The sequence below is a fragment of the Dasypus novemcinctus genome, chromosome 15 (assembly GCF_030445035.2).
Source record: "Dasypus novemcinctus isolate mDasNov1 chromosome 15, mDasNov1.1.hap2, whole genome shotgun sequence".
NCBI classification, from domain to species: domain Eukaryota; kingdom Metazoa; phylum Chordata; class Mammalia; order Cingulata; family Dasypodidae; genus Dasypus; species Dasypus novemcinctus.
In genome coordinates this window covers 108126739-108415096 of record NC_080687.1, presented here as the reverse complement: position 1 = coordinate 108415096, position 288358 = coordinate 108126739, and the positions used below count along the sequence as shown (strand labels likewise).

At 41.2% G+C, this 288358-nt stretch overlaps 2 long non-coding RNA genes and 2 pseudogenes across 2 annotated transcripts; 2 read left to right on the top strand and 2 right to left on the bottom strand.

Moving 5' to 3' along the window:
- Positions 1–61113: 61113 nt before the first annotated feature.
- On the bottom strand, positions 61114–69543 carry LOC131273495 (uncharacterized). The gene is made up of 3 exons (XR_009180779.2): positions 68518–69543; positions 68378–68414; positions 61114–61972 (listed from the first exon to the last, which is right to left on the bottom strand). It is a non-coding gene; the product is annotated as an uncharacterized lncRNA (long non-coding RNA).
- Positions 69544–74710: 5167 nt separating this feature from the next.
- Positions 74711–152242, bottom strand: LOC139436561 (uncharacterized). The gene is made up of 5 exons (XR_011645897.1): positions 151988–152242; positions 107022–107098; positions 79148–79226; positions 76762–76829; positions 74711–74808 (listed from the first exon to the last, which is right to left on the bottom strand). It is a non-coding gene; the product is annotated as an uncharacterized lncRNA (long non-coding RNA).
- Positions 152243–152684: 442 nt separating this feature from the next.
- LOC131273521 (thrombospondin type-1 domain-containing protein 1-like) lies at positions 152685–239616 on the top strand (annotated as a pseudogene).
- A 32845-nt stretch (positions 239617–272461) lies between these two features.
- Positions 272462–272595, top strand: LOC111760560 (small nucleolar RNA SNORA31; annotated as a pseudogene).
- Positions 272596–288358: the final 15763 nt, after the last annotated feature.

Here is a 288358-nt window from a genome sequence, read left to right as displayed (position 1 = left end):
ACCTTCTTCACCTCCAGGTTAGCTGATTGGGGTATGTCCAATAAACCAGAGTGTAGGAGTTGCAAGTCTGTTGAGGCTCAGGGCTTGGCTATCACATGGTCAGTCCAGAGATTCAGGTCCCCTGAGTATACATTAAACCCGAGCACCAACTACGGTTCCATCTGAGTCCAGCTCCCTCACACAGAAACACGAACTCAAAAGTGGGGCCAAATGACATGGCAGTCCCCTCAAGATTTTGTTATACTTGTTTCAAATGACATCTTTATATATCATATGCCTAAAACCATAGATTTATCAAAACATTTTTGCATGTGAGTTTTATTACCTATATTTAAAAAGTGGAGTAACACCTGTAAAAATACCATACTGCAGTTTAAAATTACTCATATGATTTCCTTTGTGTCTCTTAAATAAACTTATTGTGTACTTTTCTTTTGGTCTGAAGAATTCCAGTTAGCATTTCTTGCAGAGGATGTCTAATGATATGAACTCCTTCAGATTATTTTTAATCTAGAATTTCTTAAACATTCCCCCATTTTCATAAGACTGTATCACCAGATATTATATTCTCATTTGGCAATTGACACTTCTTCTGGTACTTTAAGTGTGTCATCCCACTGCTTTCTTGCCTCCATAGTTTTTTTTTTTTAAAGATTTATTTATTTCTCTCCCCTTCCACCCCCCCACCCTGGTTGTCTATTCTCTGTGTCTATTTGCTGTGTCTTCTTTGTCTGCTTCCGTTGTTGTCAGTGGCACGGGAATCTGTGTTTCTTTTTGTTGCATCATCTTGTTGTGTCAGCTATCCGTGTGTGCGGAACCATTCCTGGGCAGCCTGCACTTTCTTTCGTGCTGGGCGGCTCTCCTTATGGGGCACACTCCTTGTGCATGGGGCTCCCCTACACAGGGGACACCCCTATGTAGCATGGCATTCCTTGTGTGCATCAGCACTGCACATGGGCCAGCTCCACACAGGTCAAGAAGGCCCGGGGTTTGAACTGCAGACCTCCCATGTGATAGACAGATGCCCTAACCACTGGCTAAGTCTGCCACCCCTCCTTTGTTTCTGAAGAGAAAAAAAGCACTTGATCATATTAAGACTCACTTGTACATGACTTACTGCTTTTCTCTTCCAGCTTTCAGAAATCTCTCTTTGTCCTTCACATTAAATTGTTTGACTGTAGTGTGTCTTTGCATGTTTTCTTCAAGTTTATCCTATTTGGAGCATGTCTTTCTTTAAATTGGGAAAGTTTTGGTCATTATTTCTGTGAATATTTACTTGGTTCCTTTCATTATGTCTTCTACTTCTGGGAATCTCATAATGTGCATCCTGGAACACTTGAAGTTGTTCCACAGGTCTCTAAGACTCTGTTCACCTTTTTCATTCTTTTTATTTCAGCTCCTCACACTGGAATATTTCAATTATCAATATCAAGTGCCCTGATGCTTCTGCCAGCTCTAATCTGCTATGAAATTATCTAAGGATCTTATTTCAGTTATGGTGGACTTAAACTTCAGCATTTCTCTGTAATTCCTTTAAATCATTTATTTCTTTGTTAATATTCTCATAGGGCTCTTTCATAATTTTCCCAAAATTCTTTAGCAGTTTCTTCCTGTTTCCTTTAATCTCTTTGAGTATATTTAAGATCATTTGTTTCCAAAGCTTTTGGTTGGTATGTGCAAAATCTTTTTTTTTTTCTTTGTTGATGACTTCTGAAGTATAATCTTGTTCCTTTTGGATGAGTCATCATTTCCTGCTCACTGTTTGGCTTGTAATCTTGTATTACATACTGTATATCTTCATGTTAATGTGTTAACTATGGTTGTACAATCTCTGATATTTCTATACAAAATTCCAGCTAGTGATATGACAAAAATTTCCTCAAGTGCCAGGAATTAAGAAAAACAAATAAACAAGCAAATGTAAATATTATCCTTTACAGTCTTTGAAAATTTGCTCTGTGCTGGCTGGTGCTCTACTTCATTGTTTATTCTTCCAAGCAGATCAACCTTAGGTAAAATTACAGGGCCCTCTGCTTGTTTGCTAAACCTAAATCTTGTCTTTTGACCTTGCACTCTTGGTTTTAGGATTCTGTTCCTAGCCTTAGGTTATTTTAGGAATAAGTTCCTGGCCTTAGAATATCCTTATTTATGTAATCTGAATGTCACCTCTGCTCCCTATAAATTAGATTCCACCCTCCCAACCAGTTCTCAGTTGTACATCTTTAAATCCATAATCCCTTGCCTTAGGCCACTATGATTTGATTACATATTTCTTACAGGACATTAACTGTGCCAAGTTGCATTTGCCTAAAGAGCAATTCTGAGAGGTTGCACCAGAGACAAATGATAAGGTCCAATCCTTCAGATGGCCACTGGATAGATTGGCAATGACCTGTACATATCTCTGTATGTGTGTAGGGTTTACCCAGCTCCCTATGGAACTGGGCCATAGATTTGCAAGAGGACAACATGCCAGGTGGGGATCAGGGGAGGGGTCTGTAAGAGTTCCATGAGTTTCTCTTACTAGTTTTAAGTACCATTTTCTTGATTTTGTACTTTCCCATTAATGCAACACTTTAGCTTTTTTCCAGAGTTTTCATGAAAAAAGGATCTTCTAGTTTTGGCTAGTTATTAAAACATCCCATGGGGGAATGGAAACTGGAATCTCAGGAAATATTCTTTTATTTTCTTTTTTTTTCACGATTTTCTTTTGAATGCTATCTTTATATGACACTAAAGTAATATGACTTTATTAGTTGGCTTGTTATCATTTTTCCTCTCACTCATCTCAATAGGGCAAATCTGCCCAGTTCATCTATGTATTTTGATACATTCTGAATTATAATTCCCACTATTTGCAACTTTTTAGCATCCATTATGCTAATCTATGCTTCAGAGATTTCCCTTCTTCCCAAGTACCCAATAATAGAGAAAATGGAGCTATAATGAAGGGTAAGTAATGATCTTCTTAATGATCTTATTTTTTAAAAATGGCATCTGAAGATTTGTGTTATGTTTTGGAGTGAAAGGACTGAAAAAACAAATTATAAAAATTGTGCAAATTTTGTACTAATGTTAGTGCCATGAATGAAATAATTCTTAATCTAGATCCTAAAGGATAGATAAAAATATGTAAAGACAAAAAGAGCCTTATGATGACATTTCATGGAAATCTGTAGATTTAAGCAAATTTAGCCCTTAAAATATTTTTTTAATTGATTTTTAAAATTTGTTTCTCTCCCCTTCCCCCCCACCCCAGTTGTCTGTTCTCTGTGTCTATTTTGCTGTGTGTTCTTCTTTGTCCACTTCTGTTTTTGTCAGTGGCATGGGAATCTGTGTTTCATTTTTGTTGCATCATCTTGTGTCAGCTCTCCATGTGTGCGGCACCATTCCTGGGCAGGCTGAACTTTCTTTTGCACTGGGTGGCTCTCCTTCCGGGGTGTACTCCTTGCACGTGGGGTTCCCCTATGTGGGGACACCCCTGCGTGGCAGGGCACTCCTTGCGCACATCAGGATTGCACATGGGCCAGCTCCACACAGGTCAAGGAGGCCCAGGGCTTGAACCATGGACCTCCCTTAAAATGATTTTTAAATATCAAATTATCCAGAGAAATTTTTTACTATGACAATTTCTCATATTTATTTGCTGGATATCAAGGAATCCCTGTGCTCTATGCACATCTGTGCTATAACTATATAACCAAGAAAACATGTTCTTAAACTTCATCCATTCCTGTGTATATGGACACATTGTAAATAAGATTTCTTCAAGATGTTACTTCCATTAAACTGAGGTCCAACTCAATCTCGATGGATTTTAATCCTGGTCCTGGAGTCCTTTCTTAGCAGAATGAAATTCAGATAGAGAGAATTTCAAAAGCAGCCAGAAGCTGAACATCAATGAAATACAGAAGGACATGGGGAAGACAGCAGAGACCACTATGTGCACTGCCATAAGACAGAGAGACCAAGGATCAAGGAATGCCAGCAGCCAGCCAGCCCCAGAAACCTATAGTCTTCTGGGAAATTGACTTGATGATGCCTAGATTTTTGTTCTCCACTGGCCTCAAAACCATGAGCCAATATGTCTCTATTTTTTAAGCAAACCTACTACTGATATTTGCTTGAGCTAGCTGCCAAGGAAACTTAAACAACATTCTTTTTTCTTTTTAAAGATTATTTATTTATTTATTTATTTCCCCCCTTTCCCTCCTCCAAACCTGCTGTATTTGCTGTCTGCATTGTCTTCTTTTCTCATTTTCTCTCCTCTAGAATTCACCATGATTCAATCCTGGAGACCTCTGATGGGGAGAGAGAGATTCCTTGTCAATTGTGCCACCTCAATTCCTGGTTTCTGCTGTGCTTCACTTTGACTCTCCCCTTTTCTCTCTTTTGATGTGTCATCATTTTGCCTCATGACGCACTTGAGCAGGGCACTGACTCACCACATGGGCACTCATTTGGGCACTAGCTAACCATGTGGGCACTGACTTGACATGTGGGCATGCTTTCTCTTCTTCTTTTTCACCAGGAGGCCCCAGGGATCAAACCCAGGTCCTCCCATATTGTAGGTGGAAGCTCTATCACTTGAGCCACATCCACTGCTCAGCAACATTCTTTTAATAAATTATTGTTTCTTCTCTTTGACAATTGATGAAGAATAGGTTCACAATCATGTTTGTTGTCCACATTTTAAAATAGTAAAGGAAATAAATTCTAAATATTACTGAAGTGAATGAGTAGGAAAAAATTTTTTTAAATTTCTTATATCCAATACCAATCATTTAAACATCATGATACATTCTGAAGGAGAAGAAAAGTGGTAACTTCAGCAAAGGGAAACTTGAGAATTTGTACAGACTAAGAAAAGAGATGCAATATGAAAGGGTAGAAGATAGAAACAGCTAAAGATCAAAATCTAATAAATGTTTTTGATAAAACAAATGAAAGAAAAACTGGAGGTCTCCTTTGGTCTAATAACCTACGCCTTAGATCAATAGTATCAACTATGTTATTGAGTAGCATGAGTATTGCATTTCAAAAGTAATAAATGAATTAAAAATGTATTAATATAAATAGTATAAATATGATCCAGTAGCTGAAAAGGTCTTGATTATTTGAATTTATTTTAAACTCTTATACATTAGATTCTCTTATACAATGAATGTTGAAATTAATATATACTAACAAGGTTAGGAAAAAAATGAAAAGAGAAGTAAGAGCATTGCTTGATTTCAATACACTTTCCTTTGTTCATTTCCTGTATATTAAATTCCTGGTTAAGACATATATTGAAACAAAAACTTGTATTTCATTTGTGGGTAATGTATATTTTCTCCTTTTTTTAAAATATAAAAGCATATATAAAATTACATTTAAGGACATTGAAAATACAAAGTAAATATGCAAATTGGTATAGGAGTAATGCAGATAAGCTGGCACTGCCTGGGAAGATGATTCCTGGGCCCATTGACAAGTCCTTCTCAAAATTGCATCTGAATGCAACACAATGCAGAGTGGTGGCAATCCCAAGTAAATGGTGCCTTCAGCTCCTCAGTTTGTTGATGAAATCTAATGTGCTTCAATGTCAGTTATCTCTGCACACTTGTGGGGAGGCATTGCTGAGTGGTTCCTGAGGGCTAAATTCATCTCCAACATGTCATGATTCTAGCAGTTTCTCCATTTGTAGAAGAGGTACTTTTAGTAGAATACTCTGGGTTCTGGGCTTCTAGATTCTTACCTATGTTGCATAAAGGAATTTAGGGACACAACATAAGGTGGGCAAGTCAGTAAAGATTTATTAAGAAATGAGAAGAATGAAAAGTACACAAATGAGATACGGGTGCAGGCCATGCTACAAGGTAAGATGCCTCCATTTGGGTTGTAGGATGATTTTAATTTATTCTTGAATTACTGGGAGACTGGCCCATATTAAAACACATAAACAATTCCATCACTGTCATGCTCAGGGATGTCTCAAGTTCCCAGGACATCCAAATATTGCTGTGTTTGCTGTGCTTAGAAATTTATCCAGAAGTCATGATTGGGAAGCTACCACATGCTTCTGTCATTGAGACAGACCCACATCTTCCCTCACCAATATATTTCTTTATAGGCAATATATCCATTATAGATTTTGTGGATTTCAGTTACTATTCCCAAGTAGATTGTGAATTTTCTGAATGGGACTAAATTGGTCTTTCTCCCTTCAAGTGCTGCTCAGATTTTTATGTTTATCTTCTTATATCCACAGAATTTGCTTTCCTTGTGGTGATTTCCTATGATCACCATGTTGCCATTGGCCATCTTCTGCCTATGGACTCAGAATCACCCCATATATGTGTACACAGGCAGCTGGTGGTTCTATCTCAACAAGTGGTTTGGTCTTGTTTATATCTACAGAGTCGACCTTCCTAGTGGTGATGTGTTATGGTCACTATGCTGCTATTTGCTACCCACTGTACTATGGGCTGATCATCCTGCATATGGCACCAGTCAGCTGGCTGTTCACAGGCAAGTGGGGTGGCAGGTTCTGCCACCTACAAGGTGCCATGTCTGGCATCCCTTTGCAAACCTAATTTATTATCTATCAATATTTCTGTGTTGTGCCTCAAATTTTGAGGATCTTTTCAGATATTTGGATTGCTGAGTCTGTGGTCATAGGTATTAGTGGTTGTATTCCCTTAGTATGTTCTGTTTTCTTGATTATAGCATATGTTAATGTATTTTCAGTGGTGCTTAGCATGCATTTTGTGGAAGGCTACATCTAAGACTTATCAACATGTAACCCGCAGTTAGGAATTCCAAATTTCTTTGCACTTTCTGGGTTGATTTCTTTCTTAGGTAAATTTAAAAATCTCTTAAGAATTTTCTCACAGCCATGTTCTACTTTATAGTGCACACATTCATAAATCCCCTCATCTATAACCTATGGCACAGGCCTGAGGCAGAATGTTTAACAGATATTTTGAGTTTCTGAGCATAAATTTTCTTGATTAAAAAGGTCTTGAGGTCTTCTGAGAAAATGGCATCAGAATACTTTGGCAGGGCTCAACTCTCACAAAAAAAAGGAGGAAGAGCAAAAAGCTGTCCATGGTACCTGCTTTGGGGCTCTGAAGACCAGGAGAGTGCTACACATCCCCAGGAGGGTGGGGACAGACAAAGAAGCCAAAATGAAAACTGAGTTACTAATCCCTGCAACTGGGGATGGCACACATCCCCCACCCTCGAGGTGAACCCATGCCTCATTGAAGTCAACTAAAAGGGAACAGAGGTTTCCTCCCAGGAAGGAGGGCATGGGGAAGAAAGGAGAGAGGTCTCTTTTCAGTGAATTTGACAAGCAGGCCTGGCCTAGAATCTCAGCCCTGATTAGACCAGAATCACAGGAAAGTGGAGGTTGAAAGAGTCACCTCTGTAAAAAGATTTGCCAATAAGTACCATCTGCTGACTGGCCAGGAAACTGGAAGATGACCTCCTTTAAGTGTCTCTTGTCTCACACCCTTGGGAATGGCTCTGTATCCCCATATATGGCCCTATATTATAACTTAATCTGGGCAATTTTAAAGACTTAGAATAAGTTGAACAAAAAATCAAAGAATAGCTATGAAACAAAACACTAGGCAAGAGAGAGGAATTGACTATCAGATTAAATTCACTAACATATTCCAATGCCTAGACAGCTGTGAAAAACTTACAAACCATGCGAAGAAGTCAAACTGACAAGCAGGAAGATTTGGACAGCAAAAAGAACAAACAACAAAATGTGACAAGACACATGTTTTGAGAGATCTAATCAATGTAGGGTTCCCCGAAGTAATGTGTGGTGATCAAGCCACATTGCTAGGGAGGGTCAATGTGTGCAGAGAAGTGAGGGTGTGGTCAGCTGTGTCTGTGCCTGCAAGTTAGCAGAAAGGAGCTGACGTCCTGATAAAAAGGAACTCAAAGAAAACTCTCCTCAAAGAACTTCATGTCTGAGAGCCCTTGCTCTGAGAACAATGACCTAGTCAACTGCTTTAAATAAAGCTTGTGGGGCCAGATCAGGGCCTTGGCTTTGCTGTCAGGTAGCCCTGGCCCACCTGGCCCCCTCTAATCTTGTCTTTGTCTCTATGTGTCTTTCCTCAGGTCCTATTGCCTCCCCTCAGGCTCTCAGTTCACCCACACAGTTCATGGCAAATCAATGCTAATCAAACAAATTTCCTAGGTTAATTCAAGGAGTTTGAAGAAAACATGATATGAGATTAAAAATTTGTTAAAGGCATACAACAGAGGATTTGAATTATTGGAGGATAGTATTAATGAATTTGAGGACAGAACATCTGAACATGAAAAGACAAGAGAACAGGAAGAAGAAAGAATGTACAAAAATGGAAAAAGGTCTCAAGAATTTGATTGACAATGTAAATCATGAAAAAACACACATTTGTGTCCCAGAAGGGGAAGAGAATGGAAGAGGGGCAGAAAGAATATTTGAGGAAATAATGACTGAAAACATCCCAACCCTATGAAAGACATAAATACAAATATTCAAAAAGGACGACAAACCCCAGACAGAAAAATCTGAATAGACCTACTCCAAAACACCTACTATTCAGAATGACAAATACCAAAGATAAAGAGCGGATTCTGAAAGAAGCAAGAGAAAAGCAATGCATGACATACAAGGGAATCTGAAAAAGATTTAAGTGCAGATCTCTTATTAGATACCAGAGAGGTGAGTAGAAAGTGATATGATGTGTTTAAGGTACTGAAAGAGAAAATGTGCCAGCTAAGAATCCTTTATCTGGTAAAACTGACCTTCGAAAATGAGCTTGAGTTTAAAGTCTTCACAGACAAGAAAAAGTTGTGATAGTATTTTACCAAAAGACCAGTTTTACAAGAAATAATAAAGGAAGTTTAAAACATGAAAGGAAATATTAAGGGCAAAAGACTTGGATAGGAGTGTAGAAATGAAGATTAGTAAGTGTCATTTAAAGGGTGAAAAAGACAATAGTAAGAAATGATAACAAAAATGAAAGGATAAAATGGATGAAGTATGTAATAGCTTTACATTAATAACATGGAATGTAAATGAACTGTATTTTCCAATCAAAAGACAGAGACTGAACCAGCAAGATGGCAGCAGAGTAAGGAGCTCCTAGAGTCAGCTCCTGCTACAGGTAGGTAGTAAACATACAGAGCTGTCTGGAGCAACCTGAAGCACCTGTTTGGGGGCTCCAGGAGACCAGAAGAACATCCTGCAACATCCTTAAATGAGTGGAAGGAGGAGAATGCCCATCTGCAGAGAAAACTTGTAAGTAGAGCACTCCATGCCATGGAGGCCAGTGCCCATCCTCCATTGGAGGAACAAGCCACCTCAGGAGCTGTTCTGTGGCTGTAATTGAAAGCTCTATTTACTAAAAATGGGGGAGGAAGAGACAGTTGGGCACCAACTTCAGCTACTGAGGGTTAAATTTAGTGGGCTAAAATATAATCCTGAGAACAGCTAAACTTTGAGCCTATCCAAGCCAGAAAGAGGCCAATAACTGCCATCTTAACTCCACGCCTGGCATGAGGGTAAGTGGGGTAGACTGAAAATCACAATCCTGGTGGGGACTGGCTTCTTTCCATCCAGATCAGATTGCGGCTTTAGCCTAGGCCCCAGTGCCACCTCCAGCAGGGAGGAAGATGTGGGGACCTGTGCCAGCCTCTCCAAGAAATTACTGGCCAAGCTGCAGAAGCAGGTGATTGTCCTACTCTGGCAGCATGAGCCACCCCAGAACCTATTCTATGGCTGGAATTGGAAGCTCCATTTCCCAAAAACAGGGGAGGAGGACACAGTTGGCTGCCAATATCAGTTACTGATTAGTAGTCTCAGTTAGCTAAGATATAATGCTGGGAACAGATGGGGTATGAATCTGCTCAAGTCAGAAAGAAGCTGGTGGCCACCATTTTGACTCCATTCACAGCCTGATAGGAAGCCTGGCTGATCTAAAAACAGAGTGACAGTAGGAACCAGTTCCTTTCACCCAGATCAGCCTGCAGCCTTAGACTAGGCTTCAGCCCTGCCTCTTGCACAGAGGAGGCTGTCAGGTCCTGCACCAGCCTATCCAGGTAAATGAAGGTATCTTTGCCTGGCACAGACTGAAAATTGAGTCTACCAGGGCAACTGCTGCCATCTTAGACCTGCACTGCATAGATTGCTGTCCACACCTGCAGCTAAATCCCCACTCCAGGCAGAGGATAAAGATCCATGTAGCTTCATCACTCTCTGGGCAACTACAGTCTAGATCTGCACAACTTGGATTATTCCACACAGCTGTGACTCTGACCCTATCCCTGGCAAAGGAGAAAGTTGGGAGAAGCTTCATTGGTCCCTGGCTCAATGAGGGCAGCTTAAGCTTCCACATCTTATAGCACCAATTACAACCTTGGCTCCTACTGCACAACCAGCAAGGGAGAAAGAGCAGGAAGCACTAAACTAAGAGAAAAACTGCACCCAGAATCAATACTCTAGTAAGCCAGATGTTAAGACACCAACAAAAAGTTACAACCAACACCAAGAAATGGGAACCTATGGTCCAGTAAAAGGAACAAGATAAGCCTCCAGATGACATAGGAGTTGAGACAACTAATCATAGATATTCAAACAAATCTCTTTAGTGAATTCAATGATATGACTAATGAGAATAGGGATATTCAGAAGATGCTGGATGAGCACAAAGACATATTTGAAAGCATACAAAGAAAAATAACAGATCTTATGGGAATGAAAGGTCAATAAATGAAATTTTAAAACTTTGGGGACAACCTGCAAGATGGTGGCAGAGTAACAAGATCCTAGAGCCAGCTCCTGATACAGGGCAGTTAGTAAACACCCAGAGCTATCTGAGCTAGCTGAAGTACCTGTTTGGGGGCTTCAGGAGGCCAAAAGGGCATCCTGTAATATCTTTGAAGGAATGGAAGGTGGAGACTGCCTATTTGCAAAGGAGATTCATAAGTAGAGTGCTTCATGCCACGGAGGCTGGTGCCAATCCTCCACTGGAGGCACGAGCTGCCTCAGGATCTATCCCATGGCTGGAATTGAAAGCTCCACTTCCCATAATGGAGGAGGAAGAGACAGTTGGGCATCAACTTCTCCTAAGGAGTAAATTCAGTGGGCTAATGTATAATCCTGAGAACAGCTAAAGTTTGAGGCTGTCCAAGTAGAAAGCTGGGAGCTGCCATCTTAACTCTGTGCCTGGCATGAGGGGTAGCAGAGTGGACTGAGAATCACTGTGATGGGTGGGGACTGGCTTCTTTCCATCCAGGTCAGATTGGAGGTCTAGCCTAGGCCCCAGTGCCACCTCTGACAAGGAGAAAGCTAGGGGACCTGTGCCAGTCTCTCTGGGAAGTTGCCATCTAAGCTGCATAGGCCAGTGATTGTCCTGCTCTGGTGGCACAAGCTGTCCCAGGAGCTGTTCTGTGATTGGAATTGAAAGCTCCATTTCCTCAAAACAGGGGAGGAGAAGATGGTTGGCTGGTGATTTCAGCTACTGATTGGTGGACTCAGATGGCTAAGGAATAACCCAAAGAACAGCTTGGTTGTGAATCTGTCCAAGTTGGAAAGGAAAGAAGCCAGTGGCCGCAATTTTGACTCTGCCCCCAGCCTGAGAAGAAACCAGGCTGATCAGATATCACAATGATGGTAGGAACCGGTTTCTTTCCCCCAGATCAGGCTGCAGCCCTAGCCTAGGCTTCAGCCCCACCTCAGGCAGGGAGGAGGCTGGCTAGCTCTACACCAGCCTATGCAGGTAATGTTGGGTACCTTTGGTTGTACCAAACTGGATAATCTGAAGTCTACAAGGGCAACTGTGATTATGTTGGACCTGTACTGCCCAGACTGCTGTCCACACCTGGAGCTCCATCCCCACCCCAGGCAGGTAAGAAAGGGGTGTGAGTTTCATCAATCATTCTGGGCAATTACAGTCTAGGCCTACAAGACATGGATTATTCCATACAACTGTGACTCTATCCCTACCTCTGGGAAAGGAGAAAGTTGGGACAAACTTCATTGGTCACTGGGGTAAAGAGGGTAGCTTCAGCCTCCACAATTTATAGCACCAATTACATGCTTGGATCCTACTGCACAACCAGCAAGGGAAAAAGGACAGAAAGCCCTAAACTAAAGAGAAAAACCGCACCCAGAATCAATACTCTAGTAAGCCAGATGCCAAGACACCAACAAAAAGTTACAATCCACACCAAGAAACAGGAACCTATGGCTCAGTTAAAGGAACAAGATAAGCCTCCAGATGACATAAAGGAGTTGAGACAACTAATCATAAATGTTCAAACAAATCTTCTTAATAAATACGATAAGATGTTTAAAGAGATTAGGATATTAAGAAGATACTGGATGAGCACAAAGAAGAATTTGAAAACATGCATAGAAAAATAGCAGTTCTCATAGGAATGAAAGGCTCAATAAACGAAATTTCAAAAAAAGCATTAGAATCATATAAAAGCAGATTTGAGGTGGCAGAGGAAAGGATTGTTGAGCTTGAAGAAATGGTCTCTGAAAGTGAACATACAAAAGAACAGATGAAGAAAAGAATGGAAAAAATTAAACAAGGTCTCAGGGAACTAAACAACAGCAAGAGATGTGCAAACATATGTGTCATGGGTGTCCCAGAAGGAGAAGAGAAAAAAAAAAAAAGGGACAGAATGAATATTTAAAGAAATAATCTTAGAAAATTCCCCATCCCTATTGAAGGACATAGATATCCATGTCCAAGAAGCACAACATAATCCCATCTAAAAAAATCTGAACGGACCAACTCTGAGACACATACTAATTAGAACATCAAATGCAAAAGACAAAGAGAATTCTGAGAGCATCAAGAGAAAAGCCATGCATAATATACAAAGGATACCCAAAAAGATTAAGTGCTGATTTCACACCAGAAATCATGGAGGCAAGAAGACAGTGGTCTGATATATTTAAGATACTACAAGAGAAAAACTTCCAGCCAAGATTTTATATCCAGCAGATTGTCTTTCAAAAATTGAGGGCAAGATTAGAATATTTACAGATAAACAGAAGCTGAAAGAATTTCTAAGCAAGAGACCAGATTTTCAAGAAACACTAAAGGGTGTGCTATAGCCTGAAAAGAAAAGACAGGAGAGAGAGGCCTGGAGGAGAGTGTGAAAATGAAGATGATATCAATAAAAGTAACTAAAAGTGTCAAAGAGTGGTGAAAGTAAAATATGACAGTTAAAGCTCAAATAGACAGGCATAAACTTAAACAATGATGTAAAGCATTTGTATTCAGAAACTGCAACTCAATGTTAAAAGGAATTTAAAAAAGACCTAAATAACTGAAAGAACATTCCATGCTTATGGATTGGAAGACCAAATATCATTAAAACGTCAATTCTTTTCACATTGATATACAGATTCAATGCAGTCCCTACAAAAATTCCACCAGCATTCAAAAAAATTGAAAATATCATCACCAAATTTATTTAGAAGGGTAAAGGGTCCTGAATAGCCAGAAACATCATAAAAAATAAAAGTGAACCCTTATCTCCAGACTTAGTTTGTATTACCTAGCTAGAGTGGTAAACACAGCACGGTACTGGCATAAAAACAGACACATAGACCAATGGAACCAAACTGATGGTTCAAAACAGACCCTCACAGGTATGGTCAAGTGATTTTTGACTAGCCTGTCAAATCCACACAGTTTGGGCAGTACCATCCATTCAACAAATGGTGCTGAAAAAATTGTATATCCATAGTCAGGAGAAGGAAAGAGGACCCCTATCTCACACTTTATCCAAAAATTAACTCTTAATGGATCAAAACCCTAAAAATAAAAGCAAGAACTATAAAACTTCTAGAAGAAATTGTAAGAAAATATCTTCAAGACCTGGTGGTTAGTGGTGAATTCTCAAAGGAGCTAAGAGGAGCACTAAGATGTACTAATGATGTTTAATGTATGTAGAAGTATTAATTAGCTTTATCCTAAAGTGTGAAAATGTACAGTGGATGGTAACAAAAAGTGAGTAATAGTTAGCTTATAAATGGAGATATGGCTGAAAATGGTAGTCCAGGGATGTAAATGCCAATTGACAGAATGCTAGAGAATAATATAGGAACTGAATAACATTGTAAATCAAGAGGTGGATGAGAATTGTGCTTGATTGGTACAGATGCAAAAGTATCCTTTGTGAGCTAGAGCAAATGTACATCACTACTGCAGGGTGCTGGGAATGTCGAGAAGCATGGGAAAAATACAGCTGGAGTTACCTATGGACTGTGGTTAACAGTAATAATATAATATTCTTGCATTTATGTGAAAGATGTTCTGTGTTGATAATGAGGCAGTATGGAAAATGTGAGCCAAGTGTACACTATGGACATGGTAACAATCAGATGATATTATCTCATCTGTAGCAAATGTTCCACCACAGTGGTGTGTTGATAGAGGGGTATTGTTTGGGAATTCTGTTCATTTGCATGATTTTTTATAATTTTACAACATCTGTCTTAAAAATATATTTAAAAATAATGATAGTGTGGGTTGGGGGAAGAACACACCAAATGTAACATAAGGACTATGATTCGTAGTATATTTTGACAATATTCTTTCATAATTTTAACAAATGTCTCATGACAATGCAAGGCATTTGTGGATGGTTGATGTATGGGACCCCTCTATGATGTTATGCATATTTGCTTTGTAAGTTCAGAACTTTAACAATCCACCTAATTGTTGATTGATGTTCATATATAAATGGTATAAAGATAATAATAATAATAGGATTGTTTGGGGAAAATTAGTAGTAACATTTTGACAATACTCTTTAATCATTAGTTTAAAAAGTTTAACAACAATGCAAGTTATTGGTGGTAGGGTGAGTTATGAGAGTCCTGTATGATGTTATATGTGTTTGTTTTGTAAGCTCACAAATATTATTATACATTTATTGTTTATGTATGTTTATATATTAGTGATATACTTCAATAAATTAATTTTTAAAAATCACATAAAACACATAGACTGACATAATGGATAAAAAATATGAGCCATCTATAAGTTGTCTGCAAGAGGCTCACCTCAGATGTAAGGACTTAACCTGTCTTAAGTGAAAGGCTGGAAAAATGTATTCCACATAAATAGAAAGCAAAAGAAACCTAGAGTAGCAAAAACAATATGAGACAAAATATATTTTTAAATGCAAAACTGTTATAATGGGAAAAGTTCATTGTATATATTAACAAAAGGAAAATTAACCAAGGAAAAATAACTATAGTGAATATGACGTACCTAATCAAGATACATGGGTCCCACACTGGCAAAACTGAAGGGAGAAACAGACTGCTGTGCAGTCATTTTTGGAGACTTCAATACACCACTCTCAGCATTGGATAGGACATCTAGACAGAGGATAAGTAAGAAACAGAGAGTTTGAATAATATGATAAATGAACAAGACCCAACAGACAATGTACTCCCAAATCAGGCTATACATTCTATGGAAATACAAATGGATCCTTCTCCAGAATAGATCCTGTGTTGGGTCACAATACAGGTTTCAATAAATTTTAAAAGACTGAAATTATACAAAACACTTTCTCTGATCATAATAGAATGAAGCTGTAATTCAATAATGAATGGCAAAAGGGAAATTTCACAAATACAGAGAAATTAAACAACACATTCTTAAATAATCAGTGGGTCAAAAAAGAAAATGCAAGAGAAATCAGTATGTATCTTGAGACAAATTTAAACAAAGCAATGTATCAAAACCTATGGAATACAACAATGGCAGGACTGAGAGGGAAATTTATAGTCCTCATTGCTTACATTAAAAAAGAAGAAAGAGGTAAAATCAAAGATTTAGCTGCACAGCTGGTGGAATAGAAAAAGAGAAGCAAACTAATAATAAATGAAGCAAAATGAAAGAAATAATAAGATAAGAACAGAAATAAATGAAAATTAGACCAAAAAAATCAATAGAAAAGATAAATCAAAAGTTTGCTTTTCAAGAAGAGCAATAAAATTGACAAATATTTAGCTAGGCTGGCAAGAAAAAAGAGAGAGGATACAAATAAATAATACCAGAAATGAGAGGGGGCTCATTGCCACTTGTCGTGTAGATAGAAGAGTGATCATAAGAGAATACTAAGCACACCAACAAACTATAAAATATAAACAAAATGGATAAATTCCTAGAAATACAAGAAAAACCTACAATGGCCCTAGCAGAAAAAGACCTCAACAAAGCAATCACAAGTAAAGAGATTGAAACAGTCATAAACACCTTTCCTAAAGTAAAAGTCCAGAAGCAGACAGCTTCACAGGTAAAATTTGTGAATTATTCAAAAATGATCTAATGCCAGTCTTAAGTTCTTTCAAAAATTGAATAGGAAGGAATGCAACCAAACTCATTCTATGCCATTATATTAATGGTTCAGAACATTCTGTCATGTGTTAAGATATTATGCTTCCTTTTCTTTGAAATACCTCCTGGGTCTTATACATAACATTTAGTTTTAAGTGGTTTATGATGAGGATTTCTGTGGCATTGTGTTAGCGCTAGAGAAAAAAATTCTCCATTTTAATGCAAACAAATTCACAAATTCATTTTCATTGTGTTTATTTTTCCATCATTTCGCCACCTCCATCTTTTCCTTTTCCTCTTCCTCCTCTTCTCATCTTCTCTTCCTTCTCTCCTCCTTCTCAACCTCCTTCTCAACCTCCTTCTCTCCTCTTTCTCAACCTCTCCTCTAAGAAAGTTTTCCCCATTTTAAAATTCCAAAGACACTTTCAAATTTATTACATTATTGTTTTTAACTTTTTATTATTTAATCTACTAAGTGTTGATTTTACCTTGATTGATATATAAGAATGCTGTTTCCCATGTAGTACAGTGCTATATCTGTTATTTGCTGCATATTCCTATAATATGGATCCTTTATTCTCTTGCATTGATATCATGTCTAATTACTTTCTTTTGCAAGTTTGATATCTATTATGTAAATCCTATTGACTTGTCTTCCTTTGTAGTGTTTTCAGTATTTGCATTTCATATAATTTTTGGAGCATCTTGTCAGTTTTTACACAAGGAAATCTGGTATTTTTAATTAAATGTCATTTATTAAATAAACATAATTACATCTTCATAATACTGAGTCCTCCATTAATTTGGTTATTTAATAACTCAATATAATATTTAATTTTCTCCATGAAGTCTGACATATCTCTGTTACATATATATTTCATTCTATTATTAATTGATTTTTGTATTTTGTATTTTTGTTATAATTTTATAGATATGTGATATTTGTGGATTTTTTTGCATTCATGGCCTTCTCAAAGCTAGTTCAAGTAAGATTTTCATAATTTTTTGTGTATTCCCTTCTACCTTCTTAATTATATGTGCTCCCAATGTCAATGTTGTTCATTTTATTTCAACTTTTTTTTTCATTTCCAATTTCATTTTCCTTATCTTGCCTCATTGTGCTACTTAATAAGGGAGTGAGGATTGTCTTAATTTTCTGTCTCCTTATAAGAAGACTGCTTCCATATTTTTCTTAAGGTAAACATTTTGCCTTATAATTATTTTCTATTCATTTTCATCATCAGTGGGTATTTTATTGTAACAGAAGTATTTTCTGCATCCATAATAATGATTCCATATTTCTCCTGTAGGATCTGTTACTGGCATTAATTAGAATATTTAATTTTCTAATTTTAAAACTTTTGTATCCCTAAGATAAACACATCTTAATGAAAATATATTGAATCCTTTACATTTGTGTCTTGAATTAGATAATTAGTTAAACATAATCACATTTATTCTGTTTTATTTTATCAACAATCTTCCACAAAAAATTTATTCTCTTTTACTAACTTGTAATGTCATATTATATGCTTCATACACAGATTTTATCAATGTTATTTAAATTGTAAAAAAGAAATTTTTGTATTATAGAAAATAACCTTGTTACCTCATTTATCAGGCTTATTTGTATATTTTTATGTATTTCCTTAAAGCAATAAAGAATAAATCACTGAAATAACTGTGTAATGTCATAAAGTAATTAGCATATTAATTATATCAGTTTAATTATAAATCTGTGCTTATAGACTCTATGTTTCTATCTACAGGACTTTGTAATAGGAAATGGCTTCATGAACTTCACACCCAAAGCACAAGCAGCAAAACAACAAATAGGTAAAATGAACCTCTTTAAATTTAAAGACTTTTGCACCTCAAAGGAGTTTGTTGAGAAAATAAAAAGACAGCCCATTCAATGGGAGAAAATATTTGGTAACTATATATCTGATAGAAGACTAGTATCCTGCATATATAAAGAAATCCTATATCTCAAAAATAAAAATGAAGCAACCTATTTTAAAAATGGGCAAGAGATTTGAACAGACACTTCTCCAAAGAAGAAATACAAATCCCTAAAAAGTACATGAAAAAATGCTCAAAATCACTAGCTATTAGGGAAATGCAAATCAAAACTACAGTGAGATACCATCTTACTCCCTTAAGACTGGCAGCTATCAAAAAAAAACAAAAGACTACAAGTGTTGGAGAGAATGTGGAGGAATGGGAACACACATCCACTTCTGATGGGAATGAAGAAAGACCCGGCCATTCTGGAGGACAGTTTATTGGTTTCTCAAAAAACAAACTATAAATTTGACAATGACCCAGCAATTCCACTGCTGGGTATACAGAAGAACTGAAAACAAGGACACAAACATATATGCACACCAATGTTCATAGTGGCATTATTCACTATTGCCAAATGTTGGAATCAACCCAAATGCCCATCAACAGATGAATGGATAAACAAAATGTGGTATATACATAAAATAGAACACCATTCATCTATAAGAAGGAATACAGTACAACCGCATGGGATAACCTGGATGAATCTTGAGGACCTTATGTTGAGTGAAATGATATGAAATAAGCAAATCAAGCTGTCTCAGAGAGCTAGAGACTGGATGATAGGCTTACAGGAAATTGGGAGGAGGGGAGAGGAAGTCTGTGAGCTGATGCCTACATGGGTGAAATCTATGGTAAAGTGGAGATAAGTTGTTGTACAGGGAAGGGATAAGACAGGGACATAGGAATACTATTGGGTGGGGCTTTGCAGGCTTGAGGGGTCCTAGAGTTGGGGGGATGGGTCAGGTGGCCCAAGAAATTGGGGGGAGGGTTGGGGGAATAGCTGAACATGGGAGATTGTTGGGTATGTGGTTGAAACTATAATGTTGAGAAAACTCTTTAGAAAATAATATAAGGAAAGGTTCCCTGTTTAAGATGCTTAATGGGGAGCATCTGGCACAGGGGCAGGCTTCTAGGGAGTGTGTGAGTGCTCATCCTATTATAGTGTGTTATATCATTGAGTGGAGACCCATACAATGTGTGGATAGGTGTAGTCCCATCCTGGGAGGCCTGATGTTTTCAAACATAGGAAGGGTGTCTTGAGAGAAATTTGTGGCTCCCAAAGGGGGAGGACAGTCTAGTGTGGCAAGCCCTCAGCATTGTTGCAAGTATCTGAATCTGGTCCTTCAAGCAGTGAAGCTTGGTTGTCACTGTGGGCCCTGAGGAGAGGGAGAGAGAGGAATAGAATAGATGGAAATAGGGTAATAGGGGGCAATGGAAGTGCTCCACAATACTGAGCAATGATGGATATAGGATATGTTAATTTTCACCAAAAATTTATAAAATACATAGGCTAAAATGTAACCATAATGTAAACCATAATGTAACTAGAAATTTACAAAAGTGTAGAGTCCAAATATAAACCATAATGTAAAACCAAAATGGAACCATGTTTGGTAGCTATGTTTCAATATCTGTATATCAGCTGCAATAAATAACATGAACATGTAAGAAGATCATTCCTGGGGAAGAGGGAAAAGGGTTTGATGTTGGATATATGGGAGTCCCCTATATTGTATATGTGACTTTACAGTGATCTAAAACTTTTTTGAAGACAAAATTAAAAATTAAAAAAAAGGATGTAGACACTGAGGAAGGAATGAAAGCAATTGCCTTGCACTGTACATGCAGGTCAACATCTATTACAGTGATGAAAGGCAAAACATCAAAAACAAAGTTAAAGAATATTCTCACTTTTTAATGTCCCAATTTATTTTCAAGCAATTAATTTTTAACAATTGTATATGCAGATATGTGTGTTATGAATAGCCTGAACTCAAAATATTGAAAATATATTGATACAAAAATTACTAAGAAATTGAGCTAGTTCAGACAACATGACTGAAATTCTTCTTGAGCTATATTCTAAAGGATAGGTAAGAAATTTATAAGCAAAAGAGAGTTACCATGCAATATTATGGAAATTGTTCCATGTTAGCAAAAATAGTACTTAAAGGATTAAAATAAATATTGAGACATCTAGTGTAGTTTTTATGGTAAAAAATATCTCAACCAATTTCCAGGATATTATAAACCAGCTGTACTCTATGTTGATCATTACAATATATTACTGTATCTCATCTCTTTAAAACTGATGAGGATTTAGCAATACCACTCATTATTTTACTGTACAAACAAAAATTGTGATGTAAATCATTTCAAAATATCACTGAGGTAATGAACATGGGAAAAAATCTTGCTTTCTCTTATGTGCAAGTCTATTTATTTAACAATCATGATACACTTTGTAGGAGAAGATATAAGGTAATTTTAGCCAGAAAATTTGAGAATTTGTACAGACCAAGGAGAAAAATTCTATCTGAAAAGATAGAGGATGATAATGGACCTCTAATGAGTAATAGCTAATTATAGACTGATTTATATAAAGCAGATTTTTTTAAAAAAGGTATAAGTATGCTTTGTGCCTGTAACCTGTCTCTTAGGTCAATATATCAATTTAACCACCAAGTATTATATTTGCTATTGAATGAAATTCTTATTAAATAATTTTCTCTTCTTTTAAATTAGTCCTCACATAACAGAATAAACTGCACATAATTTAAAGAATTATTGTACAAAAAACAATAGTGTAAAATATTTTGTGAAAACACTAGAAATTCATATGAATATCACTAAATTATCACCATCATTATTTATGTGTATAATAGCAAAAATTGTAAAACATTTTAATTATAGATTATATATATAATATTAATAAAATAGAATCTTCATAATTATATACCCTCAATTCATTTTTCCACATATAAAAATTAAATATTATAGGAATTAGATCTCAAGAAGAGAATTAATTAGTATTGAAAAATATTTCTTCACGACTTAAAATATCTCAAGAAAATCCCATGTAAATAGTTGAACTTACAACAGTTCTTTTTGAAAAGAAGATTCCAGAAAAATCTAGAAAAGTACATAGGAGAGAGTTCTGGACAGAATCTTAAGGCTACATTAATATTAAATTCATACCTGAAGGAGGAAGGATACTTTGTGGAGGAGTAATTTCAGATGGCATGCTTTCTGCAAATACTCTGTGAAGGTGAGAAGATGAAGAAGAGTGAGGTGAAAGCAAAGGAACTCTGGCTACACACTTCCAACAGGAAATGAATCTAATTAAATTCAATTAGATTCTGAATCTAAGAATATCTTTATGGATGCTGCTACAAAGTTTGAAAAAATGGCTCACATTCAAGTCTTAGAGATAAACTGATGTGAAAGAGTGATGAGAATGATTTATCTGGCATCATGTGGATTAACAACATTCTCAAAAGTACCTCAAACCCATTCATTAATTTTGTTCCAAAACACTGTCTAGTTAACCTCGCAGTAGAAGGGAGACAACAGAAGTCAGCCTGGTCCACTGCTCCATGAAAAGATTATGTTGAAAACTATGGCTGGTTCAAACAATTGAGCTTTCTTACAAACATGTCAGGATTGACTATTCAGCTATGTAGAAAATAGAAGATAAAGACTCGATGTTCTCAGAGCTTGAAAATATATTTACAGAAATAGTGTAAATATCACCATATCTGAACTGTTATAGGACCTTGATCTCCTATTAAATGTTCTTAGGTGTGTAGGTTATTGGATTCTGTGTCTGTTGAAATTAATATATCTCAGCAGAGTTGAGAAAGAAAATCTAAAGAGATATTTGTAAACTCACTGATTTTGAAAGTCCACATGTTCAGTTCCTCTATTCTGACTTCCTGGTAGAAGCTATATATTGATGCCTATAGATGCATTGTCGATTGGGTATTGTTGATTGTTACCATTTTGCGTTTTAGCAGCATCTTATCACTCACATATCCTTTGACTTCAGGGAGTCTGCACCATATTAGCAGACATGGCCAACCTCACAATCTCACAGAATTCATTCTCATGGATATCTCAAGCTCCTGGGAGCTACAGATCTTGCAAGGTCTGCTATTCTTATAGATTTATCTGGGATCCTTGGCTGTGAATCTTCTGTTACTGTCATTGTGACAAACCCACATCTGTGCTCTTCAATGTACTTCTTTATAGGCAATTTATCCTTCACAGATCTTTGCTGCATATCAGTTAATGTTTCTAAATCAAATGTGAATTCTGACAGGAAATAAATTAATCTCACTCAAACAATGTGCTGCTTAAGTTTTCTTCTATATGTATTTTTTACATCAACAGAGTTTCTTTTCTTGTGGTGATGTCCTATGACCACTATGTAGCCATTTGCCACCCTTTGAGTTATGGGCTCATCATCATCCAAGTCCACACACACAAGCAGAAGATGGTTCATGGGCAAGTGGGCTGGTCTATTCTACTATCCATAAAGTGACCTTGTTCAGGTTTCCCTTTACAAAATGCAATGTGATCCATCAATATTTCTGTGAAGTAATATTTTGAGGATCTCCTCTTCAGATGTACAGTTTTCTAAGTCTGTGGTCCTAGGTACAAATACTTACATTGCTTTAGTTTATTTTGTCATTACATTTATGCCATATATTACTATATTTTCAATGGTGCTTAGGATGTGTTCTGTGGAAGCCTGTAACAAAGCCTTATCCACCTGCACCCCACAATTGGGGATTCTCCTTTTGTTTGCAATTTCTGGGTTGATTGCTGTTTTAAGACCCATTGCAAATGAGGCATCTCTTAAGAATCTTCTGATAGCCATGTTCTACACCCTGGTGCCCCACTTTTTTTTTTTTTTAATAAAACTCTACTGACCTTTATTTTTTAAAATATATTTTATTTTTAAAAGAGACATAGATCACACAAAATGCTACATTAAAAAAATAGATTCCCATATGCTCCACTCCCCACACACCCCACTTTTCCCACATCAACAACTTCTTTCATTAAATTCCATCATCTATAGCTGAAGGAAATAGAGATTAACAGGCTCTAGGCAGAATGTTCAACAGATATTGTGACTTTCCACTGAGGGATGTTTGAATTAAAAAGAAAAAGGTTAAAAGTAATAGAATTAGAAAGTTTATTTTCTATTTGATATTATTGAATTTGAATTACTTTCTATTTTATTTTTTACATATGTAATAGTGAGCTGTAAACCTCTATCTTGATTTATTATCTAATGCTATATTTATATGATTCATGTATATTTACTGAAAAGATTAGAATCTATTATAACATTGTCAAGATGTTTTGTTTGGGATGCTCTGAACAAAACAAAAACAAAAGAATGTCATCATTTGGAGAAAACCATGTCTTATGTGTCAAGTACTTCAACACATCCTATGCACTAGAGAAAACTTCCTGGTACTATTTACAGCTAAGAGTACATTGAGTCATTTGGTTAGAGAACCCTGCAGTTTAAATGTTCTCCTTGTATTCACAGTTTTAGAAATGTCTGAGCTAAGTAATAAAGTGAAACTGAGAACAAACTGAGGAATTAACACATGATAAGTAATAGCACAGAGACCCCTGCTAAAGTAGAAAATCTTGAAGATTTGTTTCCCTCACTGAAAAACTATTAGAAAAACCTTGTCCTTCCACACAGATGATGTGAATTTTTGGTCTCTCCATGAGCTCTGAAAGAACAGGTGTGTGACATGTTGGATTCATGCAATCTTTCTGCATGATAAAGAATAAAGAATCACTAGTTAGAGTAAGTAAGCTGCAACAATGAATGTTATCAAAATTTACCACAGAACACACATTGTTGCTAATACTATATTATAACTATTGTTTTCAGATCTCAAAGACTGAGCCAGCATTCTGGTGACTAAAGAATATATTAACCTTCTTATATTTCAGACTCAAAACACATATAGACTGTCTTTCTAGCTTAGATTATTATCTAGAAAAGGCTCAAGATGTAAGAAATTATGCTCATTTATATTAGCCTGCTACTGTACAATGATGCAAAGACTTATTATGAATCTGAATGTATTATTCAATATAAAAGGACGTAGTACATGAATACCATGAAACTCATGTCATCCAAACTGAATGATCCTAGTACAAGTCTGATATTTGTTCATCGTGGCAGTTTGGGGTTATTTTATGAATTCTAAAAAGAGTAAGATTATGTTTATAAACTAATGTACTCCTCTGGTGTGATACCCTTTGATTGTATTAAATTCAGCTGAGGTGTCTTTGATTAGAATACCTGTTAAGATTAGGGTTTTTGATTTGACGACATCAGTGGGTGTGACTCAGGCTGAGTCCCCCACCTCAGTCTTCTGAGGATATTGGGTCTGTATACCAGTGATTAGGGAGAACGTTTTCACCACCTGACTGTAGTAAGTTGTTGAAATTGTACCCAAGAGATTTGGAAATGTGGCCACCACCCCAGTGTTATTGGAGGGTGATGTCTGGAGCTTAGTTGCCACCCAGATGCTTGATGAGGGTGGAACCAAGAAAATGGCCTTTGGGTAGGCCTGTGGAAAGATTGGGCATCCATAAGGCCCAGGAAGAACAAACCATCATTTTAAGCATGACTCTCAGATTTTAAAATCTAATGACGTATGCACAGGTTTTCAGAACTGTTGGGGACCCATGATGCAAGTTTCCCTTACATATTTTCCTTATGGAAATGCAAATGGTTATCCTACATCTGTGCCTTGTTTGTACCTTGGAAGCAGATAACTTGTTTTGTAATTTCACAGGTCAAAACCAGAGGGAAGGTTGTCCCAGAATAAACTGTGTTCCTCTAACTGATTTTGATATGATTTTGTACTTAGCATAAGTATTGAAATGATTTAAGGATTTTTTGAATACTCTAATATATGCTTGGGATTCAGAGGGTGGAGTGTGGCAGTTTGAGATTATTTCATGAATTCCAAAGAGAAAGATTATGTTTGTAAACTAATCTATTCCTCTCGGTATAATAACCTTTAATTGAATTAAACTCAGCTGAGGTATCTTTAATTAGATTACCTTTTGATTTGACCATGTCAGTGAGCAGGACTCGGGTGAGTTCCTGACCCCTTTCTGGGTCTGACAAAAACTGACACTCAGATACAGGAAGAGAGAGCTTTGTTTCTTTTTCTTTTTCTTTTTTGTTTTGTTTTGTTTGTTTTTTATCCCCCTATGTGACAGAACGGTGATGGCTGAAGCAGGTGAGGCCATGCGGAGAGATGAACCATTTGCCTGATAGCTTGCAGCTGACCTTGGGAAGAATGGCAGAGAACCAAAACTGATCTAGGAAGCCCTAAGGGACAAGGCCTATAGCAGCCTACAGCTTAAATCAGAAAGAATTGGGGTAGTTGAGTCTTGAGAGAGGAAACCCAGAGGGGAATGCTGAAACCTCAGAGATTGCCCACCATCTTGCTTCAACACCTGGCAGCTGGCTTTTGAGAAGACCTGTTTTATGGTGCCTTGAGTCAGACTTATTAAGGCCTTGGTAAGCTTTTACCACAAATAAATACCATTTATAAAAGTCAAAGTATTTCTGGAATCTTGCAATGGCTTCCCTTTGGATGAATAATATTCCTCCAGTACTTGAAATATATCCTCATATTTTAAATATTTCAATGATTTATAATTCCATCATATTTCTTTTTAAAATTTATTTGATCCTATCTGGGTCATCTGCATAGCTGCTTCCTGGGAATAAAAAATATCATTGTGGAAGTTTATATCCAAGTAATACTCTTACAAATGTTGGAAGTTAAATTTTTAATATTTGCATGTGGGAATATACCTTTGCTTTACACCAAACTAGGTAATTGAAAATTCCAATTGACTTAAACTTTTTTCTTTATTTTTAAAGAAGTGTTAGATTACATAAATATTACATTGAAAATGTAAGTAATTCGCATATAATCCAACCCCTCACCCTCCACAATTTCCTCAAATAACATTTTTCCCTAGTGTGGTACATTTGTTATGATTGATGAATATATGTTGAAGTATTGATACCAGGCATAACTAGAGTTTACATTGTTTTACACTTTCCACTGCACAATTTCATAGATTTTCACAAGATGTATAATGGCACATATTGTCATAGCAATATCATACAGAGCAATTACAATATCTCAAAAATGCCTCATGTTACAACTCTTCATCCTTCTCCATCTCTTCAGAACCACTGGTGATCACTGTCTTTACATTAATGTTACAGGTTCTTCCATTACTAGAATAATAATAATTCTACTTTGGTCTATAATTGCATTCCATCCTTAGGTTTATTCATTCCTCTGTCTTGAGGATTTGGGGATGGCGATGCCCACTCTGCCTTCAACTGAGAGGAGGCTTAGATCCTATGGCATAGATGGATGTAACTGTCTTGCTTGCAGTTGCAGATACTCTGCTCCTTGGGGTGGGCATTGTTCATCACCATCCTGTTGTTAGTTGTCCTTGGTAAGTCTGACAAACTAGAGAGTAGGTGCCAGCTGCAACTCTGTTGAGATTCAGGGCTCGCCCAGCAGAAGAACAGCGGGAAGATTTAATATGTGGAACATGTATGTAATGGGTATAGGGCTAATTATAGGTTGAAATAAAAGCAGCAGAAGAACCATGTATAGGAAAATTATAAATGACTAACTCTGATACACTGGGGAAGAGTAACAAATCCATTAACAAAATAAACATTAATAAATTGAAGGAAAAAATAACACATGATCTTCTGATTGATGTAGAAAAGCTTTTTGAATAAATCTAGCATCTTTTCTTATATTACATAAATGCTACATAAAAATATAGGGGATTCCCATATACCCTATCCCCTCCCCCTCCCACACTTTCCCAGATTAAAAACATATTTCATTAGTGTGGCACATTTGTTACAATTGATGAACACATGTTAAATCATTGTTACCAACCATGCACTATACTTTACATTATATTTTACATTCCAACCTGCACAATTTTATAGATAATGGCGAAGTGTTTAATGGCCTGTTTCATCATTTCAGTGTCATGCAGAACTGCGGTCACCCCTCGGGCTGAAGTGTGGTTTGCTGGCCTGGCGGGGGAGCAGCCGCGGTAGGCCTAATTCCGATGCCCCCATAATAGGGTGGCTGGTTGGACTCACCGCCACCCCTGAAGGGAGCTCGGCATGGGCGCAGAGTGCCCTCGGGTCTCCCCTTCTCAGCAGCCATGCTTCCGCGGCCGCCCCTCCTCCCGGATAGCGCCACATGATGCCTTTGAGGCAACACCCTTCTTCTTCTTTCTCCCTGCGCAGGCGCAGGGTGGAAAATTCCAGTCTGCCCTTTTCCCTCCCCCCGACAGCAGCAACAGCCAGGCATGGGCGGGAAACTCCAGTCTGCCCTCTACCCCAGCAACAGCAGCCACCAATCCCTAAACCCTGCCCCTTCCCCCAGCAACAGCGACAGCCAATCCCTAACCACCACCCCTCCCCCATCCAGTACCGCCCACTGACTTTTCCCCGGCAACCAATCAGAACAGGGCGTGGCTTCGACCAATCAGCCTTCCCCAGCCCCTATAAAACTGTTGCCTCTCCCTCAATAAAGTGGACTTGCGTGTTTACCTTGTCTCCGCGGTAGTTCTTCTGCCGTGTGCCCTCCAGTCCTGAGAGCCCCCGACAAGGGCCTGGCCTCCCTTGTCCCCAGTTCGTCGCCTGCTTCTCCGGGCGACCCCGTCAGCCGAACCATGCAACCCCTGTGAGACCGACCCCTCGTCTGCTGCCGGACCGACCGCTCGTCCCAAGTGGGACCGACCCCTCGTCCTAAGCTGGACCGACCCCTCGTCCGCAGCCAGACCCCACCTCTACCGACCGAGCAAGCCGCTGCACAGAACCATTCCAAAGTCTTGAAAATGCCCCTATATTACCCCATTCTTTTCCGTTCTTCTCCTCAGAATCTCTGGTGGCCACTGCCTTTATATCAATGATAAACATTTTTCCATTGTTAGAATAATAATGTCTATAATAGAATAAGTCTACTTTAGTCCATTTTTCATTCCACAATCTTGAGGATTTTGCAAAGGTGATGCATGCTCTGTTTCTCTGAGAGAGAGCTTAGATCCAGTGGGGCAGATGGATGGATTTATCTTGCTTGCAGTAGCAAACATTTTCTCTTTCTTGGGATGATCATTGTCCATCATCATCTCCTTGTTAGTTGTCCTGGGTGAGTCCAATGAACTGAAGAGTAGGTGTTGCAATTCTGCTACAAATTAGGGCTCTATCAGTTCATGAAAAGACCAGAGATTTAAATCTCTGGGACATGTATTTAACAAGTAGTGCTATTATAGTTTCAAATGAAAGTCCCAGAAGAGGCATGTGTAGGGAAACTATAAATGATTTCAACTCAGTTGCACACAGAAGCAAAAATTCCAAAGTAAGGTACACTGTTAGGGTGCCAAATTCCTAAGATTGTCTGCCCTGTTAAAAGTGTCTAGATGTCTCTTGAACCCTCAGAAGCCCTGCTTTTTTCAGGCAATGTTAATTGTTGCAATCCTGGAGTGTGCATAAGTGTTACCTCTGGAATGAACTTCTGACTCACTTTGCAATCTCTTAGACATAAAAATTCATTTGTACTTAGTACATTCACCTTTTAATCAAGGTCTTTCTCCATATGCATTGATAGTTGGTGATTGGTCCCTAAATGTCAGAAAGGCTCAGCCCTGGAAGTCATGACCCATACTGGGGGAAGATAGTGCATTTATATGCTGAGTTTGGCTTAGAGAGAGGGCACATTTGAGCAACAAGGAGGCTTTCAGGAGGTTTTAGGCAATATATAATATTAGACTAGTTTCATTTTCACAAGAAAAGGTTCATAAGTACAATCATCAATATCAAAGGCCTGGCATTTTTGCAGCAAACCCAGGAGTTCTGATCCACAGAAAAACCCAAAACCAGCTCTCAGGAGAAGTGGAGGAAGAGACACATTGTGTGCCAGGTCAGAAGAGAGTCAGTCTCCAAATTCTGAGCTGTGTTTTTCAGTTTTCATAGGTTTATATAGGATTTTATGTGGGATCAGCATGACTTTTGCTCATTGGCTAATGCATTACTAGGCAAAATCTTGCAAGTGGGGTTACAGAAGCAGAATGCAGGTGCAAGGTTGCAGGCTGGTTTACAGAAGTCGGGAGGGAGTCACTCATTTGGTATCTTCCTGCTAGGCCATGTTTTCACAGGCTGATTTACAGGAACAGGGGGCAGAAGTTATTCATTTGATATTCTCCTGTAAGGCCATGCCCTCACAGGCCAATCCACAGAAGTGGGGGCAGGAGTGACTTGTTAGATATGTTTACAAGGTTATACTTTTTTTAAAAAAAAAGATTTATTTCTCTCCCCTTCCCCCCTCCCACCCCAGTTGTCTGTTCTTTCTGTCTATTTGCTGCATGTTCTGTGTCTATTCGCTGTTCTCTGGGTCATTGTTGCTGCTTATGGATAAAGGTATCCTGTCGCATGGAACTATTTCTTGGAGCAAAGCTTTAGTTAATTTTCTTGTTTTCAGTGTGGGTGGGAAAGGCCTTGACCCAACCTGAGGAGGTGCACATTATTACTAATAAGTGCCTATACCTTTGACTCAGTTTTATTTCTGTAAAGTCCATTGTTAAGATTTTAAAAGTTCCTGTGTGTTGGATGCCAGCCGGGGTCTGGGGATGTCGACAGGGATTGATTTTAGTGCAGGTTTGGCATTGGCTGCTAACAGTGGTGCAGAGCAAGGTCATCAGGGCAATGTAGTAGTATTTTTTGAGTAGGGCTTTTAAAGCAGTTTTTTTTCAAGTGGGTGACCTGATGGTATTGTTGAATCAGGGTGTAGGTGGTCCCCTCTGGGATGAAGACTTGGCTATCTGGGAGTAGCCAGTTTTCCTCTGGGGTCTGGGGTCTTTCTTGTTTTTTGGCCCACTCCTGTTTCTCCTGTTTAGTTTTTTAAGGTGTTGTGTGTGTTTTTTTTTAAGATTATTAATTTATTTCTCTCCCCTTCCCTCCCCCACCCCAGTTGTCTGTTCTCTGTGTCTATTTGCTGTGTCTTCTTTGTCTGCTTCTGTTGTCAGCAGCATGGGAATCTGTGTTTATTTTTGTTGCATCATCTTGTTGTGCCAGTTCTCCATGTGTGCGGCACCATCCCTGGGCAGGCTGCACTTTCTTTTGTGCTGAGGGGCTCTCCTTACAGGGCGCACTCCTTGCACATGGGGCTCCCCTATGCAGGAAACACCCCTGCATGGCATGGCACTCCTTGCATGCATCAGCACTGCTCATGGGCCAGCTCCACACAGGTCAAGGAGGCCCGGGGTTTGAACAGCAGACCTCCCATGTGGAAGACAGATGCCCTAACTGCTGGGCCAAGTCCGCTGCCCTAATGTGTTGTTTTAAAAGGGACAGGTGAGGTACCAGTGTTGGGGTTGCAGTTTGAGGGTATTTTTTTTATTGTTATAATATTTTTGTTTCTCTTTTTTTCCTTCTTTATTTTCTTTTAAATGTTACATTAAAAAAATAAGAGGTTCCCATATACCACCCACCCCCCTCACCCCACTCCTCCCATATTGACAACCTCTTCCATCATTGTGACACTTTCACTGGACCTGGTGAATACATTTTGGAGCACTGCTGCATCACATGGACAGTGGCCTACATTGTAGTCTAACTCTCCCACAGTCCACCCCGTGGGCCATGGCAGGACATACAATGTCCAGTATCTGTCCCTGCAGCACCACACAGGACAACACCAAATCCTGAAAATGCCCCTACATCATAACTCTTCTTCCCTCTCCCTACCATCAGCAGTTACCGTAGCTACTTTCTCCACATCAATACTACAATTTCTTTCATTACTAATCACAATAGCTCCACAGCAGAACACCAGTAAGTCCACTCTAATCTATACTCTATTCCTACATCTTGTGGACCCTGGGATGGTTATGTCTTGTCCCCCTCTACATCAAGAGGGGGCTTAGATTCCACATGGATAATGGATGCAATTCTCCTGCTTGCAGTTGTAGACACTCTTGGCTCCCTGGTGTGGTGGTTGACCTTCTTCACTTCCCTGTTAGCTGGTCAGGGTAAGTCCAATAAACCAGAGGGTAGGAATTGCAAGTCTGCTAAGGCTCAGGGCCTGTCCAGAGATTCAGGTCTTCTGAAAACCAACCACAGGTCTGGTAAAAGTAACAGAAGAGGCATGTGTAGAAAGGTCACATCTGAGTCCAACTCCCTCACACTCAGGAACACAAACTCCAAAGTAGGGCCAACTGACATGGCACTGAACTCCAGAGTCATCTGCCATGACCATAGAACCTGCAGGTCTCTGTAGCCCTTAGAAGAACCAGTACCTGGGTTTTATTTACTTTGGCTGTCTCTGGGACCCTGCTGAGGCTTACATAAGTGTGACCCCTCTGATGACCTTCTGACTCTTTTTTGGAGACTCATAGCCATATAAACTCATTTGTGCTTTCCATTTCCTCCTTTTATCCAAAGTCAAAAAGCAGTTTTTAACACCTGATATTACATGTAGGCTGAGATATTCTGCTGGTCTGAGTTGACCCTTTTATTCAAGGTCTTTTTCCATTTACATCATCAGCTGGTGCTTGATAGTAACCCCTCAACATCAGGGAGGCTCATCCCCAGGAGTCATGTCCCATGCTGGGGGGAAGGTTACATGTTACATGCTGAGTTTGACTTAGAGAGTGTTGAGGACCTTTTTGGTTGCCCATCGAGCTGCTTCATCAACTAGTATATTTCCTTTAGTAATTGCATCCATTTTCTTCTGCTGTTCCTGAAGTATATAATGGTGACCCTGCTTGGCTTCAAGACTGCCTTCATCCTCAGGAAACGGAGGTTGGCTATCACTGAGGGCACCAAGGTGGAAGGGAAAATGGACGTTAAATGTGTGGAACCAAAGTAAATGGGGGGTAAGAGAGGAGTTTCTTGAGAGTACACAAGGATGGATATAAAACATGTAATATTACACCATAACATATAGGAGATGACAGACTGATAATGTAAACCATAATGTAAAACATAGGATAACTAAAAATGTAAAGAACTGTGTATCCTAAAGTATGCACCATAATGTAAACACAGATGTCACCTTGTTAGAAAGCTAATGTCTCAGACTCTGTACATCACTTTAAGTAAATATGATATGAATAGGGCGTAAGAGTATCACTGTGGAAGGGAAAAGGTTTTCTGGTGGATGTGTGGGAGTGCTGTATATTATATATATACATTGCTGTGGTCTAGGACTCCTGTGAAGAAAAGCTGAATAATTAGGGGGGGGGGAAAAAAAAAAAAAAAAAAAGAAAAAATAGGATGTGGAATTTTTTCAAGTCAACATTCTTTATCTAAGTTCTTTATCTAACTTTATCCAAGTTCTTTATCTATCCTTTAAACTCATCGCTATATGCCATTCCCTAGTAAGGGACCATGACATTATATTGGGCTTCAAATTTCGGGGAGTTCTGGATCACAGAGTGTTTCAACAATGGCAATGGAGGGATACTGGTATGGGATACCAATGACAGATGATATATGACTGACAGGGAGCTGTACAGAACATATGTCCAGGGTGCATGGTAATGTTTGGATATACTCATAGTGGCAACAATTAAAAACCACAGTAGGGGGGTACTGGGTTCCTGGCCAGTGGTGCTCTGTCGTGGTCCCTAGGGGAGCAGCGACAGTCTCCCAGGTACAGTGGTGGGGACCGGGAGGGAGTGAGGGTTCAACAGTGAGCCCCTGATACTAATGACTATGCTTGTGAGCTGATAAACCCAAAATAATAACAAGGCCTAGAGCAACTTTGTGCCTGGGAATTTCCTTCTGTCAGCCTTCATGTTACTCAAATGTGGCCAGTCTCGAAGCCAAACTCAGCATGTAAATGCAATGCCTTCCCCCAGCGTGGGACATGACACCCGGGGATGAGCCTCCCTGGCAACGAGGGACCACTATCAACTACCAACTGATGATGCAACTGGAAAATGACCTTATACGGAAGGTTCAATGCGGATCAGCAGAATATCCATGTCTACATAAAATACCATGACTTTAAAATGCTGTTTGACCTAAAGTAAGGGGGAAATGGAAAGGAGAAATGAGTTTATATGGCTACGAGTTTCTAAAAAAGAGTCTGGAGGCTGGCAGAAGGTTTGCCCTCATGCACAACTGAGCAGAGTCAGAGAGACAGATAAAGCAGATACAACCCCCAGATATTGGTTCCTTTGAGGGCTAAAGAGACCCATGGGAGTTATGGTCATGGCCGATGGGGTTAACTACCAGGGCAGATGGCCCCTCTTTGGAAATGGTGTTTATGTGTGATGAATCTGGACTCAGATGGGATCTCCCTTCATAAGACTTTCATGCTAATGTGCTGGAGGTGCAGTTAATGTTGGGGTTTAAGATATATTTAGGGGATTTGAATCTCTGGACTGACAATGTGATAGCCAGATCCTGAGCCTCAACAGACTCCAGCACCTACAATCTGATTTATTGGACTTACCACACTCAGCTAAGATGGAGGTGAAGAAGGACAACCACCACACCATGGAGCCTAGAGTGATTACAACTGAAAATGGGAGGATTGCATCCAGCATCCAGGTGGAATCTGAGCCTCCTCTTGACATAAAGGTGCAATGGACACAACCAATCCAGTGTCCACATAGAAGAGGTGGCATTGGATTGGGAAAAGTGGACATAATGGACAAAGGGTATGGGGAAAGGCAGGAAGAGATGAGAGGTGGAGGCGTCTTCGGGACATGGAGCTGCCCTGGATGGTGCTTCAGAGGTAATCACCGGACATTGTAAATCCTCACAGGGCCTACATGATGGAATAGAGGAGAGTATGGGCCATGATGTGAACCAATGTATATGAGGTGCAGAGGTGCCCAAAGATGTACTTACCAAATCCAATGGATGTGTCATGATGATGGGAACGAGTGTTGTTGGGGGGGGGGGAGGGGGGGGGTGGGGGGGTGGGGTTGAATGGGACCTCACATATATATTTTTAATGTAATATTATTACAAAGTTAATAAAAAATAAAAAAAATTAAAAAAAAAAAAAAAAAAAAAAAAAAGACTGCCTTCAGTAGTTGAAAGATTGTCCCCCCTGCAGTTAGGAGCCCCTCTCCTTATAAATTGCTCTCTGGATATGTACAGTAGTGAATGCATACTTAGAGTTAATGTGAATGTTTACTGTTTGCTCAGTGGCCAGTTGCAGGGTTTGAATTAGGACACAGAGTTTTACTTGCTGTGCAGACTACATTTTAGGTAGGGAAGCTGCTTTTTCTCACTTATTTAGCTGTGGTGACTGCATATTTAGTAAGCCTCTTTTCATTTCTGATAAAACTGCTGCCATTTGTAAATAGGGTTTGATCTGGGCAAGGAAATGGTCTGTCCTGGAAGTTGGGGCAGCTGCTATGCACCTTTTTGTCATTTCTGCACAGTTGTGTTCAGGAGTTCCTCTTTTGGTTGGCAGAAAAGTGGCAGGATTTAGAAAAAGAGGTGGGGGAGTTTTTTGAAGCTCTGCAGGAGCTGAGCCCAGTGTAATTGAGTCCTTTTTTTTTGAGTCTTGGGATTCTCCCATTTAAAAGTAAATAGTGACTGACTCTGGGGAGCTACCTGCAGGCAGAAAAAAGCATCCTTTAAATCCAGACATGTAAACTAGGGGGCCCCGGGTGGTACTGGTGTACTGGTGAAACACCCCGGGTGGGGTGTTTCAGGGTGAAGTATTCCCCCCTTTTCAGGGTGTCCTTTCTCAATTATTTGGGTCTGGATTTTTAAGGCTGCTGCTAATAGTGAAACTTGCTATTTTATTTGCATTTTTTGTTTCCCTCTCAGCAGTTTTGTTCTGATTGATGAATACTTTGTTTGCAACTTTGAGGAACTGGGAGATGTTTATCTCTGTAAACCTGTGTAGCTTCTGGTTTTTTTTTTTATGTCCAGTGTTGCCTGGACAATGAAAGCTGTGTTGACCATTTTATGACTTTCTGGGGTTTCAGGATCAAAGGGGTGTAACTCTTGCAGGCTTTGCAAAGTTGCTTATAAAAATTTCCTGGAGACTTTTCAGGCTTTTGAGTGATGAAGGCCATTTTGGACATGTTTGTGGGCCACCTTGCTCCTTCCCACACCTCTCTGAGGAGGGCTTCTCAGTACCACTGGAGGGCAGCCCGCCCCTGGTCTGTGTGAAAATCCCAGGCCAGTTGAGCTTCCAGTGTTGTTTTTTGTGCTCATTACTTTGGCTTTAAGACACTTGTGGAGGCCTATCCTTGCAATCAATTTTCCATGAAGATTTGGCACCTCTCCTCTGTATTGAACAGGGTTAGGAGGAACCAGCAGTAATCCTCCCAAGTGGGGTGGTGGGTTTGGAAAATGAACTCCATGAGGTTGATAAAAACCTGAAGCTTTTCTGAATATGAAGGGGTGTGGTGCTTTCAGTTTATAAGATCTGCAGTTGTGAAAGGCTGATAAAACAGGATTGGACTCCCAGGTTGGGCTGTTCTGCATGCACTGATCTGGGCTGGACCCTGTGTTTCATGGAGGTGAATCTGAAGTGCAGGTTATGCTGGCCAGAGTCTTTTTGCAAAGGGGTTTCAGGATCCCCCGGGGGGTCTGAGGAGCCCAGGGAGACTGAAGATGGAAGAGTTTCTGGGAGATCTGCTTTTGGAGGCTCTGGGGCAGGGAGATGCTCTGGAATGGCTGGAACAAATGGCAGGGGTAGTGGGTTTTCTTCTGGAGATTTTGTAGAATAATAGGTTTTTGAGGTTTGGCCATTTGAGTTACTAGAACCCTATTCTGACCTCTCCTTTCTATACAGAATCAAACCTAAGGGGGCAGGGCTTGGGCAATTTTTAACAAGGAATTGATGTAGGGAAACTGATCAGTGTGGCTGGGGCCTCAGTGACTGCCTGCCAAACTGCATGGACTCTGGACATCTCTAGGGTTTTCTCTGGGGGCTAATTAACACTAAACTTAGACAACTGTACCTTGCACAGAGCCCAGAGAGTTCTGGGGGACATATGGACACTGTAATCCCTGGAACAGTCTTTCTTGAAGTTTTTTTAACATACAGTCTAAGACTGAGTTAGGACTGTGATGATCCCATCCCTGAGCTGGTGTCACAGGACAAAGGAGGGGTGCCTCTCATGAGGCTACTCAGATGCCCACCTGTCCATGTCTCTCTCAAGAATTTAGGCTCATTTTAGCTAAGACATCTGTGTGGAGTCTGGATTAGCCATTATGCTGTATGATGTAGTCACAGAGTGCAGGTTGGGGCCCAATCAGACTCCATAGCACAGGCCATGGAGCCACAAACTGGATCAGTAGAGTCAAGCCTCTGCAGTCCCCATTCATTCACTCAATCACTCAGAGGTTTCACAGTCCCACCCAAGGGACTGACCTATCCTAGAATCTCAAATCTCAAGATTTTTGGGAGGTGATCATTTTCCCCTTTCATCTAGAGATGGGCCTGACTGGGACTCAGAACCCTGTGGCTTTGCCTTCCAACATCTCCTGATGTTCAACCCATCTTTCCTCTGAGTCAGGCTGGGGTGGAGGATATGGCCCAGAGGGATCCTTTCCCCAAAGAAGGCCTCATCATTGGGACAGGTGGTGCCACCTTGTTCATGTAGAGATCTCTACCAGCTGTACCTGTCAGTCCCAAACCAGAGGCTCAAAGGGCCTGTGCAGTTGGGTTCCCTGGCCAGGGAACCAAATGTTGTAGCAAAGTCAGGAGTTCTGAACCACAGAAAAACCCAAAACCAACTCTCAGGAGTTGTGGAGGAATAGAGTTATTATGTGCAGGCCCAGAGGAGAGTCAATCTCCAAATTCTGAGCCCCATTTTTCAGTTTTCATAGGTTTATATAGGATTTTATGTGGGATCTGCATGACTTTTGCTCATTGGCTAATGTGTTGCTAGGCAAAATTTTGCAAGTGGGTTTACAGAAGCAGAATGCAGGTGCAAGGTTGCAGGCTGATTTACAGAAGATTGGGGGGGAGTGACTCATTTGATATCTTCCTGCTAAGCCATGTTTTCACAGGCTGATTTATAGAAATAGGGAGCAGGAGTTATTCATTTGATATTCTCCTACAAATCCATGCCATCACAGCTGATCCACTGAAGCGGGAGCAGGAGTGACTTGTTAGATATTTTTGCAAGGTTATGCTTTTTATTTCTCAACAAAGTGAATAAAAAAAAAAACAGAATACAACAAAGCATATGTGTTGTTACCACTTGTGAATAAACTACATATTGGGATACTTAATACTTATGTGTACATTGACTATCTCTAAAAAAAACACCAAGAAACTAGTTATGGTGATTGCTTCTAGAAAAGGGGAACTGTGCATTTAAGACAGTGCTTCCCAAACAATTTTACAACAAAGTATTCAGAGAAACTGACACCAATTACATGACACTTAGGACAGAGGGCCAGTTGTGTCAGACTTCTCCCTGCTGCACTGGAGACTAAAGAGATGACTATCTCTTCACACCCTTAAAGTAACAGAGGCATAGCAGGGCTTGAGATATTACATGTCACTTATTTTTTTAAAATTGAATTAATATCAAATAAGCCAAATTTACCATTTAAAGCTTATAAATGGAGAATGGGAGCCTATTAATAGATCTTGTCAATTATTTTGCAATTTTTTTAAAAAATTAACAACTGTTAGAAAATCTAATAGCATACTAAATGGTACTCAAGTAACTGCTCAATCTGCAAAGAAAGCATTCTGGTAGGAAAGGTTGCCCAGGAAGCACAGTTAGAATTAGAAGAGAAAAGAGGAAAGGATGAAGTTCAAAGAGGCAGCATTATTCAAGGCAGAAACTCTTCAATGGAAACATAAGCCCCTTCTGCTCTGGGTGAGAATCGTCTTGCAAAATTACTGATGAGTGGTTTGGAATGTGAACAATATAGAAGTAGGAAAAAGGTTGAAAGCTCCAGATTACTGGTAAAGAGGATGAAAACAAGTTGCTTGTAGAGGAAGAAAAAGAATAACTGAATATTGAAACAGTGCCAGCAAAAGAAGAGGGTTGCAGAAATTAAGAAGCTTTAAGGAATGAAGAATAAATCACGTCAAATCCTGCAGAGTTAAACAAACTTGCCAAGCTCCTGGATTTTAATAATATTGTTACTGGATTTCATTTACGTTCTTTCACTATGCTGAAGAAATGAATTTTAAGAGAACGTCAGGTGAGTTAGGCCAGTAATTTATTCAGGTAGGGAGGGAAGAGAAATGGGAGAAAATAACAGATCCAGGTAGAGAGGAAGGGGCTGAAAAATGATAAAGAGGGCTGATTTATAGACTACAATTCCCCATTATAGGTTATAAATTCCCAGGTTTTGTTTGTGTGGCCACATGGCAGAGGAAAAATGGCAAAAGCAGCTCACAGAGGACAGGAACAGGTCCAGAGGCAAAAGAACAGAGTGTGTACTCTCAGGCCTTGCAGTCTGCTTTATAAATTATTAATTATTCCACCCTTTTGCTAATGGCAGGGGAGAGGTTTCAGCTGTTGCTGTTTTGATTGATCACCCCACCCATCCCCCAGTGTGGACCCAATGATGAAGTCCTTGGGGGAATATCTGGGGCTCTTCTTTGCTTCCAGAAGTCTTTGTTCTGAATGGCAGAATCTTGGAGGTGGGGGTCTTCCAGCAGCCATCTTGGGGTTGCTGATGTCCACATGGACTTCTTTCCAGGTTCCAGATCCATTTATTGATTCTCTATCTTACTAGCCTGCTTCAATATGCCTCCCTTCACCCCCTGAAAAAAAGTATCTGAATGAGAAGACTCAGTTGGGATTTTAATTCTTTTCAAATTACATCATAAACAATGTAATTCCATTCAGGCTACTATGGTACTTTTAGGAAAATCACACAATGATTTAAAAATGTATATTGGCATTGCTTTGCCCTGGGATATTAAAATATGTCATAAAGTTGTGAATATTAAAACATGATGTAGTGGCCTCAGGCTCTATGACACTATCTGGGCCTATCCATGCAATTTCTTGGTTTATGGAGAAACACATATTAGTCACTTGAATCCATCATTTTTATCATAGGAGAGAAAGAGGAGTCTCTGAATACAATTTTTATTAAATGGATAGTAAAGCACCCAAAGAAGCTTAGTATGTGACAAGGCTCAGGTTATAAAAAACTCTGAGACCTCGACTTCTCTTTCCTCTCATATTTCTTCCAAACAAGTAAGGCAAGATGCTTAATTCTCATTGTCTTACTTCCCATTAAGATGGAGGTAGAGAAGTTGGGGGTGAAGCCTAATGGGATAAACTACTTTATCTTTGGAGGAGATGTTTAAAAAGTCAATTTTATTTTTTGGTAGTATAGACCACTGTCAAATTTTCCTTTGATTGATAGTATTCTTGGGATCAAGAAATATATACTAATTATGACTTAAATATTAGTATGCCCTTGTGGTAGGCAACCTTTAAGATGGTCCCCAATGACCCCCACTCTGGTATTCCTGACCCAAGTAATCCTCTCTCCTGGAATGTGGACTGGATCTAGTGACTTTCTGCTAATGACAGAATATGGAAAAAATAATGGGATGACACTTTCAAGATTAGGTTTCAAAATGACTCTGAATTCTGTGTTGCTCACTGTATCTCTTGCTCACTCTTATAGAATCAGGCTGCCATCTTGTGAGTTGCCTGATAGAAAGAAAGGTCCACATGTGTAGCACAAAAATTTGAGGAAATATTCTCCCAGTATACAGAAACTATATTCTGGTTCAGCAAAGAAATCACTTGCATAAATGATGAATTAGTAACCCAAAACACATGTCTTTGTTATTTCACTTACGTCTTTCCACTTAACATCAATGAACTACCAAACACTCATATTAGAATTATCTTCACTCATGAATTACAATCAGATGTTGGCTGCAGATACAAGAGTTCAGGAAAAATCAATGAAGGATAGGATATGGCTCAAGTAGTTGAATGCCTGCTTCTCACATGGGAGATTCCATGTTCAGTTCCCAGTGCCTTCTAGAAAAAATAAAAACAAACAAGCAAAGCAAACAAACAAACAAAAACAACACAGGGGAGCCAATGTAGGGTTGAGTGGTTGAGTGCTGGCTTCCCACGTATGAGGTCCTAGGTTCAATCTCTGACCCCCGATACCTCAAAAAAAAAAAAAAAAATCAATGAGAGCATTCTTTGAGAATTACTTGGTTATGTGAAATTTACAATGAAGAATATTGCATACATTGTTATTTGTCATTTGTATAGTACACATTCTCTATGTACTTATTTATGCTTTTTTTTTGAATAAGCTAATTGTTAAACATTTACAAGCACACCAATGAATGTATGTATGTAGAGGCAGGATCTGGAAAAAAAGGCACATCTCTTGGATCTAATGATGACCCTTAGGAATGACACATAGTCATTAACTAAAAGTAGATTCATTGTAGTATATTTAAAACAGGAAAAATTTAGAAATGGAAATATCCCAAATTATGGAAGTCACTAAAAAACACAGTATGTATATACAATAAAATACTATTAAATCATTCAAAGTTAAATCTTTTATAAGCCCTCTTTACAAAAAATCCAAATATACTACAAAAGAGAACTGTGATTATCTAGAGAATACTTGGTAGTGAAAGAAGAAAAACCGTAACTGTATTCAATATACAAAAAGTTGTCAAATGGAAAAATACACTGTAGTGTATTACAGTTTGCAAGCCCCTAGCATGTATGTTATCTTTTCTGATTCTCACAACAACCCATTTATATATGTGTAAAGCTCAGAGGTTAAATGTCTTGACCAAGAATAAACTGCTAACAATGGCCTATTTATGATACAAATACAAATCCTCAGATACTTTATTCAATGCCATTGATATATTATTCTACCTAAGGAGCAGATTTATTATATGTAATTTCTTAGTATTCAGCTGAAGACAGTGAAAAACTTTTAAGAGCTAGAGCTTTGTTGGATTTAAGGAAGAACTTTTAAACCACTAGAATTATTCAACTGCATCACTGGCTACCACAATAAGTAAGATGAATAGAGATGACTGGGCTGAGGCTAGATGGTCATCAGTCTAGGTTGACATTGACTGGATGACCTTTAAGATAATTTTACAGTTTGGAGATTCCATGACACTATGGTGATAATGCTGTTTTAGCCTATTTTATCAAATAACATGGATAGTTTGGTTGCTGGACCCTAAAACAATAAAAGTATCTACTACCTCTCTGGTCATGCTCCTGAAGTGGATGGAAACTACTTTGCAGTTTCGAGCTCCTGCGGCAGCCAGAAGTGGCTAAGTACAGACACATGTACAATGGATATCACCTCCAGACTGGCACTGTTTCATAGTGCCAAAGAGTGCTATGCATTAGGCTGGTGGAATCCTAGAAACTACCTTCTTAACTTCTCTCTAGAATCAAAAGTGCTGCAGCTTGCTCACTGTGTGAAGGATACCAAGTAGAGCCATAATCACCAGAGTACTGTAACTAGAACTTAAACTCAATTGACATTATGGCCTGCTCCCATGGAGAGATAATATGTAAAGTATTGCAAACCTGAAACTTAAATCTATTAATTACAGCCCCAAAAATGCTTATGCATTAAGTAGTATATTAATTAGTATTAAGTACTGTACCTATATCCTATTCTAGATATGTCTAATAATTATGGTAATATTTCTATTAAATCATAGGCAAAAGTACACTGAACATATTAAAAGTCCTGGTAAACTTCATTTTCTAAATAGTCAATAAACATGTCTATAAGATAAAGAAATAGCCATCTTGCCTGAGAGCAAGGGGGCTAACAGCCCTCTTAATCTAAAAGCCACCAAACTAACTTGGGAATAACCACTCACAATCTTCACCCCATACCAAGTAAAGGATAAGCTTAAGGCCAGGGGCCACCAGTGGCTTACAGATAGCCAGTTAATTAAATACCCAGCTCAACTGATAAAAACCCCTGAAGTGCAAATAAGAGTGTGTCAAACTCAACCCAGCCATCCTACTACTGGTAGAGGACCCAAAGTCAGAACCTGAGAGGCCCCTTCTCCACTCCTGCCTTGAAACTCTTAACCAAAACTACTCAAGCCGGCCAAATTTAAAAGATGAGCCTCCTGTGAACCCAGAGATTAATGGTTTACAGATGGAAGCAGTTTTATTAAAAAGAAATTAAAAAGGCTGGCCATACAGCGGTTTCTCAATTTGAAAGCATAAATGCCAAAGCTCTTCCCTTGGAACTTCAACCCAGAATACAGAGCTAATTGCCCTTATCCAAAGTTTAAAACCAGCAGCTGGGAAACGGGCTAATGTTTACACAGACTCTAAGTATGCTTTCCTTCTTCATGTTCACTCTGCTGTGTGGCAAGAACAAGACTTGCTTGTTAACAGTTGGTCACCTATTAAGCATAGGCAAGAAACCCTAAATTTATTCTTACTTCAAAAAATAGCAGTTATACATTGTCCAGGGCATCAGAAAACAAACACTGCTATAGCGAAGGGAAATGCTTGAGCTGATGCAGCAGCTAAAGTGGCAGCACAACCCAGATTTTCCTCCTACCCCTTATTCTAGCACCTGTACTAGTCCTTAAAGTTCCACAGTATACCCACGATAAATAAACTGGGACAGCTAACTTAAAGTTCACCCTAGAAACTAATAAGTAGCTTATTAAAATGCTCAAATCTACCTGCCAAGAGCAATGCAATAAATAGTCCTTCCTGAACTTCACCATGGCATTCATCTGGGAAAAAAAAATGCCCTAACCAGCTTAGCCAAATGGGTTTTAAAAAACAAAACAAAACAACACAACACAAAACCTGATAAAAAACAGTAAAAAAATTATCAAAAATTGCTCAATTAAAGCCAAAATATAAAACCTTTATTCTGTAGTTCTGATCACTCCCACAGCTATTAAAGCTAAAGAAATGTCTAGCTTTGTGCACTAATCCTGAATAAAGTCAGCTACCTAAGAGTACCAGTTCACCAGAAGCATCTGATGAAACACACACACACACACACATACACACAAAACAACTTAACTAAGTGCCTAATACCATTGGCTATTATAATTTCTCTCTGAGGCTAACCAAGAACATAAAATAAACATATATGTATATGTATATACTGTTCCCCACCAACTTTAAAAATATGCCATCTTTGCAGGCACCTAACCTTTCCTACTTCTGTAATCCAGTGTCCTCTTAAAGAAACCATGTAGTCCCAAAGTTCTAATTAAGTTTGTTTCTTTCAGAATGGGCATCATTTCTTTCTGAATGAGCTTTATCCAGCTTCATACAGAATGCCAGATGAGTCTTCCTCCAGTTAAAATAAAATAACAAAGCTTTTACACCTTGTCAGGTAGGGACTAAGCCCATGGCCAGCAGGAAGTAGCTACAGAAAAGAGATCATCTCCCTTCAGCACCCCTCTAAGATTAAAGGTGTAAACTCTCTAAAGGGAAAATAAAAATTAATAGATAAATCTGGAACCTAGCAAAAAATCCACATGAGTACCAGTAACTCCCAGGATAGCTGCTGCAGCCCCCCCGCCCCCACCAAGATTCTGCTGTCCAGAACAAAAACTTCTTCTGGAAACAGGACAAAGCCCTGGATATTACCCAGGGGCTTTGTCTTTGGGCTCTCACTAGAAAATTAATAAATAGGGTAATCAGTCAAACAACAAACAGCTGCCCACCTGATAACTCCAATAGTGATGCCAAAGCTTAGCAAGTTAAGGTGGCATCAAGGGGGGAATAATATGAGCTATGTGTGGGGGGCTGTGCATTTCTTCATGAATAACCTGGGCTGTGTGTGTCAAACAATAAGAACTGCAGCCCTACCTTTCATAACCATGCCAATCACTCCAGTCCTGGAAAGCCAATTAAGTGATATAGGCTCTACAGATTTTGTATATTCAGGGAGAATGCAAAGTAAATATGTTAATTCAAGCTTACTGGGAATGTAGGAAATATGTGTTAATTCAAGCTTATCTAGCACTCAAACAAAGCACGGTTTGACACCCAACTCCTACATACTCTGTATAAAAGGAACTCAAAAATCCTATTTGGGGCTCATGGTTTTGAATAAGAGTTCCTGAGCCCTGCTGGTCATAAATAAATTTTCCTTTCTAAAATTATTACTGAGTCCTGGCCTTCCATACGTGATCACTGAATCTCTCTGCTTCCACAACGCTATCACCACCATCCATTACCAAAGCTTTCCATCACTCTGAACAGGAAGTCTATACTAAATAAGCATTAGCCCTCTTGCCCTACCCCCATCTTGGTCCCTGGTAGCCTGTGTTCTAGTTTATGACTGAATTTGCTTATTCTAATTATTTAATGTCAGTGAGATCGTAACTCAACATCATATCTTCAAGGTTCATCCATGTCATCACATGTTGGAACTTCATTCTTCTATGGCTAAATAATATTCCACTGTAGATATATACCACATTTTACTTACCCATTCATCTGTTGATGGACACTTGGGTTCCTTCCATCTTTTGGCAATTGTGAATAATGGCACTATGAGCCCATGTACAAACCTAAGTCCTGCTTTCAATTCTTTGGTTCATATGGTAATTCTACACTTAACTTTCAGAGGAACTGCCCAACTGTTTTCCACAACAGCTGCATAATTTTACATTCCCACCAACAATGAACAAGTGTTACTATTTCTTCACAGACCCTTCAACACTTATTTTGGTTTTTGTTTAGTTTTTCTGTTTTTTTTAATGATGGCAAGACTAGTAGGTGTGAGATGGTTTCTCATTGTGGTTTTGACTTGCATTCTTCTGATGGCTAGTGAGTTCAAGCATCTTTTCATGTGCTCATTGGCCATATGGATGCCTTATATTTGTTTTTCTTGCCAAATGCTCTAGCTAGGTCTTCGAACACAGTGTTAAACAGTAGTGGTAAGAGTGGGCATTCTTGTCTTATTCTTGACCTTAAAGGAAAATCTTTCAGTCTTTCACCATTAAGTAGAATGTTAGAGGAAGTTTCCATCTATTCCTAATGTTCTAAATGTTTTTATCAAGAAGGGTACTGTATTTTGTCAAGTAACTTTTCTGCATCAGTTGAGATAATCGTGTGGTTTAGCTCTTTCATTCTGTTTATGACCCAACCTTGCATATCAGGGAAAAATAATGCTCAATCGTAGTGTATAATTATTTTAATGTGCTATTGGATTCAGTTTGCTAGCATTTTGCTGAGGATTTTTGCATCTATATTCATAAGAGATATTGGTCTGTACTTTTCTTTTCTTGTACTGTTTTTATCTGATTTTCATATAAAGGTTATGTTGGCCTCAAGAATGAGGTAGGGGATGCTTTCTCCTCTACAGTTTTTTTTTGAAGAATTTGAAACAAATTTGAGTTCGGTCTTCTTGGACTGTTTGATAGAATTCCCCTGAGAAGCCAGCTTGTCCTGGGTTTTTCTGCCAAGAGGTTTTTGATGACTGATTCAATCTTTTCACTAGTAATTACTTTGTTGAGATCTCCTATTAGTTTTTTAGTCAATGCAAGAATTTTTCCATTTCTAAGACTATGAGTTTCTAAGAATTTGTCCATTTCATCTAGGTTATTAATTTCTTGACGTCCAGTTGTTCATAGTATCCTCTTATAGTCTTTCTAATTTCAGGTGTAATGTTCCCCTTTCATTTCTACTGGACCTTCTCCCTTTTTTTAATATTTCAGTATTGCTATTGTTGTATTCATTTTATTTCCAGAATTTCCTCCCAAGATCTGGGATGCAGAAGTACTATAGTGAACGGTGTTGGCAGAAGGTTGGTGACCCATTTCCAACCCTGAGCCTAGCACACAGATCCGGATCTATAAGGACATTCTTTGAGTAAAAGCTTGTGAATAATAAGTTATCCTTTTGTAACCCCAGCCTCTGTTCCATAGTACTGTAAAGCAATTGAAGTCTCAGGGGGTTGTTGAAAACAATAGAGTAATCAGTTAGCAATTATTGGGGGCTAACAGCTTGGTTGTTGTTTTTTTAAGATTTTTATTATTTATTTCTCTCCCTTCCTCCCCACTGTCTGCTCTCTGTGACCACCAGAAAGGAGGAAGAGGGAAGAATAGGTGTAACATGGGACACTTTTGGGACATTTGAATTGTTCTGCATGACATTGCTATGCAGATACAAGTCATTATACATTTTGTCAAAACCTATAAAATTGTGTGGTAAAAAGTATAAACTATGATATAAATTATAGACCATGGTTATAGCAATGCTTCAAAATGTGTTCAGTAATTGTTACAAATGTACCACACTAATTAAAGATGTTGTTAATGGGGAAGTATGGGAGGGGGAGGGGTTGGGTGTATGGAATCCCCCTATAATTTCATATGATTTAATATGACAGTAGTCAAAAAGGAAAGTTTAAGGAAACATTTATTTCTTGAAGGAAACCCAAAAAGTTGCAACATATGACTGTATAAAGTAGTGAAACCTCATGTAAAATATGAATGAGTGATATTACATATATAAGACTTTTATAAAATGTAAATACAAATATACTAGAGAGAAGGATACAGAAGAGCAGTTATGAATGAAAGGGGAAGCATAGAGAGTTTGAAGGTGATAAGTTCTGTTTGGTTGGTTTTTGTTTTTTAATATTATTTCAGGAATAATTAAAATGCTCTAAAACTGATTGAAGTAATGAATCCACAACTATGAGATTATATTGAATATCATTGATTGCACATTTTGGGTGGATTTAAGCTTTATTACTAAATCAATAACATTTTAAAAAATTGAAACAGGAACCCAAACTGATAATTCAGACTGATGTTCATAGATGCATTATTGACAAATTCCGAAAGATGCATGCCACTCAAGTGTCCATCAATAACTGGATAAAAAAAATATAGTACATATATATATACCATATTTTATATATGTATGTATAAAACAGCATATTTTTCAGCTGTGAAAAGGAATGAAGTCCTGATAAAAATGACAACAGTGATTGTTGTAGAATTTGAGAGAAGTTCAATTATTTGAGTATAGAGAGGCCAGGACTCAGGAATGATTTTGAGAAGGAAAAATGGTTTATTGATGGCCGGCCAGACTCGGGAGCTTTCTGTTTGAATCCCGAGCCCTGAACAAGATTTTCAAACATCTTTTATACAGAGAGGAAAGGCTAAATGGCCCCTTTGTTTCAGTTCTCAATAGGCTTCAATTAGCATATATATCTTCCACATCTTAGGTAAACTTTTAGCATGGACTCCAGATATTCTAGATAAGATTTTAGCATATTTGGTTTTTGCATTTCCACTAAATACTTAAAGTTTTATAGCCCTTGCATTGTTAAACTGTTTCCTGGGACTGGAGCCGTTGCCATTGCCCCTAAGGGCAGGACTGCAGCCTCTTACCGTTCCACACCCACAAGTTAAACAGCTTAAGTTATCTCTGAAGAGACAAAGAGCCTTCCACCCATAGCCCATATCATGATGAAGCTTGAAGATGTAATGCCAAACGAAATAAGGCAGACACAAAAGGACAAATATTGCATGACCTTGATTTTAAACAATTAGAATTAGCAAACTCATAGAGTCAGAATATAAAATATAGGTTATTGGGCAACAGTGTTGGGATAGGGAATGTAAAGTAAAGGCTTAAAATGTACAAGGTTCCCATTTGGGATAATTGAAAAGTTTTGATAATGAATGGTAGTTTCAGTAGCGCAACATTGTGAAAGTAAATAACACTGAAATATATATCTGAATTTGATTAAAATCCGACTTACAGTGTTATAGAATTTGACAGAGGTACAATTATTTGTGTATAGAGAGGCCAGGACTCAGGAATGATTTCGAGAAGGAAAAATGGTCTATTGATGGCCAGCCAGACTCGGGAGCTTTCTGTTTCGAATGGAGCCTGGAATGAGATTTTCAAGTTCCTTTTATACAGGGTGGGGAGTCAAATGGTGCTTTTATCAAAGAAAACTACTTCCTTTGTTAGTTAAGTCTTTGCATGAGTACCAGGTAGGTTTTGAATTAACATATTGCCCACACCTCAGGTGAGCTTGAATTAGCATCTTGCCACATTCTGTCTGGATGCAACCTTTAATACACATTCAGTCTTACACCCTTTCTGAACATTTAATGCCCATATCACTTAAGTAAATTTCTAGAGACTAGGCACACTTGGATACAGAATTAGATGATTTTGAATTTATGCACAGGCTATATTATATTTTCCATTCGAGGTCAAGTCCAAGTTCCCTTAAATTTTGGCATCACCACCAGTTTCCCTGGACTGACTGGAATGTATATAGAGTTTGCATCGCTAAATTGCTTCCTGGGACTGGAGTTATTGCCATGGTCACCAAGAGCAGGACTGCAGCCTCTTACCTTCCCACACCCACAAGTCAGGACAGACAGCTTAGGTTAAAGTTATTTCTGAAGAGACAAAGAGCCTCCCACCCATAGCCCACATCAAAAGAGAAAATGTTAGGTTGTATCTATAGTAACAGAATAAAAATTTTTTAAAAATCCATGAAACTACACTACACAGTGAAACAAGTTAAACCATATACTGTATTTATTAGTATAAATATAAAAATGTGCTATCATCAATTTTAACAAATATTCTACACCAATGCAAGGTAATAATAATAGGCTTATTATATGGAAACCCTGTGCTTTTTGCATGATTTTTCTCTAAGTGCAAACATCTCAAATAGAAATAAAAGAAAAAAGATTGTAAAAAATAAACTAATCATAAAATTTGAGTTTCAATGAATTAATAATTTAGGCTACTTGCGACATCCACATGAGCATGACGTTTTCCAAACTGATAAGGTTTTCATGATACTAATAAATGTGAATTATTTTTGTATTATATTTTATTAGGAAGATGTGCTACACTCTCTGAACCAATATTTTCAAGATAAAACTTCATGATGTTATGAAATCATTCATGTGTAAAGGCCCTCCTCAAATGCCTATATATGTCAAAAAATTTAAATCTAACAGAATATGAAATGTTCATTAATAGAGTTGAGGATTACAAATTGCAAGCCTTAAAGAAACCATTTGTTGAATTTTGGTGTAGAATCACAAAAGAATTTTGTTGTTTATCTGAAAATACTGTTGATATATCTTTTTGTAGCCATACTTTTTGTAAACATTCTTTATTTGTGAAGTTATATGTTCTTTATATTCTTCAATGAAATTATCATGTTTCAAAAGTTTGAAAGGAAAGACAGATTTAGGAATCTAGCTGTATTCTATTAATCCAGGCACTAAAGATGTTTACAAAATATAAAGTGGGATTTCCATTTCCAAACATTTGAAATCTTACCCCTACTTATCAAACTTCCTAGCTAAATTTTATAACTATGTTGATATCCTCTGGGGGTAAGTAGACTTCCATTTTTGAACCTTCAGTCCAGAATTGCCTTGGAGTTCCTTAGCCCCTCACAAATTATGCTTCTTTCCAGTTTTGCAGTCAGTAATGAAAATTTTCTGAATAACTACAAATTGTCTCTTTCCCTAAGGTCCTCTTTTGAAGGGAAAAAATTGGCATTTTGAAGAGAGCCTAACGTTATTGGTCATGTCCCTTGTAGGAGTATCTATTCAAACCAATTTTGACAGTACATTCAACTCTGGATCACTTTTCCAGAACTTGCCCAGCATGCAGAAACAGCTCATACTTCCTGACTTTATAGCATATTGCAAAATTACATTGGTCAAAACAGCATGGTATTGGCATAAGAAAAGTCATATTACCCAATGGAATTGAATTGAGAGTTCTGATATAAACCCTCAGCATCTATGGCTACTTGATTTTTGACAAGGCTGCCAAGACTTGAAAGAGTACTCTCTTCAACAAATGGTGCTGGAGAAATGGATATACATATATGTAAGCCCCTCTCTCATACCATGTACAAAAATTAACTAAAAATGATTAAACACCTACATAAAATAACCAGGACTAGAAAACTCCTAGAAAAAAATGGTAGGGAATCATCTTCAGGATCTTGTGGTAGGATGTGGTTTCTTAGTCCTTATACCCAAAGCACAAGCAACAAAAGAAAAAATAGATTAATGAAGGGTATTCCAAGAAAAACTGTTTGCAGAGGACTTTGTCAAGAAAGTGAAAAGATAACCTACTCAATGGGAGAAAATATTGGAAACCACATGTCCAATAAGATTTAAATATTCAAAAAATATAAAGAAATCCTACAAATCAAAAATAAAAAGATAAATGACCCAATTAAAAATGGGCAAAATACTTGGTTAGACATTTCTCCAAAGAGGAAATACAAATGCCCTAAATGCACTTTAAAAGATGTTCAACCACACTTTATGGGAATGAATATTAAATCTACAATGAGATGTCATTTCATACCTACTGTTGTGGAATTTAAGAGAAGTTCAATTATTTGAGTATAGAGAGGCCAGGACTCAGGAATGATTTTGAGAAGGAAAAATGGTTTATTGACGGCCGGCCAGACTCGGGAGCTTTCAGTTTGAATCCCGAGCCCCGAACAAGATTTTCAAACGACTTTTATACAGAGAGGAAAGGCCAAATGGTCCCTTTGTTTCAGTTCTCAATAGGCTTCAATTAGCATATATCTCTTCCACATCTTAGGTAAGCTTTTAGCAAGGACTCCAGACATTCTAGATAAGCCTTGGTTTTTGCATTTCCCCTAAATACTTAAAGTTTATAGCCCTTGCATTGTTAAACATTTCCTGGGACTGGAGCCTGCTGTCATTGTCCCTAAGGGCAGGACTGCAGCCTCTTACCGTTCCACACCCACAAGTCAAACAACTTAGTTATCTCTGAAGAGACACAGAGCCTTCCACCCATAGCCCACATCATTCCCCCCCTTCTGCCAAAGTTTACTTGCTAAGCTTTGGCATAATTATTGTTGGAGCTATGAGGTGGATGGCTGTTTGTTGTCTTGATTGATTATTTATCAGTCTTTAGTACAGCATCCAGGACTGTTTATAGAAGTTTAGAACTTTTCATTCTGGACAGCAGAATCTTGGGCAGGGGCCTCCTGCAGTTATTCTGCTGCCACTGGCACTTCACATGGATTTCCAGTCAGGTTCCAGATCCATCTATTACTTTTATTTTACTCTTAAAGAGTTTACACCTTTAATTTAAAAGGGGTGCTGAAGGGAGACGATCTCTTTTCTGTAACTGCTTCCTGCTGGCCATGGGCTGTAGTCATTGCCTAATAAGGTGTAAAAACTCTTTAATTTATTCTAACTGGAGGAAGATGGATCTGGCATTCTGTACGAAGTTGGATGAAGTTTTCATATGGTTAATAAGATGTTCACTCTGAAAGAAACAAACTTAATTAAAAATTTGGAATACCTGTTTTTAAAAGAAGACACATTGGATTACAGAGGTAGACAAGGTTAGGTGCCTATAAAGATGGCATTCCTTAAAAGCTGGTGGGAACAGCATATATATTCTTTTTAAGTTATCCATCTTTAGAGAGAAATTGCAACAGACACTTAGCTTTGTCTGAAGACACATTTCAAGCTGTTCAATGATTGACACTCATTCGCTCTGTCAGATGCTCCTGGTGAACTGGCACTCCTTGGGCAACTGGCTTCACTCAGGATTAGAACACTAATTTGGAAATATTCTTAGTTTTCACCTGTGGGAGTGATCAGAACTACAGAATAAAGATTTTTACACCTTGGTTTTCATTGTACAATTTCTAGCAGTTTTGACTTGTTCAATAGGTGACTCACCATCAGCAAGCAAGCCTCACTTTTGCTACACAGCAGAGTAAAGCAGAATATAGAAGTTGACTGAGACTGGCTGAGACTGCCACCTTATTCTATAGACATGTTATTAACTGTTTAGAAAATGATTTTACCAGGAATTTAACATGTCTAATATACTTCTGCACTTGATCCAAAATAGAAAAGATAACATTACAATTATTAGGCATATTTAGTACAGGATAAAAGTACAGCACTTAATATTAACTAATGTATTACTTAATGCATAAGGATTCAGAGTTGCAATTATTAGTTTTGAGTTTAAAGGTTTGTAATACTTTACATGTTATCTCTCCATGAGAGCGGGCCATAATGCCAATTGTGTTTAAGTTTCACTTACAGTATTCTGGTATCATGGCTCCACTTAGCATGTTCTTCAACGCAGTGAGCAAGTTGCAGCATCCTTCATCTTAGAGAGATTTTCCAGTATTCTACTAGCCTGGTGCATAGTGCTCTCTGGCACCATGGAACAGTGCCAGTCTGGAGGCAATATCCATTGTACACTTGGCTGTACCGAGTCATTATTGGCTGCTGCAGGAGCTTGAAACTGCAATATAGTTTCCATCGACTTCAGGAGCAGAACCAGAGACTGATATAGCACATATTTTTAATTGAGGGGTCAGTGACCAGCCTAGCCAATAACTCACATGGAGAGGCCACCTGTAATGTATACAAGGCCTGGTTCGAATGCACAAGAGTTTGACAATGTTAAAGTTTATTCCTTGTTTTATATATATTTTAAACAACTTAACGCAATACATATATCAAATGACTATTTACTTACACAATTTTACTATGAAGATAACAGTAGGTACTTTAGTAATAGAGGAAAAATATTATTTTTCATTGTTAGAATGAAAACAGAATATTTCCAATAGAATCAAGACAACTTTTTATTACCATTTACTTAAATGTGTATTTTGCAGTGGCCTTCAGACAGGTTTATTATCATGAAGTTATTTCTGCTACCAATACCAATTTAAGTTTCTTTAGTTAACAATGACTTCTACAACTAGAACTATTTAAACATTTTCAGTTTGGAAGATGTTTTACAAACTCTTTATAATTGACTATAACCGCATTGACTAGACACTTCATGTTTAAATAAACTTACTAAATTACAATTACCAATGAAAGAAATTTACTCTTTATTTAAGAGAGCATATCTACAATCTTTTTCCTTTAGACTAATTTCACCAATGTGAACTTACAATTTTCATTACTCTAAAGATTTCGTACATAATGTTAATTTAGTTTATAAATTAACTATGGGAGATTACACTCAAGTTAAATAAAATTGAAACCATAATAGTTTATGCAAGGAATGTTCTCCTTTTCCCTTACAGGAAGCTAAAAACTTTTTAAGTTATGAAAATTATTAATTTAAAAGCATAACTGACTACCAGGTTTTAAAACACATGCATACTGACTACCAGGTTTTAAAACACATTACACAATTACTTAATTTTTTTAAAAATCATAACCCAGGAAAGATTTCTCCATAGTTTTTATGGACTTTCCTTTACTTACTGAAATTTGTTAATAGAGCCACTAATTACCTTTATTTTGTTGGAAAGAAATCTTCTGGAAGAAATTAAGGCTCACCAGATTGTGGAGAAGAAAATAATTTATTCTCAATCTTGCAAGAAGGGGCGCAGAGCCAGATATGGCTGGTGCCACGAACAAAGAAAAATGACACAATTTATACCCCTAAGCCTAGCATGCAAGCTCTTCCTGTTTTTCCATAGATTGGATACTTCAGAAGTTACAGCTTATCTGAGATTTAACTTTCCCACGCAAAAGTTTGATTTAACTGCTTCCTCTATCACATTCCAACCATTTTAGTTTTTACCTGCTCCCCCCTTTTTCAAATAAGGAATAGAATTTAGTGTTGAAATGGCACTGACTTAGTTAGCTCCTTCTTGGGCATCCTTCCACTGCCCATAGGACTGGCCTAAACTGGTCTCCTCCACTGCTGTCCAACCCGGGAGTGGGAGACTGAGGCAGCAGGCCGCCAGGTTACATCAACATTTTTCTTATGTGAAAATTAACCTAATCTTTGTGTGTGTTTTTTTTTTTTTTTGCAATTTATGGCTGACAAAGGTTTAAACTGGGAAATTACCAGGCAAACTGATTCTTAATTCCCTAGCCTAGTAGATAGGTTTAATCTGCCAAACCTAGTCTTGCCTTAAAAGCTCTTGCAAAGAGGAGGCCCTTTCCCAATTGTTTCCATAATCAGATTTCTATGACTTTCTCATCCTGCTTAGTTCAATTTGGGCTTTAAGAATATTTATAAATATAACTGCATATTTAATTTTTAACAATTTGAATAGACCTCTTTTAAGAATTTTTATTTGTTAATTTGATATTATCCTGATGTATGAAGACATACATTGAGCTTTTTTTTTTAAATGGGCAGACACAAAGAGTTAGACACAAACACAACTCATTGATATTACTTATAATTTGCATTATTTTATATACTGTTTAGCTTAATTAATTAGGGGTCCAGAAATACATATTACTTATATAACTGCATATTTAACCTCAACAATTTGAGCAAATAGGCAGACATGAATAGTTTGACACAACAACATGACTTTAGTTACTTTAAACTTTTCAAAGACTTTTGAAACTCTTCTTAATTTGCACTATGACCATGCAGTTTACCACAAGAATTTTCTTTCTTACTTAATGGATTGTAATAACCAAAATGTTCTCAATGCCTTAGCACCATTTTGTTTTAGAACTTTATATTTTACTTTGAAATTAGCAGAATTTTGGATAAGCAACAAGATTAATTTTATATATATTTACTGAGGCTATTTGAAGCCTCAGGGAGACAGACTGCTTTCTCTCATGAATTACCACTCTTAGGAACACTGACCGTCAAGGCAGGAGACTTCTCCCCCTCCACCCCCCTTTTGGTTTTGGAGATAATAAAACTCCAGTGGTCATTTAACCTTATTCTATCAGGCAGCAATTTATTTAGTTTACACTTGAATTCATGAGAGAAAGGGTTACTAATACCAGGAGAGGAGACAGTGATGTCCCAGCTCTTCTCAATTATGAAATAACCATAGGCAAAGGCAAAGGGTGAGGTTAGGCTTGAAGTAACCATAAACAAAGGAAAGGTTAGTGTAGAATTTACACTTAAATAATAGTTTCAGGCTAAATTCACCCAGCTATAATCTCAGTTATTGTCTTTCCACTGTTTTATAATATAAATGCATTTATAAATGATTTTAACTCTTAGTTACAGTTTTTATTAATTTTTTTAAAACCTATTAATTTTATAACACCTTTAAATACCTTTCATTCGACTTATAACATATTAAATGAACTTATTACCTTAATTTTTCCTTTAAAGTAAAAGAATAAATCTCTTGCAGTTAGTTTGAAATAAAAGGCTACTTTTCAGGATTTGATTTCTAGAACATAAAATGTTCTTTTAAAAGAGGTAAGACTCTTCTTCAAACATTGAGGATATGATGAGGTTAAAGCACAAGAAGCTATTGATAAAAGATTTTCTTTGTATATTGATCTTACTCAATTTAATCATAAAAATTTTCCTTCCACAAACCTTCTACACTTTCAGTATTCATTCAGGTTCTGTCCCACACTCTACTCTTTCCAATAATCAATCATTTTATCTTAGGACAAAATCATCTTCTGTTTCCTTAACAATAAAAACACACTCCATATATCCCACATACTAAGTTACCAGGCAAACTTCTTACAACATATAATTGCCATTAATACTAAACAAGTTTGTTAAAATAATGAACTTTTCTTCACTTTAAATACTTAGTAGCATGTAATACCAGAAACAGTTTTTTTGGAAGCAAGTTGGCAGGGGAGATTGGCTGCCGAATAAGTTTGTTATAAAATTGCCTTTTATTATTATTATTATCAATTCAGTTTTGTTAAATAATGACTTTCTGCAATTAGCCACTTAAATACCTTAAACAATGCTTTGTAAAACTTTTATATTTATACCCTTAAGACAAATTTTACCTTCACAGAACACATTCTCTTACTTAAGGTTACTACAATACCTTCTAAGAACCTGAGCAGAATGCAAATGTATTTTGGCTTTGACACCCTAAGGAGGGAACTTTACTGCATTTATTCTGATTCTGCTTTTCACCCCCTTCACTTCCCCCCCTTCCAGGCAGTCAGGCGCACAACAAACAGGAATGTGGCTTATGAATAGAAGGGTGGACTCACTGGAAAGGGGCAAGCCGCTCCCCCCTTTCCAGCTTTCAGCCAAAATGGGCAGACAGAACCTACTCAAATTTGGCAACTCTCCCAGGGACCCAGCCACCCTGACTGGGACATCCCCAACAAACTTGGGTGCGTGGCGCAGACACAGATGGCCTCCAAGCCCCGGCAAAGGGCCAGACCAGAGACAAGACAGCAGAGCATGCACAAACATCTAGACTCCGCAAACATCCAGATTCCTCAGCTTTTGCCCCAGAATCATTTCACTCCCTTGCCAATGGCAAGGGAGGGCTCCAGCTCAGCTGTAATTCCACTTTACATAAGGACACAACTCCAACACTAGCCTTGAGCTGACACAGACAGAAGCACAAAGGTCACTAATCTGACCCACAAGTTTATATATTTATTTTCACCATGGCTGCCCCCACAGCCATCACAAACCTCAGAACACTTAACATTTGGTATAAAGCGAATTCATTCACAAATTAGCACCATAACAAAAGATTTCAGCTAGACTTTTCCACTGTTTAAACTTTACACCCAGACCAAGCTCCACCAGAAAAGCCGATCCATTTTCCTGTAACCAAGTTTTGTTTTCCTTAATCTAGACCAATTTCCAGGACATTAGGACTTGAACCTATAAATAGCCCTTCCTATTAAAATCGAGACTCCACTCCTTTAGTGGATATAAGACCAGTACCAGATTCTAACATGCAGTTAGACAAACCCAAAACACCAGGGCTTTTCCCCGGTTTTCCTCCTTTTCCCAAGCCTAGAGAGAACGGCTTCCCCCCAGCCTTCTGGGGCTACTAGGGTTCTCTCGGGAGGTGATCAGCCTCCCCTTCCTAGCAATTAAAGCTAGGGCCTTCCAGACTGTGCTCACCCGGGGAGTCTTACCTTCTTCCATGTTCAGAGTTCTTTTTCGTTCCCAGAATCTTTCTCTTCAGACCTTCCATTGCCCTCGATTTTGTCAGGAAGATTCTGGCAGAGCCCACATCTTTTCTGGATTAAATTTAATCCAGGGGTGCCCAGATTTGGGGTTCACCCGAGTCCTCCCGGCTTCCTCGGGGATTTGGAAGGGGCAGCAAAATGCTACCATCTCTGGCCTTCATTTATTGTCCCGGCGGAGTCGCCAAAAATGTTGTGGAATTTAAGAGAAGTTCAATTATTTGAGTATAGAGAGGCCAGGAATCAGGAATGATTTTGAGAAGGAAAAATGGTTTATTGATGGCCGGCCGGACTCGGGAGCTTTCAGTTTGAATCCCGAGCCCCGAACAAGATTTTCAAACGACTTTTATACAGAGAGGAAAGGCCAATATCGTTCATCTCAACAGAAAGCCCAAAGACTTAAAGTTCTAATGAAACATGTCAGCAGGATGCAAGTACCCATAGGTCATGCAGAAAAAAAGAAAAAGACCTATCAGGTAATTTTTTGCAAAGGCCTTCCAAATAATTAATGCTCTTAGCAAACAATCGCAAAAAATCTGGTTGCACAGGAAAAGCTTAATAGAGGTGTGGATATATCTATTCTCTAGAAACTCAACCATCGATGACAGGATCAGTATTGACCAGGTGTGATTTTTTTCCCCCAAGGCAACATAAAATTTCTTTTTAAAGACACCTGTAATTCTATTGGCATGCTTTATTGATAATTGAACCTAGCCAAATCTTTTCTCAATCTCTGACACACTCCTCAATATTGTCTTTGAATATTGGTCAATATATATATTGGTTAATTTTGGACCCTAGTAATAGTCTAACAACAAGCCCAATTAATCAATAGAGGTCAGTCAATTTCGAGCACTCTAGTGGGCCATTAATGAAATGAAGCACATTCCTCTTTTTTTTCATTAAATAGCCATATAGCAATATGCAATTTCATGTGTTTAGGAAATAGCTATATATTTTTTTTCATTTAATCGTAAGGCAGGACCAGTAAAATAAATGGACATGGTTCTAGGAATGACATTTGGGTACATGCAATTATCTTTCTTTAAGGGAAAAAAAATCAGAAGTCAAAAGAATTTGAAGAAAACTATCACCTGACTTTAAGAATCTAAGTTCTTATTCCAACTTGCTGTTTGAGCAGTCTGCTTTCTTTTATACATAACACATAAATCACATAAATTCACATACTTAATTTTAAAATAAAAATTCCTTGGCTTTTTCCTAGATCTACTCAGTCAAAAGGGTTTCTATCTTTTTTAACCATCTGACCTTCAGTTAAGATTACTAGATACATTATTTCCTAGAAAATGTGATAATTGCATACTGTAATATTTTTAAACAAATAAATGGAAATAAATTCCTAATATGTAATGCTTGTTTTATAAAGTTCAAATATGCTGGATGTTCCTGAAGATCCATTACTATTATTTACAGCAACCAAACCAAAAGAACTTTCAAAACCGATTTCCTCATTGACTACTCAAAATTATAAAAAGGTAGAAACCTTGGAGAGGGGGTTACTTTTGTTTCTTGCTACTAAAAGATAAATAATTCATTAAAAAAAATTTTTTTTTACCACCACAAAGAACTTGAAATGATCTAACAGTACAAGTGGAAGGTAAGCTCTAACTTCGACAAGGTAAGCTTGGATGCCCAAAAAAGGAATTTAAAAAGTCACTAAAAACTTGATTGCTAAAGTGCAAAGCTGCACTTTCAAAGGAATACTGTCTGGGGAGCGGCTGTAGCTTCCCATGAACGAGGTTCCAGGTTTGACCCCCAGTCCTCCTAAAAACAAAACAAACAAGATAAGTAACTCTCATTGGGGAGCAGATGGAGCCCAGTGGTTGAGCACCTGATTCCCATGTACGAGGTCCTGAGTTCATCCCTGGTACCTCCTAAAAATTTTATTTGATTTGCTTAACATAAAAATATTTTAAGATTGTGCAGAACTGACTGCAAAGCTTAGGAGGAAGCCGTTTTTCCCAGGGAGTCCTCAGGTGCTTTCTGTGCAGGCAGAGCTGAGCCATGCCCCGACTGGCCTCCATTTTCCCTGGCACAGGTCTGAGCCTGGGAGGACCGGAAACCCAGGGCCCACGGCTCAGAGGCGGCATATGCTCAGAGCTCCACAGGAGGCGCCAGCGAGGGGCCAGCGTTTGAGCCTTATTTCTCATACCATTCTGCTCTCCCTAAAGCACCACTAACCCTTGCCAAGCCCAAGCATCTTGTCAAAGGGCTTTGCCTCCCTGTCCATCTGAAATGCTGGGAAACCATTACACCTGGCCAGCCTGCTCAGAAATGAAAGGCTCCTCTGCGTAAAAGAGTCATCTTTGTTCTTTTTTCTACAGGTGTCCTCCCCACCTTTTTCCCAAAATATGCGTATGTAGAACTTACGCTGTTGCTAAAATGCTTTACTGGAAAACCTAAGAACATCTGAGCTAGTTTTTGCTTAGAAGTGTCTGAGTCGTCTATCATTTTCTTAAAAGCATCTGTAGTGAGTGGGTGCCAAACCCCAGAGAATCAAATATATGAAAACAAAGAAGGACCTGAGAGAAGGTATATAGCACCAGACCTTTAAATAAATGGAGAAATCAGAAGAACATTTCCAGCTGTAGCCCTTTTTAAAAAAAAATCAATAAATATTTTGCACATTGCTATAATTTACTTCTGTGATATACTAACAGTAACTGAAAAGAAAGGAGGTAATAGAAGCAGAATGCTTTCAAGAAAGGCTTTTTTTAATGATTCCTGGTCATGCAGGGAAATCCTGAAATGACCATCCTATTAGAAGAGTAAATACATAGAACCTGCCAGCCTCAGGAAGCAAGTGCAGGCTGTGCGAGAAGGAGCTCCTCCCCTAGAGGCAGCCCTTAATCATGGACTCAGCAGAGCACCAGGCACCCTTGGGGCAATGGAATCACTGACAGATAATCCCTGGGTATCAAAAACCTCCAAAGATCATTTCTTCTCCACTCTACACACACCCATCACCACTTTACTTTTACTCTGATTTGGAAGGAGGCAAGCCATCCGTGACTGAAAATACTGATTTATCAGCTGATTCCTTGGAAGCAAAGCTCTGAGGCTTGGGCTTCCCAGGTGGTGGTCCGATTTTGAGGTCAGGATTTATTATACTTGCAGGATCAATAAGGACATTCACACTGACAATGGATCATTTTCAAAGGCTAATGAAACTGTCTGAGCGTTCTGTTTATCTGATGGAGGCTTCAGGCAAAGGGAGTGCTGCACTCAGTGGTAGGAGACACTGCAGGTGAGTCCTCTCTCACCTGCGGTGTTAGAAGGAAAGGCAAAGGACAACCACCACACCATGGAGCCTAGAGTGACTACAACTGAAAGTGGGAGGATTGCATCCAGCATCCATGTGGAATCTGAGCCTCCTCTTGACAGAGGTGCAATGGACACAACCAATCCAATGTCCACATAGAAAAGGTGGCATTGGATTGGGAAAAGTGGACATGGTGGCTGATGGGTATGGGGAAAGACAGGAAGAGATGAGAGGTGGATGCGTATTTGGGACATGGAGCTGCCCTGGATGGTGCTTCAAGGGCAGTCACTGGACATTGTAAATCCTCACAGGGCCCACTGGATGGAATGGGGGAGAGTATGGGCCATGATGTGGACCATTGACCATGAGGTGCAGAGGTGCCCAAAGATGTACTTACCAAATGCAATGGATGTGTCATGATGATGGGAATGAGTGTTGCTGGTGGGGAGAGAGGTGGGGTGGGGGTGATGGGGTTGAATGGGACCTCATATATATATATATTTTTTAATGTAATATTATTACAAAGTCAATAAAAAATAAATAAATAAAAAATAAAAAACAGAAGAGAACTGAGCAGGCATCTCTATGTTCCAGGACGATTATAAAGCCACTGGCTTTTTGCATTTGCTGCTGTGAGATGAGGGCCTGGCTAAAATATACAATAATAGATGCATCTTCATACAGCAATTTTTAAAAATGGTACAATCAAAAGAATATTGTTTGGGGGGAATTCACTCAATTTTTTATTTGTTCTTTACAGAAATATTTTAGTTATGGAAAACTGGGAATCCTTTTCTTCCCCAGCACATCCAAAATGGAGCATATCAGATGAAGAATCTCATAATGCAATGAAACAAGGAAGCAACACTCACTGAATAGATGTCTACAGGAAAAGCACACTGAATCATTTATGGATAACAAGATATTCCAAAGGTGGTTTGATTTGAGCTGGTTTCATTCAGTTTAGGACACAGACAGTCTATAAAGAAGTTCCCCTATTTGGTTTTTCAAATATATTTATATCTCATGAACAATCTTTAATTATAATTAGGGCGAAGTAAGGCTAAGATAGCTAATGAAAGTGAGGTGGAGTTCCCAGAGAATCTGCAACACTCAGTTAACTCATTAATCGCACAGTCTTAGATGATCTCTTTCTGTAACTCAGGGGTTCTTAACCGTTTTTGTTCCAGACCCCTCTGCCAATCAGGTGAAAACCATGGACCCCTTAAAAAGTCTATACTGTATTGTGTATTATTTAATAAATATTTCATGCCCACTCCAGCACGTCCCCACAAGAATAATGTATTTTTGAATTTCACTTCAAGCTCACAGACCCCTGGTTAAGACCGCCTGCTGTAAAAGATGCTCCAATTCAGGCTTTATGCAAGGCCTCCAGTTCCATTAACCTTCAGGAAACTCAAATCATTTGGAGAATACTGACTGCCGTTACTCTGCAATGTAACATCGTTTTGCACCTTACAGAAGAAGAAAAAGAAAGCATGGTATATTCCCCTGGACTGTAAAATTGCTGTGGTAAGAATGCATCTTTCTTCCTTCCTACACTACATTAACTAGTGAGTGTGTTAAGTCAGGCATACACACATTTCCTAAACCATGAAAGTTGTATTCCTAGAAGAGTACATATGAACTGGAACACAAACTAAGGTGAGGGACCTCCCAGCACAAAGTACCTGTCGACATCAGCTTGTCTGTTTACCTGCGTGGTTACCAGCCATGCTGCCATTGGCTTCTTCCACATGCAGCCCCCACCCCATTTTAATTACAGTCTTCTAGAAAGGGTCCAAGCCAGCAGTTCCCAAATACAGAGTCACACGGGGAGCTGTTAATAAAAACCTTTGCCTGAACCCAAAATCACCTGGGCAAATCACATGCTGTCAGTTCAATAACAATTTGCCTTGGCAATCATGGTTCAAAGAAAGTTTTCAAGAAAAAAAAAAAAGCTCAGTTAAAATGTGCAGAGCTTGGAATTGACCATGGGTGACATTCTGGTTTCCACGAGGAGTGGCTCAGTGGGTGCTGGCACCTCTGAAGCCCACAGAGAAGACACTTGGGAGCAATTCCAGAAGGATGCTGACAACTAAAAGACAACTCCATGAAAAAATGGGCCCAGGACGTGAATGGATGTTTCTCCAAAGAATATATGCAAATGGCAAAAAAGCACATGAAAAGATGCTCAACATGACTGGCCATTAGGGAAATGCAAATCAAAACCAAGATGCGATACCAAGTCACACCCACCTGAATGGGTACTATTTTAAACAATGGGAAGTTACAGGTGTGGGAGAGGATGTTGAGAAACACATCCTCGAACATTTTTGGTGGGAATGTAAAATGGTGCAGTGTCTGTAGAAAGTTTGTTCTGAGAAAGCACAGAATTAACATATGGCCTAGGTATATACCCCAAGGACCTGAAAGTGGGGCCTGCAGCAGCTATGCATAGCAATATTCATACTAGCCACAAGGTGGAAGCAACCCAAGTGTCCTTCAAGAGAAGGAGTGTACAAACAAAATGTGTTACAAACAACAGAAGACTACGCAGCTGTGGAAGGAATGGAGTCCTGACTCACGCGATGGCATGGATGAACCTTTTTGAATAGAAGAAGCCAGGCACAAAAGGGCAAACGTGGCAGGATCTCGGTGATAGGAAATAACTAGAATGCACAAATTCATAGAGGCAGGAGGTAGACTACAAGGTCGGGGTGGGGTGGGGATGAGTACAGAGTTTCTGGGTGGTTGAGGAAAACATTTTGGGAATGGATGGTGGTGATGGGGTTGAGAGCACCACACTGTGAGTGGGATTAAGGCCAATGAACTGTATGCATGAAAGGGGCTAAATGGGAAAGTTTATGCTGTACATATATGACCACAACACCTGTTTGTTTGTTTTTTAACTAAGGAATTTGATAGCTTCTCTTTAGCCATGTAGAGAATGAGAAATGTAGGAGGCCTGGAGATGAAAAAGGTCAGCAGTCCTTTGGATATACATATTTGAATTTTGGGGGGTAGAGATTGGGGCCTGGAGCCATTCTTATTCAAGGGGCACCTGAGCCCGTAGCATCCCAGGAAAACCAGGGGAGAGAGATGCACGGAGATGAGGGGCCCTGCAGGGCACAACGCTAGCTTATTTCATGATGTTCTGTCTTCTTTTCTTAATTTTATGTTTTAGGAGATATCAGGGACTGAACCTGGTACCTCGTACATGAAAAGCAGGCACTCAGCCACTGAGCTACACTGCTATGCTCTACCTCCTTTTTTTTTTTTTTTTTATGATAATCAAGAACCCCGTAGAGCCACCCTAATGAAAATGCTGGGAATTGCTAATATAAACATCTTCATAAATGCCACCAAGGAGAGAGAAATAAATAAAATAAATATTTTATATATATATAATGTTCTAGCTTTGGGTTTATGTCAAAACCAGAACATATTTTTAGGGGGGGAAATGTCCTTAATTTCCCTATTCAGTTAAGTGGCTTTGTTAGAACTCCCAACAAGGAACTTGACTTCTGGGTTGGTTCTCACGATAAGCAACGCCTTCCCCTCCTATTTCCTGTCATTCCCCCTAACCCTTCAGCTCATTCTCTATTATTTATATACAGAAAGGTCATTTGCAGTTCTCCCTGAATGGATGCCAAGGCTACCCAAACTTGCTGTGGAAAGTCATCAAACGTGAGTATAAAGTCAGAGAAAGCACTGCCAATGGCAAACGGCCTCATGCTCTTGGCCTCCCCGTATCTAACTGGGCCCCACACCATTACACACGGTGCAGCTTCCTACACACGTGCTCAACACAGCCTCTGGTTACCAATCCAAGCCCACCCCACCCCACCAGCCTGGTTGACTCCTCTCTCCGTAAACTCCTTTTCCCATCCTCAGCCACCTAAGTGCCTAAGACAGACTCAGGATGACAACTTTATTGCCTTCATATTCCAGTCCTCTACACCAGAACAAGGCTAAAGCCACTCCAGGTTACCAAGAGATACTGGTTAGTTGACTTAAGAGTATCCTGGAAGGTTTGCTCTCTTCCCAAATGGGATGAAAGAGACAATGTGAAAATAACCAGATCATAAATGAGAAGCATATTTAAGTTCTGCATAATCGTTATTTCCAGCCTTACCAAGGCACAACTTCCTTTTCTTTTTCCTGCTCTTTGTGACTTCCTTTTCCCACCAGAGCCAGCTAATCCAACCTCCCTTTTTAAAATCGTGAACACGCATCTAGTCAAAGATGGTGTCTTGCCCTAGAAGGAAGACAGGGAGTAAGAATTTCTTACTCTAGTAGGAGGACTCCTCATCCAACCAAAAAGGATGGGAAAAAACACCTTGAATTAATTAACATAACACAAAACATACTTAAGAGATGGACTCAAGGTATTTTCCCAGAGGGTTTGTGTTTCCCCCAATCTCCTGAAGTCAGGTACACAGGTATATCTCCTTCTGAGACTCTAGGAGAGGGAAAGCTCAAGGACATTTCAAGCAGGTGCTTAAACAAAGGGGGGAGGTGGGTGGTTAACAAACTGACTTAAGGATTGATACATTACTTGGAACTGAAATATCCTTCTTTGGGATGACAGTAGGATTCTCCACATAATAAAGTGATGGCAAATAGTCAAACTTTGGGAAAATCCCATGAAGCTTTATGGGCAAGTGGAAACGTTCCAGATGCGTTTCAATTTAGATAAGCATAAGGAACTGCATTACAAGAATAGAATATAAATTGTGCCTAAATGATGGAGTACCTTCAGCAATCAGTGAAAACCCAGTGCTCTCTCCACTGAATGGGCAGGACACTGAAATTCTCCTTCCCAAAGTCCATTTCTTATCATCGGATCCCCTCTCTTTCTCTCCCTTCTGTAAGCCCTCAGGGACTGCTGGCTCTGTGCCAGCCACTATGCATGACCCTGCTCAGAAGGGAAGCCCTAAGTGTCTGTGCTTGTGTCAAACAATGGCAGAAAAGCAAAGAACAGGAAAAATAAAATGGAGATCAATAAAGAGAATAAAAATCCCCTGGGAAAATCTAGAACTGACTGCAGAGAAACAGCTCACCTTTGCTGATGGGAAAATGAGAGGAAGTTCAACATTAAGACAATCTTGGACAAATATTAAGAGAATGTGACGCTGAAATATTCTTTCCTAACCACTGAGATGTCCAACCTTAGTAGAAGTTCTTACTAACTATTGGAACCGACTAGTGCTCCACGGCATCAACAAAAAGCACTCAAGTATAGAGCTTCTTGGATTAAATGATGGGATGAAGACTAGACCAAGGCAAAACTTGACCTGGGGTCAGTCAGTACTTAGTCCAGGATATACCCACCCATGTTCCTTCCATTCCCCATCTGCATTCCTGGTGGGAGGCAAAATGCATCATCATGGACACACATGCTCTCTACCCCTACTCAGACTAGTTGTTCAGAAAAGGATTGGCCTATTCGGGTCCCACTAGGTTTCTAAATATGACAAGGCTTATCACCACTAGTCCACATCATACAGAGGCAATATGATAGAGTGGAAAAGCAGGGCCCAGCCATTTACCACCTAAGTCATCCGGGCCAGCACATGCCCTTCTGGCAGCTCCAGGTCCTGCACCTGTAGATTGTGCCTCATATCGCCCACCCTTTCCCTAATACCTTATCTGGATCCAGAACTCCTGAGGGCAAGACTGTGGCTTGTTCACTGCTAGTTCTTTGGGTCCCTTGGTAGGTACTCAGTAAGTATGTGCGGAATGAAAGGAATAACAATGACACATGTCAAACACCTCACACCCTGTCCGGTTGCAGTAAGGCCTCAATATGTGGCAGGTTTCACAATCAGAAAACCTGCATTTCAGCGGAAGACACTGGAGATCCTGGATGATCCTCCAATTGTACACTGAGATGGAGCGGACACACTGTTTCCCCTAGAGGCTCTGGGCCCTGCTGGGACTCCTGATGCCATGCTCATCAGTGGGCATCTGTCTGGTGAAGTCAAAAGCGTGTCTGCAGCAGGACACTACCTTGGTCTATAAACATCCCCCCATAGACTTATGAGTTGCAAGGGAGGATTAAAAAAGCAGTAATTACCCAGTGGGGAAATTGGGCCACACCTTCGCCAGGTGAAGGAATTACTACCACCAGGAAGGGGTAGATGGGTGTGGCAGGCCTCCAGCTGGGGCACGCCGGGGCAGTTTTCCAACCAAGAGTGCAGAACCCCAATCTAATTATGAATCATCAGGAAACCTCAGATGAACATAAAAGGAGGAGCATTCTATTGGAAAGGGGGTGGGGGAGAGCAGGGACTGTGTCCTTCAAAACTTCAAGGTCACAAAAGTTAAAGTTTGTAGTATGTTCCAGATCAAAGGAGGCTGTAGCTACACCCCCAATAAATGCAACACCAATCCCTAGACTAGATCCAGCACTGGAGGGGGCAAGGCTATGAAGGACCTTCCTTCCCTATGGAAGGAAGATTAGATGGAAGTATTTTATCAATGTAGATGTATGAAGTTAATGTTGAAAGGTAGCTCTCTAAGATAAAATGCCTGTTAGTAAAACACCACACTGAAATGGTGAGGAGTAAAGGGCTGTGGTGTAAGAAGCATACCCGCTAATGGTTTAGAAAAAGAACTCTGTGTGAATGTGTTGTGGGTGTGGGAGGGAGGGGAAGAGAAGAGAGGGAAGGGGGAAGTAGAGATGGAGTAAATGGCAGTACAAATGCAGTGCGTGTTAATAATAGGCAAATGTGGGTAAAAGAATAAATGGATGGTGGGGAGCAGGGCATATGGGAATCCTGTACATTTTTATGCGACAGTTGCATATCTAAGTCTCTTTAACAAAAATAGAAAAAAGGAATATATGAATGTTCCTTGAAATGGCTTTTTTTTGGGGGGGCAATCTTTTATAAGTTTAGAATGATTTCCAAATAAAGTCCTTAAAAAATAAAACGTGCCTGTGCAGAATCATCAGCAGCAGTGTCTGGAATGGAGAGCTTGATGAAGTGGGCCCAGGGCAGCCTGCACATGAAAGGCTTTCTGCTGTTCCATGATGGGGTGATGGAGCAACGTCTCCACCAAAAGGTGGGGTGCCCGGATTCTGTCTAAGACCACCCCCCTAGCAATAACAGACCAGGAGAACAATAACAGCTACCATTTATGGTGTGTCCTGTGTGGCAAGACCCTTCCTGCATCATCTCGTTCCATTTTTATAACAGCTATTATTCTCACCCCAATTAACAGAAAATGAGGGCAATTAGCTGCCCCATGGTAAACCCTTGATCTGGGAATGACTGATACCCAAAGCAATTGCAAGTCTCTCTGCCCGACAACTAACCCATACTCTCAGGGGACAAGGCTCTGACCTTTATTGCCCCCTTTTCTCCTATTTCTTTAGCACAGAGACTTACCAGTGTGAGACTGCACATGGAATGACACCTCAGGGCATATAATTTGGCTTGTGCACAAATCCTGCCTCGACATGGGCCACTCTAAGGCCATTGGACAAGAAGGGACTTAAAGAGTGTTCCTCACTCAAATCTCTCCCTGTGACCAGGGCAAGTTCATCTTTTTAAGCCCCTCTAGGTTCATCCCTACCTTCATGTCAAAACTGCCTTCTCCACAGCCACTCAAATTTTACTTCATGTAACTTTCCCAAACCCCCCTTTCCCTGTTCTCACATAGTTCTGGTAGTTTCTCTTTGATAAATTCTTTTCTTTTCTTTTTTTTAAGTAATAATAAACTTTATTTTCAGAGAAGTTTTAGCCTTACAAAAAAATGACACCAGAAGGACAGGCCATTCCATACGACCCACCACCACCACCCATGAATCTTCAGGGAACGTGGCAGCCAGATGCTGTGGCAGGCCCTGGCTAGTCTGAGAGCACCCTTACCTCACACCCTGGCGACGTCTCCAGCTGAATCTGACCACTGTAGGAACAAGGGATGAAAAAAGATAGCAGGGGAATTTAAAGCACAAATGCTTCAATGTAAAAAGGAGGAGTCTGGTTTTGTTATTAAAAGGTAAACGTACTTCAGTGCAGAATCTTGTAATTCTAAGGCTTCTGCTGATTCCATGGGATAAAGGTTTACAACACTTCTCTTGCTAATATCTTCACTTAATCTAAAGGGTATGACGTGGAAAGACGTAAGCAAATTTATTAAGCATTTATTTGTAATAAATTTTACCACTTTGGGTCATCTTTAGTTTCAAAAGTTAGTATCTCTTTAGGATTAGATGATAAAAAGTTTATGATAAAATTTCAAACTACACAGTATTTTCCTACCGCATGCCAAAATATAATTTCCCATTTCCTATATCTAAATCTAACTTATTTGCTACCTAACAGAAATTTCTGAGAAAGCCATCATTTTCATAGGTATCATATGCTAAATTTATTCTAGAATTTTATTTACAGGAGCAAGTTAAGTTGTTGAGAGTACTACATTATGGAATATGCATAAGGGAATTTGGTTTAATAGGATCAACTCTGCTTTCACTTCAAATATAAGAATTCATAAATAGTTTGTGAAGCATTTTTATTTTTGAAATCTTCTAATATTTAGAATCTGAATATTAACCAGTGAGATTTTTTACAAAGAGCTATAAAACCAGAAATCTGAGAAAGTGATATAAAAATCACAAAGCCATTTTAAAGGGTAGAAATGCATTCATGTTATACATGCCTATTGGAAATGCTTTCAAACTAGCCATCAGAAATCCTTGAGAAGAAACCAAGATAAAGGCAAAGCAGGACCTCAGTGTTCCACTTCATGTTTGAATGTTAAGATTGTATAAAATCTAAATCTTTGAAATGTAATACAACAATCAGTGCTTAACAAAAACAAAATCAAAAGAATAATGCCTGACAAGGTTATTCTCAATAAATACTTAATGAATAATTTTTTCAAAACCCACACACACACAAAATCTGGAATATCCAATGTGTATATAAATGTTTTTATGATTAATTTTCAGCCCCATGCCACCAGAAATAAACAACCTCCATCTCTTGAAGTGCCATCTCTTTTTAAGAAGCAACAGGTGGGCTGGAAAGTCTCCTTTTTCTAGTTTTTTTTTTTTAAACCAAACTAGATTTCCAAAAAATTGTGTGTGTACTGGGTGGCTTAATGGGATTGGATCCTGAGACAGGGTGGTTTGTATATTTGGGTTAGGGTTTTTCCTAACTGCTTGAATCCTGGCCAGTTTTTCCTAGGAGTCCAAGATTTCCCTTGAAGGTTTGAGTAATTGGATGTGGTCCTTTAAACAATTTCAAAAGGTGAATAACCCCAGGACCTGGGGAAGCCTCTGACTCTAAGGAGTGCTAATGGGAGCAGATTTACTCAGGGGAGGACTTTTTTTTTTTTTAACAAAACTTGGCTAGGGTGGTTTTGAGAGTTAGGGTTTTACTTTCCCTGAGCTCTGGGGCTTATATGCTGTATGGAGTTTTCACTTAATTTGTAACATTTTGCTAGCTCTTGGGTGATGGCTGCTATGAAAGCCAGGCCATTGTTGCTGCTTATGGATAAGGGTATTCTGTGCCATGAAACTATTTTTCAGAGCAAAGCTTTAGTTACTTTCTTGCTTTTTTAGTGTGGTGGGAAAGGCCTTGACCCAGCCCGAGATGGTACACATTATTACTAATGAGTACCTATACCCTCGACTTGGTTTTGTTTCTGTGAAGTCCATTGCTAAGGTTTTAAAAGGGGCAGTTCCTGTGTGCTGGATGCCCACGGGGCCTGGGGACCTCGGGAGGGGTTGTTCTTAGGCAGGTTTGGCATTGGCCACTAACAGTGGTGCAGGGCGAGGCCATCCAGCACTGTAGTAATATTTTCTGAGCAGGGCTCTTAAAGCAGCTTTTCCCAGGTGGGTGAGCTGGCGGTCTTGTTGAACAAGGGTGTGGGCGGTCCCCTTTGGGATGGAGACTCAGCCACCTGGGAGTAGCCAGTTTCCCTCTGGTGCATTTTTGAGATGAAGCACTTTAGATACCAAACTTGTTGCTGGCAAATCAGAGCCTATTTCCATTTCTGAGAAAACTGCTGCTGCCTGTGAATAGGGCTTGATCTGGGCAAGAAAGTGACCTGTCCTGGAGGTCGGGGCAGCTGGCATACACTTTTTTTGTTACTTCTGCACAGTCCTGCTCAGGAGTTTTTCTTTTGGTCTGCAGGAAAGTGGCAGGATTCAGGAAAAGGGGTGGGGGAGTGTTTGAAGCCCTGTGGGAGTTGAGTCCAAGTTAACTGAACTTTTTTGTTGAGTTTTGGGATTCTCCCATTCAAAAGCAAATAGGGATTGGTTCTGGGGAGCCACCCACAGGCAGAAAAAAAGGATTTTTTTAAGTTCAGACAAGAAAATCAGGTGGCCCCAGGCCTTAAATATCCCATTAAGAGGTACTGGCAGCAGCGGAGTGTTTCAGGGTGAAGTATTCCTCCCTTTTCAGGGTGGCCTTTTGTGATGGGTTGGGTCTGGATTTTTTAAGGCTGCAGTTAACAGGGAGACCTACTGTTTTATTCGCTTTTTTGCTTCCCTTTCAGCAATTTTGTCCCGACTGACGAATACCATTTGTGACTTTGAGGAGCTGGGAGATGTTTATTTCTGTGAACCCATTTAGCTTTCAAAGTTTGCATTTGATGTCTGATGCCTCCTGGGTGACGAGAGCTGCACTGACCATTCTCTGGCTTTTTGGGGCTTCTGGGTTGAAGGGAGTGTAGATCTGGAAGGCTTTGCAGAGTTGCTCATAAAAATCCCCCAGAGGTTCTTAAGCCTGTTGAGTGATGGAGGCCTTGTAGGCTGTTTGTGGGCTGCCTCGCTCTTTCTCGTACCCCTCTGAGGAGGGCTTTTTGATACCACGGAAGGGCAGCCTGTCCCTGATTTGTGTTAAAGTTTCAGGCTGGTTGAGCTTTTGGTGCTGCTTCTGGGGCCCATTCCTCTGGGTTCAAGACAGTTGTGGGGGCCTGTTCTCACAACCAGTTTCTGGCCTCCATGAGGATCTGGCGTCTCTGCTCCATATTGAACAGGTTAGGAGGAGCTGGAGGCAATCACCCCAAGTGGGGCGGTGGGTGTGGAAAACGGACTCCAGGAGGTGGATAAGAGCCTGAGGCTTTTCCAAATGTGAAGGGGTGGGTGCTTCCAGTTTAAGAGATCTGCAGGGTGTGAAGGGCTGATGAAACAGGATTGGCCTCCTGGGTTGCTCAGTCCCATCTGCACTGATCTGGGTGGACCCTGTGTTTCATGGAGGGGCTTCTGAAGCGCAGGCTGCACTGACTGAAGTCTCCTCACCAAAGGGACCTCAGGAGCCCCCTCAGGGCTGACGGGCCTTGGGGCCTGAAGGTGGAGTCCTCTCTGGGAGATCTGCCTGTGGAGGCTCCAGGGCAGGGAAATGTTCTGGAATGGCTGTACTATACAGCAGGAAGAGTGGGTTTCCTTCTGGAGATTTTTGTAGAATAACAGGTTTTCAAAGTCTGGCTGTTTGTGTTACTAGGACCCTACTCTGACCCTTCCTTCCAGCACAGAATCAAACCTCAGAGGGCAGGGTTTGGGCAATTTCTAACCAGGAATTGAAGTAGGGGAACTGAGTGGGGTGGCCGGGGCTTCAGTGACTGTCTGCCAAACTGCATGAAACTTGGCCAACTCTAGGGTTCCCTGAGGGCTAATTAACACTAAACTTAGGTCACTTGACTTTGCACAGAGTCCGGAGAGTTCTGGGGGACATACCATAATTCCTGGGAAAGCCCTATTTGAAATTTTTTAACATCCCATCTAAGATGGTGAGTTTGGATTGTGATGATCCCATCCCTGAGCTGGTGTCACAGGTCAAACAAAGGAGGGGGGCCCCTCACAAGGCCACTCAGATACCCACTTGTCTGTGCTTCTCAGGAGAACTTCGCGTCACCTTAGCTAAGGCATCATGTAGAGTCTGCATTATCCACTATGCCAGATGACATAGCCGCTGAGTGTAGGTTGGGACCCACTCGGGCTCTGTAGTGCAGGCCATGGGGCCACAGACTGGATCAGCAGAGGCCTCTGCAGTCCCCAGTCATTCACTCAATCACTCAGAGGTTCCACAGTCCCACCCAAGGGACTGCCCTATCCTGGAATCTTGAATCTCGAGATTTTGGGAGGTGATCAGTCTCCACTTCTGTCTGGAGATGGGCCTGACTGGGACTCAGAGCCCTGGGGCCTTACCTTTCCAGCATCTTCTTATGCTGTTCAACCCACCTCTCCACTGAGTCAGGCTGGGTCAGAGGACATGGCCCACAGGGATCCTTTCCCCGAAGGAGGCCCCATCAAGGGGACAGGTGGGGCTGCCTCCTTCATGTGGAGATCTCCACCAGCCATGCCTGCCAGTCCCAAACCAGAGGCTCAAAGGGCCAGTGTGGTTGGGTTTCCCAGTCAGGGAACCAAATGTTACAGCAAAGCCGGGAGTTCTGAGTGGCAGAAAAATCTAAGTGGTCCTCAGATGAGCAGAGGAACAGACTTATAACACACAGGCCCAGAGGAGAGTGACTCTCCAAATTCTGAGCCCTGTCTTTCAGCTTTCATAGGTTTATATAAGATTTCATGTGGGACTAGCATGGCTCTTGCTCACTGACTAATGTGTCGCTAGGTGGAATTTTGCAAGTGGGTTTACAGAAGCAGAAGGTAGGTGCAAGCTCATGCTTTTGTGGGCTGATTTACAGAAGCAGGGGCAGGAGTGGTTTGTTAGATCACAGAAGTGGGGGGGCAGGTCAGAGTGGTTCATTTGATAATCTCCTGCAAGGCCATGTTCTCATGGGCTGATTTAGAGAAGCAGGGCGCAGGAGTGGCTTGTTAGATAATTTTCTGCAAGGTTATGCTTTTTATTTCCTAACAGCCAGGATACAAAGGAAAGAATTATATGTAAATCAGAAGGTAATGAGATGTAACCCTCTCTTTCTACCAAATTCCACTTTTGGTGGTCAAGAATATCCTGCTGAAGCAATGAAGTAGGAAAACCAGCTTTTACCAGTTGGCTGGGCCTGCACAGAAGAAGCCCCTGGCTGTCCTCACTTCAACTTGCTCAGTCGCATAGCAAATTTCCCACCCAGGGGTGGGGTTATCTGCCCCTTTCTTGATCACCCAATGTATGTGGAAGCATGATTTCCTGAACATACTAATCATGCAATTATATAACCAGCTATGTGTGCTCATCCATAAGCAGAAAAACTAATGCATAATCAAAGCAAATGTTAAGTAGTAACTTAGGCATTTAAGCAAGAGAGAAACTGCAGCATGGGGAGTTGGGTCTGAGCCACTTTGCACTGGCCTTGGCTCCTTACCTCTGCAGACATAATCAAAGTAGGTTTGCCTAGCTCTCATGTGAAAGTTTTCTTCATGCCATCTCTACTTATCCATAGAGGCCCTGCTCTGAGGCCTAACAACTATATCTTTCACTATGTAGGAAAAGAGAATAACTGAGAAGTATTTAAAATGACTAAATTTATTTACAGAAGCTGACACATTAGAAGTACAGACTAGATCTCCTATTCGTTCAATCCGCAAATGTAATGGGCTCACACACACCAATTCAAGTAAACCTCATACACCGAATATCTCAATCTATGTAAAAGATACACCATGAACTTAGTATTTCAATTTAAAAATCCACAAAAAACATTCATAAAGACTATTTCGTTTATTTAAAAAACTGACTGAAAAAGAAGGAAATATAGTTTCTGAACTGATAAGGTCATAATCATCCAATTAATTATCAATGATTAGTAGTAATTTATAAAGTTTAGTTTCAACAAATAAATAGGTTACTAGTTAAAACTTCTTTACTTTCTGACTTGGGGTATTTGTGGGAAGGGCCAATTATCTATCTTCTTCATGCTTAGCAGTATTGTATACCACTATAATTATTTACATTAAACTTCACAGATAGAGGTGAATTAAACAGATTAAAAAACAAACAAAACATTGGAATAGTCTCTTGTAATAATATTAGCCACCATTTACAGAATGGTCCCTATATGTTAGACATATGTAATCTCAGTTTATTCTATAGACAAGGAAAATGGAATTTAAAGAAATGTAGTGATTTCCAAAGGATGCACAGGTATTACATGAAGAATCTGGGATTCAAAACCAGGCTTTGTCATTTCAAAGACTCCTGCTTTTAACCACTAATAATGCTTAAAATGTTGCTTACCAAAAAAAACAAGAATCAGTCACCAACTGCTTCCACCTCATTACAACAGGTTATTCAAAATTGGACCTGTTCAATATTTATTTAGCACTTAGTATACGTCTCACACACTGCAAGGTTCTGGAGATCTGGCCTCTGTCAGTGGGAGGCTCACAGTCTATCTGGAAAGACAGGCAATAGAAGTGCTCTGCTTTGTTTATTGAAGGAAGTAGGAAAAGAAGGCATACAAAATAACTTTAATGCATTTTAACACATAATTTTCAAATCTATTATAATTGGGAGGCTTTTATTGTCAGATGTAATGTCTGAAATGAGTTTATGAAGCCTTTTGCTCTATACACAGGTTCATATAGGAATTGTGGATGCAAGTATTAAAATAAATGAAGCCAAGAGTTTCAAATGAATTGAGCAAGTGGAGGACCAAGAAAAGAAAAGAATATAAATTTAGGTTACCATGTTCATTATTCAAGGTTTAATAGCTTTAATTTAGATGTTTCCCTAAGCATTTATTTAATCTGAATTTTTCAATCACACTTGTGATAATGATAAAGTAAATCATATATTGCTTCCTCAAGGGAGTCATCCTTGATTCCCAGCATGAATAAAGCAACTTTATTTGCACAGCAGGATGTCCCAGAAAACTTCAAAACTCACTGAGGAGAGCTAGGCCTTTTTAACTATGTAATGTCTGCACCACCAATTGACATTTCCACCCTGAAAGGATCACAAACTAAGAAAGCCTCCTTTAACAAGTTCTTTGGTCTTATTTCTCTAACTTCTTGGGCATTTGTAACTAATTTAAAGAATTAGGATATATTCCTGAATATTCTATAGCAGCCATCAAATTCTGACTTTGATGTTTATTCATAAAAGAAACTTGCTAATAAGCTCTAATGAGCTTTGCATTACTACAGTGGTATGTGTAAATCCACACTTTCCTGGGTTTAGGATGCTAGCTGAAAGTAGAAAGCCAGCTGTTAAATGTCATGCCCTGGATCCTTGCGTGTGATATGGAAACCAGGGTCAGCATGTTCTGGAAAAGTACTGAGAGCTGCCACAGAATTGTAGCCTCAAAGAAAATCATAGTTTGGGTACCTTAACTTTTGGCCAGTTTGCAATAAAATGGTGTCATATTTTCTCTGTTAAGAAAGCCGCAGATGCTGTATCCTGGCCGCAGGACTTACTACAACTCATTTCCAGTCAATTACATGTAGTTGGTTGCTTTCATCTGTGGAGTTGCCTCCACCCGAGGAAAACACCTCCATTTCCTGGACACCAGATTTGTGGAACCAGTTTCACTTTGTAGGAGGGCCAGTGTGTCCTCTCAGGGCTCACCCCAACCCTCCATGGTGCTCTCCAGCTCCTCACAGGCCCAGGCCTGGAGCCTGGAGCCTCCTGCTCCCAAGGCACCTTCCTCCTCGCCCGCGGGGCCTAGGAGCTGGGGGGCCCTGGGAGCCCAGGGGACTCTGCCAGCTTCCCTTGGAGAAGGTGAAGGGCATGAGGGGGCCTCCGCCTAGTGCCACCAGAGGGCGCAGCAGAGCCCAAAGACGCGCACTGAGCTCTCCAGGCCCCGAGGGGGCGCTGCTGGGCAAGGCCGAGCAGGGGCCCTCCTGGAGGAGCCGAGCGGCTCTGCGGGGCTGCACGACCACCCGGGCCACGAGGACCGGCCTCTGTGCAGAACCAGGAGCCCAGGACGGCGTCCTCTGCAGCCAGGAAATGGCTGTGGCGCTGCCAGGGGCTGGGGTGGCCCAGGACGGCGACCACCCCAGGGAGCAGAGGCTTTGGGGACCAGCCCAGGTACTCCCAGGCACCTGCTGGCAGCCAGGGCTCCTCCCACTGGAGAGCAGAGGCTCCTCCCTCAGGCACCCTGCACTCCAGGGCAGCTGCTCTCCCAGCACCCTTACCTTCCCGCAGGCTCACCCTTCCCTGCCCCCTGCAGCCCTCCCCTCCAGGTGCCCCTGCATCTCTGACCCACCTCCGACCCTTGGAGACATGGACCTCCCAGGAAGGGCCCCCCTCCCCCCTGCTCTGTCATCCTTCCCTGCCTGTGCTGGACCCCACGGTTCCTGTCCCCCCTTCACTGTCATTTATCACCCTTATGATGTCCTACATACCTTATCTCCTTTCATCATGGAGGAAAGTTTAAGCCTTTGCAGAACACCGTTGTTCCCCAAGATAATTTCTAAAGAACAGATAGAGAAGAGTTACAATCACAAGACAATCATTCCTTTCGTTACCAAACTACCAATTTAATGCAAACCTAAAGCGGATTCCATGAGCGTCTATCCAGAGTACCATTTTATTCTTAGACTTGTACATAGAACAATCTCAAGTAATGCCCTTGTTGGAGCCAAGAGACAAAAGGACTTTGCTTTCCACCATTCTTTCTTCTGTTTGATCAACCATAAATCAAAGCAAAAATAGAGCTCCATAAAAATTACAACACTGACTTTTTTTTGGAAATCTTAGTTCTTAGGAAGTGCCAAAAAGTTTTATGTAGTTCACCGCATGTATTTGTTAGTTCAAGACAAATAAATGATCTCCCAGACTATGCTCAAATGCCCATCTTTCAAAAAGGACCTGGTTTTCTGGATTATTTAGATAATTCACTGGCTTTTTCAGGTAAGGAGGTGGAAAAGAGATGACTCCCTTCTGAGCTCCAGGAAAGTCGCCTTCCTGTGGTTTATAAAGGATGGCTATCACAGCCGGCAAAATGTATTCAGTCTGCAAGTACACACTTGTGCACACACACATACATACACACACAGAAACACAGTTAACACTCTCATCAATGCTTGACAAAGCAGAAAGCCTAAATACATTCAACATTGAATTCTTAAGGAAAAATGACTTGACTCTAATTTTTAAAACTTAAGCCTTCAATATTGAATCTACTCCATAAGATCATGTTTCCATTTAAAAAGGAGAAAAGGTAACTCAAACAGAAATGAAACAGAATAATGTGGTGTTTTGGTTTGACAGAGAGCTCCCAATGCAAAGTACCAGAAAGGGGTTGGCTTTTACAACCCATTTATTAGGGCAAAATCCTACAGTTCTGTGGTTGTGAAATAGACAAATCAAGGCACCATCACAGATGCTTTCTCACCAAATTCAGCTCCTGGTGACCCTGGCACCCTGCCATGTGGAGGGACAAGACAGCAGCAGATCTCTGCCTGGTCCCTGCCTTCACTCAAGGCTCACTGTTTCCCAGAGCTTGGCTGCGGGTACCAGGCATGTGGCTCATCTCTTCAGCCTTGAGCTGCTCCATGAGCCCAGCCTCTTGGGGGCTTCAGGCTTCAGCTTCAGCTGCTAGTGATCCTCGAGGCCTCTCTCCCATGGCAGCAACAAAATGGTGACTTTGTTTCTCTAAGTCTCCTCCCTGTGTCTCCATTTATGTAAGGCCCAGGAAGAGGGGGGAAACCAAACCTGGGTCATGCCTCACTGATGGAGTCCCATCAAAATGAACTGATCGAGTGACCTATTCAGGGTGAGAACCAAGTCAAAGGCAATCAAAAGGTCTCACCACCCTTTGAATTAAAAAATATAAATTTTGGGGGGGATTCACCAAATTCAAGCTGTCACATCTGGATATCACTCTCTTACTAAATAGGTTCACAAAAAACTAGAAAGAGCATATGTAGGGAAAATAAGCCAATAGAAAGAAAACTCCTACATTCACGGGCTTGCTCAGCACACTATTATTTCTAATGAACAGCTCTTGGAAACAATGCAATGTCCAGGACTAGAAGTCTCTCTGTTTGACAGGTGGACTTCCACACAGCCCCATGTTTTAAGTGGCATCTTACTGCACACAGGGCGATGGTCCTTAGTCCAGGGCGTCCCTGAATCCACACCTCTGGAAAGTAAACCCCAGTCTTCTGCAGTGGGCAGGAGCTACGGGCTGCGGACCATTCTGTCCAGACTCCCCCTCTCCTGACCTGCCTTTCTCCCCGCCTGTTCCACCACAGGGTCCCTGATGTCTGCGGTGCTGAGCGCTGCAGGGATCAGAGCATAAGTGAGCGGGCCTGTCCTTCTGCCGCTGCTGCCTCAGGTTAGGGTTCTCTACTTTTGCCAACAAGTTCCTAGTCCTAAGTCCACACTTCACTTTCACTATTTTATTATTGTTTTCCTTGTCTCTCTGTTGATCCTTGTGGCTCAGTCCTTTAAATTAATCGCTTTATCATCATTTAAGTTATGTGAGAAAACAGAGGTAAATGCCAATGCTCATTTCTCAGTGATTATTGGGAAGTGTTTCATAAAATTATTACATTAATGTTCATATCCTGTTGAATCTAATGTTCTAGAACCCTTAGAGGATAATATTGTGTATGTGTTGTGTATTGAGGAAAGAGCACTGGACTCAGATTCCTAGTGGAGCCTAAATTTTATGCTTCTAAAATATTTTGTAATCCCATATACAATTTTCCTTATTCCTTTGCCCTCATATTTAAATCTAGTTAAGGGAAGAGATGTGGCTCAGGCAACTGAGCTCCTGCCTACCTCATGGGAGGTCTGTGATTTGATTCCCAGTGCATCCTAAAGAAGACAGCGAGCTGGTATGTTGGGCAGTGGCAGCGATCTGACGCAACAAGACGACACAAGAGACCAAGAAGAAAAAACATAATGAGACACACAACAGGGCAGGGCACGCAGGGGCTTAAGTGATTACGCATCTCCCTCCCATATCAGCGGTCCTGGGTTCAGTTCCCGGTGCCTCCTAAAAACAGCATACAGCAAGTGCAAACAACGAGGGGGTGGGGAGAAATAAATCTTTACAAACGTAAATAAAAATTAAATTTGCTTAACTTTTAAGATCTTTCTTTTGCAAGTAACATTGAATTTTTGCCAAACCAAGTGTACTTTCAAGGAATGAATAGAACCAGCCTTAACTAAACTTAAAAAATGATTTTTCCACATGCAGTAGAAGTATATCTTGTTTTTGTCAAACATGGTTGTGCCCCACATATACACTAGAAGGAAAGTAAACCTTCAAAACTAAGAGTAAACCTTCAGCCACTGTAGGACCTCACTGTCCATGAGGGAAGGCAGGAAGCAGAGGGGTGGCCCAGGGAGGTGGGGAGGGGGGAGTCACTGTGGCAGGAGCTGCGTGGATCACAGCAAGGGCACCCCGAGGGAAGAGCAGCAGCAGGTGGGTGCTGTGGGGCAGAGGCTCTCCTGGAGAGAGAAGCCTGTGTCCCCTCACCAGGGAGAGGACCCCCGGGGCAGCCTCCTGGGGACTGGGGGCCCAGCAGCCTGCAGCCCCTGCTCTCTCCAGGCCTGGGGCAGCCCCTCTTTCCACCTGGAGGGCTGGGGGAGGTGGAAGCACAGGCTCTTTGGAGGACAGGACCCGACAGCAGCTTGGGAAGAACATGCCCGACTCTGGGGAACGGGACAGCATTTGGTGCAGGGGGGTCACCATCACCCCCCACCCTCACCTCTGCATCCTAGAGCAGCTGCCAGCCCCTCCTGCTTAGATCTGCACCAGGCCAGGTGCACAGATGCCCAGGCATGGGTCCCAGGGTCCTGAGGTGAGGGACAGGCCATGGGATGGTTGGCTTGAGGGGAAGGAGGGAAGGGCGGGTAGAAGCCTACGTGGGCTTTGCAAGGGCTGCCAGGGAATCCCGTCCCCAGGGCAGGACCCCAGGGCTGCAGTGCCCACTTCCTACTTGGAGCTGGAGAAGAAGGGGACCTTGGAATTTTATTTTCTATTGTTATGCATATTACTGTCCTTTAGAGGGAGGCCCTGTGCTGCATCTTCCCCTCCTCCCATTCCTTGGACCACTGTGGAGGACAGGGTGGGAGGGGAAATTTCTGGGCAGGGAAAGAACTGCGAGACGCCCAAATCTCTGTAAGCATCAGGCTCCGGAGGGGAGGAATTTTGCCAATGACACCCAGCCTCCCTGTGTTCACCCTGCGGAAGTCACCCATTCCCCCAAAGAAGGACCTACCAGGGGAGGCCAAATGAGTTCCCCAAACAGTCACATAAGATGCCTCTCAGGTGGCCTCCCCCAGCTTCACCGCCCACCGCCTGCATCGGGAGCCCCCCTGAGCCTTCTCGCTGCTCCCTGTGATGCTTCCCATGCTCCTGCCTCCCTGGGGGTCTCTGCCCAAACTAGAGATGGTACTGACCCACTTCTTGGGCAAGCTTTGAATAAACAGACTCTGCTCTCATTTGAATTCTCTTTATTTCTCCAGAATGAACTCCACTCTCCTACAAAGAGGAAGATGGAGAAGGCAGGAGAGGGGTGCAGGGCCCCAGGGGACACAGGCCAGTCTCTGCAGCAGAGTGGGTGGGGCAAGTGGCCCCCTGGCAGCGAGGCTCTGCAGGCCGCTCCTCTGGGCCCCCAGATGGTTCCCTTCACCTTCTGAAGCTGAAGCCCCTGGATCTTAGGAGCCGATGCTTGGAAGGCCTTGTGGATGAGGATCTCCTCTACAAGTGGACCCACCAAGACCCGCCCAGCACTGCAGACCTCCGTCCTCCATGCCCTAAGCCCTCCAGCACACGTGGCACTCATGCCCAGCAGCCGAAACTGTTGTTCAGATCCAACTACAGCTGCTGTGTCCACACCTGCTCATCTCCCCCACTGTCCTTTCAGGCTCCGTGTGGCGCATGAGCTTCTTCCTCCACAGTAAGTCTAGGGAGAGCAGCCTGGACTCTTCCCATGGTTTCCATTTTGGTCACTGCCTCTGCTTCTCCTCACCAGAGGTGGGAGCATCTCCATGTGCTTTTTACTCTCAGGTTCACAATGGACTTCCTATTTCACTGCCATCTCCCAGACTCATTCGCCAGGACCAGGAATCAAAGACAGCTCAAGCACAGCTGGCTGCAGCCCCTCAGGCTCTCTGGACTGGGCACCACAAATGCTCAATGGAGAGGCCAAGAACCAGGAACCCTGCAGCACGGCCTGGTGGCCTCACCACCCCACAGCAGCAGCATGGATGGAGTCCAAAAACAAAACATCTTCCCAAGCTAAGTCCAAGAGAGCTCTGTCCACAGAGGGCAGCTCCCACAGCAAGGCATCTAGGGAAATTTTCCCTGCATTGGGTCCCCAGCTTCTTGTTCTAGCAACAGCCAGGCCAGAACACACCCAAAGGGAACCTGTTCAATGTTAAATGAAGATATAAGCAGGTCGGGTTTGCCCGGAGGTCATTGAACCTCAGCAAATACCGAGGGGAGAAACCAAGGTCCACTCAGTAGACTTACCATGGAGGACGGAGACCAGGAGCCCCATGGAGCCCACAGAGGAGATATGGGAGACAATCACCAGCAGCCGCAAGTGGGACCTCAACAGCCAAAACATGCTGCTGTGGTGTGTGTCACACGGGGCTGGGGGTGTACACAGGGCAGGATGGGGGTGTGCAGAGGCCATGGTGGGCTCACAGTGGGGGTCCAGTGAGGAGGACCCCAGCACCTCCACGGCATGCAGAACATTACCAGTAACTAAGGAGCTTTATCCAGCTCCCAGGACATGTGGCATCAAGGGGCAGCCCCTGGGCCTCACCACCAGCCTGGGAGAAGGACAGGAGAGGGGAGCAGGCCCAAGGCAGCTCTGGGGTTCTGCCTGGGGGTGTGGGCAGTGGTCGCCTGGGCAGCGAGGGCCTGCCCCCCTTGCCTGCTCTCCCAGAGGGTGCCTGGGAGTGCTTTACACCTGAAGCAGCTTTGTGAGTCTGGCCTCAATGTCTCTAAAGGCCCTGGAACTCCCAGACACCCTTTTGACCTGCACCCCGTGGAGCCCCCGCCGTGGCAGCCTGCACACCTCCACCCTCCACTGGAGGAGGTCCTCCTGGCCCGGCGTGCCGCACATGCACAGCAGCCCGTGGGGCCCCATCAGGTCCCACTCGCAGCCAAGTGCATCGAGCACCCGGCATATCTCCCCCATTATCTCGTGCGGCTCCAGGGAGCTCGTGACCTTCATCCTCCACTTGGGGTCCCGTGAACGTGGCAGGGCCCCCTGAGGGCCCACTTGGTTGTCCCTCCCCTGGTGCAGCTCCTTGCAGGCACACCCTAGGCACAGGAAAGTCCAGAATCGCCTCCACATGCTCGGCTGGCCCTGCCTGTTGGCGGGAGGGGAGGCAGGCCTCCCGCTGCAGGGCAAGTTCTTCTGCTCACCCCTGACTTGGGGTGTTCCCTTGGGGATGGCTTCACCCGTGCCAACAGCGGACAGGTGAGTGCTTCCTTCAGAGCCTCCTTCCCTACCGCTTCTCACGTGGGAGGAGGCGATGACCGCAGGGCCAAGCAGGGGACCCTCCTGACGATGCTCCTTGGGGCAGGGCCTGGTGGCCTGGCTGGGCCTCACCCAGGCCATCCGGGGCTGCTGGTGCACCTGAGGCAGGGCCAGGGGCCCTGTGGGGGAAGCCGATGTCTTGGAGGCTCCTGGCTCTGGCATGCGCTGGCTCTCCCGGCCCTTGTCCATGACGGCCTGACTGAGGATGGTCCTCTGCAGGGGAGGAGAGCTGCAGGGTGGACCAGGGCAGGGGGCAGGCTGTGGTGGGAGGGCACAGAGGTGGGCTCCTCCCACTCCTGGCCTGGCAGGGGGCTGGGTCTGCAGGGCACTGGTGGAGGTCCCCTGCTCCCATCTGCTGTGGCCCAGCAAAAGATATATGGCCATGACTTCATCATGTCTGTCATCTTGCAAGGACGCCTGTATCTCCTCCTCTTTGTAGCCCATGGCTACCATCACTGCTATCCGGTGGGGGTCCTGGCGAGCTGGGAGGGGCTCCACATATGGCCTCAGTTGTGCGTGCTCATAGCCCGTATTGACCCACGGGTCAGTCATTATGTCTGGGAGGCTTGACCTCCTACAGGGATCCACTGTCAGGCACTTTTGGAGGAGATTCCTGCAGTCCACAGACAGGTAGTATGGGATGCGGAACTCCCCGCTGAGCACCCGCTCCTGCAGGAGCTTGGAGCTCTGTGCAAAGAAAGGGAACTTCCCGCTGACCATGTTGTAGAGAATCACCCCCAAGCTCCAGACATCCACGGCCGGCCCAAGGTACGTGTGCCCCTTAAATATTTCGGGGGCAGTATAAAAGGGAGTGCCGCACAGGGTTTCCAGCTGCTGGCTGATGTCAAAGGTATTACTTAAACCAAAATCCGTAACTTTCACATTCCCAGCAGCATCCAAGAGGAGGTTGTCTGCTTTTAAGTCTCTGTGCGAGATACACTTCTGGTGACAGTACTGCACAGCAGATAAGACTTGGCGAAATTTTGCTCGGGCGTCCTCTTCCGAGAGAGGGCCATGGGCCATCAGGTAGTGCAGGAGATCACCTCCATGGGCGTACTCCATTACGAGGTAGAGCTTCTCCGGGCTGTCAATGACTTCAAAGAGCTGGACGATGTTGGGATGGTGCAGGCTCTTCATTATGCTCACCTCTCTGGAGCGCATGCGGAGGCTGCTGGGACTGTCCTTCTTGTGTATGATTTTCACGGCTACCTCATGGCGGGTGAGGACATGCCGCGCTAGAAAAGTCATGGAAAAGCCACCTTTGCCTAGTAATCGCAAGAACTGATAATTCTTCAGGTGGGTCTCCTCCTTAGCCCTCAAGGCTGGGAGAGGCCGCAGCATACTGGAGTTTATGCTGGGCTGGAGACCCGGTGACTCTATGCAGACTTTCCAATGGGAAAGCCTGAATAACTGATCTAATAAAAAAATAAATAAATAAAATGCTAAAAAAAAAAAGAAAATAAAAAATATGATAATAAAAAATAAACAGGAGTAAAATAAAAGGAAAAGATTAAAAAACAACAAACAGGCAAAAGGTAAAAGCAAAATAATTTTTTAAAAAAGTAAATAATAAAGAAAACAAAATCAGGAGAAAAGAACTAAGACAAAAAGAAAAAATAAGAAACAAAATAAACGAATCCACAAATGATAAATAAACCAGCGAAGGGCAGTCCTAGTCCACAGGTCACCAAAAACAGCTTCCTGGGTAAGCGGACACTGAGCCTCAGCTGCAGGGCCTTATATAGGGGCAGCAGGCCCCGCACAATGGCTCCTTGTGAGGTCATCCAAGCAATGGGCCAGTCCAGGCTGTGGTCATCCTCAGGGGTTTCTCCTCACTTTCTGGTCTCAGAAACCCTCTACACTTGCCACAAAATTATGGAGGATCCCACAGAACTTTGGGTTTCTGTGGGTTCTAGCTCTTCCTAGTTCCTTATCAGAAATTATAACCTAGAATGCCACAGTGCCGTCTACATTTCTAGTTTGAAAACCTTAATGATATCTGGCTTTGAAAGAGTTCAGAATATCTACATTGGAAATATCCAATTCTTTTTCTATAACTCTACACGATCTGACTCAAAGGAATCCATAACTCAAGTGATAGCGTGGTTCTCTCTGAAAATGTTCTGTTGCTTAAAGCATAAGAAGGTACATTATTGGCATCTATAATGCTGAGGGAAAGATTGCTTTCATCCTACTTTCATTTCTTGCTTTCAGTTTTGCCCAGGTTTTCTATTGTAGCTGTCTCCCTTCCACAAGCCAGAAAACTCACTGGAAGACCTCCTTTTTCCTGTCTTTACAAGTAGAGAGTGAAGCTGTGCATGAAGAAAGCAAGTCTTCTACCCTTTCTTCTCCAAGTCATCACTCTGGGCTCGGTCTCCCTCTTACTCAGCATGGTGGTGGTGTATGGGAGGTGCACATGGCACTGACCCCTCATGGCAGAGAATGGTAATTCCTACATGACTCTTAAAAGCTTCTCTGAAATATAATATCGCTGTGCCACTTGGCTTTGCAAGTCTTGAATCTTTTTGATACCTCAATTCTTTCATTATTGCCTACTTCCATACTGATTTATGAAGTGAACCATTTTCTATCCAAACTGAATAGAACTATTACAGACTGGAAGAAACTGGAAAGTGAAAAGATCACTTACTTTTGGTAATGTACAGTGGTGATGGTAACACGACATTGGGAATATAATTAACACCACTGTATTATATATCTAAATATGGATAGAAGGGGAAATTTGGGGTGGTATATACATTGATAGAATAAAAATTAAAAGTAAACAATAGGACTACACAATACAGTGAACCCTAAAGGAAACAGGACTATAATTAATAGGACAATTATATTCTTCACAATTGCTAAAAGATGGAAAAACCTAAGTCATCATAAACCAATGAATTGATAAGCAAAATCTGGTATTTTCATACAGTGGAATATTATTCAGAAGAAAAAATCAATTGCGGAAGCAAAGACAATGTGGAGGAACACTGAGCATATTAGGTTGAGGAAAGGCACCAGACACAACAGGGCAAACGCTTTATGGCCTCACTAACATGATCAAAATACAATGAATAGACTTATGGAGTTGGGACTATGAAATGAAGTTAGGTGGGAGATGGAATGTGGATGAAAAGGGGAAGATGATGCTGGATATATATAGAATACTTATTCAGGTAAAATGCATATATGGGAATGCTTGAACTTGATGGCAACACATTATAATGAATGTAATAAACACTGATGATTTATGAATGAGAATGTGGCCAAAAACAGTGTCTAGGAAAATTAAGGTTAGTTAGAGGACAGCTGAAGAATACTGGGAATGTAGAACAATGATTTTGGCAGGAGATTGTGATTAGTAAGATAGAGCAATGGGCTTCTACTACATGTTAAGAATGTGCTGATACAATGGAAAACTACAAATTATTTGGAACTATAATTAACACCATTGTGATGATTTTCTACCAAAAGCAAGGTTGATACTACATTAATGCTCAGGGCTAAAAAAAAAAAAGACAGGAATTTGGTTTTATGAAATATGAATAGGACTAAGCAGTTTTTCTCTTATTTTTTCATTAATATTGCATAATTATGACATTTAACTAATCTCTGTATCTTTATGAACACTACAGGAACAACTGAGTTAGAATTTGCAATTAGACCAGATAAAGATGAGATGGAAGTTTTTAGGAGGAATGTACCCATAACTTGTTGAGCTGCATTTTTCTGTTATATTTTTCTGAATTTGAGATAAGGTTATAAAAAATAGTACAATGATAATAATATTTACTCATTGATGGTAACAAAGGTACCACACTAATGTAAAATGTTTAAAATGGGGGCAGGAAATGGGAACACTTTATGCATCTTTCTGGAAATCTACAACCTCTCTAATAAAAAAAAAATCTTGAAGGCAAAGATAAATACCTCTTAATACACGGGGCAATGAAGTGCTGCTAAGAATTGTAAAAAGGACAGAATTTTCAGAACTCAAGTAAATGCTGCATTTTTTAAGGTGGGGATAAGGTGAAGGATGACATATGAGTTTCCAATCCCAGGTGAGAGTCAAGATCAGTTCCAAAAGGGCAGCTGGATTCACAGAAAGATAAGAAATTACATTTTAGACACATTACATCAGACCCAAAGAGGGGACATTCATGTAAAAGCTACCAAAGAAAAAAGGTGGATGCTGGATTCAAACAAATTGATGAAAAACCAATGCTTAAGTTACAGATTTGCGGGTAATTGTATAAAAAGCACAAGTAAATGTGGGTAAATAAGGGATCTGCAAAGGGAAAAAGACTGGAGAGGGTAAAAAGCAAAAGTAAAAAGCCTTGACCACTAATATTAAACTGAGAATATGGAGGAAGTGCAAAGGAGGGAGAAATAAGGGTCCAAGAGGATCTGAACAATGGGGCTGCAGAAATCAAGAAAAAGCAGTGATTCAGGAAGAATCTATGTCATAGGAACGGGCTTTTTATGACTTTGAAAGTCTGTGACATTCTAATCACTTTGAGAAACAAACAATGTGATAGAGTAAGAAGAAACACTGGATTTTGAATCACTGTTTTGACTCTTCTTAGTTCATTAGAACTACAGAATATTTTCACCAAAAAGAATTATGTAGGTATAGATAGATAAATGGATAACCAAAACTTACAAGTGCATGTAGAAAGATTTACTGGATCATATCAAGGATCAATATTGTAGACAAGGGATACTTATTTCTTCTAAACCAATTTTTCCAATAGAAAAATTCCAAATCCTCTAAATTCATTCTCAGCATCCAAAAAAACAAAACAAAACAAAACACCATCCACAAAAATCACATTACATAGAATAAGAGAAGTGTAGTCCTTCAACCATACCAAAAGAAGTGTGTCATAATAAAATATATCACTAATTCAGAATTAAAAGCATTTCTTTGAAAGTATAAAACTGGGAAACGGACTTTGGCCCAGTGGTTAGGGCGTCCGTCTACCACATGGGAGGTCCGCGGTTCAAACCCCGGGCCTCCTTGACCCCTGTGGAGCTGGCCATGCGCAGTGCTGATGCGCGCAAGGAGTGCCATGCCACGCAAGGGTGTCCCCCGCGTGGGGGAGCCCCACGCGCAAGGAGTGCGCCCGTGAGGAGGGCCGCCCAGCGTGAAAAGAAAGAGCAGCCTGCCCAGGAATGGCGCCGCCCACACTTCCCGTGCCACTGACGACAACAGAAGTGGACAAAGAAACAAGACGCAGCAAATAGACACCAAGAACAGACAACCAGGGGAGGGGAGGAATTAAATAAATAAATAAATCTTTAAAAAAAAAAAAAAAAAAAAAAGAAAGTATAAAACTAAAATTAGCACTATACTTTTAAATACATGTCCCAGAGACTTAAATCTTTGGTCTGTTCACATGGTGGCTGAGCCCTGAATGTCAGCAGAGTTGCAACACCTACTCACTGGTTCACTGGACTCACCCAGGACAACTAACGAGGAGATGATGGTGGACAACACCCATCCCAAGGAACAGAGAGTGTGTGCAGCTGCAAGCAAGATGGTTCCATCCATCTGTCCCATGGGAGCTAAGCCCCTCTCAATTAGAAACAAGAGTGGGCATCACCATCCCCAAATCCTCAAGATTGGGGAATGAACAATGGACTAAAGTCGACTTAGTAGTAGACAATTAAAGACTTATTGCTATTTTATTCTAGCAATGGAAATTACATTGACCATTGTAAAGGCAGTGGCCACCAGAGGTCCTGAGGGGGAGGAAAAGAGAAGAATAGGTTCAACATGGGTGCATTTTCAGGACACTGGAATTGTCCTGCATAACACTGCAATGACAGATACAGCCTTCTACACATTTTGTCATAACCTATAAAGTTGTGTTGAGCAGAATGTAAACTATAGTTCATGCTCAGTATCAATGCTTCAATATGTGTTCAACAATTGGAACCAATGTACCACACTAATCAAAGATTTTCTTAATGGAGAAAAGTGGGGGAGAGTTTCAGACTCTTGCTGCAGCTGACAATGGCTCAAAATGGCGAGATGTACAATGATATCACCTCCAGACTGGCACGCTGTCATGGTGCTAAAGGGCACCATGCACCAGGCTGGTGGAATACTGGAGCCTGCCTTCCTAGCTCTTCTCTAGGGTCAATGGTGCTGCAACATGCTGGCTGGATGAAGGGCATACCAAGTGGAGCAATGATTACCAGAGACATATAAGTAGAACTTAAACACAATTGGCACTACGGCCTCCTCCCATGGAGAGAGAACATGTATGGTATTGCAAACCTGGAGCTTAGATCTATTAATGGCCACTCAAAAAGAAATGTATGCAGTAGTTGCTGCATTAATTAGTATTAAGCACAGAACCTATATGCCTAGCGATTATAATGAGACATTTCTGTTCTAGATCATCTGCAGAGGGATACTGAACCTGTTAAAAGGTCCTGGTAAACTTCATTTTCTAAGTAGTTAATGAAAGGCATGCTTAACCCAGGTCTCTTCCTAGCCCTTATTCCAAAACCTGTCCCACTCAATCCTGGGGCTGACTGGCAAACCCACATGCCATCCTACCAGGGTTAAGCATTTTCCCACCAGGAAGGAAATGGCAAACAAGTGGCTGCCTTGGCAGGGGCTCCATGGGGTGCAGGTCAAAAGGCTATCTGGGAGCTCCTTTAGAGTCACTGCACCCACACTAGCAAAACTGCTTCAGCTTTAAAGCAATTTCATGTTCCATCTATTCTTCCCTACTCCTCCTCTCATGACCTTTGGTAACTACTATTTTATATCAATTTTACAAGTTCTTCAGTTACACATGCTAATAACTACAATAGCAATAAATCTACAGTGGTCCATGGTTGCCCTCCCCATTTTGTTTATCCCTCAGTCTTGAGGTATTGGGGATGACATCCACTCTGCTTAAGAATGAGAGGGGGTTTAGATCTTATTCAGCAGATAGAAGGAATTGTCTTGCTTGAAGTTGTATATACTGTCATTGGGTTTTTTTGGATGGGGGTCGTCCATCCAAAATTTGGATACCAAATTTGATAACTGTCATCTAGGCAGAAGTTCCACCACCCAAGGTAAAAATTTTTAAAGTTTCTTAGTGACAGGACAAAACAACACCAATACCTGGTTTTTTCCATTTCTAATCCTGGAAAGAATTCCTGAACTCTCAGCAGCCCGTCCCTCCTGAGAAGGCTGCACACTGACAGGTGCTCACTCTGCTCTCCAGCCCTGGCTGTGTACTCTGCTGCCTGTTTTGCAGCAGACTGTCTGGTGACACTTGCCTCCTCCTGTGCACATGCAGAAGTCAGGGAAGGAGGGAAGCTCCCCATCCTGCCTGCCTGTATAACCCAATTTCTCCTATTAGAACTGGAGTGTCTTCACTGATACTGCAAGAGATGGACTGTAGATTCCATGTGATGTCACTACATCCCACACCATTTAAGAGCTAACCTGATTCCTCCTTTCCCAATGTCCTTTTGGTGTATGGAGAGAAAGCACTAGAGCTTTATTTTTGTATCTCCTATTGCCTCACTCAGCTCATTACATTTCACACACTTACATAATTATATATAATATTTTACAAGCAACAGCAAAATGTCTGGCTGTCCTATACGTTGAAAGTTGCTCACAGGTGGCTGGGGAGGGACGGGTGGGTAACGTTGCCCAAAAGTGGGGGGAGGGAGGGGTAGCATACGAACCAGGAGAGGGTCAGGGGTTGGTGGAGAGTAAAATGCCGAGAAAATCATATCAAAATATAATAAAGAGGGTTACCTGTTTAGAATGCTCGGAGGGGAGGGTCTGATGCAGGACGGGCTCCTGGGGAATGTCTAAATGCTCATTCTGCCAGAGTGGGTGACACCATGGGGTAGAAACCCAAGTAGTGAGAGTGGGGGTGGACCCACATCCTGGGGAGGACTAATGCCATCCAATAGAGGGAACTGTATCCCTCGAGAGAAAGGGTGGCTCCCAGGGCATTGGGGCAGTTGAGCAAGTTAGGCCCTGAACACTATTCCATCTATCTCTGGAAGTGGCTCCTCAGGAAACGGAGGTTGGCTATCACTGAGGGCACTAAGGTGGAAGGGAAAATGGACGTTAAATGTGTGGAACCAAAGTAAATGGGGGGTAAGAGAGGAGTTTCTTGAGAGTACACAAGGATGGATATAAAACATGTAATATTACACCATAACATATAGGAGATGACAGACTGATAATGTAAACCATAATGTAAAACATAGGATAACTAAAAATGTAAAGAACTGTGTATCCTAAAGTATGCACCACAATGTAAATACAGATGTCACCTTGTTAGAAAGCTAATGTCTCAGACTCTGTACATCACTTTAAGTAAATATGATATGAATAGGGCGTAAGAGTATCACTGTGGAAGGGAAAAGGTTTTCTGGTGGATGTGTGGGAGTGCTGTATATTATATATATACATTGCTGTGGTCTAGGACTCCTGTGAAGAAAAGCTGAATAATTAGGGGGGGGGGGGAAAAAAAAAATAGGATGTGGAATTTTTTCAAGTCAACATTCTTTATCTAAGTTCTTTATCTAACTTTATCCAAGTTCTTTATCTATCCTTTAAACTCATCGCTATATGCCATTCCCTAGTAAGGGACCATGACATTATATTGGGCTTCAAATTTCGGGGAGTTCTGGATCACAGAGTGTTTCAACAATGGCAATGGAGGGATACTGGTATGGGATACCAATGACAGATGATATATGACTGACAGGGAGCTGTACAGAACATATGTCCAGGGTGCATGGTAATGTTTGGATATACTCATAGTGGCAACAATTAAAAACCACAGTAGGGGGGGTACTGGGTTCCCGGCCAGTGGTGCTCTGTCGTGGTCCCTAGGGGAGCAGCGACAGTCTCCCAGGTACAGTGGTGGGGACCGGGAGGGAGTGAGGGTTCAACAGTGAGCCCCTGATACTAATGACTATGCTTGTGAGCTGATAAACCCAAAATAATAACAAGGCCTAGAGCAACTTTGTGCCTGGGAATTTCCTTCTGTCAGCCTTCATGTTACTCAAATGTGGCCAGTCTCGAAGCCAAACTCAGCATGTAAATGCAATGCCTTCCCCCCAGCGTGGGACATGACACCCGGGGATGGGCCTCCCTGGCAACGAGGGACCACTATCAACTACCAACTGATGATGCAACTGGAAAATGACCTTATACGGAAGGTTCAATGCGGATCAGCAGAATATCCATGTCTACATAAAATACCATGACTTTAAAATGCTGTTTGACCTAAAGTAAGGGGGAAATGGAAAGGAGAAATGAGTTTATATGGCTACGAGTTTCTAAAAAAGAGTCTGGAGGCTGGCAGAAGGTTTGCCCTCATGCACAACTGAGCAGAGTCAGAGAGACAGATAAAGCAGATACAACCCCCAGATATTGGTTCCTTTGAGGGCTAAAGAGACCCATGGGAGTTATGGTCATGGCCGATGGGATTAACTACCAGGGCAGATGGCCCCTCTTTGGAAATGGTGTTTATGTGTGATGAATCTGGACTCAGATGGGATCTCCCTTCATAAGACTTTCATGCTAATGTGCTGGAGGTGCAGTTAATGTTGGGGTTTAAGATATATTTAGGGGATTTGAATCTCTGGACTGACAATGTGATAGCCAGATCCTGAGCCTCAACAGACTCCAGCACCTACAATCTGATTTATTGGACTTACCACACTCAGCTAAGATGGAGGTGAAGGACAACCACCACACCATGGAGCCTAGAGTGATTACAACTGAAAATGGGAGGATTGCATCCAGCATCCAGGTGGAATCTGAGCCTCCTCTTGACATAAAGGTGCAATGGACACAACCAATCCAGTGTCCACATAGAAGAGGTGGCATTGGATTGGGAAAAGTGGACATAATGGACAAAGGGTATGGGGAAAGGCAGGAAGAGATGAGAGGTGGAGGCGTCTTCGGGACATGGAGCTGCCCTGGATGGTGCTTCAGAGGTAATCACCGGACATTGTAAATCCTCACAGGGCCTACATGATGGAATAGAGGAGAGTATGGGCCATGATGTGAACCAATGTATATGAGGTGCAGAGGTGCCCAAAGATGTACTTACCAAATCCAATGGATGTGTCATGATGATGGGAACGAGTGTTGTTGGGGGGGGGGGGGAGAGGGGGGGGTGGGGGGGTGGGGTTGAATGGGACCTCACATATATATTTTTAATGTAATATTATTACAAAGTCAATAAAAAAAATAAAAAATAAAAAAAATAAAAAAAAAAACAAAAAAAAAAAAAAGAAAGTTGCTCACAGTCATGCAATAAATTTAGGACCAGGCTCTAAATACTATCCCAGCATTCCAAACTTACAATCATGTCTTCCTTTTCATTCAGGTTTCTCTCCAGTGCTTCTCAAGACATGTGAGAGGCTTGCTTTTGAATGAGGTAAATGCTTGCAGAGCTCAGATGAAAATATACCAAAATGAATGCTCTTGAACTATCAGAAAAGCAAAGAATCACAAATAGAAATTGAAGTATTCAACCCATATTGTATGAAGAGTTACAAATAAACAAACAACTGATGTGTATATCATTCACTGGAAGGAATTTATATATTTTTAAATATTTTATGACCTATGTATGTGGATTTGGGTACCTTGACACAAGATGTCTAACATGAGTAAAAATTAAAGTATAAAGAAACAAATGCACATCACTCCTATAATGATACCAAATGAACCAGGCACATCTGAGACATACACATAAAGATTTACATAGAAAAATCCAATATTAATGGGGTAAAAAAAAAAAAGATATATCAGACCTTTAAGAGACCATTTTTCCCAATTAAGTATTTAAAACATTTACTAGGAAATAAGTTATTCTTAGTAAATTGTTGTGTCAGTGTGATATAAAAATAGGTATTTATAGTAGCAGTGAGTATTATATACTAAAAGGTACTTGGTGTCCAAGGAAATTTCCTTATTAAAACTTACTAAAGGCAAAGGATTTATCTCTTTTGTTTCTATGAAACTCTGGTCCATGTTCCAAGACTACAGGCTAGATTTGTACAAAGTCACTTCAAAATGATACCAAGCAGTAGTTTAAATTGCTCAGGCATTTTCTTTGGTCCTGTTCCTGACTTACACCTTCCTCCAAAGCCAGAGATATATTTATATGTGAGTAAAAGCTTATACCATGGGAAACCATCATACAAATAGCTTATAGATACTTGTAAGTTCCAACTGTGACCAAAAATAATCAGACTATTTGTAATATGCAAAATAAATTCCATAAAAGATAAATCCACTTAAAATTATTCACAATTTTTAAAAGTGTAGAAGTCAGATCATGTGTTACTAGATCTACCATTCTATGTTATCTTGGTAAAAATAGTTATGGTAGGACCATGAAGACTTAAATCTAAGAAGAATCACAAAACTATGAACTAAAGTCACTGTGGCAGATAAGATCAAAGAACATTTCAAAAGTTTCACCCTTAGATATGAAAACTAAACACAGAAATGACAAAAATAATTCTTTCAGAAATAAAATTTAACATAAATTCATATATTATAGCTTTAAAATATTTTGCTTAAATAATAAAAAAGTATGACTGGGATAGCATTGATTAGAATGGTTCTTGAATATTGTCTTCCCTACAGAGTTTTCATGGAAAACTGATGTAGGGAACTTTCCTCAAGTTCAACATTTCATGAGATTAATGCACTACATAATAAAAATGTGGGAAAAATGGCTCTGGGAGTTTTGGGACACGTATTTTCTCTTAAAATGTTTCTCTGTTTCTGAAAATAGTGGAATAAAATGTATTCCTTCAACATAATTCTGACCAGTTTCGAGACATAATCCTTTACTTAACATCCAATTTTCTGAGAGTACACATACCATATTTTAGATTGAAAATACCTGTGAGTCTACGTTAGAATTCAATATTCTGACATCTTTTTGATAGTCATGGTTACTCTATTAGTCAGGGTTCTGTAGGGAGACAGAATCAATAGGAGATATCTGTCAAGAGTAAGAGATTTTATAAGAGTCTCTCACATGACCGTGGGGATGCACAAGTCCAGGTTCCACAGGCAGGCTGCAAAGCAAGGGCTCTGATGAAAGCCCACTGACGGTTCTTGATGAGTGTCTGGGAGACAGTGGTTGTCCAAACAGGAGCTGGGAAATTGTCCCGGAATGCTGGAGTCACTTCCCCTTTTAAGGCATTCAGCTGACTGGATAAAGCAGTACTCATTGCTGATGACAATCTCCTTGACTGACGGAGATGCAATCGGCCATCTATGCAGTAAACTCACTGGTGACTAAAGTCCATAAATGTCCTTGTATTACAACTAGCTCAGTGTTTGCTTGGCCAAACAACTGCGCACAATTACCTGGCCGAGTTGACACATTAGCCTAACCTTCACAGTTACTCCACTCATTTTGAATTGTGCACCTTTACAACCAGAAGTTTCTTTCTAATGATTCTCACCATATCTATGGTCCCTCATACATGGGAGACACTTATATATTTTAATGTAATATTTATTGTGATCTATGTATCTTAAAAAAAACTCAAATAAAAATTTAAAAATTTAAAACAATAAGAGGTTCTGCGGGCGGCGGACTTGCCCAGTGGTTTGGGCATCCGCCTACCACATGGGAGGTCTGCAGTTCAAACCCCAGGCCTCCTTGACCCATGTGGAGCTCGCCCATACATAGTGCTGGTGCACGCAAGGTGAGCCCTGCCATGCAGGGATGCCCTCCGAGTAAGGGAGCCCCACGTGCAAGGAGTGCACCCCATAAGGAGAGCCGCCCAGCATGAAAGAAACTGCAGCCTGCCCAGGAATGATGCTACACACACAGAGAGCTGACACAACAAGATGATGCAATAAAAAGAAACACAGATTCACGTGCCACTGACAACAGAGTGGACAAAGAAGATGACACAGCAAATAGACACAGATTACAGATAACCGGGGTGGGGAGAAGGGGAGAGAAATAAATTAATTAATTAAAAAAATAAGACATTCTGATTATGCCACACCCCACCACACCCCACTCATCCCACATCAACAACCTCTTTCATCAGGGACACACTCACTGCATTGGGGAATACATCTTGGAGCACTGCTATACCGCCTGGATTATAGCTGACATTGAAGATTACACTCTCCCCCAGTCCATTCAGTGGGATATGGCAGTATATATACTGTCCTGCATCTGTCCCTGCAATATCATTCAGGACAACTCCAAGTCCTGCAAATGCCCCCATATCACACTGCTTCCTTCCTCTCCCTGTGCTCAGCAACTCCCCTGTACACTGTCTCCACATCAATGATACAGTTCCTTCCATTGCTAGAGTCACAACACTTCTAGAGTAGAATACCAATAAGTCCACTCTAATCCATATTTTATTCTACCATCCTGTGCACCCTGGGATAGTGATGTCCACTCCACCTCTAAATTGAGAGGGGGCTTAGATCCCACATAGCTGATGGATACAATTCTCCTGCTTGCAGTTGTAGACTCTCTCGGTTCCCTGGTGTGGTGGTTCACCATCCTCACCTCCCTGTTAGCTGACCTGAGTAAGTCCAACGAAATGGAGATTAAGGTGCCACAACTCTGCTGAGGCTCAGGGCCCAACTGGCACATGGACTGCCCAGACATTCAAGTCTACTGAGTACATACCAACTCCAGGTTCAGCACAAGTGACAGATGAGGCATGTGTAGAGAGGTCACATGTGAGTCCAACTCCATCATGCTCAGGGGCACAAATTCCAAAGTAGGGTCCACTGGCAAGGCATTGAACACCAGAGCCATCTGCCATGACCGTAGAACATGTGTGCCTCTGTAGCCCTCAGGAGCACCACTACCTGGGGTTGTTATCTACTTTAGCTATCTCTGGGATCCTGCTGAGGTGTGCATAAGCGCAACCCCTCTCATGACCTCCCGGCTCATTTTGAAGTCTCTTAGCCATAGAAACTCATTTGTCTTTACCATTTCCCCCTTTTATTCAAGGCATTTTTCTAGTTGCATCACTAGCTGCTGCTTGGGAGTAATTCCTTGGTGCAAGGAAGGCTCAACCCCAGGAGTCATGTCCCATGCTGGGGGCATGCTGAGATTGGCTTAGACAGAGGCCACATTTAAGCAACAAGGAGGCTCTCAGGAGTAACTCTTATGCACCCTGCAGTTCTAGGCCTAGTTGGAATTTCAAGCACAGAGGCTCATAAACATAGTCATCAGTACCAAGGGCCCATCATCGGATCATCTTTCTTCACTGGTCTTTGCCTGTGCAGTAGGGGGACTGTTGCTGTTCTGCTGGGGAATGTGACAGAGCTCCCCAAGCTGGCAACTCAGCACTCCCTCAGTTGTTGTTTGTAACTCTACCTACTATGACGATATCCAACGAATACCCAAACATTTTTATATAGCCTATATACATGCCCAGGAGAACTCCCTCCCAACCATGTGCCCCCCATCAATGACACCCCACACCAGTGTTCCTCCCCTGCCATAGTTGAACCCCACTGTGATTCAAAATTTCTTCAAAAATGAAGCATAATATATTGCCAAATTTGATCAGTACGAAAATGAAATAGTAACAGGTTTCAAGATTAGAAACAAAATTCATATTAATTTAGAAAATCTGAAATACAGTAAAAAATAGGGGTACTAAAAATTGAAAAATATCATAAAACTTTGGTTTTGATATTTTGCCTTTCATCACTGTAATAGCTGTTGCCCTGTATGTACAGTGGCAAGGCAATCACTTCCATTCTTTCCTTGGTGCCTACACCCTTTTTTTTTTTTTAATTTTTAATTTTTAATTTTGTCTTCAAAAAAATTTAGATTACAGTAGGGTCACATATACAATAGATGGGACTCCTATATAGTCAACATCAAACCCTTTTCCTCCTTCCCCAGCAAGATCTTTTCATATCCTCTTAGGTATGGGTCTTCATACTCCTTTTCTCCACTGCACCTGTCCTTCTCTAGTTTCTTTCTCAATCTGATTATTATTGCCCCTTATTTAACTCTTATTTTGGAAGGGAACAACTGCCACCTTGTCTAGGTACTACCTTTAAATGTGTATATATTTTCAGAATCAATTATCTTTAAATGTGTTTTCAATTACATATCCTTCAAATACATTTTATTTCTGAACTTAAGCTTATGAGTATTTTACTCCTACAATTAAATTTTAATTTCTCATTGTATTTTAATGCTGCCTTTTCAATGACTCTTATCATTCATATGAGGCATTTGAATTTCAGTTTCCTTTTTATTTAGTCTTTTAATTTGGTTTTCATGGTGGCAGTTTTTAGATTTTTTTAAAAACTTTATTTCTAGTGCTATAGATTCCCAATCCTATAGGTTAAGAGTCATTTTAATAGGACCTACAATTTTTTCAACAATTGGTTTTCCTATTAGCAGGCACACAAAAGATCTGCCAAAGTAACTTATGTATAGCACATGGTCCAAAAACTCATCAGTAAGTTTTGCGCATACTGCATTTAAACACTTTATTTTAGAAATAACCTCTAGAAAGAAAGAATAGGTGTAATTTTGTTTACTGGTATTTCAAATTTTTCCATCTACACATAAAAACCCTGCCCGCCACAAGACACCTTGATTCTCTTACTTTGAGCATCTTGAAAACATGTACATTACTCGGAATTGTATGGATTCAAACCATGAAAATGTTGGTCTCCTACTAATGGGGTAACATTCTGGGATTTCAGAATTGCACATCCAGGCTTCCTGTACCCTGGGGACATTCTGCTGCTATGTGGACTGTCATTTGTGGAAGTCACTAAACCCTATTCACAGTTGCATCTGCAGCATCTTTTGTGGAATCTTTTTTCTTCCTTTCTTTCTTTCTTTTTTAGTCAGGCCAGGAAAAAGATTTTATTTAGAAATGGGAGAAAGAAGAGAACTTGCTGAGAAATGGAGAGGATGGAAATAAGCACCATTACTGGTGTTGGCTCCTCTAGGCAGAGAAAGTGAGTTCTGGCTTGTGTGGTCATCTTCAAAGCTATTAATTTTCCCTCCGCTTACTAATGCTAATGGGAAGGGCCCAAGCTGCTATTGGTTATCCCACCAATAATGGGAGCCAAAGTTGAGTACTCTTTGGAATATGCAGTGCCTCCCCTCAGCCCAGGGAAGAGTCCCAACTGGAACCTGAAAGTCAAGGATAAGGCCTTGTCTGTTGGCCATGTTGTGGCACATCTCATTTCCCTGTACTCAACTGTCTCAACTCGCCCTTAGAGAGTTCATGCCATTCTTCTTAAAGGGGTGCTGAGGGGCCAAGGTCATTCTTCTGTAGTTGCTTCCTGCTGGTTAGGGCAGTAGTCCCTGCCTGACAGGGCATGAACCTCTCTTGCTATTCTATTGTGTTTGAGGAAAAATGGGTCTGCATCCTGGTTGGAACTGGATGAAATCCCCACATGATTAATAAGGCATTGATCCATAAGAAATAAACTTAATTTGAATTTTGAAAATCCATGGTCCCAATAAAGAGATAAAGAAGATGGTGGCAAAAAGAACCAAAAAGGGGTGCAGTCATGACATACTAGACCACAAGAGTGAGAAAGGATAGGTACCTTCAGAGGCTGCTTCCTCCCAAACTTGATGGAAACAGCATTCTTCCTTGAATTCTTGTATGCTGCTGGTTAACTCCAGGGAGAGACTGTAGGAGACCTGCTAGGTTTCAGTATGAATTTCAATCCCAGTTCCTACAGCAGTGGTTATGCTTAGGACAGCTAGGAGAGGTGTGAAGAGGGACTGCCCTAGACAGAAACTCAGAGACAGTATAGGCAGCCAGACAAGCACATGGCAAAGAAAATAAAGATGGTACTTAAGAGAGCCATTCCTTTCTCTTACAGCTACATTCCTTACCTACTTATAAAATGAATTACGTTTACCAAGATTTTTAACATGCTCAAAAACCTTCTGCATATGATCTAGAATTGAAGAGATATTATCATATTCATCAGTATGTAGGTAAGTACTTCATACTAATCAATGCATGAATCAATGCACAAACTCCTCTTTGAGCTGCAGTTAATAGATCTAAGCTCCAGGTTTGCAATACCATATATGTTACCTCCCCGTGGGAGCAGGCCATAATGCCAATTGTGTTTAAGTTCTACTCACAGTACTCTGATCATTGTTGCTTCACATGGTGAGTCCTTCACACAGCCAGCATGCTGCAGCATAGTTGATCTTAGAGAGAGACTAGGAAGGGAAGGCTCCAGTGTTTCATGTGCCTGGGGCACAGTGCCCTTCGACACTATGAAGGCACTATGTAGCCGCTATGGAGGCAGTGTCCATTGTATATCTCGCCATTAGCAATCCATCGATGGCTGCTGCAGGAGTCTGAAGCTGCAATGTACTCTTCATCCTCTTCAGGAGCATAAGCAGAGACCTGGTAGATACCTTTATTTTGTAGAGGTCAGTGACCAACTTGGCCAACAACTCAAATGGACAGGCAACATGCAGGGTATTTCAGCCAGGTTTGGATGCTCAAGAGATTTTAAAAGAGATAGACTTCCATATTGTTGATCTTTACATACTTTCTAAATACCTCCAATATAATCTATAACATATTAAATGATATTACTTTTGCCAAGTTATGTAAATGAACAGGTATTTTACTTTAGCAGTATGGGAGAAACTACTTTCTCCAGTATTTTATGAAAACTAAGGGTTCCCAAAGCAATCAAGAGTGTCTTTCCCTCAGATGGGATCTCCCTTCATAAGACTTTCATTCCAATGTGCTGGAGGTGCAGTTAATGTTGGGGTTTAAGATATATTTAGGGGATTTGAATCTCTGGACTGACAATGTGATAGCCAGATCCTGAGCCTCAACAGACTCCAGCACCTACAATCTGATTTATTGGACTTACCACACTCAGCTAAGATGGAGTTGAAGAAGGACAACCACCACACCATGGAGCCTAGAGTGATTACAACTGAAAATGGGAGGATTGCATCCAGCATCCAGCATCCAGGTGGAATCTGACCCTCCTCTTGACATAGAGGTGCAATGGACACAACCAATCCAATGTCCACATAGAAGAGGTGGCATTGGAATGGGAAAAGTGGACATAGTGGACGAAGGGTATGGGGAAAGGCAGGAAGAGATGAGAGGTGGAGGCGTCTTTGGGACATGGAGCTGCCCTGGATGGTACTTCAGAGGCAATCACCGGACATTGTAAATCATCACAGGGCCCACTGGATGGAATGGAGGAGAGTATGGGCTATGATGTGAACCAATGTATATGAGGTGCAGAGGTGCCCAAAGATGTACTTACAAAATCCAATGGATGTGTCATGATGATGGGAACGAGTGTTGTTGGGGGGGGGGGAGAGGGGGGGTTGGGGGGATGGGGTTGAATGGGACCTCACATATATATTTTTAATGTAATATTATTACAAAGTCAATAAAAAATAAAAAAATTAAAAAAAAAGCTAAAAAAAATTAAAAAAAAATAAAAAAAAAACAAAAACTGGAAATACCATAATTTGTACTATAATAAATATGACAAATTCATGAAAAAAAAAAAAAGAGTGTCTTTCCATACCACCACTTTAACATGCAGATTGAGGTGGCTTCTGATAGGTTTCCCTGCTATGAAGTTACTCTTTATTATTAATATCAATGTACAGTTCTAATTAATAATGGTTTCCTGGAATTAGTCACTTAAATGCTTCAGTTTAGAAGATGCTTTTCCAAACTCCATATAATTTACCACAACCACATGGACTGGATACTTCACATTAAAATAAGCTTATTAAATTACAATTAGGGAGGCATATGTAGCTGAAGTGACCAGGTTCCCATCTACCATATAGGAGGCCCCAGCTTCAATTCCCAGGGCCTCCTGGTAAAGGCAAACTGGCCTGAGCACTGTAGAGCTGAAAGTCCATTGACATGGAGAGCTGACAGCCCATGCTGCGCACAGCTGGTGCAGCAAGGTGACACGACAAAGTGAGACACAGAGGAGAGACACTGAGAGATGCACCAGACTGGAGAGATGAGGCGGCTTGTGAAAGTGAATGCCTCTCTCCCACATTGGAGGTTCTGGGATCGGTTCCCAGAGCCTCTTAAAGAAAAGACACAGGAAGCACATGTGAGTGCAAAAACAAAAAGGTGGGGGGAATAAATCTTTTTTAAAAAATTACAATTAGCAGCCAATGAAGCTTACTTTATTCATTAAAGAGAGGGCATATCTACATTTCCTCTGTTTAACTTAATTCCATTAAACATGAATTTAGAATTTCATTGTCTTAAAGACTTAATGTAATATTTATTTAATTGGCATTCTATAAATGTAGGGAGATTACATCTAAGTTAAATAAAATTGAAATCATTATAGTTTATTCCAGGAATGTTCTTTTTCCTTCCTTTACATAAGGTTTAAAACTTCTCTTTAATACAATTCTAAAACTGAGAATAATCTTAAAAAGCATACTGAATGCTAGGTTCTGGAATATATTACAATTGTTTAATTTGTTTCAATCATAATTTAGAAAAGATCTTCCATAGCTTTCAAGGACTTTTCATTTGCTTTCTGAAATTCATTAATAGGATTATTAACCACCCTTATTTTAAGGCTATTGAAAGGTTTAAATTGGGGAAGCACAGGACAAACTGATTTTTAATTCCACAGCCTAGATGACTGTTTTAATCTGCCACACCTAGCCCCTCACTCAGAGCTCTGGCAAAGAGAAGGCCCAAGGCGCTGGGAAGGTTAAAGGGCTCAGGAAAACCTTTCCCTTTCCCAATTCCCAAATGCCCCACTCCCTTCCCTTCCCACACTTGCCCACATAACAACGCCTCTCATTAGCATGGTACATTTGTTACAATTGATGGCCACATATTGGAGCACTGCCACTCAGTGGGGATCATAGTTTACATTATTGTTTAAATTCTCTCCCATACAATTTTATAAGTTATGACAAGACATATAAAGGCCTGAACCTGACACTGCAACATCATTAAGCATAATTCCACTGTCCTGAAAAGGTCGCTTATTACACCTATTTTTCCCTCTCCCTCCCCTCAGAACCCTGGTGGCCACTGTTTCCTCATCAGTGATAACAGTTCTTCCATTACTAGAATCACAATAAGTCTGTAACAGAATAACAGTAAGTCTACTGTAGTCCATCATTCATTCCCCGATTGTGAGGATTCCGGAATGGTGATGCCCAGTCTGTCTCTAACTGAGAGGAGGCTTAGAGCCCAAGGGGCAGGTGGAGGGACTATCTTCTTGTAGCTGTAGACTCTGTCTGTTCTTTGGAATGGCTGTTGTCCATTCTCATCTCCTTGTCAGATGTCCTCGATGAGTCCAATGAATAGGAGAGTAGGTGTTGCAAATTTCTTGGGTTTTGGAGCCTAACTGGCACACAGAAAGCCCAAAACTATAAGTCTCTTGGACATAAACCTATCAATTCTATTACTAACTATAGGTTCAAATGCAATTGGCAGGAGAGCCATGTGTTTGGAAACTGCAACCGAGTCCAACTTGGTCACACTGGGGAGCATAAATTCCAAAGTAGGATCCAATGGCGGGGTGCCAAACTCCTCAGACATCAACCTTGCCTATAGTGTCTGGCTGTCTCCAGAGCTCTCAGGAACCCAGCTATTTGAGGCACTTATTTACTGTAGCAATCGGATCCTACTAGGACTTGCATAAGTGTAACCTCTAGAATGATCTGCCCACTCACTTTGAAGTCTCTTAAACCATATAAACTCATTTGTCTTTACTGTTTCCCCCTTTTGGTCAATGTCTTTTTCCAGTTTCTTTGCTACTTGGTGCTTGGCAGTAATCCCTCGGTGTAAGGGAGCCTCATCCCTGGGCATTATGTCCCATGCCAGGGGGAAGATAGTGCATTTATATGTTGAGTTTGGCTTAGAGAGAGGCCACACTTGAGCAACGGGGAGGCTCTCTGGAGGTAACTCTCAGGCAGCCTATAACACTAAGCTCGGTTTCAATTTCAAAAGTAAAGGTTCATAAGTACAGTCATCAGTATCAATGGCCCATCAATGGCCCATGCTCTTTTACTAGTCACTGCCCCTATACTCAGGGGATTCTTGCCGTCCCATTAGGGAATGCGGCAGAACCGGACATTTAAGTTTCTCTTGGTTATTGTGTGATTCTTCACCCACTGTGACAATGCCCATGAACATCTGACCACACGCCTCACATACATGCCCCAGGTGAACCTCTTCCCATGAATCCCCCATCATTGACACCCCACACTAATGACCCTCCCCTTCTACAGCTGGAGCCTTTCTTAGATCCAACATTTCTTCAAAACATGAAGCCAATGAAATAACCAAACACAATTAATAAGAAAATGAAATGATAGTTTAAAAAATAAAAATTGAAAAAAAATTGAAAAAAAATTTTTTTCATTATGCCTACCATCACTATAAGATCTGTTGTCTTGTATGTACAGTGACATTTTCTTCCATTTATTCCCCTAGTGTCTTATTTTCTTCATTGTATCTTCAGAGAATCTTTAGGTTATAGAAAAGCCATGTGGACAATATAGGGTATTCCCATATACTCAATATCCTCCCCCTTTTCCTGTTTCCCCTATCAATAACATTTTACATGTGGATGGTACATTTGTTACAGTTGATGTACAAATATTGAAGCATTGCTACTAACCCTGGTCAATGATTTACATTATGGTTTATAATTTGGACCCTACACTTTTATAAATTTTGATGACATTTAACAAGACCTGTAGCCATCTCTGTAAGACCATGTGGAACAATTCCATCACCCCAAAAATGCCACAAGTTCCACCTATTTTATTTCTCTCTCACCTCCCCTTGGGACCTGGGCAAGCATCATGCTTCACTCCTTCAAGAACGAGATTCATAGTTGCTTACAACAACACTGAGGGCTCCATATACTGGCCTGTCCTCCCATTTAAGCACTGCCTACAATCACAAGAGACTCCTGCCACTCTATTTGAGAACACAGCAGGACTCCCCAGGAGGCCACCCCTTCCCTCTCATTATGTGGGTCTCCACCCTCTGATAACACATACTACGATGGGATGAACACTTACACACTCCCTAGAAGCCTGCCTCAGGTGGGCCCTGTCCTGCATGCTCCCCACCTCCAACACCCTAAACCAATAACTCTCCCTTCCATATTTGCCAAAATAACATTCTCAATGCTGTCATTTCAACCACATACCCACAAATGCCAATGTGTTCACCTGCTCCCTCCCCCAACCCTCTCCCCAGTTCCATGTACAGTCCAACCCACCCTCCCCTCCACAACCCCTCACAAACCAGCACCACCCAACCCAACAGCATCACTGCACTGCTCTCACACCCATTCACTACACAACTAATCCCCAGAGTTCATCTGTTCCCTCCCCCAACCCTTGCCCCAGTTCCATGGACAGTGCAACACACCCCCACCCCACCCCTTCGCAGACCAGCACCACCCATCCCGATAGCCTCACTGTACCACCGTCATGCCCATCCACTGCACAGCTACACCCTTCCACCTTATCATCAGTTTTCCCCATAATGGCACTGGCTCACATCCCTCTACACCACTGCTGACAGACACTTAAATTTAAGCAAGGATTAAAATAAAGTGGTCATTTACTGGCAAAGCAGCTGTATTTCATGGATAGGGCACTGACCTTGGAGTTTCCACTCCCAGGTGAGAATCCAGATCTGAGTCATATTAAGTTGTGAGATCTCAGGCAAGACACTGGACCTTTAATTAACCTTCCCCAGCATCTACACTACATATTTTATATACATTAAGTCATTCATAGACAAATGTCATGGTTGATTTACTATCCTCCTCAGGTGGAAAAACTGAGGTACAGAATTCTATATGCAACAATGACAAAAAATAGAAGTAAACTTCATCAGAAGTCAAAAGTTTTGTCAGTCAAAGGACGTTATCAAGAAAGTGAAAAGAACCTACAGAAATAGTTGCAAATCTTATTTCCAGTATAGCTTTAAATAGCCACTATGTATAAGAGAACACCTACAACTCCACAACAAAAAGAAAAACAACCCAACTAAAAATGGGCAAAGGACTTGAACAGATGATTCCCAGAGGATATATCAAATACCAATAAGCACAGGAAAAGATATTCAAAGTCATTGTTCATTAGGGAAATTCCTATAGAACATATGGTATCTGCAGGGTCAGCATTTGTGACTCCATGGAGGTTGAAATGATCTGGAAGATGTCAAGAAAACACTGGCAATTTTGGAAATTTAGGTGAGATACAGAACAAATGGGAGGCACCATGGGAACTTGTCATTGAATTTTAGAACCATTTGTAGGCTGATTATTACAAGTTACTTTAGGTTGCCATTAACTACAATTCTTTTCTTCTACTGTCTTTGCTATTCTTCTTACAGTAAGAAGGGTGGCCCAGCAGCAGCTCATACTGTACTTGTTAATCTACAAACTCCACTCTACCCTCCTGCCCAAGGCCAGAATACTCCCTGAGTAATTCATGGTTAAACATCAATGTGCTCACAGATACTCTGTGACCTCTGAGCTCCCAAGGAATAAACGATAGTGGAGCTTCCCAAAGACCAAGAAGATGAGGTGGCCCATCTAATGCTGAGGTGAGGTCACTATTCTTTGTCTAGGATATAAATATTACCTTTCTAGTTTCTTTCTCTTTCCACTGACTTCAGATAAGGATATCTAATTATGTATAATATATATGATATATACACTTTTCTAGCAGGGGAAAGTGTCAAGTGGGGTCCTCTTCAAACTGACCCCTTCTTTAAAAGGGCATCCACAAAAGGCAGCAGATTATAAACTCCATGGTAGGGGTCTTGACCTCAGCAACTTTTTTTCCTCCACTGATTAAGAATTTTGTAATCGCAAAGTGAAATAGACTTGAGGGATTTATATTTAAGCAAAGCATGTGCTCTGCCACAGATGTCCCTCCACTGGCTTATAGGGCCTTTGACTTGACCACTGTTTCCTTTCCCACCTGTTCTTCTAAAGCACCAAGGGAACAAAGTACCTGAGCAAACACTACACAGCATGATCCAATATGGAGTTTTCATTTCTGTAACTGGGAATGACTCTAAGTGGAAGCAAAAACAGCACATATTCTGGAAGCACTCACTCTTGAGGAAATATCTGCATAAGAAAATCAGAGCATTCTTCCTGGCTTTGTCTGGAGAGTCATTCTGTTTCCATATCCTGGAAGAAATGAGGATTGGGGTATGGTTAAAAAAAGAGATTTTCCAGGTAAAGAACTAGGTTTTACAGGCATCAGTGTTCTCTTAGGTGGCAAGAACTCTGTGTACAGGGACTGGGGACTGTCTATGTGTAAGTCTGAGTGGTGTGCTTGGGAATGTGGGGGCAGGGGAGAGGGTGTGAGTGTGGGTCCTGGAGAGGGGCAGTGGGATGCATATCCTTGAACACACTTCTAGCCTCCACTCTACACCGAGAACCCAAATCCAAGGATTAGGAATAAAACCTGAACTTGCTCTCAGTTGAGAGGGATTGCTGTCCAGCTGCCGCTCAGTACTTCCCAAGGCCTGGCAGGCTTTCTGGAGGACTTGTGAAGGGGCTCCTGCCTGGCTTCTTCCACACACTGGCTCTCACACGCCTGCTGACCTGGTCTCCTGGAATGAACCAGGCCCACCACAGAGTCTCTGGACCACAGGACCCAGGGCTCCCTGCTCCTTTCAGCACCCACAGCTCCAGTGAGACAGGTCAGCCCTGTCCCCCACACTCTACCACCCCCCTCCCTGTGAACTTTCCTCAGTCCACACAAGTTTTCCTGTACTGGGTCACTTGGACATGTATAAATGTTTTCTTCCCTCCCTCCCCCAGCTGCCAACACTGTTCCAGAACAAGTCTGGTTCCAGAAATTATTCTGTACTCATTCAAGAAAAGAAGACTTGGGAAGAAAAAGAGATGAAGAGAAAGAAGAGGAAATGTGGAGCAGGTCAGAAGAAGAGGGGAAGGGAAACAAGTGCATATGGAATCCACTGCTTTTCTAGCTATCTTTTCGGTATTTCAGGAAATTCGGCAAAACGGAGGGGAACACTAGGTAACTGCGATTAACATTTTATGTGAACATGCAAGTGGAGCTAGGAAGTAGCTGGTGAAAATAGGCACAGGAGGTAAAGGATGCCCTAACAACTTCTACCCAGGGGACAGAAACGCTTCCCATAAAAGCACCTAAGTTGCTCGGCCATCCAGCCAATGGCTCCTTAATTTGGGCAAGAGGGCTGTAGGTGCCTGTAGGGTCACCGTATACAGCTTCCTCTTCCATTACTCTCTGTGCCTTTCCAGATTCTGGAACTTGTGTTTGTGTTCCAGATCTTAGTATCAACAGCTACGAAGACCATGCATGAACTGAAGGTCTTTGTCAGACCCTCAGAGGAGCTGGTGTTTGCAGACTGAAAGGCATAATTCCCTGAAATGGGGACACCTCAGTACTCAACCCCTTATACCCATTCTTTAATCAGCTGATTTAGTGAAAGTCTGGTTTTTAGTTTGACAGATTTAAAAGGAAGTTTAGAAAGAGACTTTACTTTTAATATTAGGTATTATTATATTAAACAATATTAATCTCCTACAAGTTTTCTTAATATTTATCAAGCACCCTAAAGAGAGTTAGAACTCCCTGAATTATCCTATGTCTGTCTCCCTAGTAGCTTTCACCAAAGATACTCCCTCTCTCATCCAACCCCATTTAGTCATAGTGGAAGAAGTGTAAATGTAAACCTTAGCATCTGTCCTCAGGCCAATGTCTTTCTAAACACTACCTTTACTGAACACTGTTCACTCAGCTGAAAGGGAATGTGGGAACAATATGACTCAGGGTCTAACAGTATAACTTGGACTTCCCTGTCTTTTATACTTGCAAATCAATTTTGTTGGGTATAAAATTAATGGCTCCATTTTCTTCTGACACAATGTATTGTCTTCAAAAACCTTGATGAGGATCTAATTTTCTATCTATTGTGCTAAATGCACAAATGATTTTTTCTTTTTCTGGAAAGCCCATCAATTCTACTAGACTATATATTGTCATTATGTTCATTCTCATTCAGTGCTCAAAGCATTCCTTCTATTTACAGACAAAAATGATACCTTTAAATTTATTTCAGGTCTCTGCTTTCGTTTTGTCTTTTCATGCACACCAGTTATTCATGTATTGGCTCTTCCGTACCTATCATTAGCTTTTGACACTTTTTCTCAAATCTTTAAAAAAATTTTGTTTTCTCTTGAATAATTTTTTCTCTCATCAACTTTTATTTCTTATAAGGCATTATCATTCACTGTGTTTCTTCTAACTTGCATTACATTTTGAAGTGATTTTTCCTTTTTTTTCCATATTTTTTCCACATTTCTGTCCCTTCAATTTTTATTATCTGATGTCTTTTCATATCTTGCTTCATTTTCTTAATGCCTAATGCCTTGTTTTCTGAAAAACTACACCATAAAGGACACTGAAATGAGGATTTTTCATTTCATTGTGTGCTGTTACTCTGCATTTATTCCTTTTTTGCCCTTTATTACCTTTGTATGTCAATTGACATATTTTTTCTATTGGTCATTTTATATGATTTTTTCCCCTTGAATTTGTAGTCAGTATTATGATTCAGAACAGCTTTCCAAACCTCACAGAGCTGTCTCTCCTATAGTTTCTGTACAATGCACAAAGACATGGCAGCTTAATTCTGGGTATTTCCTGGTTCCATATTTCTCCCACTCTTAAATATACACCTTTGTTCTGTCTCTGTGGTACCAGTCCTTTTCATTCTGCATCTGATTATTGCCTTTTAACCCATATTAAGTTGTTTTTCTAAAATGGAACAATTGCCATCATCTTTCCAAAATCTACTCATAACCCTCAAATGTGCATATATTTTCAGGATCATTTAGTTTTGGAGGTGTTTTCAGTTATATGTCTTAAAATGTAATTCATTTCTGAATTAATTTTGTTTAAAAGTATTTTATCTAATAACTAACTTTTAGTTTCTTTTATTTTTTAAAATTTATTTCTCTCCCCTTCACCGCCTCCCCCAGTTGTCTGCTTTTTGTGTCCATTCCCTGTGTGTTCTGTGTCTGTTTTTATTCTTGTCAGCAGCACCTGGAATCTGTGTCTCTTTTTGTTGCATCATCTTGCTACATCAGCTCTCTGTGTGTAGCACCATTCCTGGTCAGGATGCACATTTTTCGTGCTGTATGGCTCTCCTTTCAGGGTGCACTTCTTGCCCATGGGGCTCCCCTACGCAGCAGACACCCCTGCATAGCATGGCACTCCTTGCGTGTATCAGCACTATGTGTAGGGCAGCTCATCACACAGGTCAGGAGGCCCTGGATTTGAATCTTGAACCTCCCATATGATAGACAGATGCCCTAACTATTGGGCCAAATCTTCTTCCCTTTAGTTTCTTATTATTACTCTTGAAACTGAAGGTAAGTTCAAGTCAATTCAAAGAAGATTACTATCAATTTGTGATGTTAAATATAAACTCCAACATAACCTTACAAATAAAATATCTAAAAAACATACAGAAAAAGAAATAAGAATGGGAAAAAACTGTTTCACTGCAAAAGATCAACTATACACAAAAGAAGGCAGGAATGGAGGAAATAAGGGGGAAAAGTACAGGATGTATAAGAAATGAATTTAAAATGCCTAAATAAATCCTGCTTTTCAAAGTACTTGCTTCAAAATAAATAGATTTTAAGGTGTACATTCAAGAGACTTAAATCTTTGGACTGTCCATGTCCCAGCTGGGCTTTGAATCTCAACACTTCATTGGACTCACCCAGTACAACTCACTAGGAAATGATGGCACAATAATGATGGGTTGATGGCACAACAACCATCCCAAGAACCATAAAGAGTCTACAACTGTAAGCAAGATATTCTCATGCATCTCGATCTATGGGAGCAAAGCCCCCTCTCAATTAGAGGTGGAATGGGCATCACCCTCCCAGAATCCTCAGCACTGGGGGAATGAACTATAGACTAAAGTAGACTTACTGGTATCCTACTATAGACTTATTGTGATTCTAGCAATGGAAGATTTATATCATTGATGTGAAGGCAGTAGCCATTACAGGTTCTGAGGGAAAGGACAGGGAAAAACAGATGTAATATGGGGGCATTCTTGGGACTTGGGAATTGCCCTAAATGACATTGCAATACAGATACAGGCCATTCTATATCTTCCCATAACTATAAAAGTGTGTGGGAGAGAATATAAATTACAATGTAAACTATAATCCATGATTAGAAGCAATGGTCCAAAATATGTTCATCAATTGTAACGAATGTACCACACTGATGAAGGATGTTAATGTTGGAAAATTTAGGAGGTATAGGGAATGGGGCATACAGAAATCCCCTATGTTTTTTATACATCATTTATGTAATCTAAGTATCTTTTAAAAAATAAAGAAATAGATTAAACTCACTCATCAAAATACACATATTGGCAGAATGTATTTTAAAAATACTTCAGAGAAGCGGACTTGGCTCAATGGATAGAGCGTCCACCTACCATGTGGGAGGTCCAAGGTTCAAACCCAGGGCCTCCTTGACCTATGTGGAACTGGCCCATGTGCAGTGTGATGCACGCAAGGAGTGCCATGCCACGCAGGGGTGTCCCCTGTGTAGGGTAGCCCCATGTGCAAGAAGTGCACCCTGTAAGGAGAGACACCCAGCACCAAAAAAAGTCCACCCTGCCCAGGAGTGGCATTGCACACACTGAGAGCTGATGCAAGATGATGCAACAACAACAACAATAACAAAAGAGACACAGATTCCCAGTATCACTGACAATAGAAGCAGACACAGGGGAACACACAGTGAATGAACATAGAGAGTAGACAACTGGGGTTGGGGTGGGAGGGGAGAGAAATAAGTAAAAATATATATTTAAAAAATACTTCAAACAACTATGTTATTTTAAAGACACTCATTTTAGATCCAAAGAAACAAATAGTTTGAAAGTTTTGAGAAGAAAAAAATATTACATATTAAGAGTAACTAGAAGAGAGCAGGGTGGCTAAACTACTATCAGAATAAAATAGCCTTGTAGTCCAAAATTACAACAAAAGAAAATGGAGGATACTATATATTAAGAAAAGGGTCAATCCACCAGAAGGTATAGTAACAAACAACATAAATGCACAGAGCCACAAAATACAGGAAACAACATTGGCAAAACTGAAAGAAGAAATAGTTACATAATAATAGTTGGAGACTTCAAAACACCAGTTTCAAGAATCAATCAGGGAAGCAGATGTGCCTTAACTGATAGAGCATCTGCCTACTATATAGGAGGTCAGGGTTCCATAACCAGGGCCTCCAGGCCCACGTGGTAAGCTGGCCCATGCACAGAGCTGCCACAGGCAAGGAGTGACATGCCATGCAGGGGTGTCCCTCATGTAGGGGTGACCCATGCACAAGGAGTGCACCCCTCAAGGAGCACCACCCCACATGAGAAACACAGCCCACCCAGGAGTGCCACCACATACAAGAGAGACCTGATGCAGCAAGATGAGGCAACCAAAAGACACAGATTCCCGGTGCCATCTGAGAAGAATACAAGCAGACACAAAAGAACACATAGCTAATGGACACAGAGAACAGACAATGGAGGGGAAGGGGAGAGAAATAAAATAAATCTTTAAAAAAAAAAAGAATGAGTCAATCATCAAGACAACTTCAGAATGGAAACTGAGGATGTGAACAATACTATAAACAAACTGCACCTAACATATATAGAACACCACTCAACAATAGTAGGTTACACATTCTTCTAAAGCATCCATGGATCATTTTCCAGGCTAGACCATCTATCTATTAGGGCACAAGACAATAAAAATTAAAAGACAGAAACCACACAAAATCCTTTCCTACCCCAATGGATCTATATAAAAATCAACAGAAAGAAAACTGAAATTGTACAATTAAGTAGAAACTATATGACCCATTTTAAAATAACCAATGGGATAATTTACCAAAATCCACCTACAAAGAAAACCAGGAAATTCTTAGAGAAAAAAATTTTTTAAATGTCCAAAAAACTTTGGAAAGGAGCAAGGCACTCCTCATTGGGAAACTTATAACTATAAATTCTTACATTAAGGAAGAATGATATTTAATCAATTACCTTTCCTCATATCTTGAGGAAAGAAGAGAAAACTAAACAACATTAGTAGGAGGAAGGAAATAATAAAGACTAGAGACAAGGGAGATAAAGCACAGAAAAACAACTGAGAGGATCAATGAAACCAAAATTTGGTTCTTTGCAAAGATTAATAAAATTGAAAAACCTTTATCCAGACAGACAAAGAAAATGAGAGAAGATGCAAATAACTATTTAAGGAATGAAAGTGGGAACATTAACACTCATCTGGCAGAAATTAAAAGGGTTATAAGAGAATACTATGAACATTTATATGTCAAGAAACTAGATAATCGAGAAGACATGAACAAATTCCTAAAACATAAAAATAAACTGCTCTGACTCAAGAAGATATAAAAGATCTTAAGAGACCTATGAAAGCAAAGAGATTGAAAAAATAAAAACCTCCCATCAAGGAAAGGTCAAAGTCCAAATGGCTTCAGGGAGAATTGTACCAAACATTCAAACAAGAATTAATGCCAATCCTTCCCAGACTCTTCCAAAAAACTGAAGAGGTAGGAATTCTTCCTAACTCATTCCATAAGGCTACTATTGTTCTGATACCCAAACCAGAGAGACACATCAAAAGAAAACAAAGAACAACTTCCATATGAATAGAGAAGCAAAAACTTCCAACAAAACGCTGGCAAATCAAATCAAACTACATATATTATAAGGATTATACCCCATGGCCAAGGGTGACTTATCTCCAGAATGCAGAAGAAAAAAATATTACATATTAAGAGTAACTAGAAGAGAGCAGGGGGAAAATCAGTCACTATAGTAAGAAAATCAGTCACTATAGTAACACCACATTAAAAGAACGGTGGGGGAAATCTATGATCACTTCAATACCACAGAGAAGGCTTTAATGAAATCTACCATGATTTCATAATAAAATTGCTCAGAAAAATAGGAATGAAACAACAAGCAAATACAAAAACTCACAGCTAACATCGTAGTCAATGTGAGAAACAATGAAAGCTTGCAAAGAAAGAACAAAACCTGAGGCCAGGAACAAGACAAGGATGCCCACTGTTATCACTTCTATTCAAAATTAAACCGGAAGTTCTAGTGAGGGTTATTAGGCAAAAAAAGAGAAAGGCATTCAAATCAGAAATCAAAAACTACCACTATTCTCAGATGATATGATCCTTCCTATTGAAAAATCCCAAAAAAGCCATAAGAAATCTACTAGAGGAAATAACATCAGAAAAGTTGCAGGGTATAAGGTAAACACTAAAAAAATCAGTTTTGTTTTTCCATTCCAGGAAAGAACACTCTGAAATGGGCATTAAATATCAATTCCAGTAGCTGCAACACCTAGTCTGCAGTTCACTGGTGTCACCCAGGATAACTAACAAGGAGGTGGGGATGGACAACCACCATACCAAGGAACTGAGAGAGTCAACAACTGCAAGCAAGAGAATCCCATCCATTAGCCATATGGGATTGAAGCCTCCTTTCAATTAGAGATGGAGTAGGTATCCCCATCCCAGAATCCTCAGGATTGGGGAATAAAATATGGATGAGAGTAGATTTACTAATATTCTACTATACACTTACTGGTATTCCAGCAATGGAAGAAATTATATCATTGATGTGGAGACAGTGGCTGCTGGAGGTGCTGAAGGCAGAGAAAGGGAAAAACAGGTGTAATATGGGGGCATTTTTGGAACATGGAATTGTCTTTACTGACACTGCAAAAACAGATACAGGCCACTATATATCCTAAAGAATTGAATGAGAGTGAGTAGAAAGAATGTAAACTATAATCCACGCTTCATGGCAATGCTCCAAATGTGTTCATCAATTGCAATGAATGTACCACATTAATGAAAGAAGTTGTTAATGTGGGGAAGGGTGGGAGGTGTGTGGACTGGGGCATTTGGAAATCCCTTATATTTTTTGTGTAACATTTTCTGTAACCTAAATACATTTGAAAAAATAAAAAATATCTTTTAAAACATTCCATTCACTATAGCCTCTAAAAGAATACCTGAGAATGAATGTAAAGAGATGAATGACCTATACACTGAAAACTGCAAAGCACTTAATTAAATTTGACCTAAATTATGACCTAATTCATTTTAATTAATTAAAGATCATCTAAATAAATGGCAAGATACTGTGTCCTTCTTTCAGATGTAATATTGTTACAATTTCAGTACTATCTGAAGTGATCTACAGATTAAATGCAATCCCCACGCTGTGGGGAAGGTAACACATTTACATGCTGAGTCTGGCTTTGAGACTGGCCACATCTGAGCAACACGGAGGCTCTCAGGAGGGAACTCTTAGGCACCCTGCAGCTCTAGGCCTTGCTCTTATTTCAGGTGCACAGGCTCACAAGCATAGTCATTAGTATCAAGGGCTCATTGTTGGACCTTCCTTCTTTTTTGGTGTTTGCTGTTGCACTTGGGGGATTGTTGGTGTTCTTTTAGGGACTGTGATAGAGCTCCCCTGACTAGGAACTCAGCACTCCCTCAGTTGTTGTTTTTAATTGTAACAGCTATGAAAATATCCAAACATTTTTATGTACCCTGGATATATGCCCTGAAGAACTCCCTGCCAACCATGTGTGCCCTGTCAGTAACATCCCACACCAGTATTCCTCCCCTGCCATTGCTGAACCTCTCTGTGATCCAAAACTTCTTCAAAAATGAAGCCCAATATATTGCCAGGTTCCATTAATAGTAAAATGGAATGTAGTGATGAGGTTAAAGGTTAGATATAGAATAAATATTTAGAAAACTTCAGGTAAAAATAAATTGGGGTATCAAAAATTTTAAAATGCAAAAGTTGTATTTTTGATGTTTTGCCTTCCATCACTGCAATAAGTGTTGCCTGTATGCAAACTGGCAAGGCAACTTCTTCTGCCAAGGGATTACTACCAAGGACCAGCTGATGATGTAACTAGAAAATGACCTTAAATAAAAGGGTCAACTCGGACCAGCAGAATATCTCAGTCTACATATAATAGCAGTAGTTAAAAATGCTTTTTGACCTGAATAAAAGAGGGAAATGGAAAGGACAAATGAGTTTATATGGCTATGAGTCTCCAAAAGGAGCCGGGAGGTCATCAGAGGGGTCGCCCTTATGCACACCTCAGCAGAGTCCCAGAGACAGATAAAGTAGATACAACCCCAGGTATTGGTTCTTCTGAGGGCTACAGGGACCAACAGCTTCTATGGTCAAGGTAGATGGAGTTCAGCGACATGTCAGTTGGCCCTACTTTGGAGTTTGTGTTTCTGTGTGATGGAGCTGGACTCAGATATGATCTTTGTCCCCAAGCCTCTTGTTACTTTTACCAGATCTGTAGTTGGTGCTGGGGTTTAGTGTAAACCCAGGGGACTTGAGTCTCTGGACTGTCCATGGGATAGCCAGGCCCTGAGCCTCAATAGATTTGCAACTCCTGCACTCTGGTTTACTGGACTTACCCCACTCAGCTATCATGGAGGTGAAGAAGGTCAACCACCACACCAGGGAGCCAAGAGTGCCTATAACTGAAAGCAGAATTGCATCCAGCATCCATGTGGAATCTAAGCCCCCTCTTGATATAGATGTGCAGTGGACACAACCATTCTAAGACCCACAGGATGGAGGAATAGAGTATGGATCAGAGTGGACTTACTGATATTCTATTCATGAACCATTGTGATTAGTAATCAAAGAAAATGTGACATTGGTGTGGAGAAAGTGGTCATGGTGGCTACTGGGGGCAGGGAGTGGGGGGAAGAGATGTGATGTGGGCACATTTTCAGGGGTTGGAGTTGTCCTGGGTGGTGCTGCAGGGACAGTTACAAGACATTGTATGTCCTCCCATGGCCCACTGGGTGGATTGTGGGAGAGTGTGGGCTATGGTGTGGACCATTGACCATGAGGTGCAGCGGTGCTTACAGATGTATTCACCAAGTGCAATGAATGTCTCATGATGATGGAGGAGGTTGTTATAGGGGGAGAATTAGAGTGAGGGGGGTGGAGGGTATATGAGAACATTAAAAAAAAATAAAGACAAAAAAATGAAGAATAACTAAATGTAATACCTACCAAAATCTCCGCAATCTTTTTTTAGGAATGGAAAAAGTTGATCCTCAAATTCATATGGAATAGCAAATACCAACTCGCTAAAACAATCTTTCAGAAGTCTCTAACTATATAATAAGCACACGCAACCAAGATATCATCCCAAATTATACAACATAACATAAAAAGAACTAGAAAAATCTCATCTATTTGCCAGGGGAAAAAACAATCAGCCAATACAGTCCCAAATGAACCACAGAAGGAATTATGTGACAAAGCACTCTCTGCTCAATGAGAAAGGTAAATCCTCTTGGAATGAAAGAAAAGATAGTTCTCAACAAAGAAACATAAACAACAACAAAAATGTAAAAGGAAACTTTAGACCTATATAAAAAATATCCAAAATTCAAGGACAACTAGCAAGATGGCGACAGAGCAAGGAGCTCCTAGAGTCAGCTCCTGCTACAGGGCAGTTAGTAATCACACAGCACTATCTAAAGCACCTGTTTGGGTGCGCCAGGAAGCCAGAAGAGCATCTTGCAACATCCTTGAAAGAATGGAAGGAAGGAGACTGCCCATCTGCAGAGAAGATTCAGAAACAGAGCACCCCATGCCCTGGAGGCTGGTGCCCATCCTCCAATGGAGGCACAAGCCACCTGGGGAGCTATTCTGCAGCTGAAATAGGAAGCTCCACTTCCCAAAAATGGGGAAGGAAATGGTAGTTGGGCATCAACTTCAGCTCCTGATGAGTAAATTCAGAGGGCTACAGCATATAATCCTAAGAACAGCTAAAGTTTGAACCTGACCAAGTCAGAAAGAGGCTGGGAACTGCCATCTTAACTCCATGCCAGGCACAAGGAGAAGCAGGACAGAATAAAAATCCCAGTGCTGGTTCAGCGCCTTTCCATCCAGATCAGATTGCAGCTCTAGCATAGGACCCAGCCTCACCTCCAACAGGCAGGAAGCTGGGGGACCTGCATTAGCCTCTTTGGGAAATTACCAGCCAAGTTGACATGCCAGTGAATATCCTACTATAGCAGCACAAGCTGCCCCAAGAGCTACCCTCTGGCTAGAAATGGAAGCTCCATTTTCCCAAAAATAGGGGAGGAAGAGAGCTGGCCACTGATTTCAGCTACTGATTAGAGTCTAACCCTAAGAATAGCTAAAGGATGAACCTGTCCAAGTTGGAAAGAGGCTGGTGGCCACCATTTTAACCCCACCCCCAGCATGAGGGGAAGTCAGGCTGACAGAAAGTCTCGGTGAACATAGGGATCAGTTTCTTGCATCCAGATCAGCCTGCAGTCCTATCCTAGGCTTCAGCCCCACCTCTGGCAGGGAGGAACCTGGTGGGCCCTGCACCAGCCTATCCAGGTAACTGCAGGAACCTTTAGCTGACACGGACTGAATAACCAGAAGTGTACCAGGACAACTGCGGTCATCTTGGACCTGCAACGCATAGATTGCTGCCCACGCCTGCAGCTCTGTCCCTGCCCAGGCAGGGGTGAAAGGGGCGTGAAGCTTCATCAGTCTCTCTGGGCAGTTACAGTCTAGGCCTGCATGACTTGAATTATTCCACACAGCTGTGATTCTGTCCCTACCCCTGGCAAAGGAGAAAGTTGAGAGAAGATTCATAGGTCCCTGGGTAATGAGGGCAGCTTAAGCACCTACAGCTTAGAGCACCAACTACATCCTTGGCTCCTACTGCACAACCAGCAAAGGAGAAAGGGCAGCAAGCCATAAACTAAAGAGAAAACCTACACCCAGAATAAATACCCTACTACTCCAGATGCCAAGACAACAACAAAAAATTATAATCCACACCAAGGAACAGGAAGATATGGACCAGCTAAAGGAACAAGATAACATTCCAAATAACAGAAAGGAGTTGAGACAACTAATCATAGAAGTTCAAACAAACCTCCTTAATAAATTCAATGAGATGGCTAAAGAGATTAAGGATATTAAGAAGACACTGGAGGAGCACAAAGAAGAATTGGAAAGCATACATAGCAAATTAGCAGATCTCAGAATGAAAGGTGCAATCAATGAAATTTAAAAACATTGGAATCATATAAAGCAGATTTGAGGAGGCAGAAGAAAGGATTGGTAAGCTGAAAGAAATGGGCTCTGAAAGTGAACATACAGAAGAACAGATAAGGAATGGAAAAAACTGAACAAGGAATCAGGGAACTAAATGACAGCAAAAGATGTGCAAACATACATGTCATGGCTGACCCAGAGGAGAAAAGAAGGGAAAAGGGGCAGAAGGAATATTTGAAGAAACAATGGTAGAAAATTTCCCAACCCTATTGAAGGACATAGATATCCATGTCCAAGAAGCACAATGTACTCCCACCCAAAAAAATCCAAATCAGCCAACTCTGAGACACATACTAACCAGAATATCTGATGCCAAAGACAAAGAGAATTCTGAGATCAACAAGAGAAAAGCAAAGCATAACAGAAAGGATACCCAATAAGATTAAGTGCTGATTTCCCTTCAGAAACAAGGGAGGCAATAAAACAGTGGCCTGATATATTTAAGATACAAGAGAAAAACTTCCAGCCAAGGATCTTATATCCAGCAAGACTGTCTTTCAAAACTGAGGGTGAGATTAGAATATTCACAGATAAACAGAAACTGAGAGAATTTCTAACCAAGAGACAAGATTTTCAAGACATATGAAAGGGTATGCTAGACCCTGACAAGAAAAGACAGGAGAGAGAGGCCTTAAAGGGAGTCTAGAAATGAAGATTATATCAATAAAAGTAACTAAAAGAGGAAAAGAATGGTGAAAATAAAATATGGCAGATAAAACTCAAGAAGTCAGGAAAAACCTTAACCAATGATGCAAGGCACTTGTATTCATAAAACTGCAACTCAATGTTAAAAAAAGTTTAGAAAGGTGTAAATAACTGGAAGAATATCCCATGCTCATGCATTGGAAGACTAAATATCATTAAGATGTCAATTCTACTCAAATTGATATACAGATTCAATGTAAGCCTGATGAAAATTCCACCAGAATTTTTTTAAATTAAAAACACAATTATCAAATTTATTTGGAAGGGTAAGGGATCCTGAATAGCCAGAAACATCTTAAAAAGGAAAAGCAAACTCTCACCTCCAGACTTTAAATCATACTTCCTAGCTATTGAGCTTTACAAAAAGCATGGTACCACCATAAAGACAGACACATAGACCAATGGAATCAATTTGATGGTTCAGAAACAGACCCTCACATGTATGGTCAAGCCATTTTTGACTAGCCTGTCAATCCCACACAGCTCAGGCAGAATAGTCCATTCAACAAAGAGTGCTGAAAGAACTCGATATCCATAGTCATAAGAAGGAAAGAGGACCCCTATCTCACACCTTACCCAAAAATTAATTCAAAATGGACCAAAAACCTAAAAACAAAGGCAAGAATGATAAAACTTCTAGAAGAAGTTGTAGGAAAGTATCTTCAAGACTTGGTGGTACATGGTACATTCTTAAAGGAGATAAGGGGGGGACTGAGGTGGACTACTGATGGTTAATGTACATAGAAGTTTTAATTAGCTTTGCCGTGAAAGTGTGGAAATGTATAGAGTGGATGGCAACACATAGTGAGTAAAAGCTAGTTTATAAATGGGGATGTGGCTGAAAATGGTAGTCCAGATATGAAATGTCAATTGACAGAATGCTAAAGAATAATCTAGGAACTGAATAGTATGGTAAACCAAGAAGTAGATGAGAACTGCATTTGATGGTACAGATGCAAGAGTGTCCTTTGTTAGCTAAAGCAAATGTACATCACTACTGTACGGTGGTGGGAATGTGGAGAAGCATGGGAAAAATACAACTGGAGTGACCCATGGACTCTGGTTAGCAGTAATAATATGATATTATTGCATCTATGCCAAAGATGTACTGTGTTAATAATGGGGCAGTATGGAAAATGTGTGCCAAATGTACACTATGGTCATGGTAACAATCAGATATTATCTTGTCTGTAACAAATGTTCAGACACAGGGGTGTTTGGGAATTCTGTACATGCGCATGATTGTGTTATAAGTTTACAACTTCTGTCATAAAAATATACTTCAAGAAAAATAATAGTGTGGGTTGAGGGGAAAATACACCAAATGTAAGATAAGGACAATAAGATTTTGACAATAATCTTTCATAATTTGTAAGAAACATCTCATGAAAATGCAAGGTATTGGTGGAGGGTTGATGTATGGGACCCCTGAATGATGTTATACATGTTTGCTTTCTAACTTCACAATTGTTACCACACTTATAAAAATAATAGGGTGGGTTGGGGGAAAATACTTTGGTTAGTAGTAATGTAACAATGCTCTTTAATCGTTAGCTAAAAATGTTTAACAATTCAAGGCATTGGTGATAGGGTGAGGTATGAGAGTCCTGTGTGATGTTATATATATTTGTTTTGTAAATTCACAACTATTATTATACACTTAGTGTCTATGTATGCTTATGTATGAGTGGTATACTTTAATAAATAAAAAAAATTTTTTTAAAGCATGGGACACAGAGTTCATCACTCTCTTTTCTGGGGAACAGGGCTGGAAGGAGATTATCTGGGGAGTTAGGCAAGCTAAAATTAGATTTCAATTATAAAACAAAGTCTAAAAATTAGGTATGTGTTTTTATCACCATTTTACAGATGAGGGATAGGTACAAAGATCTCAAAGAATTTTTCCTGAAGTGACCCACCAAGTACATGTCAGGATCTAAGTACAGGGAAGTCTGACTTAAGGTAAACCACTGTGGAAATGACTTCACAAGAGTCACAATTCCATCCAAGTTGGGCTGCCCTCAAAGCCCATGGTGAGCCTCAATGACATCCAAGGGCTGCAAATGTGATGGTCTGAAACCACCTACCCAGCCAGGAGGGTTGTCATAGAGATGCTGGAAAGAGACACCGTCTCCACTCTTCACACTCTCTTAAATAAAGTGAGTGCATGGTGACTGTTTATGTGACTCTGTGTTAGGCACAGAGCAGGGAGAGATGAATGTAAACCTTATGGGAGTGATTTACAATCCAGTGAGTCAGAGATAAAGAATCAGCAAATACAACTTGAAGAAGAGGGGTCAGTGCTAGGATAACAGAGCAGGTAAGAAAGATGCTGGGAGTGGATGAAGTTCAACCTGCTGCCCACATAGGATGTCCTAGGTTTGGTTCCTGGTGCCTCCTAAAAACAAACAAGCAAACAAATGAATAATCCAAGTCAAGGGAGCCTATGTGGCTCAGTGGTTCAGTGCCAGCTTCCTACATACAGGGTCCCAGGTTCAATGCCCAGTCGTGGTACCTCAAACAAACAAACAAACAAAAAAGGTTACCTAAGTCAGAGAAGACAAGACTGGAGCTGGGGGTCAAAGGAGGAGGATGAAGCAGCCAAGTGGCAAGAGGCTATTTCCACATCAAGGAAATAGCCAGTGACAAGTGGAGAAGGAAGACAGAGCTTGATTACTGCATTCCCTCCGAGGGAGGTGGGCATGGCAATAAACCCATTAAAAATGGGCAAAGCATTTAAATAGACATTTCCACAAAGAAGATATACAAATGGCAAATAAGCATATGAAAAGATGCTCAAGACCATTAGCCATTAGGGAAACGCACATCAAAGTATGATGAGCTATCCTTCACACCCATTCAAAAGACTATTATTTTTAAAATTGGAAAATAGCAAGTGCTGGGAAGGATGCATAGAAATAAGAAACCTTGTACACTGCTGGTAGGAATATAAAATAGTGCATTGGCTGTGGAAAACAGCTTGGCAGTAACTCAAAAAAAGTTAAACTAAAATTACCAAATGAACTGGCAATCCCACTTCTGCATATATACCCAAAAGAAGTGAAAGCAAGGATTCAGACAGGTATTTGTATGTCAATGTTCAGAGCACAATAAAGAAAAGGGAGAAGCCAAATGACTACCAGCAGATGAATGGACAAACAAAATGTGGTGAATACATATGATGGAATATTATTCAGCTCTAAGAAAGAATGAAGTCCTGATGCATGCATCAACATGGATGAACCATCACGACATTACATTCGGTAAAATAAGACAGACACAAAAGGACAAATATTGTATGATCTCACTGATATGAACTAAGGATAAGAAGCAACTCACAGATTTAGAATCTAGAATATAAGTTACCAAGGGATAGAATGGGGTAGAGAATGGAAAGCTAGTACTTAAATTGTGCAGAATCTTTATTTAGGTTGATTATAAATGTTTGGGAATGGAGAGTGGTGATGGTAGGACCTTACTCTGAATTCTATGTTTGTGAATGTGGTTGAGGGAATTTGTTTAAGGTCATGTATGTTACTAGAAGGACAGCTAGAAGCCTAAAGATGGGATTGTTTAACTAAGTGAACCTGTTATGGATGATGGACTGAGGTTAACAAATATAAGATTGCTCTTTCATGAATTATAACAAATGGGTGACACTATTACACATTGTTAATAATAGGAAGGTAAATGGAAAAAATACACCTAATGTAAACTAAGGATTATAGTTGTCATAATATCTTATATTCTTTCATCAAGCCTCACAAAGCTGACACACTAATGCAAAGTGTGAACAGTAGAAGGATACAGGGGAACATTGTATTTTTTACATGAATTTTCTATAAACATACAACTTCCATCATTTAAAAAAATTGTAGCAATTTAAGAAAGCATTATGCTAAGTGAAAGAAACTAGATGCAAAGTACCATATATTCTATGATTTCATTAATATAATATGTAAAGATAAATTTATAGAGATGAAATTTATAGTGGTTGTGTAGGGCTGGGAATGATAGAGGGATTGACAGGTGCCTTCTAAGGAGTATAGGGCTTTCCTTCTAGGAGAGATGAAAATGTCCTAAACTTGATTGCTGTGAGAAATGCAGACATCTGTAATTATACACTTTGCATAGATTATATGGTATGTAACTATATCTCAATAAAACTGCTTTTAAAACTTGGGGCACACATTGTGGAGGTTCCTGTAGTCCAGTAGAATACCCTTGCATGTTACTGTAACCTGGGAAGGCATGGGGGCTTCAGTAAAGGAAAACAAGGCTTGCCTTAGGTTTTAACAGGATCACTCTGGCTGCTAGGTAAGAATGGACCACAGTGGCAAGTAGGTCAAAAGGCAGACCAGTTAGGGAGCTATCACCGTAGCCCAGGCAAGTGATATGATGGATTAGACAGAGCAGCAGCAGTTAGGGAAACCAGGTGGTCAGGTTCCACACGTATTTGAAGTAGCTCTTGCTGTATTGCTGTGGGGTAAGAAAGTGACACATCCCAACTCCAAAAGATAGAGGAATGAACAAACAGGAGGAAAGCAACAATGGATTAAGGAGACTATTATTATTCTAATAATGGAAGAACTTGTAACACTGATATAAAGACAGTGGACACAAGAGGTTCTGAGGGGAGGGAGCGGGAAGAATAGGTGTTACGTGGGGCATCTTTCAAACACTGGAATAATTTTGCATGATACTGCAATAACAGATACAAGTCATTATACATTTTCTCAAAACTTATAAAAATGTGCTGTGCAAAGTGTGAAACATAATGCAAACTATAAACCATACTTAACAGCAATGCTTCAATATGTGTTCATCCCATGAAACAAATGGACCATGTTAATGAAGGATAATGTTCATGGTGAAAAGTGTGTCAGGAGGAAGGAGTAGGGTATATGGGAACCCCCTACATATATATATATTTTAAAAGATTTATTTATTTATTTCTCTCCCTCCCCCCCCCCCAGTTGTCTGTTCTCTGTGTCTATTTGCTGCATCTTCTTTGTCCACTTCTGTTGTTGTCAGCGGCACTGGGAATCTGTGTTTCTTTTTGTTGCGTCATCTTGTTGAGTCAGCTCTCTGTATGTGTGGTGCCATTCCTGGGGAGGCTGCACTTTCCTTCATGCTGGGCAGCTCTCCCTACGGGGTGCACTCCTTCTGCATTGGGCTCCCCTATGCGGGGGACACCCCTGCGTGGCACGGCACTCCTTGTGCACATCAGCACTGTGCATGGGCCAACTCCACATGGGTCAAGAAGGCCCAGGGTTTGAGCTGCAGACCTCCCATGTGGTAGATGGATGCCCTAATCACTGGGCAATGTCTGTCGCCACCCCCCCTATATTTTTGATGGAACATCTATGGCAACTAAAGCTCCTTTAAAAATAATGAAAACAAAATGTTTTTTTAAATTGTGACATTGAAGCAGAAGTATCAATGGAGTTGTGATGTTAGGCAAGAGAAAGACTGGGGTATCATCAAAACTAGTTGATATCTGAAAACATGGAAACAGATTCTGAAGACAGAGTGCATTGAATGAGATCCATAAAAAATAAAACTGATACATGGCTCTTCACCAAAGTTTAAAACTACAGATCTGGAAAAAAAGGAACTATAAAGGCAAACTACGGACAGGGAATAATATTTGCAAACTTAACTATGATGAAGAAAGAACACATACCTAGACTATCTGAAACTGATATGTGGAACAGGTATTTACAATATTGGGAGTGGATGTGGCTCAAGCAGTTGAGCGCCTGCTTCCCACAAAAGGTTCTGGGTTCAGATCCAAGTACTTGCTAAAATAAACAAAAACAAAAAACAAGCAAACAAAAAAATCTCAGGGGCACCCATGTGGCTTGGTGGTAGAGGCCTGGCTTCCCACAAATGAGGTCCTGGGCTCAACCCCTGGGCCTAATACCAAAAAAAAAAAAAAAAAACCATAAAAACACACACAGATATCTAGAATAAATCAAAAGAATTTCCAAAATTCTCAAAATTCAACCATGATAAAACGATCCTGGGAAGCGGCTGTGGCTCAATCACTTGGGCTCCCGTCTACCATATGGGAGGCCCTGGGTTCGTATCTCAGTGCTTCCTTGTGAAGGCAGTCTCGCCCACAGGCTGCAGATCACTGCCTGGCCCACAGGCACTTCAGAGAGCCGACTCAGCCAGGTCACGCAACAAAGGAGGGAGACAAGCAAAAAAAAAACCACAGAAGAATGTGCAGAGAATGGACACAGCAAGCAAGCCACAAGGGTAGAGGGGAAATAAAAAGATTTAAAAAAAAAACAATCCAATTAGAAAATGGGCACTATATATGTACAAACATTTCACCGTAGTAGATGAATGGATGGGAAATAAGTACAGGAAGAGATGCTGGATATAATTAGCCATTAGGGAAATACAAACTATACATTATGATATGTAACTACACACTATTAAAACAACTAAAACATAAGGTGACAATACCAAATGCTGGTCAGAATGCAGAAAAACTGAATCTCTCATACACTGCATAAGGGAATGTAAAAGGATACAGTCACGTGTTAGCAGTTTCTTATAAAACTAAACATAAACTTATCATATGGCCCAGCAAGTGCACTCCTGCACATTAATGACACATAAATGAAAATATACGCCCAAACTTAAGTCTTAGTTTGTTAATCAAACTGGTAAATCTCTAGCTAGGCTAACCAAACATAAAGAAGATAAAAATTATCAATACCAGGAATGGAAGAGGGGTCATCACTACTGCTTCCACAGACATTAAAAGGATAGTCAAACAAGACTATGAATATCCTTATGTCCAATAATTTGATAACTTAGATGTAATGACTCAAAAGTTCTTGACAGATGCAAATTATCAAAACTCACACAAGAATATATCATCAGAATAGCCCTACAGCCATTAAAAACTTGAATCATTAATAACATCCCAAAAAACAAGGGACCTGGTTCAGGTAGTTCAATAGCAAATTCTACCAAACATTTAAGGGAAAATGAAACCAAATCCCCACAATCTCTTTCAGAAACAATGCAGAGGGAACACTTCCTAACTCATTAGATGAGGCCAACATTACCCCAATGGCAAAACCAGAATAAGATATTAAAAGAATGGAAATCACATACCAGTATTTCTCATGAACAGAAAAACAAAATTTTGTCCCATTGCCTGGGATTGTCCAGCTGACTAGAGGTCTCCTAGAAGGAAAATTCACATAACAGGACAAATGCCTATAATGGTCCCTTCCCAGAATCTTATTATTGTGTATTTTGTAGGAAAAACACTCATTTTAATAAAAATCAAATGTTGAAAAAGCTACACAATGAAAAGTAAGCCTCCCTCTCATCCAGCCCGTTCCCTCAGTTCTACTGCTGCCCAGACACCCCCTTACCAATTCCACACACCTCCTTGCTGGATAAGCCATCCGGACACAAGTATATATGCCTGTGTCTCATTGTACACCCTATGTTTTGCAAGTTTTCTTTTAACTTAAGTTATTCAGTCATTAAGTCAACCTTTCTTAAAGAAATGCCCAAAATAGACCTAATAGTCCGACCATGTAACATAAAGTCATATCAGGATACTCTCAGTGAGAGGGGGTGACATGAAAAGTCAGGACAATGGACACAAACTAGGGCTGCCCTCAACAAGGGGGAGCACACAGTCATCCTGGAGCTCATCCATCTGTTTAACAGCTCTGTGGAAACCGAGTTCATGGACTTCCTTTAATTGACAAATCAGTGATCTGGAGTCCCCCAGGTCCACCCAGATGAATGCACCACTTCCCGCTCCAGGAGCAGGAGGCCCAGTATTAAAGGACGAGGCTCAGCACAGGTCTGCACCCTCCCCAGTGAACATCTCCCACAAACACCCTAGGGTACAGAGCTCAAGGCAACATACCACCTGAGGAGCCACAGCCATCACCAAAGGCCAGGCTGAAGGAGCCTGGACACCACCTGCCAAGGCCTGCAGCCTGGAGCTGAGCATCATGGGAGGGAGGGGTGGGGCAGCTTCCAGCACTGCCCATGTGCAGGCCCCACCCAGACCTCAAGGCCCACCCCAGGCCTCCAGACTGGGGATGGCCCTGCCCACTTCCTGCTTCAGGCACCCAGGGTTCAGCTTGTGGATCATCTGAACCATTCCTCAACTTCTGTTTTTCTTTAATCTTGAACATTCTCCATTTAATTTTTCAGCCCTTTCAGGTTTTCACTTTTTCTATCTACTTAAGCATTATCTTGTCACACTATTTCTTAGAGATTATACTTCAATTTTGAGCTGCATTTCCATTTTTATTTCTTCTCATTCACTTTTTGAGTTTTTTAAATTTATGATATCTTATCATATATTATTTCATTTTCTTAATGCCCGTTCTCTACTTTTCAGAAAGTATATTTCAGTACATAATATAGATCATGACAAAGAGCTTTCATTCATTTGTTGTGGATTACTCTGCACCTACTCCCTTTCTCCCTATATTACTTTGATACTTGAGAATAACAATGTTTTTTCTCTTGGTTTCCATATGATTTTAAAAATTTTATAGACAGAAGTGAGACTGAAAATAGCTTTCTAACAATACAGCTCTATTTCTCTTTCTATATGTTTTATGAAATATTTTAAAGTATGGAAGCTTTCTTCCTGATATTTTCAGATTCTATACTTCCACCACTCTTCCAAGAAGGGTCTTTACGCAGTTCATTACCTCTACTGCACCTTTTCTTGTCTATTTTCTTTCTCTATCTGACTACTGAATGTTCCTTTTACATGTACTCTTCTCTTGAGAAACATTACTACATTGCCAAAATCTAGTCATTCTCTATACGTCTATAGATTTTCAAAATCAATGATCTATAAAAGCCTATATTTATTCAAAAGCAATATGTATATGTTATTTCAATAAGTTACACTATATTTCATTTTTGAATTATCTTGTGTTTGTATATTTAATGTATTGTATTCCTACAATCATTAGCTTTTAGTTTCTTATACTTTATGACACAGTTATTTTCTCGTTAATTTTAAATCAATCTATTTGTATACATATTTGGTGTTAGCAATCATGGTTCATAGTCAGCAAATTTTGAAAAATTTTTATTGCTTTAGATTTGTAATCAAATAGGTTCAGTGTCATTTATATCTGAACTACAATATTACCACCATATGGCTTGATACCTATCATGAGATACACACATGGTTCTCAAGGATTCTGGCTAATACTTGTTCTTACTCCAATTAAAATACTATTTTATAAATAACCCGAGGAAAGAAAAATTCATTTAATAGGGTTTATTGCATTTTTAAAATTTAAGAACACATCAAAATATTTCAGGCATAGTCTATCATGATCTTATTATTAAACCTTTAACATATGGACATTAGTGAGAATTAAGTTCTTCAAAGCCACAAAAATGTAGGTATCCTATAACTCACATTCCAGGATTTCAGAAATGCACTCACAGGATGCCTATAATTTGGGGACTTTCTGCTGCTCACTACCTGGATGGTCATTTGTGGAAGTCATTCTACTCTGTTCACACCTACATTTAAAAAATCCACGGCTAACATTACACTCAATAGTGAAATACTGAAAATCTTTCCCAACAGTTCGTGAACAAGATGAGTTAACTTACTTTCATCACTGATTTTCAACATTGTACTAGAAGTTCTAGCCAGAGCAATTGGGTAAGGAAAAGAAATAAAGTCATCCATATTGGAATGGAAGAAGGAATGTTATCCCTATAGATGACATACTCCTTTAAATACATAACTCCAAGAAGGCACAGTACTAATGCAACAATAAAGGCATTAAGCAAACTTGCATAGTAGGAGATAAATGCACAAAAGTCAGTTTCATTTACACAGCACAGAAAAAAAAAATTCCATTCAATTAACTGCTAACAAATAAAATAGCTAAAATGAATTTAATGAAAGGATAAAACACATGAACGCTAGCAAACATAACTGAATGAAACTAAAGAAGATCTAAACATATGGCAAGACATCCATTGTTCAACGATGATAAGACTGTATTGTTCTAATATCAATACTACCCATAGGGAACTACAGATTCAGTATAATAGTTATAAAAATCCCAGCAGCCTTTTTTGTTTACAGAAATGGAAAAATCAATTCTCCAATTTAAATGGCTTCAATTAGTGTCTTTAATAGAGAAAACAATCACCTTTCTTCCTTGTGAGGCTGGGATAGACCAATTTATATAACATGAGGAAGGTTTTCATTGAGAGCTGGTTGACTTGGGTAGGAATATGTGGGATGATCTGAGGGATATTGGGGTTCACAGAAATTTGAGTCATAATTCTCCCTGTTAATGGAGGGCAATATTTTCCTGTAAATCTCATGTGGACTCAGAGGCCAGGATGCGGAATATCTCTGAGTACAGAGCTGTGTCTCCATTGCCGTATTTTCATTCAGGCTGGGTGCAGTTTTTGGTTCTCAGAAGGAAGTAGAGGTCTCTGAAAACACAATAATTGACCAAGCCCCCTCCTCTTTGTACCCTAAATCACAGGATCTGCAGTGAATTAAGCATGAGCAAGGGTATAAAAATTCATTCAACATCACTAGTGACCAGTAAAATTAATAAGAAAACTAGAAGGTCTCACTGCTACATCTTCTGGAGTGCACATGATCTGGGAGAGGAAGGATTGAAATAGGAAGGTGCACAGTCCAGGCTGCTGAGGGAGTTGTTTAGATCTTTAGTCAGAGAAACACCTTGACCACCTCTAGAGAAGTTCTCGTATCATTCTACTTTTCAACTCCAGAATTTCTATTTCCACTAAATTTATACTTTCTAGCCCTTTATTGATATTCTCTACTTGGGGAGACATCATTCTCATGTTTTCCTTTCACTCACTGAGCAGATCAAAAATTTGTAGATGCACTAATCTGGAAAATGGTGTCGATGTAAGTGGGTACTGCTCATCTCTTGAAAAAAAATGGCAGAGAGGGGGCAGGTGTCTAACTTGAGTGAGCTGTATTGGGAATCCGAGCAGGAGGCAGCAGGCATCATTCAGGAGGGAGCTGGACAAAGAGATAAAGAGCCCAAGGGAAAACCGTGAGGTGCTCACCCCTGTGGCTGGAAAAGGTGGTGGGCAAGCCCCACCCTCAAGGCAAATAGCCTCCATGGACCCGCTGGCCCTTAAAGGCCAGCTGAGGGGGAGGGAGCATTCCCTGGGAAGAAGTGGGTCTGCTGCAGGGTGGGGAGTAGTTTCCCTTCTGTGTGTTTGGAAACCTCAGCCCCCTTTGAATCTTGGGGAGGACAGCAGCCAGCACTGGGGTGGCCCTGGGGAGCGTGGAGAGGGAGTCTGCTCAGGCAGGCTGTCACACACAGCCACCCTGGGAGAGTGGAACTTGATCAAGGAGGGGCAGGGATGGGCACCCAACTAGCCCAGCCCCTGAAAGCTGTTAGAAAGTCCAACTCTCAAGGGAAACAGGGCCAGGAAGAGCCAGACAAGCTTCCAAAAGGCTGCTTCACTCATAGAGCTGCTGCAGCACAAGGGGAAGCCCCTGCCTTGCATGGAGGTGCCTGGTTGGAGCCCTGGTACCTCCCAAGTGAAGGGATCCAGAGAGAGTAGGCACACTGTGAGCACCTCATGATAGGGACAGAAGGCTGAGGATCTATTGTTTTTTAATGGTTTCTTGGACTTTTTCTTTTTCCTTTATTTTACTTGGTAAAACTGGATGCATCACCTGTGGAAGGCAGGCTGCAGGTGACTGATGAGCACCAGCAGACTATGAGGTCTCTGGGGGCCTAAGAGGGAAGGCTGCTCTTCTGGGGTGGCTTCTTTGTTACTCTTTTGTTTTCTTTCTTCTTTTCCCTTTCTTTGTTCCTTTTTTTAAACTTATTTTTCAACCTATTTTATTTCTCTTCCTTTTGTTTTTCTGCCTTCTGAGTTCTGTTGCTTTTCTTTCATTCTACCAGATTTTGTTTGGTCTTCATTTTTTCTTTTTTTCTTTCCTTTTTCTTTCCTTCTTTCTTCTGATGTGCTTGGCATTTTAATTCATCCTATTTTTGTCTATTTTTATTCTTGTCTAATTTTTTCTATTCCAAATCTTTTTATTCTTATTCCTTTCTATTTTTTATGGTGTTTTACATATATTCCTTAGTTTCCTAGCTCTTATGCAGTTCTTCTTTACCTTTTTTGCATTATTATTACTATTATTCTTCTTATCTCTTTCCTTTCCTATGGGTTTAGCATTTTTTCCCCAAGGGAATAGAGACAACTGGGAGGATATTCTAGAGGACCAAACATCAAAAAACAACTTTTTTTTTAAGATTTATTTTTTTTATTTCTCTCCCCTCCATTCCCCCCATTTGTCTGCTCTCTGTGTCCTTTGCTGTGTGTTCTTCTGTGACCTCTTCTATTCTTATCAGCAGCACCAGGAATTTGTTTCTTTTTTATTGTGTCATCTTGTTGTGTCAGCTCTCCCTGTGTGCAGCACCATTCTTGGGCAGGCTGTACTTTCATGCTGGGTGGCTCTCCTTATGAGGCATACTCCCTCCACATGGGGCTCCCCTACTTAGGGAATACCCCTGCATTGCACAGCACTCCCTGCGTGCATCAGCACTGTGCATTGGCCAGATCCACATGGGGCAAGGAGGCCTGGGGTTTGAACAGTGGACCTCCCATGTGGTAGGTGGATGCCTATTCATTGGGCCAAGCCCACTTTCCCCCAAAAAAACAACCTTGAGGACTGCCAGGAAAAGGGATGAAGATGGTAGCTAGAGACTGACATGCCTACAAAAAAAAGCACCCAGAAGGCAGGTACCTATCTAAAGGAGGGGCTCTGGATATTTATAGAACAGGAAGGTGCTCTGAGTCATCTGGAAGGTACTGGAAAGATAAAGAAGAAAACCAGGAGTTGCTCACACCTGTGGCTGGAAATCGCACATATGCCCCACAATCCCTGCAAGTAGCCACATGGCCCCTGGCTTGCTGCTGCCAAGGGACTGGGAGGAGGTGTTCCCTGGGAGGAAGAGGGGTCTGGCAGATACTGGACAGTGGTTTCTTTGTGGTGAGTTTGGGCAGCTCAGGCTCTTTGGAATCTTGGAAGAGACCCAGACCTGCCTGGGAGAGGGGAGATGGGATCCCCTCAGGCAGGCTGTTGTACCCAGATGCCCTCCTGATGAGAGAAAGCCATTAGACTAGAGAGGGGCTGGCCACAACTGCCTCATCAGCAGGACTCTAGCAGGTACAGAAGTCTACAAACACCTGGGGAAGGTGGCGCCTCGCTCTCTAAAGACCCATTAACCTAAGGAGACAATTTAGCTGAGTGGAGGGAGTCCTGCCTTGCATGTATAAGGCCCCTGGTCAAAGGTGTGACCCAACTGGTTATCAGGCATCAGCTTGTAGTTTATGACAAGGAACTCTTTTTGATTTAAGTGCTCTTTTTAATTTAAGTGCTCTTGGACTTGTTATTTCTTTGCTTTAAAAAAGTCCCCCTTCTTTATTTTAACTTTTTAAATTTTAATCACCAAAACTGGGTACATCAACTGCCTGTAGAAGGTAGGCTGCAGGGTGAATGATGAACACCAGCAGCCTGAGAAGCTCTTTAGGGACCCAAAGAGAAGGCTGTTTTCCCTCAGTTGTTTTGTTGTTGCTGCTGCTGCTTCGTTTCTTTCGTGGTGTTTCCCCTCTCTTTGTCCCCCCAATTCTATACATTTACTGATTTTTTTTCTACCTACATAATTTCTTTTCTTGCCTTCATTTATCTATCTTCTGTTTTCTGTTCTTTTTCATACAACTTGCCTATTTCTCTTGGTCTTCAATTTTTAAAAAAATTTTATTTCTTTTTCACATTCTGTTTTTGTTTTCTTTCCTTATTTTTTTACATTTTGCTTTTCTTTTCACTTCTCTACTCATTATTCCAGTCTTTTAATTCATTATTTTTCTCTATTTTTTCTCATTTCATTCTTTTGATTCCACTTTTTAAAACTTATTCCCCTGTCCTTCTTAAGATTTTTTTACTCATGTGGAGTATATATTTTCCTAGGTCTTGTATGACCCTTTTATTATTATTACTGCTATTATTATTCTTTTCCTCTTCTTATCTCTTTCCTTTCCTCTGATCATATTTTTTTTCAAGACAACACAGGCAAGGAAATACAATAAGAGGAACGAAGTGTCAAAGTGAAAACTTACAACATGCAAAAACAATAACAAAATAAAACACCAATTCTATACATTTACTGATTTTTTTCTCCCTACAGAAAGAGAAGTTAACCAACTGAATAAACCCATCAAGATAAACAAATGCCTAGACACCAACAAAAAATTATGAACCATACTAAGAAACAGGAAGACATGGCCCAGGGTAATGACCAAATTGAAAAAAATGAGGAACTACAGAACATGGAACTAATCAAAGATGTCCAAATATCATGAGTCAACTTAATGAAGTAAAGGAAGAGATTGAGGATATTAAAAAAAAACAGGGGGAAGCAGATTTGGCTCAACAGATACAGTGTCTGCCTACCACATGGGAGGTCCAAATTTCAAACCCAGGGCTTCCTGACCCATGGGATGAGCTGGCCCATGTACAGTGCTGATGTTTGCAATGAGTGCCGTGCCACACAGGGGTGTGCCCTGCATAGGGGAGCCCCATGCAAAAGGAGAGTTGTCCAGCATGAAAAAGTGCAGCATACCCAGGGTGGCACCACACACACACAGAGGCAATGCAGCAAGATGATGCAACAAAAAGACACAGATTGCCGGTGCCACTAACAAGAATGCAAGCAGACACAGAAGAACACACGGCAAATGGACACAGAGAGGAGACAACTGTGGGGAGGGGAGAAGGGGGAGAAAAACAAATAAAATAAATCTTAAAAAAAAGACACTGGGAGAACATACTGAAGAATTTGAAAACATACATACATAGAAAGATAATGGATATGATGGTGATTAATGGCACAATGCAGGAAATCAAAAATACACTGAAAGTACAAAACAGCAGATGTGAACAGACAGAGGAAAGAATCAATGATGAGGAAGGCAGTACATCTGAGATCAGATAGCAAAACAGAAGGGTGAAAAGACTGAAAAAATGCAGCAGGGACTGAAGGATTTGAATTGCAGAAGCATACGCACTGTAGGCATCCCAGAGGGAAAAGAGAAGGAAAAGGGGACAGAAGGAATGCTGGAGGAAATGATGGCTGAAAACTTCCCAACCCTACTGAGGGAGAGGGATGTACATGTCCAGGAAGTACAGCACAACCCAAAAAGTATAAATCTGAACAGCTCTACCCGAGACATATACTTGTCAAATTGTCCAATGCTCATGACAGAGAGTACTGAAAGTAGCAAGAGAAAAGAAACCCATCACATACAAGGGAAGCTCAAAAAGATTAAGTGCTGATTTCCCATCTGAAACCATACAGGCAAGAAGGCAGTGGGATGACAGAGTTAAGGTGCTGAAAGAAAAAACTTCCTGCCAAAAATTCTCTATCCAGCAAATCTGGCATTCAAAAAATGAAGGAGACTTCAATATATTAACTGATAATGAGAAATTAACAGCATTTGTCAATAAGAAACCTGCCATTGCAGGGACAAAGGCAGGACATTATATATCCTGCCATAACCCACTGAATGGACTGGGAGAGAGTGTAAACTACAACATAAACTGTAATCCATGCTGTGTAGCAATGCTCCAAAATGTACTCATCAAATGCAATGAATATACCACACTAACGAAAGAAGTTCTCAATGTGGGAGGAGTGGCAGTGTGGGGAGTGGGGTATATGGGAGTCTCTCATATTTTTTATTGTAACATTTTTATTGTAACATATATATAGTAACATTTTATTGTAACATTATTATGTATCGTTAAAAATAATAATAAATTAAACTTTTTTAAAAAAAAAAAAAAAAAAAAAGAAACCTGCCATTCAAGAAATACTAAATGGAGGGAAGTGGACTTGGCCCAGTGGATAGGGTATCCGTCTACAACATGGGAGGTCCATGGTTCAAACCCCAGGCCTCCTTGACCCATGTGGAGCTGGCCCATGTGCAGTGCTGATGCACACAATGAATGCCCTCCCACACAGGGGTGCCCCCTGCATAGGGGAGTCCCAGGCGCAAGGAGTGTGCCCATAAGGAGAGCCACCCAGTGCAAAAGAAAATGCAGCCTGCCCAGGAATGGTGCCGCACACACGGAAAGCTGACACAACAAGATGATGCAATGAAAAGAAAGACAGATTCCCGTGCCACTGACAACAACAGAAGTGGACAAAGAAGAACACAAAGAAAATGGACACAGAGAGCAGACAATGGGGGGATTGGGGGGATGGGGAGAGAAAGAAAATAAAAAATCTTAAAAAAAAAAGAAATACTAAAGGGATTTCTTAAGGATGGAAGGGAAAAGGAGAGAGGTGGACGAGAGTATAAGAATAAAAACATAAAAAGAAATAAAAACAACATATGGCATATATAAGTCTAAAAAAATATGGCTAATATAAGCAATTCCCTGACAGTAATAACATTGAATGTTAAAGGCTTAAACTCTTCAGTGAAGACACACAGATTGGCAGAATGGATAAGGAAACATGAACCATCCATATGCTGCCTACAATAAACTCACCAAGGACCCAGGGATGCAAGGAGACAGAAAGTGAATGGATGGAAAACAATTTTACATGCAAATAATAATCAGAAGAGGGTGAGAGTAACTATACTAAAACAACACAAAATACACTCTAAATGGAAAACTATTATAAGAGACCAAAAAATGACACTATATATTAAAAAAAAGAGAAATCTATTGAGAAGAAAGAACAATCATAAATATTTATGCACCAAACCAGGGAATCTCAAAATACATCAGACAAACAAGGGAAATAACTAAGTGGGGATATACATGCCTCTATAATTGCTCTGGGGAACTTTAATACACCATTATCACCATTTAGGCAGAATATCTCAATGAGAATCAATAAAGAAGCAAAGACCCTAAATAATACATTAGAGGATCTGGACCTAATTGACATACAGATAACATTACACTCAAATACTGTGCAATATACAATCTTTCTGAGAGGACATGGAACATTCTCCAGGATAGACCACATGCTAGGCCACAGAACAGCTCTCAATGAATTCGGAAAGATTGAAATTACACAAAGTAACTTATCTGAACACAATGGACTGAAGCTCGAAATCAGCAAGGGCAGAGATGCAGATTAGGTACAAAGAGATAGAAGTTAAACAATATACTCTTAGACAATCAGTGGGTCAAAGAGAAATTTGCAAAGAAATCAATAACTACCTTGAAATGAATGAAAAAATAACACAACATAGTATAACATATGGGATGCAGCAAAGCTGTACTGAGAGGAAAATTCGCAGCCATAAATGCTGATGTTAAAAGAAGAGGGGGGAGTGGTGGGGTGGGGGCAGGGGGGTGAATGGGGACCTCATATTTTTTTAATGTAATATATTTTTAAAAAATGAATAAATTGAGTAGAATTTGAAAAAAAAAAGACTGTGCTAGGGCAAAATGAGGGACGAAATCAAGAAAATAAAAGATGTGGGAGTCAGGAAACAGAGGAAAACAAACAAGAGAGCAGATAGCAGCAGAAGTAAGGGTTCCAGAGAATAGACACTAACCTAATGGCACAGATGGGGAGGAAAAACAAAAGGAAGATATGATAAAGAAATACAACACAAGAAATTAAATGTAATCAAAACATACTGCTTACTTTTACATTTAATATTTACTTAGTCATAATAATATAAAAACCATTTAACTAAAAATGAAATTATTCTATTGTAAGGATCAGATAGGGGAGGGAAGACTGGTGCAGTAAAAGTAAATCCTCCTTTGTTATAGCAGGAAGTAAATAACATTTAAAGATGACAGACCAAAAAACAGTGGTATAAACATATTTAAAGAAATGGAAACAACTACCAGAAGAAAGTATAAAAGTTATGGGTAGGGCAGACACCTGTTTTTAAGTTATGAGCCAATCAGTACCATACGATTTCTTAACCATGTACATTATTGTTTTAATAAAAATATAAAACTCTGAATTTAAAAAACATGAAACAATAAAGCTAACAAAGATGAGAAGAAGAACACAAAACAGCTAATATACTGTGGGCTATAGGCAATTGTTTTCTCTCTGTTGTATTTTTGTTGTGGTGGTAGAATTAATTTTATATATAATATGAAGAACTATCTGGCTCAGGCTCAATTTCAGTAAATTATGTAACATACAAAAAAATAAAAAAAAATTAAAAAAAAGAAAGTGCTAAAATCAAAGACCTAACTGCACACCTGGAGGAACTAGAAAAAGAACAACAAGCTAACCCCAAAGGAAGTACAAGGGAGGAAATAACAAAGATTAGTGCAGAACTAAATGAAATTGAAAATTTGAAAGGACTAGAAAAAATAAAACCAAAAGATGGTTCTTAGAGATCAATAAAATGGACAAGCCCTTAGCTACACTAACAAAGAAAATAAAGGGAAGATGCAAATACATAAAATAAGAAGTGAGGAAAGGGAAATCACCACTGACCCCACAGAAATAAAGTGTACCATAGGAGGACACTTTGAAAAATTACATGCCAAAAACAATCATTTAGAGGAAATGGGCAAATTCCTAGAAACACACAAGTAGCCTACACTGGTGAAAGAAGAAAAATGAACTCAATAGACCAACCACAGGTAAAGAGATAGAATCAGTCATCAAAAACCTCCCAACTAAGAAGATCCCAGGAGCAGACAGTTTCACATGTGAATTCGACCAAACATTCCAGAAAGAACTAACACCAATCCTGTTTAAATTCTTCCAGAAAATAGAAGTAGAAGGAACATCACCTACCTCAGTCTAGAATGCCAACATTACCCTAATACCAAACTCAAAGAGATGCTACAAGAAAGGAAAATTGCAGACCAATCTCTAATGAACCAGATGCTAAATCCTCACCAAAATACTTGCTAATCATATTGAGCAACACATCAAGCAAATGACACACCATGACTAAATGGGTTTCATCCTGGGTAAGCAAGGAGCATTAAACATAAGAAAATCAATCAATTAAATACACCACCTAAAGAGATCAAAGGGAAAAAAAAGAACACATGATCATCTCTACAGATGCAGGAAAAGCATTTGACAAAACACCCCCTTTCCTGATTAACACACTCCAAAATATAGGAATAGAGGGAAATTTCCTCAACATAATATAAGGTATTTATGAAAAACCCACAGATAAATCCTTGACAACCGTGAACTCCTAAAAGGTTTCCGTCTAAGATTGGATACAAGAGAAGGATATCCATTGTCACTGCTCTTATTTAACATTGTGTTACAAGTACTTGCATGAGCACTGAGGCCAGAAAAAGATTTAAAAGGCATCAAAATTGGAAAAGAAGAAGTAAAAGTTTCACTATGTACAGACGACATGATCCTATACATAGAAAACCCTCAGAAACAAAGCTTCTAGAACTTATAAATGAGTTCAGTAAAGTCAAAGGTTATAAGAACAATGCAAAAAAATAAGTAGCATTCCTCTACACCAATAATGAGCAATCTGATGAGGAAATCAAGGAAAAAAATAGCATTTACAAAAGAAACTAAAAAGATCAAATATCTAGGAATAATTTAACTAAAGAAGTAAATGACATACACAGACAACTAGAAAGAACTGTTAAAGGAAATCAAAGAAGACTTCAATAAATGAAAGAATATTCCCTGCTCATGGATAAGAACACTAAATATCATTGAGATGTCTATCCTACCCAAATTAATCTACAGAATTAATGCAATCCCAATAAAAATCAACACAGCATTTTTTAATGAATTGGAAAGACTTACTATGAAATTTATTTGGAAGGGCAAGAGTCCCTGAATATTCAAAGACATATTGACAAAGTAAAATGAAATCGGAGGAATCACACTACCTGACTTTAAAGCATACTACAAAGCTACAGTGGTCAAAACTGCATGGTACTGGCATAAGAACAGACTTAATAACTAATGGAACTGAACTGAGAGTTCTGATATAGATCATGGCATATACAGTCATTTGATCATCAGCAAAGCCACCAAGCCCACTCAACTGGGAGAGAATAGTGTCTTCAACAAATGGTGCTGGGACACTGGATATGAATATCCAAAAGAATATCCATCTCACACATTATACAAAAACTAACTAAAGATGGATCAAAGACCTAATTATAAGAGCCAAGACCATAAAGACCTTGGAAGGTAAGAAGGGAAGCTTCTATAAGACCTTGTAATAGGAAATGTCTTCATGAACTTCAAACCCAAAGCATGAGAAGCAAAAGAAAAAAATAGATAAATGGGACCTCCTCAAAATTAAAACCATTTGCACTGGAAAGGAGTTTGTGACAAAAGTGAAAAGACAGCCTCAACAACGGTAGAAAGTATTTGGTAACCAAATATCTGATAGCAGCCTAATATCCAGCATATGTAAAGAAATCCTATATCTCAAAAATAAAAAGACAAAAAACCCATTTAAAAAATGGACAAGTGATTTGAACAAACACTTCTCCAAAGAAGCAATACAAAAGGCTAAAAAGCATATGAAAAGATGCTCAACATCACTAGCTATTAGGGAAATGCAAATCAAAACTACGAGATACCATCTTACTTCCACCAGATGGGTGGACATTAAGGAAATCAGAGGACTAAGGTGTTGGAGAGGATGCGGAGTAATGGACACCCTCATTTACTGCTGGTGGGAAGGTAGAATGGCCCAGCCATTGTGGATGACAGTTTGGGATTTCCTCAAAAAACTAACTGTAGTTCTGTCAAAAGACCCATCAATTCCACTGCTGGGTATATATCCAGAAACTGAAAACAAAGACAAAAACTGCTTATGCACAACAATGTTCATAGCAGCCTTATTCACTATTGCCAAAACTGGAATCAACCCAAATGCCCATGAAGAGATGAATGGATAATCAAAATGTAGTCTATACATACAATGGAATATTATTCAACTGTAGAAGGAACACAGTACAACACATGAGATAACATGAATGAATCTGAAGGGCCTTATGTTGAATGAAGCAAGCCAGGCATTGAAGGACAAATATTACATGACTTCTTGGATAAGAAATAAGTTAAGTAAGCCAACTCAGGGAGCTAGAGTCTGGAAGATAGGTTTACAGGAAATAGGGAGAAGATTGTGACCCAATGCCCATAGGGGTGAAATCTATGATAAGGTGTGAGTAGTGGTGCAGTGCAGGGATATGACAGGGGTGTAGGGATACTAATGGATTGGGTGGTGCAAGCTTGACAGGGAGCTTGGGTAGGGAGGATGGGTTGGATGGTCCATGGAAAGGGGGGAAGGGTTGGGGAAAGTAGCAGGTGAACACTGGGGATTGGCAGGTATGTGGTTGAAACTACAATGCTGAGAAAATTCTTTTGGCAATATGACAAGGAAGGGCTACTGGTTTAGGGTGTTGGATGGAGGTCCATTTGGGACAGGGCACACCTGGGACAGTCTTCTAGAGAAGGTGCAAGTGGTGATTTTGTCATAGTGTGTTGGAACAGTGGAGGGAGACCCACCTAATGAGTGGAAAGGAGTTAAACTCCCATACAGGGGAGTCTTGATATGTTCTCAAACACAGGGGAGGGTGAATCTGGACAGTATGGATGGTTCCTAATAGGGGAGGACAGACTACTGTGTCAAGCCATCAGCATTGCTGCAGGAATTACAAATCTTGTCCTTCAAGGAGTGAAGCTTTGTGGGCACAGTAAGTCCTGAGGGAAGGGAGAGGGAGGAAAGGGATCAATGGAAGAGTAGGTATTTAGGGGGCAAAGGAAGTGTTCTGTCTGATCTTGCAATGATGGACATAGGCCACATTAAATTTCTTCAAAAATGCATAAAGGTGTATGGTCTAAAATGTAAACCATAATAGAAACCACTGACCATACTTTGCAACTATGTTTTAATATTTGTACATCAGTTGCAACAAATGTACCATCCACATATGAAAAAGGTTCTTAACAAAGAAAGGGGATAAAAGGGGGGATGTTGGGTATATGGGAGTCCCCTAGATTCTGTATGTGACTTTACTGTGACCTAAAACTTCTTTGAAGACAAAATGAAAAAGGTAAAATACTAGGGAAGTAATGGAAAAAAATGTACAGTTGTACATATAGGACAACATATATTACAGTGATGAAAGGCAAAACTTAATTTTTTAACTATTTTTCATTTTTTAAATACCCCTTTTTTAACCCTATTTTAGTTTTAGTTTCCTTAATTATGTATTTTATTTCTGACGTCTAAACCTTCATTATTATTTCATTTTCCTATTAAGCGAATTTGAAAATATTCTTGGCTTCATTTTTTAAGAAGTTTAAATCACAAAAGGGTTACAACTATGGTAGGGGAGGAACATTGGTGTGGGGTGTCCGTGATGGGGGATACATGGGAGGAAGTTCACCACGGGATATATACAAGGTAGATAAATATGTTCAAATGTTCATGGGCATTGCCACAGTGGGTAGAGATTCACACAATAACTGAAAAAATATTGAAGTCCTATCCTTGGGAGCTCTGCCACATTCTCTAATGCTACAGCAACAGTCCCCCAAGGAGCAAGGACTAGTGAAAAAGGATCGTCCATTGATATACCCTTGAGATTGATGACTATGCTTATGCACTTTTTGCTCTTAAATTTGCAACTTAGCCTAGTGATGTAGGATACCTAAGAGTTATTTCCTGAGAGCCTCCATGTTACTCAAATGTGGCCTCTCCCTAAGCCAAACTCAGCATATAAATGCATTACCTTCTCCCCCAATGTGGGACATGACTCCCAGGAATGAGACTCCCTGGCACTGAGGGATTACTATCAAGCACCAGCTGATGATGCAACTAGAAAAGGACACTGAACTAAAGGGGGGAAAAGGTAAAGATACATGAGTTTATATGGCTAAGAGACTTCAAAGTAAGCCAGGAGGCCGTCAGAGATTTACACTTAAAATGTCTCTGCAGGATGTCATAGACTGCCAAAGCAGATGCTACCACAAATACTGGGACACCTGAGGGATCCAGAGATACCCAGCTCATATATTCAGGACACATAGCTCCAGAGATTGATGCCTGGCCACTGGGTCCTACTTCAGAGTTTGTGCTCCTGAGTATGACAGAGTTGGACTTAAATGTGTCTTCTCAACACATGCCTCTTCCACCTCTTTTATTTGAACCTATAGTTGATACTGGAATTGGTAGGTGTACATCCAAAAGACTTGAATCTCTGGATGGTTCATGTGTCAGCTGGGCCCTGAGCCTCAGTGGAGGTGTAACACCTACTCTCCAGTTCATTGGCCTCACCCAGGACAACTAACAAGGAGGTCAGGATGGACAACCACCATACCAAGGAACTGAGAAAGTCAACAACTGCAGGCAAGAAAGTCTCATCTATTAGCCAAATGAGATCAAAGTCGCCTCTCAGGTAGAGTAGGCATCACCATTCCAGAATCCTCAGGATTGGGGAATAAAATATAGATTAGTGTGGACTTATTGGTGTTCTACTATAGACTTACTGTGGTTCTATCAATGGAAAAACTATTCATCAATGTGGAGACATTGGCCACTGATGGTGCTGAAATCAGGAAGAGGGAAAAAGAGGTATAATATGGGGGCATTTTCAGGACTTGGAATAGACCCGAATGACATTGCAATGACAGATACAGGCTATAGCAGTTTGATATTATGGATGAATTCCAAAACGAAATATTGGATTATGTATGTAAACTGATCTTTTTGGGGGGCATATTAAATTATGTTGGATTTATAGGTTTACTTGATTAGGTAATTATGTTAGACACTTGTGCCAGAAGGGCACTGAGTCCCCACCCTTTGGTGAGCAGGGACACACAGATAAAAGGCACGGCAAAGGACAGAGTTAAGGGTTCTTAATGTTGTAGTTTTGATGTTGGAGTTTGATGCTGAAGCTGGAGCCCTGGGAAGCAAGGAACCCTGAACCCAGAGAGAAGCAATACCCTGCAAGGGAAGAAACACAGGAAGCCTGAACCCTTGCAGATGTCAGCAGCCATCTTGCTCCAACATGTGAAAATAGACCTTGGTGAGGGAAGTAACTTATGCTTTATGGTCTGCTATCTGTAAGCTCCTACCCCAAATAAATACCCTTTGCTAAAAAACAACCAATTTCTGGTATTTTACATCAGTACCCCTTTGCCTGATTAATACGCAGGCCATTATATATTCTGCTATAACCTACGGAATTGAGTGTGAGAGAGTGTAATCTACAATGTAAACTATAATCCATGCTTAGTTGCAATGCTTCAAAATCTGTTCATCAATTGTAATGAATGTAGCGCACTAGTGCAAGAAGTTGGTAATGTTGGGAACAGTGGGAGGTGTAGGGAGTAGGGCATATGGGAATCTCTCATATTTTTAATGTAACATTTTATGTAATCTAAGGATCTTTTAAAAATAAAATTAAAAAGGACAAAAAGGCCTCTGAGCTGACTACAAAGGGGTATCCAGGGATTTACCATCCCCGGAAAGGGGAGAGAGAGGGGCACTGCCTAAGGCTGACAATTTCTGACCCACAGTTCTGGTCTGCTGTGTCCCACCAGCCCTTCCAGGCTGAGTGGGACCACACTGTTGTCTACCTTGGGACACTAAACAGGCCTGGAGAAATACAACATTCTCAATTTCCCTCTCTTATAGCTGGCACTGATTGTTGAGGATGGACCTTCCCAGGAAACAGGGAAGAGAGGGACAAGATCTAAGGCTGACTTGGGTTTTGACTCACAAATTTGGCCTGTTCTGTCCCACGGGCCCTTCCAGGCCAGGGAGGCCTTGCCATTGCTTGCCTTAGGAGGCTGTAAGGGAGTAAAGAAATCTGACTTCTCAATCTCCTCGATGAACGGGGACTAATTGTTGAAGATGCAGAAAGGAGTGGGATTATTACCCAGAAAATGGGAGGGGGTTGCCAGAGAAGGCTAGAGACTTTTTTATAAGAAAGTTCAAATTACAAGGCTCTTAGGCTCCAGGCAGGACCCTTTCAGATTGATCCAGGCTGTGTTACAGCAAAAACACTCTAAACAGGCATTGAACTGAAAGGACTGCCAAAGAGTGCCTTCTGCTGGCAGAAATAGGTAGTACATGTGAGAAAATAAAAAATAAAGGAGGCATTTTCTGACCTTTATAGCTTTCCTCCCAAGGCCCTAGGAAGTAGGTCTGCAACCCATTACTGGGTGCAGAGCACACCTTTGAGCAACTAACAGGGACAATCCTAATGATCCAGGCTGAATCAAGAATCAAAGAGGAACAGTAACACACTGCTTCCTGCCACTAAATCCCAACAAAAGACAAAGAAATTGAGCATCTGAGGAAACTACATACTAATCAGGTGCCTAGAATCAGCAAAAATTTATGAGCCAGAAGGAGAAAATGGAAGACATAGCCCAGGAAAAGGAATATCTCAAAGTCCCAGAAGAGATCCAGGATTTGAGAGAACTAATTAATGAGATGCATACCAATTTCCAAAACTAAATTCATGAGTTGAAAGACAATATGGCTAAAGGGATGAATGACATCAAGAAGACATTGACCAAGCAAAAATAGAATTTGAAATATGGAACAGAAAAGCAACAGAGCTCATGGGAATGAAAGACACAATAGGTGACATCAAAAACACATTAAAGGTCTACAACATTTCAGGCAGACTTGAAAGGACAGAAGAAAGTATAAGTGATACCAAAGACAGAACAGCTGAAATTGAAGAGAGAAAAGAACAGAGGGAGGAAAAATGCAGAAAAAAATTGAGCAGAGGCCCGGGAGATGAATGACAATAGAAAACACAACAACATACATGTCATGGGAGTTCCAGAAGGAGAAGAGAAGGGAAAAGGATTAGGAAGAGTATTTAAGGGAATAGTTAAAATTTCCCAACGCTCACAAAAGGAATGATCCTGCATGTCTAAGAAGCCCACCTTATCCTAATCAGAATAAATCCAAATAGACATACTCCAAAACATATATTATTCAGAATGTCAAATGTCAAAGATAAAGAGAAAGTTCTGAGAGCAGTAAGGGAAGCAAATCATCACATACAAGGGATGTCCAGTAATAGTGTGGATTTCTCATCAGAAACCATGCAGGCGAGAAGACAGTGGTTATGATGCAATTAGGAGACTGAAAGAAAAAAACTGCCAGCCAAGAAGTCTGCACCCAGCAAAACTGTCCTCCAAATATGAAGGTGAGTATAAAATATCCACAAACAGAAACTAAGAGAGTTTGTAAAAAAGAATCCAAATTGCAGAAAATAATAAGGAAGCCATAGAGCCTGAAAGAAAAAGAAGAGAAAAGCCTGTAGGAGAGTAGAGAAAAAAGAAGAGCAGAAAGGATAACCAAGAGAAAAAAGACAGACCAAAATATGACATGACACATGAAAAGCAAAGAATAAATTGTAGGAAGTAAACAATGCATTTACAGTCCTATCATCGATTGTTAATGGATTAAACGCACCAAACAAAAGATATAGATTGACAGCATGGATAATAAACACATGAGCCATCCATATGCTGCTTACAAAAGACCCACCTTTGACTCACGGATACAAACCAGCTAGATGTAAAAAGTTGGAAAAAGATACTCCATGCAAATAGTAACCAAAAAAGAGCAGGGACAGCTATACTATTATTGGACAAAACAAACTTGAAGTGAAAAAAAGTTATGAGTCAGAGAAGGTCATTATATATTAATAAAAAGGCCAACCCACCAGGAAGATATATTTATGCACCTAACCAGGGTGCCCCAAAATACATAAGACAAACTCTGTCAAAACTGAAGGGAGAAACAGGCATCTGTACATTAATCACTGGAGAGTCTAATACACCACTCACATTATGAGACAGAACAACTGGACAGAAGATCAACGAGGAAACAGAGAATTTAAAGAATAAATGAGTTAGACTTAACAGACACACAGAATGCTGCATCCAAACGCAGCACGTTATACATTCTTCACAGGTGCCCATGGATCCTTCACCAGGATACACCACATGTAGGGCACACTGCCGGTCTCAATACATATGAAAAGACTGAAATTATACAAAGCACCTTCTTAGAGCATAATGGAACAAAATTGGAAATCAAGAATAGACACGAAAAAGGTAACTTTGCAACTTGTGGAGTCTAAACAACACACTCTTAAATGATCAGTAGATCAAAGAAGAAATTGCAAGTGAAATCAGTAAATGTGTAGACAAATGAAAATGAGAACACAAATTACCAAAACAGCAACCGATACAGCAAAGCCAGTCTGGAGAGGGAAATTTATAGCCCTCAATACCTATGTTAAAAAAGTAGAAAGAGTTAAACTCAAAGACTAAACTGAACACCTAGAGAAAATGGAAAAAGAACAACAAACCAATCCTCAAAGCAAGCAGAAGGAAAAAAATAATAAAGATTAGAACAGAAATAAATGAAATTGAGAACAGCAACAAAAAATAGATAAAATCAAAACCAAAAGCTGGTTCTTTGAGAAGGTCAGTAAAATTGACAAATCGCTAGCAAGATTAACAAAGGAGAAAAACAGGCAAATAAATACAATCAGAAATTCAAGGAGGGAAGTAATGACTGACCTCACAGAAATAAAAAGAATCAAAAGACGATACTATGAGAAACTGTATGCCAACAATGACAACCTAGAAATGGGCAAATTCCTAGAAAGGCAGAACCAATCTACACTGACGCTACAAGAAATACAAGAATTAACAAACCAACCACATTTAAAGAGACTGAATTCATCATCAAACACCTCCCAACAAGGAAAAGCTCAGGACCAGATGACTTCAGAGATGAATTCTACCAAGCATTTCAAAAAGAATTAACAACAATCCTGTTTAAACTCTTCCAACATGATGAAGAGGAGGGAAAATTACCCCACTCCCTTTATGAAGCCAACATCACCCTAACACCAAAGCCAGATAAAGACACTACATGGAAAGAAAAGTACAGACTCATCTCTTCAATGAACACAGAGATGCAAAAATTCTCAACAAAATATTGACAAATTGAATCCAGCAGCATTATCGAAGACTTACACATCACGACCAACGGGGATTTGTTCCTGGTATGCAACGCTAGCTCAACATTTAAAAAACCATCAACATAATACACCACATTAAAAAAAAATTGAAGGGAAAAAACACAATGATCACAATAGACACAGAAAAGGCATTTGACAGAATCCAGCATTCTTTCTTGGTAAAAAACACTTCAAAAGGTATGAATAGAAGGAAAATGCCACAATAGGCATATATGAAAAGGCATATATGAAAAACCCACAGCCAACATTGTACTCAGTGGGGAAAGGTTGAAAGCTTTCCACCTAAGATCAGGAACAAAACAAGGATGCCCCCGATAACCACTGCTATTCAACATTGTACTACAGGTTCTAGCTAGAGCAATTAGAGAAGAAAAAAAATTAAAGGCATCCAAATAGGAAAAGGGGACATAAAACTTGCACTACCAGCAGATGACATGATCCTATATTTAGAAAATTCTGAAATGTATACAACAGAGCTACTTGAGATAATAAATGAGTTCAGCAAAGTGGCAGAATACAAGATCCACATGCAGAAATCAGTGTTCTTGTACAGTAGTATTACACAATCTGAGAAGAAATCAGGGAAGATTCCATTTACAATAGCAACAAAAAGACTCAATATGTAGGGAACAACTTAGTCAAAGAAGTATAGGACCTAGACGCGGAAAACTACAAAACAGTGGCAAAAGAAATTTAAAATGACCTAAACAAATGGAATGACACTCCATGTTCACGTACTCTAAGACTAAATATTGTGATGATATCAATCCAACCTAAATTGATTTATAGACTCAATGTAATGCCAATCAAAATTCTAACAGCCTAATTGACAGAAATAGAAAAGGCAATTACCAAATTCATTTGGAAGGGAAAAGGCACCCAAGTAATCAAAAGCATTCTAAAAAAAGAAGAGCAACGTGGGAGGAATTTCACTGCCAGACCTTGAAACATATTACAAAGCTACAGTGGTCAAAACAGCAAGGCACCGGCATAAAGAGAGACTTGTCGATCAGTATAATAAAATTTAGAGTCCATAAATAAACCCGCACCTCCACGGTCAACTAGTTTTTCAGACACCTACCAAGTCCATGTTAATGGGGAAAAAGTCCCTTCAATAAATGGTGCTGGGAGACCTGGATATCTATAACCAAAAGAATGGAATGGAACCCCTATCTTACATCCCATACAAGAATCAACTCAAAATGGATCAGAGACCTAGATATAAAAGTAAGGACCATAAAACTGCTTGAAGTGGGAAGCAGACTTGGCCCAGTGGTTAGGGCATCTGTCTACCATATGGGAGGTCCACAGTTCAAACCCGGGCCTCCTTGACCCGTGTGGAGTTGGCCCATGCAGAGTGCTGATGTGAGCAAGGAGTGCTGTGCCACGCAGGGGTGTCCCCTGTGTAGGGGAGCCCCATGCTCAAGGAGTGTGCCCCATAAGGAGAGCCACCCAGCACGAAAGTAAGTGCAGCCTGCTCAGGAGTGGTACCGCACACACGGAGAGCTGACACACAAGATGATGCAACAAAAAGAAACACAGATTCCCATGCCGCTGACAACAACAGAAGTGGACAAAGAAGAAGATGCAGCAAATACACATGGAGAACAGACAACCAGGGTGGGGGGGGAAGGGGAGAGAAATACATAAACAAATCTTAAAAAAAAAAAAACTGCTTGAAGAAAGTGTAGGGAAACATCTTAAAGACCTTGTGCTACATGGTGGTTTCTTGGACCTTACACCCAAAGCACATGAAACAAAAGAAAAAATAGATAAATAGGACCTCCTCAAAATTAAACACGTGTATACCTCACAGGACTTTGTCAAAAGGGTGTAAAGGCAGCTGCCTCAGCAGATGGAAATACTTGGAAATCACATGTCCAATAAGGGATTAATATCCATGATATGTAAAGAGATGTTACAACTCAAAAATTTAAAAAGACTCAATTAAAAAATGGGCAAAAGACATGAATAGATATTTGTCCAAAGAAGAAATACAAATGGCAAGAAAAAAACATGAAAAAGTGTTCAATATGAGTAATGATTAGGGAAATGCAAATCATAACTAAGAGATATCTTTTCACACCAATTGGAATGGCCACTATTAAAAAGTCAGAGAACTACAAATGTTGGAGAGGATGTGGAGAGACAGGAACTCTTACTCACAATTGGTGGAAATACAGAATGGTACAGCCACTGTGGAGGACTGTTGGGCAGTTCCTAAAGAAGCTGAATATAGGGAAGCGGACTTGGTCCAGTGGTTAGGGCATCCATCTACCACATGGAAGGTCCACAGTTCAAACCCAGGGCCTCCTCGACCCATGTGGAGCTGGCCCACATGCAGTGCTGACGCGCACAAGGAGTGCCCTGCCACGCAGGGGTGTCCCCTGCATAGGGGAGCCCCACGCGCAAGGAGTGTGCCCCATAAGGACAGCTCCCCAGGGCAAAAGAAAGTGCAGCCTGCTTAAGAATGGTGCTGCACACACGGAGAGCTCACACAACAAGATGACGCAACAAAAAGAAACACAGATGCCCACGCCACTGACAACAACAGAAGCGGACAAAGAAGAAGATGCAGCAAATAGACATAGAGAACAGACAACTGGAGCAGGGTGGGGGTGAGGGGTAATAAATAAATAAATAATTTTTTTTTTTAAAGAAGTTGAATATAGTTTTGCCAGCGACCCAGCACTATCACTATTGGGTCTACACCCAGAATTGAAAGCAGTGATACAAATAAACATCTGCACACCAATGTTCATAGCAGTGCTAGTCATCATGTCAAAAGCTGGAAAGAACCCAGGTGTCCATCAACTGACAAATGGATAAACAAACAGTGGTATAGTCCCACAACGGAATATTATGCAGTACTTAAGAAGAAATGGGCAAGCGGATTTGGCCAGACAGATAGGGCGTCTGCCTACCACATGGGAGGTCCAAGGTTCAAACTCAGGGCCTCCTGATCTGTGTGATGAGCTGGCCCACGCACAGGGCTGATTTTCCCAAGGAGTGCTGTGGCAAGCAGGGGTATCCCCCGCATAGAAGAGCCCCATGTGCAAGGAGTGCGCCCCATATGGAGAGCCGCCCAGCGCGAAAGGAAGTGCAGCTTGCCCAGGAGTGGTGCCACACACACGGAGAGGTGACAGAACAAGATGATGCAACAAAATAAGGCACAGATTCTGGGTGTCACTGATAAGAATACCAGTTGACACAAGAAGAACACACAGAAAATGGACACAGAGAGCAGACAACTGGGGGTGGGGTGGGGAAGGGGAGAGTAATAAATAAAAAATAAATCTTAAAAAAAAAAGGCCTAAAACATTTGACAACATCAACGAAACTGGAGGACAGTATGTTGAGTGAAGGAAACCAGACACAAAAGGACAAATACAATAAATACGGGATCGCTATGAACTAAATATGTTATATAACATACTGTATGATTCCATTTATATAAAATGTAAATATAAATCATTTTATAGAGGGGGGAATAAAAGTATCTGTGCAAGAATAGCCAAAAAGGGGAGCTGTGAACAGTAGGGGAAGCACAGATGGAGAAGGGATGGATTTACCTTTTTATCATTATTGAAATTAAGAAAATGCGCTAATAAGATTGAGATGATGAATGCACAACTATGTGATGGTGTCAATCACCACTGATTGTGCGGTGAACTGTATGTATGCTTTGTTGATATGTATCGATAAAAATGATTTGTTAAAAAAAATGACAAACAGCACTTAAAAATGGGAATCTATGTAAATAACACTTTCACAAGAGAAGAAACATTCAATTCTTTCACCAGTAGGGAAATACAAAATAAAATCTGCTATGACTTATCACATAGACATAGTAAAATGGCTAAAATCAAGAAAGATAATACCAACTGTTCGCGAAGATGTGGAAAACCTGGAGTCTCCTACATTGCTAGTGAGAATGCCAAAAGGTGCTACCACTTTGGGAAACATTTTGTCAGTTTCTTAAAAATATAAACTTACATCATTGTTGCTAGTTCCACTCCGCGGTATCTATCCAAGACGACTTGCTGTACCATGATGCCCCCGGCAAGTTCACGGCCGCCAAAACTGGAGAAACAGAAAAACGCCTATCACCCGGGGCTTGGATGAGAGGAGGTGGTACATGGTAAACAGCGGTGGTACATGGTAAACAGCGGTGCAGCTCTAACTAGGTAACTGCACTCAAGTAACTGTCACAGATGAACAAGTTATCCGTGTCTGGAAAAATGCCAAAGACTGAAGCAGGCCCGGAGGCCCCCCCCCCGCCCCCGCCCCCGCCCCCGCTCCCCCCGCCAAGGGCGCCCCCACGCCGCCAGGTGGCGCCAAACACGTCCCGGGCTCCGAGCCGGCGCAGGCGGGCGTCTGAGGACGGGCCGCGCGCTCCGCCTGAGGGTTCCGGGCCGGCGCTCACTAAGCCGCCCGCGGGGATCCCCGCACACCGCACACCGGGGGCCCCGCGGCGCCTCAGCCGGCCGCAGCACCAGGTCAACGGTCAGACACGAACGAGGCCTCGGGGGGCGGGGCCTCGGGGGGCGGGGCCTCGGGGGGCGGGGCCTCGGGGGCGGGGCCTCGGGGGCGGGGCCTCGGGGCGGGTTGAACGCCCAGGGGCGGGGCTAAGCGGTGGGGATGCGGCTGCGCGGCCAGCTGCAGGGCTGAGCGCCCGGCCACGCCCTTGCCAGGAGCCCCGCCCCCGCCGCGGCCCGAGGCGGACCCGCGCGCACTCGGGGCTCCTGCGCGCTCCCGTCCCACTAGACTTCGGGGCCCCTACCTGCGTCCTCCGGGAGGAGGGTCTCCGCACCCCCGAGATCCGGCTAGCGCCTGGCAGCCACGCAGGTCCCCCTGGCCAGGAGTGGGGACGCCTCCCGGGAAGAGCTGCCGGCGCCCCCTATTGTGAGGTAAATATTCTTCTACATCAAAGAAGACTGAAGCTCAGGGCGCAGCGCAATAAAGGGCAGCAGGGGGTGCGTTGGGTGGGGGGGAACGGGGAGTCTCATTGTAAACAGATGGTTACTGGCTCCTTTTCAACTAAAGGTCATGATTCTAGGACCCAAGATGATAAAAATAGTTAAAATGAACAGAATTATTGTAGTTTCCCAAGATACACAGGATTTTAAAGTGGAAACTCTTCAAGGGAAATTAAGACCTATGAAATGCTATGATTATAAGTGAATCAACACTTGGAATATTTTAGAGCAATACTTGGGACAAGCTGTCAGTAACTCATCTTTCAGGACTTGTGTAATCACTCTAAACAGATTATTCCTGTAATGTCAAAAAACTATCATATAAATGGAAACTTGAAAAAAAGTTTTACTTCCTTTTTTTTTAAGCTACCTTGAGCACAAAAAATGTTACATTAAAAAAATGAGGTTCCCACGCCCCCGTCCCCCACTATACTATGCAAATAAAGAGAGACAGAATGGTGATTAATGGCTGGCAGGGGATGAGGGGAGTGGAGAAGGCGGAAGAACTCCCTTTGGATCTATGAGGTTTCCTTCGGAGTGGATAAAAGTGTTCTGAAATTAGATAAATTTGATGCACAACATAGTGAATGTGCTAAATGCCAGAGAATGTACTGTTAAAATTGTTAATTTTATGTTATGTCACTTTCACCTAACAAAAAAATATAATGTGAAGTGGAGGAAAAAGAAACTCTCAATCATAATGCTCTTTGGTGCTTGAAAGGAACACTTTCTTTCTACTATCTCTCTCACCTGCACCGTTCTGAGTTGTCACCTGCTGATGGTAGAGTTCCATGCCATCCAAAAGGAGAAGGTGTGCCTACATTGGAAAGGAGCCACAAAAATCCTGACTGGTTCCTGTTCAAGGAATAGGTTTCTCTAGTTCTAAAAATGGCTAAAGGCTAGGGTATTAAGTTAAACAAGTATTATCAACACAGACATACTCAAGAGTGAATTAGGAGGAAAAAGGAATTTTGCAATTGAGCAAGTCTCTTGCTAGTCTTCATCACTGGAATAAATTAAAGCATTTTTCTTTTCTGCTCTAGTCCAGAACCTGGTCAGAGGGTTTTCTCCTAGCTCACTTAAGCTTCCCCTGTTCTACTAGTGCCTTTGCAGGGTCCTCTCTGACCACATGAACCTTCGCTGCCATTCTTTATGTCCCATTTCTCCCTCCTCCCTCCAGTTCCTCCTCCCCCTGGTCCCCTCCTCCTCCTGCCTCTTCTCTCTCTTCTCTCAGGCTTTTCTAAACCACAACAGGCAGTGGCCTCTTTCCATTGTCATAGAACCCTCAAATCCCAAAGAACTGCAGAATCGCTCATCAAAGTTTGCAAGTTTTTTCTTTTACTTGTGTAGAGGACATGATCTTTTTTGGTTACTGTTAGCATGGAGTATCTTTTTCAAAGATTTCACTTTCAGGCAGTTTTTATCCCTGGATCTAAGGTGAGTCTCTTGTAGGCAGCACATGGATGGCTCATGTTTTGCCATCCATTCTGTCAGCCTGTATCTTTTTTTAAAAGATTTATTTATTTCTTTTTTATTTCTATCCCCTTCCCCCTCCATTTCTGCTCTAGGTGTCCATTTGCTGTGTGTTCTTCTGTGTCTGCTTGCATTATCTGGCAGCAGTGGAAAACTGTCTCTTTTTTTGTTGTGTCATCTTGCTGTGTCAGCTCTCTGTGTGCAGTGCCACTCCTGGGCGAGCTGCACTTTTTTTCATATGGGGCGGCTCTCCTTGTGGGGCGCTCTCCTTACACGTGGGGCACTGCTATGCAGGGGCACCCATGCATGGCAGGGCACTCCTTGAGTGCAGCAACAATGCACGTGGGCCAGCTTACCGCACAGGTCAGGAGGCCCTGGGGATTGAACCCTGGACCCTCCATGTGGTAGACAGATGCTCTAGCAGTTGAGCCGTGTCTGCTTCCCAGCCTATACCTTTTGATGGGGGAGTTTAATCCATTCATATTCAATGATATTACGGTAAATGCATTATTTACTTCTATCATTTTCTTCTTTGGTTTTCATATGTCATGTCTTATTTCTGTCTGTATTTTTGCTCTCTTGGTTATCCTTTCTGCTATTCTTTCTTCTATAATCTCTTCCAAGCCTCTGTCTCCTGTCTTTTTCTGTCAGGTGGTAAAGCTTCCTTTAATATTTCCTACAAAGTCGAATCATTGTTATGAATTCTCCTAATTTCTGTTTTCTTTGCATTTTAAACGCACCTTCATATTTGAAGGCCAGTTTTGCTGGATAAAGATTTCTTAGCTGGCAGTTTTTCTCTTTTAATAACCTAATTATATCATGCCATTGTCTTCTCCAAGTTCTGATGAGAAATCCCCAATAACTCTTTCTGGGCATCCATTGTATGTGATAGTTTGCTTCTCCATGGCTGCTGTCAGAATTTTCTCTTTATCTTTGACATTTGGCAGTTGGAGAAGTCCTGTTAGACCTACTATGAATCTGAATAGACCTATTGGAGTAGGTCTATTCACATTTATTCTGATTGGGGTACACTGTGCTTCCTGGACATGCAAGGTCATTACTGTCATGAGGGTTGGGAAATTTTCAGCTCTTATTACCTCAGATACTCTTTCTGCCCCTTTTCCCTTCTCTTCCCCTTCTGGAACTGACATGACATGCATGTGGTTGTGTTTTCTGTTATCATTCAACTCCCTGACACCTAGCTCAAATTTTCACATTCTTTTCTCTTTGTTCTTTTCTCTCTTCCATTTCTGCTGTTCTGTCTTCTGCATCACTTATGGTTTCTTCTGTCATTTCAAACTTGCTGTTGTATGCCTCTAATGTTTTGTTGTTGTTGTTTTGTTTGTTTCCTCTTTAGGAGGTACTGGCAATTGAACCCAGGACCTTGTGAATTATAAGCAGATGCCCAACCACTGAGCTACATCTGCTCCACAGTGAGAGTTCATTTTTTCATTTGTTTGTTTTTAGAAGGTGCCAGGGATCAAACCTGAGACCTCATACATGGGAAGTAGATCCTCAACCACATGAGCTACAACTGCTGCCCTCTAATTTGTTTTTTATCCCACTATTGTGTCTTTCATTCCCATGAGTTCTGTTACTTTTCTATTCAGGCTTCCAATTTCTTCTTTGTGCTCACTTGGTGTCTTCTTGATATCTTTTATCTTTTTATCCATATCATCTTTCAATGCATTAATTTGATTTTGGAAATTTGTGTGCCTCTCCTTGGTTAGTTGTCTGAAATCCTGTGTATCTTCTGGGGACTTTGATAGATTCCTTTTCTTGGGTCATTTCTTCTCTTTTCTCCGAATGACTTCTAATTTTTTCCTGATGTCTAGGCATCTGATTTGGATGGTGAGTTTACTCAGACGCTCACTTTCCTTTCATAGGGATTTAGTGGCAGGAGGCTGTGTGTTACTGGTGTCATTGATTCCTGGTTAAATTGTTATGGGTCTTTAGGATTGTCCCTGTTAGTTGCTCAGATCTGGGCCCTGAACAGAGTAATGTGTTGCAGACCTGCTTCCTAGGGCCTCGGGGAGGGAGACTGTAAAGACCAGAAAATGCCTCTCTGGCTTATTTACTGTGTTCCCCACATGCTTTTCCTTGGTCCACCAGCAGATGGCACTCCTTGTCAGCCCTTCAGTTCAAAGCCTGGTCTGAGTGTGTTTGTATCCACCAGACCAGATCACTGGAATAGAGGATCCTGCCTGGAGGCTAAGAGCCTCCTAATTCAAACCGTCTGTCCTGGTCAATAGAGAGGGCAATTGAGAGGGTCAGCTCTCCTTAGTCCTGGATCTCTTTAGTCCCCTGCTGGCTCCCAGGAAAACAATAGCAGGGCCCTCCCCAGCCTGCAGGAGCTCAAGGGCACAGCAGACCAAAGGTGTCAGGCAAAAGCAGCCAGCCTTAGGCTGTGTTGCTCTTTCCTCACTTCCGGGAGGTGGGTCCCCCTTTGTAGCCAGTGGCCCTGAGGCCTGAGAATTCAAAGTGTCTAAATGGTGGGGTGGATCCTGGCAGCTGCAGCATGTACTCACAGTTTTGCCACCATGGTTCTTTTCCATTGCCCCTCTCTCTGCTGGGTGGTGTCCAGCCTTCCCCGCGGGTCCTGAACCCTAGAAGTTTCTTTCCAGGCCATTGCTGCCTGTCCTCTAGCTATTTTTCTGGAAGAGAAGAGAGTCCTCTATCTTGCTAGTCTGCCATCTTCCCAGAAGTATCATTGTAAAGTAATGGAAGCCATTTGAGTTCACAAGATTTCAACAAAGATAACAGTAATGACTATGTATTCAGACTATTTGTACCCCATCTTTCCATAATGGTTTTTTAGTATACACACAAATACATATTTATAGAAATAATTATGAAATTCTCTTGAAACTTAAGCACTAAAGAAGTTAAAGCCATAAAGGAGGCAAAAGTAAGCATTCTCACAAAGAGCGTTAATACAAATTGTATCAAATTTGACTGAATTTCTTAGTGTTCAGAGCAAAGTGAGAATTGTGGACATTTGAAATACTGGTTTCCAAAGTGATTTTTCACTTAATGATTTTTTGTTTGCTCTCTGGGTCCCATTGGAAAGGAGAGTGGTCAGAGGGTATCATTGGTGTTGGGGATTGCATAATGTCCCCCACAAAAGGTATGTTCAGCTTCCAACCCCTGGTCTGTGGGTGTGAACACTTTTGTAAATAGGACCTTTGAATATATGGGCCTTAATCCAGTGTGGCTGAAGTCCTTATAAGCAAAGCAAATGGATGTGGAAAGGAAGCTCTGGGAGCAGCCTAAAGCTGGAAGGCAAGGGAGCCCAGAAGAGAAAGGAGAAGATGCAGCCACACGCATCAGCACAAGACAGAAAAGCCAAGGAGCACCAAGATTGCTGGTGAGATAGAAGCACTGACTCTGGGAGGAAGCACGCCTTCTAGCCTCTGAAACCTTGAGTCTGTAAATCCCTGCTGGTAAGCCAACCCATTACATGGAATCCATTACAGCAGCTAGGAAATTAGTGCAGGAGTCATGGAGGAAACAGAGTACACAGTTCTCACCCTCAGCCCCTTCCATCAGGGCAGCCCTGCTTTCCTCATTTGTGTTCAATAGTCTCTCAGGCTACAAAGCAATTACATATTTGTTTTTCACAGAGAAGAAAACATTCCATTCTTAAGAAAAAGTTTTCCTGTTGCAAGAATGCTGAAAGTGGTAGCTTTTACAGGGATAATTAAATAAGAGAACTGTTATTAGAGACAATGAATAAAAACGAACAATAATAAAAAAGATAATTTTTTTTTTAGCAAATAAGAACCCTTTCTTGGTAAATAAAAAACAAAAGTATAATTATGAAGTATCACTTGATAAAGACATTGAGGCAGGAGGTTAAGCTCTGGCCCAGGTATGTAATATTTTAGTGGTCAGTGGAAAATGAAGAAGCCAATATATATGACTTATGTCAGGGATTCTGCACCTTTCAATTATTGAATTCATTACAGTCTCCCAACAGAAAGGTTTGATCTTCATCGTACATGAAAATCTTGTAGGAAACATATTTAAAATACTATTTTCTATACCTTATACCCAGATATTTTTATCTGTGATTTGGTGTGGAGAACCAGAAATCTGCATTTTATTAAAATATATTAGATTTCTTGATTAGGTACATGAACATAATGAAAAAATCTATCTGGGATAATCTCACGATCACTTCTGTCCCATCAGCCTAGTTTACTCTGTCACTCTTTCAAATTATTATTATTATGAATTTCTTAACTCTATCTAGAAAGTTTGTCCCAAGGTAACAATTCATTTTCATCACAACCCTTTTTTCCTGCTATTATATGTATTGGATGTTTTGAATTGTACCACACTGATTGCCTTCCTTTTCCCATATGGATATATTGTCATTTCCTTTTCCTGTGTTTTCCATGGGGTTAAAATGCAACATCCAGAATATATAAAATCATATTTCATTTGATACCAACTTACCTTTCATGATATGTACATATACTTTACCTACACCTCTACAGAGAGGGAGATTTCATAACAATAAAAGGATCAACCTAAGGGAAAGATATGACACCTGTAACTATATGCTCATTTAACACCAAAGATTCGATTTAATACCTAAAGTTAAAAAAAAAAACAACATTGACATCTATCTGAGGGATATCCCTGTCAAGGAGGAGGGGGAAAGCTTGCTGTTGATTGATCTGCCAAACTCAGGTCCTTACACTATGCTCCAAAATTCAGAGCACTTATCCTGACTGCTTTAATCATATGTTTACAAAGTTTGGCTCCCCAGGAGTGTATTCTCCCCCTGAATGTAAAGCATATACTAGTTGATTTCCAGTGATTGTTTTGGAGTTTATGAACAAATGAATGACTGAATGAAAGGATGGCTCACCAGGCAGAGGTGAAGAAATAGGAGAGTAGAGCATATTGTTGGAGCTTTAGCTTTTCCCAAGTGCTTTCAGTAACATTTCCCAAACTGAATGCCTTCAGGTGTTAGTAGCTATTCAGTGAAAAACAGGAGTTCAGCACTCAAACTGTATCTTCTCTGTTCCTTATTTGGATATCCCCAATGCCCATTACTGTGTTGATTTTTTTAAAATATACTTTTAAATTTTAAAAAAGGTACTTAGACCGCATAAATGTTACAAAAAAACATAGAGGGGATTCTGATATGTCCCACTCCCAACCCTTTCCACATTTTCCCACATTAACAACATCCTCCATTAGTGTGGTATATTTATTACAATTGATGAACACATTTTGGAGCATTGCCACTAAAGTATATTATAGTTTACATTATAGTTTACACTCCCTGCCCATCACTGTGTTTAAGTCCATTTCCCCATGTTCACAAACTTATTAGACCAGAATTTTATTAATATCTGGAACAAGTGCTCCTTGGAACACTTTAGAATATGCTGACCTTTAGTGTAAGAGAATTCTGTTGGGTGGTTCACAGATGAGTCATAGAGGTGGATCATGGCCAGTTTGGAGATTTCTGTTCTAAAATGCTGGAAGGATTTGAATTTTATTATGCAAACCATATAAATAATTGAATGGTTTTAGATAAGAAATATTTTGCATTTTATCATGTCCTAGCTGCAGTGTAGAAGATAAGTTTGAAGGAGGCTGGACTGGAAGTGGAGAAAATATGTGGAAGCTTGTGACAATAATCCCGGCTATCAGTGATGAAATACTGGACTAAGTCTACCATGAGAAATGGGAAGGTGGGGTGGAATTGAGAAGATATATTTAGGAAGTAGTATTGACACAATTTCAGACTAATTGTATTTCAGAATTATAGAGTGGGAAATATAAAGGAAATCATCTGGTTTCTGGCTTAGAGAATTGGGCATGGGGTGGTGACATTCATACTGAAAAAGAAAATGGAGTAGAACTGTGGGGTAACAGCCTTAGTTTGAGGGATTTATGAAAGACAAGTGAGAAATTCACATGTGGGGCTCAGGAGAGAGATCTGGGCTAGATATGAAAAGTTAAGGGTCCTTGGCATCCTGCTTGAAACAATAGGTTTGGATGTGGTCACTGAAATAGACTAGGGTGAATGAGAAGAAAAGTGAGAAGAAGACTGAACCTTGTGGAGCATCAACATGTAAACAGTTAACAGAGGAAGAGGACACTGAGATGTATGAAAGAAAATTAGCAGGGAGCCCCAAGCCCAAGCCTGCTGAAGCCAAGATAGCAGAAGGGGAAGACATAATCAAATCTGTAAAACTGCTGAAAAATCAGGAAGGAAAGTTCAAGCATGATAAAGAAAGTGGCCTTTGCATGTGAGAATGTGAATGTAATTGGAATACCCATAGGAGAGTTGTTCCACTGGAGTGGTTGGCTAGGCTTCAGCAAGTTCAGACACACCGAGGGCTGAAATAGAGATGTCCCTCTGGAGAGGGGCTGCATGGGACTGTTTCTAAGGAGCTTAGCTCTGAAAGGAGAGCCAGAGGAGGCTGTATTGGGGTCCTCAGGGAAGCTGTCCTGATGTCACAGGGAAGACTGTCATTGGGCTGTCATGGGGGAGACCAGCAAGGCTCTATGCAACAGGGCTCTCTTGCTTTGCTCTTTGTATAAATAGAAAGTGCATTAATGAAAGGGATGTGGCTGATGTCAGGCAAAGGAGACCAGCCCCTGTGCTCTGGCCTCTCTGAGCCCCACCTGGACCTACAGCAAGCCCAGAGGATCAAGCGGTGCCCTGACCTCACCCCTCCCCTGCACGGGGCATGTCAGGGCACAATGGTGGGCGCCATGCCAATAGAGGGCTCCTGTACCCACAGCCTGGTGGGCTCATTCTCCTAAGTGTTTCTTTCTGCCCTTGGGAAGCAGGATCCTGCCGCAGGCATCACAGGAAGCCTCCCCCCCCATGGGTTCCCCTTTCCTCAAGGCAAGCAGGGGCACTGGACTTCTGCAGCGTCTCACCAAATTGACCTGCATGACAGTCAGAGGATCTTGGGAGAAATCTGTTGGGACTGGCAGTTTCTGAAAATTTCATGGATTTTCTGTGGAGACATTGGTCCCCTTCTAATCCAAGTCTTCCCGGATGGGGGTCTCTCCTGAGGTGACTGGTGAGCGAGTCTCCTTCCCCATGTGGCCCTGCCCTCTCAGCATTTGCTTCCCGGGCCTGCTGTCAGAAGGGAGCCTCCAGGGAGCATCCTTCTTACACGTGAATTGGCCGCCTCTTATTTTATTAAACCGCATGGAAAGTAAAAGTGTTGGAGGGATGTGGCAATACAAAATGGTGTATCCACCATGGATGACAGAGTGATGGCTCCTCTGAAAGCAAAACATAGAATTATCAAATGATCTGGCAACTGGACTACTAGATATATACCCCAAAGAATTGAAAGCAGCATCTCAAAAAGATATTTGAACACCGATGTTCATAGCAGCACTATTCACAATTGCCAAATGATGGAAGCAACACAAGTTTCCCCCAATGGATGGATAAATAAAATGTATAACAGAATAGACATACAATGAAATATTATTCAGCTGTACAAAGGAATGAATTCATGATACGTGTGACAATATGGATGAACTTGGAAGACGTCCTATTGAGTGAAATAAACCAGACACAAAGGACAAGTATTGTCGTCTCACTTTTTTGAAATATATAGAATAAATAATCTCATAGCATCAGAATGTAGAGTATTCATTCCTGCGGTGTGTATACAGAATGAGAAGAAGCAAAGACTTAAAATCGACAGCATTCCTATTTGGAATGAGGGAAACATTTTGGCAAGGTGTGGTGCTCCATCAAGGTGACGGACCCTCATTAATAAAAACAACCCCTACCAAGTTCATCTAACTTCTGGTACTATAACTAAAGTACAGGATGTTGAACTATGGATCCACATTTCTCAACTAAGAAAGGCCCAGCCAGAGTCCTGAAATTGTTCTAACTCTGGAAACTTGAAGTAACTCAAAACAGTTGCCGCAGTGTTTTTTTTTTTCTTCTTTATCTTGCAATAATGTAAGAGACAAGATGGCAAGAATATTTCTGTTTGTTCAACTGTCTATTTACCTCTCTAGCAGCTGGGCCAGGGCCTAGCTCATTTTGTGATGCTGAGATTTGAGAGTAACTACTTCATATCATCTCTTTTCCCCACTGCAATTCAGATCTTAAAGGAAGACAAAATGACAGTTCAGCAGATATCTGAATTTTTTAATTTGACAGGTTTTGGAGCACCTAGTTTTGTTGTGTGCAAAGAGGCCCTTAACATCGTACCCCATCAACAAGCAGGCGTGACCTTGTCATGCATTATGTAACCCTAACTGAGCAGCCTCTTTCTCTGAACAATATGAATTTGTGATGCATCCATGTCCTTCTGTGGCAGGATAACACTTTCCTTTTTACTGCTGAGTAACTATATGGGCGTAGTTGTACCACAGTTTGGTTATCCATTCACCTAGTGAAGGACATCTTGGTTTCTCCAACTTGTAGTTATTATAACTAAAAGTTGCTATAAATATATCAATGCTGGATTTTTGTGTGTGTGGACATTAGTTGTCAAACAAACTTGAGTACAGGCCTAGGAGTGTGATTAATGAGTCACATGCTGAGATAAGTTGACCTTAGTAATCATGCTAAAATGTCTTCCAAAGTGGCTGTACCATTTGCATTCCCTCCAGCAAGGAATGCGAGTTCCTGTTGTCCCACATCATTGCTAGCAGTTGGATTGCCTGTTCTTTGGCTGTTAGCCATTCCAGTGGGTGGGTAGTATCTCTCATTGTTGTTTTAAGTTACTTTTCAATAATGACAAATGATAAGTGTCTTTATGTGTGCTTATTTGTCAATTGTATACCTAATTTAGTGAGGGGTCTGTTCAGCCATTTTCCAATTTCTTAGTTGTGTGGTTTGTTTTCTTTTTATTGAGCTCTGTAGGGCTTTTGTATATTTTGGTACAAAATATATGTATCTTACAAAACTTACTCCCAGTGCAGGATTGAGGTCTTTCATTCAATTAGCAGTGTCTTCTACAAAGTAGAACTTTTAACTTTTCAAATGAAGTCCCATTACCATTTTTTCTTTTCATGACTCTTTAGATGTTGCATTTAAAAACTCATCAGCAAGCACGAGGTCATTCTTCTGTTGGAAACTCACTTTTTTTAAAAAATCATTTTGCTTCTTAAACATTCACATATAAACTATTTTAGGAGAATTTGTGTGTAAGCTGTAAAGTTTATGTCTTTATTTATTTTCATATGGCCATCCAGTTGTTCCATTTCCATATTTTGAAAGGATTATGTTCACTTGAACGTATTTTAATGGATCTACATATGAACTCTCTTTTTTCCCCATTTTTCTGTGTACCAACATCAAACTCTATCAATTATTGTAGATTTATAATAAGGATTGGAACCAGGCAGTATGGGCTGCTCAGTTTTGTCCTTCTTAAGCATTTTGCATGCTCTTCTAGGAGTAGAAAAGGTTCATAAATATATACAAAATATCTTTCTATGATTTTATATAAGACCTTAAAAATATTGACTCTACCTACCATGAAACAGGAATATTTCTCCATTTATTTAACTTTTTACTACTTGCAAGTTTTTAATAGGTTATGAGAGAGAAATACGTACTTATTTTCTTAGGTTTGAGCAAAGGAATTTATTATGTGTTTTTACAACTATAAAAGCATTTGTTTTTTATTTTGTTGTTCACTGCAGGGGAGGAGAAATCAATTGATTTTTGTATACTTACCTTGTACTTTGCTTCTTGTTATCTCCATGCAGTCTCATCAAGGCACTGGATAGTTAGCTCCATTTCCTTCTTCCAAATTTATAGCAGTGAATAATATAAAATTTTAATTTCTGTGATTCTGTTGGTAGCCTGAAGGGGGCGCGTGTGCACAGCTGAACAGTGAGCTCAAGCAGTTCCTCTCCTGCACCCTGGCTGCCAGGAGAGGTGCCTGAGGACCTTTTTTTTTTTTAATTATCTTATTTTAAAGTTAAGAGACCACACAAAACATTACATTAAAAAACATAAGAAGTTCCCATGTACCCTACTCCTCACTCCCCGACCCCATCAATGTTTTAATTGTTTTTTTGAAGATACTTAGATGATAAAAAAGTTATGTTCAAAAAGTATGAGGTTCCCCTGTACCCATCGCCCCTCACCCCACTCCTCCCACCCGACAACCTCTTTCATCAGGTGACACCCTCATTGCATTTGGTGAATACAGTTTGGAGCACTGCTGCCCCACGTGGATAATGGTTTACACTGTAGTTTACACTCTCCCCAGTCCATTCAGTGGGTTATGGCAGGACATACAATGTCCGGCATCTGTCCCTGCAATGCCATTTAGGACAACTGAGCCATCATTTTGACCCGACTGAACCTCAGGCCCAGTGGAGAAGGCCTCCCTGTGGCCCTGAGGCCTGGTTGCCCTGTCCCATGTGGACAAGCGCTTCATTCTGCAGGACTGTCCTGGGAAGCTCCGGGGGCCATGGGACAACTCTTGCCCTGTCTGTAGCGAGTCAGAAGCTTCATCCATAAGTTCTCATTCAGGTTAATTCCTAAAATGGCTTCCCAGGTCCCCCTCCTTGAATGTGTCTCATCAATGGTTTGTAGTTTTCAGGTAACAAATCTTGTACCTCCTTGGTTAAATTTCTTCCTAAGTATTTTATTCTTTCTGATGCTCCTGTAAAAGAAATTGCGTTATAACTTTCTTTTCAGATTGTTTGCTTCTATGTTATAGAAATACAACAGACTTTTGTGCAACTTTCTGGCATTATTAGCTGTAAGAGTATTTGTGAGTCCTAGAGGGATTTTTATATATAAATCCTGTCCTTTCTAAACAGAGATAGTTTTGTTCTTCCTTTCCAATGTGGATGCCTTTACCTCCTTTTTCTTGCCTGATGCTCTGGCTAGGACATCCTGGACAGTGAGGAATAGCAGGGGCAAAAGCAGCATCATGGATTGGGCCTTGATGTTATTGCCCAAACGCACAGCCTTTCACCATCGAGAATGACGCTAGTTATGCAGTCCTTGTTTTGCTGCCCTGTTTCTTTGTATTTCATTATGAAAAGGTATTGGATTGTGTCAAATGATTTATCTGCAGCAAATGGCATGGCCACAGTATTCTTTTTCTAAATTTTCCTTCCGCCTCCCCCAGCCCTGCTGTTTTTGCTGTCTGTGTCCCTTTGCCGTGTGATGTTCTGTGCTTATTTCTCTTTTTGTCTTCTCTTTTTTCTCCTCTAGGATTCCCATCCTGGGGACCTCTGCTGTGGAGAGAGGTTCCCTGTGACATGCATGACCTCAGTTCCTGGTTTCTGTTGTGTCTTGCCTTGTCTCTCCCCTTGTTTCTCTTTTGCTGTGTCATCATTTTGCTTCATGTCTTCCTTGCATAGGAATTGGCTTGCTGCCTGGGGACTTGATGCTCCACACGGGCACTCAGCTCAGCGCGTGGATACTTGGCTCACCGCGTGGACACTGGCTCGCTGCACAGGCATGCATTTTTCCTTTGACCTGGAGGCCCCAGGGATGGAACCCAGGCCCTCCCATATGGCAGGTAGAAGCTCAATCACTTGAGCTACATCCACTTCCCCACAGTATTCATTTCTTGTTGAATTCATGTTGCTTGTTACTTTGTATCTTAATAACATTTTATTTTTAAAAATATTTTATTAGAGAAGTTTAAGGTTTTCAGGAAAATCACACTGAATTACAGAGTTCCATATAACCTTCTCACAGGCAGTTTTCTGTATTATTCTTTGCTTTAATGCTGTGTTTTTGTTATAACTGATGGAACAATATTACTAGAACTATAGTGTTACATGTAGTCCATGGTTTGCTTTAGGGTTCTCTTTGTGTTGTGCAGTTCTATGTTTGAAATTTTTATTGTGGAAAGATACATACAACCTAATATGTCCCATTTATTTTTTTTTCAAATATACAATTCAGTGATGTTCATTTGCATGCGCTGTATTGTCACTGTCATCCCCTACCAGATTTTCCTGTCACCCCATAGAAACTGCACCCACTAGACCAGGACTCCAGTCCCTGCACCCCCAGTCAAATGCCAGTTCACAGGAGCAGTGGTGCCCATGAAAGGAGGCCCCGCTGGAGCCGTGAAGGTGCCCAAGTGTCTGCCCTGGGTCCACCCAACCAGGGCAACATTCGGAGTCGGGGGTCAGGATCCAGGAGGAGGCAGCCTAAGGACTCCTCACTCCAGAGGGAGCTGAGCGTGCACAGTCCTGCCCCCACAGCCCACGTGCCAGCGATCAGGCTTCCCCGGTCCTGTCCCTCCCCGTGGGAAGTCTCGTTCGTTGTACATTTCCCCCACGTGGTGCTGATGGGCTCCAGAGCCCACCATGAAGACTGCGGGTTCCTAAGCGGAGGTGAAAAGAAATCTCAGCACGAGAAGCAGACAGATTCCCTCTTTCTCCAAACAGAAAGAAGGCACTGCCGTGCGTCAGGACGCGGTCCTTGAACATGGGGTTTTAGAGACACCCACTGTTCAGAGGTGGTTGCTGTGCCCGGTGAACGCCCTCACCCCTCACCCGGGGGTTCTGATGGGCTGTCTTGCTCCTCGCCCAGTTTGATGGTAGTGAAATGCACCTCGCTTTGCTGCAGGGGACTCGTGTGTGTCCTTCAGCACCAGAGAAGGACAGATGGCCCTTGAACTTGCCACTCATTAAAAAACTGATGACCCTCAGACTTGATTGAAGGAGGAAAGAGTCTGTATCTCACTTTAATTAACACAGGAAATGAAGAACCAAACTGCAACTCCAGGCTGTCCTAGAAATAGAAATTTAATGTAATATTCTGGTCAAGAACTTGCTGTTTAAAACACTCATCATGTCCCTATCCACGTGGTTAGTATTTCTTTGGACTTTTATACAGAAATCAGTTGCCCTCCCACTTCTCCCCCAAATCCTCCATCCCCACTAGTTCCTGTCTTCTCTCCTAAATCCCAGGAAGCAGTGTCCTTGGTGCTTGCAGGGCCTGAGCTTACCGATAGGTCCGTGCTGGGCCCTGCTCCCTCACTGGAAGAGGGTCTCCCTCTCGTCTCTCCAGGGAGGGCTTGGTTTAGAGGGGGCCAACCTCCCTCAGTCTTGAGCTCTTGAGCAGCTGCTGGAGCTGCCTCTGAAATCTGAGGTACCCTCAACCCAGAAGCTGCCCCTGGAGCTGGAGCTGGCGGCAGCGGTGGTGCTGCAGGGAAGTCCAGCTCCAGGTCTGGCTGTAGGTCTGGCTCTGGACCTGGTGCTGGAGCTGGAAGAGGAGAAACGTTCACCCCCATGATGGCCATCCCTCTGCCTTTCAAAGCACAGAACACCCCACAGCCTTGAGCAGCCCAAACACCCCCAGGGACCGCCCCAGGCTGCAGCCCCTGGAGGCATGGTCTGAGCTCCCTCTCTCTTAGCTCCTGGACAACAGCAGCTTCCGAGGCTCTTCCTGGGTCCTGCCCCCCAGTCTCCCCATCCCCTGCCCAGCTCCTCGTGCTGTGTTATTCTGACAACCGTGTGTGGGTGTCCTCGCCCACTGATGATAATCTCCCGATGGGGGGGAGAAAGCCTTGCTCAGCCCTAGTGCAGCTGAGTTCCCTGCCTGGACTGGTGAGTGGGCCGCTCCCCACACCTCCCTTTTGGGACCATGATCGTGGGGTGGAGAGGACTGGGTGGGAAAACAGAGCCAGGAATGGGCTGTGGGAGGATGGGCTCTCAAGGGCTGGCCCTGAGACCCCTTTCTCCCCTTCTCCCCAGGGTGCCAGGGCCCCATCCAGAGCTCCCCTCCCCACCTGTCCTGCAGGGGCAAGGCCCAGAGCCCCACCCTGGAGGGAGGGATTTTCCCAGCCCTCCTGAGCACATCCCCCAGTGCACCCCGACTTCCTTTCATGCTGTCGTGGAGATTGCTGTGTACGAGGCCTTTGCATTTATAAGCTTACTGGTGGCTACTTGATTCTTTTAAGTTGCTATTGTAAGTGGATTTTTTTTTCTTGACTGGTACCTCAGATTGCACATTTTTATGTACAAAATCTACTGATTTTTATGTTTTGCTCTTCTATCCTGCCACTTTAGTAAACTTGTTTACAAGCTCTTAACAGCTTTGTTGCAGTTTATTTTTTTCGGCTTTGTACATGCAGTATCATGTCATCAGCAAATAGTGAAAGCTTTCTTTCTTTTCCAATTTGGATGACTTTTATTTCTTTTTCTTGGCTAAATGCTTGCAAATACTTCTAATAAAAATGTTAAATGGGAGCAGTGACAGTGGGTGTCCTAGTTTTGTTCCAATCTTAGAGGACAAGTCTTTTTCATTTCACCTTTGAGTATGATGTTAATTGTGGGTTTTTCATATACAGCCTTCATCATGTCTAAGAAGTTTCCTTCTATTCTTATAATTCCAAGTGTTTTTTATCCAAAAAGGCTGCTGTACCTTGTCAAATGCTTTTTCTGTGACAGTAGAGATGATCATGTAGCTTTTTCTATGGATCTGTTCTTTTTTTTTTTTTAAAGATTTATTTATTTATTTAATTTCCCCCCCTCCCCTGGTTGTCTGTTCTTGGTGTCTATTTGCTGCGTCTTGTTTCTTTGTCCGCTTCTGTTGTCGTCAGCGGCACGGGAAGTGTGGGCGGCGCCATTCCTGGGCAGGCTGCTCTTTCTTTTCACGCTGGGCGGCTTTCCTCACGGGCGCACTCCTTGCGCGTGGGGCTCCTCCACGCGGGGGACACCCTTGCGTCGCACGGCCCTCCTTGCGTGCATCAGCGCTGCACATGGCCAGCTCCACACGGGTCAAGGAGGCCCGGGGTTTGAACCGCGGACCTCCCATATGGTAGACGGACGCCCTAACCACTGGGCCAAAGTCCGTTTCCCTGGATCTGTTCTTATGGTCTATTAATTTGATTAATTGTTTTATATTAAACCACCCTTGCATACTAGGGATAATTCGACTTGATCATGGGAAGTGGATGTGGCTCAAGTGATAGAGTTTCCACATACTATATGGGAGGACCTCAGGTAGATCCCTGGGGCCTCCTGGTGAAAAAGAAGAGAAAGCATGCTCTCATGGCAAGCCAGTGCCAGAGCAAGTGCCTGCGTGGTGAGCCAGTGCCCACACAAGTGTCCGCAGGCGTGCCCACGTGGTGAGCCAGTGCCCAGCACACGTGAGTCATGCAGCAAGATGATGATGGATCAAAAGAGAGACAAGGGGAGAGTCAAGGAGAAATGCAACACAAACCAGGAACTGAGGTGGTGTGATTGACAGGGAACCCCTCTACCCATCAGAGATCTCCAGGATAGAATCCTAGAGGAGAAAGACAAGAAGAGAAGACAACAGAGACAGGAAAACAAAACAAAACAAAACAAAACAAAAACAACAACAAAAAAAACTCCAGCAGGGTGAGAGGAGGGAACGGGAAAAATAAGTAAATAAATAAATCTTTTTAAAAATCCACTTAATCATGGTGTGTAGTTTGTTTGATGTGTTGTCAAATAGGATTATTAATGTCTTTTTGAGGATTTTAGTTCATTAGAGGGATTGATCTGTAGTTGTCTTCCCTTGTGGTGTCTTTATGTTGCTTTATCACCTAATAGGGTGATTTTGGCATCAAAGAATGAGCTAGGTAATGTTTTGGGAAGGGTTTAAGCAGAATAGGTTTTAGATTTTCCTGGAATGATGGTACAATTTACCCATGAAATCACTGGTGCTGGGCTTTTCTGATTTGGTGTGATTTTTTATGACTAATTCAGTTATGGCCTCTTCATTTCTTTTACTTATTCTTTCATTAGTGTAGGATGCTTGTGTGTTTCTAGAAATGTATCCATTTCATCTAAGTTATCCATCTTATTGGCATACAGGTTTTCAAAATATCCTCTTTAATGATCCTGTTTCATTGGTGGGTTCAGTGGTGGTAGTCCCTCTCTTGGTTTTTATTTTATTTATTTGCATCCCCTCTCATTTTTCTTTGGTTCATCTAGAAGATCAATTTTATTAATCTTCTAAAAGAACCAGCTATTGGCTAATTTTCCTAGTGGTTTTTTCTTTTTGCTATTAATTCTCAATTTCATTTTGTTCTGCTCTAATCTTTGTTATTTCCTACTTTCTTTTTTCTTTGGGATAATTTTGTGCTTTTTCTAGTTCATATAAATATTTTAAGACATAAATATGCAATTGGTTCATATAAAGGAAAACCTACCACTAAACAAGAATCCAGAAGCTTTAATGTGGACCAGTTCCCCGCGAAATAGCGACGTTGTCTGCCTGCGGTAGGACAGCACCTGTGCCTGGAACACTGTAGGACTCACGCACATCGTAACCCGAGGGGCTCTCGCTGCTTGCTGAGGCAGCTTGTGGTAGTTGTGCACAGCTGCAAGTGCTCATATTATTAATGATTTAAGACTGACAATCATATTGTGGCTACTTTTTAAAATTAGTTACTTGGGAAGCAGACTTGGCCCAGTGAATAGGGCATCCACCTACCAGATGGGAGGTCCACAGTTCAGACCCCGGGCCTCCTTGACCCGTGTGGAGCTGGCCAAGTACAGTGCTGATGCCTGCAAGGAGTGCCCTGCCATGCAGGTGTTCCTTTGCATAGGGGAGCCCCACACACAAGGAGTGCACCCCATAAGGAGAGCCACCCAATGCAAAAGAAAGTGCAGCCTGCCCAGGAATGGTGCTGCACACTCGGAGAGCTGACACAGCAAGATGATGCAATGAAAAGAGACACAGATTCCCATGCCGCTGACAACAACAGAAGCAGACAAAAAGAACATGTAGTAAATGGACACAGAACAGACAACTGGAGAAGGGGGGGGAGGGGAGAGAAATAAATAAATAAAAATAAATCTAAAAAAATTAATTACTTGATTTTGAATGAATTCTTTCTTCTATCACATATCAATACCATTTTTTTTACTTTATTAGAGAAAGTCTGTGTTTACAGACCAATCTTGCATGACATAGAGGATTCCCTTGTACCACCCTATTGTTAACAGCTTGCATGGATATGCAGCATTTGTTCTAGCTGAGGAAAACAGATTTGTAATTGTACTGTTAACTATAGCCCATGGTTTACCTTAAGCTTCACTTTCTGTGTAGTGCAGTTCCATGTTTGTTTTTTAAATTTGTTACCACCGATATAATCGAACAATTCCCCTTTAGCCACATTTAGATATATATACTTCAGTGCTTTTAATTATGACCACAAGGTAGTGCTCCCATCAGCACCATATCTTACCAAATGTTTCTACCATTCCAATTAGGAACTCTGTACATTTTTCATCTTGACTTCCCATTCCCTATCACTGCCCTGTCTGCTATTCTAGATTCTGACTCTGTAAGTTTGCTTGTTCTGATTATTTCATATCAGTGAGAACCTACAATATTTGTCCATTTGCATCTGGCTATTTCACTCAAGAAGATGTGTTCAAGTTTCATCCATGCGATTGCATGTGTCGGAACTTCATTTATTTTTACAACTTAAATCTATTCCATTGTAGGGAAGTGGATGTGGCTCAAGTGATTAGGCTCCCATCTACCATATGGGAGGTCCTGGGCTCAGTTCTCAGGGCCTCCTGGTGAAGGTGAGTTACCCTGTGTGGTGGAGCTGGCCAATGTGGAGATGACACAACAAGATGACACAACAACAACAATAACAACAACAGCAAAAAAAGGAGACACAGAGGAAAAGACAATGAGAGACAAAACCAGGAAGCTGGGGTGGCTCCAGAAATTGAATGTCTCTCTCCCACATCAGAGGTCCTGGGATTGGTTCCTGGTGCTTTCTAAAGAAAAGATGAGAAGAGAGGACAAGCTGAGAAGACAGATATAGCAGAATGTGTAACAAATGGACACAGAGTGCTGAGAGCAAGTGCAAGTGGTAAGGGGGGGTATAAAAATAATGATATTAAATCTTGAGAAAATATTTCATTGTGTGTATATATTTTGTTTATCCATCCATCAGTTGATGGGCACTTTTGGCAATTGGGAATAATGTGTTATGAATAGCCGTGTGTAAATACCTCTTCGGGTCCATACTTTCAAATATTTTGGGTATTTCCTTAGTGAGTGCCATGACCCGCACAGTGCAGTCGTAGCTGAACAGGGTCTGCACAGTTGCGAGGAGGGGATGAGAGGGAGAAGAAATGAAAGACACAAAGTAGCAGGGACCAGGTGGACTGTGAGGAGATTGCAGGAGCTTACAGCGACCTCAGGCACCGAGTTCAATCAGGCATGCTATTTTATACCTTCAGTGACATGGGCACATTCACCAGTTCTCATGGGAAGCTCTTGTTTCTAGGTCACTACAAACACAACAGTTATTCTTCTTCTCAATAGCTCTCTGATAACTGTTCTCCTAGAATTCTTATCCACATGCAGCATATTTTGTTCAGCACATAATCTTGCCAGGGGCACCTCCTTCTTGGTCTACACCCTTCCTGTGAACTTTGGAGCCTGCTTTGCAGGGCTCCCCACAAGGGAGATTGAGGGGTCATATGGTAATTCAATACTTAACTTTATGAGGAACTGTCAAACTGACTCCCACAGTGGCTGAACCACTTTATTATCCCATCAGCAGTGGATGAGTATTCCTACTGCTCTGCAACTTCCCAATCACGGGTAATTTTGTTTTTAATAGCAGTCACTCTAATAGGTGTGAGATGATGTATGTCACTGTAGTTTTGATTTGCATTTCCCTGTATTTAATGATGTTGAGCATCTTTTTATGTGCATTGTAGCCATTTTTATATGTTCTTTAGAAAGATGTCAATTCTTTTCCCTGTTTTATAATTTTGTTGGTGTCCTTTGTTGTTAAGTCAAAGGTTTGTTTCATAAATTCTAAATATTAAAACTTTATCAAATATGTGTGTTGGAGAAAGATGGCATTCACAAGGACATGGAGACTGACCACAGGCAGAAAAAGAATTTATTGAGAAGCTCTCCCAATGGAGGGGTGTGAAGAAAGACTTCAGCCCCCCCACCAGCACGGTGAGGTCTGAAGAGAGACTTCAGCCACTCCTGGAAGGGGGGGACTTGAAGTTATACAGAACTTTCCTAGGTGAGGAGGTGATAGTTAGTGGGGGGTGGGGAGGGTGAGGGTCTGAGCGAGGTGCAGGGGCCAATAGGGGCCTTAGAGGTGAAAATTTTCCTGATAATGAGTAGGGAGGTCAGGGTCTCTTGGAATGCTGCAGGAGCACACGTTTCTTTTCATCTGTAGGGTTTTAAAGGGCTTCTTTGTTTCCCTCTGATATGTAAACACTGAAGGTTTCTGTCTCCCTCTGATATGCAGGTAGAGTAGTGAAGATCTCCATCTGCCTCTGACAGGCAGAGGTGAAGGTCTCTATGTCCCTCTACTCCTGTCTCTATGAGGTTCCTTTGTTTAACCTGTGGGGAAGTGCCCTCAGACATGGGGGAGGGGGTGCCTTTTCCCCAATGTGTGTCAGGGGAAACTGAGCTTGTTAGTATTACCTTGTTAATATTGCAAACCTCTAACAATGTGGTTTCCAAATTTACTTCCCCATTGTGTCAGTTGTCATTTCGTTTCCGTGAGCAAATCCTTTAAGGGCTGAAAATTTAAATTTTTATGAGACCCCATTTATTTGTTTTTTTCCTTTGTTGCTTGTGCTTTACATGTAAAGTCTAAGAAACCATCGCTTAACACAAGGTCTTGGAGATACTTCTCTACATTTTCTTTCAGGAGTTTGATATATCTGAGTCTTACAATTAGGTCTTTCATCCATTTTGAGTTGAGTTTTGTATAAGGTGTGAGGTAGCAGTCATCCTATTTTTTTGCAAATGGAGATCCAATTTTCCCTGCCCCATCTGTTGAAGAAACTATTCTTTCATAATTGAGTCATTGAGTGCTCTTTGCCCTCTTGTCAAATAGGTTGGCCATAAATGGCAGGCTTTGTTTCTGACATCTCAATTTGAGTCTCTTGATCTGTATGTCAGTCTTTGGGAATACCATGCTCTTTTCTGCTTGTTGTTTTTTTAATAAATAAGTCAGTTTTATTGACACATATTAATAAAGCATATAATTCACTGAAAGTGTATAATCAGTGGTATTCGGTATAAGTGCATAGTTATTCATTCATCACCTCAATCATCATTAGAACATTGTCATTATTTCAATGATAGTAATAACAAAGAAACACCAGATAAAGAAGAAAATTCTTCACCTCTCGATCTCTCTATGCTTCTTCTGCTGTACATAGCTGCTGTTTCTGGCCATTCTTGCACAATTCTTTATTAAGCAGTTTTACTGAGATATTCATATATGATATGATCTATCCAAACTATATATTCAATGACTTTTAGTATAATCAGAAGGTTGTGTATTCACCACCCCAAAAATTTTTAGAAGTGTTTCATTACTCCAAAAAGAAAAACTTCCCAATTTTAAAAGAAGGTTGTTGGTGTTGATTGGGATTGTTGATTCTATAAATTGCTCTGGGTACGACTGACATCTTAACAATATTTTGTCTTCTAATACATGACCACAGAATGTTTATTCATTTAGGTCTTCTTTGATTTCCTTTTAGCAATGTTTTGTATTTTTCTGTGTACAAGTCCTTTATTCCTTGGTTAAATTTATTCTTAGATATTTCCTCAGTGAGTAAAAGGTTTTCTGTTTGCATCTGTCCTGAGGAGGGGGCTTTGCCATGTGTTCTCTGAGAAGATTGTTCTTAGGGAGCACAAACATTTCACTTTCTGCGCTGTTCCCCTGGGGTTTATTCTTAGCTTTCTCATGGAATGTTTAAGCAAGACTTAAGCAACTTTCCAACCAAGGCATGCTGTAGTTTCTTTTCTGATTCAGGGCTGTTTTCATGTAAAATTCTGATAGCTTCAGAGAGAGTGGGCAAGCATATACAATTGGAACATGAATATACAAAAGGTCGGGATTTTCCAGTTAAGTTGGGGACAGGCTGAAGCCAGATGAGCCGTATTGAAGCCCAAGGAGAAAAGGACCGTGGGTGGCCCTGTTTACATGTTTTCATCCATTTTTAATGTGAAAAAATTCCTCCAACATTAATGTAGTGAAAAGTATTTAAAATTGAGAAGTATGTGGAATTTAAAATAAAACAATATTTGAAGTATGAAATTTTATATATAACCAATGCAGGATTTATTTTAATATTTATTTCTTGAATTTAGAAAAATGGACATTTCAAAAGCATTTTCTAATTTTACTATATGTTCATGTCATTTTCAATTGGCATAATTGCAGCATTTAACAGTGTCTCGTGAACCAGTAATGGTGTTAAATACGCTTTTATTTTTACTTCTAACACATATACATATAAGTTTTCATTCATGTTACCTTCTGTGATTGTTAGGCTATGTGTCAACTCAGTCAGGTGTTTGCACCCAGTTGTTTGGTCAAGCAAGCACTGGGCTAACTGTAATACAAGGGCATTTATGGACTTCAGTCACCATTGACTTTACTGCAGTGGTAAGTCATAGCTAGCTGGTTATAATTACATCAATCAGGGAGACTGCCATCAGCAACGAGTGACACTTAAGTCAATCAGTTGAATGCCTTAAAGGGGGAGTGATTGCAGCATTGAGAGAGAATTTCCCAGCTTGCCTTTGGACAGCCAACCTCTCCCAGAACTCATCAAGAACCTTCACTGGACTTTCATTGCAGCCCCTGGTTGAGTCTGTCTGTGGAACCTGGACTTGTGCCTCCCCATGGCTGCACGAAAGACTCATAAAATCACATACTATTGACAGATATCTCTTGCTGATTCTGTTTCCCTAAAGAACCCTGACTAATACACTTTCCTAAAATGTCTTCCCCAGCTTCCCCTTCTTTCATATATTTCAGCAATGGTTTGTCATTATCAAGTTACAAATCTTCCACTTCCTTGGTTAAATTTCTTCCTAAATATTTTGTTCTTTTGATGCTGTTGTTAAATTAATGGCTTTTTTAAATTTCCTTTTCATGTTATTTGTTGCTGTGGTATAGATATACAAGAACTTTTGTGCAACTTTGCTGAAAATACTTATTAGCTGTAAAAGTATTTTTGTGATTCTAGAGCATTTTTTATTTATTAATCATATCATCTGCAAGTAGCAGTAGTTTCACTTCTTCCTTTCCTGTTTGGATGCCTATTCTATTTTTCTTGCCTAATTGCTGTAGTTGTTATATCCAGGACAATGATTAATAGCAGTAAGGCAAATATCTTTGGTTTGTTTCTTATTCCATTGGGAAACCTTTTAGTATTTCCCAATGACTAGAAAGCTAAATATGTATTCCTGATTTTGTTTGCTTATTTGTTTGTTTTTGAGCACAAATGCATATTGGATTTTGTCAAATAGTTTTTCTGTGGCAATAGACAAGATCAAATTTTTTGTTTTGTTTTTTTTTCTTTGAATTAATGGTATGTGTTATTTTGTATTTTAATAGCATTCAATTATTTTGTGAGAAGTTTTTACAGAGAAATCATGCATGAAGTACAGAATTCCCAGGTCTCTCTCATAGACACACAGATTTCCCTGTAGTTAACACTGCATTAATGTGGTAATTTAGTTAAAATTGATGAAACCCTGTGACAAGATTTATAACTAGATTATAATTCATAGTTTATGTTAGGATTCACCGTTTTTGTTGTACAGTTCTATGATTTTTTAATCCTTTTCTTCTGGTAGCATATATACAACCTAACATGTTCCATTTTAACCACTTTCCAATATACAATTCAATGCTGTTATTTACAGTCACAATATTGTCACTACATCTGCCACCCAAATTTTCCCATCACCCCAAACAGAAAATTTATACCAATTTAGAATGACCCCAATCCCTATACCCACCATGACACAGGTAACCTGGATTTTAATTTCCTACAATAAAATTCATTTTTCAGAGCACTTTTAGGTCTCTGGAAAAAGTATGCAGAGGGTATAGTTACTTCCAATACTCCCCTCTTCATCCTCTGCCCAGTTGTCTTTTATTTTCACATCTTGCATTACTGAGGTACATTTTCTACAGTTGATGGATCAATATTGATCCATTTTTGTCAAAGAAAGTCCATAGGTTAGGTTAGAGCTTACTCTGTATTGTGTAGTTCTATGGGTTTTGAAAATGCGTAAGGTCATGTGTTCATTATAGTACCATATGGAACAGTTCACTCACCTAAAAATGCCAGTGCTCCAACTCACCCTACCCTCCCTCCGCCAGAAACCCTGGCTACCTTGAACATTTTATTGATTCTATAGTATTGCCTTTTCCAGAATATCGTATAGTTGGAATTAGATGGTATGTAGGCTTTTCTAGACTGGCTTCTTTCACATAGTCATATGCATTCAAGATTTCTCTATGCTTTTTCATGCCTTGATAACTAATTTGTTGTTGTTGTTGTTGTTTTTAAAGATCTATTTAATCACCCCATTGTTTGCACCCACTGTCTGCCTTCTCTTACCATTTGCTGTGTGTTCTTCTGTTCTTGCTTCTCTTCTCTTTAGGCAGCACTGGGAACCGATCCTGGGTCCTCCTAGAGTGGGAGAAAGATGATCACTCTCTTGCACACCTCAATTCCCTGGTCTTCTGTGTCTCTTATTGTCTCTCCTGTGTGTCTCTTTTTATTTTGTCATCTTGCTGTACCAGTACTCCATGTGGGCCAGCACTCCATGTGGGCCAGCACTCTGTGTGGACCAACACTATTGCATGGGCCAGCACTCCATGTAGTCTAGTACTCCATGTGGGCCAGTACTCCATGTGGGCCAGCACTCCATGGGGGCCAGCACTATTGCTTGGGCCAGCACTCTGTGTGGGCCAGCACTCCATGTGGGCCAGCACTCCAGGAGGGCCAGCACTATTGCTTGGGCCAGCACTCCATGTGGGCCGGCACTATTGCTTGGGACAGCACGCCGTGTGGACCAGCACTCCATATGGGTTAGCACTACTGCACAGGCCAGCACTCCCCAAGGGCCAGCACTCTGCCTGGGCCAGCACTACTGTACAGGCCAGGACTCCATGCAGGCCAGCACTCCATGTGGGCCAGCCTGCCGTGTGGGCCAGCTTTCCACTCAGGCCAGCATCCCTTCACCAGGAGTCTCTGAGATAGAACCCTGCACCTCCTATATGGTAGATGGGAGCCCAATCGCTTGAGCCACATTAGCTTCCTACTAATTTGTTTTGAACACTGGAAAATACTCATTCAATGGACAAATCACACATTTTTTATCCGTGTACCTATTGAATGGCACATTGATTATGTCCAATTTTTGGCAATTATGAGTACTCTGCTATAATTTGTGCAGGTTTTTGTGTGGATGTACATTTTCAAGTAATTTGTATCAATACTTAGCCATATTAGTGCTGGATTGTGTGGTAAGCCTATGTTAGCTTTTTACAAAACGGGCAGACTCTCTTTGAACATGACTGCTCTGTTCTGCTTTATCACGAGCAATGAGTGGGAATTACTCTTGCTCCACATCCTCACCAGCACTTGCAGCTGTCAGCTTTTGGGTTTCTAACCATGCAAACAGTTGTGTAGTGGCATCTAACTTTTAAAATTTTGTGTTTCCCTAAATACCCACATCCTAAAGATAATGCAAATCCTTTCATATGCTTCTATGCCATCTGTATATTGTTTTTGGTCAGGTGTTTGTGCAGATCTTTTGTCCATTTTAATTGGGTTGTTTCTTTATTGTTGAGTTTTAAGCGTTCCTTGTATATTTTGGATATAAATACTTTATCAGACATGTGGATTACATATGCTTCCCCCCACTCTGTAGTTTATCTTTTCATTTTCTCAATAGTATCTTTTGCAGAATACAGGTTTTAAATTTTTTAATGAAGTCCAACCTAACATTTTTTCTTTCAATATATAATGCTTTTAGGATTCTGCATAAAAAGTCATTGAACCCAATGCCACCTATAATTACTTTAAAAAATTGCATATTTTTGCATTCTTTGATTAATGATGCATTTTGAGTTTGTTTTAGAGAAATTTACGTAGTATATGTCCATATTCTTTTTGCATTTGGTAGTCCGGTTTTTCCAGCACCATTTCTTGGAAACTGTCCTTACATCTTTAATAGCCTTTGTTCTTTTGTCATAGATTAGTTGACTGTTCACTATATATATGTGCAGGATATACCTTTTTTCTCTCTATTCTGTTTCAATTATCTACCTGTCTATCATTTCACCATGACCACACTGTTGTAATCACAATAGCTTTATAGTTTTGTTTTGTTTGGAATGCAGGCTATTTTTAAACACAGTGAAAGCCACCTGGCAGTTAACTTGACAAGTTAATAGAGCTTAAGATATACCAGGTCATGTCAGCATTCACAGTCTTTTTACCCTCTTGAGAGCAATATGTGATAGTGTTTACCCGGAATGTGTATACATTATAGAGGCAAGAAACCTTTGGAAATTCAGATTTAAGAAGCTGAAAACAGAAACTGCATTTGCCCAAGGGTGGTGTAGCTGTGATTTGGGGAAACTCTACTTCCTTCAAAGTGCACTTCTAGAAAGTTGAGCTGTTAGGAATCCAGCAAGCAGCTCTGGCAACTGTAAGAGCTTGGCTACTAATCTTGCGGGCTTTCTGAAGCTTCAAAAGAGGAATATGAACTCTCTACTCTTGCCAAAGTATGAAACCCTTCATGTGCCCACTGTGGGTGTCAAAGGAAGACTGGCATCTGGATGGAAAAGTCATCTGGGAGGCTCCCTGGCTTAAATGTCTTTGCCATGGAGGGCAGCTGGGGTAGTGAGGGAAGGGGGAAGGGAGAGAGAGGGTGGGAAAGAAGGTAAAATGAACACGATGTGCTTACAGAGAGGACCACTCACTGTCAGCATGCTGTTTCCACCCATTTTCCTTACACGAGGAATCTGGGTGATTCTACAAGGAAGAAAGACTGCGCATGGGACACCAGCACTACAGCAAGCTCACATGAGCAACACCTTCCATCACATTCTCTGGAACTCATGAGGCAGTCCTTGGGCAGGCAACTTGGCTCAGTCTGACATATTGTTGAAACTCGTGTCCCTCAGGAAATTATCATGAGGTTTGTGTAGTGGTTAGTTACTTTCTTATTATTGAGTTATGTTGTAAAGGCTTCAGTAGTATGTCTACAATTTAATCAAGACAAAGTTTTGCATTTACATCAAGGACACATTTACTGTAGTGGCATAAAAGAGACATAGACAAAAGACCAAGTATGTGTTTTTAAAAATAAAGACTACATGTTTTACCAGGTCCCACTTTTGCTATTTTGGACTGCACTTTTCTTCCTAGAGAACTAACACATTTATGTTAAATCTGATTTATCTTTCCACATTTTAAAAATTAAATACAGCTTCTCACAATTTCTAAGTTATAAACAAAAGGGAAATGGTTTAAAAACAAAGTAAATCTGCTGTTATCCTGTAGTGGAAAGGTTGAGTAAAACATGGCCCCTCTATGGCTCGTCTCAAGGAAGCACATTTACTCAGAGGCAAGTATTTGTGATCTGGGAGTAAGTTTCCCACGTTCTCTGGTTCTCTGCAGGACCAGATCTTCAAGTGTTTCTGGTCTCAATTGCAAAGTAAGTGAAAATGTCTGCAAAACATGTATAAGTCAAAAATCAAAACAGGGCTAATTAAAATCAAAATTCTATGCCAGTCTAAATATATATCTTCAGGTTTTTCCTTTTTTATTGCAGATGGTACTTAAAAGTAAGTTACCTTTTCTAAGTGTAATATGCTAAGTTTGAAACTCAAATGAATGAGTTTAAAATTTTATATTTCACTTGATTCTATTGACATTTCAATTACCTACTACTTTACTTAACTGACTTATACATGAGGTAAGTTTCAACTAACAAAAATTCCACCACAAAGATAAAACTAACTGGTTCTAGTACATGCAAAATCATAATGCCCTACTCAAGTTCTGAGTGTACAACTTTTACTACTGTGTATCCAAGAAAAGTCCAAATGGAACCTAAGAACAGTATTTAAAGTTTCTAACTTCTAAACACACACTTAACTATCTAAAAAATATTTTGGTGCCAAATTGTATGGAATTAATGTTTGACTGTAAATAAAGACACATTTCCAATATTGCTTGAAAGGCAGCTGTCAGTTTTCTAAAACACTATATTTTGCAGTAAAATATCCCTGCTAGAAATCAACTGTATTTAAACAGATCTTAACAGAAGTAAGATGTTCATGATACTAATTCAATAGGGCTACAATAACATTGACACAAATAAAAATTACAGGAGAGATTACTGCTGTACTTTTCCCCGTAACCACTATCAAACTTTGTTTAAATTGTGCAACCCCAACTTATTCATGTTTCCTCTTGCTGAATTTCATTATGTTTCACAGAGAAGGAATCCTAAGATGTGTTCTGTAAGAATTCAAGATTTTGAAATGTGTAGGTTCGCATTATACTACCATGTTTCGCTCTTCTTGTTTCCCAAATACACAGAAACAGTATAGTTTTTCTCAAAAAATGAAATAAGATGGCCACGTGAAAACAAATAAACCGACAAAAAGTTCCACAGCTAAAAATGTTTATTCATATGGCCACAAAGTGAACTCTAGTTTAAAGTCCAAAACATTTCAATGAAGTCCATTTAAGTTTTCTTTTCTTTTCAAAGGAATACTGTAAAATAACCACATTATTTTAGTTCTTGAGCCAACAAGTGTACACCAATGTTTTTATATAGTTAAAATTAGGAGACCAAGTCCAGGGTGCCAAAGATATAGCATTCAGTTGATTTTGCAGAGTTCACGGAAAGAAATTTAGAGATTTCTTAGAGAAGTGACCAAGTTCTGGGTTGTTCCTACAACAGGGGCAGAATCCACTCCCTAGTTCAGAGTTGCTCTGTGACAGCTGGATCATCTTCATCTTCTCATCTGGGTTCATCAGTTTTCTTTGTGCTTTCCTGGCAAGGTGGGTCCGCTTAGTCCCACAGCGGCTGCCCCAGCCAGGCCGGGAAGGGCTCGCCCTGTGGCTGCTGCTGGCGCCAGCAGGAGCGCGGCCAGGTGTGCACGGAGGCTGCAGGTGGAGCTCACCTGCACCTGTCTGCGCCGCTCCCCGGGAGGCTCACCTTGGGGTTCAGCTCACTCCTCGACTTCTCTTTCACGGGCACCAGGGTCTCCAGTAACCCGGGTCCCGCAGGAGGCCCCTCTCTCGCAGTCCACCGGCGGCTCCGGCACCTTGCTCTACTGCGCCTGCGCCGCTGGGCTCCTCTGCAGGTCCTGCCTCGTGGTCCCGGGGGGCGGCAGAGCATCCTGGGCAGCAGGGCCGAGCGCCCCCAGCCCTGGCAGCCCCGCGACCCCCGACTTGGCCAGCTCTGCCCCTGTACCCCCAGCCGCTGGTGGGCCGAGCTGAGGAGCCCAAGGTGCTGCTCAGTGCTTGATCTTCCTGTGCGGACCCTGCTGAGTTCCTGGGAGACTCCTGCTCCTCCCGCTCACGACCCTGCAGACGAGCTGCGGGGGGTGCTGTGCGGCAGGTTCAGGAGTTTTCAGACGAGTTCAAGTAACTCCTGGCCTGTAGGGTCCTGCGGAATCTTCAATATCAGAACATTGATGCCTCATGCAACAAGCTAGGAAATTTCTCGCCTCTTTTTATATTTGGAAGAGTTTGAAAACTATTAGTGTTAGTTATTCTGTATATTTTTAGTAAAATTGACCAAGGAAGCCATCTGGTCCTGGATTCTTCTGGGTGGGGAAATTTTTTTTTTTAATTTTCTATTCATTTTTTAAAAAATATTACATTCAAAACATATGAAGTCCCATTCACCCCCACCGCCCCCACCCCCCACTCCCCCCACAGCAACACTCTCCCATCATCATGACACATCCATTGCACCTGGTAAGTACATCTCTGGGCATCGCTGCACCCCATAGTCAATGGTCCACATCATAGCCCACACTCTCCCACGTTCCATCCAGTGGGCCCTGGGGGGATCTACAATGTCCCGTAGTTGTCCGTGAAGCATGGGTGGGGAAATTTTTGATGATTGTTCCATCTCTTGTTAGAGCTCTGATCTTACTTTCTATTTATTCTTCAGTCCGTTTTGGTACTTTGTATGCTTGTAGGAAGTTGTCTGTTCTACCTAAGTTATCTAGTTTGTTGTACTATTGTTCATGATATTCTTTTACCGACCTTTTATTCCTCTAAAGTCTGTAGCTTGAGTGTAGTTCGTAATTTTCTCTTAGTTGTGAATTTTCCAGGGTCCCTTTCTTTGGCAGGAAGTCCAAGCTCGGCATGCGCGCCCCGGGGGGCTGGGCTCGGCTCAGTTGGGTTCGGCTCAGTCGAGCTCGGCTCAGCTCGGCTGGCCTCAGCTTGGCGAGTCTTGGCTCGGCTCGGCTCGGCTTGGGTGGGCCAGGCTCTTCGGGCTGGGCTGGGCTGGGCTGGGCTGGGCTGGGCTGGGCTGGGCTGGGCTGGGCTGGCATGGGCTCTGCTCGGCTGGGCTGGGCTGGGCTGGGCTGGGCTGGGCTGGCATGGGCTCTGCTCGGCTGGGCTGGGCTGGGCTGGCTCTGATGCGCTCTGCCCTATTGGTCTTGGCCCTGTTGGTATCTTCTCCGCTGGGCTCGTCTCCACTGGACTCGGCTGGGCTGGATTCGGCAGGACTCAGCTCGGCTGCACTCGGCAGGGTTCGGCTCGGCTGGGCTCGGATCCACTGAGCTGGACCTGGCTTGGTTGGGCTCGGCTCGACTTGGCTCAGTTGGGCTGGGCCGGCTGGCCACGGCTCCTTTGGACTCAGCCGGGCTCGTGTGTGCTGGACTCCATTGGGCTCGTCTGGCTCGACTGAGCTGGTCTCGGCTCGGCGGCGCTGGGCTCACCCAGGCTGTGCTCGGCTGGGCTCAGTGGGCTGGGCTCGGCTGGGCTCGGCTGGCGGGCTCATGCTCGGCTGGATGCGGCAGGACTCAGTTCGGCTGCACTGGGCAGGGTTCGGTTGGCCACGGCTCGTTTGGACTCGGCTGGGCTCGGGTGTGCTGGGCTTGGTTGGGTTCGTCTGGCTCGATTGAGCTGGTCTCGGCTCGGTGGACCTGGCTCAGCTGCGCTCAGTGCGCTGGACTCGGTGGTGCTAGGATTCGACAAGGCTCGCCTCGGCTGGATCGGTTGGGCTGGGCAGGGGCTGGGCTAGGCTGGGCTCAGTAGGGTTCGGCTCAGACGGGTTCGGCTAGGTCCGGATGGCCTCGGCTCGGCGAGTCCCGGTTCGGCTTTGCTCGGCTGGGCTGGGGTAGGCTCTCCTGGGCGGGGCTCTGCCCTACTGGTCTCGGCCCTACTGGTCTCCACTCGGCTGGGCTCAGCTGCCCTGGGCTCGGCTCAGCTGGATTCGGCAGGACCCTGCTCGGCTGCGCTCGCCTCGGCTCAGCTCAGCTGGGCTCGCTTCGGGCTCCCCCGCACCCGGCCCCAGGCGCAGTGGGCGGGGCCCTGGAGTCGGCCTGGGCGCTTGAGCCTGGTCCCACCGCCTGGCTGCGGGCTCCGTGGGTCCCGGGCTCCAGCTGGGCCCCAGGCGTCTCCCAGTGCCCCGACCACGGGGGCTGCGACCGCGACGGGATCGGCTCCCACAGACCTTCCCCTCTCGCCCACACCACCCCTCCCCCGTTAACCTCATGCAGGTTTTGAAGGATAAACCAAGTTGATGCTTAGAGAGGGCTTTGAACTAAGCTTGGCAAACTGTTGATTTCGTTTTATTACTATTATGTCTTCAGGTCAAGAAGTTCTTTCTAAGTCCTGGATGTGAAAATTCTTGTCCCCAGTATGAGAAATAGGAAGATTCAGTATTCGATACAATAGAAAAGTCCATATAAAAATTGATCAGGGATGTATTACTTTAAATTTTACGAAAAATAAAATTTCATGAAACACAGATAATGGCACAATCCTGGAAAGACTGAGGAGAATTGCTGAAAATATTTAAATTTTATAAAGAGTGCCAAAGTTTTGCAAGTTCATTATTACCAGAAAGAAAAATCCTAATAAGAGCAATTAAGAGCAATAGCCTAACAAGATAAATTAAGGAATTGCTAATAGTTAATTGATAAATTTCAATCTTCAAAAATCTGAATGTCATTAAAATATTTAGAAGATAATTCTCAAAAGAATAGATGCCGTCCTTTAAGATAGATGCTCCATGAAGTGTTTTCATGATTTAGATTTAAAGCATGAAAATAATTTTGATAAAACGTAAAAAGGAATGCTCAAAATAAATGTAATGGCCCATGAAAGAGCATGGAAAAAAAATAGAATATATGCACTTCTCTAGAGCAAATGCCCTCTTGATGAGAACTCCCTGTGATTGGTGTTTGTTAAGTTCTGTTAGGAGAGCTATTTGACTTGAGAAAAGAAACCTTTCAGTACTCACAGATTTGCACCTTTGTGGTCAGCCTTTTCCTCTCACTGTCCAGTCCTCAGCAGTCTTTGCTCAGTGATCTCTGAAATGGTTTGGCTCAGTCAGCCTGGATGGCTGTGAGTGCGTCGGCTTTGATACTGACTCATTAAGCTAAATCTGCACCCAAGTAACTGCCCAGCATTGCCTGGTTTAACACTGACTCTTATTTTTTTCCAGCACTGACCGCTTTATGACTTCTTCAGCACAGAGCACCCAAAGGGCCCGGGAAGAGACGCCCTCCTTGCCGGTTCCCCGAGGAGGTCCACGACTCAGGTCAGGCTGTGGGACGGCAGCTCCCCACACACAGCTTTGCTTTGGAGAGGCAGGACGTCCAGTGGGGAGCGGGACTTCCCCTGAGGACGAAGCAGGTACCACACAACCTCTGTGCAGTTCCCACCCTGAGAAGCAGCTGGGGCCTCTGTTCCGTGTTTGGGTCACAAGGTGTGCTCAGGCTGTCCCATTAGACCTACGCCTCCCAGGGATCTAGAATGGAGACATGAAGCCTCTGCACACCAAGGTGAGGGGGGGAGGCAAGGCTGAGAAATGGCCCCCGAGGATGTCGCTGACTTGCCCGCACAGCTAGATACTAAAACAGCTGTTTAACCTCTTCTTCCCTGGAATTCATGAACAGTCTCATTCACCATATTATAATGACCTTGATAGTTATGGGAAAGAAATTCTTAAGTCAGTGAGTTTTCAGCCAAGGTGGTGCTGATGCAAAATACCAGAAATTGCTTGGTTTCTATACAGGGTGTTTATTTGGGGTAGGAGCTTACAGATACTAGGCCATAAAGCATAAGCTACATCCCTCACCAGTCTATTTTCACATGTTGGAGCAAGATGGCCGCTGACAGCTGTGGAGATTCAGGCTTCCTGGGTTCCTCCCTTCCAGGGTCTTGCTTCTTCCTGGGCTCAGGGTTCCTCTCTTCCTGGGGCTTGCTTCTGTTTCCTCTGTGAGCTTATTCCCAGGGCTCCAGCTTAAGGCTTCGGCATCAAACTCCAACATCAACACTCCAACTTCAGAAACCCTCAACTCTGTCCTTTGCCATGCCTTTTATCTGTGAGCCCCCCCCCCCCACCAGGCAGTGGGGACCCAGTGCCCTAATGACATGGCCCAATAAAATCTCTAATCATAACTTAATCATGCCCTTGTTCAGACCAGACTACAAACATAATCCAATATCTATTTTTGGAATTCATAACCATATCAAACTGCTAAAGTCAGCATGTGGCTGTTTAAGTTTATTTATCAATCCCCAAAAGGGCAAGATTGTGTTTGTAAACTAATCTATTCCTCTGGGTGTGATACCTTTTGATTTTCTACAATTCAGCTGAGATGTCTTTTGATTAAATGATTGGTTAAGATTAGTTTTCTTTAACAAATCAATTTTATTGGTAATAATGAAGCATATATCCATTCAAAGTTTATTATCAGTGGTAGTCAGGGTAATCACATAGTTGTCCATTTATCACTTCAATCATTAAGGAGCATTTTCATTACTCCGATAATAACCCAAAAAATAAACAAACAAAAAACACCTCCCAATCTCTATGCTTCCCTGAACACACGTAGCTGCTATTCTGTTTACGTCTCTCTAATTATTTGTATTTATATTGTGTTAGTTTAAAATATGCAATATCCCCCATTTTCATATTTCACATAAGGTTTCACTATGTTGTACAATCCCATGTTACATTTTTTAGCTTTCCTTCTAGTAATATACATGACCTTGGACTTATCCTTTCAACCAGTGTGATACCTATATAATAGCTCTGCTACTTACAAACCCTACGATGTGCTTTCACAATTTCTATTCACTTCTAAAGATTTACAACCTTTATACCAATTCTGCACAGTTTAATCCTTAACTTTTATTTCCTCTACCCTCTTTCTATTTTCTGGTGACCTATATTCTAATTGTTAACTCCAAGATTTTACAAAATTTATCCAGTTCTTTTGTGTATGTGTCTTTTCTTTTTTCTTTTTTTTTTTACTTTTTAAAAGATACTTAGACTACATAAATGTTACAGAGAATATATAGGGGATTCTCATATGCCCTGCTCCCCACACCTCCCACATTTTCTCACATTAGCAACATCTTTGATTAGCGGGGTACATTCATTGCATTGGAAACACATTTTGTAGCATTGCCACTCATTATGGTTTATAGTTTGAATTGCAGTTTACACTTTCTCGCACTCAATTCTGTAACTTATGGCAGTATATATATTGACCTGTGTCTGTTGCTGTAATGTCATTCAGGCTGATTCCCAAGTCTTGAAGATGCCCTCATATTATACCTCTTTCTCCCTCTCCCTACCCTCAGAACCTCCAGTGGCCACTGCCTGCACATCACTATTTCCTCCATTGCTAGAATTACAAAAGGTCTAGAGTAGAATACTAGTAAGTGTACTGTAGTCCATAGTACATTCCCCAATCCTGAGGATTCTGGGATGGTGATGCCCACTCCACCTTTATTTGAGGGGGATGCTTCAATCCCATACAGCCAGTGCATGGAACTCTCTTGCTAGCAGTTGTAGGCACTCTTGATTCCTTGGCATATTGGTTCTCCTTCATCTCCTCCTTGTTACTTGTCCTGGGTCAGTCCAATGAACTGGAGAGGAGGTGTCACAACTCCTTTAAGACTCAGGGCTAGGCTGGCACAAGGACAGCCCAGAGATTTATGTCTCTTAGAGGTATACCTACCAACTTCAGTACAAATTATAAGTTCAAACAGAAGGACAGAGGAGCCATGTGTAGGGAAACCACAAGGGAGTCTGACTCTGTCACACTGGAGAGCATAAATCCCAAAGTAGGGCCCACTGGCAAGGGACCAAACTCCTGAGCTATCTGCCCTGACTGTAGTGTCTGGATGTCTCCAGAGCCCTCAGGAGCCCCACTATTTGGGATAGTATCTACTTTGACAGTCTATGTGATCATGCTGAGATGTGCATAAAGGTTACCTCTGGAATTCCCTCCCAACTTACTTTGAAGTCTCTGAACCATGTAAACTCATTTGTCTCCACCTTTTCCCCCATTTGGTCAAGGCCTTTATTTTCTCCAGTTGCATTGTTGGTACTTGGTAGCAATCCCTTGGTGCCAGGGAGTCTCATCCCTGGGAGTCATTTTCCTTGGGGGAATTTATTGCATTTATATGCTGAGTTTTGTCTTAGAAGAGGCCTCATTTGAGCAACAGGGAGGCTTCCAGTAGGTAACTCTTGGGCATCCTGCAATATTATGCCAAGTTTCAATTTCAAGAGCAAAGGTTCATAATCATAGTCATCAGTATCAATGGCCCATCAATGGACCATTCTCCTCCACTAGTCATTGCCCCTGTATTTGGGGCTCCAGTGGAGAATGTGGCAGAGATCCCCAGGATGGGCATTTGATATTCGTTTGGTTATTGTGTGAATCTCCATCCACTATGGCCATGCCCCATGAACCTTTGAACACATTTATATGCCTTATATTTATGTCCAGTGAACCTCCTCCCATGTATCCCCATCACTGACACCCTGCCCCACTGATCCTCCCCTGCCACAGTTGTAACCCTTCTGTGATCCAAAACTTCTCCAAAATGAACCCAATAAAGTAGCCAAATACAATTAATAAGAAAATGAAATAATAATGATAGTTTTAAACATAATAAAATTCAGAAAATGTTTTAAAATTAAAAACATAGTGAATTTGGGGATTTATAAAATAAAAAATACTTAAGAAAAAATTTTTTGACACATTTTGCCTTTCATCACTGTGAGATCTGTTGTCCTATATGTACACTGACATTTTCATCCATTTGTTCCCATGGTGTCTTGCTTTTCTTCATTTTGTCAGGTCCCAGTAAAGTCACACAAAAAATACAGGGGATCCCATTTACCCAACGTCCTGACCATTTTCCCCCTTCCCATATAAATAACCTTTTTATATGTGGATGATACATTTCTTACAACTGATGTACATAGCTACTAACCATGGTCAATAGTTTACGTTATGGTTTACATTTTTGAGTGTACACTTTTATAAATTTTGATGAAGTTTAGCATAGCCTGTATCCATCACTGCAAGATCATTTAGAAAACTTCTATTGCCCCCAAAATATCGCCTGTTTCATCTATTCTATTCCTGCCTCCCCCTCCCCTGTGGCACACAGCAACCACGAGGCTTCACTCCTTGAAGGACAAGATTCATAGTTGTTTGCAGCAACACTGAGGGCTTGACACACTGTCTGTCTTTCCCTATTAGATATTGCCCGTGCTCTTGAGAGACTCCTGTCCCTCTATTTGAGAACATAATGGGCCACCCCAGGATGGGAGTCCAATTCCTTCCTGCTCTTTATGTGAGTTTCCACCCACTGATACAAAACACTATGGCAAAATGATCACTCATACACTCCCTAGAAGCCTGCCCCAGGTGCACCCTGGCACAAATGCCTCCCCATTGAGGACCCCAAACCAGTAACCCTTCCTTGCCATATCACCAAAAGAGCTTTCCCAGCATGGTAGTTTCAACTAGGTACCCACAGATCCCCAGTGTTCACCTGCTCCCTCCCCCAACCCTCTCCCCAGTTCCATGGACCATTCAACACACTCACCCTACCCTACCCCCATCAAACCTGCACCATCCAACCCATTAGTATCACTCCACACCTGTCACATCCCTTCACTGCACAAGTACACATTTCCATCTTATAGGTTTTACCCTTATGGGCATTGGCTAACAACCTTCTCCCTTTCTATTTCTGGTAAACCTATCTTACAAACTCTAGCTCTGTGAGTTGCTCAACTTGCTTATTTCTTATCAGTGAGGTCCTTCAATACCTGACTTGCTTCAATCAACACAGGCAGCCTCCCCAATGGGAGAAAATATTTGGTAACCATATATCTGAAAGGAGTCTAATATCAAGCATATGTAAAGAAATCCTACACCTTGAAAATAAAAAGACAACCCATTTAATAAATGGGCAAGTGATTTGTATAGACACTTCTCCAAAGAAGAAATAGAAATGGCTGAAAAGCACATGAAAAGATGCTTAACATCACTAGCTATTAGGAAAATGCAAATCAAAACTGCAATGAGATATCATCTTACACCCGTTAGACTGGAAGCTATTAAAAAGCAGGAGACTACCAGTGGTAAGTAGGTGGGGAAGAATGGGAAACCTGGGGCACTGCTGGCGGGAATGTAGAATGGTGCAGTGATTGTGGAGGACAGTTTGGCAGTTGCTTGAAAAACTAACTATAGATCTGGACTATGATCCAGCAATTCCACAGTGGGTATATACCCAGAAGAATTGAAAGCAAGGACACGAACAGGTAAATGCACACCAATGTACATAGCAGCATTGCTCACTATCACCAAAAGCTGGAATCAACCCAAATACCCATCAACAGATGAATGGATAAACAAATTCTTGAATATGCATACAAAGGAATATCACTCATCTGTAAGAAGGAACACAGTACGAACACATGCGATAACATAGATGAATCTTGAGGACCTTATATTTAGTTCTTAAAGCACAATCATACACTATTTGTCCTTTTGTGTCTGGCTTGCTTCACTCAAAGTAATATCTTATACACAGAGAACAGACAACTGGGGGGGAGGAGAGAAATAAATTTTAAAAATCTTTAAAAAAATGTAATGTCTTATAGGCTCATCCATGTTGTCATATGCTTCATGACTTCATTTTTTCTTGCTGCTGTAAAATATTCCGTTGTGTATATATACCACAGTTTGTCCATTCATCAGTTGATTGACACTTAGATTGTTTCCAACTTTTGGCAATCATGAATAAAGTCACTAAAAACATCAGCAGGTGGATGTCTCTGTGACACTGCTCTCAGTTCCTCTGGGTACATAGCTAGTAATGGTATTGCCAGGTCACAAGGCAAGTCTATGTTCAACTTCCTTAGGAACTGACAGGCAGTCCCCCACAATTGTAGTACCATTCTACACTCCACCAACAGTGAATAAGGTTCCTGTCTCTCCACATCCTCTCCAACACTCAGAGATTTCTGACTTTTTAATAGTATCCATTCTAATAGGTGTGAAATGATATCTCATTGTTGTTTTTTTAACAAATCAATTTTATTGATACATATTACTAAAGCATAAATCAAGCCAAAGTTTTCATCAGTGGTACTTGGTAGAAACACATAGTTGTGCATTCATCACTTCAATCCTTTTTAGAGCAGTTTCATTATTCTAATAATAGTAATAATAATAATAAAAAGAAAACAAAGAATCTCAGCATCTCTCAGTTTCTCTATGCTTCCCCTGCCATATGTAGCTCCTATTCTTTTTCATTTGTTCTAGGTTATTTTTATTTATATTTTGTAAAAACAGTTTTATATAAGCAGTATCACCCATATTTGTGTTTTACATGAGGTTTTACTATCTTACACAGTCCCAGATTACAGTTTTTAGCTTTCCTTCTTGTAATGTACATGACCTTGGACTTACCCTTTTCAACCACTGTCAAAGCCATAGAATAGCTCTGCTAGTTACAAACACTAAGATGTGCTCTCACTGTTTCTATTTATTTCCTAAGGTCTACAAATAACCTTTATACCAAATCTGCAGAGATTAACCCTCAGCTTTCCATTCTCTATCTTCATTCTATTTTCTTGTGACCTGTTTTCCAATTATTAATTCCTTGAGTTTACACAATATATTTAGTTCATATTAGCATAATCATACAGTATTTTTCCTTTTATGGCTGGCATGCTTTACTCAAAATCATATCCTCCACATTCATCCATGTTGTCATATGCTTCACCACTTCATTTCTTCTCACAGCTGCGTAACATTCCTTCATGTGCACATGCCACAATTGTTTATCCATTCATCAGTTGATGGACACATGGGTTGTTTCCTACTTCTGGCATTCATGAATAATCCCAATGTGAACACTGGTGTGCAGATGTCTGTGTCTCTGCCCTCAGTTCTTCTGGTATACAGCTGGCAATGATGTTGTCAGGTCACATGGCAAGTATTCTCTTCCTTAGGAACTGCCAAACAGTCCTCTGCAGGGGCTGTACCATTCTACATTCACACCAACAGTGAAAAAGCATCACTGTCTCTCCACATCTTCTCCAACGTTTACAGTTTTTTTACTTTTTATGATAGCCAATCTAATAAGTGTGAACTGATACCTCATTTAAGTTTTAATTTGCATTTCCTTAATTGCTAGTGATGTTGAACATTTATTCATGTGTCTCTTTGCCATTTGTATTTCTTCTTCAGATGGTGATCTTTTCAAGGCACTTGCCCATTTTTTAATTGTTTAGTTTTATTTTGTAGCACATATTGAATAACAGCGGTGACAGTAGGCCTCGTAGTCTTGTTCTAGATTTCAGTGGGGAAGCTTTGTCCTTCCCATTGAATTCAATGGTAGCTGCAGGTTTTTCATATATACACATTACCATATTGAGAAAGTTTCCTCCTTCCTATCTTTGGAGTGTTTTTATCAGGAAAAGGTACTGTACTTTATGAAATAACTTTTCTGCACCAATCAAGAAGATCATGTGATTTTTCTTCCTCAACTTATTAATATGGCTTATTACACCAATTGATTTTATGCTGTTGAACCACCCTCTGCATCTGGGATAAAACCCACTTGATTGAGGGTCATAATTCTTTCAATGTACTTTTTGGACTCTGTTTGCAAGTATTTTGTTGAGGATTTTTGCATTTCTATGCATTAGAGAAAATGGTCTGGAATTTAAATTTTTTTTTAGTATCTTTATCTAGTTTTGCTGTTAGGGTGATGTGGGTTTCATGGAGTGAGTCTGCTGGTGTTCTTCCCTTCTCAAGTGTTTGGGGAGAGCTTGAGCAAGATTGGTATTAGATCATCTTTGAATAAGTGGTAGATTTCACCTGTGAAGGCATCGGGTCCTGGGCTTCTCATCCTTTGGAGGATTTTAATGACTTTCAATCTCTTATAATATGTTGTGCTTTTCTACTTCTTCCAGGGTCAGTGTAGGTAATTCGTGTGTTTCTAGGAAATTATCCATCTCCTCAACATTGTCTGGTTTTTTCATATACAGTTGTTCATAGTATCCTCTTATGATCTCTCTTATTTCTGCAGGATCAGTAGTAATGTCCCCTCTCTCATTTCTGATTATATTTATTTGTGTCTTCTCTCTTATTTCTTTGTCATTCCAGCTAAGGATTTGTTGAGTTTGTTGATCTTCTAAAAAAAACCAACTTTTGGTTTTGTTATTTCTCTGTATTGTTTTTTTTGTTCTCGATTTCATTTATTACTGCTCTGATCTTTACTACTTTTTCCTTTGGGTTGGTTTGGCCTAAGTTTACTGTTCTTTTTCAATTTCCTTCAGGTGTGTAGTTAGAACTTCAATTTTAGATCTTTCTTCTTTTTTAATCTAACACTGCTTTTGCAGTGTCCCATAACTTTTGATATGTTGTGTTCTTATTTCATTCACCTCAAGATATTTGAATACTCCTCCAATTTCTTCTTTGACCAACTTATTATTTAAAAGTGTGTTGTTTAATCTCCATATAATTATGAATTTCCCTTTTTCCATCCATTATTGATTTTGTTTCACTCTGTTATTATCAGAGAAAGTGTTTTGCACAACTTCAAACTTTGTAAATTAATTGAGACTTGTCCTGTGACCCAACAAATGATCTCATCTCTTAAAAAGTAAAGTACACTGTGCTGTTTGGGGATGCAGTGCTTCATAGATGTTTGTTAGGTCTAGTTCATTTGTCATATTATTCTTGTTCTCTTTCTTTATCCTCTGTCCTGATGTTCTATCCAATACTGAGTGGGGTGTATTGAAGTCTCCAACTATTATTATAGAGGAACCTGTTCCTCCCTGCAGTTTTACCAGCGTGTTCCTCATGTATCTTTGGTCACTCAGGTTAGGTGCATAAATATTTATTATAGCTATTTCTTCTAGGTGAATTGCTTCTTTTAAAATATATAATGACCTTCTTCATCCTTTTTTTTTTTGGGGGGGGATTTATTTATTTATTTAATTTCCCCCCCTCCCCTGGTTGTCTGTTCTTGGTGTCTATTTGCTGCGTCTTGTTTCTTTATCCGCTTCTGTTGTCGTCAGCGGTATGGGAAGCGTGGGCCGTGCCTTTCCTGGGCAGGCTGCACTTTCTTTTCACACTGGGCGGCATTCCTCACAGGAGCACTCCTTGCGCGTGGGGCACGCGGGGGACACCCTTGCGTGGCACGGCACTCCTTGCGCGCATCAGCACTGCACATGGCCAGCTCCACACGGGTCAAGGAGGCCCGGGGTTTGAACCGCGGACCTCCCATATGGTAGACGGACGCCCTAACCACTGGGCCAAAGTCCGTTTCCTCTTCATCCTTTTTTATCAGTTTTGACTTGAAATCTGTTTGTCCAATACTAATATCACTACTCCAGTCTGTTTTGGTTACTATTTGCATGATCTTTTTCCAACTTATTACATTTATCCTGGTTGTGACCTTATATCTGAAGTTGGTCTTTTGTAGAAAACATATCAATGGCTCATACTTTTTATTCATTCTATCAGTCTAAGTCTTTGGATTGGGGAGTTTAAGTCATTAATATTTAATGTCATTAATATAAAGACATTACTTACTTCATCTATTTTGTCCTTCATTTCTCTCATCATATCATTCTATTGTCTATCTTTTTACCCTTTAATTTACCCTTCTTAGTAATCTTCATTTCTTTACTCTTCTCCAAATCTCATCCTTGTTTTTTCCTTGCAGGCTGCAGCACTGCCTCTAGTATCTCTTATAATTCTGGTCTTTTGGTAACATATTTCATCAATTTTTATTTGTCTGTGAAAACATTGAACTCACCCTCATTTTTGAAGTACAGTTTTGCCAGATATAGAATTCTTCTCTCCTCCATGGTTTCTGATGAGGATGCAGCAGTTAATCTTATCAAGTATCCCTTGTATGTGTTGCTTTGCTTTTCTCTTGATGCTTTCAGAATCCTCTATTTCTGATATTTGTCATTCTGAATAGTGGGTCTCAGCTTATGTCTCTTTGGATTTAATCTGTTTGGGGTGCATTGTCCTTCTTGGATATTGATATTTATGTCTTTCATAAGGGTAGGGAAGTTTTCAATCATTATTTCCTCAAATATTCTTTCTCTCCCATTTCTAGTCTCTTCTCCTTCTGGAGCACTGATAGTGTGTATAAACATTTGCCATTTTCATTCAATTTGCAGAGTCCTGGATTTATTTTTTCCATTCTCTTGTCTTTCTGTTTTCCTGACTTTTCCAATTCAGATATTGTGATTTTCAAATCCCTAATTCTGTCTTAGAGCAATTAAAATCTGCTTATATGTATCACTAATGTATTTTTAATCTCATCCATCATGTCCTTCATTCCCATCAGGTCTGTTACTTTTCTTTGCAGACTTTCAAATTGTTCTTTATACTCATGCAGTATCTTGTTAATATCCTTTATTTCTTTAGTCATATTTTCTTTAAATTCTTTGAATTGATTTAGGAGAGTTGTGTGATTATCAGGTCATTTGGTTTATTTCTTTAGGCCACCTCTTCCTGTTTCTTAGTATGGCTTGTGATTATTTGCTGATGTCTAGCCATCTGAATATGTTGGTGAATTTACTCTGATGGCCAAATTCTCTCTTCCTTTTTTTCCCCACAGGTCTTCTCTGGTATTTGTTTCAGCTTATTCTAAGTTCTTAAAATTACCCCATACTTACCTAGCAGGAGAGGTACAAAGAACATGAAGCTGATTTTTCCCAGGGTGAGGCCAATCCATTGCATTCTGGATATGTGACTTCTCTGAGTATGGGAAAATCTCCTGCCTAATTTGTGGTAGTGGGAAACTCCATTTGTGTTCTACCATTTTTTAAAAATCACCTAGCTTAGGTTGTCAAAATCAGACCAGGAACTCACCAATGGGGTATAGATTTTCTCCCAGGGGTTATGATACATAGGATACAGAGAGAACCAGAAACGTTTTTTCATACAATTTTCAGATGTATCATCAGATGGTGCTCAAGAGCATACATTTCCATGGAGGTGTTTCAGTCTTCACTTTCCTGTGTTTTGGTCATCCAGAGTTGAGATTCTTATTGGGATCTGCTGGCCAAATTTACTCATGAAAAGTCTCCCCATCTCCCCCTCCATTTTGCCTTGAAATAGCTGAAAGGGAGGAAGAAATCTGTTCCCATCTCAGTCAGCTGCAGTGAGCCAGGGGTTTTACCCCAGCTTAATATATTTGGGGTTGGGAGGGGACCCAGCCCAGACACTGCAGGGATTTGGTAACTGGCATTTGTTGTTTTGGGTTCTTCCTCTCTCTTTCCCTTACCCTCCTGGGACTTGTGTAGCACCATACTGGTTTGCTGACCCCAAAGCCGTTCCCTCAGATAGCTTTTGGCTCTTTCTCCATTGTTTTTGTGAGAAAATTGAGTCTTGCCTGCCTAATCTAATACATTTTCCCACATTTCCCTTTCATTGTAGTTTTTATTTGAATTTTCCTAATCGCTACTGATGTTGAGCAATATTTCATTAGTTTTTTCTCCATTTCTATTTCCTCTTTGGACAATTGTCTTTTCAACTCTTTTGCCCATTTTTAAAATTTGATAGTTAATCTTTTTATTGTTTAGCTATATTATCTATATATATCATGGATATTAAATCCTTATTTGATACGTGGTTGCCAAATATTTTCTCCCATTGACTTGCCTGCCTTTTCACCCTTTTCACAAAGTCCTTTGAGGTACAGAGGTGTTTAATTTTGAGAGATCCCATTTATCTATATTTTCCTTCATTGATTGTGCTTTATGTGTAATGTTTAAGAAACCACCATCCTCCACAAGATCTTGAAGATGTTTCTTTACAACATCTTCTCGGATTCTTATGTTTATTGGCTTTATATTTAGGCCCTTGATACCTTTTGAGTTAATTTTTGTATAAGTTGTGAGATAGGGGTCATCTTTCTTTCTTTTGGATATGTCTATCATTTTCCCATTACCATTTGTTGAATAGAATGTACTGATCCACTTGGGAGGACTTGACAGCCTTGTCAAAAAATCACTTGACCATAGCTGTGAGGGTCTATTTTTGAGATTTTTATTCAGTTCCATTTGTCAATCTGCCTGTCTTTATGCCAACACTGACTTCTTTATATCTCTTGAAGTACTACCTCAAGGATATCTCCTTTCTTAAATATTACAAAATGCCTGAAGGAAAGGATCTATAATTCAGCCAATACTATTCTTGAGCTGCTCTTTTTGCCAAAACTGGTATAAAAGATGATACCTCATATTTTTAATGTAACATTTTTTGCAATCTATGTATCTTTTTTAAAAAGAGACAATTTATTAGAGAAAAAGATTTTGAAATTAAAAAAAGATGACATTGACATACATGATTTGTACTTCACATGAGTCAATGACTGGGAGAGTGGATATCAGTAAAAATATGTTATAATGAATGAGTAGATCATACTTTGATGTTAGAAGAATAAATTTTTTGCGGCGGCTTGCTCGGTCGGTAGAGGTGGGGTCTGGCTGCGGACAAGGGGTCGGTCCAGCTCTGGACAAGGGGTCGGTCCCGTCGGGACAAGGGGTCGGTCCCGCTTGGGACGAGGGGTCGGTCCGGCAGCAGACGAGGGATCGGTCTCACAAGGGGTTGCGCGGTTCGGCTGACGGGGTCGCCCGGCGAAGCCGGCGACGAAGGGGTCGCCCGGAGAAGTCGGCGACGAAGGGGTCGCCCGGAGAAGCAGGCGACGAAGGGGTCGCCCGGAGAAGCAGGCGATGAAGGGGTCGCCCGGAGAAGCAGGCGACGAACTGGGGACAAGGGAGGCCAGGCCCTTGTCGGGGGCTCTCAGGACTGGAGGGCGCACGGCAGAAGAACCACCACGGAGACAAGGTAAACACGCAAGTCCACTTTACTGAGGGAGAGGCAACAGTTTTATAGGGGCTGGGGAAGGCTGATTGGTTGAAGCCACGCCCTGTTCTGATTGGTTGCCGGCGAAAGGTCAGTGGGCGGTACTGGATGGGGGAGGGGTGGTGGTTAGGGATTGGCTGTCGCTGTTGCTGGGGGAAGGGGCAGGGTTTAGGGATTGGTGGCTGCTGTTGCTGGGGTGGAGGGCAGACTTGAGTTTCCCGCCCACGCCTGGCTGTTGCTGCTGTTGGGGGAAGGGAAAAGGATGGGCTGGATTTTTCCGCCCACGCCTGACTGTTGCTGCTGTCAGGGGAGGGGAAAAGGGCAGACTGGAATTTTCCGCCCTGCGCCTGCGCAGGGAGAAAGAAGGCATCGTGTGGCGCTATCTGGGAGGAGGGGCGGCCGCGGAAGCATGGCTGCTGAGAAGGGGAGACCCGAGGGCACTCTGCGCCCATGCCAAGCTCCCTTCAGGGGTGGCGGTGAGTCCGACCAGCCACCCCATCATGGGGGCAGCAGAACTAGGCCTACCGCGGCTGCTCCCCTGCCAGGCTAGCAAACCATACTTCAACCCAAGGGGTGACCGCAATTTTTGTGATCCCAGTGTATGCACCAGTGTTGGGTTTGAATATTCAAGAAAATCTTCCAAATTATTAACACCTAAACCAGGAATTGAGTGACATTCATGCTAGATTTTTTCTTTTTAAAATTTTATTCTTTGAGCCCCACACACTCCATCCATAATGTACATTCCATGGCTCTCAGGGCAATCACATAGTTTTGCATTCATCACCACAATGAATTTAGAATATTTTCATTACTCCAAAAAGAAAGCTACCATATTCTTTATTCCCACTATTAATGCTCTTTAGCATTGTTAATGTACATTTGTTATAGTTGTTGACTATATTACAGTATTACTGTTTAATGTGTAAGAATTTGCATTATTAGTATTTTCCCATATAACACCCTATTATTAGCACCTTACACAAGTAGCATACATTTATTATACTTCATGAAAGAGCACTTATATTTGTATTATTAACTACATTCATCATCCACAACAGGATTCATTATGTTATATAGTACCAATTTCATTCTCTAGTTTCCTTCTAATGACATATACAACCAGAAGCTTCCCCTTTCTGCCACAATCACTGCCATATATGAACACTGTTAACTGCACTCACAATAATTTGCTACCATCACATGTATCCATTTTTAAACTTTTGCAGTCAACCTCATTAAAATGTCTGCACACATTAAGCATCAGTTCCCTATTATCTGTCCTCATTGTATCTCCTGGTAACTTATGCTCTAGATCTTACCTCCATGAGTTGACTTATTAGTTTATATTAGTGAGGCCATGAGAGATTTGTCCTTTTGCATCTGACTTATTTCATTCAACATGATGTCCTCAAGATTCATCAGTGTTGTTGCATACACTGGGGCTTCATTGTTTCACCCATGTCCCTCCCAGTCCTCTGGAATCCACCCACTTCATGATCTGTGCAGTTTCTGCTCTTTTATATACACTTGCCCTAAATCATTTTGGTCATCCCACTTGGGATTTCAAGAATTATCACTCCCTCAAGCCTGACTTTTAGATATTTTACCTGTACATTTGGATATCATTCATGCAAATTAAAATCTATTTCATGAAGGAGTTAATAAGTTTAAGAATGTATTCATTTGGACAGATCAATGTCACCCATTCTCCAAGTCTAGCCCTGAAAATACCATTCATTAGAAATTAGCAGGAATACATAGATTATATAATGTTGTGCCAGAGACAATCCTTGTAGGGCAAATGCTCAGAAAATATAGGATGGATGAGAGTAAGGGTGTAGCTGGTTGCCCATCTGCTCTTTTACGAAAAGGCTTACTGAAATCCAGTCCTGTATTTATCAATATTGCTGCAATGTCCTTCAATTTATATATAAATATACACAAGTGTAAAAGCATTAATCATTTATAAACTATACATTTGTCCCTTAAACTTCATTAATAATTAAGTGTACTCAAAGAACAAAAATGGTAATGTGTCATAAACAAAGTAAGCACCCACTTTTACCTTAAGTCTAGAAAAAGGAAAGATTTACATAGATTTCCTTATTTTATTGTCACAATAATCCTGTAGATTATTTTTTTCAAACATTTTCACAAAGGTTATGATTAGAAGTTCAGCAAACTTTAATAACATGACCAAATTACATGCCTAGAAGATCACACAGCTGGGATTTGAATGCCGCTTAGCCTGTGTGCCAAGCTTAAATTCCTGGTACATTATTCACCACACCCAGGCTTTACCTGGACTGTCCCATCTCCCATCACGTGTCAGAGGCCGCACCCTGTGGTCACAACCACCTCCCTTTGGGCTTGTTCACAGGAATCTCCTCATGCCTTCATGCCTCTTGCCAAACATCAGTCTCTGACCTCTGTCTTGAATGTCTAGGTTAATCCAGTTACACATTTCAGCATTACAAGTCCAACATTTAATTTCTTATGTCCCTCATACTAACTGCTACCGCTAGTGATCAAGACCTAAATACCTGCATTTCTCCATGATTGCCTCTGACACCTCATGAGATTAGGATATTGTTCCTGGTATAAACCCAAAGTCACTACTCCTAGTGACTATCAAATATATCTGGCACCTCAAATGTCTTGACAATTATATTACTGCTCTGATCTCTATAAATACATGAAATCTCCTCCATAGCTTTCGATCACACTTATTCTAACAGAACACCTCACTTTTAATGTATAGAATATCCTCTTAAGAAGTAGATGGATCATCAATTTTCAGATTTCCCTTCCATAGCATAACATCTTCAAATATTCCTTGCAACTATTCACATTGGCTACACCTTCTCTTCTATTAAATTGAGAAGTGTTGTTACCTCTGGCTGAGACCAAAATCTCTGGTGAACTCTTCCTCTCCTGATTTTTTGCTGACTATAGAATTGATTTTAAATTGAATCTCCTAAATCAGAAACTGCTCCCTCTTCTCACAATCCGTCTCACCATTTAAGCTCATTCCATCTATTCCATTGTTAAACAAAAACTTCCTCCTAACCTATTTCTCCCCAAGTTCCTGATCCCCTGTCCTTGCCTTCACAATCAAACTCTCAGGACAGTTACCAATTCCTCACCCCATCCACTCTTTGACTCACAGAGACCAACAATGATTCCTCAAAGGAGAGCTGGCTAACGTCAACATGGATCTCTCTGTAAATAAATCCTTACTTGGAACCACGGAAGAATTGAACCATGATCTGGTTTTGGAACTTCTTTTTCCTTGTTCTCTCTGAAATGCTATTCTTCTGACTGTTTTCAAACTACATTGGTCACTGCAAAGAACAAATCAAACAACAGTTTGACTAAATCCTAGCACCCTCTCTTCTCCTTTTTTATAAACTATCCTTATATCTTCCCAAATTTATTCACTTTCTTTTCATTTCTTCCATTGCTCTTCCTAAGATGAAAGTGACCAAACACTGGAATCCTTTTCTGAGCTGTCATTGCTACTTGGTTAATTACATGGACTTAATATGGAATACTTCTCAGAGCATAAGCTCTCCCCTGAAATAGAAATACTACACCTCCTTTACTCTTGGTTAAGGTCTCCACCAGGCATAGAGACTGATACTTTGCAAGCCTTCTCAAACCTACAAAAGACAACTAAACAGTGCTATTCTGTCTAAACTAATCACTTTTTAAAATTAATTTCCACCCCATTCCACAAACACTGCCTCCCCCATACTCATTTTCTTTCAGTCTTAATTGAAATGAGAATTCCTCAGATATCCTTTCAATGAACTCCACCAATGATAGCCCTTACATTTGCTCCCCCTAGACTTAATTAAAACTCTAATGTTCCTGTCTGTCTGTCTGTAGGTGTTGTGTATAGTCTGCCTCCCTTACTGATCTGATCACAGAAAAATCAAACCTCCATGCTAAGATGAGACAAGATTCCCTGTGACTATTACCTGTGCATTTAATTTTATTTATTATTATTTGTTAATTTATTTCTCTCCCCTTCCCCCCACCCCATTTGTCTGTTCTCTGTGTTCATTTGCTGCATGTTCTTTTGTCCACTTCTGTTGTTGTCAGTGACATGGGAATCTGTGCCTATTTTTGTTGTGTCATCTTGTTGTGTCAGCTCTCCGTGTGTGTGGTGCCATTCCTGGGCAGGCTGCACTTTCTTTCGCACTGGGTGGCTCCCCTTACAGGGTACACTCCTTGTGCATGTGTCTCCCCTACGAGGGGAGCACCCCTGACTGGCACGGCACTCCTTGCACATATCAGCACTCTACGTAGGCCAGCTCCACACAGGTCATGGAGGCCCAGGGTTTGAACTGCAGATCTCCCATGTGGTAGACAGATGCCCTATCCACTGCACCAAGTCAGCTTCTCTACCTATGCATTCAAATGAGGAGCAATATGCTCACAGCTACCTAGCCTGTCCTCAGAAGACCTACCCAAGGTAACTGTAGTTGGATTAAGCAGTTTTATTTTGATAAGAGCTCATCTAAAAAATAAAAGAAACCCTGGTGAAAATTACCCTAGTATTCAAAAGAACCAAAATAGATTGGATAAATCAAAGATTTCAAGTCTTCATTATTGATACTGTCATTAATACTTGGGACCCCAGCTTCTTTTGCTAGAATAAAACAGTTTCAATGCTGAATTCTCCTTCTGTGCATGTGACAATCTCTTCAGTCATAGAATCCAAAGAATGCATCCTGATTAACTTGGATACCAATCAAGGTAAATCTAATCAAGATTTTTATCTCTTTTATGTTTTTAAATCATGTCATTTTTATTGATCCATATTAATAAAGCAGTTTATCCAGAATGTACTAGCAATGACATTTGGTAAAATCACCTAGTTATGCATGTATCGCTTCAGTCATTATTAGAGCATTTCATTTTAATTATTTCAATAATAATAATAAACAAACAAAAAAAGTCTTCACTTCTCAATCTCTCTGTGAATTCCCCTGCTGTACATAGCTGCTATTTCTGGCTCTTATTGCACAATTATTAATTCACATACCATAATGTCTACCTAAAGTATAATCAGTGGCTGTTAATATAATCACAATGTTGTGCATTCATGACTACAAAAAAATTTGGGGACAATTACATTACTCCAAAAGAAAAATTCCATACCACCCTTCTGTCCTTCCCCTACTCTACATAATCACTACTCTAATTTCATCTTTATAAAGTGATCTATATCTACATTTTATATAAATGAAATCATACAATATGTGGTACTTTGTGTCTGATTTCTTTCACTTCACATGTGGTTTTTTTTTTCTTTTGGTCTGATACTAACATCTCATAGTACTAACATACATTTGTTCACTTTCAAAGAAAGATGTTCTTATATATGCAATTTAACCCATTGTCATAGTTCACATGTGTATTTCTTATGCTATACAGTCCTGTTTTACAGATTTAGTTTCCTTTTAGTAATATACATGATGTTAGACATTCCATCTAAAGCAATTTCATACCCACTTAATAGCAGAGTTAGTTAATAACATGATTTTGGGCTTTTACCTTTTCTCTTCATTTGCAAAGATTAACATATTTTCTGTTGACCCATATTCAAGTGATTTAACTCTATGGGATTGCACAATATATTTAGATCACAGAAGAACAATCATACAGAATTTCTCCTTTTGTGCCTGGCTTGCTTCATTCAACATAATATCCTCCAGGTTCATTCATGTTTTCATATATTTTATGACTTCATTTCTTCTTAAAGGTGCAAAGTATTCCAGCGTAATAATAGACCACAGTTTGTTTATCCATTAATGGATAACAGTTGATGGAACCTGGATGGTTTCCAACTTTGGCAATCATGACTAATTCCACAATGACCATCAGTGTGCAGATGTCTGTTCCTATCAATGCTCTTAGTTTTCCTAGGTATATAACCAGTAGTGGTACCATTTATTTATATTTCAATCTGTATTATTTATTTTCTACTGCTTGCTTTGGGAATGGTTTGCTGTGCTTTTTCTAGTTTCCTGAGGTGTTCAATCAAGTATTTCATTTTTACCTCTTTCCACTTTTTTAATATAGGCAATTAGGGCTATAAATTGCAAAAGTTGGAGAACAGCCTCTGAGAATGTTTGGATTACTAGCTACTTAGCTGCAAGCAGGATTATCTATCAAACTGATCTGGCCCATGTTGCAGAAAACACACTCCAATCACGCACTGGCCTGAGAGGACCATTACAGAGCACCATCTTCTGATGGACCAAGGATTTGCAGATGAGAAAATTAAAAGTAAAGAATTGAGAGGCTTTTTCTGTTCTTTACATCCTCCACCACTCAAGGACCTGGGGAGCTAGTCTGCATTAATGGGTCCAGTGCCCAGATCTGAGCAACTAACAGGGACAACCCTAAAGACACAGAACAGACAGAACCATAACACCCTGCCCCCCACTGCTAAATCCCTATAAAAGATAGAGGAAAAGAGAGCATCTGAGTAATCTCACCATCCTAATCAGATGCCTAGACATCATCAAAACACTACAAGCCTTACTAATACAATGGAAAAAATGGCCCCAAGAAAAGGAACATATCAAAGCACCAGGAGAGATTCAAGATTTGAGAAAAGTAAGCAACGAGATGTACCCAAATTTCCTAAATCAAATTAATGAGTTGAAAGACAATATGGCTAGAGAGATTAAGGACATCAAGAAGACACTGAGCTGGCATGAAGAAGAATTTGAAAATTTTAAAAGAAAAGTAACAGAACTCATGAGAATGAAAGACAAGATGGGTAAAATTTAAAAATACAGCATATTAGAGGCATATAACTGCAGACTTGAAATGAAAAAAGAAAGAATATATGATATAGGTGACAGAAGTGCTGAAAAGGAAGAGAGAAAAGAATGGAAAAAAATTGAGCAGGGGCTTAGGGAGTTCCCTGATAGCATGAAACACAACATATCTGTATGGGAGTTCCAGAAGGAAAATACAAGGAAAGGGGGGCAGAAAGTATATGTGAGGACATAATAGCTAAAAATTTCCCAATGGTCACGAAACAAATGAACTTACATATTCAAGAAGCACAGCATACCCCAATCAAAATAAATGTGAATAGAACTACTACAAGGCACATACTACCCAGAATGTCAAATGTCAGAGATAAAGAAAATTCTCAGAGCAGGAAGGGGGAAGGAAACCATCACATACGATGTCTGCCCAGCAAGGCTTAGCATGGATTTCTCATCAGAAACCTTGGAGGCAAGGAGGCAATGGAATGATACAATTAGGACACTGAAAGAGAAATAGTACCAGCTGGGGAATTCTTCATCCAGTAAAATTGTCCTTCAGATAGGAAGGGGAGTTTAAAATATTCACACACAGAAACTAAGAGAATTCATAAAGAAGAATCTACCTTTGCAGGAAATAGTAAATTAAGCCTTACAAACTGAAAGAAAAAGAAAGGAGAGGGATGCTTGAAGGAGAGTATAGAAGAAAGAATAGCAGAAAGGTTAACCAAAAGAATAAAAAGACAAAAATAAGATACGACATATGAAAACCAAAGAATAAAATAGTAGAAACAAATAATGCATTTACAATAATATGATTGAATATGAATGGATAAACTCCCAATGAAAAGGTATAAGCTGACAGAATGGGTAAAAGAAACTTAGCCATCCATATGGTGACTACAAGAGACTCATCTTAAACCAGGGATACAAACCAACTATCAGTGAAATATTGGAAAAAGATACTCCACAAAAATAATAATAATAAAAAAAAAGTTTAGCTACACTAAGATCAGACAAAATGGCTTTAAATGCAAAAATTTATGAGAGGTACAGAAGAACATTATATATATATATATTAATAAAAGGGATAATCCACCAGGAAGAAATAACAGTCATAAATACTGTGCATATATTTTGGATACCCCAAAATGTATGAGGCAAACTCTGGCAAAAGTGAAGGGAAAAACAGACATTTCTACAATAGGAGTTGGAGACTTCAACACACCAGTCACATCATTAGCTGGACCTAGACAGAAGATCAACAAGGAAACAGAGGACTTGAACAATATGATAAAGAAGTTAGACAGAACAGACATACAGAACAATGTACACACACTCAGGGGTCATACATTATTCTCAAGTGTTCTTGGATCGTTCTCCAGTATAGAACACATTTTAGGTCACAATACAGGTCTCCATAAATATAAAAAATTGAAATTATACATAGCACCTTCTCAGATCATAATGGAATAAAACTGGAAATCAGGAATAGATGCGAAAGAGGTAAATTTACAGACGTGTAGAGGGTGAACACACTCCTAAATAATCAGTGGGTGAAAGAAGAAATTGTAAGGGAAATTAGTAAATATATTGAGATGAATGAAAACACGAACACACTCATTGAAACTTAAGAGATACAGTGAAGGTAGTTCCAAGATGGAAATTTACAACCCTAAATGCCTATATGAGAAAAAAAGAAAGAGCTAAAATCAAAGAGTAACTGCACAACTGGAGAAACTAGAAAAAAAGCAACAACCATTCCCAAAGCAAGCGGAAGGAAAGAAATAATAAAGACTAGAGCAGCAATAAATGAAATTGAGAACAAAAGACAATAGAGAACAACAAAACCAAAAGCTGGTTCTTTGAGATCAATAAAATTGACAAACCCTTAGCTACATTAAAAAGGAAAAAAGGAAGAAGATGCAAATAAATACAATCAGAAATGAAAGAGGAAATTTACAACTGACCCCACAGAAGGAAAAAGATCATAAGAGGATATTATGAGAAACTCTTTAGACAACAGAGATGAAATGGACACATTCTTAGAAATGCACATGCAACCTACACTGATGCTACAAGAAATACAAGAACTTAACAAACCAATCACATTTAAGGAGATTGAATCTGTCATCAAAAATCTTCCAGCAAAGAAATGTCCAGGACCAGATGACTTCACAGGTGAATTCTACCAAGTACTTCAAATAGCATTAACAATAATCCCATTTAAACTCTTCTGAAAAATTGAAGAGGAGGGAAAATTACCTAACACATTTTACAAAGCCAACATCACCCTAATAAGGAAGCCAGATAAACATACTACAAGAACAGAAAATTACAGACCAATCTCTAAGGAACATAGATGCAAAGATTCACAACAAAATACATGCAAAGAAAATCCAGCATATCAAAAGATTTACATGTCACAACCAAGTAGGATTTATTCCTGGTATGAAAGCTGGTTCAACATAAGAAAATCAATCAGTGTAATACACCACATTAACAAATTGGAGGGAAAAAAGCACACAATCATGTTAACTGATGCAGAAAAGGCATTTGACAAAATCCAACATCCTTTTTTGATAAAAACACTTCAAAGGATAGGAAGAGAAGAAAAATTCCTCATTATAATAAAAAGCACACACAAAAAACCCAGACCCAACATCATACTCAATGGGAAAAGGTTGAAAGCCTTCCCTCTAAGATTCGGAACTAGACAAGGATGCCCACTGTCACCATTGTTATTCAGTTTGGTACTAGAAGTTCTAGCTAGGACAATTAGATGAGAAAAAAAATCCAAATACGAATGGAGGATGACATGAATCCTGTATTTAGAAAATTCTGAAGTACCCACGACAAACCTACTTGAGCTAAGAAATGCGTTTAGCAAAGTGGTGGGATACAACATCAGCATGCAAAAATCAGTAATGTACTTGCCCTTGAGTACTGAACCATCTGAGGAGGAAATCAGGGAAAATTCCATTTACAATAGCAACAAAAAGACTCAAATACCTATGAATGAACCATTTTGTCTTGTTCTCTAATTGTCTTGATACAGAAAATAGAAAAATTGGATTCCTGTAAGTTAAAGGACCGTCATACAGCACGTCTTTTGAATTCTCACTGGCCTAGGTCATTGACTGTACATGGTAGATTTCTATTAAGTATTAACTGAATTGTGTGATTTTGAGATGGTGATACTGTGTTGACCAGGCAAATCTGTGTTTGTGTGCTTTCGCCTTTTCCCAAAATGCTTCCCACCTAGACTTGTCTGAGGTCCAGTCTCAGTTCTTCTCTGTCTTATTCAAATTCCATGGTTTGGAATATATCCATGATGTGGGAAGCACCAGAAAAATCAGGTTATGCACCTGCAGATAGTGTTGTGTTGCAGTGTGAAAACTGGGTCATTTGTGTTCTTCCTTGTGTCCTAATCATCATGCATCAGTTACAGCTTTTATCTCACAATATTACCTGGGGAAATAGATTTCCCCATTGGTGTGAAGAGAGTTCTTGAGAGAGAGAGTGTGTAAAGTTTACTCCGTTCACACAAGATCACTGGACCAGATGCCCGGAAAGAGTGAAGGCGTCTTCACAGCCATCTTAGTGCTAGTTCAGTGCTGGCATGACCACACCACTGTTCTTTTAAAACCTTTTCCCCCTTCACTGTTCATTTGCCTTCTTTTAGAGAAGGTTAAACTATATTGTAACTGCTCAGAAAAGACAATAATAGGGTTTGGCAAGGATTCTAATTTAGACAAGAACAATCAAGCATCTCAAAGCAGCTATTTAAAAACTGACCAAGCGTATCGATGCAGCAGCCACTTGTACTAGGCATAGGTCCTTCTTCCCAGAGTGGCTCTCCACAGGAAGAGTGTGTACATGGTTCACGGCAAGCAAGCTGCTTTCCATAGGTTGTCACTTATTTACCACAGACTTCAATGTAATTATTCTTTGCCTTTTTCAGTGGAGGGAGGGAGGGATTTAAATAACTTGCACAAGGTTACAAAGGCAAGGCTGGAGTTTAAAGTCAGATTTCCCTAACTCTGAAGCCTGCTCTTTGCACTCAGTTTTTGCTGGCAAAACTGAAAATGCCCAGGACTTGGGCAAGGGTTTGAAGAAGAATTCCCTCAATGAATGGCATATTGGACTAGATAATTTCAAGATTATAAAACTAAAAACACAGTTTTCCTAATTAAGTTCTGGAAAATTGGGTGATAATCTTAAAGCTTTTTTTGAAACTTTGGATGGAATTAGAACTACTGGTGTGGGTTATTTGACGAGATAGGTACTTAGAAAACCTGGCATCTCTGCTATCATATAAGTGAATACTGGTGCTGGTGTTTGAAAAGATGAAGTGACAGGAAGTGGAAGTGGCCCGAGTGATTGGTTCCTGCCTACCACGCGGGAGGTTCGGGGCTTGGTCCTCCCTGCCTTCTGAAGGAAGACCAGCACAGCAAATGCAAAATGAGGGGGAGACATGTTTTAAGTTTTAAAAACGGAGGCAAAATATACAGTAAGAAGCGCAGATCATAGCAGGATGAATTTTGACTACTGTGTAAACCCATGTAACTCACACGCCAGCCAATACAACCTATCTGTCACTCCAGAAAGTTCCACTGGGCTTCTTCCAATCACATCTCCCCAGGCGCCCCACTGCGCTTTGATTTCCAGCACAGCAAAATAGTTTTGTCTGTTTAATGTTATATTTTGTGGAAAAGAAAACAAATTTTATCACACATTAGTGTACCCCAAAACAAGTGCGGGCAGCTGTTAAACAAGATGGACCTCTATCCTCTTGTATTCTTTTAAAAAGACAACTTAACACTTGCAGACTAGAGTTCTAAAAATGTCTAGTTATTTTTAATTTAAATTAAATGTCCCGGTTCCAGGGGAGGAGAAATGAGGATGAACTTTACCTGTTTTCCTTTGATACTCTTAAATGACATTTGGGAAACCAAGTTTTTTTGGGAAAGCCTAGAGATTATGCCATTTCAAAGACTTATTTTTGTGATCGCCCTCTAAGAATGACATGGAGACAAGTGCTTGCATACGAGGCCTCGGGAAAGCCCGGCACCAGCCTGGCAGGGGGGTGTGTTGGGGTGGGGGCAGCACGCGCTTGCCAGGGCTGCGCGCCCTCCCAGCTGGGCCCTGGACGGCCGCTCCCGCTCCCCGCAGGGCTTCCTGTCCAGCGCCGGGCGCGCTGCGGGCGGGAGCAGAGGATGCGCTCCCGGGGTGGGGGGCAGGCGGCGGACCTCGCCCCGGGCGCCCCCGCCCTCCGTGCCGCCCTCCCCGCGCCGTCGGGGGCGGGCCGGGCCAGCTGGGGGGCGGGGCGCGAGGCGGGTAGCGGGGCGCCGTCGGGGCGGGCCGGGCCAGCTGGGGGGCGGGGTGCGGGGCGGGGTGCGAGGCGGGGCGCGGGGCGCCGTCGGGCGCCGCCGTCGGGCGCCGCGGGATGCTCGGCCCGCCCGCCCCCCAGACTCGCCCTCCGCGCGGCGCCGGCGCCCGGCACACCGAGGTAAGGAGAAGCCCGCGGCGGGCGCGGGCGGGGCTCGGCGGCGCTGTGGGCCCCGCAGCCCGAGGCACCGAGCCGGGAGCGCGCCCCGGCGGCGCCCCGGGCGCCCTGGACGAGTCGCGGGGCTCTCCTCCGCCGAGGGCCGACCTGCTCGGCGCCGCCTCCCGCGCGCGGGGCTGGGGGGACCCGGCCGTCCCGAGCCGGGCGCGGGCAGGATCCTGGGACCCTGGACAAGGCGCGTCTGGGGTTGCTCTGCGTTTCGGGGGTTTGCTTCTTTCTAAAACTAACCTCCTTTTTGGGGGGTGTGTGCGAGCAGCGTGTAGGCATTTGGGAACGGCCCCTGTTTGCGTTGCTCTCGCTGACGACGCGGGCGGGCCCACTGCAAGCCTGAACTTGACTGCCGCCTGCCCGGGTGCCGGGCGCGGGCGCCGCGCTGTCCCGGCCTCGCCTGCGCGCGAGGGGCCGCCTCCAAATGCCGGCGTGTGCGCCCACGAGCAGCGGTGCGTGGGTTAGGATTTCCCGTTTATTCCTGACTAGCTGTTGATCCCACGGACATGACCGCAAACATTTTTCTTTTTCTGCTTCTGTGAAGACACTCCGGGGGTTGCAGAAGCATCTATTTTAGCTGGTTTCCGTCAAATTAGGGTTATGAGCTTGGCGGGATGCCCTTGGCCTTGGAGAATTTTCCCAACTCCCCGCCCCCCAACTGATGCGTTTAGAATTTTTCTATAAATGTTTTTATGTATATGACTGTTATATATGAGTATTTTAAAATGTGCACAAAGTATACCTAAGCTTTTGTTTTCTTAAAATGATTCTCAAGCCAAACTTAAACGGCCCGTTGTGGTATTGGGCACAACGTTTGGGAAGCAAATAAGTAAGCAAGGTTTAAAAAAAAATCGAAGAGGTATGACCTCTTCTTAAAAAAAACAAACTAATGTTATTTACCCAGCATTCTATCCCGTTCTGGGGGGTGCTCTAACTTCTTAAAATTCAGGGTTAAACTAGTAAAACGTCCGCATTTAACTTTGAAAACCAGAAAACGTTAAAAAAATCCATATTATAATTTATAGGTGGCATCCTGGTTTATTTTATAATTACATTTCCATTTAGCATATAGAATATCCTAAATATAGATCATCACACAATTCTGCATTCATTTTCATGAGAAAGAAAAATGTGTGATGATCACACAATCAGTTGTGATTAGGGACTTCTTTGAAAAGTGGCTATTGTGAGGGAGCAAGTAAGTGGGGAGAAGCAAGCCCACCCTTTGGGATCTAGGGGGCCTCTTGTGTCTCCCTATTTTGGTGGCTGCGTATCAGTGGCTGTAAAGAAGCATTTTAACAGCCCTAAAGCCCCACCCGTGCCCGAGAGGTAAGAGCCCCTTGTGCCAAGTTCTCACCAGCCACCGTTCAAGAGCTTTCCCTCTCTGTGGCCCCGTGAAGGGTTCCCTCAGATCCACAGCCCCTTCCAGCAAAGGGAATTTTTTGTTGTTGTTGGGGGTGGGGTGAAAGCCTCACTAATGATCAGCATAATTACACTTCAAATCTCTGCTTCCTTTGGGGAAGTGCAGTATTTCCTTTGTTCAATCAACTCGTACTGAAAGAAAGCTGATGGGAAAGCACCAGTTTCCTTTTCATTGAATTTTGGATTATTTTAGACAGCACTCCTTTCCTCCTTTCTGTTGTCTGAAAGGATGTGGCATACATTTATTTGGAAAACACTCTACTTGTGTATTAAACTATATAACTTCTGGACAGTGGGGGACAGTCGGGGAATGTAAACATTAAGTAAACTGTTTGGTAGCCCCAAGTCTACACGACTTGAGTGTGAGGAAACCGCCCCTTAAATGTCCTTGCGTCTTGTCTAGTCTGCGTGTGTGTAATACAGAGCAGGAGCCTCTGCTCACAGTAACTGAACCGCCCCCCCAGCCTCTCCTGCCCGCCAAGGGGCCCGGGAAGACTGCTGCCTGGAGCCCATCTCCTCAGCCGTCAGCAGCAGCAGGTACTGGGGGACGGTCGTGACTGATGTGTTTTCTCTTCAGCTGGCCCTGAAGAGAAGGGGCAGCAGGGCCCCTGGTTCACCCCGTGGTGCAGTGCTCAGCTGGCCTTTCCTTTAAATGGCTGGGTGCGTTGGAGGCGGCGCCTAAACACGCGCGATGGCGCAGTCCGGGCAGCACATCGGTTTTGCAAGAGAACGTTTGGAAAGCTCAGTTGTAGAAGCAGGGCAGGGAGGGCTGGTCTACACAGCACAGAACCACCCGGAAGTTTGGCCGAATTTTGTAAATTCATCAGATAAACAGTGTGAAAATATATTATCCAGACGTGACACAAATAACAAACTCTACACTTAAGGATGTGCATGAAAGGTAAGAGACGTGGTGTTGTGCACAGGTCGTCTTTGGGTGCTGAGTACACCGGGTGACCTTACCAGGTGAGCTGTAATGCAGTGCGGGGTCGTCCTTGGCTGCAGGTTATTTCCCCGGGGAGAGTTTGTTTCCTCCCCATTTTCCTGTCGGTATACCCTAGGAAGCTGACCTCCTTCGAACGGTTTTGTCCTGTCATGATTCCTAGTCTGTGACTCCCATGGGACAGAGCCGTCGTTACCTGAGGTTCCTAATTTCAGGTGTTCCTGAAAAACATTCGTGATTTGGATGTGAGAAAGGACATGAGGAGACCAAAGACCTGGGATTTCGCTGATCAGAATGAAACAGATGTTGAAAGACTTTTCAAACTTCCTCTTGGTGGTCCTCTGCGCCTACGGTGAGTGTGGCGCACCTAATGCAGGTACGGAAGGAACGTAAGCGTGAGCCTTCTACATGTACCCATGCTGACGGCCCTTCACGAAGGCGGCAGGGGCAGGTCTGTGGGCAGTGCTGTTTCACCTACGGCCTGGGAGCAGGTGCAGCTCAGTGTGGAGCGCCCGCCTGTGCATGAGGTTCCAGCTTCAATCCCCGGTGCCTGCTTAAGAACAACAACAAAATAGAGCCATGCTCCCGGCGACCGCGGGCGCTCTTAAGGAGCTTCGGGGGTTCAGCATGAGTGATTCAGGTGTCATTTTAAATGTTGTAGCTCTTTTTAAAAAGTAAGATAAAATGCCCCACTCCCACTGCAGTGCTTTAAATCCAGAGCTGTTTCTTACATCAGCCGTGGGCTGGCCAATGACTACAGTGCCGAATTCTGTCTCTTTGGCTGTGTCTTTGGATAGGGTTCAAAGCAGAAACAAGCATTCTTGTGTGTGTTGTGTTCTTTCCACTTTTCACTTCAGCCATTCTGGTGGGTATCTTTTTAAAAAGAAAGGATTTATCCCAGCGGACTGATACTTGCGAGGCTAAAACTTCCAAGAACAAAACTAGTTATTTTAGAGCCGGTCAGTCTCTGAGAGCCCACTCCAGCCCTCGGCTGGCCTGTTAGAATGAAGTGCCAACATTGCTTACCTGTCTACAAATTGCCGCCCTGTACGAACCAAGGGGCACTGGTTCCTTTGCATGTAAAAATTCCCAAGTATTTGTCTTAAGTATCAGACAGTAAAAGCTTTGAAGTAAATGTCGCACCTCACCTTTTAAGTGATCTAGAGAAGTGTGCATTGTGTTGCTTGAAGCAAGCTTTCTCTCACTTCCCTGTATGTCCATTTTTCTCAAAGCCCTAAGGACTGGAACCTGATTAAAATGAGAAATGTGAGGGGTGGGATTTTAGTCTTGAGAAGTATCAGTTGTTATTCTGATTCTTTTGAACCCCAAGTGTTTACAATGAATTATTTTAAACATGAGCGCTAGAGGTGAAGATGGAGGAACAGAGCCCCTTTAAGATGGGGACAGTGCAGGGTCCAGCTCCCAGGCCCACCCTCACCACCATTTTACGCTCACCTTGGCTCAGCTCCGCCTTCTCTCGTGTCTGAAACGCTGTCTTTGTCGGTGTTATCCGATGGCACTGTTCGACTCCTCGTTTCTCAACACCAGATCTGACCATCTCGTTTCAGTTCTCGGAGACGCTGAGTACCTACCCCTGGGAGAGCCAGGCCATGTCGCGCTCAGCAACAGCTCGGTGTCTGTGGCCTTCCAGTACATCGACGGGGCAAACAGGACACTGTGGAACGTCTCCATCCTGCTGGTGGAGGCCAGCACCAACCGGACTGTCGCCACCAAGCACCTCCTGAGCAGCCAGGCGCAGGGGATGCCCGAGTTTGAGTGCTTCCACTTCAAGGAGGCTGGGGACTACTGGTTCACCATGTCCCCAGACGCCACGGCCAGCCACCCCCCCCCCACGCCCCGGGGGGAGAAAAGCGCCTTTCTCCAGGTGGAGTGGCCCGTCTTTCACGTGGACCTGAACCGGACATCCCAGGCCGCGGGAGGCGCCTTGCGGGTGGGGCTTTTTACGCCACAGCTGCTGTGCCCGTTCCCCGGGGACAGGCCCGGCGTTGAGGTGGACGTCACCCTCTGCAGCAGCCTTCCTGGGGCGAGCGCTCGGCAGGGCCGGCCGCTGGAGACGAGGCGCAGCCAGAGGACAGCGCTCGCTCAGAGCCAGTGGGTGGAGGTCGCTGCGCCCCGGTGGGCCCCGCAGCCTCGGTCACCGCGGTGCTGCGGCTCCTGGGCGCGGCTCGGTCATTTCCGCCGCAGGTGTTGGTGAGCTTGCCAGCAAGTAACATCTAGCCAAAATGGCCGCTGAGCATGCTAATGGCTATGGCAAACGGCACCGCCCTCCTTCCTCACCACCTTCCCGCCAGAAAAACCCACGGGCGCCAGCTTCAAACCTGCCTCCTCCAATCAACAGCCGCTTCAAATTACCCCAGTCCCCTAGCCTCTCTGTAATTGCCACGTCATCCTAAGCCCTTACCCCTCCTATATAAGCTGTATCACTTCCCCAGTAAACCAGACCTGCGCCACGAGCCTGCGTCTCCGGCGTGGTTACTGTGTGTTCAACCCGGCTGTGTGATTCCGGGGCTCCGTCGTCACTTACCTCGCGGACAGGCAGCCCGCCCCAACCGGGCGGGGATCGACAACAGTGGGCCCCATCGACCTGGCCCGGAAGTTCAGGTACCGGCTGGTGATGGCACGGGAGCTCTGGAGTGAGTCTGCGGTGGAGGTGGAGGTGGTGCCGCCCCCGTGTGTCGCTGTGCAGGGAGCGGTGGCTGTCTTCAAGGAGGCGCCGCGGCATCCTGGGGAGAAGCCCATGTGGCTGGCAGAGAGCAGCCTGAGGCCGGGAGAGAGGACTGCCATCTTTAACTGCACAGTCTTTGACGTGGGGAAGAATAAATACTGCATTGACTTTGGCATTTCAAGCCAAAGCCATTTTTCTGCAAAGGAGAAAGAGTGCATGCTCATTCAGAGAAATATAGGTTGGTATTGATATACAATATCAAATTGGTGTTGTATCATCAAAATTATTGAGAATTTAGATGAATGTAATTTTCTCTTGAACTGTCTTATTATTTGTATGGTTCACTCTTCATAATGTCCTGGTTATCATCTTGATGTGAAAATTCAGAGTCCTGGTAGAGACTGTGCTTGCCACTTAACCTCTCTGGTTCTCAGTTTACCCATCAGTAAAATGGAGATAATAAAAGTACAGAGAATTGTAGGGATTGAGTCAGATAGACTGTAAAGTCCTTAGCACAGTGCCTGGTATATTGGAAGTACCTGGTAAAAGTTAACTATTGTTACATTAGATTAAAAACATATATATTACATCATATGGCAAGTCTGTGGCAGGAATGATTGGACGTCGAAGCTAAATCCCACAGGGAAGCTTCGCCTCCTTGGATTTTGTAACTTCTGGCTTCCTCTGGCCAAGCACGTCTCTTCCCTCCTCAGTCATTCATTACAGGAATTGAGCCTCTTTAGTGAGACTTCAAAGCAATTTAACTAAAACTTCTCCAGATTCTGTGTGTGCATGCCCTACTGAATCACAAAGAAGTGCCTTTCTTTTCCATTTCCTGGGTGTAAGCCTGGTCTTGGCAAGTGGTCTAATTTAGCTGAGATTTTCTGGTTCCCAGACATGCTGCTTTCCTCAGCCTCCCCAAGCCCAGTGCCCCCTTACTGCCCCAAGCCTCTGGCTATCTTTGTCTGTAACTCCATGTGATATCTGCTCCAAACATACCCCCTCAACCCTCTGTCCATCCCTCATCTGCCCCCCTGCACTTTCCTCTCTATTTGGCTTAGATCCCTCAGCCCGTCCCTCTACCCACTCTCCTACCAAGATCCTAAACTGCGTCACCCTGTCGTGCTGCTGATGCCCCCAGCTCTGCATGAGTCCAGCCATGCATCCCCCGCCCATTCCACCCAGGCCACTGAGGTTGCTGGAGAAGGTCCCCCCAGGCAGGGGGTGCCTGTCTGGCTGCCTCACGCCTCCACACTCAGCTCAGCCTAAAGTGGGGTCCTGGCCGGCCTGTGCTCCCCCCTGCACAACAGCTCTTGCAGACTTCACTCCAGGCCTGTTTTTTAAAAATTTTCATTAATTTCTCTCCCCTTCCCCCCACCTCCGCCCCAGTTGTCTGCTGTCTGTGTCCATTCACTATGTGTTCTTCTGTGTCTGCTTCTATCCTTGTCAGTGGCACCAGGAATCTTTGTCTCTTTTCTGTTGTTGCTGCATCATCTTATTGTGTCAGCTCTCCGTGTATGTGGCACTATTCCTGGGCAGGCTGAACTTTCTTTCACACTGGATGGCTCTCCTTATGGGCCACACTCCTTGCACGTGGGGCTCACCTACATGGGGGACACCCCTGCGTGGCAGGGCACTCCTTGCATGCATCAGCACTGCACATGGGCCAGCTCCACATGGGTCAAGGAGGCCCAGAGTTTGAACCGTGGCCCACCCATGTGGTAGGCGGATGCCCTAACCACTGGGCCAAGTCCACTTCCACCAGCCTCCTGTTAAACTCTTGAGTTGGCCTCACCTCCTGGAAGCCATCTGGTGGGCATTCCCTCACTCACCCTCCTGCCAAAACATCGCAGCTCCACAGGCATGGGACTTTCCTCCTCCTCCCCTGTCATGAGGGGGAGGTGTTGTTCCTCTAATTTAGGGTCGGCCCCTCTCATTTTTGGGCTCTTCTCTTAATCGTTAGCCCCCTCTGCCTTCTCTCTCCCTCCTACTTTGGATTGTTCCTATCAGTATTGAAGTGGTTTTTTTCCCCCAACTTTTTATTTGGAAATAATTTCAAATTTATAGGACATTTGCAAAAATAACATGACCCCATACAGAGAACTCTACCACGTTCCTGTCCAGGTCTCAGATCCACCATTTCTTAATGTCTTGCCACATTTTGCTGGATCACTCTGTCCTTCTGTGTATCTCTTAATTTTATACACATTTAAGAATAGTTTGTATACATCATGCTCATTGAACACTTAATAGTTCCATGTATATTTCCTAAGACAAGGATATTCACTTAGGTAACCACCTTCAGTGCAGTTCCCAAGTAGCATGGAAGTGTTTTTAATTCTCTTATCTAAAAACAAAACAGCAGCTCTCCTTCCCCCCACGTTCTCCCCCACAAATCACTCTCTATCTTTCCAGTGTTTTGAAAGTTTCTTACACTTGGAGGTTCACCTCATCTCACATTCCCCTCTCAACCCATTCCAAACCCACTCTGCCTCCTGTCCCTCCCCTGAAAAGATTCCCACCAAGGCATCTGCCGGTGCCTTCCAGGTCCCCACAGCCACACTTTGCAGTGCTGGTCTTCCCTGGCCATGGTCTCCAGACACAGCCACCTCTTGCTTCTGCGGAACCACACCTGCCTTGTTTGCCTCCACCCCTGGCCTTCTCTCCGTGGTCCCTGGTCCCATCCCGGAAGTGTTGGGCTCTCCCGTGTCCTGTACCACACTTCCCATGCTTGGCAGCTGTTCTGTTTGCTAAACGCTGCTGGGAGCAGTATGCCCGAATTGGGTTGGCTTTTAGGACGAGGAATGCATTTGGTTAAAAGCTCACAGTTCTGAGGCCATGAGGGTGTCCACCTCAAGGCGCCACCAGGGATGCTCTCTTCTGAGCTGCCACTGTGGGTGACAAGTCGGTGTGGCCTCCTCTCATCCCAGCCCCTCTGCCCCAGCTGGATCCTGCTCTGCCCATGGCTTTTCTTTCTCCAGGGCTAATTGGTTTTAACTTCTGGAGGCACCTGTGTCTGCTGCTGTTCTTCTGTCTGTGACTTTTTTATTCCTTGTTTATAAAAGACTCCAGTGAGAGGATTAAGACCCACCATGGGCCATGCAGTCTAATCAAAGGCCATCAAGGGGGTGAGCTAATCAAAAGGTCCCACCCACTGCGGTCACCCCTCAGGCTGAAGTGTGCTTTGCTGGCCTGGCGGGGGAGCAGCCGCGGCAGGCCAAGCCGCTGCCCCCATAATAGGGTGGCTGGTCGGACTCACCGCCACCCCTGAAGGGAGCTTGGCATGGGCGCAGAGTGCCCTCGGGTCTCCCCTTCTCGGCAGCCATGCTTCCGCGGCCGCCCCTCCTCCCGGATGGCGCCACACAATGCCTTGTGGGGCGGCACCCTTCTTCTTCTTTCCCCCTGTGCAGGCGCAGGGCGGAAAATTCCAGTCTGCCCTTTTCCCCTCCCCCAACAGCAGCAACAGCCAGTGGGCGGAAAAATCCAGTCTGCCCTTTTCCCCTCCCCCGACAGCAGCAACAGCCAGGCGTGGGCGGGAAACTCAAGTCTGCCCTCCACCCCAGCAACAGCAGCCACCAATCCCTAAACCCTGCCCCTTCCCCCAGCAACAGCGACAGCCAATCCCTAACCACCACCCCTCCCCCATCCAGTACCTCCCACTGATCTTTCACTGGCAACCAATCAGAACAGGGCATGGCTTCGACCAATCAGCCTTCCCCAGCCCCTATAAAACTGTTGCCTCTCCTTCAATAAAGTGGACTTGCGTGTTTACCTTGTCTCCGCGGTAGTTCTTCTGCCATGTGCCCTCCAGTCCTGAGAGCCCCCGACAAGGGCCTGGCCTCCCTTGTCCCCAGTTCGTCGCTGCTTCTCCGGGCGACCCCCTCGTTGCCGGCTTCACCAGGCGACCCCGTCAGCCGAACCGCGCAACCCCTGTGAGACTGATCCCTCATCTGCTGCCGGACCGACCCCTCGTCCCAAGTGGGACCGACCCGTCGTCCCAAGCGGGACTGACCCCTTGTCCAGAGCTGGACCGACCCCTCGTCCGCAGCCAGACCCCACCTCTACCGACCGAGCAAACCGTCGCACCCACGATGGGTTTCCATCCACAGGATGGCTTAGCTTTAAGGACACGGGGCTTGCCCACCCTCAGTCTGTCACAATTGTCACCCCATCTACCTCTCTGGCCCCAGTTACTCTCTTGATGCTGCTGACCCCAGGTCGACATCTGTCCGCAGCCCTTACCTGCACCCATGAGGTTGTATGCAGTTGTGCCCCTCAGATGTCTCCCAGCCACCTCACAAGCAACATGCCTGGCCTGAGCCTCCTCACCGTGTCCCCTAATCCTGCTCCTCAGTTTATGACCCCACCACTCATCCCATTTGCTCAAACGGGAATCTCCTCCTCCTCTCTCCTTCCCCTCCTGTAGAAATAAACCACTGCTTCCTGTAGATTATGTCTCCTGGTGTCAGGGTCTCTACACTTTTCTCTTTTGCTGCCACCCCTTGGTTTAAGCCTCGATCATCCCTTGCCTGGACTCTGGCAGCAGATCCCTAACTGGTCCCCTCTGTCCACTTGGTTCTCTCACTGCAGCTAGAGGGACTGTTTACAATGCTCGCAGCCAACTCATGTGACATGACGATGCAAGTCCACAGCCTGTCCCTGAGCCAGGGCCTCCGTGGTTAACTGCCCACCTCCCAGGCATCCTCTCGGCCTAGGCTGGGACGCTGTCCTCCCTCCCACGCTCAGCATTAACTCATCTCCACGTGGGTAACTTTCCTCAGCCTGTGATGGGTCGAATTTCCTTGCCCTGAGCTGGCAGAGCATCCTTCACTTCCTTTTTCAAGGCACTTCGCACTTGTGTAACTACTTACCATCTTCTCCCTGGGCACCTCTCTCCCGCGGATTGGGGGAGCACATTTGGTGGCAACCCTGACTCGTGTTGCTGTGAAGCCATTAATGGCCTTTATTTGTCTGACTTAGTATGCCTGGCACATTTGCAGGTGCTCAAAACTTGCCTATTGAATTGAAAAGTTGAACTGGGGTGCAGTTGGTTTCAGCTAGGTATTAGTAGAAAAAGTGTTTGCACTAATCTGATCATCCAAGATAGGCTCATCTTTTTAAAAGTAGATCCTTGTTAAGGGGGAAAAATTTTAATAGGCTGAATTTAATGGAAACAAACCAAGGGAAGTACAGACATTTAGGCCATTAGATTCAAGGCATTTGGGGGCAGGAGTCCACCCAAAGCTGCTGGACTTCCCACAGGCTCTTCCCATGCATGTCTGATGGCTGGATTTTTTTCAGAGCAGCTTCCGTGGCCACAGCAGGGGTTAGACTCCAGAAAGGGACAGAGTGGGGGTTACTCTGCATTTTGCCCAGGTGGTCAGGGGCTACCCACGCAGCAGCAGCGGGACACAAGCCAGATGGCGGGACTGAAAAAGTAGGAACCTGCAGGTGCCCAAAGTGCACATTGGCTTTCACAGACACACATTGGTTTTGCCCGTTTGGCCAATGAATGAAACTTACACTAGAGACAGGAACCTCGGTGCCCTCCCGTGTTTTCAGTATATAAATTTATGACCCAGCTGCCTTCCCTTCTTTTCATCTGCCATTGAAATAGACAGCTCTGACCAGTAAAGGCTCTTGCCAAATGGCACCGTTCAGGCACCTCCCTGAGCTCACCATGATTGTGAGTTCACTTGTGTGTCACTCACTCGCTCAATTCCTTTTTTTTTTTTAATGGAATGACTTGGTTTATTTATTTTTTCTTATTCTAAATATGTCTCAGGACCTTAAGATAGGTAAATAATAATTTATATCAAATATATAATAAATGTTACAAAAATGACTTTATGGCGTTTATCCTCCTTAGTGTGAATATTCATATTTTTCTCTGTGGAAAGGTTAATTTGTTTGATTATGGGCATATGCCTGAGATTTCACTGGGGGAATGGTAGTATATAGCACAGGCACTGTAATAACTTTTAAAAGTCTGAAAATTTTTAAATTCTGAACACTTCTGCCCCAAGGGTTTCAGATAAGGGGTTATGGATGCTGTATCTCAAAGCAAAATATGCACTTGAGGTGAAGCTGAGAATTAATGAGAGTAGGTATAAATCCATATTCCTTAGTTGTCTTAACAATTTAAAAATTTTGGCTGTTTTCTTTTTGTCTAATTAGGCTGGGGATTCTTAACCTTTTCTGTTCCATGGACCCCTGTCCCAGTCAGGTGAAAACCAGGGGCCCCTTCTCAGAATGTAGCAGCAGGTAGTTTCATGACACTCAAAATCAGAGGTCAGAGAAAATAAAGACAATAAATTGATTTTTTTCAGTTCAAGCTCATGGACCCCCTACAGTCTTTCCACAGACCCTCTAGTTAAGGACCCCTGGATTAGACAGGCTTGTCTTTACTTCACAATGTGACAGAACAGAACTTTTACCAAGGGTGGTATACAAGGTATACGGCCACCCTGTTATCCTCTTGCTGCAAGATTTTGCAATCTGTGTTTTGTTTTGCCCAAATCTTTTTAAGCCACTTAAAAAGTTAACTCATTTTGTGAGTCAGTTTACTTCAAGGAAGAATATACAGTCTGAAAATTAGTATAATCAGACCCTTGGACACTGTGACACCCTCCACAGTTCTCTGGAAGTGAACGAACCAGCAAACCCTTCCACACAGCGGAGCTCCCCCTCGGCCTTTGGATTCCTTTAGGGCATGACTGTGGCATGTGGGCATCTGACATCCTGAGGACAGGGAGTGTGTACACAGGGATTACTGGGCACCAGGCACTGGCCGAGTTGCTTTATGACCATTAGCCCATTTGTTCCCGAGAACCCTATGAAGTCAAGGTAATACAGGCGTGTGGAAATAAGGTCAAGGTGTTTAAGGGGTACAGCCAGAACACAGACCCAGGTAGCCGGGCTCCCGAGGCTGCTTTTATGCTCTTCTAGACTGCTTCCCTTACAACCAAGGATCAATCTTAATACAAAGCTTTTAGATTAAAAATTTTTTAATATTCTCATTCCCAATCTCAGTGTTTCATCTGAGTGACCTCACTCCTCTTGAAAGACACAAAGCCCACTTTGGAGACCACTGGCCAAGGCAGAAGCGTGATTGGTTCAAAATAAGTGAGCCTTGTTTTCTGAAAAAGAAGTTGGAGCTGTTTCTCTCAGATGCCTTTGTTCCTACTGCTACTTTTAGCATCACATCTCTAGAGTTTTCTTATTAGCGTGTTTTGTTTAGTTATCTTGGTCTCTTAAGCAAAGTGTCTTGCAGACTCGAATATTGCGTAGGCTGTTATCCCTTCATATAGTCTTAGGGGTGAGAAAAATATCCCCTTTCACATTCCAGACCAGTTTTGTTCATCCAGAATTAATACCCTCCATAGTGGCCTGAAAGACATTCAGCCTGGCCACACAGGTTTGTCGTGTGATGTGAGTCCATGCTTGGACATGTGAACAGGACAAAACAGAGCAAAAAGCCTCTTTTATTCATGAAGTAAGACTGTTTGGCATATTGGTCATCTGTATCTTGTTTCTAGCATGTGAGCTACAGTTAATGAGTTCCCATTTAGCCAACTATTTTCCTCCAAGTTATTGGCAGAGATCTTTAGAGAGCAAACAGAGTTCCTTAAGGCATTTTTTATTTGCCTGATTGACTTTGTTCATTGCTTTATCTGAGTGATTTCCTATAGAATTAAAGTGATTTAATTTGATTTAGAGATAGAGAGGTATAAAAATGTAGTTAAAAATTTTTATTGATTATTGGACTAGCCATGACTCGTGACTTTATTTCCTAGGGAAAAGGCACTATATGTATGTATGTATGTTTGTTTTTAGCAGGTACCAGGGATTGAACCAGGATCTTGTACATAGGAAGCAGACGTTCAACCATTAGAGCTACATCCATTCCCCAGTATCTAACATTTTAAAATGAGATTTTTAATTTTAATTTTTTATTTCTTAGCCCTCCCCTCACAGCTTTTTCCGTGCTATCTGTTCTCTGTGTCCATCTGCTGTGTGTTCTTCTGTGTCTGTATGCATTTTTTTAAGATTTATTTTTTATTTCTCTCCCCTCCATCCTGCTGCTCCCTGCCCTGCCTTGCCCCAGTTGTCTGCTCTCTGTGTTCATTCACTGTGTGTTCTTCTGTGTCTGCTTCTATTCTTGTCAGTGGCCTTGGAATCTGTATCTCTTTTGTTGTGTCATCTTGTTGTGTCAGCTCTCTGTGTGTGCAGCGCCATTCCTGGGCAGGCTGAACTTTCTTTTGCACTGGGCAGCTCTCTTTATGGGGCACACTCCTTGCACGTGGGGCTCCCCTACATGGGGGACACCCCTGTGTGGCAGGGCACTCCTTGTGCACATCAGCACTGCACATGGGCCAGCTCTACACGGGTCAAGGGGGCCCAGGGTTTGAACCGTGGACCTCCCATGTGGTAGGTGGATGCTCTATCCATTGAGCCAAGTCCACTTCCCTTGTATGCATTTTTATTTCCCCTCCCCTCCTTGTGGCTTGCTTGCTGTCTTCTCTCTATGTCCATTTGCTGTGCACTCTTCTGTGTTGTTTTTTTCTTGTCTCTCTTTTTGTTGCATCACCTTGCTGAGTCGGCTCTCTGTGGCGCTTTGCAGACCCGGCAGCACTCTGCTGTGCTCAGGTTGGCAGCTTTCTGCAGTGTGCAGGTGAGCCTGCCTGCACAAGGAGGCCCCAGATGCAAACTCAGGGCCTCCTATATGATAGACAGGAGCCCAACTGATTGAGCCATAGCTGCTTCCCTTAAAGCGAGATTTTTGACATTAATATTCATGCTTTTATAAACCTGATATTTTTCTGATTCCCAACTAATGGAATTTTTGTTTTTAGTCTATAACAAATGACTTTATGTATTAAATAAATTATATTTTCATAAAATAAAAGAATTAAGAAAGCATAACAAAAAGTTTCATAGTATTCATAATTCTGTATTTTGTGGTCTTAAATATGAGCACAAGGGGAAGATAAACTGTTTGTGGACTTAATTTTCAATTTAGGTTTCAGAGTAGTGGGATTCCAAGTAGATTTTTCAAAAGTAAATCACTACTTTCACTCAGAGGACTTGAATTAGGAGATGCCTGAAGCTTTGTAAGCACCGGGGGCTTAGTATCTGAGCAGCCCAGAAACCTCGAGGACAAAGCCAGCTCTTGGTTCTGCAGCGTGAGGAGCTGCAGTGTGAGTTGGGAGGCACAGAACCAACATTGTGTTCCGTTGGACCTCTGGCTGGAGCATCATGACCACACCTCAGCTGATGTTGGTCCAGGATACTGGTTTGTAATGCTCCCACTCTTGTGAAATCTCTGGAGACTTGATTGATGCAAAGAACCTATATTCCATGACTCACCCCAAATACTGCACCACTTGGCTGACCTGAGAACACATCAACCCAACACGTTCCCCTTAGTTTTGTGTAGTGCTTCATATACCCTGGGCTGCCCTAGAGGAGGTGGGATGTGAAGAGACTTTTATGCAGTGGGTGTTCTGGTGACTAGTGTTGGCATTACCTGATGGGTCTCCAGGTTCGATGCGTGCTGATAGAGAAGGGATTAGGGTCGGTCTTTATAGGGGACTGACTATTCAGTTACTCTCATCAGGCAGTGATTCCATGTCTACCTGGAAGAGAGGTTTGCATTTGTAAGTCAAGAATGACTGTTTTAGGAAAGTTATGTATTTTGAAGCTCTGGTGTTCAGTGTGGCCCCATTTAGGGTTAAGGCTTCTTGTTGAATTGACCCCTTTATCATTATGAAATGCGCCTCTTTATCCCTCATAATATGTCTTGTTCTGCAACCCATTTTGCCTGATATTTATATAGCCACTTCAGTTTTCTTTTGATTATGTTTGCAAGGTATATTTTCTTTCGTCTTTTTACTTTTAATCTATTTATGTCTTTATATTTAAAGTTGGCTTTATTTAAACAGCATATAGTTGGGTCTTTGTTTTTTTTTTAATCTAATCTGACAATCTCTGCCTTTTAATTGATGTGTTTAGATTATTTTTATTTATATGTAATGTAATCATTATATGGTTGGATTAAAATCTGCCATCCTGTTAATTATATATTTGTTCCATCTGTTCTTTGTTTCTTCCTCCTCCTTTTCCTGCCTTCTTTTAGATTAAGTGACTGTTGTTTTTTTTTTTTTTTTTGTGGTCTACTTCATCTCCACTCTTGGTTTTTTATTTATAATTTAAACAACTTTTAGTTATCCTCCTAAAGTTTATAATATACATCTTTAATTACTCTCAGTCTACTTTCAAATGATATATTTCTTCACATGTAATGTAATGATCTTTTTTCTTTAAATTTTAATTTTCAAACAATTTCAAACATACAGGAGAGTTGCAAAAATGATACAAAACCAATACATAGAATTCCAATAGAGCTGCTACTCTGATAACAAAATTGACTAACTTTTAACATTTTGACATATTTGTTATATTGTCTCTCTTTCTATCCATCTATCATCTGTCTATCATCTTTCTATCATCTGTGTATCTATTTTCTAAGCATTTGTGAGTAGTTGTATACATCCTGTTCACTGAACACTTAATACTTCCATGTATATTTCCTCGGAACAATAACACTGACTATATAACCACATTAAGTACAGTTATCCAGTTCAAGAAATTTAATATTAATAAAAAACATAAAGTCTTTTTTCCAATTTTTTTCAGTTATTCTAGTAATGTCCTTTTGGGCATTTTCTGCTCCATTATTAGATCCAGTCCAGGATCACATATTACCTTTAATTGTCATTCTCTCTCTCTTTTTTAGCATTTTAAAATTTTGTATTTATATTTTGTAAAAACAATATTGTATGTACAATAACACCCATATTTGTATTTCACACGAGGTTTTACTGTATTATACAGTCCCATGTTACATTTTTTAGCTTTCCTTCTAGTAGTATACATGACTTTCCCTTTCAAAAATATCATACCCATATAATAGCTCTACTAGTTACAAACACTATGATGTGCTTTCACCATTTCTATTAACTTCCAAAGATTTACAACATTTTTAAACAATTATGCACAGATTACCTACAGCTTTCCATTCTCTACCTTCATTCTTTTTGGTGACCTATATTCTGATTATTAACTTCATGAATTTATACAATGTATTTACTTCATAATAAGGCAATCATACAGTATTTGTTCTTTTGTGTCTGGCTTGCTTCACTTGACATAATGTCCTCCCAGGTCATCCTTGTTGTCATATGCTGCCTCACGACTTCATTTCTTCTTATTGCTGCATAGTAGTCCATCCTGTGTGTACACCACTCTTTGTTTATCCATTCATTGGTGAATGGACACCTGGGTTGGGTCATTTCTATCTTTTGACAATCATGAATAGCGCTGTTGTGAATGCCATTGTGCAGATACCTGTTTGCATCACTGACCTCAGTTTTTCCGAGTATATACCTAGTAATGGTATGGCTGGGTCCCAGGGCAAGTTGATATTCAATTTCCTTAGGAAATTGCCAAAAGTCCTCCACAGTGGCTGTACCATTCTACATTCCACCAGCAGTGGGTAAGTGTTCCTATCTCTCTACATCCTCTCCAACACTTTGAGTTTTATGTCTTTTTAATAATGGCCGTATCTAATAGATGTGAAATAATATCTCATTGTAGTTTTAATTTGCATTTCCCTAATCATTAGTGATGTTGAACATCTTTTCATGGTTTTTTTGCCATTTGTATTTCTTCTTTGGACAAATGTCTTTGCAAGTCTTTTGCCCATTTCTAAACCAGGTAGTTTGTCTTTTTATTGTTGAGTTGTAGTATCTCTTTATATGTAATGACCTTTTTTTTAATTTTAATTTTAATTTTTTTCGAGGGACCAGGGATGGGGATTGAACCCTGGACCTCATATGTGGGAAGCCAGTGCTCAACCACTGAGCCACATCCACTCCCTGTAATGACCTTTTAACAGCACATTCTGAATTCATTCTAGTTCCATTCTTTATGTGATTGTAGTCATCGATTTTACCTTTATATAAGCCATAAACCTATAGTACACTGGTACTGTTTGGTTAGACTGCCAATTATATTTTAGAGCATTTTAAAGTAAGAAAAGTTGCCATTTCCAGCACTCTTCATTTCTTTGTATATATCCAAGATTTTTTGTCTGGTATGTTGCCACTGCCTGAAGGTTTTCTCTTTAACATTTCTTGAGGTGAATGACTTCTGGTAACGAATTCTGTCAGCTTTTTTTTTCTTTTTTTTGGTCTGAAAGTGTTTATTTCTCCAGTTTTTTTTTTTAACAATTGCATTGGTTTTTTTGTTTGTTTGTTTGTTTTTTGTTTTTTTTTAAGCCCCCCCCTTCCCCTGAGATGCCTTCTTAGTCTGCTCATCTTCTTTAGGAGGCACCAGGAACTGAACCTGTGCCCTCCCATGTGGGAGGTGAGTGCCCGACCATTTGAGCCACTTCCACTCCCTGCTGGTTGCAGCATCTGCTGGTTGTGGTGTCTGCTTGTTGTGGTTCCTACTCGTTGTGGCCATTGCAGCAGCTGCTGGTTAGGGTGTCTGTGGGTCTGCTGGTTGAGATATCTGCTGGTTGTGGAGTTTACCAGTTGTGGTATCTTGCTGGTTGTGGTGTCTGCTTGTTGTGATGTCTGCTCATCTTCTTTAGGAGATATCAGAAATGGAATCTGGTACCTCCCATGTGGGAAACAGGTGCCCAGTTGCTTGAGTCACATCCACTCCCTGTCTCCTTCAGTTTTGAAACTGGCAAGTCTGCTGAATTCTTATCTTTATTCTTTTCTATGTGATGTGTTTCCACACACATTACTCCCCCCACCCCCCCACCCTCCCACCAACCTTAAAGATTTTGTTTGTTTTTGTTTTGCAGCAGTTTGACTATGATGTGCCTAAGGTTTTCTTTTTGTTTTGTTCTGTATTTTTCCTGGTTGGTGTTTTCTGAGATTTGATGTCTTTCATTATTTTGGAAAATTCTTTAACATTATCTCCTCAGATATTTGTCTTTCTCTTTTTCCTTTGGGGTTCCAATTACATCTTTTCATGTTGTCCCACAGCTCTTGAGTATTATGTTTTACCTGCCTATTTTTTCTTCTTTGGGTTTCAGTTTTGGTGATTTCTGTTGACCTATATTCAAATTTGTTTCTGTCCTCACCTGTCTCGAATCTACACATGAGCCTGTAGAAGATATTCTTCATCTCTGTTATGTTTTTTTTTTTTAATTTCTAGCATTTCCATCTGACTCTTTAGTTTCTAACTGCTGAAATTTCCCATCTGTTCATGATCATTGTTCACAATTTCCACTTATACCTTTAGCATATGATTAACATAAATGATCATAGTTATAAATTCACTCTGAGGATTCCAGGATTGAGTCATATCTTAGTGTGGTTTCTTAATGGCCTTGTCTCTTAGTGGAATGGTGCTTTGTATGTTGGTAATGTTTGGTTGAAAAGGGAACCTCTTGGCTAGGCCTACAGATGCTGAGTAAGTGGTGTTTACGTGGGGCACACCTTACTTCTGCTAGGCTTTGAGTATGGGGATTAAGTCAGGCTAGTCTAGTGTTGAGCTGGGTTTGGGTGTTGCTTCTGTCCTGGCTACCCTTCGGGAACCACAGACTTTACATTTTTCTACCCTTCTTTGATTTTAGAGTAGGGGATGGACTACCAGAGGGTTTCCCAGTGTTTCTGTAATCTTCAGGTTTCCTCTTGTACAACAGAGAGCTTCCCATCTCTCTCTATCTCTCTCTCCCTCTCCCCCGCCCCCCAGCAGTACATTGTTGCTCTTTGGTCCTTGGTGCTTGCTGGCCGTGGGGTAGGAAGTGGAAGAGGCTTCTCTGAGTTCCGATTCAGCCTTGGTCTCACCAGTGCTGTGTCCCTGGGTCTCAGCTGTGGCTTCTTGATGGATCCTGCCCCTCCCTGGTGATAGAAGATCTCTAATACCCTGAGCCTAGGATATTTTTCTGCTCTTCCCAAAGTGTGGAGGGCCTTTTCTTTTCCTATTCCTAGCAGCAGTGGGTCTCCACTGAGGCTCTTAGGGTGACAGGGTTTCCTGCCCTTCTCCCAGTGGTTTAAGGCTTTTGTTTTACAGGGGAACCTGGGGAGAAGAATCTGGGTGAAGCATGTGTCTTTCCAGCAGGGCTGCTCCTTCCCTCCTCCTACCTTCACCACGAGGAAGGCATCTCCTGTCTAACCAGTCCTCAGCCCTTCCTGGGAGCTTTGGGTGAGATCTCTGGAGAGGACCCTGAAGTGGGTCCAGTTCTCCTTGTGTCTGTGGCTCCCAGGGTTCTGTATTCCATGCTAGCCCACACCAGGCTGTTAGCAATCATTAAAAATTTCAACCAAAGTCTTCTCACCAGCTTGGATGGTTCCTTGTATCTGCCCCAGGCAAACCAGTGCTTATGTCCTGTCTTTCCTCGGAGGAGCCTGTCTTACCTTAGATTTCAGACTAGTTGGTGGCCTTGAGACCGAAGTTCTGGAAAGGTTATGGCTTGTGGTTTACCCAGCTTTTTCTTGTTGTAGGAGTGACTCCTTTTCTAGCTTGACCATCGTGGGGGGTATTTTTGCTTATTTACTTTCCAAGGCCTGAGATTGGCATTTCCCCTCATCATTTGGGTACAGTTAAACATTGGTTCTCGAGTGAATGAGCCCTGAAAGCATGACTGTTGGTGAGCTTGCTGGCAAACAACATGTAGCCAGAATGGCTGCTAAGCATACACAATGGCTATCACAAAAGGCACCTTCCTTCTTCCTGGCCAGCTTCCCGCCAGAGAAGCCCACACGTGCCAACTTCAAAACTACCTCATCCCATCAAGTTGCTGCTTCATATTATCCCAATCCCCTTAGCCCATCTGTAATTGACACGTCACCCTACGCCCCCACCCCTGCCTATATAAGCTGTGCCCCTTCCCCAATAAACCAGACCTGTGCCACAAGCCTGTGTCTCCAGGGTGGTTACTGTGTGTTTAACCTGGCTGTGTAGTACCGGGGCCCCGTCATCACTCACAACCTGTTCGAGAAGTTTGCCTCACCAAGGCGAAAGCCATCTAGCTAAACTAGCTAACGGCCTGGCCAGCCGTATAGCTAACGGCCCCAGGGGCATGCCTGCAATGACTTGTGTCCTTGCAGAAACGTGGGGACTGTGGCAGCCTTGGAGCCAGTGTAGCACCACATGTAGTGATGGTGTCGTGGCTGAGTGTGCCTCACGTCCTTCCTGTCCAGACCCAGCTGCCCGGGCATGTCCTCGGAGACCTCCCTATGTTCCCTGGAGGAATGCACCCGTAGGTCTTCCTCGCTGCGTGACTTTCTCCTCAGAGAAGCCGTCTCAGGCTCTGGCTCCCCCTGCATGAGCCAGCAGTAACTTGGAGAACACGTTAATGTGGCGACGGGGCCTCACAAAACGAAGAAGATAGGGAAATGGCAGGGAAGTAGGGCTACGTATGTTAAAGAGCCAGCTATATTAAATTATTTTAAAAACACAAAAATGGGGGAGACGATAATTTCTTCCCTTTTTTAGTTGTTTCTCCCTCAGGTTTCCCCACCCCCAAGCCAAGCCGTGGGAAACAGTTTTCTTTCATTTTTCTCCCAGTCACCCAGAGAAGCCTGAGGTACTACGCAGACAGTGCTTTGCCACATGGGCCAGCAGTCCACCTATCCTGTGGATGGGCCCGGTGGGTTCTCAGCCAGGCCTGGGAGGAAGGAGGGGAGGTTTCTTCTCACCTCCCCCCCCCCCTCAGGGTGGCCTTGCCTCCCCCAGGCACCTCAAAGCCCTTCCTAGAGGTGCGAATGTGTCAAAGCTGGCCCTGAGGATGTGGGAGCGGCCTGCCAGGCGGCCTGCAGCTGTGAGCGGTTCCCTTCCCTCCCCGACGGCCACAGTCCTGACCAGCCCCTGCTCTCCAGCCCCCCAACACACACACGGCCCCCCCTCAGCGCGGCTGTGCAGGCCTCGGCCTCTAGGCGAAGGGCTTCCGCCGAGTCCTGCTTTCGGCCCCTCTCCAATTCCAGACGGAACGACCACCCTAGTTCCTTGTCCCTTGGGGACAAGTTAGGCGCATCTCCGGGTTGGGATCTCATGGCACCTTTGAGCTAAAACCACAGGCACCTGGCACCATCTTGGCTGGCTTCTGCCTGGGGCCGTCGAAAGTCTTCTCCCGTTTTCCTCTTTCCAGCAGTGCCACCGGCCTTGTCCCCTTCCTCCCAACACCCCAGAAAGGTTCTGGCCTCCTTTTCCTGTTGCGGCCTCACCCCCAGGCTGCGCCTGCCAGCCTAAGGCTGCCCGCTCCCCTTGCGTACTTTACCGTGAATCCACTTTTTCTCAGTGACAGCTCGTCTGTTTCCTGAGGCTCTCTTCTCTGTCATTTCCTCTATCAGTCCCCTTCACTTTCTATCATCCTCCCTCGGGTATCGCTTCCTTCAGATATACCTTGCCTTTAATTCCTGGGATGGCATATTATGTTAAGATATTTCGTTGCCCCCCTCCCCCAAGAAAAGAATATGCGATTTAGTTTTATGAGATGTGAATATGATCTAGCATTTTATTTTCATTTCCTTCATTAACAAGGAGACCTTGGCCATTCCTTTAACCAGTCTGTGCTCATTTCTTTATCTTTCTGAACCCTGGAGAAACAATTGAGCTTGTTTTTAGGATTAAATAAGATCAATGTGCCTGGACAGGATTTTTTAATGTAATGCTTCCATAATTTGTTAAGTTACCTTTGGTCAGTTATTTTATCTTTTGAAGTTGGAATAAAGTTTTAAAAAAATTTATTCCAGCCTGAGTTTTGTAACTCCAAAACAAATTTAACAATCACTTGCCACTGGCTTCTATTCTTTCTTTTTTCAATTTTTTTCTTTTTCTTTTTTAAAAAAAAGTTACATTCAAAAATAAAAGAGGTCCCCATATACCCCCCACCCCCTCACCCCACTCCTCCCACATCAACAACCTCTTTCATCATCGTGGGACATTCATTACATTTGGTGCCAATAATATCAGTCTTTACTGACCACTGGCTGTGTGCCAGCACTTTAATTACATGATCTCATTTAAACCTTACAATGAGTGCTCAAGGTAGTGATTGTGTGCTGGTTCAGAACTTGAGAATTTACACATATATGAAGTATTACACCCTTATCTCCACATGACCGATGGGGACTCTGGGTCATTGAGAGGGTAAGGGACACGCCGCAGGTAGTGAAGCGAGTAGCAGGAGCTCAATCTGACTCACAGGAAGCTCCCTGTCGTTAGTACTTTCCTTCATGTATGGGCCAATCTGACTTCCTGCCAGGATCAGCAACCTGGAATTAGCACCCATTTTTGAGGAAATGTACTGTTCCATGTTCTGGCCTTTAGTTCTTTAATACTGTATGGGAACTAGAAATGCATATATTATGAATTAGAAGCAAGGTAAGTGCCACAGACACTCCTACTTTGAGGGTAAGTGGCCTCAGTTGAGTGTTTATATGGATAAAAACTGTCAAATCTTCTAGTGCTCTCTCTTTCCTCTTCAACCTCTTTTTCCACTCCTTGGGACTGTAAATTCTGTCTGTGGGCTGCTGGGCACTGGGAAGTCCCCTCACTGCAGGGAAAGGAGGGGAGGCTCTGAGACAGAGGTGCAGGCCAGTGGCTCGGGGGCTTCTCTCCAGCGTGGCTTTGAAGGGAGCCAGAGGCCAGAGTGAACAGAGGCCAGAGAGGAAGGGGCGTAGTGTGTGTGAAGTGTGCTGCCGAAGGCCACCCGCAGTTGCTGCAGAAGGATGAGGAGATAAACCAGGGAGCAAGGCATTCGAATGCCACTATTCACTCAATTGGGAATTTAGAGTTTGGCTTTGAATGAATGTTTTTATGCCAAGGTCTGAATGTTGTTCTATATTAATTTGGTTTCACTTGTTTGACAAATGAGTAGGAACATTTAATTGCTGTTGCACTTACATCTGGTGGAATATTGATCATTTTGCTGTCACCTTTTTAATAATCAATGAATCAATTAATTAAATGTCTTTATCAAACACCAGCTATGTGCAAGTTACTGTGACTGGGGTTAAGAATATCTAGATAAGACATGTCTGTCTCAAAGGAGTTTACAGTGTAGTATCTAGACAGACACATACCCAGGTCTAGGACACCGTAGAGTACAGGGCCTGGAATGATAAGGGAATCTCAGCCTGGAAATGTGCAGGGTGAGAATCCATGCTGGAAGCATCAGCATCCTTGGAGGAGGCATTGGAGCTGAAGTTTGAGAGCTGAGTAGATGTCATCCTGGAGAACTTGGTGAGGAAGGGGATGTTGCAAAGGGAGCAGAGTGTGCAGTTGGGTGGAGGTTTTGGGATTGGAGCACATCTTCCATCTATTAGTCAGCCAAAGGGGTGCTGATGCAAAATACCAGACATCTGTTGGCTTTTATACAGGGTATTAGTTGGAGTAGAAGCTTACAGTTACTACGCCATAAAGTATAAGTTACCTCGCTCACCAAAGTCTCTTGCCACATATTGGAGCAAGATGGCTGTGATGTCTGCCAAGGTTTAGCCTTACTCTTCTGGGTGGGAGAGCAGCTGTGTCCCGCACAATGCCCAGGCCTCGGTTAAGGCAAGGGGCAAGGCAGCTTTGAGGGAAGGGAACAGGTGTTGAGGAATCTGTCACATGTCCCATTGGTAGGTGGAGAGGAGAGCGGGGAGCGTGGGCCCAGGAGATGAACGACAGCTGGTTGTTGATAGGATGAGGGGTCAGATGAGAGCACAGGGAACTCGAGGTGAGGACAGGGACCAGGGAGGAAAGAGAGGTGAGGCTTCCAGGGCTGTGGTGTGTGATGCTGTATAACCCCCAGAAAAACACTCTTAAATTTCATGCCTTTCTGTGTGTGTGGACCCACTGTAAGTAGGACCTTTTGATGGGGCTACATCAGTGAAGTAGTGACCCACCTCGGTCAGGATGGGACTTAGTCCTACTACTGCAGTCTTTTGTAAATGGATTGAATATATTTAGAGAGAAAGACATGGAGGCAAAAGGCTAAAATCAACAAACCCAGAAGAGAAGGGAGACCTGCAGGTGCCACCATGTGCCCTGCCGTGAGCAGGGGAGCCAAGGTCACCATTAGCTGGTCTTTGGGAAGAATGCATCGCCTTGACGATGCCTTGATTAGGACATTTTCTCAGTCTCAAAACCATAAGGTAATAAATTCCACTGCTCAAGCCAAATCATTTCATGGGATTTGCTTTAAGGAGCCTAGGAAACTGAAACAGATTTTGGTTCAAAGAGAATAGTGGCACGCTGCTATTGCAAATACCAAAAAGTGGGAAAGCTTTGTTGTAGTTGGGTTTTTTTTTAAAGATTTATTTCTCTCGTCTTCCTCACACTACCCCCCTCCCCCCAGTTGTCTGTGCTCTGTGTCCATTTGCTGTGTGTTCTTCTGTGTCTGCTTGCATTATCTGGTGGTACTGGGAAACTGTGTCTTTTTTTTTCTGTTGCATCATCTTGCTGCGTCAGCTGTTACGTGTGCAGCACCACTCCTGGGTGGACTGTGCTTTTTTTTTTTTTAATGCAGGGCAGCTCTCCTTGTGCATGGGGCACCCCTACATGGGGGCACCCCTGCATGGCATGGCATTCCTTGCACATGGCAGCACTGCACATGGGCCAGCTTACCACACGGGTCAGGAGGCCCTAGAGATCAAACCCTGGACCCTCCATATTGTAGACAGACACTCTATCAGTTGAGCCATGTCCACTTTCCTGTAATTGGGTATTGACTAGAGGTGGGAAGAATTGTGCAGTGCTTGATAGAAAAGGCCTACGTTGCTTTGAGGAAACTGTAGAAATATGGATGCTAAAGGTACTTCTGATGAGGTCTTGGAAGAAAGTGATGAATGTGTTACTGGAAACTGGATGAAAGATGATCCTTGTTTTAAAGGGGCGCAGACCTTGGCAGAATTGTGTTCTGATGTTGGATGGAAGGCTGAATTTGAGAGTGATGCGCTTGGATATTTATCTGAGATTTCCAAGCCAAGTGTGGAAAGTGAAGCCTGCCTTCTCTGAGCAGCTTATAGTAAAATGCGAGAGGAAAGGGATAAGTCAAGAACTGAACTCCCGGGCACAAAGGAACCACAGATTAATATTTGGGAAAATTCTGAGTTTCTGGAAGTGAGTCCCCGGAGAATAGCACTCCACAGGAGGATTTAATTGAAAAAGGAAGCAGCCAGCCATTTCCATGCAAGTCAGGACTGGAGATGCTGTTTTCAAGGAAGGAACTGAGGAAGGTCCTACTGTCTGATGGTTTGGACCTCTGTGTACTACATGCAAAACCTACATGTTTTTTGTGAGAGCTCTGTGAACGGAACCACCACCAGCCTGGACTAAATGGACAGACTGAAAAAAGATCACTTCAATTGTAGAGCCATGGAAGTCAAGGGTCTGCACTGAAAACATACGCTTGGGCCAAGGGAGCAAGCCCACCCCATGTGTGTGGAAAGGGAGATTTGGAGAAGGTGGGCCACCTACCCCATGCCCTGGGGTAGCGGATGGTCTGGCTGTTACCCCAGTGCTTGAAGAGGGTGGAGCATTCACCCCAGCATTTGAGGGGAGCATGGCCACTGCCCAAGTACTTGGAATGGGTGGCACTGCTGCTTTAGGCCCGGCAGACAAAACATCACATTTAGTATTGCTACTGAAATGACGTAAGGCTTTTGGGATATTAGGATGGAATGAATGTATTTTGTAGGTAGAAAGGGCATGTCTTTTAGCGATTCAGAGGGTAGAGTATGGGGGTTTGAAGTTGTACATACACCAGAAAACCATGTCCTTAAAGTTAATCCATTCCTGCGGGTGTGAACCCGTGGTGAGTAGGACTTGTGGTGAGTACTTCACCTCATTCGGGATGGGTTCTAATCCTATTACTGGAGTCCTTTATAAATGGAGTGAATACAGAGAGAGAGAGCCCTGGAAGCAAGAAGGTGAAATGAACAAAACCCAGAAGAGAGGGGAGAGAGCAGAGGCCGCCGTGTGCCTTGCCATGGGTAGAGGAGCCCAGGTCACCCGGCGCTGGTCTTGGGGAAGAAAGCGTCGCCTTATGGCCTTGATAAAATCAGCCTCACATTGCCCATTTTCTCAGCCTCAAAACTGTAAGCTAATCAGTTCCCGTCATTCAAGCCAAACCTTTCCATGGCGTTTGCTTTAGGCAGCCTCAGAAACAAAAACACGGGGTTTGGGCAACAGGACAGGCTGAGAGGCCCAGTGGTGTCTGCAATGTTTTGAAACATTTTGATGACTGTGGGACAGACCAGTTTGAGAGAGCAGGGAAGAAAAAAAGTCAGCACCACACTTTAGGACAATAAATATAGGAAGGGGAATCGACTGCATCGAGAAAGAGTGGAGAGCAGAGGCCTAGTACTTAAAGGGGAGTGGTACATCACATTGCCAAATGTCTTAGTTTCACCTTTAATTTCTCTTGAGAGGTGCAAAGACTACCTAAATTATTGTCCATACTAAGTTTTATCCTTGTGAGAATTTTCCACTGTGCATCTCAAAGTCAACTACAGCTATCTTGTGTTTATATTAACAAAAAATCTTGATTTTATCTTGAAATTTTCTACAGACCAATAGGATATATACATATCCATATATAGTAATTTATTTAGTCAGTCAGTCAGTTAATGGAATTGCATCGTGGGGATGGACAACCCCAAAATCCGTCAGGCAGGTGGGAAGATTGGACACACAGGCAGGAGTTGATGCTGCAGAGTCGAGCGGGAAATCCGCAGGGTCTCCTGAGACCGGGAAGCTCAGGCAGGACTTTGCGCTGTCCCCTGGGAGGCAGAATGTCCTCTTTGCTTTGCTGCTGAGGCCTTCAGCTGCGGGCCCGCGGCCCCGCCAGCGTTTCGCAGACGCTCTCCCCAGCATCATCCCTTGTAGGCGTCCGCTACGCCGCACAGGCCGCCCCGCCCCGGGATTAGCGTGCGGTTCTCTAACTGGGCACCGCGGCCCAGCCAGGTCCCCACGTAAGACTAACCGACACCACACGCCAAACCGGAAGCTCTAGCCCTTGTTTACTGCACTTCTCTCTCCAGGTGCTAGACAAGCCCCTCGCAAACCCTAAACCCTCAGGGAACTCACGCCCCGGGGCTCACTTGTCCTTTCAGCCCGGCTCCCCCTCAGCCCCAGGGGCCCACCCCTCAGCAACGTGGCGGCGCCACCGGCACCTCCCTGTTCGTGTCCGTCACGCGGCCACCCTGCTCGTCGCGCTGTGGGGAAGCCGGGCCGCGCGCCCCGCTGCGCCCCCCGCCGCGGCGGCTCCCTGCACAGGCCCGGCTGCCGCAGCAACTCGGGCGAGGAGAGCAGCTGCCACCCGGGCGAGCCGCGCGGCCCCTGGAGGCGGGCAATGGGCCCTCGGTGGGCACCGGGACCCTGGGCATCCCGCTGACCTGCGGCGGAACGGCGCGGCGGCGCCCAAGGAGGACGCGTCCGGCAGCGAGAGCTTCCAGGCCAGCGCCCAGAGGATCCTCCCGCCCCTGCTCAGACACCGCCTGCCCCGCAGCAGCTGAAGGAGATGACGAGGAAAGGCCTGACGGAGACCACCGAAGTGCACCACGTGTCTCAGAGTCCCCTGATGCACAACGCGTGGACGCCGCCTCCCGCCCGCCCCTGGGCCTGGAGAGCCCCGAGGACGCTCCTGCCAACGAGTTCCGGATCAATCCCCCTTTCCCGACCCGCCCGCGGGCAGCGCTGGCGAGAGGCGCCCTCCAGGCTGGCGGCCAGCGCCTCCCCGTCAGCTGCGCCCTCAGCCCCAGCCAGGCCCTACTCCGCAAGTCGCAGACGAGGCCCGGGGCAACAGGGGGGACAGCCGCAGCGGGGCCGCCCCAGGCCTTCCCATTTCAGGAGGACGGCTCGTTTCCACGAGGCCAAGCAGGCCCGGCCCTCCAGGGAGAGGAGCATGTCCACCCTGACGCCCAGGCAGGCGCCCGCGGACAGCTCCCGGCCGCGGGCCTGGACCAGGCCGAAGACTGCCCCAGACCTCAGAGTCGGGGGGCCCGCCTGCTTCCTGAGGAGCTGGAGCGTTTCCAAGGGGAGGGGCAGCGCTCCTCTCAGGCCCCCCGCCAAGCCTCACACCTTGGGGTAGCCACGGAGCAAAGCAGACCCCGGGGACCGCCAGGCAGGACTCGTGGCCGGAGCTGAGAGAACGGAGCCTCAGAGAGGGCGGAGGGGACCATCCCCCAGTCACAGGAGCGTTTCAAGGAAACACCCTTCCCCCGTCTCCCCCAAAGAGAACCACCAAGGGTCAGTCCTCTGAGCCCTTCTCAGGGCAGAAGAGACAAGTGCCAGAGCTTCCCGGCACACCCCGAGTTCGCCTTCTACGACAATAGCTCATTCGGCCTCACAGAGGCGGAGCAGAGAATGCTCGACCTCCCTGGCTACTTCGGGTCAAACAAGAGGATGAAACCACAAGTACGCTCAGTGTGGGGAAGCTGGTGATCTAGGCCAGGAATCAGCCTGGAGCGTTGCACAGCAGGCCCTCTGCCCAGGTGGGGGGTGGGTGGATCATTTTTGCCTGACTGTGCAGAGGATACCCGGCGGGAAGGAGGTAACTCACACAAAGGAAGGAGTGTGCCCGTGTCTGTTTCACTTCATGAGGAAGACGCTATTTATCCCCAACGGTTCCCTCTGCCAGCCTCTTTCTATTGGTTTATTACTAATAACTACGACAACAAAATTTAAACCAGAGTAACATAGGGCTTGGTCTCTCATGTGGATGACAAGATGAAAGGGTGGCGCCTGACTATGAAATACTTGAACACTTGCGTTAGCAGTTTCCAACTTGATAGAGAAATCCATTTCAGCTCTAAATATGTGCTGGAGCAAAGTTAACTCTGAATTTTAATTTATTAAATTATAAACACATGAGAATTTGACTCATAGGAAGAATGAATAGGTTTCGTAGTTGGCTATTATGTTAATTATCACTGCCTAAGTGCTAAGCTACCTAGACACGGTGAAACCACAAGATATTCCAGAAGAACTTTAGGATGCAACCAAGAGCCCAGGTGACTTGACATTAAATTATGTGAGTTAATTCTACTTTGGGGAGGTAGTACAAGAAACTGGTTATTGAGGTAGTGGGCCAAATAAAGACCTGTTCACACATCCATCACTATTCTGAGCAAATAGTATTTTGGAAAGGAAAGTATTGTCTGCAGAGAATGCTTCGGCTGGAAAATGGGCAGTGGATGCTGGCTGAGAAACTGCCTGACATCATGATGCTCCTGGACCAGCCTGCCATGGAGACCCCGAGATGGTGTCATTGGGCAACTAGTACATGTATGTTTTAAAAAATAAGTATCATTTCATTCAGAAAATGCATGAATTAATCTCATGTATATGGAAAGCAGGGAGACTAGATTATAATTTTACAGTTCAAGCATTTTCAATTGGAAGAAAGTGGTGGAGGAGGAAATTTAGAATGATGCTTGTTTTCATATTGTCTCCTACCATAGGTCAGGGAGGTGTTCACTCTTCCAGGGTTGGATAGTCCTGGACTTATTTGCATTCTAAATGCCATACTCTGCCATCCCAGCCTTTACAAGTCGCCTCTAGCAGCAGAAACTCCAGGTGTTTCAGGAGAAAGCTGGCTCTTTTGCATAGGAGGGTATAGAGAGAAGCCTCTAAGAGGTTTTCACAAAGGAAGAAAGCTTTCTGCTGCTTGCTGAGATGTTAGGACTGGTCTTGCAACTTGCTTTGTTTGGAAATAAGGGCTAACAAAAGAACCTAAAGTCTGGGCTCCTTCGTTGGAAATCTTTCATCAGCTGCCTGGTGGGTTGCTCTCTGCAGTGTGTGCCTTACTTCCTTCCAGCCCTTGAACCAAACTAATTGGTTATCTGCACCGGCTGGGTACTGCATTTTCCTTTCTTTTCACAGTGACCTCTGTAACTGCCACATCCATCTTGCCTTTTAGACTGTTTTCCATCTTCCTTTTCTAGTTTATCTAGTTTTTTTCCCATCTAATTCCATGCTCTCCTAAGAGAGCAACTATTGTAATGTTACAAGTTTCTCTCCTATTTGCTGCATTGCCACCTCATTTGTACCATCTTTATGGAAAGAAAAATACATCTCCTTTTGGAAATGCTTTAATAATAACAATCTAACTTTCAGGAACAGGAGGGGTAGATTATTCAGAGCTTTCTGACAAATGGTATGTGCTGATGCAAAGAAGAGGAAACCAGGCTTTTCAACTTCCATTTTCTCTGTTTATCATACCAGAAAGCTTTGTTCTCTTTTCAAGTTCACAGGCTTGTGTGCCAGCCTTTGGGAGCAGAGGGTACATGCTCACTCATTCCACATTTCACAGGAATTCCCCTATGGCTTCAGATTGAGGCCAAAACTGCTATGGGGAAGGTGAAGAATAGATAAAATCATTAAGAACAGGAAGATTTTCTGTTATGTTCTTCCCTAGTATACCATGCATCTAAATTAAGAACTCAGTGAACTAATACCTGCATATAAAACATTCACCTTCTACTTATCTGTGGTTTTCTGAGGGTCTAACCAAGAGTCAGTCTCTACATTTCAAAGTCAAATTAATTTGGCCTTGGCCTCTGAGAAGGAGAAAAGTAGTTGCTTTCAGCATGGTCCTTGGTGGATAAACGTCAGACTTCCTTAGAGATCATCTCCCATTCTTCACCATTATGTCCCTGGGTCCTAGCCCCAATGCCTGGTATAGAGAGGAGCTCAGGGAATTTTGCTGGGTGGCTCTTAAAAAGCCCTCAAACTGTAGGTCAGGTGGAACAGGGATAAGTCCCTCTACCACTTCAAATCTTAAACCACTGTTAACAGATGTGGGGTTTTAGTTTCTGGAGCTCTCTACCAGTGATGGGATCCTCATCTTTTGGGGACCTTAGCCTGGCTGGAGGTGAAGGGGCCTCTGGAGCTTCTTGAAGTGTCAGGTATACAGTCATCAATAAGTACTGAGTGTATATGGAGAGTGGCCCCAAGTGGATGCGGAGCCCTGCCGTCTTAGTGGTCTCTACCACTTGGTGCTCCAGAGTTTGCACCACTTTTGGGGCCTAGTGGTCCCCAGTAGGACTTCTACTTAAGTGGGTGTTACAGAGCTGACACCTCTCAGTGTGTCAAGCTCCTGCCCCTTCACCCAAATGGTAATCCAGCTGTTCCTAGCCATTTTCTCTCTTCAGGTTCTACGCCACCCCAACCTGACCCACAAAATATCTAACTGCTGGTTTATGACTTTGATGATTTCTCATTTTATTCTTGCTATGTGCCACCTGAGACTGTTTAGCTTGGATAGTTATTGCTTTTCCCATTTTGTATTTTGTGAATAGCTCAGGATGATTAAGTGACTTGCCTATAATCCCACAGCTAGAAAGGGAAGGGCCTGGATTAAATCTGTATTCTTTTAACTATGTCAGACGTTTTGTTGTTCAAACCATGATTCAACTGGTTTGCCCTTGAGTCACAAGGCCTTACATAATACTATGAGTTTTAAATGCTCTGTCCTTCGTATACAAAAATGATCCAGCAACCCAAACTAAAAAGTGTGCAATGTCGTTTTACAGTTGCATAGCAAGAATAAAATAAAGTTGGGTGGTAGAAGTGGAGGTGGGAGTCAAGAAGTAGGAGCCCAAACATCTGCCTCTCAGGAAATGGAGAGCCAAGTGAGGCTGTGTGTATTTGATAGAACTAAAAACAAAAGTTGAAGGTTAGTGAAGTTGTAAGCATGAACAATAGACCTAAAAATAGCCTTGTGTGGGTGGTGGGTGGAGGGGATATTAAGTGAGCTGAATTCTTATCTGTCAGAGCAAGGATCAGTAAGTATTACCATGGAAGAGCAGCCTAATCATATTTACACAGTTGGAGGCCATCAGCAGAATTAAAAACCACGAAGGTTAAAATGGTTGGACTGAGCCTGGGAAGTAGCAATGAAGGAACAATTGCTTTTTATTTATTTAAGTCCTCCTGTTCTATTTGCCTATGCCTTTTTTATTTTCCTGGGTAAAACAAAACACTAAACATAGCAACCCTACTTCGCAGGGTTGTGGGGAGGATCAGAGATGATCTACTTTTCATGCCTGCAAATATACTGGACGAGCCATCTTGGTGCTCTTAGCAGAATTTGCTCCCAGAGTTGTTCCTAGACCCTGAACTCACCCACTCTTTTTTCTCCCCCTTCCTTGGGGATCCTGGATGGCTCACCCCTCCTCCAGCTGTCCCGCCATGCCTGCTGCTTCTGGCATTCCAGCTGCAGTTGCCTCCCTGCCCACCTCCTCTGAGTGCCCCTCCGCTGCCAGGCCGGTGCCCCCATGCTGCTGTGTCACCACAGATTCTCACTGCATTTTTGTTTCTCCCTCCACTGCTGCCAAAACACATCCAGGCAGCATTTCATTTTTATAAATTGATTGTAATAAATTTATTAGTTCAAATGTATGAAAACTCAGTATTCAGCTCATAATTGCTCTGCTTATCCTGTTGTTGTTTCTAAATTTCTACGTTATAGAACCACTTAAAAAATAACTTTTTCTTTAAAAAAGAAGTGAGGGGAGGCGGAGGGAGCAGGGCATATGGGAATCTCCAATATTTTTAATGTGACATGTAATCTAAAGCTTCTTTAAAAATAGAAAAAAAAATTTAAGTGAGATATGTTATGTAGAACATTTGAAAAACAGATGTCATTGCTCTTTTTCTCTTCATCTGCTTGGGGGTACAAAAGAAGTCCCCTTTTGCTGATATCAAAATTAGATGACCTGAGTGCCCATATCACTTCTAGTAAGCAGGTCTTTCCTCCCTTGAGTCCTTTGGCCTGAGTCACTCCAGAGCTCCCAGGGAGCCTTGCACCTATTCCTGGGGTGTTGCTCTGGCCAAAAATCTGTCAGTCATCCCAAACTCCTCTTTCCCATTTAGCCCTCAGATCTACCCAATACGAAATGCATGGAGAAATTGGGCACCTTGCCCGGGCCACACAGCACCCAAGGGAGGGGCTTAGGAGCCCAAATCTAGTGCTTTGGAGGTGTTGCTGAGCAAGCTCGTGCTAACAGGTTTGCACACTTCTTCAGGCAGGGTTTTATGGCTGCTGGGGTGGCAGGGGAGCTATGGAGAGGTCAGAGCCTCCCGGCACAGCTGGCCCCCTCAAAAGCCTTCCTTCCTCTGGCATCCTTACCATCATTTAGCTACAAAGGGGCAGTGAGTGGGCCACACTAATGAAAGAAGTTGTCCATGTGGAGGAGTGGCGGGTGGGGGGAGTGGGGTATATGGGAACCCCCTATGTTTCTTTAACATTTTGTATGATCCTTGTATTGTAAAAAAAAAAAAAAAAGGTAATAGCAGGATTTACTCCAGTGAATTTTGATGTCAAACTACAGTTGTTTTTCTTAAATTTTTTGAAGTTTTTACTAAGAAAATTTTCAAAGAATCAGAAAAATTAGAAAAATAGTATGATAACACTCATATCTACCACCAGATTCAACAATTGTTAACATGTTATGCTTGTTTTATTTACCTATTAGGTTTAACCATATGACATTGAAATTAAAAATGGCTCAGTAGAAACCATTTCATGTAGTTCTGTTGCTGAACAATTTGAAATTATGTTGCAGACATACATGGCACTTCAGAGTGTGTCTTCTAAGAATAAGGATGTTCTTCTACAAAACCATATTATTGCCACACCTAAGAAAACAATTCCCTAAAATAATCTAATATCCAGTCCATGTTCACATTTTCCCAATTGTTCCACGAATGAGTTTGATAACCCCAGAATCCAATCAAGATTCATGCTTTGCATTTGATTATGTCTTCCTTTCTACATCATCTCCCAAAGCATTGACTTAAAAACATTTGTTTTATATCCCCCACTTTGTGGCTTTTTGCATGCTGTTGCTCTGTCCATTTGCTGTGCATGCTTCTGTGTCTGTATTTATTTTATTTCCCCTCCCCACTTGCATCTTGCTTGCTGTCTGCTCTGTGTCCATTCACTGTGTGTTCTTCTGTGTCTGTATTTATTTATTTTATATCCCCTCCCCCCTTGGGCTTGCTTGCTGTCTGCTCTCTGTGTCCATTTGCTGCATGCTCTTCTGTGTTTTTTTGCTTGTCTCCCTTTTTTGTTGTGTCACCTTGCTGAGTTGGCTCTCTGCAGTGCTTGTGGGCTGGGCAGTGCTCTGTGGTGCTTGTGGGCAGCTGGCTCTCCGTGGTGTGCGGGCGAGGCTGCCTTCACAATGAGGCCCCGGGACATGAACCCAGGGCCTCCCATATGGTAGACGGCAGCCAAACTGATTGAGCCACAGCTGCTTCCCCCAAGGCATTGATTTTTTAAGTTGACTGTGCCAGTTTTCTTGTAGAATGTGGATTTATCTGGGTTAGTCCCCTATTCCCCTATTTCTTGTAACTTGGAAGTCAAGTCTAAAGACTTGATTGGATTCTCTTCAAATGCTTCCTTGTGTCATCGCATCACATCAGGAAGTATAGGTGTCCCATTGGTAAGGATCCCAGGGTTGAACCCTTGATGGGGGTGGCAGTTGCCAGAGCTCTGTACTGTAAGGGTATATGTGTTGAGAGATTTCTCCATGGGTCTCTTGCTTTTGTGAGCAAGGCACTGACTCTCCTTTGTTTTCTGGACTGTCTTCTCAAGGTTGCTTGGATAGCACACAGCCCTGGGAGGCAGAGTGGTGACTCTCCTGGTGCAAAGGGCAGGCGGGCTTGCTACCCAGAATAATAAAGATAACACCTTCCCCTGTGCAAAGGGCAGGCATGCTTTCTGCCAATTATAAAAGATTAGGATCCCCTAATCTCAGGGTTGCTCTCCTGTTTTCCAACCCACTGTGTGCAGGTGTTAACTGACCTTCTTTGCATTGCCCTGTGGGGTTTGGGTTCAGTACAAAACTGATGATTTTCTGGGTATTACTATTGCTGTGAGTGAGACAGTCACCAAGCCAGGGGTCTTAGGCTTTTTTTACTGCCATTCATGAAGGTTTTTGCAGCCTAACCTGTCAACTCACTGGAGCGAAATCTCAGACCCTTCACAGTACTTGACAATACATTTTCCTTTGCAATTTATAAGTAATCCTCAGGTAATGCATTTCCGATGTGTGACTGTCTTGTTCCCCCACATTTTTCTGAATGGTCTCAGCATCCAGGGATTTAGTTTCTATTATTCTGTTATTAACTGCATTCTTCTGTAAAGTACAACTTCCCCTCATTAACTGGGAATGAACTATAGTTTCTTCTCACAAGATAGAGTAAATGCTTAATTCTTCTCCTTTAATTATTAAATTTTAGAGGAAGGAGGCAGTGCTATAATTTCTCTCCATGCACTCATGGATTTTTTTTTAATTAATATTTTTCAATCACAACATTGTTTGAATTTGGCCAGTGGAAGCATCTTCAAAATGACTTCTGTGTCCTTTTGACATGTCCCAGTTAAGTCTTTCAGAGCTTTCTTCCTTCTGAGCACTTTAAGATGTCCTAGTTTTTATTGTGTTTCCTTGCCCAGAGCTGAATTCAACCATTTCTCTAAGGAGTCCTGTTTTATTTGGTGGGAAATAATATTTAGAAATGCTATGGGATGCCCTTGCTTCTGGCCTTTTCAAAGGACAGCACTAAGAAATATATATATATATATTTTAAAACCATGCATACATAGTGATATTTTAATTCAGATTTAACATTACAACTTTTTTCTTGACTTTTATAATCTGACATTTGTATATACCTGTCTTCTTACACTAAAAACCTTGGTTCATAATAATATGAAAGTATTTACTTAAATGCTTTATCCTGCAATATGCACAAAATAGTCTCAAACTCAAAGTGCTGCAGTTACTACTAAAAACAAAAGTACAGAATGAAGTTTAAGATTTAGTTTTTGAAATTCATTTTGCCCTCAGAATATATGGCACTAAGATGTATGATCAGAGTACTATGCTCAAAAAGTCATTCAAATTCTTTTCTTTGTTTGGTTAGCTTACAAATTTGATACACATTTGGTTAATTTATTTCAATCTGCTTTCAGTTTTAGTGTGGCTTGGATCAGAAAAACAAAACTTCATAGGAAGATATACTCAAGTCTCGCTTCCATCCCTACCTTCTCTATTCCATTCCTCACACCTTTATCCCAGAGGTTTCTGATTTGTCCTTCCAGTGTTTCTTTATGTAAAAATGTCATATCTATATCTAATTTATAGTTTTATTCCCCCATTCCTTACACAAAATGTAAAAGAACTGGTATCTTGAAGGACTTCACTTAAATGTATAACTCAAACTTTATTCTGCTTTAAAATCTGCAACAAAGGATCATAGTAGCCCACTTTTTAAAAAAGATTTATTTATTTTATTTCTCTCCCCTTCCACCCCCATCCCAGTTGTCTGCTCTCTGTGTCCATTTGCTGCATGTTCTTCTTTGTCCACTTCTCTTGTCCACTTTTGTTGTCAGCTTCTGTTGTCAGCGGCATGGGAATCTTTCGTTGTGACATCTTGTGTCAGCTCTCCATGTGTGCGGTGCCATTCCTGGGCATGCTGCACTTTCTTTCACATTGGGTGGCTCTCGTTACGGGGATCACTCCTTACGCATGGGGCTCCCCTACGCGGGGGACACCCCTGCATGGCAGGGCACTCCTTGCACGCATCAGCACTGTGCATGGGCCAGCTCCACACGGGTCAAAGAGGCCCGGAGTTTTAACTGCGGACCTCCCATGTGGTAGACGATGCCCTAACCACTGGCCAAGTCCACTTCCCGATAGTAGCCCACTTAATACAAACTTCACAAGTTGCTGATTCTAAATTATAAATATTGGATATGTATTTAAAAATAAGGGGACAGTGAAGGATACTCATGGTATCATCATGAGGATCTATTAATATTTTGCCTTCGGGATTCCTGTTCTCATTCTCTGCCTGGGAGATTTTGCGAGCCTGTAATCCCACAGGACTTTGTTCATAAATCTGTTTAGCATTCATCTTAGTATTTTACAGTTATGTATAGGCCTGTTTTTCCAATAGTGTGTGAGATTTGAGAGAGATCCTCTCTCTTTTTATATTTCAAGGATTGCACTGTAGAAAGAAATTCATTGTCTTTGGTATCCTGGCTCTACCACTTCCCACTGCATGAGTTTATACTTACTTAACCCCTGTGGATTTCAGTTTTCTCATTTCTAAAATAAAAATATCCCTTCTTACCAGACTGTTGATTAGCTTAGGTGAGATCATGTCAGTGAGCAGCCCAGCGTGTGACCCGACCATCCTCTGAGTTCTCAGTGCCACTTGGCCACCATTTTGCTTGTCCCCTAGAGTCTGCTTCCATTTCCATTTGTGACTTTGGCCTTTTTGATGAATTTTATGTATTTATTTGTTTATTTTTTTAACAAGTCTATTGCTATGTATTCATAAATCATAAATCCACCCAAAGTGTACAATCAATGGTATTTGGTATAATCATTCAAATGTTGTTGTGCATTCATCACTTCAGTAATTTTTAGAGCATTTTCATTATTCCAGGAATAATAATTAAAAAAAAAAAACTAACAAACTGGAGAGTGGATATGGCTCAAGTGGTTGAGCACCCACCTCCCACATGGGAGGTCCTGGGTTCAGGTCCTGGGCTTGGTTCCCAGTGCCTCCTGAAAAAACATACCTCCTATGTATAGTGGTCAGTCTAATAGGTTTGAAATGATATCTCAGTGTAGTTTTGATTTGCATTTCCCTAATCGCAAGTGATGGTGAACATTTTTTCATGTGTTTCTTCACCATTTGTATTTCTTCTTTGGACAATTGTCTTTTCAAGTCTTTTGCCCATTTTTAAAATCAGGTAGATTGTCTTTTTATTGTTGAGTTGTATGATCTCTTTATATATAATGGATATATATATATACCCTTATCAAATATGTGATTGCCAAATATTTTCTCTCATTAAGTTGGCTGCCTTGTCAACCTTTTCACAAAGTCCTTTGATGTGCAAAAGTGTCTTAATTTTACAGAGGTCTCATTATCTATTTTTTCTTTTATTGCTTGTGCCTTGGGTATAAGGTTTAATAAAGTACTGCCCACCACAAGATCTTGAAGATGTTTTCCAATATGTTCATCTAGGAATTTTATGGTTGTTTCTTTTATATTTAAGTCCTTGATCCATTTTTAATTCATTTTTGTATAAGGTGTGAGATAGGGGTCCTCTTTCTTCCTTTTGGAGGTGGCTATGCATTTCACCCAGCACCATTTGTTGAATAGATTGTTCTGGCCCAGCTGGGGGGTGGGGGGCTTGACAGCCTTCAGACTTGGCCCAATGGATAGGTCATCTGCCTAACACATGGGAGGTCCACAGTTCAAGCCCAGGGCTTCCTTGACCCATGTGGAGTTGGCCCACGTGCAGTGCTGATGCATGCAAAAAGGAGTGCCATGCCACACAGGGGTGTTCCCTGCATAGGGGATCCCCACGTGCAAGGCATGCACCCCATAAGGTAAGCCACCCAGTGTGAAAGAAAGTTCAATCTGCCTAGGAGTCGCACATCGGAGAGCTGATGCAACAAGATGATACAACAAAAAGGAGACACAGATTCCCAGTGCCGCTGACAACAACAGAAGCAGACAAAGAAGAACACACAGCAAATGGACACAGAACAGACAAGTGGGATGGGGGAGGAGTGAGAGAAATAAAAAGAAATGAATCTTTTAAAAAAAAAGTGATTGACTGTAGATGTGAGCGTCTATTTCTGATTTCTCAATTAGGTTTCATGGTCAATCTGTCTGTCTTTATGCCAGCACCATGCTGTTGTTTTTGCTTTTCTTTGTTTTCTTTTGTTTTTAACCACTGTAGCTAAGTAGTATGCTTTAAAGTCAGAAAGTGAGAGTCCTCCAACTTCTTTTTAAAGATTTTTTTTGCTGTTTGGAACCCATTATCCTTCCAAATAAATTTGATAATTGGCTTTTCCATTTCTGCAAAAAGGCTGTTGGGATTGCATTGAATCTGTAAATCAGTTTGGGTAGAATTGACATCTTAACAGTATTTAGTCTTCCATTCCATGCACATGAAATGTCCTTCCATTTATTTAAGTCTTTTTTGGCTTCTCTTAGCAATGTTTTGTATTTTTATGAATACAGGTCCTTCATGTCCTTGGTTAAGTTTTTTCCTAAATATTTGATTGTTGCAGTAACTATTATAAGTGGAATTTTTTTTTCTGATTTCCTCCTCATATTGCACATCATCAGTATTGTATAGAAATGCTGTGATTTTTGCGTATTAATCTTGTATCCTACCACTTTGGTGAACTCGTTTATTCATTCTAGTAGTTTTGTTGTGGATTTTTTCAGGATTTTCTAGATATAGGATCATATCATCAGCAAATGGTGCAAGTTTTACTTCTTCCTTTCCTGTTTGTGCCTTTTATTCCTTTATCTAGCCTAATTGCTCTACCTAGAACCTCTAGCACAATATTGAACAACAGTGGTGACAGTGGGCATCCTTGTCCTTTACTTGCTCTCAGCAGGAAAGCTTTCAGTCTTTCACCAGTGAGTACAATGCCAGCTATAGGTTTTTTATTTTTGTACTTTGCCGTGTTGAGATATCTTCCTTCTTTTCCTATCTTTAGGAGTATATTTATCAAGATAGAGTGCTGCATTTTCTCAAATTTTCTGCATCAATTGAGAGAATCATGTGATTTTTCTTCTACAGATTATCAATGTGGTTTATTACACTAATTGATTTTCTTGTGTTGAACCACCCTTGCATACCTGGGATAAAACCCACTTAATCATGGTGTATAATTCTTTTAATGTGTTTTTGGGTTCGGTTTGCAAATACTTTATTGAGAATTTTTGCATCTATATTCATTAGAGATATTGGCCTGTAATTTTCTTTTCTCATACCTTTATTTAGTTTTGGTATTAGGGTGATGTTGGTTTCATAGAATGAGTTTGGTGGTGTCTTTCCTGCTCAGTTTTTTTGGAGGAGCTTGAGTAAGATTGGCATTGTATCATCTTTGAATTGTTGGCAGAATTCACTTGTGAGGCCATCTGGTCCTGGGTTTTTCATCTTTGGGAGGTTTTTGATGACCATTTCAATCTTTTCACTTGTGACTGGTTTGTTGTATGTGGGAAAGAAAGGCATGTTGTTTCCATGGGAGCAAGTTACTTCCTTGACCACTGAGTCATGCTGTCTCCATAGCTATATGTGCAGGTCATAAATCTAGCAAGGTGATGTGTATGGTCAGGTGGAACAAGGACTCGGTAGAATGGGACAACCTGGGCAACAAGATTTATGGATATGTTTTCTCAACAATATAATAGAACATTGTAATTTTGAACATTGTATTATACTCATAGCATTTGATCCATTGTGTTACACAGGTTGAGGTAATGGGAATAGTTAGCTAGAATAGTTGCTGGTTCTCACAATTGCTTGGGGTATATAAAGAAGCCCCTGAGATTAATAAACTTGTCTGATGAGCTTGAGGCTTCAATGCTCTCAGATCCCCTGATCCCAATCTCTCTTTGTCTTTCATTCCCAATACCCTTCGGGTCCATGACTCCAACATCTGGTGCCCAATGTGGGGCCCAAAGAAGTTAGTGAGTCTTCCAAATCATTATAGGGAACTGCAGAAAAGACCTCTTCAAGGGCCAAGTGAGACGTCCAAAGCAGAGTGACTTTAGTCTTCAAGATTAAGTAAGAAACATTTCAGTGAAGTCATCAGGGCAATGGGTAATCAAATGGGACATGTGGAAGCATATTTGCAAGTGTTAAAAACTTTGTTGAAAGCTAGAGGGGTGCCTGTAAAAAGTTGTGAGTGAATAGAATTGTTTGCTTTAATACAAAAGTACTGTGGTTGGTTTCAGCCTCAGGGGCATAATGTTTTAAATTTGAAACAGTGGAAATGTGTAATGAAAGCTTTACGAAGAGCATATCAAAAAAGGGAATTCATTCCATTATCAGTATGGGCCTTATGCCACCAGATAGTGGCAGCCTTAGATCCTTTACAGTCTGAAGAAGGAGAGAAAGATGAAATTACTATATTTTCTAAGCCCAAAAGTAAATTTGAAATAAAAGAAAGCAAATTGGAACAAGAACAGGAGCTTGCAGTGAATGGGAACCATCAGGTTTTCCCCCTCATCCTGCTATTAACCCTTTCATCAACAAAAGCTCAGTGAAGTGTCCTAATGAAATAACTTCTGTGTATCCAGTACAACCCTCTGCACCTACTGAATTGCCTTCTGTTACTAAGCCTAAATTAGAAATGTTTTCAGATGTTGCTGATGCTTTGCCTTATGTTAAACATGCTTTCCCCATAACATTACATGTGATACCACCAGATACAAATAATCTGCAAGGGGGTTTCGAGTTTCATCCTGAGCCAAAACCTTTTAAAGTATCGAAAGATTTAAAACAGGTAAAAATACTAAATGAAGTCCTTGTTAGTGAAATCAGGCTTGTAAGAAAACTCTCTGATAAAGTGTTAATTAAGATAAGGAAACTATTCTGGCAGCAACTCTGCAAACCCCCTGCTGTCTACATGACAATGTAGCTGTGGGTTAGTAGGGGTTAATAGAATTAAGCCACTGAAAAGAGAGAAAAACATGGCAACATTGGTGTTCTGTTTTATTTCCATCCTAATTCTGATTGGGCTTATTTAACCAAGATAATAAAATTAGTACAAAATTTTTATCAAGGTTTAAAAAGGAATTTTTAGTTTTAAATCAATAGTTTATTCCTGAACTTCAAGTCTCAGTATAGTCTTACAGAGTAATAATCCAAAAATGTGTGTTAGCAGTCTGTCTAAACTGCTAAATAAGAGCTTAACTACATTTATGCTGCTCAAGTTATCTTAATTGATTGCTGATAACTAATAAAAATGTTTCCAAGTACAAGCTTGCATAATATAGACAACACAGTTTCCAGAAGAAATCTTAAACAGTGAAATCTAAGATGTGATATAACAGAGAACTTAAAAACAGCTATACCAAGAAAATAAGAATTATAGGTTAATTGTAAACTGTATGTTTCTGTTAATGTGTTGTAATTGTTTTGTGTCTGTCTGTTCATTCAATGTCAGTGTATATTTTGATACCTCTGGATGGTAATATAAATTAATAAAAATTCTAAAAAGAGCTCTATTCAAATGGTGAAAAATTAAATAAGTCCTTATATTAATACTTAAGTTTAAATGTTAATAAAATATCTTGATTAATATTTTTATTAATCTTTAATAAAAAGTCTTGATTAACAAAATTACAATAAGTCTTTTTATAAAAAGTTGTTCTTGCCTAGATTGAAATGAAGTTTATTATTCTTAACAGAATAAAATGAAGGATGTAAAATTTAAATGAATATTATAGAAGGTTAAAATTTTGTGAAAATGCTGACTGAAATTTAATAAGTTTCTTCTAAAAACTGTGTTTTGTCCTAAAATAGGATGGCTAATTTTCATAAATTCATGGGACCTAAATGCATATAGCAAGTTTTAGAAGGTATTGTGGTAACTTTAAGTAAGGAAATGTGTTCTGTGAAGGTAAAATTTGTCTTAAAATAATATAATTATAGTCTCTATGGTTATAAATAATAAGAAATTTAATGAAGCATTGTTTAAATTTAAGTGTTTAACTGGCTAATTCCAAAAAGTCATTATTAAACAAACCTGAGTTAATAATAATAATAATAATAATAATAATAGGTAATTTTATAACAGGAAAACTTGGCAGCAGCCAACCTCCCCTGACAACTTGTTTCTAGGAGACTGTTTTTAATATTGCATGCTACTAAGTATTTGAAGTAAAGAAAAGTTTATTATTTTAACAAGCTTGTTTAGTGTTGATGGTATTATGTTGTAAGAAGTTTGCTTGATAACTTTGTACATGGGCTATATGGAATGTGTTTTTATTATTAAGGAAACAGGAGATGATTTTGTCCTAAGATAAAATGATTGATTATTGGGAAAGAGTAGTGTGTGGAACAAAACCTAGGTGAATACTAAAGTGTAGAAGGTTTGTAGAAAAGAAATTTTTATGATTAAAGTTAAATAAAATTTGATGGGTCTATATATAAAATTTTAAAAGGTTTAATATCAAGTAATATATTAATGCAAAGTTAAAATTTTGTTCTTTCTCAAAGTTTCTCAAGTCATTAATCTGTTTTGGTAAAAAATTTTTATCCTGAATAATCAGTATACAAAGAAAGTCTGTTTTATCAAAATAGCTTCTTGTGCTTTAACCTCATCATTTCCTCAGTGTTCCAAGAAGGAAAAGTCTTATCTCTTTTAAAAGAACATAATGTTCAAAACTGCTTTCTCAAAATCAAATCCTGAAAAGTAGCCTTTTATTCCAAATTAATTATAAGAGATTTGTTCTTTTACCTTGAAAGAAAAACTAAAGTAATATTTAAGTTCATTTAATATGTTATAAGTCAAATAGAAGGTGTTTAAAAGTGTTATAAAATTAACAGGTTTTTTTTTTCTTTAACCCTCTATTAAATTTGTATGAGTAAAAGTTTCCTATGAATACTTAAGAGGGTATAAATTTACCAATATTTCGGCATAATATTAAACAGAAGTACAATGTGGTTAATTATGGTTTTAAATATTATAAAAGGGCATGTGTCACAGAAACAACCTCTTATCATAGATTAAAATAACAACACTGTAGTATGCAGCAGTCCTAAATACTGCTAGTTTGTTGTAAGAAGTTAATGTCCAGCTGTGTTGCTATCATTTTGTTTTAAAACTTACTAAGACTTTCTTTAGTGTCTTCTTAGACAGGTCAAGCCAGCCGGCACTCCTCTATCTGTGGAAAACCCAACAATGGACTTTTACACTGCTTTTCAGGCCTGTGTGCATAGCCCAACCATCTCTCCTGGCATGGTGATAATAATCTGGCTATGTAGAAAAAATCTGTAGCTGAAAACCTACTGATGACGTTAACCAGTAATCCTTTTTTTCATAATTAAAAGAAACATCAGAGACAATAGTATCTTAAAAGCCTAAACTAGGCAAACAATTGGAATAAGCTGCAAAGTCCCTGCTACTCTATCAAATTTTTAAATGTTTAGGTGGGTAAAATAAAACTATACTTTCTGCTGTAACTAATAAAGTACAATGTTTTCTCATGTTAATAGGATTTGTAAATATTGTTAAAATACTAAAAATCTTTCATCCCTCATTTAGCTCAAATATTAAAACCATTGTATGTATTAATTGAGAAAAGTCCTTCACAGAAGTAGGAAAACCTCCAAGAAGCTTCTTTACATAATAATAAAAGGAAAGTAAATTGTGGACATTAACTTAGCCTATGAATTGAATGTGGCGAGAACCAATATTGGCTTTGGGTGGAGTTTGTGGCAAAGGCAAATCTAAACAAGAACCCCTTGGGTCTTAATCACAATTCTGGAAGAAGGCCCAAAGTACAATATAAAAAAGCAACTGTGTGCAGCATAGGAGGGCCTGCTAAAAGTGAAGATTTAACCCAATAGTGTCTGGTCACTCTGAAGACTGCCATCCCTATCCAGGGGTGGATTGCAAATACTAAAAGCAAGACAGTAATAATGGACTGTTGTAAATCACCCTCAGATCTATGAAAAAACGTCTGGAATACCTGCTAGTAGTAACAGGTAACTGTCATGTCCCTACCCACCCCACTAGCATCCCTTTTAGGACTGTTGATGCAGATGCCTTTGTGAAGATCCAGGGACCTACCACTAGAACCTGAGAAAAGACAAGGTGGCTCCACTGAAAAGGCAAACATCATGAGTACCAAACCTTGTGGTGCCTATCCCAGAAGTTCTGGCTGCCTGTTACTTGCCAACAGCTCATAGACATCCCCCATAACTTCCTTCATGCTTACTCCATTGACTGTGACATCATATCCCTTCTGCTTTTGAGAGGAATGAGCCCCCAAATGCACAATTCAAATCCTCTGGGGAGCAATACAACAAAATCCACCTGATCTGTATTCCTTACTTTACTAAAACAAAAAGGGGAAAAGTGGAAATATGGCCAGAGGATAAAATACTTCACTGAGACCTGTGGCAATTGCTGCCATGCATCACATTAACTTTACAAATCCTGGAACTGTGAACTTGCAGCTTGTGTCTGCCTGTGGACTTTGGGCCTCTGTGCCCTCTCCCTATGCTATTGTGGCAGGAACTGTTAACATTACAAAGGAAAATGGATACCGGCCCCTTGGGCTAATGACATTCATAGTCATAACCTACAAAAGAATTTGTGGAAAGATTTTTCTGGGAATAGCACATGCTATAGATGGATTGGGACTAATAGTAAGAATGGTCAATATTTGCATTTAGATCAAACTCATCATTTTCTATCGTGTGTAAGAGATCCTCATGTGTTTGTGGTTGGAAAACCAGCTATAACTAAGAATGCTCTATTTTATAAAAGTGGGGCATTGTATAACTGTTTGAGAATATTTTACAGAATGGAGATTTCATTATAATGGCTCAAAGGCAGTGGGGAGTGTGGATCCCAGTGCGACTGAACTGAATTTGGCAATCGTCACCTGAGAGTCAACTGCTGTTCCATATGGCTCAAGAAATCCTTAAGTGCTCAAAGCGATTTGTGGGACTGTTAATAGTTGGCATATTGGAACTGATTGGTGTTATTGCAGCTGCTGCTACAGCTACCATGGCCTTGCATGAGACTGTGCAGACTCAGCAATATGTGCATGATTGGCATAAGAATGCTAGTGACTTATGGCAAAGTCAAGAACATATTGATGAAGAATTAAACAGTAGAGTTAATGATCTAGGATCAGCAGTTTTACATCTTGGAGATCAAGTATATAACTTAAAATTACTTAGAGGATTAAAATGTGATTGGAATGAGAGTAATTTTTGTATTACTCTGCTTGCCTATAATAATTCTATGTTTGACTGGGAAAAGATTAAAAATCATTTGATAGGTCATAAGCGTAATATGTCATTCAAAATAGAAAAATTACAGAAAAAGATATTGGAAATGTCTCATAATCAGATTTATGTAGCTGATGATAAGGATATCTTTAATTATTTGATTTCTCATTTCAATTAGTTTAGTCCAGTAAATTGGTGGAAGTCTCAATATATTTTGTCAGCATTAGGAATAGGACTTTGTGTGTTAATCTTGTTGCTCATTGTTGTTGCCTGCCTGGGACGAGGTGTTTCCCGAAGACTGCACCATGTGAATGGTATGGGACAAGCCAATAATTTGGTATTTGCACGAACCTGGCAATGAGTTCCCTATGGTCACTGCACTTGGCTGGTAGTCAATGATGGGTAAGACTCTCAGATGAGGGCAACCTAAGACAGGCACAGTCACCCTGACTAAAACAAAAAGGGGGAAATGTGGGAAATAAAGGCATGTTATTTCCATGGAAGCAAGTTACTTCCTTGACCACTGAGTCATGCTGTCTCCATAGCTATATGTGCAGGTCATAAATCTAGCAAGGTGATGTGTATGGTCAGGTGGATCAAGGACTTGGTAGAACATGACAACAAGATTTATGGGTATGTTTTCTCAACAATATAATAGAACATTGTAATTTTGAACTTTGAATTATAATCATAGCATTTGATCAACTTGTTACACAAGTTGAGGTAATGGGAATAGTTAGCTAGAATAGTTGCTGGTTCTCACAATTGCTTGGGGTACATAAAGAAGCCCCTGAGATTAATAGACTTGTCTGATGAACTTGAGGCTTCAATGCTCTCAGATCCCCTGATCCCAAGCTCTCTTTGTATTTCATTCCCAATACCCTTCGGGTCCATGACTCCTACAGTTGTAGTCTTCTATTTCTTCTAGGGTCAATGTAGGTAGTCTGTGTTTCTAGGAATTTTTCCATCTTGTCTACATTGTTTGTTGTTGTTGTTGCTTTTTTTTTTTTTTTGGCATACAGTTGTCCATAGTATTCTCTGTGATCTCTTTGTTCTGAGTGGTCAGTGGTAATGTCCCACCTTTCATCTGTGATTTTGTTCATTTGCATCTTCCCTCATTTTTTGTTTGTCAGTATAGCTCAAGGTTTGTTGATTTTGTTGATCTTAAAGAATGAGGTTTTAGTTTTGTTGAATCTATTGTTTTTGTTTGTTTGTTGTTCTCAATTTCATATATTTTTGCGCTGATCTTTACTATTTCTTCCCTTCAGCTGGTTTGGAATTAGTTTGCTGTTCTTTTTCTAGTTCCACCAGATGTGCCTTAGAACTTTGATTTTAGCTCTTGTTTTTTAATGTAATTAAGCACTGAGAGCTATAAATTTCCCTCTCAGCATTGCCTTTGTGGAGTCCCATAATTTTGTGTGCTCTGTTCTCATTTTCATTCATCTCAGATATTTGCTGAATTCTCTTGCAATTTCTTCTTTGATCCATTTGTTATTTAAGAGTGTGTTGTTTAACCTCCATATATTTATGAGTTTTCCCTTTTTATGTCCATTATTGATTTCCAGCTTCATTCCATTATTTTTTTAAAGATTTATTTCTCTCCCCTTCCCCTGCCCCAGTTGTCTGTTCTCTGTGTCTATTTGCTGCATGTTCTTCTTTGTCTGCTTCTGTTGTTAGCAGCACGGGAATCTGTGTTTCTTTTTGTTGTGTCATCTTGTGTCAGCTCTCCATGTGTGCAGTGCCATTCCTGGGCAGGCTGAACTTTCTTTTGTGCTGGGTGGTTCTCCTTACGGGGTGCACTCCTTGTGCATGGGGCTCCCCTATGCAGAGGACACCCCTGCGTGGCATGGAACTCCTTGCATGCATCAGCACTGCACATGGGCCAGCTGCACATGAGTCAAGGAGGCCGGGGATTTGAACCGCAGACCTCCCATGTGGTAGACGGAGGTCATAACCACTGGGCCAAGTCTGCTTCCCTCATTCCATTATGATCAGAGAAAGTGTCTGTTTAATTTCAGTCTTTTTAAATTTATTGAGACTTGTCTTGTGACCCAACATATGGTCTATCTTGGAGAAGGATCCATGAGCACTTGGGAAGATTGTATATCCTGCTGTTTTGGGGTATGTAATGGTTAGCCAAAGCGGTGCTGATAAAAAACACCAGAAATTGGTGGGTTTTATAAAGGGTATTTATTTGGGTTAGGAGCTTACAGATACTTGGTCATACAGCATAAGTTACTTCCTTCACCAAAGTCTGATTTCACGTGTTGGAGCAAGATGGCTGCTGATGTCTGTGGGGGTTCAGGCTTCCTGGGTTCCTCTATTCCCAGGGCTTGCTTCTTCCCAGGCTTAGCATTCCTCTCTTCCCAGGGCCCCAACTTAAGGCTTCAGCACTAATCTCCAATGTCAAAACTCCAACATCAAAAACCCCTAACTCTGTCCTTTGCCATGCTCTTTATCTGTGAGTCTCCCTCCCACCAAGGGGTGAGGACTCAGTGCCCTACTGGCAGAAGAGGTTTACCTGATTACTTAATTACTAAATCCAATATAATCTGATATGCCCAGAGGAAAAGATCAATTTACAAACATAATCCAATATATATATATATTTAATTCACCAGTAATATCAAATTGCTACAGGGTGCAATGTTCTATAGATGTCTGTTAGGTCTAGTTCATTTACCATATTATTCAACCTCTCTGTTTTTTTACTTATCTCTGTCCAGATGTTTTTCCAATACTGAGAAAAGGTGTATTGAAGTCTCTATTATTGTAGAGACATTTATTTCTCACTTCACTTTTTCCAGTGTGTGCCTCATGTACCATGCAGCATTTAGGTGCATAAATATTTATTATAGTTATTTTTTCTTGATGAATAGTCCCTTTTATTAGTATATAGTGACCTTATCCATCCCTTATAACAGATTTGCATTTAAAATCTGTTTTGTCTTATATTAGTATCACTACTCCAGGTCTTTTTTGGTTACTATTTTTACTTTCTTTTTCCTACCTTTCACTTTTAACCTGGTTTTGTCTTTACATCTTAGGTGGGTTTCTTGTAGACAACTTAAAAATGGCTCGTATTTTTTAGTACATTCTATCAGTCTCTGTCTTTTGATTGGGAAATTCAAGCCCTTACCCTTCAATGTTATGAATGTAATGGCCTTACTTCATCCACTTTGTCCTATGACTTTCTGTTGTTATATCATACTGCTGTCTTTCTTTTTACCCCTTAGTTTACCATTCCTCATAATCTTCATTTCATTTCTATACTCTTCTCCAAGTCACTCCCCCTTGTTTTTTCCTTTAAGTCTTTTGTAATTCTGGTTTTGGTAATATATTCTATCAGTTTTTGTTTGTCTGTGAAGACTTTGAACTCACTGTCATTTTTGAAGGACAGTTTTGCTGGATACAGACTTCTTGGTTGGCAGTTTTTCTCTTTCAGTACCTTAAATACATCATATCACTTTCTTCTTCATGGTTTCTGATGGGAGGTCAGTACTTAATCTTTTTCTTTTTTTAAGATTTTAAAAAAAATGTATTTCTCTCCCCGCCAGTTGTCTGCTGTCTGTGTCCATTCACTGTGTGTTCTTCTGTGACCACTTCTATCCTTATCAGTGGCACCGTGAATCTGTGTTTCTTTTTGTTGCATCATCTTGTGTCGGCTCTCCATGTGTGCGGTGCCATTCCTGGGCAGGCTGCACTTTCTTTTGCACTGGGAAACTCTCTTTATGGGGTGCACTCCTTGCATGTGGGGCTCCCCTACGTGGGGGACACCCCTGCATGGCAGGGCACTCCTTGTGTGCATCAGCACTGTGCGTGGGTAACTCCACACAGGTCAAGGAGGTCTGGGGTTTGAACCGTGGACCTCCCATGTGGTACAAGGATGCTGTAACCACTGGTCCATGTCCACCACCTCATTGTGGCTTCTTTCTCCACCTGCCTTTCACTCTGCTTATAAAGGACTCCAAGAATCCAGATTAAAGCCCAACCTTATTCAGTTGAGCAATACCTTAACCAAAGTAAATCTTGAAGAGATTTATTTCCAATGAGTCCACATGCTCCAGAATGCCCACCAAGACCAAGAACATGTCCAAACTAATTCACTGTGGAGGGCAAGGCTCAGTATCCAAGCATTTTTCAAGCCTCTCCTTGAGTCATTTTTGCTAATGCCCCATTAGCCAAAACAAGTCACTTGACCAAACCTAGAGTTAATATGGGAGCAGACTACATAAAAACAAGACTATAGAGACCACTGAAGAAATAATCTACCCACATTCCACCTTCTGGACAAAATAAGTTAAGTCACTCCTACATGAAAAATACATTTACCTCTTTCCTCCAAGATTCTCAAAGGCACTAATTTCAAAACCTCATAATATACACCAAGGTCATTAGTTGGCATCTTTTTTGGAGTTATGTTTTCTAAGTGGTTGTTGTAGTATATAGGAATGAAATCAAATTGCATATCTTTATCTTGTATACAGAAAATTTTAGCTCTTAATTTTAACCATTTGCCTGCAGATTGCCCTTAAGAAGCAGCACAGTATAATGGTCAACAGCCTGGAAATAGGATTCTGATAGCCTAAACTTAAATCCAAGCTCTGCCACTTATCAGCTGTGTGATCGTGTACAAGTTACTCAAACTCTCTATGCCTCAGTTTTGTCATCTGTAAAATGAAGATGATAATAATACCAAGGTCAAATACCAAAAATACCTTGCATATTTTATGAAGATTAAATTAATTAATATTTCTAAAGCACTCAGGGCAATGGCTCATCTTTTGCAACTACCATTAAAGTGTTCATTAGATTAAATAACTTTTATTTGTTCTTATACTTAATTCTGTTTTTGTTTGCTTGCATTTGAAAGTATAAGCAGTGACAGTGACTATCCTGTATTTGTTCCTTTTTTTAAGATTTATTTTTTTATTTATTTCCCCCCACCTCCCCCACCTCCCAGTTGTCTGCTCTCTGTGTCCATTTGCTGTGTGTTCATCTGTGTCCGCTTCTATTCTTGTCAGCAGCCAGGGAATCTGTGTCTCTTTTTGTTGCATCATCTTGCTGCATCAGCTCTTCGTGTGTGCAGCGCCACTCCTGGGTGGGCTGCACTTTCTTTCATGCTGGGCAACTCTCCTTACGGGGTGCACTCCTTGCACATGGGGCTCCCCTACACAGGGGCACCCCTGCATGGCAGGGCACTCCTTGTGCTCACCAGCACTGCATATGGGCCAGCTGCACACGTGTCAAGGAAATCCTGGGTTTGAACCACAGACCTCCCATATGGTAGGTGTATCCGTTGAGTCAAGTCCACTTCCCCTGTATTTGTTCTTGACATTAAAGGGAACAATATGAACATCTGACCACTTAGGAATAACACTTGCTATAAGTTTTGATAGACACCCTTCATCAAGATAAGGAAGGTCTACTCTAGTTCTGTTTGGCTAGGTATTTTAATCATAAATTGATAATACTAAAACTTTTTATGAAAATTACAGGAACTGAAATTTTAAAATCCATCCATTCCCTGAAAAAATTCAACTTTTTCCTGACACCTCCTTGTTTGTTAATTTGTTCAGTTGGTTGGTTAATAAAGATGGTAGATTCAGTTTGCTTCTATTTATTTAGGATTTTTGTATGAGTTGAGATATTATATTAACCTAAATTTTCATTTCTTATATGATTTTTTCTGGTTTTAAGATTAAACAGACATCAAAAAATAAGTTGAGAAGTGTGTGTGTGTCCCCTCTTCTCTCTCTCTTCTCTTCTCCAGAACATTTTGTGTAAGATTGTAAAAAAGTTTTATTCCTGGAATTTATAGTGTCAGTTAAATCTGAAAAAAAATCTAGGTCTTATGGGTCTTTTATGAATAATTTTTAACTACTGATTTAGTTTCCTTCATGGTTATAGGTCTATTCAGGTTTTCTATTTTATCTTGAGTCAATTTAGTAAGAAATATTTTTCTAGAAAATTATCAGTTTCATCTATACTCTGAAATTTATTAACTAAAGTTGTCAGTATTCTCTTATTTTTATCTGTTGTTCTTTCATTCTTAATATTGCCATTTGTGTTCTCTCTCGCTCTCTCCCTCCCTGTCCCACCCTTTCTCTCTCTCTCTCTCTCTCTCTCTCACACACACACACACAGAGTAACAGCAGCATTCTAGTTCATGGATTTTTTTAAAGAACTAAATTTTGGTTTTGTTGATCTTCAGCATAAAATAAACAAAATATCTTTGTTTATTCTTTCATTAATTTCTGCTCTAGTTATTATTATTTGCTTTCTTCAGGTTTGTTCTGTTCTTTTCCTAACTTCTTAATTAGTTTTTGCTCTTTTTTCTTTCTAATGTAAGTATCTAAGGATATAAATTCAAATTTCCCTCTAAGTACCATTTTACCTACATTCTTTGAGTTAGATGTAGAGTATTTTTGTTAACATTCACTCCTAATTTTAAATTATATTTATTTCTGAATCTATAGATGATATATTACAATTTTACATTTTTAAAAAATATAAATTAATAGGATACTATTATTGACACTTTGCTTTTTTTCTCTTGGAGTTGTTCCATATCTGTAAAAAGAAATAATTTTTTTCATTCTTTTTGATGACTGCCTTTTATTAACCATTTCTCTATTGATAGATATTAGGGTTTGTTTTCCATTTTTGCTGTAACAAATAAGGCTGAAATTTAAAACTATTTATATATGTAATTTCATGTATGTTCACTTACAAATATATTTGTAAGAGATAGCCCTAAATGTGAAATTGTTGGATCAATTTATTCAATTCTATGCTTACCTGTAATATTGATTGGTTTTGCCTGTAAATATAAACTATCTTCCATAAAGTTTTCATTGATTTTTACTCCCTCTGGCAATGCAAGAAAGTGCCTACTTCCCCATATTCTTGCCCAGCTCTGCGTATTATGAAACATTTTTATATTTGAAAATACCATAAGAATAATATATTTGTAGGATTAGTTTCTATTTTTCTTATCATGACTAAGGTTGAGCACTTTTTCACTAATAAATCACTTTTTCCCCCTTTCAATAAACCATCTGTATATATTTTTGCCCATATAGTGGGTTACTGGTCTTTTTCTTATTGATCTCAAAGAGATTTTTTTATATCAGTGATATCAGCCCTCTAAATGCATTATGAATTGAAAATAGTTTCCCAATTTTTTGTTTGGTTTTTGACTTATGTTGGATTTTAAGTTTTTATCACTTAATTGATCAGTCTTGTGCTTTATGTTTTGGGGTTTTTTTTAGTTAAAACTTATGAACACACCTTCTCATATCTTTTACTAATTTTATCATTTTATTTTAAAAATTTAAATCTTTGTCCATCTGGAATATATGTTGGTACATGGTATAAAGTGGAGTTAAACTAATTTTTGTTCCAAACGGCTACCCAGTTATCCTAACACCATTTATTAAATAATCCATCTACCTGTCACTAATTTGACTCTGTCTTATTGTAAACTCCCATATGTATTAGAGACTATTTACAGACATCCTATTCTTTTTCACTGATTAGTCCTTTTAATCATGTATCAATATCACACTGGAGGTTTGGGTTTTTTTGACAGGGCAGGTTGAGTGAGGAAGGCTGGTGTTGACTTTTGAGGAGATGGGGTATAACATTTTGGTTGAGGTATAACAAACATCCAGAAAAGTGCCCAAATCATAAGCATAAAGCTTGGTGAACATTTACAGTGTGAACATACCATATTACTGTACTCAGATCAAGAAGCAAAGCATTTCCAGAATCCTCCCAGTCACTACCCTACTGAGGGTAACTGAATCCTAAATTAATCCTGACTTGGAGCACGATAATTAGCTGGACCAGTTTTTTAAATTTATTAGCTGAATTACACAGTATCTACTCTTGAGTCTGGTTCTTTCACTCAACATTATGTTAGTGATATTCAACCACGTTGTAGTTGTAATTCATGCAATCTAATTGCTACAGAGTATTCCATTGCATAATATAGTACAATCATCCCTTCCACTGTCAGTGGGCATTTGGGGAACTTCCTGGTTTTTGCAATTACACATAGTGCTCATATGAACATTCTTTTGTATGTCATCTGATGAGCGTATGTTCGTATTTCTGTTTAATATGTAGCTAGGGTTGGAATTACTGGGTCACAGGTTATGCATATGTTCATCCTAAGTAGCCAAATGGTTTTCCAAAGTGATTGTACCAGTGTATGAAAGTTTCATTGCTCTGCTTCGCTGCCTACCCTTGGTATTTGTAGCAGGAGCTGTTGATGCCCAGCCATTTTCCCTCAAGCCTTTCCATATCATTGCACACCAGCATTTTTAACACTTAACCTGAGGGCCCCCAAGGAATCCCATGCTCCCACTCCTAAGAGGGAAGAAGTGTAGGGGATTAACAAGCCCTGAGCAGAGTCCAGTCAGTGATGGGTGAGAAGTGGTTTATCCATACCCTGAATCTCTTGCCCTCCAGACAGGATAATTAAGCACATGTTCTACACTCGCTCTTGGAGACCCAGTGGAATGAAGCTTCAGTTGGACGACAGTGACAAACGGCTTGATCATTCATCCTGTGTCTGCTGCCTTTCTTGTCTCCCTTGTCCACTCCCCTACTGGTGTTTTAAATTCTTGTCTCAAGATATGCTTTCTATGGAAATCCAAAGTAAGAAAGTCTGTTCTTTTTCATTTTGGTAATGGTGGGGAGTGATTTGGGGAGAAATATGTCTAAAAACACCCCTAAGAGGAGTCACAATGAAAACAGGGTTTCAGAAACATTGACTTAGATATAGGAACCATCTCAAATTTATTTTTGTGTATGTTATAAGGCAGGGTTCCAGTTTCTCCTTTTGTGTATGTTTATCTAGTTGTAGCAACACCGCCTGTGGAAGGCTTTTCTTTCCTGCTTGAATTGCCTTTATTGTATAGACAGTATAGGCCTGGCTCTTTTTTGTTCCACTGGCTCCTTTGTCTAGTGTTAAGGAAATACCACACTATCTTGGTTATTCTTACTCCATAGTAAGCTTTAAGTCCATAGCATAATCCTCCAACCTTTTTCTTCTTTTTTGAGATTGGCTTGGCTATTCTTGGTCGTCTGCATTTCCATGTTATTGCTAGAGTTAGACTTTTGATTTCTGCCATGACTTTTACTGTTATGGGTTGAATTGTGCCTCCCCCACCCCCCTGAAAAAAAAGACATGTTTACGCCCTAAACCCTGGTCATATGAATGTGACCTTATTTGGAGATGAGTCTTTGAACAAAGTTGTTATTAGCTATGATGAGGAGAAACTGGATTAGGATGGGCCCAAATCCAAGATGGCAGTTGTCTCTGAGCCTGTGAACACCATGTGGGCACAGGGGAAACAGACAAGGGCAAAGGGGACTGTCATGTGAAGATGGAGACAAGAAAGAAGCCTGCAAGGAACAGCGGGGATGGCCAGCAAACTCTAGAACCAGGAAGAGGCCAGGAAGGACTCCAGGGGGCGTGGCCCCACCAGCACCTTGACTTCAGGCTTCTGGCCTCTGGGCTGCAAGGCAATACATTTCTCTTGTTCTAAGCCACTGAATAGTGGTGATTTGCTCTAGCAGCCCTGGGAAACTCAGGCAGACAGGAGGGAAAGAGATCAGAACACAGGCCTGTCATTTAAAATGTATAGGACAAAGTAAGGAATTTTAAATGTATCTAGGGAAGCATCTTGGCCCAGTGGTTAGGGCATCTGCCTACCACATGGGAGGTCCGTGGTTCAAACCCCCGGCCTCCTTGACCCACGTGGAGCTGGTCCATGAGCAGTGCTGATGTGTGCAAGGAGTGCGCATGTCCCTGGTGTAGGAGAGCCCCACACACAAGAAGTGCACCCTGTAAGGAGAGTCACCCAACACATAAAATGTGCAGCCTGCCCAGGAGTGGTGCAACACATATGAAGAACTGACTCAGCAAGATGACGCAACAAAAATGAGACATGGATTCTGGGTGCCACTGACAAGAATACAAGCAGACACAGAATAACAGACAGTGAATGGACACAGAGAGTAGACAACTGAGGGGGGTGAGGAGGAAGGGGAAAGAAATAAAAAATAAATCTAAAAAAATAAAAATAAATAAATAAACAAATGTGTCCTAAGTGCAGTGGGTATCACAAGGAAATATTATTTATCTTGAACCATATCTTGAAAATTGAGAACCACTCAATAATATTAAATTGAATTGCTGGGATTATTTGCACAGTTTATGAAAATGTTATTCCATAAAATACCTAAATAATATTTGGTGTTAATGAAGATCATTGGCCCTTTGATTAAGAAATGGTGAAAAGCAAGCTAACTATAAATGTTTTCCTTACATCCATATTGTTTTTCAGTGGCAAGACACTGCCCAGAAATTCAGAAATAGATCATTTTGGCAGGGAAAAACTTGCTGAACTCTGGAAAATAGGAGTACTATAAGTAGATACAATCAAAAAGAGTTTGGAACCTAGAGAAGAGAAATTAATTTTCTATAAATATGTTTTCCCAATTGTGCTTCTTATATATTCATACACAGGTCTCTTGATTACTGTATTATCAATTTGCTTCACTAGATGGAGTTATGAGACATAATATTTACAAATGCTTTCCAAAAGGAAAAATAATCTTTGATATTTTAAGAAAATGATTTATTTGTACAAAAACAAAATAAAACGACTATGCTTGTAAGATGTCATCTTAAAAGAGATGATATTCCATGTAAGAAATTGTAGTCTCCTGGGAGAAATGTTTTCTAGCGATTAATAATGAGTAATTTACTAGTTAATATTTCTATCAATGAACAGCATGCGTGGGTTCTTTCACTTACTCTCTCTTTTGTTCATTTCTCATTCATTTACATGTGCCCAACACTGTTAGGCATTAGGGATATAAAAATAAGGAAGACAATGTTGCTTTAATTTGTTCCTGGATATTTTACTCTTCTGATGACATTGTGATTGTATATTGTCTTAATTTCCTCTTAAGGTTGTCCATTATACTCTGTAGAAACACAAGCACAAACAAAAAATAAGGAAGACACACTCCCAGTCACCGAGGAGCTCACAGCCTCAGTCAAGTAGGGGAGAAAAATATGTAAACTAACAATTTGAATACATTTTGGCAGAACTGTGGAATGCTAAATGTAAGGTTCAGTGGTGGCACCAAGAAAGAAATGACTAGCTTTTATTGCATAGGAGGGATTGTTGGGATGAGTTTTAGAGATAAGTACTTCAGAGACAATGAAGAATGGGGAGAAGAGGGTAGCAATAGTCAGACAAAACCTGGTGATGGCCTGAATCAAATTAGTACCTGCAGGGATAGACAGGAGGAGATACGATGCATACGATGTGGAGGAGGTAGAATAGGCTGACTGAATGGCTAAAGACGTGGGGGGACAAGGAGGAGGGAGACATTTCTTAGGTAGTTTGAAACATGTCCAGTTGAGATCAGGGTAAACATCCCACATGAATCTACTCATATATTAAATTGTAAACTGCTTCCCCACCCTTTCCCTTCTCTTGGGATCTCACCCCATTCTCTGTTTTCTATGGCAGGTGAACTTGTTCTCTCTGCCAAATGAGTCCATCCAGTCTAGATTTGTGCTGACATGTATTAAATTTCCTGTGAAAGTAAGGAACTATTACGTATCTCTCCTTCTTGCTCTCACTCTTGCTCACTTACACACACACACACATGCCATGGACAAGTCCATAGAGACAAATATAGTGTCATTTGTAAAAAACAACAAAACAAAAATATATGGAATGGATATTAATGCTGCAGAAAAACAACCTTGCACTCATAATTCATTGCAGAGAACTATGCAGTGATTACCATTAAGTGTTCTTGAATCCTGGAATGGGGTGTGGGTCTTACTGCAGGTATTTAAATCATTTTACATAGTCCCCTACTTGTAGTAGTTTTCATATTCCTGCCCGCAAATAGTAGTAGAGCTGACTAGATAATTTTCTAAGTTGCTTTTTAATTCTATTATTTTATGCCAAAGCTTAGAAATCTAGAATTTTTGTTTTGTTTTCAGACTTCCCTTTTTTATTGTTCTTTTTTATTTTATTTTTTTCTCCCTTTATTTTTTAAAATGTTACATTAAAAAATTTAAGAGTTCCCCATATACCCACCACCCCCCTCACCCCACTCCTCCCACATCAACAACCTCTTTCATCATCATGAGACATTCATTGCATTTGGCAAATACATTTTGGAGCACTGCTGCACCACATGGATAATGGTTTACATTGTAGTTTACACTCTCTCCCAGTCCACCCAGTGGGCCATGGCAGGACATACAGTGTCCAGCATCTGCCCCTGCAGTACCACCCAGGGCAACTCCAAGTCCTGAAAATGCCCCCACATCATATCTCTTCTTCCCTCTCCCTACCCTCAGCAGCTACTGTGGCCACTTTCTCCACATCAGTCCTACAATTTCTTCCATTACTAATCACAATAGTTCTATAGTAGAATATCAGTAAGTGCACTCTAGTCCATACTCTATTCCTCCATTCTGTGGACCCTGGGATGGTTATTTCCACTCCACCTCTATATCGAGAGGGGGCTTAGATTCCACATGGATGCTGGATGCAATTCTCCTGCTTGCACTTGTAGGCACTCTTGGCTCCCTGGTGTGGTGGATGACCTTCTTCACCTCCCTGTTAGCTGGCCAGGGTAAGTCCAATAAACCAGAGGGTAGGAGTTGCAAGTCTGCTGAGGCTCAGAGCCTGGCTGTCACATGGACAGTCCACAATTTCAGATCTCCTGAGTATACACCAACCACAGGTCCAGTAAAAGCGACAGAAGAGGTATGTGTAGAAATGTCATTTCTGAGTCCAACTCCATCACACTCAGGAACACAAACTCCAAAGTAGGGCCAACTGACATGGCACTGAACTCCAGAGCCATCTGCCAAGACCATAGAACCTGTGGGTCTCTGTAGCTCTCAGGAGAACCAGTACCTGGGGTTGTATCTATGTTGACTGTCTCTGGGATCCTGCTTAGGCATGAGTAAGTGCAACCCCTCTGATGACCTCCCGACTCTTTTTTGGAGACTCATAACCATATAAACTCATTTTTCCTTTCCATTTCCCCCTTTTATTCAAGGTCAAAAAGCAGTTTTTAACACCTGATATTACATGTAGGCTGAGGTATTCTGCTGGTCTGAGTTGAACCTTGTACTCAAGGTCTCTTTCTAGTTACATCATCAGCTGGTGTTTGTAGGAATTCCGTGGCACCAGAGAGGCTTATCCCCAGGAGTCATGCCTCACACTGGGGGGAAGGTAATGCATTTACATGACTTAGAGACTGGCCACATTTGAGCAACATGGAGGCTCTTAAGAGGTAACTCTTAGGCACCCTGCAGCTCTAGGCCTAGTCCATATTTCAGACTCACAGGCTCATAAGCATAGTCATCAGTATCAAGGGCTCATAATGTATAACATAAGATAACTAAAATTTAGAAAATTGTATCATCTAAAATATAAACCATAATGTAAACCCAAATGGAACCATGTTTGAAAGCTATGTTTCAATATCTGTACATCAGCTGCAGTAAATATAATATGAACATACAAAAAGATCATTGCTGGGGAAGGGACAAAGTGTTTGATGTTGGATATGTGGGAGTACCCTATATTGTATATGTGAATGACTGTGATCTAAAACTTTTGTGAAGACAAACTTAATAATTAGAAAAAAAGAAAGGATGTAGACACTGAGGAAGAAATAAAAGAAACTGTCTTGCCACTGTACATACAGTGCAACACCAATTGCTGTGAAGTGCAAAATGTCAAAAACAAAGCTTTTTCATTTTTTCATTTTTTGATATGCCAATTTATTTTTTCTTTATTTAATTTGTCTAAATTAGTATGTATTCTATATCTAACTTTTAAACCCATCACTATATCCCATTTTACTATTAATGGAACTTGGTGATATATTAGGCTTCATTTTTTAAGAAGTTTTGGACCACAGAGAGGTTCATCTATGGTGGGGGCAGAACACTGGTGTGGAGTGTTATTGATGGGGGGGGCACATGGTTGGGAGGGAGTTTTCCAGGGCACATATATAGGGTAATAAAAATGTTTGGATATTTTCATAGTAGTTACAGTTAACAACAACTAAGGGAGTGCTGAGTTCCTAGCCAGGGGAGCTCTATCACAGTCCCCAATGGAACAGCAACAATTCCCCAAGTGCAATGGCAAAGACCAATAAAGAAGGATGTTCCAGATTTCCTTTGATTTCTATTGTGAACTCACTTCTGTTTTCATTTAACATTCACATGTTTCTTTTTATCCATCCCTAATACAAGGAGTGTAATAAAACATACTCTGTAGGTGTTTGAGACCACATATATCAGCCTAGAGAGCTGCCAGAGGCAGGATGAGAGGGAGATATAAAGGGAGGAGAAGCTAAAATCACAAAGCATTATCTTCACCAGAGGCAGAATTGATCAAGTGCCAGATAAAACTAAACTTCAAAAGTCCTGACTCAGAGCAGATGTGGCTCAAGCAGTTGAGTGCCCACATCCCACATGGAAGGCCCCGGGTTCAGTTCCCGGAACCTCCTGCAGACAATGAGCAAAAAAGAACAAATGAGCAAATAGACGAGGGAGCCAACTCAGGGGAGCTGAAGTGGCTCAATGGCTGAGTGCCAGCCTTCCACATATGAGGTTCCAGGTTCCAGGTTCAATCCCTGGTCCTGCTACCTCAAGGGAGAAAAAAACAAAAAAGAAGTCCTGACTTACCTCTGAAATCTCTGTGCTCTTTGATTTCCATAGTGGCAAAGCAAAATGTTGGGTCTGTATATTTGAATCTCATGCAGGAATTCTTCCAACTTCCTTATCCATATCTTCATCTATATCCACATAATTTCTTTCTGTATCAATACCTATCAATATTCAAATCCACTTCTATATCTTCTCACTTTGCTGTTCTCTCATGCCCAGACCTGTTTCAAACCAGGAGGACAAATCAAGTGGACAGAGGAGAAATGGGGGTGACTGCAAGGAAATTTTTGATGACTACAACAAAGTCAATAAGTGTAAACTCTATTTATTCTTACAGCACATTTCTGAGAAAATTTTGAAGAGTTCAAGTCCAAATTCTTTAAAATGCAACAGGAGCAGGTGGAAGGAGCAAAAGAGTTTTCTATCTAAGGGTCCTTAGTTCATAGGACTCCTCAGAGAAGTGGTTGATTATAGGGCTGGGGCAAGAAAAATCTAAATGAAACATCTTGTGGTGCCAGAAAATAAGAATGTCCTGAAAACAAACAAACAACAGCAAAAAGTCCCACCATAATGATAGGACTATGTCAAAAGGATACAGAAGCCAAGTTGAAGGAGTTCACAATGGTGAAAGTTGGAACAATTTAAGCCACAAAATAAATAATCAAAGATTGGATTGTCATCCATAAATCTAAATAAATACTCATGAGTCCATACTTATCAATATAAATAGATAATGATAAATAAATAAAGTAGGGGAGAAGGGACAGCTCTTTCTTAGAGATTACCCAATCAATAAGTGCAGAAAGGAATGAGGGAAATACAAAATCACTATTAGGCAAGCACCACTGTTGCAAGCAAGATTCACAGATAAATGCATCTCTTACAGCCCTGGAGCAGTTCATATCTGCTGCTAAAAGGTTTCTACTACAGATGCAAGAAAAAGAAGGTCCTCATGCTTTCTGTCTGTCTGGTTGTGGCAGCAAGATTGAATGGGGGAATCCAGGAAATTCTAAAAAATGGGGAAGGGAAAATAATCTTTGCAACTCAGAAATAAACTTAAAAACAGGAAAAAAAAATCCACAGGTAGATACTAAAATCCATGGGTGAAAGTTTAAGTGAAAACACGACATTAACATAGAATAAACGTATCTCCTCCAAGAAACGTCATCAATTACAAAGGGAAAAATAGTACCTTTATAGTGGAGAAACCTGACAGATGCCATGTTAACCAAATGATCAAGGTCAACATAACCAAAAATAAGACATTCAACATCATGTATTCTTAACATGCTGCACTGAGACGAGCACTCACCTCTGTGATGTGCTTGACAAAAATGTACAATCTCAATCAAATCATGAGAAAACATGATGCAAACCCAAACTGAGGGCCATTCTACAAAATATCTCACTAGTACTCCTTCCAAAATGATAAGGTCATGAAAGACAAAGACTGAAGAACTCTACCAGATTGGAGGAGACCAAGAGAACACAATAACTAAATGGCAATGGGATTCCAGATTGGATACTGGAACAAAAAAAGGACACTGTGGGGGGGAGGGAGGGGGAGAGAGGGGGAGGGGGGACTAATGAACTTCAAACAAGGTCTGTAGTTTAATAGTATTGATAGTACCAATGTTAATTTTCTGGCCTTGATCCTCAAATTATGGTTATGGAATTGTTAATAGTAGAGGAAGTTGGGTGAAGGGTATACATATACTCTCAGAACAATTTTTACAACTTTCCTATAAGTCTAAAATTATTTAAAATAACAAATTTACTTTTTAAGACCTTGGTTCATGTCTCAGCTCTGGCATTTATTAGCTCTATCACTTTCTGGGCCTCAGTTTCCTTACTAAACATCCTTTCTAGGTGGAATAATCCCTCAGCCTATCGTGGAGAACTATGGATTTGCTTTCTTACTCATAGTGTGTGGCTTCCTTTACTTCAGCCAGTCAAATAACCATAGATCAACAGCCGTTGAAAGGAAGAATCTCAGAAAATAACCATGAAATGATTTTTACAGGTAATTCACCTGCAATTCTACTTTCCAATTTAAGGCAGAAGACAGAGGATTGGAGAATTATTCCTAGCTTGTTGGGGGTCAGAAACTGCTTTACAGATATTAGGCCAAGAGGAAACTTATTGTCCCAAAGGTTTTTCTAAAGAAAGAGCATTTTTAGACCAGAAGAAAACATACAAAAATGCAGTACTATCTGTTAAAGAGTAGTGAAAATATAAGGGGTCATTTTTTCTCAAAGTTTCCTCAATGTTAACATTGTATTTTTAGAATTAAAACTACATGTACCAAAAAAAAATTGTATTTATAGTGGATAAACATGTTCTTGTGGAACTCACCCCCTCTCTAATCCTAGTAACTAAGGAGAATGTCTACAGAATGCTTTGACGGTGAAAAGCGAATCAGTCTGGCAGGGTTCGTTTCCCTTGATAGTCTCCCACACACCCACATATGCATTTCTCTTGACCCCTAAGGACATCCCATGCTCTCTCCTCCCATCAGTATCTGCACCCCTGTTCTCGTTCTTCTATGGGCCCTTCATCCCTGCAGCAACTGGGCAAATAGGTCAAACCTTAATCTGAGCTCAAGAATATCTGAGCAAAGAGGGATCTCCTTTCAAATTCAGCAACATTTTCTGTAGTTGTTGACAATCAGAGGGCCTTGTCCCCCTCACCATTCCACCTTCTTCTCTCATAGGAAGTTATAGGAAGTTGAGGTCTTTTTTTCCCCCTCAAGTTTACTGGCAATTTTCTGTAATCAGACCTCTTTAGAGGGAGCAGATGTGGCTCAAGGTTTGAGCTTCCCACATGGAAGGGCCACGTTCAGTTCCAATGCCCCATGAAAAAAGAAAACAAAAAAACCAACCCAGTGAAGCTGATGTGGCTCAGTGGCCAAGCACTGGCTTCCCACACACAAGGTCCCAGTTTCAATCCCTGGTCTCCAGTGCCTAAAAAAAAAAAGAAAGAAATCTCTGTAGAATACAAATTACCCAGGACACTTTCTAGGATCCCATCTCCAAATGGTTAACTTTTAGAAGAACTAGCAAGATCTTTTCATAGTCCTTATCCTTATGAAGTGTTCACAAACATGTTTCCCAAGGACAGCACATGCTTTCAACATTGCTCAGCATCATTCCACCAGTAGGCAAATTATGTGTTGGTAGTAGTGATGTTAAATCGGTACTTGTCAGGTTACATGGTCCCCTTCAGTTGCCTGGTGCTCGTCTCAGTTGTTTAATGGTAGCCATCTACTCAAAAGTAGTTCCTTTACCACAAGTCCTAGGTTCTACCAGAAATGCCTTTAATCTCTGCCTGGAATTAGTTCCAGATATCTGAAGTTTATCCCTTTCAGCACCGAAACCAAAATGTCATTTGAACTATTCTCTATGAACTTTTTATGTAAGATATTCTTCTGCACATTTAAAATAGGTTCGTTGCATAAAAGTTAATAGTCCTAGGTGAACTCTATTATAAGAAATGTCTCTAAGACAAGGAAATATCATTATTTGATTTTGTCTAAATTCTTCTAGCCCATAGTCCTTTGAATTCTTAGGTCAAATGTTTAGGGTTTTTTTTTTTCCTACTTTTTAAAAATTGAAGCATATACATGAACATACATAAACAATAGTGTAAAGCAAAAGTTGTGAACTTACAAAATAAACATGCTTAACATCATACAGAGGCTCCATTCATCACCCCACCACCACCACCTCGCATGGTTGTGAAACATTTTAAAATTATGCAAAAGCATCATCAAAATTTTACTACTAAGTATAGTCCTTATCTTACATTTGGTCTATTTTTCCCCAAACCCACCATATTATTATTTTAAAATATTTTTATTACAGAGATTATGAACTTAAAAAACAATCATGCACACGTGTAGAATTTCCAAACAACACACCTTTAGCAACACACCACACTGTGGTGGAATATTTGTTATAGATTATGAGACTATTACCACTCACCAGGGTTCATAGAGTACATTTGGCACACTTTTTCCATACCCCCCATTATCAACACAGTACATCTTTGGCATTGATGCAAGAATATTATGGTATTGCTGTTAACCACAGTCCATAGGTCACTCCAGTTATATTCTCCCCATGTTTCTCCACATTGCACCACCCTGCAATAGTGATATACATCTGCTTTAGCTCCCAGAAGGACACTCTTGCATCTGTACCATCAACCACAATTCTTATCCACCTCTGGTTTCACTATTTTATTCAGTCCCTAGATTATTCTGTAGCTTTCTTTCAAATGACATTTACATCCCTAGACTACCCTTTTCAGCCACAATCCCATTTAAAAATCAACTACTACTCCCTATATTGTGTTACCATTCAACTCTATCCATTTCCACCCTTTTACAATCAAGTTAATTAAAACTTGTGTAAATATTAAGCACTGGTAGTCCTTCTTAGCCTTCCTCTTATCTCCTAATAACCTATACTCTAGGTTTTAACTCCATGAGTTTATTCTTCATATTTAGTTCATATTAATGAGACTATGTAATATTTGTTCTTTTGTGTCTGGCCTCTTTCACTTAGCATAGTACCTTCAAGATCCATCCATGTTATCATGTGTCCCAATTTCATTTCTTCTTATTGCAGCATAGTATTCCATTGTATGTATTTACCCCATTCTGTTTATTCATTCATTGGCCAATGGCACTTGGGTTGTTTCCATCTTTTGGCAATTGTGAATAACGCTGCTGTGAACATCAGTGTGCAGATGTCTGCTTGTGTCACAGTTTTCAGTTCTTCTGGATACATTCCTAGTAGAGGAATTGCTGGATCATATGGCAGTTCTATATTTAGCTTCCTAAGAAACTGCCAAACTATCTTCCCTAGAGCTACACTATTTTAAAATCCTACCAACAGTGAAGAAGCTTTATGGTTTTTGCTTCTATATTTAGACCTTTGGTGCATTTTAAGTTAATTTTTGTATAAGGTGTGAGATAGGGGTCCTCTTTCTCTCTTTTGTCTATGCATATCCAGTTCTTCCAGCACCATTTGTTGAATAGGCTATTCTGCCCCAGCTGGGTGGGTTTAATAGGCTTGTCAAAAATGACTTGATCATAGATGTGAGAGTCTGTTTCTGAACCATTAATTCAGTTCCATTGGTCTATGTGTCTATCTTTATGCCAATACCATGCTGTTTTTCAACCACTTTACCTAGGTAATATGATTTAAAGTCTGGAAGTGAGAGTCTTCCAACATCACTTTTCCTTTTTAAGATGTTTCTAGCTATTTGGGGCCCTTTTCTCTTCCAAATAAATTTGATAATTGTGTTTTCCTTTTGCTTAAGAGATGTTGGTGGAATTTTTATTAGGATTGCACTGAATCTGTACATCAGTTTGAGTAGAATTGACATCTTAATGATATTTAGTCTTCCAATCCATGAGCATGGAATGTTCTTCCAATTATTTAGGTCCTTTAAAATTTCCTTTAACAATGCATTGTAATTTTCTGAATACAAGTGCTTTACATCCTTGGTTAAGTTTATGCTTAAATATTTTATTCTTTTGGTTGCTATTGTAAATGGAATTTTTTCCCTGGCTTCCCCCTCAGATTGCATTTGTATTGAAACACCACTGATTTTTGTGTATTGATCTTGTATCCTGACACTCTTCTGAAATTCTTTATTAGCTCTAGCAGCTTTCTTGTAGATTTTTCAGGACTTTCTAGATATAGGACCATATCACCTGTGAATAGCAAAAGTTTTACTTCTTCCTTTCCAATTTGTATGCCTTTTATTTCTTTTTCTTGCCTGATTGCTCTAACTAGAACCTCAAGCACTATATTGAACAACAGTGGTGATAGTGAGCATCCTTGTCTTGTTCCTGATCTCAGTGGGAAAGCTTTCAGTCTTTCACCACTGAGAACAATGTTAGTTGTGGGTTTTTCATAGATGGCATTTATCATGTTGAGAAAGTTTCCTTCAATTCCTATATTCTGAAGTATTTTCATCAAGAAATGATGCTGTATTTTGTCAAATTCCTTGTCTGCATCAATCAATAGGATCATATGATTTTTCTTTGATTTATATATGTGGTAGAGTACACTGATTGATTTTCTTGTGTTAAACCACACTTGCATTCCTGGTATAAAACCCACTTGATCATGATTAATAATTCTTTTAATGTTTGGTTGGATTAGATTAGCAAGTATTTTGTTGAGGATTTTTGCATCCATAGTCATTAAATAAATAGATCTGTAATTTTCTTTTTTCATAATACCTTTAGCTGGCTTTGGTATTAGAATGATATTGCCTTCATAGAATGAGTTTGGTCGTGTTCCTTTTTGTTCAGTTTTTTTGGGAGAGCTTGAGTAGGATTGGTATTAAATCTTCTTTGAATGCTTGGTGGAATTCACATGTGAAACTATCCAGTCCTGGGCTTTTCATTTAGGGGAGTTGTTTGATTTGTTGTGATTGGTTTGTTGAGGTCTTCTATTCTTCTAGTGTCAGTGTAGGTTGTTTGTAAGTTCCTAGGAGTTTTTCCACTTCATCTACATTGTCTAGTTTTTGGATACAGTTTTTCATTGTATCCTCTTATGCTCTCTTTTATTTCAGTAGGGTCCGTAGTAATGTCCCCACTTTCATTTTTTATTTCAGTTATTTGCATCTTCTCTTCTTTTTCTTTGTCAGTCTTGCTAAGGGTTTGTTGATTTTGTTAATCTTCTGAAGGAACCAACTTCTGGTTTTGTTAATTCTTTCTGTTGTTTTTTTGTTTGTTTTAAATTTCATTTATTTCTGCTCTGATCTTTGTTATTTCATTCCTTCTACTTGCTTTAGGGTTAGTTTGCTGTTCTTTTTCTAGTTCCTCCAGCTGTGTAGTTAGGTCATTGGTTTTAGCACTTTCTTCTTTTTTAATATAAGCATTAAGGGCTATAAATTTCCTTCTCAGCACTGCCTTCACTGCATCCCTTAGGGTTTCATATGTTGCTTTCTCATTTTATTTGTCTCAAGATATTTGTTGATTTCTCAAAATTTCTTCTTTGACCCACTGATTATTTAAGAGTATGTTGTTTAATTTCCATATATTAGTGAATTTTTCCTATTACTGCCTCTTGTTGATTTCCAACTTTATTCCATTAGGATCACAGAAAGTGCTTTGTATAATTTTGAAGTTGTTGAATTTATTAAGATCAGCTTCGGGCCCCAACATACAGTCTATCCTGGAGAAAGATTCATGAGCACTTGAAAATAATGTATATCCTGCTGTTCTATATATGTCTGTATGCTGTTCTGTATATGTCTATTAGGTTTAGTCCTTTTATCATATTATTCAAGCCGTCTGTTTCTTTATTGATCTTCTACCAAGATGATCTATCCAATGCTCAGAGTTGTGTATGAAGTCTCCAACTATTATTGTAGAGATATCTATTTCTCTGTTCAGTTTTGCCAGAGTTTGCCTCATGTATCTTGTGGCATTCTGGTTAAGTGCATATACATTTATGATTGTTATTTCTTCCTGATGAATTGCCCCTTTTATTAACATGTAATGTCTTTCCTTATCTCTGATAGCAGTTTTTCTTTTAAAGTCTACTTTGTCTGATATAAGTATAGCCACTCAGCTTTTTTGTTGTTGTTGATGTTGTTACTGCATGTGTGGAATATATTTTTCCGACCTTTCACTTTCAATCTATTGGTATCCTTGGGTCTAAGGTGAATCTCTTGCAGACAGCATACAGATGGTTCATGTTTTCTTATCCATTCTGCAAGTCTGTGTCTTTTGAATGGGGAGTTTAATCCATTAACATTCAATGTTATTACTTTAAAGGCAGTTCTTATTTCTTATTTCACACATTTTGACCTTTGGGTTTTGTCATATTTTATTTTCACCACTCTTTTGACACTTTCAGTTGCTTTGATAGATATAATCTTCATTTCTAAACTCTCTTCCAAGACTCTCTCTCCTGTATTTTCTTTTCAGGCTGTAGCACTTCCTTTAGTATTTCATGCAAAGCCAGTCTCTTTGTTATAAATCCTCTCAGTTTCTGTTTATCTGTGAATATTCAGATAAACTCACCCTCTTTTTTGAAAGATATTCTTGCCAGATATGAGTTTCTTATCTGGCAGTTTTTCTTTTGCAGTATCTTAAATACATCATACTTCTGCCTTATTGCCTCCCTGGTTTCTGATGAGAAATTAGCACTTAATCTTATTCAGTATCCCTTATATGTTATGCATTGCTTTTTCTTGCTGCTTTCAAAATTCTCTATCTTTGGCATTTGACATTCTGATTAGTATATGTCTCAGATTTGGTCTATTCAGATTTATTCAGATGGGAGTACATTGTGCTTCTTGGACATGGATATCAATGTCCTTTAATAGGGTTGGGAAGTTCTCTACCATTATTTCAAATTCCTTCTGCCCCTTTTCCTTTCTCTTCTCCTTCTGGGACACCCATACCATGTATGTTTGCATGTCACTAACTGTGATTTAGTTCCCTGAGAGCCTGTTCAATTTTTTCCAATCTTTTCTTAATTTGTTCTTTTGAATATTCACTTTTGGAGACCATGTCTTCAAGCTTTCTTCTGCCTCCTCAAATCTGCTGTTATATGACAGCTTGAAATTATTTTGTGAACCTCCAAAAAGAGAAATTCTGTTTGTAAACTGATGTTTGTCTGGGTATTATTTTCTTTGATTGAATTAGGTTCAGCTGAGATTTCTTTGATTAAATTATATTAAGATTAGGGCATGACTCGGGGTTGAGTCCCCACCTGCTTGGTGGGCTATATAAATGGACATTCACTCAAGAAAACATAGATAACAGGCACAGGAAGAAAGAGATCTCATAGATACAGCAGAGGAGACAACTTTGAATCTGTATCCCCAGGAAGAGAGATGAACCATTTGCCTGATAGTTTGCAGCTGAGGAGAACAGAGCAGTTGAGCTCAGGAAGCACAGAAAGAAACAAACCCTCTGCTAGCCTGTGCTGAGATTAGAAGAAGCTAGGCCCAGAAGCCTTGAGAGGAAGCAGGAAGGAGAAACTAGGCCTGCCATCTTACTTCAACACATGGCAACTGACTTCAATACCTGGCAACTGACTTCAACACAGGACCTCCTATGGTACTGTGAGTTGGACTCTGTAGGGTCTTGTAACTTTAAGCTTTTACCCCAAATAAATAACCTTTATAAAACCCAACAGATTTATGGTACTTTGCACCAGCACCTCCTTGGCTGACACATACATATGCCTCCAGGGTATTTTAAAATTTCATTTATCGTACCTTTCATTCCCGTAAGATCTGCTGTTTTTCTATGTATGCTTTCAAATTTTTCTTTGTGTTCATCCAATGTCTTCTTAATATCCTTAATCTCTTTAGCCATTTCATTGAATTTATTAAGGAGATTTGTTCAAACATCTATGATTAGTTGTCTCTACTCTTTTATGTCATCTGGAGACTTATCTTTCTCCTTTAACTGGGCCATTTCTTCCTGTTTCTTGGTATGGATTGTAATTTTTTGTTGGTGTCTTGGCATCTGCTTATTAGATGTACTTATTCTGGGTGTAGTTTCTCACTTCAGTTTAGGGCTTCTTGCCTTTTCTCCCTTGCTGGTTGTATAGTAGGAGCCAAGGATGTAGTAGGTGTTGTAAGCTGTGAAAGCTCAAGCTGCCCACATTGTCCCAGAAATGGATGAAACTTCTCCCAACTTTCTCCTCTGCCAGGGGTAGCAACAGAGCCACAGGCTTGTGTAATAATCCAAGTTGTGCAGGCCTAAACTGTCTGTAGTTGCCCAGAAAGACTGATGAAGCTTCACTCCCCTTCATACCCTGCCTGGGTTGGGGATGGAGCTGCAGGCGTGGGCAGCTATCTATGCCATTTGGGTCCAAAATGCCCATAGGTGCCTAGGTAGATTGACATAGCACTGCCTACCCCTCTCTGCCAGGAGTGGGGATGGACCATCTGGAGTAACCAACAATCTAATCCATGTGGGCTGAATACATCCTGGTGGGTGAGGACATACTGTCCCTTCTGCCCTTCATGGGGTGGGAACGGAACCACCAATGCCCAACACTTTAGTCCATGTAGGGTGAAATTGCCTGCCATTGCCCAGAGAGGCTGAGGAAACACCAGTCCCTTCATCCTATGGTGAAGGGAGCAGAGGTTGAGATGGAATCAAAAGTGCTCAACAAGCCAGTTCATGTGGGCTGAAAGCACCTGCAGTTGCCCAGAGAGGCTGAGGAAACACAGCTGCTCTCCTATCCTATTATTAAGGAGATTTGTTCAAACAACTATGATTAGTTGTCTCTACTCTTTTATGTCATCTGGAGACTTATCTTGCTCCTTTAAGTGGGCCATTTCTTCCTGTTTCTTCCTGGTGCAGGATGGATCCCCAGTTGTCCAACTAATCAGTCTGTGCCAGCCAAAAATGCCTGCAGTTACCCAGAGAAGCTGGTACAGTCCCCCCAGCTTCTTCCCTGCCAGAGGTAGGGCTGGAGCCTAGGCTAGGGCTGCAATCTGATCTGGGTAGGATCAGTCCTTAACTTTACTGCAATTGTTAGTCAGCCCTTCTTCCCCTCATGCCTGGGACACAGTTAAAATGGCAGCTACTGCCTCTTTCCAACTTGGACAGGTTCAAACTTTAGCTGTTCTTAGGATTATACTTTAACCAGTCAAGTTTACTAATCAATAACTGAAGTCAGTGACAAACTGTCTCTTTCTTTCCCTTTTATGGGAAATGGAGCTTCTAACTCCAGCCATGGCATGGAGTACTCTACTCATGAATCTTCTCTGCAGATGGGCAGTCTCCTTCTTCCATATACTATCAAGGATATTGCAGGATGCTCTTCTGGTCTCATGGGGCCCCAAAACAGGTGTTTCAGCTAGCTCTGGGTGATTACTGTCTACCATGTAGGATGAGCTGACTCTAGTAGCTCCTTACTCTGCTGCCATCTTGCCCCTCCTCCAGCTTTTTCTTTTCTTCCTCACTGTCAAAGTGTCAGCATACTCACTATCACCAATGTGCCCGACTACATACTTTTCAGCTGCTTTTAATATGATGTAGGTTCAGGAAAACTATGTAGGATCATAAAATGATGTAAAATAAGAGTATACAGGGTGGGAGTAAGGCCTGATAACCTCTCACATTATTTAATATACATGAGCTTTGAGCATGATCCAGAAGATGTGAAAAAAGCTAGAAAGAAAATTGAATGAATCATTGGACTTAATTCTTGAAAGAGTTTCCTTTGAACAGCCAAGTTACAAAAACAGAGGATTATATTGTTCTTTAATTGAGGTATTTAATTGCACAGATCTTCAGCATACAACTTAGTTAATTTTGACAAATGTATACACCTGTGTAATCATTATCATGACACAGAGCATCTTCATCACCTCTGAAAGTTCCACCGTGCCCCTGTCCAGTCAGTGCCTCTCCCTGTATACACCCCATAGCAACCATTTCCTGGTTTCTGTTGTTATGAATTGTATGCCTGCCCTTGAGCTTCACAAAAAGAAATCATACAGTATGGATTCTTCTGTGTCTGGCTTCTTTTGTTTGATATAATGTTTTTGAGATCCAAGTTATTGCATATAGTAATGATTAGTACTTTCTTCCCATTTTCCTTCCTTCTTTCCTCGTGCTCCTCACACACACACACACCTCCTTCCTTCCTTACTCTTTCTTTCTTTTGGAAAATTTCTCCCTAGAGCTCTCTCTGGCCCTGTTCTCCAACTCAATCAAGACCTTATGCACAGTTATCCCAGTACTTACCTTCTCCCTCTTTTGGGAATTCCTTTTGTTTCTCAATTTTGGCTTTTCTGATTCCTGACTTTTTTGTAATCTTCTATTTTGGTTTACTCCTTCATTTTCATTTTTAAAAATATATCCATTAGCTTCTTAAGAAAGAGAAGTAATATAGAAAGCAAAATTTTTGAGACCTTTGTGTCTGAAAATATCTTGATTAATAGTTTAATTTGGTATTGAATACTTCATTGAAAAACATTTGCTCCTACATTTTAAAAGGGCTGTTTTCTTATCTTACTGACTTTAGAGCTGCAGTGGGGAATCTGACTCTGAGTCTAAATCTGCTCCAACACATATTTTTAGCCAACTTCCTTGTTTTGAGTCCTTATCCCTCATCCTCACTCTTCATGGTGGAATTGCTCAGCCTTCCTGGTATTCTCTGAAACAAACCAGTTTCTTCTAATTGGCATTCATTTCTCAGGCCCTTAGGCTCAGCCTTCTTTACTTTGCTAAGTCAATTCCCATTCCTTCACCCAGGGCATGAGATCTGAATGGCACTGCCTGTAAACAGCAATATGATACTGATGTGATATAGTACCATATCAGTGTGGGCTGATGAGTACCAATTGAATATCTGCCCTGCCTCCATCCAACTTCTATAACCCAAAGCTTTGATGACATCTCTTATTTATTCTTGTCTCTCCCATTTTCTTTGTTTTTAGGTGTGAATATTTTTCTTCAATGCCATTTTGGAGGGTTTTCAAGCCTAAGTAGAAATAAACACATTTTGTTCAAAAACTATGCTTAGCACTGACATAAAGATAGACATATAGTCCAACGGAATAGAACTGAGAGTTCAGAAATAAATCCATTCATTTATGGTCAGCTGATTTTGACAGAAATGCCAATTAGAGTAATTGGGAGAAAGAATGGTCTTTTCAACAAATGGTGCTGGGAAAACTGGATATCCACTTGCAAAATAATGAAGTTAAACACCTCCTCATACCATATGCAAAAATTAATTCTAAATAGATCAAGGACCTAAACATAAGAGCTAAAAACCATAATACTCCTAGAAGAAAATATAGGGGAAAACTTCTTAACCTTGGATTTGGTAGTGATTTCTTGGATATGACACCAAAGCACAAGCAAAAAAGAGAATTTTTTAATGAACTTCATCAAAATTCAAAATTTTTCTACATCAAGGGACATCAAGAAAGTGAAAAGACTGTCTGCAGAATGGAAGAAAAAAATTGCTAACCATACATCTGAGAGGGGTTTAATATCCAGAATATATATAGACTGCTTCAACTCAACAACAAAAAGACAACCCAACTTAAAAATGGGCAAAGGACTTGAATAGATATTTATACAAAGAAAATATGCAAACACCAATAGATATGTGAAAAGATATTCAGTGTCACTAGTCATCAGGGAAATACAAATTACAAGCACACTGAGATACCACCTCATACCCTCTAGTATGGCTATAATTTAAAAACAGAAAATAATAAGCATTGGCACGGATGTAGAGAAATAGGAATCCTTATACATTGTTAGTGGCACTGTAAAATGATGTAGCCACTGTGGAAATCATTATGGGGGTTCCTCAGAAAGTTGAAAATAGAATTACCATATGGCCCAGCAATTCTACTTCTTGGTATATATACAAAAGAACTAAGGGAAGAGACTCAAATGGACATTTGTATACCAATGTCTATAGCAGCATTATTTACAATAGCCAAAAGATGGAAATGTCCATCCTCAGATGAATGGATTGAATGTGGTATATACATACAATGGAATATTATAGAGCCATAAAAAGGAATGAAGTTTTGATGCATGCTACAACATGGATGAATCTTGGACACAACATGTTGAGTGAAATAAGCCAGACACAAAAGGACAATATTGTATGATCTAGCTTATATGCAATACCCAGAAGAAGCAAATTTCATAGAGAGAGAGAGTAGATTATAGGTTACCATGCATTGAGGATGGGGGGAAGGGTAAGAGGAGGGGGAATTATTGACTAATGGGTACAGAGTCTCTGTTTGAGGTGATGAAAATTTTGGTGATGGTAGCACAATATTGTAAATGTAATTATTGTTACTGAATTGTGCTCTTGAAAGCTGTTAAAATGGGAAATTTTGAGTTGTGTGTTACTACAAGAAAAGTTTTTTTTTTTAAGCTGTGCATAACAAAACATCTACAAGATGCTCTTTATCTGTCATCCATCACATTTAATCCTTACTCTGACTTCATATGAAAGTATTATTGGCCCCATTTAACATAAGGAAACTGAGACACTGTTGAGATACTTGCTCAGATACTATGAAGCAAAGTTCAAATTAGTTGATCTGGTTCCAAATTCCATGTTTTTACCTCCCAAAGAGCAAGCAACCTTCAAAGTCCAGGAGTGTAATTTCTGTAACCCTGTCTCCATGATAATTTGTTTCCCAAACCTGCCAAGAAGTAAGTGCTCTTTAAAATGGCCCAGCTGTCCACGTGTATCAGAATCTCTTGGCAGTGATTGTTTAAAACGTGGTTTCTTGGGCGCCACGCTAGCTCTAACTGAACGGCCATCTCAAGGGGGCTGGGGATGGGGCTCTGCATTTTAAGCCAATTCCCCGGTGATTATGATTCCAGACATTCTGAGAAGCACTGCTCTAGCTAATGTATGCCTCTTCAGAGCAGTAACAACCAGCCTTACTAACCTGCGTCGTTTCTGCTGTTTGCAGGTAAGTGGGCCTCGATGAGTTCCAGCTCTTATATATTAATATTAGAAAAGAGCTTTCAGGTCATCATGGGGAAATACTGAGAACTAAACATTCAGACTAACCTTCCCAGCAGAGAATATCTAAAAATGCTGGGTAAACTACCAAAAGCACATTTTTTCATGGCTAGACTAACTGAGCAGCATAAAGTAAGGTGATTAATGAGAAGAAGGACTAGAAAACAAATCAGTGTTTGCTGTGAACACCCCAGCCAGAGCCGGTGAAGTCACACTAGACCCCGCATTTAGGCAGGTTATCGTGGTGACCGTGGGAAGGCGGCTGGCCTGGCAGACCACATGGCTGGCAGACCTTGGCTGTGAGACCCTGCTGGAACCCTCCCGAGAAGAAGGCTGCCGGAGAGACCCTGGGACAGATCCTGGGCCTGAGAACCTCGTTTGGAAAGAGAGGGAAAGCCCCGGATATCCTCAGCAGGCCTCACCATTGGTCCCCTGAGAAAGGGCAGGTGGGGCAACCAATCAGAGCAGCAGACAGACTTCGAGGTGCCCTGGCCTGGGGCCGTGCCCACAACAGCCTCCCCGCAGGATGCCCGCCAGTCGTCCACGCTTCAGACTGTCGGCGTTTCTCATTTTCTTATTTCTTAATAAGCGCTTTACTCCCTTGCCTATCCTATGGCATGTCCTTAAATTCTTTAACGTGACATAAGCCAAGAGCCTAGAAGCCCAGGACCCAGAGCCATCTGGTGACATGAAGTCAGGCCTGAAAATGTTCGTTCACCCACTACATTATTTATGTCACTTGTGCACTTGTCACAAAGGGAATATTGTGAGTAAATGTGCTGTGAGCCCCTTGGAGAGGTGGCATGCCTTCGGCCACTGTTCCGTGGAAGACATTCTGGGAACCCCCTTGCAGTGCCACACCTCAGAGAGGCCATTAATACACAGTGGTTATGAGCGGGAGCCCTGGAGAAATTGCCTGGGCTACAGAAATCTTTTTTTTTCCAGGCATATTTATCTCATTCAATCCTAAAACAAACTCAGTTGTTTCTCCACTGTTCAGAAAGATACAAAAATGAACACAGATTGGTTAAATGACAGGGAGTCCAAGTTCTCCTTGTTAATGATGAAAATGAAGAAAACAGTGGTTAATCATATCCGTAAGCCATAAAACTAAATCTGTGGAGTGGATGTAGCTGAAGTGGTTGGACACCTGCTTCCCATGTACGAGGTCCTGGGTTAGATCCCTGGTACCTCCTAAAAACAAAACTAACAAATGAAAATCCAGCTCTCATTGGGCAGTGGAAGTAGCCCATTGGTTGAGCACCTGCTTCCCATTGAGACAGGCTAGTAAGAGAGGGAATCAGCAGATGGATCAGAGCCTGGCAGGAAGGCCACGTGGACATCAGGACCTCCAAGAGGGCTGCTGGAAGAACTTGCGAGAACCCCCATTCAGAATGAGAGTTCCTCTGGAAGCCAGGAGAAGCCCCAGATATTCTCCAGGGTCCTTATCATTGGACCCTCCCTGGGACTGAGGGGTGGGTAATCAATCAAAACAGCAAACACTTGAGACTCCTCCCCTGCGCTTAGCAAAGTGGTGGAATAATTAATGGTTTAAAAAGCGAGTGCAGGGAAGCAGACTTGGCCCAGTGGATAGGGCATTCACCTACCACATGGGAGGTCCACAGTTCAAACCCCAGGCCTCCTTGACCCATGTGGAGCTGGCCCATGCTCAGTGCTGATGCACACAAGGAGTGCCCTGCCATGCAGGGGTGTCCCCCACATAAGGGAGCCCCACATGCAAGGAGTGTGCCCCCTAAGGACAGCTGCCCAGTGCCAAAGAAAGTGCAGCCTGCCCAGGAGTGGTGCTGCACACACAGGGAGTTGACACAAGATGATGCAACAAAAAAAGAAACACAGATTCCAGTGCCACTGACAACAACAGAAGCGGACAAAGAAGAACATGCAGCAAATAGGCACAGAGAACAGACAACTGAGGCAGGGGGGGAGGAGAGAGAAATAAATAAATAAATCTTAAAAAAAAAGAAACCCACCGTTAAAAAAAAAAAAAAAGCGAGCGCAAAGACCGAACCAGCCCGTTCTTGGTTTCTACCCCCTCCTCTTGCCTTCTTCCTCCCTGCCTGGAACAGTATGCAAGTAAAACCTGGGCACTTGTAATCTGTGATGGGGAATTGTAGTCTGTAAATCAGCCCTCTTTATCTCTTTTCAGCCCCTTCCTCTCTACCTGGGACCCTGATCTGTTATTGTTTCCCATTTGTCTTCTCTTCATTCCTTAATAAATGACTGACTTAACT